Source organism: Ambystoma mexicanum, chromosome 10 (genome assembly GCF_040938575.1).
Source record: "Ambystoma mexicanum isolate Mex_15411 chromosome 10, UKY_AmexF1_1, whole genome shotgun sequence".
In the NCBI taxonomy this organism is placed as follows: Eukaryota; Metazoa; Chordata; class Amphibia; order Caudata; family Ambystomatidae; genus Ambystoma; species Ambystoma mexicanum.
The window spans coordinates 1,535,611,854-1,535,831,327 of NC_090932.1; the positions used below are offsets into that span (position 1 = coordinate 1,535,611,854).

Here is a 219,474-nt window from a genome sequence, read left to right on the forward strand (position 1 = left end):
AGTAGGCAACCGCTGCAGGGCCACCCCCTTTCAGAGGGAAGATATATGTGATTTGATGCAGACAGTCTGTTCTCGAGCTCAATTACCCAGAGAGCCACTTTGATCCACAGGAGACAGGAAGATGGGTGCGGCTTAGTAGTACATGTTGTCACCCCTTACCTTTCCTGTTGCAAAGCACTCTGGTCATGACCTTACGCATGACAGAAGATTGGTGGTGGGGACCCAGGATTGGGTCTTTAAGGTAGGCTTAGCATGCTCCAATCACTGGGGCCCATTTGGCTTTAAAAGAGGGCTGAGCCCCTCACTAAGCAGATCATCCGACGACTTCAAAAGGAGTACGAAGAAGGACTCATTCGGACCCTCGGTGATGGTACAGTCTGCCTCACGGCTTCCGCCAGTGAAGGAAGTCCAGGATTTCCAAGAGGGAAGCAAAATACCTCCCAAAACATCTCCCAGGGAACAGAGGGAGATACCCGACTCAGAGGATCCATCAAGCAGCACCAGAACTGGTACCCAGCCAGCACACAGCGTGCCCTGCTAGGTTAAGCCAGCAAGCTTCCTAGGTGGGAAGTGCCAGAGAGTCTCTGAACAAAGGACAAGGCCGTTGCCGGCAAACACTCTTCTCAGCTTTGGGTCGGCCGCCTTAAACGTCGACCCAAGCATTGAGAAGAAGCTCGGAGGAGTGCCACAACAAGCATCAACCAGCGTCCATCTTTTAAGGACTTTTTCGAAGCAGTCGAGCTCTCAAACTGCGACCGGCTGCACCACTGTGGCTGTTCTCACGCTGCAGTCACTAAAGCCGTCTGAGAACCCTCGACCAGCGTTCCAGATCCACCAACCAGCACACAGACAACGATTCTTCACCCCGAGCCGCCGGGTAGGGCAGCCTGCAGCCGTCCGCCCAGCCTCGCTTACCAAACTGCCTGCCAACTGATATCCGCATCTGTCGTCCCTCTTGAACTCTGTCGCCGGAGCTACAAAGCATGCTGGAAGCCACTCGATGCTGTCGAGTACCAAGATCATCTCAAACACCAGTTACATTGTGGTTCTGTCCCCCTGGTCCTTCTCCGAAGGCCCTTAGTGACATTTACGACCTCTTGCTCCCTTGCTGCTGCAACCAAATAACCTTGAACAGTTCAGACTGATTGCTTTACCGACTGCACTCCTGTCAGTATCCAGAGTGCATCCCTCTCCTTTGTGAAACTGTCTGTCCCCTGTTTTCCTTTATAGGGTGGGTTGTATTTTGTAGTGTGTTAGAACTGTCTGTTGTATTAATACTAAAGTAGATATTTGTATACAACCTTGACTGGACAGTCCCTTTTATCAGTGGGTCACAATTGTTTTTTCGCTCTGTTGCAACTAACCAGCCTGACGTTCCGTCCACTGTTCGGACCCCTTCCGGTGTACTAGAGGTGTGGGACTGATTGATGGTCTAGAAAGCGATATTCCTCCCTGGACCACTAGTGCCCCGGAAGTTGATTCGTCACACCAAGAGAGGTCGGGTTGTTGACTCCACGTGAATATGTGTCTATAGAATGCATGGGGACAGAAATGCCCTTTTGCCTCTCTTGGGAAGACTGAGATGGTGAGCGAAGGCCAAAGGTAAAGCGACCCCTCTGCTGCGGTTGGCTTCAGTGGCAGCCAGACCTCCCTGAGTAACCATCCAACAATCTGATGACTTTCGCAAGAGCAGAGGTTGAACAGATGTGGCAAAGAGGATCGAAGGCAGACAGGTCACTGTCTGCTAGGTTCTGAAAGCTCATGGTTTTCATGTCGTGAGATCAGGAAGGCAGCGAGACAACTGAGGCGCTTAATGCACCTGCTGCATGGTCACGGTTCCATAGACTTCGCTGCGCCGCTTGGAGTTTACGAATGCGCTAGCTTCTGGAAGTAAACCCCTTTGTTGAGGGTAGGCCACGAGAGAACAAAGAATAGAAGGGATGGGTTCCGAAAAACACACCCCTCTTGCTAGGTCTTCTCCAGTGGAGTAAAAGCGTCATTGTCTCCTTTTCAAACAAATCGGTTCAGCCTCCGTAGAGACTGTCAAAAATTACCAATTCCAGCTATATTTCAAGCTGTCATGGCGGGGTATTGGGTAAAGTTTTCAATAAGCAATAATCGCGTCTCGGTTAAACCTCATGAGCTACGATACTGCCACTGCGCAAAGCTAAAGCACCTGACCCAGAGGCCCGTGCGCCCCGGGAATGGATTCCCATTTAACTTGCACTGATCCCAGCAAGCTCCATCCTGAGCATCCTTTGTCAAACTCATAAAACCGCCTGGATTCCAGTGCCGAGATTTGTTGAGGTGAACACCTGTATCATCTTGCGCTCACCAAACTGACAGCAAATATAGTAGCAAGGTATGCATAGGATTCTGGGAGTAAACATGCAAATGAGCAGGCTGCTACCTGTGCGCTCTTTCCCTTAGCATGATCGGTGGCCTGTTGGCAAGTGACCCCGCCCTCCTGAGAGATTATTGGGCAGGCCGCTGCCAAGGCAACATGGGAGAGGCTTGAGAATGCAAAGAGCCATTGGAGGATTGCACAGGAGCGAGGACAGCATCGAGAAATGGGCTCCTTTGGGGACAGGTGAAGTGATGCTCCACCAGGACGACCAGCTGTTTCTGCAGTGCAGCCAGGACATTGACAAGAATTGAATCAATTTGTCTCTGAGCGTTCCAACTGTTGACCAAACCATTACAATTTCGATACATTTCCATGCCATCACATACCTACCTGTTTGTGATAATTGCACTTGTCCTTGAAAATAGACCCGATTTTGCAGGGGACTCTGGGAAAAGTGAAAAGGTCTTATGTAATTCACGTCTTGTACCCTGTCTCATAGGGCGGCCCCTGCAATTCTACTTCCACTCCACTGCCAAAAATGAAGCGGCCTTGCCCTGTTCAGGCTTTTTGCTGTAGCCCCTGGGCCTTTGCAGAGCCATCTGCTTAGTGTGGCTCTGCCACTGAGGTCAGAAGAGAACATTTAGCCTGAGAAACGGCTGTCTATATGTGCAGCTTGGAGAAGACACTGTTGCCATGGGAAATACATGCCTGTTTGCTGTGCAAATGAAGTGCAGACACAGACAGAAGAGACCACTTGACTGGTAGGAATTGAAGAACCTGACCAAGAGTGAGGAATTAGACCATCCGCACGGGGAGTGTGCGCTCCGCCTGGGCTGGTTTGATACTTTTAAAAAAGAAATGGAATGTTGGTAGGTAAACCTCCTGGAAATGTGTGGGGCTATTCCGCACACATTTCCCAATGGACACTGCACAACAAACACATAGTCAAGTGCACTCTGGGGGACACAGTCTACCGGTGCGGTCCTCCTGTCACATTTAGCTGCAATGTGACAGCCATGGGTACATCAAAGCATCTCTGAAGGGGGAAGGCAACGCCTTCCTCCGGCCCTGGTCAGCCTACTTAAAATAGCAAAGGCTCCATCGATATGCCCTGCCTATTGTTAGGTTCTCTCTGATGGCAGCGCATACTGATGAGAGTTAAGTGAAGCAGGCCTGCCAAGAGGCCTGTTCACAGAACTAACACAGGGCAGGAAACCCCAACACCTTTTTCATATGCAATGTGTCAGCTTGAAGCTAGCTCCCACCCCTCTGTATGAAGGCCATTGAATGTCATGTGTGGAACAACTGTTTACAGTAGGCAACCGCTGCAGGGCCACCCCCTTTCAGAGGGAAGATATATGTGATTTGATGCAGACAGTCTGTTCTCGAGCTCAATTAACCAGAGAGCCACTTTGATCCACAGGAGACAGGAAGATGGGTGCGGCTTAGTAGTACATGTTGTCACCCCTTACCTTTCCTGTTGTCAAGCACTCTGGTCATGACCTTACGCATGACAGAAGATTGGTGGTGGGGACCCAGGATTGGGTCTTTAAGGTAGGCTTAGCATGCTCCAATCACTGGGGCCCATTTGGCTTTAAAAGAGGGCTGAGCCCCTCACTAAGCAGATCATCCGACGACTTCAAAAGGAGTACGAAGAAGGACTCATTCGGACCCTCGGTGATGGTACAGTCTGCCTCACGGCTTCCGCCAGTGAAGGAAGTCCAGGATTTCCAAGAGGGAAGCAAAATACCTCCCAAAACATCTCCCAGGGAACAGAGGGAGATACCCGACTCAGAGGATCCATCAAGCAGCACCAGAACCGGTACCCAGCCAGCACACAGCGTGCCCTGATAGGTTAAGCCAGCAAGCTTCCTAGGTGGGAAGTGCCAGAGAGTCTCTGAACAAAGGACAAGGCCGTTGCCGGCAAACACTCTTCTCAGCTTTGGGTCGGCCGCCTTAAACGTCGACCCAAGCATTGAGAAGAAGCTCGGAGGAGTGCCACAACAAGCATCAACCAGCGTCCATCTTTTAAGGACTTTTTCGAAGCAGTCGAGCTCTCAAACTGCGACCGGCTGCACCACTGTGGCTGTTCTCACGCTGCAGTCACTAAAGCCGTCTGAGAACCCTCGACCAGCGTTCCAGATCCACCAACCAGCACACAGACAACGATTCTTCACCCCGAGCCGCCGGGTAGGGCAGCCTGCAGCCGTCCGCCCAGCCTCGCTTACCAAACTGCCTGCCAACTGATATCCGCATCTGTCGTCCCTCTTGAACTCTGTCGCCGGAGCTACAAAGCATGCTGGAAGCCACTCGATGCTGTCGAGTACCAAGATCATCTCAAACACCAGTTACATTGTGGTTCTGTCCCCCTGGTCCTTCTCCGAAGGCCCTTAGTGACATTTACGACCTCTTGCTCCCTTGCTGCTGCAACCAAATAACCTTGAACAGTTCAGACTGATTGCTTTACCGACTGCACTCCTGTCAGTATCCAGAGTGCATCCCTCTCCTTTGTGAAACTGTCTGTCCTCTGTTTTCCTTTATAGGGTGGGTTGTATTTTGTAGTGTGTTAGAACTGTCTGTTGTATTAATACTAAAGTAGATATTTGTATACAACCTTGACTGGACAGTCCCTTTTATCAGTGGGTCACAATTGTTTTTTCGCTCTGTTGCAACTAACCAGCCTGACGTACCGTCCACTGTTCGGACCCCTTCCGGTGTACTAGAGGTGTGGGACTGATTGATGGTCTAGAAAGCGATATTCCTCCCTGGACCACTAGTGCCCCGGAAGTTGATTCGTCACACCAAGAGAGGTCGGGTTGTTGACTCCACGTGAATATGTGTCTATAGAATGCATGGGGACAGAAATGCCCTTTTGCCTCTCTTGGGAAGACTGAGATGGTGAGCGAAGGCCAAAGGTAAAGCGACCCCTCTGCTGCGGTTGGCTTCAGTGGCAGCCAGACCTCCCTGAGTAACCATCCAACAATCTGATGACTTTCGCAAGAGCAGATGTGGCAAAGAGGGTCGAAGGCAGACAGGTCACTGTCTGCTAGGTTCTGAAAGCTCATGGTTTTCATGTCGTGAGATCAGGAAGGCAGCGAGACAACTGAGGCGCTTAATGCACCTGCTGCATGGTCACGGTTCCATAGACTTCGCTGCGCCGCTTGGAGTTTACGAATGCGCTAGCTTCTGGAAGTAAACCCCTTTGTTGAGGGTAGGCCACGAGAGAACAAAGAATAGAAGGGATGGGTTCCGAAATACACACCCCTCTTGCTAGGTCTTCTCCAGTGGAGTAAAAGCGTCATTGTCTCCTTTTCAAACAAATCGGTTCAGCCTCCGTAGAGACTGTCAAAAATTACCAATTCCAGCTCTATTTCAAGCTGTCATGGCGGGGTATTGGGTAAAGTTTTCAATAAGCAATAATCGCGCCTCGGTTAAACCTCATGAGCTACGATACTGCCACTGCGCAAAGCTAAAGCACCTGACCCAGAGGCCCGTGCGCCCCGGGAATGGATTCCCATTTAACTTGCACTGATCCCAGCAAGCTCCATCCTGAGCATCCTTTGTCAAACTCATAAAACCGCCTGGATTCCAGTGCCGAGATTTGTTGAGGTGAACACCTGTATCATCTTGCGCTCACCAAACTGACAGCAAATATAGTAGCAAGGTATGCATAGGATTCTGGGAGTAAACATGCAAATGAGCAGGCTGCTACCTGTGCGCTCTTTCCCTTAGCATGATCGGTGGCCTGTTGGCAAGTGACCCCGCCCTCCTGAGAGATTATTGGGCAGGCCGCTGCCAAGGCAACATGGGAGAGGCTTGAGAATGCAAAGAGCCATTGGAGGATTGCACAGGAGCGAGGACAGCATCGAGAAATGGGCTCCTTTGGGGACAGGTGAAGTGATGCTCCACCAGGACGACCAGCTGTTTCTGCAGTGCAGCCAGGACATTGACAAGAAGTGAATCAATTTGTCTCTGAGCGTTCCAACTGTTGACCAAACCATTACAATTTCGATACATTTCCATGCCATCACATACCTACCTGTTTGTGATAATTGCACTTGTCCTTGAAAATAGACCCGATTTTGCAGGGGACTCTGGGAAAAGTGAAAAGGTCCTATGTAATTCACGTCTTGTACCCTGTCTCATAGGGCGGACCCTGCAATTCTACTTCCACTCCACTGCCAAAAATGAAGCGGCCTTGCCCTGTTCAGGCTTTTTGCTGTAGCCCCTGGGCCTTTGCAGAGCCATCTGCTTAGTGTGGCTCTGCCACTGAGGTCAGAAGAGAACATTTAGCCTGAGAAACGGCTGTCTGTGTGTGCAGCTTGGAGAAGACACTGTTGCCATGGGAAAGACACGCCTGTTTGCTGTGCAAATGAAGTGCAGACACAGACAGAAGAGACCACTTGACTGGTAGGAATTGAAGAACCTGACCAAGAGTGAGGAATTAGACCATCCGCACGGGGAGTGTGCGCTCCGCCTGGGCTGGTTTGATACTTTTAAAAAAGAAATGGAATGTTGGTAGGTAAACCTCCTGGAAATGTGTGGGGCTATTCCGCACACATTTCCCAATGGACACTGCACAACAAACACATAGTCAAGTGCACTCTGGGGGACACAGTCTACCGGTGCGGTCCTCCTGTCACATTTAGCTGCAATGTGACAGCCATGGGTACATCAAAGCATCTCTGAAGGGGGAAGGCAACGCCTTCCTCCGGCCCTGGTCAGCCTACTTAAAATAGCAAAGGCTCCATCGATATGCCCTGCCTATTGTTAGGTTCTATCTGATGGCAGCGCATACTGATGAGAGTTAAGTGAAGCAGGCCTGCCAAGAGGCCTGTTCACAGAACTAACACAGGGCAGGAAACCCCAACACCTTTTTCATATGCAATGTGTCAGCTTGAAGCTAGCTCCCACCCCTCTGTATGAAGGCCATTGAATGTCATGTGTGGAACAACTGTTTACAGTAGGCAACCGCTGCAGGGCCACCCCCTTTCAGAGGGAAGATATATGTGATTTGATGCAGACAGTCTGTTCTCGAGCTCAATTAACCAGAGAGCCACTTTGATCCACAGGAGACAGGAAGATGGGTGCGGCTTAGTAGTACATGTTGTCACCCCTTACCTTTCCTGTTGCAAAGCACTCTGGTCATGACCTTACGCATGACAGAAGATTGGTGGTGGGGACCCAGGATTGGGTCTTTAAGGTAGGCTTAGCATGCTCCAATCACTGGGGCCCATTTGGCTTTAAAAGAGGGCTGAGCCCCTCACTGAGCAGATCATCCGACGACTTCAAAAGGAGTACGAAGAAGGACTCATTCGGACCCTCGGTGATGGTACAGTCTGCCTCACGGCTTCCGCCAGTGAAGGAAGTCCAGGATTTCCAAGAGGGAAGCAAAATACCTCCCAAAACATCTCCCAGGGAACAGAGGGAGATACCCGACTCAGAGGATCCATCAAGCAGCACCAGAACCGGTACCCAGCCAGCACACAGCGTGCCCTGCTAGGTTAAGCCAGCAAGCTTCCTAGGTGGGAAGTGCCAGAGAGTCTCTGAACAAAGGACAAGGCCGTTGCCGGCAAACACTCTTCTCAGCTTTGGGTCGGCCGCCTTAAACGTCGACCCAAGCATTGAGAAGAAGCTCGGAGGAGTGCCACAACAAGCATCAACCAGCGTCCATCTTTTAAGGACTTTTTCGAAGCAGTCGAGCTCTCAAACTGCGACCGGCTGCACCACTGTGGCTGTTCTCACGCTGCAGTCACTAAAGCCGTCTGAGAACCCTCGACCAGCGTTCCAGATCCACCAACCAGCACACAGACAACGATTCTTCACCCCGAGCCGCCGGGTAGGGCAGCCTGCAGCCGTCCGCCCAGCCTCGCTTACCAAACTGCCTGCCAACTGATATCCGCATCTGTCGTCCCTCTTGAACTCTGTCGCCGGAGCTACAAAGCATGCTGGAAGCCACTCGATGCTGTCGAGTACCAAGATCATCTCAAACACCAGTTACATTGTGGTTCTGTCCCCCTGGTCCTTCTCCGAAGGCCCTTAGTGACATTTACGACCTCTTGCTCCCTTGCTGCTGCAACCAAATAACCTTGAACAGTTCAGACTGATTGCTTTACCGACTGCACTCCTGTCAGTATCCAGAGTGCATCCCTCTCCTTTGTGAAACTGTCTGTCCCCTGTTTTCCTTTATAGGGTGGGTTGTATTTTGTAGTGTGTTAGAACTGTCTGTTGTATTAATACTAAAGTAGATATTTGTATACAACCTTGACTGGACAGTCCCTTTTATCAGTGGGTCACAATTGTTTTTTCGCTCTATTGCAACTAACCAGCCTGACGTTGCGTCCACTGTTCGGACCCCTTCCGGTGTACTAGAGGTGTGGGACTGATTGATGGTCTAGAAAGCGATATTCCTCCCTGGACCACTAGTGCCCCGGAAGTTGATTCGTCACACCAAGAGAGGTCGGGTTGTTGACTCCACGTGAATATGTGTCTATAGAATGCATGGGGACAGAAATGCCCTTTTGCCTCTCTTGGGAAGACTGAGATGGTGAGCGAAGGCCAAAGGTAAAGCGACCCCTCTGCTGCGGTTGGCTTCAGTGGCAGCCAGACCTCCCTGAGTAACCATCCAACAATCTGATGACTTTCGCAAGAGCAGATGTGGCAAAGAGGATCGAAGGCAGACAGGTCACTGTCTGCTAGGTTCTGAAAGCTCATGGTTTTCATGTCGTGAGATCAGGAAGGCAGCGAGACAACTGAGGCGCTTAATGCACCTGCTGCATGGTCACGGTTCCATAGACTTCGCTGCGCCGCTTGGAGTTTACGAATGCGCTAGCTTCTGGAAGTAAACCCCTTTGTTGAGGGTAGGCCACGAGAGAACAAAGAATAGAAGGGATGGGTTCCGAAAAACACACCCCTCTTGCTAGGTCTTCTCCAGTGGAGTAAAAGCGTCATTGTCTCCTTTTCAAACAAATCGGTTCAGCCTCCGTAGAGACTGTCAAAAATTACCAATTCCAGCTATATTTCAAGCTGTCATGGCGGGGTATTGGGTAAAGTTTTCAATAAGCAATAATCGCGCCTTGGTTAAACCTCATGAGCTACGATACTGCCACTGCGCAAAGCTAAAGCACCTGACCCAGAGGCCCGTGCGCCCCGGGAATGGATTCCCATTTAACTTGCACTGATCCCAGCAAGCTCCATCCTGAGCATCCTTTGTCAAACTCATAAAACCGCCTGGATTCCAGTGCCGAGATTTGTTGAGGTGAACACCTGTATCATCTTGCGCTCACCAAACTGACAGCAAATATAGTAGCAAGGTATGCATAGGATTCTGGGAGTAAACATGCAAATGAGCAGGCTGCTACCTGTGCGCTCTTTCCCTTAGCATGATCGGTGGCCTGTTGGCAAGTGACCCCGCCCTCCTGAGAGATTATTGGGCAGGCCGCTGCCAAGGCAACATGGGAGAGGCTTGAGAATGCAAAGAGCCATTGGAGGATTGCACAGGAGCGAGGACAGCATCGAGAAATGGGCTCCTTTGGGGACAGGTGAAGTGATGCTCCACCACGACGACCAGCTGTTTCTGCAGTGCAGCCAGGACATTGACAAGAAGTGAATCAATTTGTCTCTGAGCGTTCCAACTGTTGACCAAACCATTACAATTTCGATACATTTCCATGCCATCACATACCTACCTGTTTGTGATAATTGCACTTGTCCTTGAAAATAGACCCGATTTTGCAGGGGACTCTGGGAAAAGTGAAAAGGTCCTATGTAATTCACGTCTTGTACCCTGTCTCATAGGGCGGACCCTGCAATTCTACTTCCACTCCACTGCCAAAAATGAAGCGGCCTTGCCCTGTTCAGGCTTTTTGCTGTAGCCCCTGGGCCTTTGCAGAGCCATCTGCTTAGTGTGGCTCTGCCACTGAGGTCAGAAGAGAACATTTAGCCTGAGAAACGGCTGTCTGTGTGTGCAGCTTGGAGAAGACACTGTTGCCATGGGAAAGACATGCCTGTTTGCTGTGCAAATGAAGTGCAGACACAGACAGAAGAGACCACTTGACTGGTAGGAATTGAAGAACCTGACCAAGAGTGAGGAATTAGACCATCCGCACGGGGAGTGTGCGCTCCGCCTGGGCTGGTTTGATACTTTTAAAAAAGAAATGGAATGTTGGTAGGTAAACCTCCTGGAAATGTGTGGGGCTATTCCGCACACATTTCCCAATGGACACTGCACAACAAACACATAGTCAAGTGCACTCTGGGGGACACAGTCTACCGGTGCGGTCCTCCTGTCACATTTAGCTGCAATGTGACAGCCATGGGTACATCAAAGCATCTCTGAAGGGGGAAGGCAACGCCTTCCTCCGGCCCTGGTCAGCCTACTTAAAATAGCAAAGGCTCCATCGATATGCCCTGCCTATTGTTAGGTTCTCTCTGATGGCAGCGCATACTGATGAGAGTTAAGTGAAGCAGGCCTGCCAAGAGGCCTGTTCACAGAACTAACACAGGGCAGGAAACCCCAACACCTTTTTCATATGCAATGTGTCAGCTTGAAGCTAGCTCCCACCCCTCTGTATGAAGGCCATTGAATGTCATGTGTGGAACAACTGTTTACAGTAGGCAACCGCTGCAGGGCCACCCCCTTTCAGAGGGAAGATATATGTGATTTGATGCAGACAGTCTGTTCTCGAGCTCAATTAACCAGAGAGCCACTTTGATCCACAGGAGACAGGAAGATGGGTGCGGCTTAGTAGTACATGTTGTCACCCCTTACCTTTCCTGTTGCAAAGCACTCTGGTCATGACCTTACGCATGACAGAAGATTGGTGGTGGGGACCCAGGATTGGGTCTTTAAGGTAGGCTTAGCATGCTCCAATCACTGGGGCCCATTTGGCTTTAAAAGAGGGCTGAGCCCCTCACTGAGCAGATCATCCGACGACTTCAAAAGGAGTACGAAGAAGGACTCATTCGGACCCTCGGTGATGGTACAGTCTGCCTCACGGCTTCCGCCAGTGAAGGAAGTCCAGGATTTCCAAGAGGGAAGCAAAATACCTCCCAAAACATCTCCCAGGGAACAGAGGGAGATACCCGACTCAGAGGATCCATCAAGCAGCACCAGAACCGGTACCCAGCCAGCACACAGCGTGCCCTGCTAGGTTAAGCCAGCAAGCTTCCTAGGTGGGAAGTGCCAGAGAGTCTCTGAACAAAGGACAAGGCCGTTGCCGGCAAACACTCTTCTCAGCTTTGGGTCGGCCGCCTTAAACGTCGACCCAAGCATTGAGAAGAAGCTCGGAGGAGTGCCACAACAAGCATCAACCAGCGTCCATCTTTTAAGGACTTTTTCGAAGCAGTCGAGCTCTCAAACTGCGACCGGCTGCACCACTGTGGCTGTTCTCACGCTGCAGTCACTAAAGCCGTCTGAGAACCCTCGACCAGCGTTCCAGATCCACCAACCAGCACACAGACAACGATTCTTCACCCCGAGCCGCCGGGTAGGGCAGCCTGCAGCCGTCCGCCCAGCCTCGCTTACCAAACTGCCTGCCAACTGATATCCGCATCTGTCGTCCCTCTTGAACTCTGTCGCCGGAGCTACAAAGCATGCTGGAAGCCACTCGATGCTGTCGAGTACCAAGATCATCTCAAACACCAGTTACATTGTGGTTCTGTCCCCCTGGTCCTTCTCCGAAGGCCCTTAGTGACATTTACGACCTCTTGCTCCCTTGCTGCTGCAACCAAATAACCTTGAACAGTTCAGACTGATTGCTTTACCGACTGCACTCCTGTCAGTATCCAGAGTGCATCCCTCTCCTTTGTGAAACTGTCTGTCCCCTGTTTTCCTTTATAGGGTGGGTTGTATTTTGTAGTGTGTTAGAACTGTCTGTTGTATTAATACTAAAGTAGATATTTGTATACAACCTTGACTGGACAGTCCCTTTTATCAGTGGGTCACAATTGTTTTTTCGCTCTATTGCAACTAACCAGCCTGACGTTGCGTCCACTGTTCGGACCCCTTCCGGTGTACTAGAGGTGTGGGACTGATTGATGGTCTAGAAAGCGATATTCCTCCCTGGACCACTAGTGCCCCGGAAGTTGATTCGTCACACCAAGAGAGGTCGGGTTGTTGACTCCACGTGAATATGTGTCTATAGAATGCATGGGGACAGAAATGCCCTTTTGCCTCTCTTGGGAAGACTGAGATGGTGAGCGAAGGCCAAAGGTAAAGCGACCCCTCTGCTGCGGTTGGCTTCAGTGGCAGCCAGACCTCCCTGAGTAACCATCCAACAATCTGATGACTTTCGCAAGAGCAGATGTGGCAAAGAGGATCGAAGGCAGACAGGTCACTGTCTGCTAGGTTCTGAAAGCTCATGGTTTTCATGTCGTGAGATCAGGAAGGCAGCGAGACAACTGAGGCGCTTAATGCACCTGCTGCATGGTCACGGTTCCATAGACTTCGCTGCGCCGCTTGGAGTTTACGAATGCGCTAGCTTCTGGAAGTAAACCCCTTTGTTGAGGGTAGGCCACGAGAGAACAAAGAATAGAAGGGATGGGTTCCGAAAAACACACCCCTCTTGCTAGGTCTTCTCCAGTGGAGTAAAAGCGTCATTGTCTCCTTTTCAAACAAATCGGTTCAGCCTCCGTAGAGACTGTCAAAAATTACCAATTCCAGCTATATTTCAAGCTGTCATGGCGGGGTATTGGGTAAAGTTTTCAATAAGCAATAATCGCGCCTTGGTTAAACCTCATGAGCTACGATACTGCCACTGCGCAAAGCTAAAGCACCTGACCCAGAGGCCCGTGCGCCCCGGGAATGGATTCCCATTTAACTTGCACTGATCCCAGCAAGCTCCATCCTGAGCATCCTTTGTCAAACTCATAAAACCGCCTGGATTCCAGTGCCGAGATTTGTTGAGGTGAACACCTGTATCATCTTGCGCTCACCAAACTGACAGCAAATATAGTAGCAAGGTATGCATAGGATTCTGGGAGTAAACATGCAAATGAGCAGGCTGCTACCTGTGCGCTCTTTCCCTTAGCATGATCGGTGGCCTGTTGGCAAGTGACCCCGCCCTCCTGAGAGATTATTGGGCAGGCCGCTGCCAAGGCAACATGGGAGAGGCTTGAGAATGCAAAGAGCCATTGGAGGATTGCACAGGAGCGAGGACAGCATCGAGAAATGGGCTCCTTTGGGGACAGGTGAAGTGATGCTCCACCACGACGACCAGCTGTTTCTGCAGTGCAGCCAGGACATTGACAAGAAGTGAATCAATTTGTCTCTGAGCGTTCCAACTGTTGACCAAACCATTACAATTTCGATACATTTCCATGCCATCACATACCTACCTGTTTGTGATAATTGCACTTGTCCTTGAAAATAGACCCGATTTTGCAGGGGACTCTGGGAAAAGTGAAAAGGTCCTATGTAATTCACGTCTTGTACCCTGTCTCATAGGGCGGACCCTGCAATTCTACTTCCACTCCACTGCCAAAAATGAAGCGGCCTTGCCCTGTTCAGGCTTTTTGCTGTAGCCCCTGGGCCTTTGCAGAGCCATCTGCTTAGTGTGGCTCTGCCACTGAGGTCAGAAGAGAACATTTAGCCTGAGAAACGGCTGTCTGTGTGTGCAGCTTGGAGAAGACACTGTTGCCATGGGAAAGACATGCCTGTTTGCTGTGCAAATGAAGTGCAGACACAGACAGAAGAGACCACTTGACTGGTAGGAATTGAAGAACCTGACCAAGAGTGAGGAATTAGACCATCCGCACGGGGAGTGTGCGCTCCGCCTGGGCTGGTTTGATACTTTTAAAAAAGAAATGGAATGTTGGTAGGTAAACCTCCTGGAAATGTGTGGGGCTATTCCGCACACATTTCCCAATGGACACTGCACAACAAACACATAGTCAAGTGCACTCTGGGGGACACAGTCTACCGGTGCGGTCCTCCTGTCACATTTAGCTGCAATGTGACAGCCATGGGTACATCAAAGCATCTCTGAAGGGGGAAGGCAACGCCTTCCTCCGGCCCTGGTCAGCCTACTTAAAATAGCAAAGGCTCCATCGATATGCCCTGCCTATTGTTAGGTTCTCTCTGATGGCAGCGCATACTGATGAGAGTTAAGTGAAGCAGGCCTGCCAAGAGGCCTGTTCACAGAACTAACACAGGGCAGGAAACCCCAACACCTTTTTCATATGCAATGTGTCAGCTTGAAGCTAGCTCCCACCCCTCTGTATGAAGGCCATTGAATGTCATGTGTGGAACAACTGTTTACAGTAGGCAACCGCTGCAGGGCCACCCCCTTTCAGAGGGAAGATATATGTGATTTGATGCAGACAGTCTGTTCTCGAGCTCAATTAACCAGAGAGCCACTTTGATCCACAGGAGACAGGAAGATGGGTGCGGCTTAGTAGTACATGTTGTCACCCCTTACCTTTCCTGTTGCAAAGCACTCTGGTCATGACCTTACGCATGACAGAAGATTGGTGGTGGGGACCCAGGATTGGGTCTTTAAGGTAGGCTTAGCATGCTCCAATCACTGGGGCCCATTTGGCTTTAAAAGAGGGCTGAGCCCCTCACTGAGCAGATCATCCGACGACTTCAAAAGGAGTACGAAGAAGGACTCATTCGGACCCTCGGTGATGGTACAGTCTGCCTCACGGCTTCCGCCAGTGAAGGAAGTCCAGGATTTCCAAGAGGGAAGCAAAATACCTCCCAAAACATCTCCCAGGGAACAGAGGGAGATACCCGACTCAGAGGATCCATCAAGCAGCACCAGAACCGGTACCCAGCCAGCACACAGCGTGCCCTGCTAGGTTAAGCCAGCAAGCTTCCTAGGTGGGAAGTGCCAGAGAGTCTCTGAACAAAGGACAAGGCCGTTGCCGGCAAACACTCTTCTCAGCTTTGGGTCGGCCGCCTTAAACGTCGACCCAAGCATTGAGAAGAAGCTCGGAGGAGTGCCACAACAAGCATCAACCAGCGTCCATCTTTTAAGGACTTTTTCGAAGCAGTCGAGCTCTCAAACTGCGACCGGCTGCACCACTGTGGCTGTTCTCACGCTGCAGTCACTAAAGCCGTCTGAGAACCCTCGACCAGCGTTCCAGATCCACCAACCAGCACACAGACAACGATTCTTCACCCCGAGCCGCCGGGTAGGGCAGCCTGCAGCCGTCCGCCCAGCCTCGCTTACCAAACTGCCTGCCAACTGATATCCGCATCTGTCGTCCCTCTTGAACTCTGTCGCCGGAGCTACAAAGCATGCTGGAAGCCACTCGATGCTGTCGAGTACCAAGATCATCTCAAACACCAGTTACATTGTGGTTCTGTCCCCCTGGTCCTTCTCCGAAGGCCCTTAGTGACATTTACGACCTCTTGCTCCCTTGCTGCTGCAACCAAATAACCTTGAACAGTTCAGACTGATTGCTTTACCGACTGCACTCCTGTCAGTATCCAGAGTGCATCCCTCTCCTTTGTGAAACTGTCTGTCCCCTGTTTTCCTTTATAGGGTGGGTTGTATTTTGTAGTGTGTTAGAACTGTCTGTTGTATTAATACTAAAGTAGATATTTGTATACAACCTTGACTGGACAGTCCCTTTTATCAGTGGGTCACAATTGTTTTTTCGCTCTGTTGCAACTAACCAGCCTGACGTTCCGTCCACTGTTCGGACCCCTTCCGGTGTACTAGAGGTGTGGGACTGATTGATGGTCTAGAAAGCGATATTCCTCCCTGGACCACTAGTGCCCCGGAAGTTGATTCGTCACACCAAGAGAGGTCGGGTTGTTGACTCCACGTGAATATGTGTCTATAGAATGCATGGGGACAGAAATGCCCTTTTGCCTCTCTTGGGAAGACTGAGATGGTGAGCGAAGGCCAAAGGTAAAGCGACCCCTCTGCTGCGGTTGGCTTCAGTGGCAGCCAGACCTCCCTGAGTAACCATCCAACAATCTGATGACTTTCGCAAGAGCAGATGTGGCAAAGAGGATCGAAGGCAGACAGGTCACTGTCTGCTAGGTTCTGAAAGCTCATGGTTTTCATGTCGTGAGATCAGGAAGGCAGCGAGACAACTGAGGCGCTTAATGCACCTGCTGCATGGTCACGGTTCCATAGACTTCGCAGCGCCGCTTGGAGTTTACGAATGCGCTAGCTTCTGGAAGTAAACCCCTTTGTTGAGGGTAGGCCACGAGAGAACAAAGAATAGAAGGGATGGGTTCCGAAAAACACACCCCTCTTGCTAGGTCTTCTCCAGTGGAGTAAAAGCGTCATTGTCTCCTTTTCAAACAAATCGGTTCAGCCTCCGTAGAGACTGTCAAAAATTACCAATTCCAGCTATATTTCAAGCTGTCATGGCGGGGTATTGGGTAAAGTTTTCAATAAGCAATACTCGCGCCTCGGTTAAACCTCATGAGCTACGATACTGCCACTGCGCAAAGCTAAAGCACCTGACCCAGAGGCCCGTGCGCCCCGGGAATGGATTCCCATTTAACTTGCACTGATCCCAGCAAGCTCCATCCTGAGCATCCTTTGTCAAACTCATAAAACCGCCTGGATTCCAGTGCCGAGATTTGTTGAGGTGAACACCTGTATCATCTTGCGCTCACCAAACTGACAGCAAATATAGTAGCAAGGTATGCATAGGATTCTGGGAGTAAACATGCAAATGAGCAGGCTGCTACCTGTGCGCTCTTTCCCTTAGCATGATCGGTGGCCTGTTGGCAAGTGACCCCGCCCTCCTGAGAGATTATTGGGCAGGCCGCTGCCAAGGCAACATGGGAGAGGCTTGAGAATGCAAAGAGCCATTGGAGGATTGCACAGGAGCGAGGACAGCATCGAGAAATGGGCTCCTTTGGGGACAGGTGAAGTGATGCTCCACCAGGACGACCAGCTGTTTCTGCAGTGCAGCCAGGACATTGACAAGAAGTGAATCAATTTGTCTCTGAGCGTTCCAACTGTTGACCAAACCATTACAATTTCGATACATTTCCATGCCATCACATACCTACCTGTTTGTGATAATTGCACTTGTCCTTGAAAATAGACCCGATTTTGCAGGGGACTCTGGGAAAAGTGAAAAGGTCCTATGTAATTCACGTCTTGTACCCTGTCTCATAGGGCGGACCCTGCAATTCTACTTCCACTCCACTGCCAAAAATGAAGCGGCCTTGCCCTGTTCAGGCTTTTTGCTGTAGCCCCTGGGCCTTTGCAGAGCCATCTGCTTAGTGTGGCTCTGCCACGGAGGTCAGAAGAGAACATTTAGCCTGAGAAACGGCTGTCTGTGTGTGCAGCTTGGAGAAGACACTGTTGCCATGGGAAAGACATGCCTGTTTGCTGTGCAAATGAAGTGCAGACACAGACAGAAGAGACCACTTGACTGGTAGGAATTGAAGAACCTGACCAAGAGTGAGGAATTAGACCATCCGCACGGGGAGTGTGCGCTCCGCCTGGGCTGGTTTGATACTTTTAAAAAAGAAATGGAATGTTGGTAGGTAAACCTCCTGGAAATGTGTGGGGCTATTCCACACACATTTCCCAATGGACACTGCACAACAAACACATAGTCAAGTGCACTCTGGGGGACACAGTCTACCGGTGCGGTCCTCCTGTCACATTTAGCTGCAATGTGACAGCCATGGGTACATCAAAGCATCTCTGAAGGGGGAAGGCAACGCCTTCCTCCGGCCCTGGTCAGCCTACTTAAAATAGCAAAGGCTCCATCGATATGCCCTGCCTATTGTTAGGTTCTCTCTGATGGCAGCGCATACTGATGAGAGTTAAGTGAAGCAGGCCTGCCAAGAGGCCTGTTCACAGAACTAACACAGGGCAGGAAACCCCAACACCTTTTTCATATGCAATGTGTCAGCTTGAAGCTAGCTCCCACCCCTCTGTATGAAGGCCATTGAATGTCATGTGTGGAACAACTGTTTACAGTAGGCAACCGCTGCAGGGCCACCCCCTTTCAGAGGGAAGATATATGTGATTTGATGCAGACAGTCTGTTCTCGAGCTCAATTAACCAGAGAGCCACTTTGATCCACAGGAGACAGGAAGATGGGTGCGGCTTAGTAGTACATGTTGTCACCCCTTACCTTTCCTGTTGCAAAGCACTCTGGTCATGACCTTACGCATGACAGAAGATTGGTGGTGGGGACCCAGGATTGGGTCTTTAAGGTAGGCTTAGCATGCTCCAATCACTGGGGCCCATTTGGCTTTAAAAGAGGGCTGAGCCCCTCACTGAGCAGATCATCCGACGACTTCAAAAGGAGTACGAAGAAGGACTCATTCGGACCCTCGGTGATGGTACAGTCTGCCTCACGGCTTCCGCCAGTGAAGGAAGTCCAGGATTTCCAAGAGGGAAGCAAAATACCTCCCAAAACATCTCCCAGGGAACAGAGGGAGATACCCGACTCAGAGGATCCATCAAGCAGCACCAGAACCGGTACCCAGCCAGCACACAGCGTGCCCTGCTAGGTTAAGCCAGCAAGCTTCCTAGGTGGGAAGTGCCAGAGAGTCTCTGAACAAAGGACAAGGCCGTTGCCGGCAAACACTCTTCTCAGCTTTGGGTCGGCCGCCTTAAACGTTGACCCAAGCATTGAGAAGAAGCTCGGAGGAGTGCCACAACAAGCATCAACCAGCGTCCATCTTTTAAGGACTTTTTCGAAGCAGTCGAGCTCTCAAACTGCGACCGGCTGCACCACTGTGGCTGTTCTCACGCTGCAGTCACTAAAGCCGTCTGAGAACCCTCGACCAGCGTTCCAGATCCACCAACCAGCACACAGACAACGAATCTTCACCCCGAGCCGCCGGGTAGGGCAGCCTGCAGCCGTCCGCCCAGCCTCGCTTACCAAACTGCCTGCCAACTGATATCCGCATCTGTCGTCCCTCTTGAACTCTGTCGCCGGAGCTACAAAGCATGCTGGAAGCCACTCGATGCTGTCGAGTACCAAGATCATCTCAAACACCAGTTACATTGTGGTTCTGTCCCCCTGGTCCTTCTCCGAAGGCCCTTAGTGACATTTACGACCTCTTGCTCCCTTGCTGCTGCAACCAAATAACCTTGAACAGTTCAGACTGATTGCTTTACCGACTGCACTCCTGTCAGTATCCAGAGTGCATCCCTCTCCTTTGTGAAACTGTCTGTCCCCTGTTTTCCTTTATAGGGTGGGTTGTATTTTGTAGTGTGTTAGAACTGTCTGTTGTATTAATACTAAAGTAGATATTTGTATACAACCTTGACTGGACAGTCCCTTTTATCAGTGGGTCACAATTGTTTTTTCGCTCTGTTGCAACTAACCAGCCTGACGTTCCGTCCACTGTTCGGACCCCTTCCGGTGTACTAGAGGTGTGGGACTGATTGATGGTCTAGAAAGCGATATTCCTCCCTGGACCACTAGTGCCCCGGAAGTTGATTCGTCACACCAAGAGAGGTCGGGTTGTTGACTCCACGTGAATATGTGTCTATAGAATGCATGGGGACAGAAATGCCCTTTTGCCTCTCTTGGGAAGACTGAGATGGTGAGCGAAGGCCAAAGGTAAAGCGACCCCTCTGCTGCGGTTGGCTTCAGTGGCAGCCAGACCTCCCTGAGTAACCATCCAACAATCTGATGACTTTCGCAAGAGCAGATGTGGCAAAGAGGATCGAAGGCAGACAGGTCACTGTCTGCTAGGTTCTGAAAGCTCATGGTTTTCATGTCGTGAGATCAGGAAGGCAGCGAGACAACTGAGGCGCTTAATGCACCTGCTGCATGGTCACGGTTCCATAGACTTCGCTGCGCCGCTTGGAGTTTACGAATGCGCTAGCTTCTGGAAGTAAACCCCTTTGTTGAGGGTAGGCCACGAGAGAACAAAGAATAGAAGGGATGGGTTCCGAAAAACACACCCCTCTTGCTAGGTCTTCTCCAGTGGAGTAAAAGCGTCATTGTCTCCTTTTCAAACAAATCGGTTCTGCCTCCGTAGAGACTGTCAAAAATTATCAATTCCAGCTATATTTCAAGCTGTCATGGCGGGGTATTGGGTAAAGTTTTCAATAAGCAATAATCGCGCCTCGGTTAAACCTCATGAGCTACGATACTGCCACTGCGCAAAGCTAAAGCACCTGACCCAGAGGCCCGTGCGCCCCGGGAATGGATTCCCATTTAACTTGCACTGATCCCAGCAAGCTCCATCCTGAGCATCCTTTGTCAAACTCATAAAACCGCCTGGATTCCAGTGCCGAGATTTGTTGAGGTGAACACCTGTATCATCTTGCGCTCACCAAACTGACAGCAAATATAGTAGCAAGGTATGCATAGGATTCTGGGAGTAAACATGCAAATGAGCAGGCTGCTACCTGTGCGCTCTTTCCCTTAGCATGATCGGTGGCCTGTTGGCAAGTGACCCCGCCCTCCTGAGAGATTATTGGGCAGGCCGCTGCCAAGGCAACATGGGAGAGCTATATTTCAAGCTGTCATGGCGGGGTATTGGGTAAAGTTTTCAATAAGCAATAATCGCGCCTCGGTTAAACCTCATGAGCTACGATACTGCCACTGCGCAAAGCTAAAGCACCTGACCCAGAGGCCCGTGCGCCCCGGGAATGGATTCCCATTTAACTTGCACTGATCCCAGCAAGCTCCATCCTGAGCATCCTTTGTCAAACTCATAAAACCGCCTGGATTCCAGTGCCGAGATTTGTTGAGGTGAACACCTGTATCATCTTGCGCTCACCAAACTGACAGCAAATATAGTAGCAAGGTATGCATAGGATTCTGGGAGTAAACATGCAAATGAGCAGGCTGCTACCTGTGCGCTCTTTCCCTTAGCATGATCGGTGGCCTGTTGGCAAGTGACCCCGCCCTCCTGAGAGATTATTGGGCAGGCCGCTGCCAAGGCAACATGGGAGAGGCTTGAGAATGCAAAGAGCCATTGGAGGATTGCACAGGAGCGAGGACAGCATCGAGAAATGGGCTCCTTTGGGGACAGGTGAAGTGATGCTCCACCACGACGACCAGCTGTTTCTGCAGTGCAGCCAGGACATTGACAAGAAGTGAATCAATTTGTCTCTGAGCGTTCCAACTGTTGACCAAACCATTACAATTTCGATACATTTCCATGCCATCACATACCTACCTGTTTGTGATAATTGCACTTGTCCTTGAAAATAGACCCGATTTTGCAGGGGACTCTGGGAAAAGTGAAAAGGTCCTATGTAATTCACGTCTTGTACCCTGTCTCATAGGGCGGACCCTGCAATTCTACTTCCACTCCACTGCCAAAAATGAAGCGGCCTTGCCCTGTTCAGGCTTTTTGCTGTAGCCCCTGGGCCTTTGCAGAGCCATCTGCTTAGTGTGGCTCTGCCACTGAGGTCAGAAGAGAACATTTAGCCTGAGAAACGGCTGTCTGTGTGTGCAGCTTGGAGAAGACACTGTTGCCATGGGAAAGACATGCCTGTTTGCTGTGCAAATGAAGTGCAGACACAGACAGAAGAGACCACTTGACTGGTAGGAATTGAAGAACCTGACCAAGAGTGAGGAATTAGACCATCCGCACGGGGAGTGTGCGCTCCGCCTGGGCTGGTTTGATACTTTTAAAAAAGAAATGGAATGTTGGTAGGTAAACCTCCTGGAAATGTGTGGGGCTATTCCGCACACATTTCCCAATGGACACTGCACAACAAACACATAGTCAAGTGCACTCTGGGGGACACAGTCTACCGGTGCGGTCCTCCTGTCACATTTAGCTGCAATGTGACAGCCATGGGTACATCAAAGCATCTCTGAAGGGGGAAGGCAACGCCTTCCTCCGGCCCTGGTCAGCCTACTTAAAATAGCAAAGGCTCCATCGATATGCCCTGCCTATTGTTAGGTTCTCTCTGATGGCAGCGCATACTGATGAGAGTTAAGTGAAGCAGGCCTGCCAAGAGGCCTGTTCACAGAACTAACACAGGGCAGGAAACCCCAACACCTTTTTCATATGCAATGTGTCAGCTTGAAGCTAGCTCCCACCCCTCTGTATGAAGGCCATTGAATGTCATGTGTGGAACAACTGTTTACAGTAGGCAACCGCTGCAGGGCCACCCCCTTTCAGAGGGAAGATATATGTGATTTGATGCAGACAGTCTGTTCTCGAGCTCAATTAACCAGAGAGCCACTTTGATCCACAGGAGACAGGAAGATGGGTGCGGCTTAGTAGTACATGTTGTCACCCCTTACCTTTCCTGTTGCAAAGCACTCTGGTCATGACCTTACGCATGACAGAAGATTGGTGGTGGGGACCCAGGATTGGGTCTTTAAGGTAGGCTTAGCATGCTCCAATCACTGGGGCCCATTTGGCTTTAAAAGAGGGCTGAGCCCCTCACTGAGCAGATCATCTGACGACTTCAAAAGGAGTACGAAGAAGGACTCATTCGGACCCTCTGTGATGGTACAGTCTGCCTCACGGCTTCCGCCAGTGAAGGAAGTCCAGGATTTCCAAGAGGGAAGCAAAATACCTCCCAAAACATCTCCCAGGGAACAGAGGGAGATACCCGACTCAGAGGATCCATCAAGCAGCACCAGAACCGGTACCCAGCCAGCACACAGCGTGCCCTGCTAGGTTAAGCCAGCAAGCTTCCTAGGTGGGAAGTGCCAGAGAGTCTCTGAACAAAGGACAAGGCCGTTGCCGGCAAACACTCTTCTCAGCTTTGGGTCGGCCGCCTTAAACGTCGACCCAAGCATTGAGAAGAAGCTCGGAGGAGTGCCACAACAAGCATCAACCAGCGTCCATCTTTTAAGGACTTTTTCGAAGCAGTCGAGCTCTCAAACTGCGACCGGCTGCACCACTGTGGCTGTTCTCACGCTGCAGTCACTAAAGCCGTCTGAGAACCCTCGACCAGCGTTCCAGATCCACCAACCAGCACACAGACAACGATTCTTCACCCCGAGCTGCCGGGTAGGGCAGCCTGCAGCCGTCCGCCCAGCCTCGCTTACCAAACTGCCTGCCAACTGATATCCGCATCTGTCGTCCCTCTTGAACTCTGTCGCCGGAGCTACAAAGCATGCTGGAAGCCACTCGATGCTGTCGAGTACCAAGATCATCTCAAACACCAGTTACATTGTGGTTATGTCCCCCTGGTCCTTCTCCGAAGGCCCTTAGTGACATTTACGACCTCTTGCTCCCTTGCTGCTGCAACCAAATAACCTTGAACAGTTCAGACTGATTGCTTTACCGACTGCACTCCTGTCAGTATCCAGAGTGCATCCCTCTCCTTTGTGAAACTGTCTGTCCCCTGTTTTCCTTTATAGGGTGGGTTGTATTTTGTAGTGTGTTAGAACTGTCTGTTGTATTAATACTAAAGTAGATATTTGTATACAACCTTGACTGGACAGTCCCTTTTATCAGTGGGTCACAATTGTTTTTCGCTCTGTTGCAACTAACCAGCCTGACGTTCCGTCCACTGTTCGGACCCCTTCGGGTGTACTAGAGGTGTGGGACTGATTGATGGTCTAGAAAGCGATATTCCTCCCTGGACCACTAGTGCCCCGGAAGTTGATTCGTCACACCAAGAGAGGTCGGGTTGTTGACTCCACGTGAATATGTGTCTATAGAATGCATGGGGACAGAAATGCCCTTTTGCCTCTCTTGGGAAGACTGAGATGGTGAGCGAAGGCCAAAGGTAAAGCGACCCCTCTGCTGCGGTTGGCTTCAGTGGCAGCCAGACCTCCCTGAGTAACCATCCAACAATCTGATGACTTTCGCAAGAGCAGATGTGGCAAAGAGGATCGAAGGCAGACAGGTCACTGTCTGCTAGGTTCTGAAAGCTCATGGTTTTCATGTCGTGAGATCAGGAAGGCAGCGAGACAACTGAGGCGCTTAATGCACCTGCTGCATGGTCACGGTTCCATAGACTTCGCTGCGCCGCTTGGAGTTTACGAATGCGCTAGCTTCTGGAAGTAAACCCCTTTGTTGAGGGCAGGCCACGAGAGAACAAAGAATAGAAAGGATGGGTTCCGAAAAACACACCCCTCTTGCTAGGTCTTCTCCAGTGGAGTAAAAGCGTCATTGTCTCCTTTTCAAACAAATTGGTTCAGCCTCCGTAGAGACTGTCAAAAATTACCAATTCCAGCTATATTTCAAGCTGTCATGGCGGGGTATTGGGTAAAGTTTTCAATAAGCAATAATCGCGCCTCGGTTAAACCTCATGAGCTACGATACTGCCACTGCGCAAAGCTAAAGCACCTGACCCAGAGGCCCGTGCGCCCCGGGAATGGATTCCCATTTAACTTGCACTGATCCCAGCAAGCTCCATCCTGAGCATCCTTTGTCAAACTCTTAAAACCGCCTGGATTCCAGTGCCGAGATTTGTTGAGGTGAACACCTGTATCATCTTGCGCTCACCAAACTGACAGCAAATATAGTAGCAAGGTATGCATAGGATTCTGGGAGTAAACATGCAAATGAGCAGGCTGCTACCTGTGCGCTCTTTCCCTTAGCATGATCGGTGGCCTGTTGGCAAGTGACCCCGCCCTCCTGAGAGATTATTGGGCAGGCCGCTGCCAAGGCAACATGGGAGAGGCTTGAGAATGCAAAGAGCCATTGGAGGATTGCACAGGAGCGAGGACAGCATCGAGAAATGGGCTCCTTTGGGGACAGGTGAAGTGATGCTCCACCAGGACGACCAGCTGTTTCTGCAGTGCAGCCAGGACATTGACAAGAAGTGAATCAATTTGTCTCTGAGCGTTCCAACTGTTGACCAAACCATTACAATTTCGATACATGTCCATGCCATCACATACCTACCTGTTTGTGATAATTGCACTTGTCCTTGAAAATAGACCCGATTTTGCAGGGGACTCTGGGAAAAGTGAAAAGGTCCTATGTAATTCACGTCTTGTACCCTGTCTCATAGGGCGGACCCTGCAATTCTACTTCCACTCCACTGCCAAAAATGAAGCGGCCTTGCCCTGTTCAGGCTTTTTGCTGTAGCCCCTGGGCCTTTGCAGAGCCATCTGCTTAGTGTGGCTCTGCCACTGAGGTCAGAAGAGAACATTTAGCCTGAGAAACGGCTGTCTGTGTGTGCAGCTTGGAGAAGACACTGTTGCCATGGGAAAGACATGCCTGTTTGCTGTGCAAATGAAGTGCAGACACAGACAGAAGAGACCACTTGACTGGTAGGAATTGAAGAACCTGACCAAGAGTGAGGAATTAGACCATCCGCACGGGGAGTGTGCGCTCCGCCTGGGCTGGTTTGATACTTTTAAAAAAGAAATGGAATGTTGGTAGGTAAACCTCCTGGAAATGTGTGGGGCTATCCCGCACACATTTCCCAATGGACACTGCACAACAAACACATAGTCAAGTGCACTCTGGGGGACACAGTCTACCGGTGCGGTCCTCCTGTCACATTTAGCTGCAATGTGACAGCCATGGGTACATCAAAGCATCTCTGAAGGGGGAAGGCAACGCCTTCCTCCGGCCCTGGTCAGCCTACTTAAAATAGCAAAGGCTCCATCGATATGCCCTGCCTATTGTTAGGTTCTCTCTGATGGCAGCGCATACTGATGAGAGTTAAGTGAAGCAGGCCTGCCAAGAGGCCTGTTCACAGAACTAACACAGGGCAGGAAACCCCAACACCTTTTTCATATGCAATGTGTCAGCTTGAAGCTAGCTCCCACCCCTCTGTATGAAGGCCATTGAATGTCATGTGTGGAACAACTGTTTACAGTAGGCAACCGCTGCAGGGCCACCCCCTTTCAGGGGGAAGATATATGTGATTTGATGCAGACAGTCTGTTCTCAAGCTCAATTAACCAGAGAGCCACTTTGATCCACAGGAGACAGGAAGATGGGTGCGGCTTAGTAGTACATGTTGTCACCCCTTACCTTTCCTGTTGCAAAGCACTCTGGTCATGACCTTACGCATGACAGAAGATTGGTGGTGGGGACCCAGGATTGGGTCTTTAAGGTAGGCTTAGCATGCTCCAATCACTGGGGCCCATTTGGCTTTAAAAGAGGGCTGAGCCCCTCACTGAGCAGATCATCCGACGACTTCAAAAGGAGTACGAAGAAGGACTCATTCGGACCCTTGGTGATGGTACAGTCTGCCTCACGGCTTCCGCCAGTGAAGGAAGTCCAGGATTTCCAAGAGGGAAGCAAAATACCTCCCAAAACATCTCCCAGGGAACAGAGGGAGATACCCGACTCAGAGGATCCATCAAGCAGCACCAGAACCGGTACCCAGCCAGCACACAGCGTGCCCTGCTAGGTTAAGCCAGCAAGCTTCCTAGGTGGGAAGTGCCAGAGAGTCTCTGAACAAAGGACAAGGCCGTTGCCGGCAAACACTCTTCTCAGCTTTGGGTCGGCCGCCTTAAACGTCGACCCAAGCATTGAGAAGAAGCTCGGAGGAGTGCCACAACAAGCATCAACCAGCGTCCATCTTTTAAGGACTTTTTCGAAGCAGTCGAGCTCTCAAACTGCGACCGGCTGCACCACTGTGGCTGTTCTCACGCTGCAGTCACTAAAGCCGTCTGAGAACCCTCGACCAGCGTTCCAGATCCACCAACCAGCACACAGACAACGATTCTTCACCCCGAGCTGCCGGGTAGGGCAGCCTGCAGCCGTCCGCCCAGCCTCGCTTACCAAACTGCCTGCCAATTGATATCCGCATCTGTCGTCCCTCTTGAACTCTGTCACCGGAGCTACAATGCATGCTGGAAGCCACTTGATGCTGTCGAGTACCAAGATCATCTCAAACACCAGTTACATTGTGGTTCTGTCCCCCTGGTCCTTCTCCGAAGGCCCTTAGTGGCATTTACGACCTCTTGCTCCCTTGCTGCTGCAACCAAATAACCTTGAACAGTTCAGACTGATTGCTTTACCGACTGCACTCCTGTCAGTATCCAGAGTGCATCCCACTCCTTTGTGAAACTGTCTGTCCCCTGTTTTCCTTTATAGGGTGGGTTGTATTTTGTAGTGTGTTAGAACTGTCTGTTGTATTAATACTAAAGTAGATATTTGTATACAACCTTGACTGGACAGTCCCTTTTATCAGTGGGTCACAATTGTTTTTTCGCTCTGTTGCAACTAACCAGCCTGACGTTCCGTCCACTGTTCGGACCCCTTCCGGTGTACTAGAGGTGTGGGACTGATTGATGGTCTAGAAAGCGATATTCCTCCCTGGACCACTAGTGCCCCGGAAGTTGATTCGTCACACCAAGAGAGGTCGGGTTGTTGACTCCACGTGAATATGTGTCTATAGAATGCATGGGGACAGAAATGCCCTTTTGCCTCTCTTGGGAAGACTGAGATGGTGAGCGAAGGCCAAAGGTAAAGCGACCCCTCTGCTGCGGTTGGCTTCAGTGGCAGCCAGACCTCCCTGAGTAACCATCCAACAATCTGATGACTTTCGCAAGAGCAGATGTGGCAAAGAGGATCGAAGGCAGACAGGTCACTGTCTGCTAGGTTCTGAAAGCTCATGGTTTTCATGTCGTCAGATCAGGAAGGCAGCGAGACAACTGAGGCGCTTAATGCACCTGCTGCATGGTCACGGTTCCATAGACTTCGCTGCGCCGCTTGGAGTTTACGAATGCGCTAGCTTCTGGAAGTAAACCCCTTTGTTGAGGGTAGGCCACGAGAGAACAAAGAATAGAAGGGATGGGTTCCGAAAAACACACCCCTCTTGCTAGGTCTTCTCCAGTGGAGTAAAAGCGTCATTGTCTCCTTTTCAAACAAATCGGTTCAGCCTCCGTAGAGACTGTCAAAAATTACCAATTCCAGCTATATTTCAAGCTGTCATGGCGGGGTATTGGGTAAAGTTTTCAATAAGCAATAATCGCGCCTCGGTTAAACCTCATGAGCTACGATACTGCCACTGCGCAAAGCTAAAGCACCTGACCCAGAGGCCCGTGCGCCCCGGGAATGGATTCCCATTTAACTTGCACTGATCCCAGCAAGCTCCATCCTGAGCATCCTTTGTCAAACTCATAAAACCGCCTGGATTCCAGTGCCGAGATTTGTTGAGGTGAACACCTGTATCATCTTGCGCTCACCAAACTGACAGCAAATATAGTAGCAAGGTATGCATAGGATTCTGGGAGTAAACATGCAAATGAGCAGGCTGCTACCTGTGCGCTCTTTCCCTTAGCATGATCGGTGGCCTGTTGGCAAGTGACCCCGCCCTCCTGAGAGATTATTGGGCAGGCCGCTGCCAAGGCAACATGGGAGAGGCTTGAGAATGCAAAGAGCCATTGGAGGATTGCACAGGAGCGAGGACAGCATCGAGAAATGGGCTCCTTTGGGGACAGGTGAAGTGATGCTCCACCAGGACGACCAGCTGTTTCTGCAGTGCAGCCAGGACATTGACAAGAAGTGAATCAATTTGTCTCTGAGCGTTCCAACTGTTGACCAAACCATTACAATTTCGATACATTTCCATGCCATCACATACCTACCTGTTTGTGATAATTGCACTTGTCCTTGAAAATAGACCCGATTTTGCAGGGGACTCTGGGAAAAGTGAAAAGGTCCTATGTAATTCACGTCTTGTACCCTGTCTCATAGGGCGGACCCTGCAATTCTACTTCCACTCCACTGCCAAAAATGAAGCGGCCTTGCCCTGTTCAGGCTTTTTGCTGTAGCCCCTGGGCCTTTGCAGAGCCATCTGCTTAGTGTGGCTCTGCCACGGAGGTCAGAAGAGAACATTTAGCCTGAGAAACGGCTGTCTGTGTGTGCAGCTTGGAGAAGACACTGTTGCCATGGGAAAGACATGCCTGTTTGCTGTGCAAATGAAGTGCAGACACAGACAGAAGAGACCACTTGACTGGTAGGAATTGAAGAACCTGACCAAGAGTGAGGAATTAGACCATCCGCACGGGGAGTGTGCGCTCCGCCTGGGCTGGTTTGATACTTTTAAAAAAGAAATGGAATGTTGGTAGGTAAACCTCCTGGAAATGTGTGGGGCTATTCCACACACATTTCCCAATGGACACTGCACAACAAACACATAGTCAAGTGCACTCTGGGGGACACAGTCTACCGGTGCGGTCCTCCTGTCACATTTAGCTGCAATGTGACAGCCATGGGTACATCAAAGCATCTCTGAAGGGGGAAGGCAACGCCTTCCTCCGGCCCTGGTCAGCCTACTTAAAATAGCAAAGGCTCCATCGATATGCCCTGCCTATTGTTAGGTTCTCTCTGATGGCAGCGCATACTGATGAGAGTTAAGTGAAGCAGGCCTGCCAAGAGGCCTGTTCACAGAACTAACACAGGGCAGGAAACCCCAACACCTTTTTCATATGCAATGTGTCAGCTTGAAGCTAGCTCCCACCCCTCTGTATGAAGGCCATTGAATGTCATGTGTGGAACAACTGTTTACAGTAGGCAACCGCTGCAGGGCCACCCCCTTTCAGAGGGAAGATATATGTGATTTGATGCAGACAGTCTGTTCTCGAGCTCAATTAACCAGAGAGCCACTTTGATCCACAGGAGACAGGAAGATGGGTGCGGCTTAGTAGTACATGTTGTCACCCCTTACCTTTCCTGTTGCAAAGCACTCTGGTCATGACCTTACGCATGACAGAAGATTGGTGGTGGGGACCCAGGATTGGGTCTTTAAGGTAGGCTTAGCATGCTCCAATCACTGGGGCCCATTTGGCTTTAAAAGAGGGCTGAGCCCCTCACTGAGCAGATCATCCGACGACTTCAAAAGGAGTACGAAGAAGGACTCATTCGGACCCTCGGTGATGGTACAGTCTGCCTCACGGCTTCCGCCAGTGAAGGAAGTCCAGGATTTCCAAGAGGGAAGCAAAATACCTCCCAAAACATCTCCCAGGGAACAGAGGGAGATACCCGACTCAGAGGATCCATCAAGCAGCACCAGAACCGGTACCCAGCCAGCACACAGCGTGCCCTGCTAGGTTAAGCCAGCAAGCTTCCTAGGTGGGAAGTGCCAGAGAGTCTCTGAACAAAGGACAAGGCCGTTGCCGGCAAACACTCTTCTCAGCTTTGGGTCGGCCGCCTTAAACGTTGACCCAAGCATTGAGAAGAAGCTCGGAGGAGTGCCACAACAAGCATCAACCAGCGTCCATCTTTTAAGGACTTTTTCGAAGCAGTCGAGCTCTCAAACTGCGACCGGCTGCACCACTGTGGCTGTTCTCACGCTGCAGTCACTAAAGCCGTCTGAGAACCCTCGACCAGCGTTCCAGATCCACCAACCAGCACACAGACAACGAATCTTCACCCCGAGCCGCCGGGTAGGGCAGCCTGCAGCCGTCCGCCCAGCCTCGCTTACCAAACTGCCTGCCAACTGATATCCGCATCTGTCGTCCCTCTTGAACTCTGTCGCCGGAGCTACAAAGCATGCTGGAAGCCACTCGATGCTGTCGAGTACCAAGATCATCTCAAACACCAGTTACATTGTGGTTCTGTCCCCCTGGTCCTTCTCCGAAGGCCCTTAGTGACATTTACGACCTCTTGCTCCCTTGCTGCTGCAACCAAATAACCTTGAACAGTTCAGACTGATTGCTTTACCGACTGCACTCCTGTCAGTATCCAGAGTGCATCCCTCTCCTTTGTGAAACTGTCTGTCCCCTGTTTTCCTTTATAGGGTGGGTTGTATTTTGTAGTGTGTTAGAACTGTCTGTTGTATTAATACTAAAGTAGATATTTGTATACAACATTGACTGGACAGTCCCTTTTATCAGTGGGTCACAATTGTTTTTTCGCTCTGTTGCAACTAACCAGCCTGACGTTCCGTCCACTGTTCGGACCCCTTCCGGTGTACTAGAGGTGTGGGACTGATTGATGGTCTAGAAAGCGATATTCCTCCCTGGACCACTAGTGCCCCGGAAGTTGATTCGTCACACCAAGAGAGGTCGGGTTGTTGACTCCACGTGAATATGTGTCTATAGAATGCATGGGGACAGAAATGCCCTTTTGCCTCTCTTGGGAAGACTGAGATGGTGAGCGAAGGCCAAAGGTAAAGCGACCCCTCTGCTGCGGTTGGCTTCAGTGGCAGCCAGACCTCCCTGAGTAACCATCCAACAATCTGATGACTTTCGCAAGAGCAGATGTGGCAAAGAGGATCGAAGGCAGACAGGTCACTGTCTGCTAGGTTCTGAAAGCTCATGGTTTTCATGTCGTGAGATCAGGAAGGCAGGGAGACAACTGAGGCGCTTAATGCACCTGCTGCATGGTCACGGTTCCATAGACTTCGCTGCGCCGCTTGGAGTTTACGAATGCGCTAGCTTCTGGTAGTAAACCCCTTTGTTGAGGGTAGGCCACGAGAGAACAAAGAATAGAAGGGATGGGTTCCGAAAAACACACCCCTCTTGCTAGGTCTTCTCCAGTGGAGTAAAAGCGTCATTGTCTCCTTTTCAAACAAATCGGTTCTGCCTCCGTAGATACTGTCAAAAATTATCAATTCCAGCTATATTTCAAGCTGTCATGGCGGGGTATTGGGTAAAGTTTTCAATAAGCAATAATCGCGCCTCGGTTAAACCTCATGAGCTACGATACTGCCACTGCGCAAAGCTAAAGCACCTGACCCAGAGGCCCGTGCGCCCCGGGAATGGATTCCCATTTAACTTGCACTGATCCCAGCAAGCTCCATCCTGAGCATCCTTTGTCAAACTCATAAAACCGCCTGGATTCCAGTGCCGAGATTTGTTGAGGTGAACACCTGTATCATCTTGCGCTCACCAAACTGACAGCAAATATAGTAGCAAGGTATGCATAGGATTCTGGGAGTAAACATGCAAATGAGCAGGCTGCTACCTGTGCGCTCTTTCCCTTAGCATGATCGGTGGCCTGTTGGCAAGTGACCCCGCCCTCCTGAGAGATTATTGGGCAGGCCGCTGCCAAGGCAACATGGGAGAGCTATATTTCAAGCTGTCATGGCGGGGTATTGGGTAAAGTTTTCAATAAGCAATAATCGCGCCTCGGTTAAACCTCATGAGCTACGATACTGCCACTGCGCAAAGCTAAAGCACCTGACCCAGAGGCCCGTGCGCCCCGGGAATGGATTCCCATTTAACTTGCACTGATCCCAGCAAGCTCCATCCTGAGCATCCTTTGTCAAACTCATAAAACCGCCTGGATTCCAGTGCCGAGATTTGTTGAGGTGAACACCTGTATCATCTTGCGCTCACCAAACTGACAGCAAATATAGTAGCAAGGTATGCATAGGATTCTGGGAGTAAACATGCAAATGAGCAGGCTGCTACCTGTGCGCTCTTTCCCTTAGCATGATCGGTGGCCTGTTGGCAAGTGACCCCGCCCTCCTGAGAGATTATTGGGCAGGCCGCTGCCAAGGCAACATGGGAGAGGCTTGAGAATGCAAAGAGCCATTGGAGGATTGCACAGGAGCGAGGACAGCATCGAGAAATGGGCTCCTTTGGGGACAGGTGAAGTGATGCTCCACCACGACGACCAGCTGTTTCTGCAGTGCAGCCAGGACATTGACAAGAAGTGAATCAATTTGTCTCTGAGCGTTCCAACTGTTGACCAAACCATTACAATTTCGATACATTTCCATGCCATCACATACCTACCTGTTTGTGATAATTGCACTTGTCCTTGAAAATAGACCCGATTTTGCAGGGGACTCTGGGAAAAGTGAAAAGGTCCTATGTAATTCACGTCTTGTACCCTGTCTCATAGGGCGGACCCTGCAATTCTACTTCCACTCCACTGCCAAAAATGAAGCGGCCTTGCCCTGTTCAGGCTTTTTGCTGTAGCCCCTGGGCCTTTGCAGAGCCATCTGCTTAGTGTGGCTCTGCCACTGAGGTCAGAAGAGAACATTTAGCCTGAGAAACGGCTGTCTGTGTGTGCAGCTTGGAGAAGACACTGTTGCCATGGGAAAGACATGCCTGTTTGCTGTGCAAATGAAGTGCAGACACAGACAGAAGAGACCACTTGACTGGTAGGAATTGAAGAACCTGACCAAGAGTGAGGAATTAGACCATCCGCACGGGGAGTGTGCGCTCCGCCTGGGCTGGTTTGATACTTTTAAAAAAGAAATGGAATGTTGGTAGGTAAACCTCCTGGAAATGTGTGGGGCTATTCCGCACACATTTCCCAATGGACACTGCACAACAAACACATAGTCAAGTGCACTCTGGGGGACACAGTCTACCGGTGCGGTCCTCCTGTCACATTTAGCTGCAATGTGACAGCCATGGGTACATCAAAGCATCTCTGAAGGGGGAAGGCAACGCCTTCCTCCGGCCCTGGTCAGCCTACTTAAAATAGCAAAGGCTCCATCGATATGCCCTGCCTATTGTTAGGTTCTCTCTGATGGCAGCGCATACTGATGAGAGTTAAGTGAAGCAGGCCTGCCAAGAGGCCTGTTCACAGAACTAACACAGGGCAGGAAACCCCAACACCTTTTTCATATGCAATGTGTCAGCTTGAAGCTAGCTCCCACCCCTCTGTATGAAGGCCATTGAATGTCATGTGTGGAACAACTGTTTACAGTAGGCAACCGCTGCAGGGCCACCCCCTTTCAGAGGGAAGATATATGTGATTTGATGCAGACAGTCTGTTCTCGAGCTCAATTAACCAGAGAGCCACTTTGATCCACAGGAGACAGGAAGATGGGTGCGGCTTAGTAGTACATGTTGTCACCCCTTACCTTTCCTGTTGCAAAGCACTCTGGTCATGACCTTACGCATGACAGAAGATTGGTGGTGGGGACCCAGGATTGGGTCTTTAAGGTAGGCTTAGCATGCTCCAATCACTGGGGCCCATTTGGCTTTAAAAGAGGGCTGAGCCCCTCACTGAGCAGATCATCCGACGACTTCAAAAGGAGTACGAAGAAGGACTCATTCGGACCCTCTGTGATGGTACAGTCTGCCTCACGGCTTCCGCCAGTGAAGGAAGTCCAGGATTTCCAAGAGGGAAGCAAAATACCTCCCAAAACATCTCCCAGGGAACAGAGGGAGATACCCGACTCAGAGGATCCATCAAGCAGCACCAGAACCGGTACCCAGCCAGCACACAGCGTGCCCTGCTAGGTTAAGCCAGCAAGCTTCCTAGGTGGGAAGTGCCAGAGAGTCTCTGAACAAAGGACAAGGCCGTTGCCGGCAAACACTCTTCTCAGCTTTGGGTCGGCCGCCTTAAACGTCGACCCAAGCATTGAGAAGAAGCTCGGAGGAGTGCCACAACAAGCATCAACCAGCGTCCATCTTTTAAGGACTTTTTCGAAGCAGTCGAGCTCTCAAACTGCGACCGGCTGCACCACTGTGGCTGTTCTCACGCTGCAGTCACTAAAGCCGTCTGAGAACCCTCGACCAGCGTTCCAGATCCACCAACCAGCACACAGACAACGATTCTTCAATCCGAGCTGCCGGGTAGGGCAGCCTGCAGCCGTCCGCCCAGCCTCGCTTACCAAACTGCCTGCCAACTGATATCCGCATCTGTCGTCCCTCTTGAACTCTGTCGCCGGAGCTACAAAGCATGCTGGAAGCCACTCGATGCTGTCGAGTACCAAGATCATCTCAAACACCAGTTACATTGTGGTTATGTCCCCCTGGTCCTTCTCCGAAGGCCCTTAGTGACATTTACGACCTCTTGCTCCCTTGCTGCTGCAACCAAATAACCTTGAACAGTTCAGACTGATTGCTTTACCGACTGCACTCCTGTCAGTATCCAGAGTGCATCCCTCTCCTTTGTGAAACTGTCTGTCCCCTGTTTTCCTTTATAGGGTGGGTTGTATTTTGTAGTGTGTTAGAACTGTCTGTTGTATTAATACTAAAGTAGATATTTGTATACAACCTTGACTGGACAGTCCCTTTTATCAGTGGGTCACAATTGTTTTTCGCTCTGTTGCAACTAACCAGCCTGACGTTCCGTCCACTGTTCGGACCCCTTCGGGTGTACTAGAGGTGTGGGACTGATTGATGGTCTAGAAAGCGATATTCCTCCCTGGACCACTAGTGCCCCGGAAGTTGATTCGTCACACCAAGAGAGGTCGGGTTGTTGACTCCACGTGAATATGTGTCTATAGAATGCATGGGGACAGAAATGCCCTTTTGCCTCTCTTGGGAAGACTGAGATGGTGAGCGAAGGCCAAAGGTAAAGCGACCCCTCTGCTGCGGTTGGCTTCAGTGGCAGCCAGACCTCCCTGAGTAACCATCCAACAATCTGATGACTTTCGCAAGAGCAGATGTGGCAAAGAGGATCGAAGGCAGACAGGTCACTGTCTGCTAGGTTCTGAAAGCTCATGGTTTTCATGTCGTGAGATCAGGAAGGCAGCGAGACAACTGAGGCGCTTAATGCACCTGCTGCATGGTCACGGTTCCATAGACTTCGCTGCGCCGCTTGGAGTTTACGAATGCGCTAGCTTCTGGAAGTAAACCCCTTTGTTGAGGGCAGGCCACGAGAGAACAAAGAATAGAAGGGATGGGTTCCGAAAAACACACCCCTCTTGCTAGGTCTTCTCCAGTGGAGTAAAAGCGTCATTGTCTCCTTTTCAAACAAATTGGTTCAGCCTCCGTAGAGACTGTCAAAAATTACCAATTCCAGCTATATTTCAAGATGTCATGGCGGGGTATTGGGTAAAGTTTTCAATAAGCAATAATCGCGCCTCGGTTAAACCTCATGAGCTACGATACTGCCACTGCGCAAAGCTAAAGCACCTGACCCAGAGGCCCGTGCGCCCCGGGAATGGATTCCCATTTAACTTGCACTGATCCCAGCAAGCTCCATCCTGAGCATCCTTTGTCAAACTCTTAAAACCGCCTGGATTCCAGTGCCGAGATTTGTTGAGGTGAACACCTGTATCATCTTGCGCTCACCAAACTGACAGCAAATATAGTAGCAAGGTATGCATAGGATTCTGGGAGTAAACATGCAAATGAGCAGGCTGCTACCTGTGCGCTCTTTCCCTTAGCATGATCGGTGGCCTGTTGGCAAGTGACCCCGCCCTCCTGAGAGATTATTGGGCAGGCCGCTGCCAAGGCAACATGGGAGAGGCTTGAGAATGCAAAGAGCCATTGGAGGATTGCACAGGAGCGAGGACAGCATCGAGAAATGGGCTCCTTTGGGGACAGGTGAAGTGATGCTCCACCAGGACGACCAGCTGTTTCTGCAGTGCAGCCAGGACATTGACAAGAAGTGAATCAATTTGTCTCTGAGCGTTCCAACTGTTGACCAAACCATTACAATTTCGATACATGTCCATGCCATCACATACCTACCTGTTTGTGATAATTGCACTTGTCCTTGAAAATAGACCCGATTTTGCAGGGGACTCTGGGAAAAGTGAAAAGGTCCTATGTAATTCACGTCTTGTACCCTGTCTCATAGGGCGGACCCTGCAATTCTACTTCCACTCCACTGCCAAAAATGAAGCGGCCTTGCCCTGTTCAGGCTTTTTGCTGTAGCCCCTGGGCCTTTGCAGAGCCATCTGCTTAGTGTGGCTCTGCCACTGAGGTCAGAAGAGAACATTTAGCCTGAGAAACGGCTGTCTGTGTGTGCAGCTTGGAGAAGACACTGTTGCCATGGGAAAGACATGCCTGTTTGCTGTGCAAATGAAGTGCAGACACAGACAGAAGAGACCACTTGACTGGTAGGAATTGAAGAACCTGACCAAGAGTGAGGAATTAGACCATCCGCACGGGGAGTGTGCGCTCCGCCTGGGCTGGTTTGATACTTTTAAAAAAGAAATGGAATGTTGGTAGGTAAACCTCCTGGAAATGTGTGGGGCTATCCCGCACACATTTCCCAATGGACACTGCACAACAAACACATAGTCAAGTGCACTCTGGGGGACACAGTCTACCGGTGCGGTCCTCCTGTCACATTTAGCTGCAATGTGACAGCCATGGGTACATCAAAGCATCTCTGAAGGGGGAAGGCAACGCCTTCCTCCGGCCCTGGTCAGCCTACTTAAAATAGCAAAGGCTCCATCGATATGCCCTGCCTATTGTTAGGTTCTCTCTGATGGCAGCGCATACTGATGAGAGTTAAGTGAAGCAGGCCTGCCAAGAGGCCTGTTCACAGAACTAACACAGGGCAGGAAACCCCAACACCTTTTTCATATGCAATGTGTCAGCTTGAAGCTAGCTCCCACCCCTCTGTATGAAGGCCATTGAATGTCATGTGTGGAACAACTGTTTACAGTAGGCAACCGCTGCAGGGCCACCCCCTTTCAGGGGGAAGATATATGTGATTTGATGCAGACAGTCTGTTCTCAAGCTCAATTAACCAGAGAGCCACTTTGATCCACAGGAGACAGGAAGATGGGTGCGGCTTAGTAGTACATGTTGTCACCCCTTACCTTTCCTGTTGCAAAGCACTCTGGTCATGACCTTACGCATGACAGAAGATTGGTGGTGGGGACCCAGGATTGGGTCTTTAAGGTAGGCTTAGCATGCTCCAATCACTGGGGCCCATTTGGCTTTAAAAGAGGGCTGAGCCCCTCACTGAGCAGATCATCCGACGACTTCAAAAGGAGTACGAAGAAGGACTCATTCGGACCCTTGGTGATGGTACAGTCTGCCTCACGGCTTCCGCCAGTGAAGGAAGTCCAGGATTTCCAAGAGGGAAGCAAAATACCTCCCAAAACATCTCCCAGGGAACAGAGGGAGATACCCGACTCAGAGGATCCATCAAGCAGCACCAGAACCGGTACCCAGCCAGCACACAGCGTGCCCTGCTAGGTTAAGCCAGCAAGCTTCCTAGGTGGGAAGTGCCAGAGAGTCTCTGAACAAAGGACAAGGCCGTTGCCGGCAAACACTCTTCTCAGCTTTGGGTCGGCCGCCTTAAACGTCGACCCAAGCATTGAGAAGAAGCTCGGAGGAGTGCCACAACAAGCATCAACCAGCGTCCATCTTTTAAGGACTTTTTCGAAGCAGTCGAGCTCTCAAACTGCGACCGGCTGCACCACTGTGGCTGTTCTCACGCTGCAGTCACTAAAGCCGTCTGAGAACCCTCGACCAGCGTTCCAGATCTACCAACCAGCACACAGACAACGATTCTTCACCCCGAGCTGCCGGGTAGGGCAGCCTGCAGCCGTCTGCCCAGCCTCGCTTACCAAACTGCCTGCCAATTGATATCCGCATCTGTCGTCCCTCTTGAACTCTGTCACCGGAGCTACAATGCATGCTGGAAGCCACTTGATGCTGTCGAGTACCAAGATCATCTCAAACACCAGTTACATTGTGGTTCTGTCCCCCTGGTCCTTCTCCGAAGGCCCTTAGTGGCATTTACGACCTCTTGCTCCCTTGCTGCTGCAACCAAATAACCTTGAACAGTTCAGACTGATTGCTTTACCGACTGCACTCCTGTCAGTATCCAGAGTGCATCCCTCTCCTTTGTGAAACTGTCTGTCCCCTGTTTTCCTTTATAGGGTGGGTTGTATTTTGTAGTGTGTTAGAACTGTCTGTTGTATTAATACTAAAGTAGATATTTGTATACAACCTTGACTGGACAGTCCCTTTTATCAGTGGGTCACAATTGTTTTTTCGCTCTGTTGCAACTAACCAGCCTGACGTTCCGTCCACTGTTCGGACCCCTTCCGGTGTACTAGAGGTGTGGGACTGATTGATGGTCTAGAAAGCGATATTCCTCCCTGGACCACTAGTGCCCCGGAAGTTGATTCGTCACACCAAGAGAGGTCGGGTTGTTGACTCCACGTGAATATGTGTCTATAGAATGCATGGGGACAGAAATGCCCTTTTGCCTCTCTTGGGAAGACTGAGATGGTGAGCGAAGGCCAAAGGTAAAGCGACCCCTCTGCTGCGGTTGGCTTCAGTGGCAGCCAGACCTCCCTGAGTAACCATCCAACAATCTGATGACTTTCGCAAGAGCAAATGTGGCAAAGAGGATCGAAGGCAGACAGGTCACTGTCTGCTAGGTTCTGAAAGCTCATGGTTTTCATGTCGTGAGATCAGGAAGGCAGCGAGACAACTGAGGCGCTTAATGCACCTGCTGCATGGTCACGGTTCCATAGACTTCGCTGCGCCGCTTGGAGTTTACGAATGCGCTAGCTTCTGGAAGTAAACCCCTTTGTTGAGGGTAGGCCACGAGAGAACAAAGAATAGAAGGGATGGGTTCCGAAAAACACACCCCTCTTGCTAGGTCTTCTCCAGTGGAGTAAAAGCGTCATTGTCTCCTTTTCAAACAAATCGGTTCAGCCTCCGTAGAGACTGTCAAAAATTACCAATTCCAGCTATATTTCAAGCTGTCATGGCGGGGTATTGGGTAAAGTTTTCAATAAGCAATAATCGCGCCTCGGTTAAACCTCATGAGCTACGATACTGCCACTGCGCAAAGCTAAAGCACCTGACCCAGAGGCCCGTGCGCCCCGGGAATGGATTCCCATTTAACTTGCACTGATCCCAGCAAGGTCCATCCTGCGCATCCTTTGTCAAACTCATAAAACCGCCTGGATTCCAGTGCCGAGATTTGTTGAGGTGAACACCTGTATCATCTTGCGCTCACCAAACTGACAGCAAATATAGTAGCAAGGTATGCATAGGATTCTGGGAGTAAACATGCAAATGAGCAGGCTGCTACCTGTGCGCTCTTTCCCTTAGCATGATCGGTGGCCTGTTGGCAAGTGACCCCGCCCTCCTGAGAGATTATTGGGCAGGCCGCTGCCAAGGCAACATGGGAGAGGCTTGAGAATGCAAAGAGCCATTGGAGGATTGCACAGGAGCGAGGACAGCATCGAGAAATGGGCTCCTTTGGGGACAGGTGAAGTGATGCTCCACCAGGACGACCAGCTGTTTCTGCAGTGCAGCCAGGACATTGACAAGAAGTGAATCAATTTGTCTCTGAGCGTTCCAACTGTTGACCAAACCATTACAATTTCGATACATTTCCATGCCATCACATACCTACCTGTTTGTGATAATTGCACTTGTCCTTGAAAATAGACCCGATTTTGCAGGGGACTCTGGGAAAAGTGAAAAGGTCCTATGTAATTCATGTCTTGTACCCTGTCTCATAGGGCGGACCCTGCAATTCTACTTCCACTCCACTGCCAAAAATGAAGCGGCCTTGCCCTGTTCAGGCTTTTTGCTGTAGCCCCTGGGCCTTTGCAGAGCCATCTGCTTAGTGTGGCTCTGCCACTAAGGTCAGAAGAGAACATTTAGCCTGAGAAACGGCTGTCTGTGTGTGCAGCTTGGAGAAGACACTGTTGCCATGGGAAAGACATGCCTGTTTGCTGTGCAAATGAAGTGCAGACACAGACAGAAGAGACCACTTGACTGGTAGGAATTGAAGAACCTGACCAAGAGTGAGGAATTAGACCATCCGCACGGGGAGTGTGCGCTCCGCCTGGGCTGGTTTGATACTTTTAAAAAAGAAATGGAATGTTGGTAGGTAAACCTCCTGGAAATGTGTGGGGCTATCCCGCACACATTTCCCAATGGACACTGCACAACAAACACATAGTCAAGTGCACTCTGGGGGACACAGTCTACCGGTGCGGTCCTCCTGTCACATTTAGCTGCAATGTGACAGCCATGGGTACATCAAAGCATCTCTGAAGGGGGAAGGCAACGCCTTCCTCCGGCCCTGGTCAGCCTACTTAAAATAGCAAAGGCTCCATCGATATGCCCTGCCTATTGTTAGGTTCTCTCTGATGGCAGCGCATACTGATGAGAGTTAAGTGAAGCAGGCCTGCCAAGAGGCCTGTTCACAGAACTAACACAGGGCAGGAAACCCCAACACCTTTTTCATATGCAATGTGTCAGCTTGAAGCTAGCTCCCACCCCTCTGTATGAAGGCCATTGAATGTCATGTGTGGAACAACTGTTTACAGTAGGCAACCGCTGCAGGGCCACCCCCTTTCAGAGGGAAGATATATGTGATTTGATGCAGACAGTCTGTTCTCGAGCTCAATTAACCAGAGAGCCACTTTGATCCACAGGAGACAGGAAGATGGGTGCGGCTTAGTAGTACATGTTGTCACCCCTTACCTTTCCTGTTGCAAAGCACTCTGGTCATGACCTTACGCATGACAGAAGATTGGTGGTGGGGACCCAGGATTGGGTCTTTAAGGTAGGCTTAGCATGCTCCAATCACTGGGGCCCATTTGGCTTTAAAAGAGGGCTGAGCCCCTCACTAAGCAGATCATCCGACGACTTCAAAAGGAGTACGAAGAAGGACTCATTCGGACCCTCGGTGATGGTACAGTCTGCCTCACGGCTTCCGCCAGTGAAGGAAGTCCAGGATTTCCAAGAGGGAAGCAAAATACCTCCCAAAACATCTCCCAGGGAACAGAGGGAGATACCCGACTCAGAGGATCCATCAAGCAGCACCAGAACTGGTACGCAGCCAGCACACAGCGTGCCCTGCTAGGTTAAGCCAGCAAGCTTCCTAGGTGGGAAGTGCCAGAGAGTCTCTGAACAAAGGACAAGGCCGTTGCCGGCAAACACTCTTCTCAGCTTTGGGTCGGCCGCCTTAAACGTCGACCCAAGCATTGAGAAGAAGCTCGGAGGAGTGCCACAACAAGCATCAACCAGCGTCCATCTTTTAAGGACTTTTTCGAAGCAGTCGAGCTCTCAAACTGCGACCGGCTGCACCACTGTGGCTGTTCTCACGCTGCAGTCACTAAAGCCGTCTGAGAACCCTCGACCAGCGTTCCAGATCCACCAACCAGCACACAGACAACGATTCTTCACCCCGAGCCGCCGGGTAGGGCAGCCTGCAGCCGTCCGCCCAGCCTCGCTTACCAAACTGCCTGCCAACTGATATCCGCATCTGTCGTCCCTCTTGAACTCTGTCGCCGGAGCTACAAAGCATGCTGGAAGCCACTCGATGCTGTCGAGTACCAAGATCATCTCGAACACCAGTTACATTGTGGTTCTGTCCCCCTGGTCCTTCTCCAAAGGCCCTTAGTGACATTTACGACCTCTTGCTCCCTTGCTGCTGCAACCAAATAACCTTGAACAGTTCAGACTGATTGCTTTACCGACTGCACTCCTGTCAGTATCCAGAGTGCATCCCTCTCCTTTGTGAAACTGTCTGTCCCCTGTTTTCCTTTATAGGGTGGGTTGTATTTTGTAGTGTGTTAGAACTGTCTGTTGTATTAACACTAAAGTAGATATTTGTATACAACCTTGACTGGACAGTCCCTTTTATCAGTGGGTCACAATTGTTTTTTCGCTCTGTTGCAACTAACCAGCCTGACGTTCCGTCCACTGTTCGGACCCCTTCCGGTGTACTAGAGGTGTGGGACTGATTGATGGTCTAGAAAGCGATATTCCTCCCTGGACCACTAGTGCCCCGGAAGTTGATTCGTCACACCAAGAGAGGTCGGGTTGTTGACTCCACGTGAATATGTGTCTATAGAATGCATGGGGACAGAAATGCCCTTTTGCCTCTCTTGGGAAGACTGAGATGGTGAGCGAAGGCCAAAGGTAAAGCGACCCCTCTGCTGCGGTTGGCTTCAGTGGCAGCCAGACCTCCCTGAGTAACCATCCAACAATCTGATGACTTTCGCAAGAGCAGATGTGGCAAAGAGGATCGAAGGCAGACAGGTCACTGTCTGCTAGGTTCTGAAAGCTCATGGTTTTCATGTCGTGAGATCAGGAAGGCAGCGAGACAACTGAGGCGCTTAATGCACCTGCTGCATGGTCACGGTTCCATAGACTTCGCTGCGCCGCTTGGAGTTTACGAATGCGCTAGCTTCTGGAAGTAAACCCCTTTGTTGAGGGTAGGCCACGAGAGAACAAAGAATAGAAGGGATGGGTTCCGAAAAACACACCCCTCTTCCTAGGTCTTCTCCAGTGGAGTAAAAGCGTCATTGTCTCCTTTTCAAACAAATCGGTTCAGCCTCCGTAGAGACTGTCAAAAATTACCAATTCCAGCTATATTTCAAGCTGTCATGGCGGGGTATTGGGTAAAGTTTTCAATAAGCAATAATCGCGTCTCGGTTAAACCTCATGAGCTACGATACTGCCACTGCGCAAAGCTAAAGCACCTGACCCAGAGGCCCGTGCGCCCCGGGAATGGATTCCCATTTAACTTGCACTGATCCCAGCAAGCTCCATCCTGAGCATCCTTTGTCAAACTCATAAAACCGCCTGGATTCCAGTGCCGAGATTTGTTGAGGTGAACACCTGTATCATCTTGCGCTCACCAAACTGACAGCAAATATAGTAGCAAGGTATGCATAGGATTCTGGGAGTAAACATGCAAATGAGCAGGCTGCTACCTGTGCGCTCTTTCCCTTAGCATGATCGGTGGCCTGTTGGCAAGTGACCCCGCCCTCCTGAGAGATTATTGGGCAGGCCGCTGCCAAGGCAACATGGGAGAGGCTTGAGAATGCAAAGAGCCATTGGAGGATTGCACAGGAGCGAGGACAGCATCGAGAAATGGGCTCCTTTGGGGACAGGTGAAGTGATGCTCCACCAGGACGACCAGCTGTTTCTGCAGTGCAGCCAGGACATTGACAAGAATTGAATCAATTTGTCTCTGAGCGTTCCAACTGTTGACCAAACCATTACAATTTCGATACATTTCCATGCCATCACATACCTACCTGTTTGTGATAATTGCACTTGTCCTTGAAAATAGACCCGATTTTGCAGGGGACTCTGGGAAAAGTGAAAAGGTCTTATGTAATTCACGTCTTGTACCCTGTCTCATAGGGCGGACCCTGCAATTCTACTTCCACTCCACTGCCAAAAATGAAGCGGCCTTGCCCTGTTCAGGCTTTTTGCTGTAGCCCCTGGGCCTTTGCAGAGCCATCTGCTTAGTGTGGCTCTGCCACTGAGGTCAGAAGAGAACATTTAGCCTGAGAAACGGCTGTCTGTATGTGCAGCTTGGAGAAGACACTGTTGCCATGGGAAAGACATGCCTGTTTGCTGTGCAAATGAAGTGCAGACACAGACAGAAGAGACCACTTGACTGGTAGGAATTGAAGAACCTGACCAAGAGTGAGGAATTAGACCATCCGCACGGGGAGTGTGCGCTCCGCCTGGGCTGGTTTGATACTTTTAAAAAAGAAATGGAATGTTGGTAGGTAAACCTCCTGGAAATGTGTGGGGCTATTCCGCACACATTTCCCAATGGACACTGCACAACAAACACATAGTCAAGTGCACTCTGGGGGACACAGTCTACCGGTGCGGTCCTCCTGTCACATTTAGCTGCAATGTGACAGCCATGGGTACATCAAAGCATCTCTGAAGGGGGAAGGCAACGCCTTCCTCCGGCCCTGGTCAGCCTACTTAAAATAGCAAAGGCTCCATCGATATGCCCTGCCTATTGTTAGGTTCTCTCTGATGGCAGCGCATACTGATAAGAGTTAAGTGAAGCAGGCCTGCCAAGAGGCCTGTTCACAGAACTAACACAGGGCAGGAAACCCCAACACCTTTTTCATATGCAATGTGTCAGCTTGAAGCTAGCTCCCACCCCTCTGTATGAAGGCCATTGAATGTCATGTGTGGAAAACTGTTTACAGTAGGCAACCGCTGCAGGGCCACCCCCTTTCAGAGGGAAGATATATGTGATTTGATGCAGACAGTCTGTTCTCGAGCTCAATTAACCAGAGAGCCACTTTGATCCACAGGAGACAGGAAGATGGGTGCGGCTTAGTAGTACATGTTGTCACCCCTTACCTTTCCTGTTGCAAAGCACTCTGGTCATGACCTTACGCATGACAGAAGATTGGTGGTGGGGACCCAGGATTGGGTCTTTAAGGTAGGCTTAGCATGCTCCAATCACTGGGGCCCATTTGGCTTTAAAAGAGGGCTGAGCCCCTCACTAAGCAGATCATCCGACAACTTCAAAAGGAGTACGAAGAAGGACTCATTCGGACCCTCAGTGATGGTACAGTCTGCCTCACGGCTTCCGCCAGTGAAGGAAGTCCAGGATTTCCAAGAGGGAAGCAAAATACCTCCCAAAACATCTCCCAGGGAACAGAGGGAGATACCCGACTCAGAGGATCCATCAAGCAGCACCAGAACCGGCACCCAGCCAGCACACAGCGTGCCCTGCTAGGTTAAGCCAGCAAGCTTCCTAGGTGGGAAGTGCCAGAGAGTCTCTGAACAAAGGACAAGGCCGTTGCCGGCAAACACTCTTCTCAGCTTTGGGTCGGCCGCCTTAAACGTCGACCCAAGCATTGAGAAGAAGCTCGGAGGAGTGCCACAACAAGCATCAACCAGCGTCCATCTTTTAAGGACTTTTTCGAAGCAGTCGAGCTCTCAAACTGCGACCGGCTGCACCACTGTGGCTGTTCTCACGCTGCAGTCACTAAAGCCGTCTGAGAACCCTCGACCAGCGTTCCAGATCCACCAACCAGCACACAGACAACGATTCTTCACCCCGAGCCGCCGGGTAGGGCAGCCTGCAGCCGTCCGCCCAGCCTCGCTTACCAAACTGCCTGCCAACTGATATCCGCATCTGTCGTCCCTCTTGAACTCTGTCGCCGGAGCTACAAAGCATGCTGGAAGCCACTCGATGCTGTCGAGTACCAAGATCATCTCAAACACCAGTTACATTGTGGTTCTGTCCCCCTGGTCCTTCTCCGAAGGCCCTTAGTGACATTTACGACCTCTTGCTCCCTTGCTGCTGCAACCAAATAACCTTGAACAGTTCAGACTGATTGCTTTACCGACTGCACTCCTGTCAGTATCCAGAGTGCATCCCTCTCCTTTGTGAAACTGTCTGTCCCCTGTTTTCCTTTATAGGGTGGGTTGTATTTTGTAGTGTGTTAGAACTGTCTGTTGTATTAATACTAAAGTAGATATTTGTATACAACCTTGACTGGACAGTCCCTTTTATCAGTGGGTCACAATTGTTTTTTCGCTCTGTTGCAACTAACCAGCCTGACGTTCCGTCCACTGTTCGGACCCCTTCCGGTGTACTAGAGGTGTGGGACTGATTGATGGTCTAGAAAGCGATATTCCTCCCTGGACCACTAGTGCCCCGGAAGTTGATTCGTCACACCAAGAGAGGTCGGGTTGTTGACTCCACGTGAATATGTGTCTATAGAATGCATGGGGACAGAAATGCCCTTTTGCCTCTCTTGGGAAGACTGAGATGGTGAGCGAAGGCCAAAGGTAAAGCGACCCCTCTGCTGCGGTTGGCTTCAGTGGCAGCCAGACCTCCCTGAGTAACCATCCAACAATCTGATGACTTTCGCAAGAGCAGATGTGGCAAAGAGGATCGAAGGCAGACAGGTCACTGTCTGCTAGGTTCTGAAAGCTCATGGTTTTCATGTCGTGAGATCAGGAAGGCAGCGAGACAACTGAGGCGCTTAATGCACCTGCTGCATGGTCACGGTTCCATAGACTTCGCTGCGCCGCTTGGAGTTTACGAATGCGCTAGCTTCTGGAAGTAAACCCCTTTGTTGAGGGTAGGCCACGAGAGAACAAAGAATAGAAGGGATGGGTTCCGAAAAACACACCCCTCTTGCTAGGTCTTCTCCAGTGGAGTAAAAGCGTCATTGTCTCCTTTTCAAACAAATCGGTTCAGCCTCCGTAGAGACTGTCAAAAATTACCAATAATTTCAATAAGCAATAATCGCGCCTCGGTTAAACCTCATGAGCTACGATACTGCCACTGCGCAAAGCTAAAGCACCTGACCCAGAGGCCCGTGCGCCCCGGGAATGGATTCCCATTTAACTTGCACTGATCCCAGCAAGCTCCATCCTGAGCATCCTTTGTCAAACTCATAAAACCGCCTGGATTCCAGTGCCGAGATTTGTTGAGGTGAACACCTGTATCATCTTGCGCTCACCAAACTGACAGCAAATATAGTAGCAAGGTATGCATAGGATTCTGGGAGTAAACATGCAAATGAGCAGGCTGCTACCTGTGCGCTCTTTCCCTTAGCATGATCGGTGGCCTGTTGGCAAGTGACCCCGCCCTCCTGAGAGATTATTGGGCAGGCCGCTGCCAAGGCAACATGGGAGAGGCTTGAGAATGCAAAGAGCCATTGAAGGATTGCACAGGAGCGAGGACAGCATCGAGAAATGGGCTCCTTTGGGGACAGGTGAAGTGATGCTCCACCAGGACGACCAGCTGTTTCTGCAGTGCAGCCAGGACATTGACAAGAAGTGAATCAATTTGTCTCTGAGCGTTCCAACTGTTGACCAAACCATTACAATTTCGATACATTTCCATGCCATCACATACCTACCTGTTTGTGATAATTGCACTTGTCCTTGAAAATAGACCCGATTTTGCAGGGGACTCTGGGAAAAGTGAAAAGGTCCTATGTAATTCACGTCTTGTACCCTGTCTCATAGGGCGGACCCTGCAATTCTACTTCCACTCCACTGCCAAAAATGAAGCGGCCTTGCCCTGTTCAGGCTTTTTGCTGTAGCCCCTGGGCCTTTGCAGAGCCATCTGCTTAGTGTGGCTCTGCCACTGAGGTCAGAAGAGAACATTTAGCCTGAGAAACGGCTGTCTGTGTGTGCAGCTTGGAGAAGACACTGTTGCCATGGGAAAGACATGCCTGTTTGCTGTGCAAATGAAGTGCAGACACAGACAGAAGAGACCACTTGACTGGTAGGAATTGAAGAACCTGACCAAGAGTGAGGAATTAGACCATCCGCACGGGGAGTGTGCGCTCCGCCTGGGCTGGTTTGATACTTTTAAAAAAGAAATGGAATGTTGGTAGGTAAACCTCCTGGAAATGTGTGGGGCTATTCCGCACACATTTCCCAATGGACACTGCACAACAAACACATAGTCAAGTGCACTCTGGGGGACACAGTCTACCGGTGCGGTCCTCCTGTCACATTTAGCTGCAATGTGACAGCCATGGGTACATCAAAGCATCTCTGAAGGGGGAAGGCAACGCCTTCCTCCGGCCCTGGTCAGCCTACTTAAAATAGCAAAGGCTCCATCGATATGCCCTGCCTATTGTTAGGTTCTCTCTGATGGCAGCGCATACTGATGAGAGTTAAGTGAAGCAGGCCTGCCAAGAGGCCTGTTCACAGAACTAACACAGGGCAGGAAACCCCAACACCTTTTTCATATGCAATGTGTCAGCTTGAAGCTAGCTCCCACCCCTCTGTATGAAGGCCATTGAATGTCATGTGTGGAACAACTGTTTACAGTAGGCAACCGCTGCAGGGCCACCCCCTTTCAGAGGGAAGATATATGTGATTTGATGCAGACAGTCTGTTCTTGAGCTCAATTAACCAGAGAGCCACTTTGATCCACAGGAGACAGGAAGATGGGTGCGGCTTAGTAGTACATGTTGTCACCCCTTACCTTTCCTGTTGCAAAGCACTCTGGTCATGACCTTACGCATGACAGAAGATTGGTGGTGGGGACCCAGGATTGGGTCTTTAAGGTAGGCTTAGCATGCTCCAATCACTGGGGCCCATTTGGCTTTAAAAGAGGGCTGAGCCCCTCACTAAGCAGATCATCCGACGACTTCAAAAGGAGTACGAAGAAGGACTCATTCGGACCCTCGGTGATGGTACAGTCTGCCTCACGGCTTCCGCCAGTGAAGGAAGTCCAGGATTTCCAAGAGGGAAGCAAAATACCTCCCAAAACATCTCCCAGGGAACAGAGGGAGATACCCGACTCAGAGGATCCATCAAGCAGCACCAGAACCGGTACCCAGCCAGCACACAGCGTGCCCTGCTAGGTTAAGCCAGCAAGCTTCCTAGGTGGGAAGTGCCAGAGAGTCTCTGAACAAAGGACAAGGCCGTTGCCGGCAAACACTCTTCTCAGCTTTGGGTCGGCCGCCTTAAACGTCGACCCAAGCATTGAGAAGAAGCTCGGAGGAGTGCCACAACAAGCATCAACCAGCGTCCATCTTTTAAGGACTTTTTCGAAGCAGTCGAGCTCTCAAACTGCGACCGGCTGCACCACTGTGGCTGTTCTCACGCTGCAGTCACTAAAGCCGTCTGAGAACCCTCGACCAGCGTTCCAGATCCACCAACCAGCACACAGACAACGATTCTTCACCCCGAGCCGCCGGGTAGGGCAGCCTGCAGCCGTCCGCCCAGCCTCGCTTACCAAACTGCCTGCCAACTGATATCCGCATCTGTCGTCACTCTTGAACTCTGTCGCCGGAGCTACAAAGCATGCTGGAAGCCACTCGATGCTGTCGAGTACCAAGATCATCTCAAACACCAGTTACATTGTGGTTCTGTCCCCCTGGTCCTTCTCCGAAGGCCCTTAGTGACATTTACGACCTCTTGCTCCCTTGCTGCTGCAACCAAATAACCTTGAACAGTTCAGACTGATTGCTTTACCGACTGCAATCCTGTCAGTATCCAGAGTGCATCCCTCTCCTTTGTGAAACTGTCTGTCCCCTGTTTTCCTTTATAGGGTGGGTTGTATTTTGTAGTGTGTTAGAACTGTCTGTTGTATTAATACTAAAGTAGATATTTGTATACAACCTTGACTGGACAGTCCCTTTTATCAGTGGGTCACAATTGTTTTTTCGCTCTGTTGCAACTAACCAGCCTGACGTTCCGTCCACTGTTCGGACCCCTTCCGGTGTACTAGAGGTGTGGGACTGATTGATGGTCTAGAAAGCGATATTCCTCCCTGGACCACTAGTGCCCCCGAAGTTGATTCGTCACACCAAGAGAGGTCGGGTTGTTGACTCCACGTGAATATGTGTCTATAGAATGCATGGGGACAGAAATGCCCTTTTGCCTCTCTTGGGAAGACTGAGATCGTGAGCGAAGGCCAAAGGTAAAGCGACCCCTCTGCTGCGGTTGGCTTCAGTGGCAGCCAGACCTCCCTGAGTAACCATCCAACAATCTGATGACTTTCGCAAGAGCAGATGTGGCAAAGAGGATCGAAGGCAGACAGGTCACTGTCTGCTAGGTTCTGAAAGCTCATGGTTTTCATGTCGTGAGATCAGGAAGGCAGCGAGACAACTGAGGCGCTTAATGCACCTGCTGCATGGTCACGGTTCCATAGACTTCGCTGCGCCGCTTGGAGTTTACGAATGCGCTAGCTTCTGGAAGTAAACCCCTTTGTTGAGGGTAGGCCACGAGAGAACAAAGAATAGAAGGGATGGGTTCCGAAAAACACACCCCTCTTGATAGGTCTTCTCCAGTGGAGTAAAAGCGTCATTGTCTCCTTTTCAAACAAATCGGTTCAGCCTCCGTAGAGACTGTCAAAAATTACCAATTCCAGCTATATTTCAAGCTGTCATGGCGGGGTATTGGGTAAAGTTTTCAATAAGCAATAATCGCGCCTCGGTTAAACCTCATGAGCTACGATACTGCCACTGCGCAAAGCTAAAGCACCTGACCCAGAGGCCCGTGCGCCCCGGGAATGGATTCCCATTTAACTTGCACTGATCCCAGCAAGCTCCATCCTGAGGATCCTTTGTCAAACTCATAAAACCGCCTGGATTCCAGTGCCGAGATTTGTTGAGGTGAACACCTGTATCATCTTGCGCTCACCAAACTGACAGCAAATATAGTAGCAAGGTATGCATAGGATTCTGGGAGTAAACATGCAAATGAGCAGGCTGCTACCTGTGCGCTCTTTCCCTAAGCATGATCGGTGGCCTGTTGGCAAGTGACCCCGCCCTCCTGAGAGATTATTGGGCAGGCCGCTGCCAAGGCAACATGGGAGAGGCTTGAGAATGCAAAGAGCCATTGGAGGATTGCACAGGAGCGAGGACAGCATCGAGAAATGGGCTCCTTTGGGGACAGGTGAAGTGATGCTCCACCAGGACGACCAGCTGTTTCTGCAGTGCAGCCAGGACATTGACAAGAAGTGAATCAATTTGTCTCTGAGCGTTCCAACTGTTGACCAAACCATTACAATTTCGATACATTTCCATGCCATCACATACCTACCTGTTTGTGATAATTGCACTTGTCCTTGAAAATAGACCCGATTTTGCAGGGGACTCTGGGAAAAGTGAAAAGGTCCTATGTAATTCACGTCTTGTACCCTGTCTCATAGGGCAGACCCTGCAATTCTACTTCCACTCCACTGCCAAAAATGAAGCGGCCTTGCCCTGTTCAGGCTTTTTGCTGTAGCCCCTGGGCCTTTGCAGAGCCATCTGCTTAGTGTGGCTCTGCCACTGAGGTCAGAAGAGAACATTTAGCCTGAGAAACGGCTGTCTGTGTGTGCAGCTTGGAGAAGACACTGTTGCCATGGGAAAGACATGCCTGTTTGCTGTGCAAATGAAGTGCAGACACAGACAGAAGAGACCACTTGACTGGTAGGAATTGAAGAACCTGACCAAGAGTGAGGAATTAGACCATCCGCACGGGGAGTGTGCGCTCCGCCTGGGCTGGTTTGATACTTTTAAAAAAGAAATGGAATGTTGGTAGGTAAACCTCCTGGAAATGTGTGGGGCTATTCCGCACACATTTCCCAATGGACACTGCACAACAAACACATAGTCAAGTGCACTCTGGGGGACACAGTCTACCGGTGCGGTCCTCCTGTCACATTTAGCTGCAATGTGACAGCCATGGGTACATCAAAGCATCTCTGAAGGGGGAAGGCAACGCCTTCCTCCGGCCCTGGTCAGCCTACTTAAAATAGCAAAGGCTCCATCGATATGCCCTGCCTATTGTTAGGTTCTCTCTGATGGCAGCGCATACTGATGAGAGTTAAGTGAAGCAGGCCTGCCAAGAGGCCTGTTCACAGAACTAACACAGGGCAGGAAACCCCAACACCTTTTTCATATGCAATGTGTCAGCTTGAAGCTAGCTCCCACCCCTCTGTATGAAGGCCATTGAATGTCATGTGTGGAACAACTGTTTACAGTAGGCAACCGCTGCAGGGCCACCCCCTTTCAGAGGGAAGATATATGTGATTTGATGCAGACAGTCTGTTCTCGAGCTCAATTAACCAGAGAGCCACTTTGATCCACAGGAGACAGGAAGATGGGTGCGGCTTAGTAGTACATGTTGTCACCCCTTACCTTTCCTGTTGCAAAGCACTCTGGTCATGACCTTACGCATGACAGAAGATTGGTGGTGGGGACCCAGGATTGGGTCTTTAAGGTAGGCTTAGCATGCTCCAATCACTGGGGCCCATTTGGCTTTAAAAGAGGGCTGAGCCCCTCACTAAGCAGATCATCCGACGACTTCAAAAGGAGTACGAAGAAGGACTCATTCGGACCCTCGGTGATGGTACAGTCTGCCTCACGGCTTCCGCCAGTGAAGGAAGTCCAAGATTTCCAAGAGGGAAGCAAAATACCTCCCAAAACATCTCCCAGGGAACAGAGGGAGATACCCGACTCAGAGGATCCATCAAGCAGCACCAGAACCGGTACCCAGCCAGCACACAGCGTGCCCTGCTAGGTTAAGCCAGCAAGCTTCCTAGGTGGGAAGTGCCAGAGAGTCTCTGAACAAAGGACAAGGCCGTTGCCGGCAAACACTCTTCTCAGCTTTGGGTCGGCCGCCTTAAACGTCGACCCAAGCATTGAGAAGAAGCTCAGAGGAGTGCCACAACAAGCATCAACCAGCGTCCATCTTTTAAGGACTTTTTCGAAGCAGTCGAGCTCTCAAACTGCGACCGGCTGCACCACTGTGGCTGTTCTCACGCTGCAGTCACTAAAGCCGTCTGAGAACCCTCGACCAGCGTTCCAGATCCACCAACCAGCACACAGACAACGATTCTTCACCCCGAGCCGCCGGGTAGGGCAGCCTGCAGCCGTCCGCCCAGCCTCGCTTACCAAACTGCCTGCCAACTGATATCCGCATCTGTCGTCCCTCTTGAACTCTGTCGCCGGAGCTACAAAGCATGCTGGAAGCCACTCGATGCTGTCGAGTACCAAGATCATCTCAAACACCAGTTACATTGTGGTTCTGTCCCCCTGGTCCTTCTCCGAAGGCCCTTAGTGACATTTACGACCTCTTGCTCCCTTGCTGCTGCAACCAAATAACCTTGAACAGTTCAGACTGATTGCTTTACCGACTGCACTCCTGTCAGTATCCAGAGTGCATCCCTCTCCTTTGTGAAACTGTCTGTCCCCTGTTTTCCTTTATAGGGTGGGTTGTATTTTGTAGTGTGTTAGAACTGTCTGTTGTATTAATACTAAAGTAGATATTTGTATACAACCTTGACTGGACAGTCCCTTTTATCAGTGGGTCACAATTGTTTTTTCGCTCTGTTGCAACTAACCAGCCTGACGTTCCGTCCACTGTTCGGACCCCTTCCGGTGTACTAGAGGTGTGGGACTGATTGATGGTCTAGAAAGCGATATTCCTCCCTGGACCACTAGTGCCCCGGAAGTTGATTCGTCACACCAAGAGAGGTCGGGTTGTTGACTCCACGTGAATATGTGTCTATAGAATGCATGGGGACAGAAATGCCCTTTTGCCTCTCTTGGGAAGACTGAGATGGTGAGCGAAGGCCAAAGGTAAAGCGACCCCTCTGCTGCGGTTGGCTTCAGTGGCAGCCAGACCTCCCTGAGTAACCATCCAACAATCTGATGACTTTCGCAAGAGCAGATGTGGCAAAGAGGATCGAAGGCAGACAGGTCACTGTCTGCTAGGTTCTGAAAGCTCATGGTTTTCATGTCGTGAGATCAGGAAGGCAGCGAGACAACTGAGGCGCTTAATGCACCTGCTGCATGGTCACGGTTCCATAGACTTCGCTGCGCCGCTTGGAGTTTACGAATGCGCTAGCTTCTGGAAGTAAACCCCTTTGTTGAGGGTAGGCCACGAGAGAACAAAGAATAGAAGGGATGGGTTCCGAAAAACACACCCCTCTTGCTAGGTCTTCTCCAGTGGAGTAAAAGCGTCATTGTCTCCTTTTCAAACAAATCGGTTCAGCCTCCGTAGAGACTGTCAAAAATTACCAATTCCAGCTATATTTCAAGCTGTCATGGCGGGGTATTGGGTAAAGTTTTCAATAAGCAATAATCGCGCCTCGGTTAAACCTCATGAGCTACGATACTGCCACTGCGCAAAGCTAAAGCACCTGACCCAGAGGCCCGTGCGCCCCGGGAATGGATTCCCATTTAACTTGCACTGATCCCAGCAAGCTCCATCCTGAGCATCCTTTGTCAAACTCATAAAACCGCCTGGATTCCAGTGCCGAGATTTGTTGAGGTGAACACCTGTATCATCTTGCGCTCACCAAACTGACAGCAAATATAGTAGCAAGGTATGCATAGGATTCTGGGAGTAAACATGCAAATGAGCAGGCTGCTACCTGTGCGCTCTTTCCCTTAGCATGATCGGTGGCCTGTTGGCAAGTGACCCCGCCCTCCTGAGAGATTATTGGGCAGGCCGCTGCCAAGGCAACATGGGAGAGGCTTGAGAATGCAAAGAGCCATTGGAGGATTGCACAGGAGCGAGGACAGCATCGAGAAATAGGCTCCTTTGGGGACAGGTGAAGTGATGCTCCACCAGGACGACCAGCTGTTTCTGCAGTGCAGCCAGGACATTGACAAGAAGTGAATCAATTTGTCTCTGAGCGTTCCAACTGTTGACCAAACCATTACAATTTCGATACATTTCCATGCCATCACATACCTACCTGTTTGTGATAATTGCACTTGTCCTTGAAAATAGACCCGATTTTGCAGGGGACTCTGGGAAAAGTGAAAAGGTCCTATGTAATTCACGTCTTGTACCCTGTCTCATAGGGCGGACCCTGCAATTCTACTTCCACTCCACTGCCAAAAATGAAGCGGCCTTGCCCTGTTCAGGCTTTTTGCTGTAGCCCCTGGGCCTTTGCAGAGCCATCTGCTTAGTGTGGCTCTGCCACTGAGGTCAGAAGAGAACATTTAGCCTGAGAAACGGCTGTCTGTGTGTGCAGCTTGGAGAAGACACTGTTGCCATGGGAAAGACATGCCTGTTTGCTGTGCAAATGAAGTGCAGACACAGACAGAAGAGACCACTTGACTGGTAGGAATTGAAGAACCTGACCAAGAGTGAGGAATTAGACCATCCGCACGGGGAGTGTGCGCTCCGCCTGGGCTGGTTTGATACTTTTAAAAAAGAAATGGAATGTTGGTAGGTAAACCTCCTGGAAATGTGTGGGGCTATTCCGCACACATTTCCCAATGGACACTGCACAACAAACACATAGTCAAGTGCACTCTGGGGGACACAGTCTACCGGTGCGGTCCTCCTGTCACATTTAGCTGCAATGTGACAGCCATGGGTACATCAAAGCATCTCTGAAGGGGGAAGGCAACGCCTTCCTCCGGCCCTGGTCAGCCTACTTAAAATAGCAAAGGCTCCATCGATATGCCCTGCCTATTGTTAGGTTCTCTCTGATGGCAGCGCATACTGATGAGAGTTAAGTGAAGCAGGCCTGCCAAGAGGCCTGTTCACAGAACTAACACAGGGCAGGAAACCCCAACACCTTTTTCATATGCAATGTGTCAGCTTGAAGCTAGCTCCCACCCCTCTGTATGAAGGCCATTGAATGTCATGTGTGGAACAACTGTTTACAGTAGGCAACCGCTGCAGGGCCACCCCCTTTCAGAGGGAAGATATATGTGATTTGATGCAGACAGTCTGTTCTCGAGCTCAATTAACCAGAGAGCCACTTTGATCCACAGGAGACAGGAAGATGGGTGCGGCTTAGTAGTACATGTTGTCACCCCTTACCTTTCCTGTTGCAAAGCACTCTGGTCATGACCTTACGCATGACAGAAGATTGGTGGTGGGGACCCAGGATTGGGTCTTTAAGGTAGGCTTAGCATGCTCCAATCACTGGGGCCCATTTGGCTTTAAAAGAGGGCTGAGCCCCTCACTAAGCAGATCATCCGACGACTTCAAAAGGAGTACGAAGAAGGACTCATTCGGACCCTCGGTGATGGTACAGTCTGCCTCACGGCTTCCGCCAGTGAAGGAAGTCCAGGATTTCCAAGAGGGAAGCAAAATACCTCCCAAAACATCTCCCAGGGAACAGAGGGAGATACCCGACTCAGAGGATCCATCAAGCAGCACCAGAACCGGTACCCAGCCAGCACACAGCGTGCCCTGCTAGGTTAAGCCAGCAAGCTTCCTAGGTGGGAAGTGCCAGAGAGTCTCTGAACAAAGGACAAGGCCGTTGCCGGCAAACACTCTTCTCAGCTTTGGGTCGGCCGCCTTAAACGTCGACCCAAGCATTGAGAAGAAGCTCGGAGGAGTGCCACAACAAGCATCAACCAGCGTCCATCTTTTAAGGACTTTTTCGAAGCAGTCGAGCTCTCAAACTGCGACCGGCTGCACCACTGTGGCTGTTCTCACGCTGTAGTCACTAAAGCCGTCTGAGAACCCTCGACCAGCGTTCCAGATCCACCAACCAGCACACAGACAACGATTCTTCACCCCGAGCCGCCGGGTAGGGCAGCCTGCAGCCGTCCGCCCAGCCTCGCTTACCAAACTGCCTGCCAACTGATATCCGCATCTGTCGTCCCTCTTGAACTCTGTCGCCGGAGCTACAAAGCATGCTGGAAGCCACTCGATGCTGTCGAGTACCAAGATCATCTCAAACACCAGTTACATTGTGGTTCTGTCCCCCTGGTCCTTCTCCGAAGGCCCTTAGTGACATTTACGACCTCTTGCTCCCTTGCTGCTGCAACCAAATAACCTTGAACAGTTCAGACTGATTGCTTTACCGACTGCACTCCTGTCAGTATCCAGAGTGCATCCCTCTCCTTTGTGAAACTGTCTGTCCCCTGTTTTCCTTTATAGGGTGGGTTGTATTTTGTAGTGTGTTAGAACTGTCTGTTGTATTAATACTAAAGTAGATATTTGTATACAACCTTGACTGGACAGTCCCTTTTATCAGTGGGTCACAATTGTTTTTTCGCTCTGTTGCAACTAACCAGCCTGACGTTCCGTCCACTGTTCGGACCCCTTCCGGTGTACTAGAGGTGTGGGACTGATTGATGGTCTAGAAAGCGATATTCCTCCCTGGACCACTAGTGCCCCGGAAGTTGATTCGTCACACCAAGAGAGGTCGGGTTGTTGACTCCACGTGAATATGTGTCTATAGAATGCATGGGGACAGAAATGCCCTTTTGCCTCTCTTGGGAAGACTGAGATGGTGAGCGAAGGCCAAAGGTAAAGCGACCCCTCTGCTGCGGTTGGCTTCAGTGGCAGCCAGACCTCCCTGAGTAACCATCCAACAATCTGATGACTTTCGCAAGAGCAGATGTGGCAAAGAGGATCGAAGGCAGACAGGTCACTGTCTGCTAGGTTCTGAAAGCTCATGGTTTTCATGTCGTGAGATCAGGAAGGCAGCGAGACAACTGAGGCGCTTAATGCACCTGCTGCATGGTCACGGTTCCATAGACTTCGCTGCGCCGCTTGGAGTTTACGAATGCGCTAGCTTCTGGAAGTAAACCCCTTTGTTGAGGGTAGGCCACGAGAGAACAAAGAATAGAAGGGATGGGTTCCGAAAAACACACCCCTCTTGCTAGGTCTTCTCCAGTGGAGTAAAAGCGTCATTGTCTCCTTTTCAAACAAATCGGTTCAGCCTCCGTAGAGACTGTCAAAAATTACCAATTCCAGCTATATTTCAAGCTGTCATGGCGGGGTATTGGGTAAAGTTTTCAATAAGCAATAATCGCGCCTCGGTTAAACCTCATGAGCTACGATACTGCCACTGCGCAAAGCTAAAGCACCTGACCCAGAGGCCCGTGCGCCCCGGGAATGGATTCCCATTTAACTTGCACTGATCCCAGCAAGCTCCATCCTGAGCATCCTTTGTCAAACTCATAAAACCGCCTGGATTCCAGTGCCGAGATTTGTTGAGGTGAACACCTGTATCATCTTGCGCTCACCAAACTGACAGCAAATATAGTAGCAAGGTATGCATAGGATTCTGGGAGTAAACATGCAAATGAGCAGGCTGCTACCTGTGCGCTCTTTCCCTTAGCATGATCGGTGGCCTGTTGGCAAGTGACCCCGCCCTCCTTAGAGATTATTGGGCAGGCCGCTGCCAAGGCAACATGGGAGAGGCTTGAGAATGCAAAGAGCCATTGGAGGATTGCACAGGAGCGAGGACAGCATCGAGAAATGGGCTCCTTTGGGGACAGGTGAAGTGATGCTCCACCAGGACGACCAGCTGTTTCTGCAGTGCAGCCAGGACATTGACAAGAAGTGAATCAATTTGTCTCTGAGCGTTCCAACTGTTGACCAAACCATTACAATTTCGATACATTTCCATGCCATCACATACCTACCTGTTTGTGATAATTGCACTTGTCCTTGAAAATAGACCCGATTTTGCAGGGGACTCTGGGAAAAGTGAAAAGGTCCTATGTAATTCACGTCTTGTACCCTGTCTCATAGGGCGGACCCTGCAATTCTACTTCCACTCCACTGCCAAAAATGAAGCGGCCTTGCCCTGTTCAGGCTTTTTGCTGTAGCCCCTGGGCCTTTGCCGAGCCATCTGCTTAGTGTGGCTCTGCCACTGAGGTCAGAAGAGAACATTTAGCCTGAGAAACGGCTGTCTGTGTGTGCAGCTTGGAGAAGACACTGTTGCCATGGGAAAGACATGCCTGTTTGCTGTGCAAATGAAGTGCAGACACAGACAGAAGAGACCACTTGACTGGTAGGAATTGAAGAACCTGACCAAGAGTGAGGAATTAGACCATCCGCACAGGGAGTGTGCGCTCCGCCTGGGCTGGTTTGATACTTTTAAAAAAGAAATGGAATGTTGGTAGGTAAACCTCCTGGAAATGTGTGGGGCTATTCCGCACACATTTCCCAATGGACACTGCACAACAAACACATAGTCAAGTGCACTCTGGGGGACACAGTCTACCGGTGCGGTCCTCCTGTCACATTTAGCTGCAATGTGACAGCCATGGGTACATCAAAGCATCTCTGAAGGGGGAAGGCAACGCCTTCCTCCGGCCCTGGTCAGCCTACTTAAAATAGCAAAGGCTCCATCGATATGCCCTGCCTATTGTTAGGTTCTCTCTGATGGCAGCGCATACTGATGAGAGTTAAGTGAAGCAGGCCTGCCAAGAGGCCTGTTCACAGAACTAACACAGGGCAGGAAACCCCAACACCTTTTTCATATGCAATGTGTCAGCTTGAAGCTAGCTCCCACCCCTCTGTATGAAGGCCATTGAATGTCATGTGTGGAACAACTGTTTAAAGTAGGCAACCGCTGCAGGGCCACCCCCTTTCAGAGGGAAGATATATGTGATTTGATGCAGACAGTCTGTTCTCGAGCTCAATTAACCAGAGAGCCACTTTGATCCACAGGAGACAGGAAGATGGGTGCGGCTTAGTAGTACATGTTGTCACCCCTTACCTTTCCTGTTGCAAAGCACTCTGGTCATGACCTTACGCATGACAGAAGATTGGTGGTGGGGACCCAGGATTGGGTCTTTAAGGTAGGCTTAGCATGCTCCAATCACTGGGGCCCATTTGGCTTTAAAAGAGGGCTGAGCCCCTCACTAAGCAGATCATCCGACGACTTCAAAAGGAGTACGAAGAAGGACTCATTCGGACCCTCGGTGATGGTACAGTCTGCCTCACGGCTTCCGCCAGTGAAGGAAGTCCAGGATTTCCAAGAGGGAAGCAAAATACCTCCCAAAACATCTCCCAGGGAACAGAGGGAGATACCCGACTCAGAGGATCCATCAAGCAGCACCAGAACCGGTACCCAGCCAGCACACAGCGTGCCCTGCTAGGTTAAGCCAGCAAGCTTCCTAGGTGGGAAGTGCCAGAGAGTCTCTGAACAAAGGACAAGGCCGTTGCCGGCAAACACTCTTCTCAGCTTTGGGTCGGCCGCCTTAAACGTCGACCCAAGCATTGAGAAGAAGCTCGGAGGAGTGCCACAACAAGCATCAACCAGCGTCCATCTTTTAAGGACTTTTTCGAAGCAGTCGAGCTCTCAAACTGCGACCGGCTGCACCACTGTGGCTGTTCTCACGCTGCAGTCACTAAAGCCGTCTGAGAACCCTCGACCAGCGTTCCAGATCCACCAACCAGCACACAGACAACGATTCTTCACCCCGAGCCGCCGGGTAGGGCAGCCTGCAGCCGTCCGCCCAGCCTCGCTTACCAAACTGCCTGCCAACTGATATCCGCATCTGTCGTCCCTCTTGAACTCTGTCGCCGGAGCTACAAAGCATGCTGGAAGCCACTCGATGCTGTCGAGTACCAAGATCATCTCAAACACCAGTTACATTGTGGTTCTGTCCCCCTGGTCCTTCTCCGAAGGCCCTTAGTGACATTTACGACCTCTTGCTCCCTTGCTGCTGCAACCAAATAACCTTGAACAGTTCAGACTGATTGCTTTACCGACTGCACTCCTGTCAGTATCCAGAGTGCATCCCTCTCCTTTGTGAAACTGTCTGTCCCCTGTTTTCCTTTATAGGGTGGGTTGTATTTTGTAGTGTGTTAGAACTGTCTGTTGTATTAATACTAAAGTAGATATTTGTATACAACCTTGACTGGACAGTCCCTTTTATCAGTGGGTCACAATTGTTTTTTCGCTCTGTTGCAACTAACCAGCCTGACGTTCCGTCCACTGTTCGGACCCCTTCCGGTGTACTAGAGGTGCGGGACTGATTGATGGTCTAGAAAGCGATATTCCTCCCTGGACCACTAGTGCCCCGGAAGTTGATTCGTCACACCAAGAGAGGTCGGGTTGTTGACTCCACGTGAATATGTGTCTATAGAATGCATGGGGACAGAAATGCCCTTTTGCCTCTCTTGGGAAGACTGAGATGGTGAGCGAAGGCCAAAGGTAAAGCGACCCCTCTGCTGCGGTTGGCTTCAGTGGCAGCCAGACCTCCCTGAGTAACCATCCAACAATCTGATGACTTTCGCAAGAGCAGATGTGGCAAAGAGGATCGAAGGCAGACAGGTCACTGTCTGCTAGGTTCTGAAAGCTCATGGTTTTCATGTCGTGAGATCAGGAAGGCAGCGAGACAACTGAGGCGCTTAATGCACCTGCTGCATGGTCACGGTTCCATAGACTTCGCTGCGCCGCTTGGAGTTTACGAATGCGCTATCTTCTGGAAGTAAACCCCTTTGTTGAGGGTAGGCCACGAGAGAACAAAGAATAGAAGGGATGGGTTCCGAAAAACACACCCCTCTTGCTAGGTCTTCTCCAGTGGAGTAAAAGCGTCATTGTCTCCTTTTCAAACAAATCGGTTCAGCCTCCGTAGAGACTGTCAAAAATTACCAATTCCAGCTATATTTCAAGCTGTCATGGCGGGGTATTGGGTAAAGTTTTCAATAAGCAATAATCGCGCCTCGGTTAAACCTCATGAGCTACGATACTGCCACTGCGCAAAGCTAAAGCACCTCACCCAGAGGCCCGTGCGCCCCGGGAATGGATTCCCATTTAACTTGCACTGATCCCAGCAAGCTCCATCCTGAGCATCCTTTGTCAAACTCATAAAACCGCCTGGATTCCAGTGCCGAGATTTGTTGAGGTGAACACCTGTATCATCTTGCGCTCACCAAACTGACAGCAAATATAGTAGCAAGGTATGCATAGGATTCTGGGAGTAAACATGCAAATGAGCAGGCTGCTACCTGTGCGCTCTTTCCCTTAGCATGATCGGTGGCCTGTTGGCAAGTGACCCCGCCCTCCTGAGAGATTATTGGGCAGGCCGCTGCCAAGGCAACATGGGAGAGGCTTGAGAATGCAAAGAGCCATTGGAGGATTGCACAGGAGCGAGGACAGCATCGAGAAATGGGCTCCTTTGGGGACAGGTGAAGTGATGCTCCACCAGGACGACCAGCTGTTTCTGCAGTGCAGCCAGGACATTGACAAGAAGTGAATCAATTTGTCTCTGAGCGTTCCAACTGTTGACCAAACCATTACAATTTCGATACATTTCCATGCCATCACATACCTACCTGTTTGTGATAATTGCACTTGTCCTTGAAAATAGACCCGATTTTGCAGGGGACTCTGGGAAAGTGAAAAGGTCTTATGTAATTCACGTCTTGTACCCTGTCTCATAGGGCGGACCCTGCAATTCTACTTCCACTCCACTGCCAAAAATGAAGCGGCCTTGCCCTGTTCAGGCTTTTTGCTGTAGCCCCTGGGCCTTTGCAGAGCCATCTGCTTAGTGTGGCTCTGCCACTGAGGTCAGAAGAGAACATTTAGCCTGAGAAACGGCTGTCTGTGTGTGCAGCTTGGAGAAGACACTGTTGCCATGGGAAAGACATGCCTGTTTGCTGTGCAAATGAAGTGCAGACACAGACAGAAGAGACCACTTGACTGGTAGGAATTGAAGAACCTGACCAAGAGTGAGGAATTAGACCATCCGCACGGGGAGTGTGCGCTCCGCCTGGGCTGGTTTGATACTTTTAAAAAAGAAATGGAATGTTGGTAGGTAAACCTCCTGGAAATGTGTGGGGCTATTCCGCACACATTTCCCAATGGACACTGCACAACAAACACATAGTCAAGTGCACTCTGGGGGACAGAGTCTACCGGTGCGGTCCTCCTGTCACATTTAGCTGCAATGTGACAGCCATGGGTACATCAAAGCATCTCTGAAGGGGGAAGGCAACGCCTTCCTCCGGCCCTGGTCAGCCTACTTAAAATAGCAAAGGCTCCATCGATATGCCCTGCCTATTGTTAGGTTCTCTCTGATGGCAGCGCATACTGATGAGAGTTAAGTGAAGCAGGCCTGCCAAGAGGCCTGTTCACAGAACTAACACAGGGCAGGAAACCCCAACACCTTTTTCATATGCAATGTGTCAGCTTGCAGCTAGCTCCCACCCCTCTGTATGAAGGCCATTGAATGTCATGTGTGGAACAACTGTTTACAGTAGGCAACCGCTGCAGGGCCACCCCCTTTCAGAGGGAAGATATATGTGATTTGATGCAGACAGTCTGTTCTCGAGCTCAATTAACCAGAGAGCCACTTTGATCCACAGGAGACAGGAAGATGGGTGCGGCTTAGTAGTACATGTTGTCACCCCTTACCTTTCCTGTTGCAAAGCACTCTGGTCATGACCTTACGCATGACAGAAGATTGGTGGTGGGGACCCAGGATTGGGTCTTTAAGGTAGGCTTAGCATGCTCCAATCACTGGGGCCCATTTGGCTTTAAAAGAGGGCTGAGCCCCTCACTAAGCAGATCATCCGACGACTTCAAAAGGAGTACGAAGAAGGACTCATTCGGACCCTCGGTGATGGTACAGTCTGCCTCACGGCTTCCACCAGTGAAGGAAGTCCAGGATTTCCAAGAGGGAAGCAAAATACCTCCCAAAACATCTCCCAGGGAACAGAGGGAGATACCCGACTCAGAGGATCCATCAAGCAGCACCAGAACCGGTACCCAGCCAGCACACAGCGTGCCCTGCTAGGTTAAGCCAGCAAGCTTCCTAGGTGGGAAGTGCCAGAGAGTCTCTGAACAAAGGACAAGGCCGTTGCCGGCAAACACTCTTCTCAGCTTTGGGTCGGCCGCCTTAAACGTCGACCCAAGCATTGAGAAGAAGCTCGGAGGAGTGCCACAACAAGCATCAACCAGCGTCCATCTTTTAAGGACTTTTTCGAAGCAGTCGAGCTCTCAAACTGCGACCGGCTGCACCACTGTGGCTGTTCTCACGCTGCAGTCACTAAAGCCGTCTGAGAACCCTCGACCAGCGTTCCAGATCCACCAACCAGCACACAGACAACGATTCTTCACCCCGAGCCGCCGGGTAGGGCAGCCTGCAGCCGTCCGCCCAGCCTCGCTTACCAAACTGCCTGCCAACTGATATCCGCATCTGTCGTCCCTCTTGAACTCTGTCGCCGGAGCTACAAAGCATGCTGGAAGCCACTCGATGCTGTCGAGTACCAAGATCATCTCAAACACCAGTTACATTGTGGTTCTGTCCCCCTGGTCCTTCTCCGAAGGCCCTTAGTGACATTTACGACCTCTTGCTCCCTTGCTGCTGCAACCAAATAACCTTGAACAGTTCAGACTGATTGCTTTACCGACTGCACTCCTGTCAGTATCCAGAGTGCATCCCTCTCCTTTGTGAAACTGTCTGTCCCCTGTTTTCCTTTATAGGGTGGGTTGTATTTTGTAGTGTGTTAGAACTGTCTGTTGTATTAATACTAAAGTAGGTATTTGTATACAACCTTGACTGGACAGTCCCTTTTATCAGTGGGTCACAATTGTTTTTTCGCTCTGTTGCAACTAACCAGCCTGACGTTCCGTCCACTGTTCGGACCCCTTCCGGTGTACTAGAGGTGTGGGACTGATTGATGGTCTAGAAAGCGATATTCCTCCCTGGACCACTAGTGCCCCGGAAGTTGATTCGTCACACCAAGAGAGGTCGGGTTGTTGACTCCACGTGAATATGTGTCTATAGAATGCATGGGGACAGAAATGCCCTTTTGCCTCTCTTGGGAAGACTGAGATGGTGAGCGAAGGCCAAAGGTAAAGCGACCCCTCTGCTGCGGTTGGCTTCAGTGGCAGCCAGACCTCCCTGAGTAACCATCCAACAATCTGATGACTTTCGCAAGAGCAGATGTGGCAAAGAGGATCGAAGGCAGACAGGTCACTGTCTGCTAGGTTCTGAAAGCTCATGGTCTTCATGTCGTGAGATCAGGAAGGCAGCGAGACAACTGAGGCGCTTAATGCACCTGCTGCATGGTCACGGTTCCATAGACTTCGCTGCGCCGCTTGGAGTTTACGAATGCGCTAGCTTCTGGAAGTAAACCCCTTTGTTGAGGGTAGGCCACGAGAGAACAAAGAATAGAAGGGATGGGTTCCGAAAAACACACCCCTCTTGCTAGGTCTTCTCCAGTGGAGTAAAAGCGTCATTGTCTCCTTTTCAAACAAATCGGTTCAGTCTCCGTAGAGACTGTCAAAAATTACCAATTCCAGCTATATTTCAAGCTGTCATGGCGGGGTATTGGGTAAAGTTTTCAATAAGCAATAATCGCGCCTCGGTTAAACCTCATGAACTACGATACTGCCACTGCGCAAAGCTAAAGCACCTGACCCAGAGGCCCGTGCGCCCCGGGAATGGATTCCCATTTAACTTGCACTGATCCCAGCAAGCTCCATCCTGAGCATCCTTTGTCAAACTCATAAAACCGCCTGGATTCCAGTGCCGAGATTTGTTGAGGTGAACACCTGTATCATCTTGCGCTCACCAAACTGACAGCAAATATAGTAGCAAGGTATGCATAGGATTCTGGGAGTAAACATGCAAATGAGCAGGCTGCTACCTGTGCGCTCTTTCCCTTAGCATGATCGGTGGCCTGTTGGCAAGTGACCCCGCCCTCCTGAGAGATTATTGGGCAGGCCGCTGCCAAGGCAACATGGGAGAGGCTTGAGAATGCAAAGAGCCATTGGAGGATTGCACAGGAGCGAGGACAGCATCGAGAAATGGGCTCCTTTGGGGACAGGTGAAGTGATGCTCCACCAGGACGACCAGCTGTTTCTGCAGTGCAGCCAGGACATTGACAAGAAGTGAATCAATTTGTCTCTGAGCGTTCCAACTGTTGACCAAACCATTACAATTTCGATACATTTCCATGCCATCACATACCTACCTGTTTGTGATAATTGCACTTGTCCTTGAAAATAGACCCGATTTTGCAGGGGACTCTGGGAAAAGTGAAAAGGTCCTATGTAATTCACGTCTTGTACCCTGTCTCATAGGGCGGACCCTGCAATTCTACTTCCACTCCACTGCCAAAAATGAAGCGGCCTTGCCCTGTTCAGGCTTTTTGCTGTAGCCCCTGGGCCTTTGCAGAGCCATCTGCTTAGTGTGGCTCTGCCACGGAGGTCAGAAGAGAACATTTAGCCTGAGAAACGGCTGTCTGTGTGTGCAGCTTGGAGAAGACACTGTTGCCATGGGAAAGACATGCCTGTTTGCTGTGCAAATGAAGTGCAGACACAGACAGAAGAGACCACTTGACTGGTAGGAATTGAAGAACCTGACCAAGAGTGAGGAATTAGACCATCCGCACGGGGAGTGTGCGCTCCGCCTGGGCTGGTTTGATACTTTTAAAAAAGAAATGGAATGTTGGTAGGTAAACCTCCTGGAAATGTGTGGGGCTATTCCGCACACATTTCCCAATGGACACTGCACAACAAACACATAGTCAAGTGCATTCTGGGGGACACAGTCCACCGGTGCGGTCCTCCTGTCACATTTAGCTGCAATGTGACAGCCATGGGTACATCAAAGCATCTCTGAAGGGGGAAGGCAACGCCTTCCTCCGGCCCTGGTCAGCCTACTTAAAATAGCAAAGGCTCCATCGATATGCCCTGCCTATTGTTAGGTTCTCTCTGATGGCAGCGCATACTGATGAGAGTTAAGTGAAGCAGGCCTGCCAAGAGGCCTGTTCACAGAACTAACACAGGGCAGGAAACCCCAACACCTTTTTCATATGCAATGTGTCAGCTTGAAGCTAGCTCCCACCCCTCTGTATGAAGGCCATTGAATGTCATGTGTGGAACAACTGTTTACAGTAGGCAACCGCTGCAGGGCCACCCCCTTTCAGAGGGAAGATATATGTGATTTGATGCAGACAGTCTGTTCTCGAGCTCAATTAACCAGAGAGCCACTTTGATCCACAGGAGACAGGAAGATGGGTGCGGCTTAGTAGTACATGTTGTCACCCCTTACCTTTCCTGTTGCAAAGCACTCTGGTCATGACCTTACGCATGACAGAAGATTGGTGGTGGGGACCCAGGATTGGGTCTTTAAGGTAGGCTTAGCATGCTCCAATCACTGGGGCCCATTTGGCTTTAAAAGAGGGCTGAGCCCCTCACTAAGCAGATCATCCGACGACTTCAAAAGGAGTACGAAGAAGGACTCATTCGGACCCTCGGTGATGGTACAGTCTGCCTCACGGCTTCCGCCAGTGAAGGAAGTCCAGGATTTCCAAGAGGGAAGCAAAATACCTCCCAAAACATCTCCCAGGGAACAGAGGGAGATACCCGACTCAGAGGATCCATCAAGCAGCACCAGAACCGGTACCCAGCCAGCACACAGCGTGCCCTGCTAGGTTAAGCCAGCAAGCTTCCTAGGTGGGAAGTGCCAGAGAGTCTCTGAACAAAGGACAAGGCCGTTGCCGGCAAACACTCTTCTCAGCTTTGGGTCGGCCGCCTTAAACGTCGACCCAAGCATTGAGAAGAAGCTCGGAGGAGTGCCACAACAAGCATCAACCAGCGTCCATCTTTTAAGGACTTTTTCGAAGCAGTCGAGCTCTCAAACTGCGACCGGCTGCACCACTGTGGCTGTTCTCACGCTGCAGTCACTAAAGCCGTCTGAGAACCCTCGACCAGCGTTCCAGATCCACCAACCAGCACACAGACAACGATTCTTCACCCCGAGCCGCCGGGTAGGGCAGCCTGCAGCCGTCCGCCCAGCCTCGCTTACCAAACTGCCTGCCAACTGATATCCGCATCTGTCGTCCCTCTTGAACTCTGTCGCCAGAGCTACAAAGCATGCTGGAAGCCACTCGATGCTGTCGAGTACCAAGATCATCTCAAACACCAGTTACATTGTGGTTCTGTCCCCCTGGTCCTTCTCCGAAGGCCCTTAGTGACATTTACGACCTCTTGCTCCCTTGCTGCTGCAACCAAATAACCTTGAACAGTTCAGACTGATTGCTTTACCGACTGCACTCCTGTCAGTATCCAGAGTGCCTCCCTCTCCTTTGTGAAACTGTCTGTCCCCTGTTTTCCTTTATAGGGTGGGTTGTATTTTGTAGTGTGTTAGAACTGTCTGTTGTATTAATACTAAAGTAGATATTTGTATACAACCTTGACTGGACAGTCCCTTTTATCAGTGGGTCACAATTGTTTTTTCGCTCTGTTGCAACTAACCAGCCTGACGTTCCGTCCACTGTTCGGACCCCTTCCGGTGTACTAGAGGTGTGGGACTGATTGATGGTCTAGAAAGCGATATTCCTCCCTGGACCACTAGTGCCCCGGAAGTTGATTCGTCACACCAAGAGAGGTCGGGTTGTTGACTCCACGTGAATATGTGTCTATAGAATGCATGGGGACAGAAATGCCCTTTTGCCTCTCTTGGGAAGACTGAGATGGTGAGCGAAGGCCAAAGGTAAAGCGACCCCTCTGCTGCGGTTGGCTTCAGTGGCAGCCAGACCTCCCTGAGTAACCATCCAACAATCTGATGACTTTCGCAAGAGCAGATGTGGCAAAGAGGATCGAAGGCAGACAGGTCACTGTCTGCTAGGTTCTGAAAGCTCATGGTTTTCATGTCGTGAGATCAGGAAGGCAGCGAGACAACTGAGGCGCTTAATGCACCTGCTGCATGGTCACGGTTCCATAGACTTCGCTGCGCCGCTTGGAGTTTACGAATGCGCTAGCTTCTGGAAGTAAACCCCTTTGTTGAGGGTAGGCCACGAGAGAACAAAGAATAGAAGGGATGGGTTCCGAAAAACACACCCCTCTTGCTAGGTCTTCTCCAGTGGAGTAAAAGCGTCATTGTCTCCTTTTCAAACAAATCGGTTCAGCCTCCGTAGAGACTGTCAAAAATTACCAATTCCAGCTATATTTCAAGCTGTCATGGCGGGGTATTGGGTAAAGTTTTCAATAAGCAATAATCGCGCCTCGGTTAAACCTCATGAGCTACGATACTGCCACTGCGCAAAGCTAAAGCACCTGACCCAGAGGCCCGTGCGCCCCGGGAATGGATTCCCATTTAACTTGCACTGATCCCAGCAAGCTCCATCCTGAGCATCCTTTGTCAAACTCATAAAACCGCCTGGATTCCAGTGCCGAGATTTGTTGAGGTGAACACCTGTATCATCTTGCGCTCACCAAACTGACAGCAAATATAGTAGCAAGGTATGCATAGGATTCTGGGAGTAAACATGCAAATGAGCAGGCTGCTACCTGTGCGCTCTTTCCCTTAGCATGATCGGTGGCCTGTTGGCAAGTGACCCCGCCCTCCTGAGAGATTATTGGGCAGGCCGCTGCCAAGGCAACATGGGAGAGGCTTGAGAATGCAAAGAGCCATTGGAGGATTGCACAGGAGCGAGGACAGCATCGAGAAATGGGCTCCTTTGGGGACAGGTGAAGTGATGCTCCACCAGGACGACCAGCTGTTTCTGCAGTGCAGCCAGGACATTGACAAGAAGTGAATCAATTTGTCTCTGAGCGTTCCAACTGTTGACCAAACCATTACAATTTCGATACATTTCCATGCCATCACATACCTACCTGTTTGTGATAATTGCACTTGTCCTTGAAAATAGACCCGATTTTGCAGGGGACTCTGGGAAAAGTGAAAAGGTCTTAGGTAATTCACGTCTTGTACCCTGTCTCATAGGGCGGACCCTGCAATTCTACTTCCACTCCACTGCCAAAAATGAAGCGGCCTTGCCCTGTTCAGGCTTTTTGCTGTAGCCCCTGGGCCTTTGCAGAGCCATCTGCTTAGTGTGGCTCTGCCACTGAGGTCAGAAGAGAACATTTAGCCTGAGAAACGGCTGTCTGTGTGTGCAGCTTGGAGAAGACACTGTTGCCATGGGAAAGACATGCCTGTTTGCTGTGCAAATGAAGTGCAGACACAGACAGAAGAGACCACTTGACTGGTAGGAATTGAAGAACCTGACCAAGAGTGAGGAATTAGACCATCCGCACGGGGAGTGTGCGCTCCGCCTGGGCTGGTTTGATACTTTTAAAAAAGAAATGGAATGTTCGTAGGTAAACCTCCTGGAAATGTGTGGGGCTATTCCGCACACATTTCCCAATGGACACTGCACAACAAACACATAGTCAAGTGCACTCTGGGGGACAGAGTCTACCGGTGCGGTCCTCCTGTCACATTTAGCTGCAATGTGACAGCCATGGGTACATCAAAGCATCTCTGAAGGGGGAAGGCAACGCCTTCCTCCGGCCCTGGTCAGCCTACTTAAAATAGCAAAGGCTCCATCGATATGCCCTGCCTATTGTTAGGTTCTCTCTGATGGCAGCGCATACTGATGAGAGTTAAGTGAAGCAGGTCTGCCAAGAGGCCTGTTCACAGAACTAACACAGGGCAGGAAACCCCAACACCTTTTTCATATGCAATGTGTCAGCTTGAAGCTAGCTCCCACCCCTCTGTATGAAGGCCATTGAATGTCATGTGTGGAACAACTGTTTACAGTAGGCAACCGCTGCAGGGCCACCCCCTTTCAGAGGGAAGATATATGTGATTTGATGCAGACAGTCTGTTCTCGAGCTCAATTAACCAGAGAGCCACTTTGATCCACAGGAGACAGGAAGATGGGTGCGGCTTAGTAGTACATGTTGTCACCCCTTACCTTTCCTGTTGCAAAGCACTCTGGTCATGACCTTACGCATGACAGAAGATTGGTGGTGGGGACCCAGGATTGGGTCTTTAAGGTAGGCTTAGCATGCTCCAATCACTGGGGCCCATTTGGCTTTAAAAGAGGGCTGAGCCCCTCACTAAGCAGATCATCCGACGACTTCAAAAGGAGTACGAAGAAGGACTCATTCGGACCCTCGGTGATGGTACAGTCTGCCTCACGGCTTCCGCCAGTGAAGGAAGTCCAGGATTTCCAAGAGGGAAGCAAAATACCTCCCAAAACATCTCCCAGGGAACAGAGGGAGATACCCGACTCAGAGGATCCATCAAGCAGCACCAGAACCGGTACCCAGCCAGCACACAGCGTGCCCTGCTAGGTTAAGCCAGCAAGCTTCCTAGGTGGGAAGTGCCAGAGAGTCTCTGAACAAAGGACAAGGCCGTTGCCGGCAAACACTCTTCTCAGCTTTGGGTCGGCCGCCTTAAACGTCGACCCAAGCATTGAGAAGAAGCTCGGAGGAGTGCCACAACAAGCATCAACCAGCGTCCATCTTTTAAGGACTTTTTCGAAGCAGTCGAGCTCTCAAACTGCGACCGGCTGCACCACTGTGGCTGTTCTCACGCTGCAGTCACTAAAGCCGTCTGAGAACCCTCGACCAGCGTTCCAGATCCACCAATCAGCACACAGACAACGATTCTTCACCCCGAGCCGCCGGGTAGGGTAGCCTGCAGCCGTCCGCCCAGCCTCGCTTACCAAACTGCCTGCCAACTGATATCCGCATCTGTCGTCCCTCTTGAACTCTGTCGCCTGAGCTACAAAGCATGCTGGAAGCCACTCGATGCTGTCGAGTACCAAGATCATCTCAAACACCAGTTACATTGTGGTTCTGTCCCCCTGGTCCTTCTCCGAAGGCCCTTAGTGACATTTACGACCTCTTGCTCCCTTGCTGCTGCAACCAAATAACCTTGAACAGTTCAGACTGATTGCTTTACCGACTGCACTCCTGTCAGTATCCAGAGTGCATCCCTCTCCTTTGTGAAACTGTCTGTCCCCTGTTTTCCTTTATAGGGTGGGTTGTATTTTGTAGTGTGTTAGAACTGTCTGTTGTATTAATACTAAAGTAGATATTTGTATACAACCTTGACTGGACAGTCCCTTTTATCAGTGGGTCACAATTGTTTTTTCGCTCTGTTGCAACTAACCAGCCTGACGTTCCGTCCACTGTTCGGACCCCTTCCGGTGTACTAGAGGTGTGGGACTGATTGATGGTCTAGAAAGCGATATTCCTCCCTGGACCACTAGTGCCCCGGAAGTTGATTCGTCACACCAAGAGAGGTCGGGTTGTTGACTCCACGTGAATATGTGTCTATAGAATGCATGGGGACAGAAATGCCCTTTTGCCTCTCTTGGGAAGACTGAGATGGTGAGCGAAGGCCAAAGGTAAAGCGACCCCTCTGCTGCGGTTGGCTTCAGTGGCAGCCAGACCTCCCTGAGTAACCATCCAACAATCTGATGACTTTCGCAAGAGCAGATGTGGCAAAGAGGATCGAAGGCAGACAGGTCACTGTCTGCTAGGTTCTGAAAGCTCATGGTTTTCATGTCGTGAGATCAGGAAGGCAGCGAGACAACTGAGGCGCTTAATGCACCTGCTGCATGGTCACGGTTCCATAGACTTCGCTGCGCCGCTTGGAGTTTACGAATGCGCTAGCTTCTGGAAGTAAACCCCTTTGTTGAGGGTAGGCCACGAGAGAACAAAGAATAGAAGGGATGGGTTCCGAAAAACACACCCCTCTTGCTAGGTCTTCTCCAGTGGAGTAAAAGCGTCATTGTCTCCTTTTCAAACAAATCGGTTCAGCCTCCGTAGAGACTGTCAAAAATTACCAATTCCAGCTATATTTCAAGCTGTCATGGCGGGGTATTGGGTAAAGTTTTCAATAAGCAATAATCGCGCCTCGGTTAAACCTCATGAGCTACGATACTGCCACTGCGCAAAGCTAAAGCACCTGACCCAGAGGCCCGTGCGCCCCGGGAATGGATTCCCATTTAACTTGCACTGATCCCAGCAAGCTCCATCCTGAGCATCCTTTGTCAAACTCATAAAACCGCCTGGATTCCAGTGCCGAGATTTGTTGAGGTGAACACCTGTATCATCTTGCGCTCACCAAACTGACAGCAAATATAGTAGCAAGGTATGCATAGGATTCTGGGAGTAAACATGCAAATGAGCAGGCTGCTACCTGTGCGCTCTTTCCCTTAGCATGATCGGTGGCCTGTTGGCAAGTGACCCCGCCCTCCTGAGAGATTATTGGGCAGGCCGCTGCCAAGGCAACATGGGAGAGGCTTGAGAATGCAAAGAGCCATTGGAGGATTGCACAGGAGCGAGGACAGCATCGAGAAATGGGCTCCTTTGGGGACAGGTGAAGTGATGCTCCACCAGGACGACCAGCTGTTTCTGCAGTGCAGCCAGGACATTGACAAGAAGTGAATCAATTTGTCTCTGAGCGTTCCAACTGTTGACCAAACCATTACAATTTCGATACATTTCCATGCCATCACATACCTACCTGTTTGTGATAATTGCACTTGTCCTTGAAAATAGACCCGATTTTGCAGGGGACTCTGGGAAAAGTGAAAAGGTCCTATGTAATTCACGTCTTGTACCCTGTCTCATAGGGCGGACCCTGCAATTCTACTTCCACTCCACTGCCAAAAATGAAGCGGCCTTGCCCTGTTCAGGCTTTTTGCTGTAGCCCCTGGGCCTTTGCAGAGCCATCTGCTTAGTGTGGCTCTGCCACTGAGGTCAGAAGAGAACATTTAGCCTGAGAAACGGCTGTCTGTGTGTGCAGCTTGGAGAAGACACTGTTGCCATGGGAAAGACATGCCTGTTTGCTGTGCAAATGAAGTGCAGACACAGACAGAAGAGACCACTTGACTGGTAGGAATTGAAGAACCTGACCAAGAGTGAGGAATTAGACCATCCGCACGGGGAGTGTGCGCTCCGCCTGGGCTGGTTTGATACTTTTAAAAAAGAAATGGAATGTTGGTAGGTAAACCTCCTGGAAATGTGTGGGGCTATTCCGCACACATTTCCCAATGGACACTGCACAACAAACACATAGTCAAGTGCACTCTGGGGGACACAGTCTACCGGTGCGGTCCTCCTGTCACATTTAGCTGCAATGTGACAGCCATGGGTACATCAAAGCATCTCTGAAGGGGGAAGGCAACGCCTTCCTCCGGCCCTGGTCAGCCTACTTAAAATAGCAAAGGCTCCATCGATATGCCCTGCCTATTGTTAGGTTCTCTCTGATGGCAGCGCATACTGATGAGAGTTAAGTGAAGCAGGCCTGCCAAGAGGCCTGTTCACAGAACTAACACAGGGCAGGAAACCCCAACACCTTTTTCATATGCAATGTGTCAGCTTGAAGCTAGCTCCCACCCCTCTGTATGAAGGCCATTGAATGTCATGTGTGGAACAACTGTTTACAGTAGGCAACCGCTGCAGGGCCACCCCCTTTCAGAGGGAAGATATATGTGATTTGATGCAGACAGTCTGTTCTCGAGCTCAATTAACCAGAGAGCCACTTTGATCCACAGGAGACAGGAAGATGGGTGCGGCTTAGTAGTACATGTTGTCACCCCTTACCTTTCCTGTTGCAAAGCACTCTGGTCATGACCTTACGCATGACAGAAGATTGGTGGTGGGGACCCAGGATTGGGTCTTTAAGGTAGGCTTAGCATGCTCCAATCACTGGGGCCCATTTGGCTTTAAAAGAGGGCTGAGCCCCTCACTAAGCAGATCATCCGACGACTTCAAAAGGAGTATGAAGAAGGACTCATTCGGACCCTCGGTGATGGTACAGTCTGCCTCACGGCTTCCGCCAGTGAAGGAAGTCCAGGATTTCCAAGAGGGAAGCAAAATACCTCCCAAAACATCTCCCAGGGAACAGAGGGAGATACCCGACTCAGAGGATCCATCAAGCAGCACCAGAACCGGTACCCAGCCAGCACACAGCGTGCCCTGCTAGGTTAAGCCAGCAAGCTTCCTAGGTGGGAAGTGCCAGAGAGTCTCTGAACAAAGGACAAGGCCGTTGCCGGCAAACACTCTTCTCAGCTTTGGGTCGGCCGCCTTAAACGTCGACCCAAGCATTGAGAAGAAGCTCGGAGGAGTGCCACAACAAGCATCAACCAGCGTCCATCTTTTAAGGACTTTTTCGAAGCAGTCGAGCTCTCAAACTGCGACCGGCTGCACCACTGTGGCTGTTCTCACGCTGCAGTCACTAAAGCCGTCTGAGAACCCTCGACCAGCGTTCCAGATCCACCAACCAGCACACAGACAACGATTCTTCACCCCGAGCCGCCGGGTAGGGCAGCCTGCAGCCGTCCGCCCAGCCTCGCTTACCAAACTGCCTGCCAACTGATATCCGCATCTGTCGTCCCTCTTGAACTCTGTCGCCGGAGCTACAAAGCATGCTGGAAGCCACTCGATGCTGTCGAGTACCAAGATCATCTCAAACACCAGTTACATTGTGGTTCTGTCCCCCTGGTCCTTCTCCGAAGGCCCTTAGTGACATTTACGACCTCTTGCTCCCTTGCTGCTGCAACCAAATAACCTTGAACAGTTCAGACTGATTGCTTTACCGACTGCACTCCTGTCAGTATCCAGAGTGCATCCCTCTCCTTTGTGAAACTGTCTGTCCCCTGTTTTCCTTTATAGGGTGGGTTGTATTTTGTAGTGTGTTAGAACTGTCTGTTGTATTAATACTAAAGTAGATATTTGTATACAACCTTGACTGGACAGTCCCTTTTATCAGTGGGTCACAATTGTTTTTTCGCTCTGTTGCAACTAACCAGCCTGACGTTCCGTCCACTGTTCGGACCCCTTCCGGTGTACTAGAGGTGTGGGACTGATTGATGGTCTAGAAAGCGATATTCCTCCCTGGACCACTAGTGCCCCGGAAGTTGATTCGTCACACCAAGAGAGGTCGGGTTGTTGACTCCACGTGAATATGTGTCTATAGAATGCATGGGGACAGAAATGCCCTTTTGCCTCTCTTGGGAAGACTGAGATGGTGAGCGAAGGCCAAAGGTAAAGCGACCCCTCTGCTGCGGTTGGCTTCAGTGGCAGCCAGACCTCCCTGAGTAACCATCCAACAATCTGATCACTTTCGCAAGAGCAGATGTGGCAAAGAGGATCGAAGGCAGACAGGTCACTGTCTGCTAGGTTCTGAAAGCTCATGGTTTTCATGTCGTGAGATCAGGAAGGCAGCGAGACAACTGAGGCGCTTAATGCACCTGCTGCATGGTCACGGTTCCATAGACTTCGCTGCGCCGCTTGGAGTTTACGAATGCGCTAGCTTCTGGAAGTAAACCCCTTTGTTGAGGGTAGGCCAAGAGAGAACAAAGAATAGAAGGGATGGGTTCCGAAAAACACACCCCTCTTGCTAGGTCTTCTCCAGTGGAGTAAAGGCGTCATTGTCTCCTTTTCAAACAAATCGGTTCAGCCTCCGTAGAGACTGTCAAAAATTACCAATTCCAGCTATATTTCAAGCTGTCATGGCGGGGTATTGGGTAAAGTTTTCAATAAGCAATAATCGCGCCTCGGTTAAACCTCATGAGCTACGATACTGCCACTGCGCAAAGCTAAAACACCTGACCCAGAGGCCCGTGCGCCCCGGGAATGGATTCCCATTTAACTTGCACTGATCCCAGCAAGCTCCATCCTGAGCATCCTTTGTCAAACTCATAAAACCGCCTGGATTCCAGTGCCGAGATTTGTTGAGGTGAACACCTGTATCATCTTGCGCTCACCAAACTGACAGCAAATATAGTAGCAAGGTATGCATAGGATTCTGGGAGTAAACATGCAAATGAGCAGGCTGCTACCTGTGCGCTCTTTCCCTTAGCATGATCGGTGGCCTGTTGGCAAGTGACCCCGCCCTCCTGAGAGATTATTGGGCAGGCCGCTGCCAAGGCAACATGGGAGAGGCTTGAGAATGCAAAGAGCCATTGAAGGATTGCACAGGAGCGAGGACAGCATCGAGAAATGGGCTCCTTTGGGGACAGGTGAAGTGATGCTCCACCAGGACGACCAGCTGTTTCTGCAGTGCAGCCAGGACATTGACAAGAAGTGAATCAATTTGTCTCTGAGCGTTCCAACTGTTGACCAAACCATTACAATTTCGATACATTTCCATGCCATCACATACCTACCTGTTTGTGATAATTGCACTTGTCCTTGAAAATAGACCCGATTTTGCAGGGGACTCTGGGAAAAGTGAAAAGGTCCTATGTAATTCACGTCTTGTACCCTGTCTCATAGGGCGGACCCTGCAATTCTACTTCCACTCCACTGCCAAAAATGAAGCGGCCTTGCCCTGTTCAGGCTTTTTGCTGTAGCCCCTGGGCCTTTGCAGAGCCATCTGCTTAGTGTGGCTCTGCCACTGAGGTCAGAAGAGAACATTTAGCCTGAGAAACGGCTGTCTGTGTGTGCAGCTTGGAGAAGACACTGTTGCCATGGGAAAGACATGCCTGTTTGCTGTGCAAATGAAGTGCAGACACAGACAGAAGAGACCACTTGACTGGTAGGAATTGAAGAACCTGACCAAGAGTGAGGAATTAGACCATCCGCACGGGGAGTGTGCGCTCCGCCTGGGCTGGTTTGATACTTTTAAAAAAGAAATGGAATGTTGGTAGGTAAACCTCCTGGAAATGTGTGGGGCTATTCCGCACACATTTCCCAATGGACACTGCACAACAAACACATAGTCAAGTGCACTCTGGGGGACACAGTCTACCGGTGCGGTCCTCCTGTCACATTTAGCTGCAATGTGACAGCCATGGGTACATCAAAGCATCTCTGAAGGGGGAAGGCAACGCCTTCCTCCGGCCCTGGTCAGCCTACTTAAAATAGCAAAGGCTCCATCGATATGCCCTGCCTATTGTTAGGTTCTCTCTGATGGCAGCGCATACTGATGAGAGTTAAGTGAAGCAGGCCTGCCAAGAGGCCTGTTCACAGAACTAACACAGGGCAGGAAACCCCAACACCTTTTTCATATGCAATGTGTCAGCTTGAAGCTAGCTCCCACCCCTCTGTATGAAGGCCATTGAATGTCATGTGTGGAACAACTGTTTACAGTAGGCAACCGCTGCAGGGCCACCCCCTTTCAGAGGGAAGATATATGTGATTTGATGCAGACAGTCTGTTCTTGAGCTCAATTAACCAGAGAGCCACTTTGATCCACAGGAGACAGGAAGATGGGTGCGGCTTAGTAGTACATGTTGTCACCCCTTACCTTTCCTGTTGCAAAGCACTCTGGTCATGACCTTACGCATGACAGAAGATTGGTGGTGGGGACCCAGGATTGGGTCTTTAAGGTAGGCTTAGCATGCTCCAATCACTGGGGCCCATTTGGCTTTAAAAGAGGGCTGAGCCCCTCACTAAGCAGATCATCCGACGACTTCAAAAGGAGTACGAAGAAGGACTCATTCGGACCCTCGGTGATGGTACAGTCTGCCTCACGGCTTCCGCCAGTGAAGGAAGTCCAGGATTTCCAAGAGGGAAGCAAAATACCTCCCAAAACATCTCCCAGGGAACAGAGGGAGATACCCGACTCAGAGGATCCATCAAGCAGCACCAGAACCGGTACCCAGCCAGCACACAGCGTGCCCTGCTAGGTTAAGCCAGCAAGCTTCCTAGGTGGGAAGTGCCAGAGAGTCTCTGAACAAAGGACAAGGCCGTTGCCGGCAAACACTCTTCTCAGCTTTGGGTCGGCCGCCTTAAACGTCGACCCAAGCATTGAGAAGAAGCTCGGAGGAGTGCCACAACAAGCATCAACCAGCGTCCATCTTTTAAGGACTTTTTCGAAGCAGTCGAGCTCTCAAACTGCGACCGGCTGCACCACTGTGGCTGTTCTCACGCTGCAGTCACTAAAGCCGTCTGAGAACCCTCGACCAGCGTTCCAGATCCACCAACCAGCACACAGACAACGATTCTTCACCCCGAGCCGCCGGGTAGGGCAGCCTGCAGCCGTCCGCCCAGCCTCGCTTACCAAACTGCCTGCCAACTGATATCCGCATCTGTCGTCACTCTTGAACTCTGTCGCCGGAGCTACAAAGCATGCTGGAAGCCACTCGATGCTGTCGAGTACCAAGATCATCTCAAACACCAGTTACATTGTGGTTCTGTCCCCCTGGTCCTTCTCCGAAGGCCCTTAGTGACATTTACGACCTCTTGCTCCCTTGCTGCTGCAACCAAATAACCTTGAACAGTTCAGACTGATTGCTTTACCGACTGCACTCCTGTCAGTATCCAGAGTGCATCCCTCTCCTTTGTGAAACTGTCTGTCCCCTGTTTTCCTTTATAGGGTGGGTTGTATTTTGTAGTGTGTTAGAACTGTCTGTTGTATTAATACTAAAGTAGATATTTGTATACAACCTTGACTGGACAGTCCCTTTTATCAGTGGGTCACAATTGTTTTTCGCTCTGTTGCAACTAACCAGCCTGACGTTCCGTCCACTGTTCGGACCCCTTCCGGTGTACTAGAGGTGTGGGACTGATTGATGGTCTAGAAAGCGATATTCCTCCCTGGACCACTAGTGCCCCCGAAGTTGATTCGTCACACCAAGAGAGGTCGGGTTGTTGACTCCACGTGAATATGTGTCTATAGAATGCATGGGGACAGAAATGCCCTTTTGCCTCTCTTGGGAAGACTGAGATGGTGAGCGAAGGCCAAAGGTAAAGCGACCCCTCTGCTGCGGTTGGCTTCAGTGGCAGCCAGACCTCCCTGAGTAACCATCCAACAATCTGATGACTTTCGCAAGAGCAGATGTGGCAAAGAGGATCGAAGGCAGACAGGTCACTGTCTGCTAGGTTCTGAAAGCTCATGGTTTTCATGTCGTGAGATCAGGAAGGCAGCGAGACAACTGAGGCGCTTAATGCACCTGCTGCATGGTCACGGTTCCATAGACTTCGCTGCGCCGCTTGGAGTTTACGAATGCGCTAGCTTCTGGAAGTAAACCCCTTTGTTGAGGGTAGGCCACGAGAGAACAAAGAATAGAAGGGATGGGTTCCGAAAAACACACCCCTCTTGATAGGTCTTCTCCAGTGGAGTAAAAGCGTCATTGTCTCCTTTTCAAACAAATCGGTTCAGCCTCCGTAGAGACTGTCAAAAATTACCAATTCCAGCTATATTTCAAGCTGTCATGGCGGGGTATTGGGTAAAGTTTTCAATAAGCAATAATCGCGCCTCGGTTAAACCTCATGAGCTACGATACTGCCACTGCGCAAAGCTAAAGCACCTGACCCAGAGGCCCGTGCGCCCCGGGAATGGATTCCCATTTAACTTGCACTGATCCCAGCAAGCTCCATCCTGAGGATCCTTTGTCAAACTCATAAAACCGCCTGGATTCCAGTGCCGAGATTTGTTGAGGTGAACACCTGTATCATCTTGCGCTCACCAAACTGACAGCAAATATAGTAGCAAGGTATGCATAGGATTCTGGGAGTAAACATGCAAATGAGCAGGCTGCTACCTGTGCGCTCTTTCCCTTAGCATGATCGGCGGCCTGTTGGCAAGTGACCCCGCCCTCCTGAGAGATTATTGGGCAGGCCGCTGCCAAGGCAACATGGGAGAGGCTTGAGAATGCAAAGAGCCATTGGAGGATTGCACAGGAGCGAGGACAGCATCGAGAAATGGGCTCCTTTGGGGACAGGTGAAGTGATGCTCCACCAGGACGACCAGCTGTTTCTGCAGTGCAGCCAGGACATTGACAAGAAGTGAATCAATTTGTCTCTGAGCGTTCCAACTGTTGACCAAACCATTACAATTTCGATACATTTCCATGCCATCACATACCTACCTGTTTGTGATAATTGCACTTGTCCTTGAAAATAGACCCGATTTTGCAGGGGACTCTGGGAAAAGTGAAAAGGTCCTATGTAATTCACGTCTTGTACCCTGTCTCATAGGGCAGACCCTGCAATTCTACTTCCACTCCACTGCCAAAAATGAAGCGGCCTTGCCCTGTTCAGGCTTTTTGCTGTAGCCCCTGGGCCTTTGCAGAGCCATCTGCTTAGTGTGGCTCTGCCACTGAGGTCAGAAGAGAACATTTAGCCTGAGAAACGGCTGTCTGTGTGTGCAGCTTGGAGAAGACACTGTTGCCATGGGAAAGACATGCCTTTTTGCTGTGCAAATGAAGTGCAGACACAGACAGAAGAGACCACTTGACTGGTAGGAATTGAAGAACCTGACCAAGAGTGAGGAATTAGACCATCCGCACGGGGAGTGTGCGCTCCGCCTGGGCTGGTTTGATACTTTTAAAAAAGAAATGGAATGTTGGTAGGTAAACCTCCTGGAAATGTGTGGGGCTATTCCGCACACATTTCCCAATGGACACTGCACAACAAACACATAGTCAAGTGCACTCTGGGGGACACAGTCTACCGGTGCGGTCCTCCTGTCACATTTAGCTGCAATGTGACAGCCATGGGTACATCAAAGCATCTCTGAAGGGGGAAGGCAACGCCTTCCTCCGGCCCTGGTCAGCCTACTTAAAATAGCAAAGGCTCCATCGATATGCCCTGCCTATTGTTAGGTTCTCTCTGATGGCAGCGCATACTGATGAGAGTTAAGTGAAGCAGGCCTGCCAAGAGGCCTGTTCACAGAACTAACACAGGGCAGGAAACCCCAACACCTTTTTCATATGCAATGTGTCAGCTTGAAGCTAGCTCCCACCCCTCTGTATGAAGGCCATTGAATGTCATGTGTGGAACAACTGTTTACAGTAGGCAACCGCTGCAGGGCCACCCCCTTTCAGAGGGAAGATATATGTGATTTGATGCAGACAGTCTGTTCTCGAGCTCAATTAACCAGAGAGCCACTTTGATCCACAGGAGACAGGAAGATGGGTGCGGCTTAGTAGTACATGTTGTCACCCCTTACCTTTCCTGTTGCAAAGCACTCTGGTCATGACCTTACGCATGACAGAAGATTGGTGGTGGGGACCCAGGATTGGGTCTTTAAGGTAGGCTTAGCATGCTCCAATCACTGGGGCCCATTTGGCTTTAAAAGAGGGCTGAGCCCCTCACTAAGCAGATCATCCGACGACTTCAAAAGGAGTACGAAGAAGGACTCATTCGGACCCTCGGTGATGGTACAGTCTGCCTCACGGCTTCCGCCAGTGAAGGAAGTCCAAGATTTCCAAGAGGGAAGCAAAATACCTCCCAAAACATCTCCCAGGGAACAGAGGGAGATACCCGACTCAGAGGATCCATCAAGCAGCACCAGAACTGGTACCCAGCCAGCACACAGCGTGCCCTGCTAGGTTAAGCCAGCAAGCTTCCTAGGTGGGAAGTGCCAGAGAGTCTCTGAACAAAGGACAAGGCCGTTGCCGGCAAACACTCTTCTCAGCTTTGGGTCGGCCGCCTTAAACGTCGACCCAAGCATTGAGAAGAAGCTCAGAGGAGTGCCACAACAAGCATCAACCAGCGTCCATCTTTTAAGGACTTTTTCGAAGCAGTCGAGCTCTCAAACTGCGACCGGCTGCACCACTGTGGCTGTTCTCACGCTGCAGTCACTAAAGCCGTCTGAGAACCCTCGACCAGCGTTCCAGATCCACCAACCAGCACACAGACAACGATTCTTCACCCCGAGCCGCCGGGTAGGGCAGCCTGCAGCCGTCCGCCCAGCCTCGCTTACCAAACTGCCTGCCAACTGATATCCGCATCTGTCGTCCCTCTTGAACTCTGTCGCCGGAGCTACAAAGCATGCTGGAAGCCACTCGATGCTGTCGAGTACCAAGATCATCTCAAACACCAGTTACATTGTGGTTCTGTCCCCCTGGTCCTTCTCCGAAGGCCCTTAGTGACATTTACGACCTCTTGCTCCCTTGCTGCTGCAACCAAATAACCTTGAACAGTTCAGACTGATTGCTTTACCGACTGCACTCCTGTCAGTATCCAGAGTGCATCCCTCTCCTTTGTGAAACTGTCTGTCCCCTGTTTTCCTTTATAGGGTGGGTTGTATTTTGTAGTGTGTTAGAACTGTCTGTTGTATTAATACTAAAGTAGATATTTGTATACAACCTTGACTGGACAGTCCCTTTTATCAGTGGGTCACAATTGTTTTTTCGCTCTGTTGCAACTAACCAGCCTGACGTTCCGTCCACTGTTCGGACCCCTTCCGGTGTACTAGAGGTGTGGGACTGATTGATGGTCTAGAAAGCGATATTCCTCCCTGGACCACTAGTGCCCCGGAAGTTGATTCGTCACACCAAGAGAGGTCGGGTTGTTGACTCCACGTGAATATGTGTCTATAGAATGCATGGGGACAGAAATGCCCTTTTGCCTCTCTTGGGAAGACTGAGATGGTGAGCGAAGGCCAAAGGTAAAGCGACCCCTCTGCTGCGGTTGGCTTCAGTGGCAGCCAGACCTCCCTGAGTAACCATCCAACAATCTGATGACTTTCGCAAGAGCAGATGTGGCAAAGAGGATCGAAGGCAGACAGGTCACTGTCTGCTAGGTTCTGAAAGCTCATGGTTTTCATGTCGTGAGATCAGGAAGGCAGCGAGACAACTGAGGCGCTTAATGCACCTGCTGCATGGTCACGGTTCCATAGACTTCGCTGCGCTGCTTGGAGTTTACGAATGCGCTAGCTTCTGGAAGTAAACCCCTTTGTTGAGGGTAGGCCACGAGAGAACAAAGAATAGAAGAGATGGGTTCCGAAAAACACACCCCTCTTGCTAGGTCTTCTCCAGTGGAGTAAAAGCGTCATTGTCTCCTTTTCAAACAAATCGGTTCAGCCTCCGTAGAGACTGTCAAAATTACCAATTCCAGCTATATTTCAAGCTGTCATGGCGGGGTATTGGGTAAAGTTTTCAATAAGCAATAATCGCGCCTCGGTTAAACCTCATGAGCTACGATACTGCCACTGCGCAAAGCTAAAGCACCTGACCCAGAGGCCCGTGCGCCCCGGGAATGTATTCCCATTTAACTTGCACTGATCCCAGCAAGCTCCATCCTGAGCATCCTTTGTCAAACTCATAAAACCGCCTGGATTCCAGTGCCGAGATTTGTTGAGGTGAACACCTGTATCATCTTGCGCTCACCAAACTGACAGCAAATATAGTAGCAAGGTATGCATAGGATTCTGGGAGTAAACATGCAAATGAGCAGGCTGCTACCTGTGCGCTCTTTCCCTTAGCATGATCGGTGGCCTGTTGGCAAGTGACCCCGCCCTCCTGAGAGATTATTGGGCAGGCCGCTGCCAAGGCAACATGGGAGAGGCTTGAGAATGCAAAGAGCCATTGGAGGATTGCACAGGAGCGAGGACAGCATCGAGAAATGGGCTCCTTTGGGGACAGGTGAAGTGATGCTCCACCAGGACGACCAGCTGTTTCTGCAGTGCAGCCAGGACATTGACAAGAAGTGAATCAATTTGTCTCTGAGCGTTCCAACTGTTGACCAAACCATTACAATTTCGATACATTTCCATGCCATCACATACCTACCTGTTTGTGATAATTGCACTTGTCCTTGAAAATAGACCCGATTTTGCAGGGGACTCTGGGAAAAGTGAAAAGGTCCTATGTAATTCACGTCTTGTACCCTGTCTCATAGGGCGGACCCTGCAATTCTACTTCCACTCCACTGCCAAAAATGAAGCGGCCTTGCCCTGTTCAGGCTTTTTGCTGTAGCCCCTGGGCCTTTGCAGAGCCATCTGCTTAGTGTGGCTCTGCCACTGAGGTCAGAAGAGAACATTTAGCCTGAGAAACGGCTGTCTGTGTGTGCAGCTTGGAGAAGACACTGTTGCCATGGGAAAGACATGCCTGTTTGCTGTGCAAATGAAGTGCAGACACAGACAGAAGAGACCACTTGACTGGTAGGAATTGAAGAACCTGACCAAGAGTGAGGAATTAGACCATCCGCACGGGGAGTGTGCGCTCCGCCTGGGCTGGTTTGATACTTTTAAAAAAGAAATGGAATGTTGGTAGGTAAACCTCCTGGAAATGTGTGGGGCTATTCCGCACACATTTCCCAATGGACACTGCACAACAAACACATAGTCAAGTGCACTCTGGGGGACACAGTCTACCGGTGCGGTCCTCCTGTCACATTTAGCTGCAATGTGACAGCCATGGGTACATCAAAGCATCTCTGAAGGGGGAAGGCAACGCCTTCCTCCGGCCCTGGTCAGCCTACTTAAAATAGCAAAGGCTCCATCGATATGCCCTGCCTATTGTTAGGTTCTCTCTGATGGCAGCGCATACTGATGAGAGTTAAGTGAAGCAGGCCTGCCAAGAGGCCTGTTCACAGAACTAACACAGGGCAGGAAACCCCAACACCTTTTTCATATGCAATGTGTCAGCTTGAAGCTAGCTCCCACCCCTCTGTATGAAGGCCATTGAATGTCATGTGTGGAACAACTGTTTACAGTAGGCAACCGCTGCAGGGCCACCCCCTTTCAGAGGGAAGATATATGTGATTTGATGCAGACAGTCTGTTCTCGAGCTCAATTAACCAGAGAGCCACTTTGATCCACAGGAGACAGGAAGATGGGTGCGGCTTAGTAGTACATGTTGTCACCCCTTACCTTTCCTGTTGCAAAGCACTCTGGTCATGACCTTACGCATGACAGAAGATTGGTGGTGGGGACCCAGGATTGGGTCTTTAAGGTAGGCTTAGCATGCTCCAATCACTGGGGCCCATTTGGCTTTAAAAGAGGGCTGAGCCCCTCACTAAGCAGATCATCCGACGACTTCAAAAGGAGTGCGAAGAAGGACTCATTCGGACCCTCGGTGATGGTACAGTCTGCCTCACGGCTTCCGCCAGTGAAGGAAGTCCAGGATTTCCAAGAGGGAAGCAAAATACCTCCCAAAACATCTCCCAGGGAACAGAGGGAGATACCCGACTCAGAGGATCCATCAAGCAGCACCAGAACCGGTACCCAGCCAGCACACAGCGTGCCCTGCTAGGTTAAGCCAGCAAGCTTCCTAGGTGGGAAGTGCCAGAGAGTCTCTGAACAAAGGACAAGGCCGTTGCCGGCAAACACTCTTCTCAGCTTTGGGTCGGCCGCCTTAAACGTCGACCCAAGCATTGAGAAGAAGCTCGGAGGAGTGCCACAACAAGCATCAACCAGCGTCCATCTTTTAAGGACTTTTTCGAAGCAGTCGAGCTCTCAAACTGCGACCGGCTGCACCACTGTGGCTGTTCTCACGCTGCAGTCACTAAAGCCGTCTGAGAACCCTCGACCAGCGTTCCAGATCCACCAACCAGCACACAGACAACGATTCTTCACCCCGAGCCGCCGGGTAGGGCAGCCTGCAGCCGTCCACCCAGCCTCGCTTACCAAACTGCCTGCCAACTGATATCCGCATCTGTCGTCCCTCTTGAACTCTGTTGCCGGAGCTACAAAGCATGCTGGAAGCCACTCGATGCTGTCGAGTACCAAGATCATCTCAAACACCAGTTACATTGTGGTTCTGTCCCCCTGGTCCTTCTCCGAAGGCCCTTAGTGACATTTACGACCTCTTGCTCCCTTGCTGCTGCAACCAAATAACCTTGAACAGTTCAGACTGATTGCTTTACCGACTGCACTCCTGTCAGTATCCAGAGTGCATCCCTCTCCTTTGTGAAACTGTCTGTCCCCTGTTTTCCTTTATAGGGTGGGTTGTATTTTGTAGTGTGTTAGAACTGTCTGTTGTATTAATACTAAAGTAGATATTTGTATACAACCTTGACTGGACAGTCCCTTTTATCAGTGGGTCACAATTGTTTTTTCGCTCTGTTGCAACTAACCAGCCTGACGTTCCGTCCACTGTTCGGACCCCTTCCGGTGTACTAGAGGTGTGGGACTGATTGATGGTCTAGAAAGCGATATTCCTCCCTGGACCACTAGTGCCCCGGAAGTTGATTCGTCACACCAAGAGAGGTCGGGTTGTTGACTCCACGTGAATATGTGTCTATAGAATGCATGGGGACAGAAATGCCCTTTTGCCTCTCTTGGGAAGACTGAGATGGTGAGCGAAGGCCAAAGGTAAAGCGACCCCTCTGCTGCGGTTGGCTTCAGTGGCAGCCAGACCTCCCTGAGTAACCATCCAACAATCTGATGACTTTCGCAAGAGCAGATGTGGCAAAGAGGATCGAAGGCAGACAGGTCACTGTCTGCTAGGTTCTGAAAGCTCATGGTTTTCATGTCGTGAGATCAGGAAGGCAGCGAGACAACTGAGGCGCTTAATGCACCTGCTGCATGGTCACGGTTCCATAGACTTCGCTGCGCCGCTTGGAGTTTACGAATGCGCTAGCTTCTGGAAGTAAACCCCTTTGTTGAGGGTAGGCCACGAGAGAACAAAGAATAGAAGGGATGGGTTCCGAAAAACACACCCCTCTTGCTAGGTCTTCTCCAGTGGAGTAAAAGCGTCATTGTCTCCTTTTCAAACAAATCGGTTCAGCCTCCGTAGAGACTGTCAAAAATTACCAATTCCAGCTATATTTCAAGCTGTCATGGCGGGGTATTGGGTAAAGTTTTCAATAAGCAATAATCGCGCCTCGGTTAAACCTCATGAGCTACGATACTGCCACTGCGCAAAGCTAAAGCACCTGACCCAGAGGCCCGTGCGCCCCGGGAATGGATTCCCATTTAACTTGCACTGATCCCAGCAAGCTCCATCCTGAGCATCCTTTGTCAAACTCATAAAACCGCCTGGATTCCAGTGCCGAGATTTGTTGAGGTGAACACCTGTATCATCTTGCGCTCACCAAACTGACAGCAAATATAGTAGCAAGGTATGCATAGGATTCTGGGAGTAAACATGCAAATGAGCAGGCTGCTACCTGTGCGCTCTTTCCCTTAGCATGATCGGTGGCCTGTTGGCAAGTGACCCCGCCCTCCTTAGAGATTATTGGGCAGGCCGCTGCCAAGGCAACATGGGAGAGGCTTGAGAATGCAAAGAGCCATTGGAGGATTGCACAGGAGCGAGGACAGCATCGAGAAATGGGCTCCTTTGGGGACAGGTGAAGTGATGCTCCACCAGGACGACCAGCTGTTTCTGCAGTGCAGCCAGGACATTGACAAGAAGTGAATCAATTTGTCTCTGAGCGTTCCAACTGTTGACCAAACCATTACAATTTCGATACATTTCCATGCCATCACATACCTACCTGTTTGTGATAATTGCACTTGTCCTTGAAAATAGACCCGATTTTGCAGGGGACTCTGGGAAAAGTGAAAAGGTCCTATGTAATTCACGTCTTGTACCCTGTCTCATAGGGCGGACCCTGCAATTCTACTTCCACTCCACTGCCAAAAATGAAGCGGCCTTGCCCTGTTCAGGCTTTTTGCTGTAGCCCCTGGGCCTTTGCAGAGCCATCTGCTTAGTGTGGCTCTGCCACTGAGGTCAGAAGAGAACATTTAGCCTGAGAAACGGCTGTCTGTGTGTGCAGCTTGGAGAAGACACTGTTGCCATGGGAAAGACATGCCTGTTTGCTGTGCAAATGAAGTGCAGACACAGACAGAAGAGACCACTTGACTGGTAGGAATTGAAGAACCTGACCAAGAGTGAGGAATTAGACCATCCGCACGGGGAGTGTGCGCTCCGCCTGGGCTGGTTTGATACTTTTAAAAAAGAAATGGAATGTTGGTAGGTAAACCTCCTGGAAATGTGTGGGGCTATTCCGCACACATTTCCCAATGGACACTGCACAACAAACACATAGTCAAGTGCACTCTGGGGGACACAGTCTACCGGTGCGGTCCTCCTGTCACATTTAGCTGCAATGTGACAGCCATGGGTACATCAAAGCATCCCTGAAGGGGGAAGGCAACGCCTTCCTCCGGCCCTGGTCAGCCTACTTAAAATAGCAAAGGCTCCATCGATATGCCCTGCCTATTGTTAGGTTCTCTCTGATGGCAGCGCATACTGATGAGAGTTAAGTGAAGCAGGCCTGCCAAGAGGCCTGTTCACAGAACTAACACAGGGCAGGAAACCCCAACACCTTTTTCATATGTAATGTGTCAGCTTGAAGCTAGCTCCCACCCCTCTGTATGAAGGCCATTGAATGTCATGTGTGGAACAACTGTTTAAAGTAGGCAACCGCTGCAGGGCCACCCCCTTTCAGAGGGAAGATATATGTGATTTGATGCAGACAGTCTGTTCTCGAGCTCAATTAACCAGAGAGCCACTTTGATCCACAGGAGACAGGAAGATGGGTGCGGCTTAGTAGTACATGTTGTCACCCCTTACCTTTCCTGTTGCAAAGCACTCTGGTCATGACCTTACGCATGACAGAAGATTGGTGGTGGGGACCCAGGATTGGGTCTTTAAGGTAGGCTTAGCATGCTCCAATCACTGGGGCCCATTTGGCTTTAAAAGAGGGCTGAGCCCCTCACTAAGCAGATCATCCGACGACTTCAAAAGGAGTACGAAGAAGGACTCATTCGGACCCTCGGTGATGGTACAGTCTGCCTCACGGCTTCCGCCAGTGAAGGAAGTCCAGGATTTCCAAGAGGGAAGCAAAATACCTCCCAAAACATCTCCCAGGGAACAGAGGGAGATACCCGACTCAGAGGATCCATCAAGCAGCACCAGAACCGGTACCCAGCCAGCACACAGCGTGCCCTGCTAGGTTAAGCCAGCAAGCTTCCTAGGTGGGAAGTGCCAGAGAGTCTCTGAACAAAGGACAAGGCCGTTGCCGGCAAACACTCTTCTCAGCTTTGGGTCGGCCGCCTTAAACGTCGACCCAAGCATTGAGAAGAAGCTCGGAGGAGTGCCACAACAAGCATCAACCAGCGTCCATCTTTTAAGGACTTTTTCGAAGCAGTCGAGCTCTCAAACTGCGACCGGCTGCACCACTGTGGCTGTTCTCACGCTGCAGTCACTAAAGCCGTCTGAGAACCCTCGACCAGCGTTCCAGATCCACCAACCAGCACACAGACAACGATTCTTCACCCCGAGCCGCCGGGTAGGGCAGCCTGCAGCCGTCCGCCCAGCCTCGCTTACCAAACTGCCTGCCAACTGATATCCGCATCTGTCGTCCCTCTTGAACTCTGTCGCCGGAGCTACAAAGCATGCTGGAAGCCACTCGATGCTGTCGAGTACCAAGATCATCTCAAACACCAGTTACATTGTGGTTCTGTCCCCCTGGTCCTTCTCCGAAGGCCCTTAGTGACATTTACGACCTCTTGCTCCCTTGCTGCTGCAACCAAATAACCTTGAACAGTTCAGACTGATTGCTTTACCGACTGCACTCCTGTCAGTATCCAGAGTGCATCCCTCTCCTTTGTGAAACTGTCTGTCCCCTGTTTTCCTTTATAGGGTGGGTTGTATTTTGTAGTGTGTTAGAACTGTCTGTTGTATTAATACTAAAGTAGATATTTGTATACAACCTTGACTGGACAGTCCCTTTTATCAGTGGGTCACAATTGTTTTTTCGCTCTGTTGCAACTAACCAGCCTGACGTTCCGTCCACTGTTCGGACCCCTTCCGGTGTACTAGAGGTGTGGGACTGATTGATGGTCTAGAAAGCGATATTCCTCCCTGGACCACTAGTGCCCCGGAAGTTGATTCGTCACACCAAGAGAGGTCGGGTTGTTGACTCCACGTGAATATGTGTCTATAGAATGCATGGGGACAGAAATGCCCTTTTGCCTCTCTTGGGAAGACTGAGATGGTGAGCGAAGGCCAAAGGTAAAGCGACCCCTCTGCTGCGGTTGGCTTCAGTGGCAGCCAGACCTCCCTGAGTAACCATCCAACAATCTGATGACTTTCGCAAGAGCAGATGTGGCAAAGAGGATCGAAGGCAGACAGGTCACTGTCTGCTAGGTTCTGAAAGCTCATGGTTTTCATGTCGTGAGATCAGGAAGGCAGCGAGACAACTGAGGCGCTTAATGCACCTGCTGCATGGTCACGGTTCCATAGACTTCGCTGCGCCGCTTGGAGTTTACGAATGCGCTAGCTTCTGGAAGTAAACCCCTTTGTTGAGGGTAGGCCACGAGAGAACAAAGAATAGAAGGGATGGGTTCCGAAAAACACACCCCTCTTGCTAGGTCTTCTCCAGTGGAGTAAAAGCGTCATTGTCTCCTTTTCAAACAAATCGGTTCAGCCTCCGTAGAGACTGTCAAAAATTACCAATTCCAGCTCTATTTCAAGCTGTCATGGCGGGGTATTGGGTAAAGTTTTCAATAAGCAATAATCGCGCCTCGGTTAAACCTCATGAGCTACGATACTGCCACTGCGCAAAGCTAAAGCACCTGACCCAGAGGCCCGTGCGCCCCGGGAATGGATTCCCATTTAACTTGCACTGATCCCAGCAAGCTCCATCCTGAGCATCCTTTGTCAAACTCATAAAACCGCCTGGATTCCAGTGCCGAGATTTGTTGAGGTGAACACCTGTATCATCTTGCGCTCACCAAACTGACAGCAAATATAGTAGCAAGGTATGCATAGGATTCTGGGAGTAAACATGCAAATGAGCAGGCTGCTACCTGTGCGCTCTTTCCCTTAGCATGATCGGTGGCCTGTTGGCAAGTGACCCCGCCCTCCTGAGAGATTATTGGGCAGGCCGCTGCCAAGGCAACATGGGAGAGGCTTGAGAATGCAAAGAGCCATTGGAGGATTGCACAGGAGCGAGGACAGCATCGAGAAATGGGCTCCTTTGGGGACAGGTGAAGTGATGCTCCACCAGGACGACCAGCTGTTTCTGCAGTGCAGCCAGGACATTGACAAGAAGTGAATCAATTTGTCTCTGAGCGTTCCAACTGTTGACCAAACCATTACAATTTCGATACATTTCCATGCCATCACATACCTACCTGTTTGTGATAATTGCACTTGTCCTTGAAAATAGACCCGATTTTGCAGGGGACTCTGGGAAAAGTGAAAAGGTCCTATGTAATTCACGTCTTGTACCCTGTCTCATAGGGCGGACCCTGCAATTCTACTTCCACTCCACTGCCAAAAATGAAGCGGCCTTGCCCTGTTCAGGCTTTTTGCTGTAGCCCCTGGGCCTTTGCAGAGCCATCTGCTTAGTGTGGCTCTGCCACTGAGGTCAGAAGAGAACATTTAGCCTGAGAAACGGCTGTCTGTGTGTGCAGCTTGGAGAAGACACTGTTGCCATGGGAAAGACATGCCTGTTTGCTGTGCAAATGAAGTGCAGACACAGACAGAAGAGACCACTTGACTGGTAGGAATTGAAGAACCTGACCAAGAGTGAGGAATTAGACCATCCGCACGGGGAGTGTGCGCTCCGCCTGGGCTGGTTTGATACTTTTAAAAAAGAAATGGAATGTTGGTAGGTAAACCTCCTGGAAATGTGTGGGGCTATTCCGCACACATTTCCCAATGGACACTGCACAACAAACACATAGTCAAGTGCACTCTGGGGGACACAGTCTACCGGTGCGGTCCTCCTGTCACATTTAGCTGCAATGTGACAGCCATGGGTACATCAAAGCATCTCTGAAGGGGGAAGGCAACGCCTTCCTCCGGCCCTGGTCAGCCTACTTAAAATAGCAAAGGCTCCATCGATATGCCCTGCCTATTGTTAGGTTCTCTCTGATGGCAGCGCATACTGATGAGAGTTAAGTGAAGCAGGCCTGCCAAGAGGCCTGTTCACAGAACTAACACAGGGCAGGAAACCCCAACACCTTTTTCATATGCAATGTGTCAGCTTGAAGCTAGCTCCCACCCCTCTGTATGAAGGCCATTGAATGTCATGTGTGGAACAACTGTTTACAGTAGGCAACCGCTGCAGGGCCACCCCCTTTCAGAGGGAAGATATATGTGATTTGATGCAGACAGTCTGTTCTCGAGCTCAATTAACCAGAGAGCCACTTTGATCCACAGGAGACAGGAAGATGGGTGCGGCTTAGTAGTACATGTTGTCACCCCTTACCTTTCCTGTTGCAAAGCACTCTGGTCATGACCTTACGCATGACAGAAGATTGGTGGTGGGGACCCAGGATTGGGTCTTTAAGGTAGGCTTAGCATGCTCCAATCACTGGGGCCCATTTGGCTTTAAAAGAGGGCTGAGCCCCTCACTAAGCAGATCATCCGACGACTTCAAAAGGAGTGCGAAGAAGGACTCATTCGGACCCTCGGTGATGGTACAGTCTGCCTCACGGCTTCCGCCAGTGAAGGAAGTCCAGGATTTCCAAGAGGGAAGCAAAATACCTCCCAAAACATCTCCCAGGGAACAGAGGGAGATACCCGACTCAGAGGATCCATCAAGCAGCACCAGAACCGGTACCCAGCCAGCACACAGCGTGCCCTGCTAGGTTAAGCCAGCAAGCTTCCTAGGTGGGAAGTGCCAGAGAGTCTCTGAACAAAGGACAAGGCCGTTGCCGGCAAACACTCTTCTCAGCTTTGGGTCGGCCGCCTTAAACGTCGACCCAAGCATTGAGAAGAAGCTCGGAGGAGTGCCACAACAAGCATCAACCAGCGTCCATCTTTTAAGGACTTTTTCGAAGCAGTCGAGCTCTCAAACTGCGACCGGCTGCACCACTGTGGCTGTTCTCACGCTGCAGTCACTAAAGCCGTCTGAGAACCCTCGACCAGCGTTCCAGATCCACCAACCAGCACACAGACAACGATTCTTCACCCCGAGCCGCCGGGTAGGGCAGCCTGCAGCCGTCCACCCAGCCTCGCTTACCAAACTGCCTGCCAACTGATATCCGCATCTGTCGTCCCTCTTGAACTCTGTTGCCGGAGCTACAAAGCATGCTGGAAGCCACTCGATGCTGTCGAGTACCAAGATCATCTCAAACACCAGTTACATTGTGGTTCTGTCCCCCTGGTCCTTCTCCGAAGGCCCTTAGTGACATTTACGACCTCTTGCTCCCTTGCTGCTGCAACCAAATAACCTTGAACAGTTCAGACTGATTGCTTTACCGACTGCACTCCTGTCAGTATCCAGAGTGCATCCCTCTCCTTTGTGAAACTGTCTGTCCCCTGTTTTCCTTTATAGGGTGGGTTGTATTTTGTAGTGTGTTAGAACTGTCTGTTGTATTAATACTAAAGTAGATATTTGTATACAACCTTGACTGGACAGTCCCTTTTATCAGTGGGTCACAATTGTTTTTTCGCTCTGTTGCAACTAACCAGCCTGACGTTCCGTCCACTGTTCGGACCCCTTCCGGTGTACTAGAGGTGTGGGACTGATTGATGGTCTAGAAAGCGATATTCCTCCCTGGACCACTAGTGCCCCGGAAGTTGATTCGTCACACCAAGAGAGGTCGGGTTGTTGACTCCACGTGAATATGTGTCTATAGAATGCATGGGGACAGAAATGCCCTTTTGCCTCTCTTGGGAAGACTGAGATGGTGAGCGAAGGCCAAAGGTAAAGCGACCCCTCTGCTGCGGTTGGCTTCAGTGGCAGCCAGACCTCCCTGAGTAACCATCCAACAATCTGATGACTTTCGCAAGAGCAGATGTGGCAAAGAGGATCGAAGGCAGACAGGTCACTGTCTGCTAGGTTCTGAAAGCTCATGGTTTTCATGTCGTGAGATCAGGAAGGCAGCGAGACAACTGAGGCGCTTAATGCACCTGCTGCATGGTCACGGTTCCATAGACTTCGCTGCACCGCTTGGAGTTTACGAATGCGCTAGCTTCTGGAAGTAAACCCCTTTGTTGAGGGTAGGCCACGAGAGAACAAAGAATAGAAGGGATGGGTTCCGAAAAACACACCCCTCTTGCTAGGTCTTCTCCAGTGGAGTAAAAGCGTCATTGTCTCCTTTTCAAACAAATCGGTTCAGCCTCCGTAGAGACTGTCAAAAATTACCAATTCCAGCTATATTTCAAGCTGTCATGGCGGGGTATTGGGTAAAGTTTTCAATAAGCAATAATCGCGCCTCGGTTAAACCTCATGAGCTACGATACTGCCACTGCGCAAAGCTAAAGCACCTGACCCAGAGGCCCGTGCGCCCCGGGAATGGATTCCCATTTAACTTGCACTGATCCCAGCAAGCTCCATCCTGAGCATCCTTTGTCAAACTCATAAAACCGCCTGGATTCCAGTGCCGAGATTTGTTGAGGTGAACACCTGTATCATCTTGCGCTCACCAAACTGACAGCAAATATAGTAGCAAGGTATGCATAGGATTCTGGGAGTAAACATGCAAATGAGCAGGCTGCTACCTGTGCGCTCTTTCCCTTAGCATGATCGGTGGCCTGTTGGCAAGTGACCCCGCCCTCCTTAGAGATTATTGGGCAGGCCGCTGCCAAGGCAACATGGGAGAGGCTTGAGAATGCAAAGAGCCATTGGAGGATTGCACAGGAGCGAGGACAGCATCGAGAAATGGGCTCCTTTGGGGACAGGTGAAGTGATGCTCCACCAGGACGACCAGCTGTTTCTGCAGTGCAGCCAGGACATTGACAAGAAGTGAATCAATTTGTCTCTGAGCGTTCCAACTGTTGACCAAACCATTACAATTTCGATACATTTCCATGCCATCACATACCTACCTGTTTGTGATAATTGCACTTGTCCTTGAAAATAGACCCGATTTTGCAGGGGACTCTGGGAAAAGTGAAAAGGTCCTATGTAATTCACGTCTTGTACCCTGTCTCATAGGGCGGACCCTGCAATTCTACTTCCACTCCACTGCCAAAAATGAAGCGGCCTTGCCCTGTTCAGGCTTTTTGCTGTAGCCCCTGGGCCTTTGCAGAGCCATCTGCTTAGTGTGGCTCTGCCACTGAGGTCAGAAGAGAACATTTAGCCTGAGAAACGGCTGTCTGTGTGTGCAGCTTGGAGAAGACACTGTTGCCATGGGAAAGACATGCCTGTTTGCTGTGCAAATGAAGTGCAGACACAGACAGAAGAGACCACTTGACTGGTAGGAATTGAAGAACCTGACCAAGAGTGAGGAATTAGACCATCCGCACGGGGAGTGTGCGCTCCGCCTGGGCTGGTTTGATACTTTTAAAAAAGAAATGGAATGTTGGTAGGTAAACCTCCTGGAAATGTGTGGGGCTATTCCGCACACATTTCCCAATGGACACTGCACAACAAACACATAGTCAAGTGCACTCTGGGGGACACAGTCTACCGGTGCGGTCCTCCTGTCACATTTAGCTGCAATGTGACAGCCATGGGTACATCAAAGCATCCCTGAAGGGGGAAGGCAACGCCTTCCTCCGGCCCTGGTCAGCCTACTTAAAATAGCAAAGGCTCCATCGATATGCCCTGCCTATTGTTAGGTTCTCTCTGATGGCAGCGCATACTGATGAGAGTTAAGTGAAGCAGGCCTGCCAAGAGGCCTGTTCACAGAACTAACACAGGGCAGGAAACCCCAACACCTTTTTCATATGTAATGTGTCAGCTTGAAGCTAGCTCCCACCCCTCTGTATGAAGGCCATTGAATGTCATGTGTGGAACAACTGTTTAAAGTAGGCAACCGCTGCAGGGCCACCCCCTTTCAGAGGGAAGATATATGTGATTTGATGCAGACAGTCTGTTCTCGAGCTCAATTAACCAGAGAGCCACTTTGATCCACAGGAGACAGGAAGATGGGTGCGGCTTAGTAGTACATGTTGTCACCCCTTACCTTTCCTGTTGCAAAGCACTCTGGTCATGACCTTACGCATGACAGAAGATTGGTGGTGGGGACCCAGGATTGGGTCTTTAAGGTAGGCTTAGCATGCTCCAATCACTGGGGCCCATTTGGCTTTAAAAGAGGGCTGAGCCCCTCACTAAGCAGATCATCCGACGACTTCAAAAGGAGTACGAAGAAGGACTCATTCGGACCCTCGGTGATGGTACAGTCTGCCTCACGGCTTCCGCCAGTGAAGGAAGTCCAGGATTTCCAAGAGGGAAGCAAAATACCTCCCAAAACATCTCCCAGGGAACAGAGGGAGATACCCGACTCAGAGGATCCATCAAGCAGCACCAGAACCGGTACCCAGCCAGCACACAGCGTGCCCTGCTAGGTTAAGCCAGCAAGCTTCCTAGGTGGGAAGTGCCAGAGAGTCTCTGAACAAAGGACAAGGCCGTTGCCGGCAAACACTCTTCTCAGCTTTGGGTCGGCCGCCTTAAACGTCGACCCAAGCATTGAGAAGAAGCTCGGAGGAGTGCCACAACAAGCATCAACCAGCGTCCATCTTTTAAGGACTTTTTCGAAGCAGTCGAGCTCTCAAACTGCGACCGGCTGCACCACTGTGGCTGTTCTCACGCTGCAGTCACTAAAGCCGTCTGAGAACCCTCGACCAGCGTTCCAGATCCACCAACCAGCACACAGACAACGATTCTTCACCCCGAGCCGCCGGGTAGGGCAGCCTGCAGCCGTCCGCCCAGCCTCGCTTACCAAACTGCCTGCCAACTGATATCCGCATCTGTCGTCCCTCTTGAACTCTGTCGCCGGAGCTACAAAGCATGCTGGAAGCCACTCGATGCTGTCGAGTACCAAGATCATCTCAAACACCAGTTACATTGTGGTTCTGTCCCCCTGGTCCTTCTCCGAAGGCCCTTAGTGACATTTACGACCTCTTGCTCCCTTGCTGCTGCAACCAAATAACCTTGAACAGTTCAGACTGATTGCTTTACCGACTGCACTCCTGTCAGTATCCAGAGTGCATCCCTCTCCTTTGTGAAACTGTCTGTCCCCTGTTTTCCTTTATAGGGTGGGTTGTATTTTGTAGTGTGTTAGAACTGTCTGTTGTATTAATACTAAAGTAGATATTTGTATACAACCTTGACTGGACAGTCCCTTTTATCAGTGGGTCACAATTGTTTTTTCGCTCTGTTGCAACTAACCAGCCTGACGTTCCGTCCACTGTTCGGACCCCTTCCGGTGTACTAGAGGTGTGGGACTGATTGATGGTCTAGAAAGCGATATTCCTCCCTGGACCACTAGTGCCCCGGAAGTTGATTCGTCACACCAAGAGAGGTCGGGTTGTTGACTCCACGTGAATATGTGTCTATAGAATGCATGGGGACAGAAATGCCCTTTTGCCTCTCTTGGGAAGACTGAGATGGTGAGCGAAGGCCAAAGGTAAAGCGACTCCTCTGCTGCGGTTGGCTTCAGTGGCAGCCAGACCTCCCTGAGTAACCATCCAACAATCTGATGACTTTCGCAAGAGCAGATGTGGCAAAGAGGATCGAAGGCAGACAGGTCACTGTCTGCTAGGTTCTGAAAGCTCATGGTTTTCATGTCGTGAGATCAGGAAGGCAGCGAGACAACTGAGGCGCTTAATGCACCTGCTGCATGGTCACGGTTCCATAGACTTCGCTGCGCCGCTTGGAGTTTACGAATGCGCTAGCTTCTGGAAGTAAACCCCTTTGTTGAGGGTAGGCCACGAGAGAACAAAGAATAGAAGGGATGGGTTCCGAAAAACACACCCCTCTTGCTAGGTCTTCTCCAGTGGAGTAAAAGCGTCATTGTCTCCTTTTCAAACAAATCGGTTCAGCCTCCGTAGAGACTGTCAAAAATTACCAATTCCAGCTCTATTTCAAGCTGTCATGGCGGGGTATTGGGTAAAGTTTTCAATAAGCAATAATCGCGCCTCGGTTAAACCTCATGAGCTACGATACTGCCACTGCGCAAAGCTAAAGCACCTGACCCAGAGGCCCGTGCGCCCCGGGAATGGATTCCCATTTAACTTGCACTGATCCCAGCAAGCTCCATCCTGAGCATCCTTTGTCAAACTCATAAAACCGCCTGGATTCCAGTGCCGAGATTTGTTGAGGTGAACACCTGTATCATCTTGCGCTCACCAAACTGACAGCAAATATAGTAGCAAGGTATGCATAGGATTCTGGGAGTAAACATGCAAATGAGCAGGCTGCTACCTGTGCGCTCTTTCCCTTAGCATGATCGGTGGCCTGTTGGCAAGTGACCCCGCCCTCCTGAGAGATTATTGGGCAGGCCGCTGCCAAGGCAACATGGGAGAGGCTTGAGAATGCAAAGAGCCATTGGAGGATTGCACAGGAGCGAGGACAGCATCGAGAAATGGGCTCCTTTGGGGACAGGTGAAGTGATGCTCCACCAGGACGACCAGCTGTTTCTGCAGTGCAGCCAGGACATTGACAAGAAGTGAATCAATTTGTCTCTGAGCGTTCCAACTGTTGACCAAACCATTACAATTTCGATACATTTCCATGCCATCACATACCTACCTGTTTGTGATAATTGCACTTGTCCTTGAAAATAGACCCGATTTTGCAGGGGACTCTGGGAAAGTGAAAAGGTCTTATGTAATTCACGTCTTGTACCCTGTCTCATAGGGCGGACCCTGCAATTCTACTTCCACTCCACTGCCAAAAATGAAGCGGCCTTGCCCTGTTCAGGCTTTTTGCTGTAGCCCCTGGGCCTTTGCAGAGCCATCTGCTTAGTGTGGCTCTGCCACTGAGGTCAGAAGAGAACATTTAGCCTGAGAAACGGCTGTCTGTGTGTGCAGCTTGGAGAAGACACTGTTGCCATGGGAAAGACATGCCTGTTTGCTGTGCAAATGAAGTGCAGACACAGACAGAAGAGACCACTTGACTGGTAGGAATTGAAGAACCTGACCAAGAGTGAGGAATTAGACCATCCGCACGGGGAGTGTGCGCTCCGCCTGGGCTGGTTTGATACTTTTAAAAAAGAAATGGAATGTTGGTAGGTAAACCTCCTGGAAATGTGTGGGGCTATTCCGCACACATTTCCCAATGGACACTGCACAACAAACACATAGTCAAGTGCACTCTGGGGGACAGAGTCTACCGGTGCGGTCCTCCTGTCACATTTAGCTGCAATGTGACAGCCATGGGTACATCAAAGCATCTCTGAAGGGGGAAGGCAACGCCTTCCTCCGGCCCTGGTCAGCCTACTTAAAATAGCAAAGGCTCCATCGATATGCCCTGCCTATTGTTAGGTTCTCTCTGATGGCAGCGCATACTGATGAGAGTTAAGTGAAGCAGGCCTGCCAAGAGGCCTGTTCACAGAACTAACACAGGGCAGGAAACCCCAACACCTTTTTCATATGCAATGTGTCAGCTTGCAGCTAGCTCCCACCCCTCTGTATGAAGGCCATTGAATGTCATGTGTGGAACAACTGTTTACAGTAGGCAACCGCTGCAGGGCCACCCCCTTTCAGAGGGAAGATATATGTGATTTGATGCAGACAGTCTGTTCTCGAGCTCAATTAACCAGAGAGCCACTTTGATCCACAGGAGACAGGAAGATGGGTGCGGCTTAGTAGTACATGTTGTCACCCCTTACCTTTCCTGTTGCAAAGCACTCTGGTCATGACCTTACGCATGACAGAAGATTGGTGGTGGGGACCCAGGATTGGGTCTTTAAGGTAGGCTTAGCATGCTCCAATCACTGGGGCCCATTTGGCTTTAAAAGAGGGCTGAGCCCCTCACTAAGCAGATCATCCGACGACTTCAAAAGGAGTACGAAGAAGGACTCATTCGGACCCTCGGTGATGGTACAGTCTGCCTCACGGCTTCCGCCAGTGAAGGAAGTCCAGGATTTCCAAGAGGGAAGCAAAATACCTCCCAAAACATCTCCCAGGGAACAGAGGGAGATACCCGACTCAGAGGATCCATCAAGCAGCACCAGAACCGGTACCCAGCCAGCACACAGCGTGCCCTGCTAGGTTAAGCCAGCAAGCTTCCTAGGTGGGAAGTGCCAGAGAGTCTCTGAACAAAGGACAAGGCCGTTGCCGGCAAACACTCTTCTCAGCTTTGGGTCGGCCGCCTTAAACGTCGACCCAAGCATTGAGAAGAAGCTCGGAGGAGTGCCACAACAAGCATCAACCAGCGTCCATCTTTTAAGGACTTTTTCGAAGCAGTCGAGCTCTCAAACTGCGACCGGCTGCACCACTGTGGCTGTTCTCACGCTGCAGTCACTAAAGCCGTCTGAGAACCCTCGACCAGCGTTCCAGATCCACCAACCAGCACACAGACAACGATTCTTCACCCCGAGCCGCCGGGTAGGGCAGCCTGCAGCCGTCCGCCCAGCCTCGCTTACCAAACTGCCTGCCAACTGATATCCGCATCTGTCGTCCCTCTTGAACTCTGTCGCCGGAGCTACAAAGCATGCTGGAAGCCACTCGATGCTGTCGAGTACCAAGATCATCTCAAACACCAGTTACATTGTGGTTCTGTCCCCCTGGTCCTTCTCCGAAGGCCCTTAGTGACATTTACGACCTCTTGCTCCCTTGCTGCTGCAACCAAATAACCTTGAACAGTTCAGACTGATTGCTTTACCGACTGCACTCCTGTCAGTATCCAGAGTGCATCCCTCTCCTTTGTGAAACTGTCTGTCCCCTGTTTTCCTTTATAGGGTGGGTTGTATTTTGTAGTGTGTTAGAACTGTCTGTTGTATTAATACTAAAGTAGATATTTGTATACAACCTTGACTGGACAGTCCCTTTTATCAGTGGGTCACAATTGTTTTTTCGCTCTGTTGCAACTAACCAGCCTGACGTTCCGTCCACTGTTCGGACCCCTTCCGGTGTACTAGAGGTGTGGGACTGATTGATGGTCTAGAAAGCGATATTCCTCCCTGGACCACTAGTGCCCCGGAAGTTGATTCGTCACACCAAGAGAGGTCGGGTTGTTGACTCCACGTGAATATGTGTCTATAGAATGCATGGGGACAGAAATGCCCTTTTGCCTCTCTTGGGAAGACTGAGATGGTGAGCGAAGGCCAAAGGTAAAGCGACCCCTCTGCTGCGGTTGGCTTCAGTGGCAGCCAGACCTCCCTGAGTGACCATCCAACAATCTGATGACTTTCGCAAGAGCAGATGTGGCAAAGAGGATCGAAGGCAGACAGGTCACTGTCTGCTAGGTTCTGAAAGCTCATGGTTTTCATGTCGTGAGATCAGGAAGGCAGCGAGACAACTGAGGCGCTTAATGCACCTGCTGCATGGTCACGGTTCCATAGACTTCGCTGCGCCGCTTGGAGTTTACGAATGCGCTAGCTTCTGGAAGTAAACCCCTTTGTTGAGGGTAGGCCACGAGAGAACAAAGAATAGAAGGGATGGGTTCCGAAAAACACACCCCTCTTGCTAGGTCTTCTCCAGTGGAGTAAAAGCGTCATTGTCTCCTTTTCAAACAAATCGGTTCAGCCTCCGTAGAGACTGTCAAAAATTACCAATTCCAGCTATATTTCAAGCTGTCATGGCGGGGTATTGGGTAAAGTTTTCAATAAGCAATAATCGCGCCTCGGTTAAACCTCATGAGCTACGATACTGCCACTGCGCAAAGCTAAAGCACCTGACCCAGAGGCCCGTGCGCCCCGGGAATGGATTCCCATTTAACTTGCACTGATCCCAGCAAGCTCCATCCTGAGCATCATTTGTCAAACTCATAAAACCGCCTGGATTCCAGTGCCGAGATTTGTTGAGGTGAACACCTGTATCATCTTGCGCTCACCAAACTGACAGCAAATATAGTAGCAAGGTATGCATAGGATTCTGGGAGTAAACATGCAAATGAGCAGGCTGCTACCTGTGCGCTCTTTCCCTTAGCATGATCGGTGGCCTGTTGGCAAGTGACCCCGCCCTCCTGAGAGATTATTGGGCAGGCCGCTGCCAAGGCAACATGGGAGAGGCTTGAGAATGCAAAGAGCCATTGGAGGATTGCACAGGAGCGAGGACAGCATCGAGAAATGGGCTCCTTTGGGGACAGGTGAAGTGATGCTCCACCAGGACGACCAGCTGTTTCTGCAGTGCAGCCAGGACATTGACAAGAAGTGAATCAATTTGTCTCTGAGCGTTCCAACTGTTGACCAAACCATTACAATTTCGATACATTTCCATGCCATCACATACCTACCTGTTTGTGATAATTGCACTTGTCCTTGAAAATAGACCCGATTTTGCAGGGGACTCTGGGAAAAGTGAAAAGGTCCTATGTAATTCACGTCTTGTACCCTGTCTCATAGGGCGGACCCTGCAATTCTACTTCCACTCCACTGCCAAAAATGAAGCGGCCTTGCCCTGTTCAGGCTTTTTGCTGTAGCCCCTGGGCCTTTGCAGAGCCATCTGCTTAGTGTGGCTCTGCCACTGAGGTCAGAAGAGAACATTTAGCCTGAGAAACGGCTGTCTGTGTGTGCAGCTTGGAGAAGACACTGTTGCCATGGGAAAGACATGCCTGTTTGCTGTGCAAATGAAGTGCAGACACAGACAGAAGAGACCACTTGACTGGTAGGAATTGAAGAACCTGACCAAGAGTGAGGAATTAGACCATCCGCACGGGGAGTGTGCGCTCCGCCTGGGCTGGTTTGATACTTTTAAAAAAGAAATGGAATGTTGGTAGGTAAACCTCCTGGAAATGTGTGGGGCTATTCCGCACACATTTCCCAATGGACACTGCACAACAAACACATAGTCAAGTGCACTCTGGGGGACACAGTCTACCGGTGCGGTCCTCCTGTCACATTTAGCTGCAATGTGACAGCCATGGGTACATCAAAGCATCTCTGAAGGGGGAAGGCAACGCCTTCCTCCGGCCCTGGTCAGCCTACTTAAAATAGCAAAGGCTCCATCGATATGCCCTGCCTATTGTTAGGTTCTCTCTGATGGCAGCGCATACTGATGAGAGTTAAGTGAAGCAGGCCTGCCAAGAGGCCTGTTCACAGAACTAACACAGGGCAGGAAACCCCAACACCTTTTTCATATGCAATGTGTCAGCTTGAAGCTAGCTCCCACCCCTCTGTATGAAGGCCATTGAATGTCATGTGTGGAACAACTGTTTACAGTAGGCAACCGCTGCAGGGCCACCCCCTTTCAGAGGGAAGATATATGTGATTTGATGCAGACAGTCTGTTCTCGAGCTCAATTAACCAGAGAGCCACTTTGATCCACAGGAGACAGGAAGATGGGTGCGGCTTAGTAGTACATGTTGTCACCCCTTACCTTTCCTGTTGCAAAGCACTCTGGTCATGACCTTACGCATGACAGAAGATTGGTGGTGGGGACCCAGGATTGGGTCTTTAAGGTAGGCTTAGCATGCTCCAATCACTGGGGCCCATTTGGCTTTAAAAGAGGGCTGAGCCCCTCACTAAGCAGATCATCCGACGACTTCAAAAGGAGTACGAAGAAGGACTCATTCGGACCCTCGGTGATGGTACAGTCTGCCTCACGGCTTCCGCCAGTGAAGGAAGTCCAGGATTTCCAAGAGGGAAGCAAAATACCTCCCAAAACATCTCCCAGGGAACAGAGGGAGATACCCGACTCAGAGGATCCATCAAGCAGCACCAGAACCGGTACCCAGCCAGCACACAGCGTGCCCTGCTAGGTTAAGCCAGCAAGCTTCCTAGGTGGGAAGTGCCAGAGAGTCTCTGAACAAAGGACAAGGCCGTTGCCGGCAAACACTCTTCTCAGCTTTGGGTCGGCCGCCTTAAACGTCGACCCAAGCATTGAGAAGAAGCTTGGAGGAGTGCCACAACAAGCATCAACCAGCGTCCATCTTTTAAGGACTTTTTCGAAGCAGTCGAGCTCTCAAACTGCGACCGGCTGCACCACTGTGGCTGTTCTCACGCTGCAGTCACTAAAGCCGTCTGAGAACCCTCGACCAGCGTTCCAGATCCACCAACCAGCACACAGACAACGATTCTTCACCCCGAGCCGCCGGGTAGGGCAGCCTGCAGCCGTCCGCCCAGCCTCGCTTACCAAACTGCCTGCCAACTGATATCCGCATCTGTCGTCCCTCTTGAACTCTGTCGCCGGAGCTACAAAGCATGCTGGAAGCCACTCGATGCTGTCGAGTACCAAGATCATCTCAAACACCAGTTACATTGTGGTTCTGTCCCCCTGGTCCTTCTCCGAAGGCCCTTAGTGACATTTACGACCTCTTGCTCCCTTGCTGCTGCAACCAAATAACCTTGAACAGTTCAGACTGATTGCTTTACCGACTGCACTCCTGTCAGTATCCAGAGTGCATCCCTCTCCTTTGTGAAACTGTCTGTCCCCTGTTTTCCTTTATAGGGTGGGTTGTATTTTGTAGTGTGTTAGAACTGTCTGTTGTATTAATACTAAAGTAGATATTTGTATACAACCTTGACTGGACAGTCCCTTTTATCAGTGGGTCACAATTGTTTTTTCGCTCTGTTGCAACTAACCAGCCTGACGTTCCGTCCACTGTTCGGACCCCTTCCGGTGTACTAGAGGTGTGGGACTGATTGATGGTCTAGAAAGCGATATTCCTCCCTGGACCACTAGTGCCCCGGAAGTTGATTCGTCACACCAAGAGAGGTCGGGTTGTTGACTCCACGTGAATATGTGTCTATAGAATGCATGGGGACAGAAATGCCCTTTTGCCTCTCTTGGGAAGACTGAGATGGTGAGCGAAGGCCAAAGGTAAAGCGACCCCTCTGCTGCGGTTGGCTTCAGTGGCAGCCAGACCTCCCTGAGTAACCATCCAACAATCTGATGACTTTCGCAAGAGCAGATGTGGCAAAGAGGATCGAAGGCAGACAGGTCACTGTCTGCTAGGTTCTGAAAGCTCATGGTTTTCATATCGTGAGATCAGGAAGGCAGCGAGACAACTGAGGCGCTTAATGCACCTGCTGCATGGTCACGGTTCCATAGACTTCGCTGCGCCGCTTGGAGTTTACGAATGCGCTAGCTTCTGGAAGTAAACCCCTTTGTTGAGGGTAGGCCACGAGAGAACAAAGAATAGAAGGGATGGGTTCCGAAAAACACACCCCTCTTGATAGGTCTTCTCCAGTGGAGTAAAAGCGTCATTGTCTCCTTTTCAAACAAATCGGTTCAGCCTCCGTAGAGACTGTCAAAAATTACCAATTCCAGCTATATTTCAAGCTGTCATGGCGGGGTATTGGGTAAAGTTTTCAATAAGCAATAATCGCGCCTCGGTTAAACCTCATGAGCTACGATACTGCCACTGCGCAAAACTAAAGCACCTGACCCAGAGGCCCGTGCGCCCCGGGAATGGATTCCCATTTAACTTGCACTGATCCCAGCAAGCTCCATCCTGAGCATCCTTTGTCAAACTCATAAAACCGCCTGGATTCCAGTGCCGAGATTTGTTGAGGTGAACACCTGTATCATCTTGCGCTCACCAAACTGACAGCAAATATAGTAGCAAGGTATGCATAGGATTCTGGGAGTAAACATGCAAATGAGCAGGCTGCTACCTGTGCGCTCTTTCCCTTAGCATGATCGGTGGCCTGTTGGCAAGTGACCCCGCCCTCCTGAGAGATTATTGGGCAGGCCGCTGCCAAGGCAACATGGGAGAGGCTTGAGAATGCAAAGAGCCATTGGAGGATTGCACAGGAGCGAGGACAGCATCGAGAAATGGGCTCCTTTGGGGACAGGTGAAGTGATGCTCCACCAGGACGACCAGCTGTTTCTGCAGTGCGGCCAGGACATTGACAAGAAGTGAATCAATTTGTCTCTGAGCGTTCCAACTGTTGACCAAACCATTACAATTTCGATACATTTCCATGCCATCACATACCTACCTGTTTGTGATAATTGCACTTGTCCTTGAAAATAGACCCGATTTTGCAGGGGACTCTGGGAAAAGTGAAAAGGTCCTATGTAATTCACGTCTTGTACCCTGTCTCATAGGGCGGACCCTGCAATTCTACTTCCACTCCACTGCCAAAAATGAAGCGGCCTTGCCCTGTTCAGGCTTTTTGCTGTAGCCCCTGGGCCTTTGCAGAGCCATCTGCTTAGTGTGGCTCTGCCACTGAGGTCAGAAGAGAACATTTAGCCTGAGAAACGGCTGTCTGTGTGTGCAGCTTGGAGAAGACACTGTTGCCATGGGAAAGACATGCCTGTTTGCTGTGCAAATGAAGTGCAGACACAGACAGAAGAGACCACTTGACTGGTAGGAATTGAAGAACCTGACCAAGAGTGAGGAATTAGACCATCCGCACGGGGAGTGTGCGCTCCGCCTGGGCTGGTTTGATACTTTTAAAAAAGAAATGGAATGTTGGTAGGTAAACCTCCTGGAAATGTGTGGGGCTATTCCGCACACATTTCCCAATGGACACTGCACAACAAACACATAGTCAAGTGCACTCTGGGGGACACAGTCTACCGGTGCGGTCCTCCTGTCACATTTAGCTGCAATGTGACAGCCATGGGTACATCAAAGCATCTCTGAAGGGGGAAGGCAACGTCTTCCTCCGGCCCTGGTCAGCCTACTTAAAATAGCAAAGGCTCCATCGATATGCCCTGCCTATTGTTAGGTTCTCTCTGATGGCAGCGCATACTGATGAGAGTTAAGTGAAGCAGGCCTGCCAAGAGGCCTGTTCACAGAACTAACACAGGGCAGGAAACCCCAACACCTTTTTCATATGCAATGTGTCAGCTTGAAGCTAGCTCCCACCCCTCTGTATGAAGGCCATTGAATGTCATGTGTGGAACAACTGTTTACAGTAGGCAACCGCTGCAGGGCCACCCCCTTTCAGAGGGAAGATATATGTGATTTGATGCAGACAGTCTGTTCTCGAGCTCAATTAACCAGAGAGCCACTTTGATCCACAGGAGACAGGAAGATGGGTGCGGCTTAGTAGTACATGTTGTCACCCCTTACCTTTCCTGTTGCAAAGCACTCTGGTCATGACCTTACGCATGACAGAAGATTGGTGGTGGGGACCCAGGATTGGGTCTTTAAGGTAGGCTTAGCATGCTCCAATCACTGGGGCCCATTTGGCTTTAAAAGAGGGCTGAGCCCCTCACTAAGCAGATCATCCGACGACTTCAAAAGGAGTACGAAGAAGGACTCATTCGGACCCTCGGTGATGGTACAGTCTGCCTCACGGCTTCCGCCAGTGAAGGAAGTCCAGGATTTCCAAGAGGGAAGCAAAATACCTCCCAAAACATCTCCCAGGGAACAGAGGGAGATACCCGACTCAGAGGATCCATCAAGCAGCACCAGAACCGGTACCCAGCCAGCACACAGCGTGCCCTGCTAGGTTAAGCCAGCAAGCTTCCTAGGTGGGAAGTGCCAGAGAGTCTCTGAACAAAGGACAAGGCCGTTGCCGGCAAACACTCTTCTCAGCTTTGGGTCGGCCGCCTTAAACGTCGACCCAAGCATTGAGAAGAAGCTCGGAGGAGTGCCACAACAAGCATCAACCAGCGTCCATCTTTTAAGGACTTTTTCGAAGCAGTCGAGCTCTCAAACTGCGACCGGCTGCACCACTGTGGCTGTTCTCACGCTGCAGTCACTAAAGCCGTCTGAGAACCCTCGACCAGCGTTCCAGATCCACCAACCAGCACACAGACAACGATTCTTCACCCCGAGCCGCCGGGTAGGGCAGCCTGCAGCCGTCCGCCCAGCCTCGCTTACCAAACTGCCTGCCAACTGATATCCGCATCTGTCGTCCCTCTTGAACTCTGTCGCCGGAGCTACAAAGCATGCTGGAAGCCACTCGATGCTGTCGAGTACCAAGATCATCTCAAACACCAGTTACATTGTGGTTCTGTCCCCCTGGTCCTTCTCCGAAGGCCCTTAGTGACATTTACGACCTCTTGCTCCCTTGCTGCTGCAACCAAATAACCTTGAACAGTTCAGACTGATTGCTTTACCGACTGCACTCCTGTCAGTATCCAGAGTGCATCCCTCTCCTTTGTGAAACTGTCTGTCCCCTGTTTTCCTTTATAGGGTGGGTTGTATTTTGTAGTGTGTTAGAACTGTCTGTTGTATTAATACTAAAGTAGATATTTGTATACAACCTTGACTGGACAGTCCCTTTTATCAGTGGGTCACAATTGTTTTTTCGCTCTGTTGCAACTAACCAGCCTGACGTTCCGTCCACTGTTCGGACCCCTTCCGGTGTACTAGAGGTGTGGGACTGATTGATGGTCTAGAAAGCGATATTCCTCCCTGGACCACTAGTGCCCCGGAAGTTGATTCGTCACACCAAGAGAGGTCGGGTTGTTGACTCCACGTGAATATGTGTCTATAGAATGCATGGGGACAGAAATGCCCTTTTGCCTCTCTTGGGAAGACTGAGATGGTGAGCGAAGGCCAAAGGTAAAGCGACCCCTCTGCTGCGGTTGGCTTCAGTGGCAGCCAGACCTCCCTGAGTAACCATCCAACAATCTGATGACTTTCGCAAGAGCAGATGTGGCAAAGAGGATCGAAGGCAGACAGGTCACTGTCTGCTAGGTTCTGAAAGCTCATGGTTTTCATGTCGTGAGATCAGGAAGGCAGCGAGACAACTGAGGCGCTTAATGCACCTGCTGCATGGTCACGGTTCCATAGACTTCGCTGCGCCGCTTGGAGTTTACGAATGCGCTAGCTTCTGGAAGTAAACCCCTTTGTTGAGGGTAGGCCACGAGAACACAAATAATAGAAGGGATGGGTTCCGAAAAACACACCCTTCTTGCTAGGTCTTCTCCAGTGGAGTAAAAGCGTCATTGTCTCCTTTTCAAACAAATCGGTTCAGCCTCCGTAGAGACTGTCAAAAATTACCAATTCCAGCTATATTTCAAGCTGTCATGGCGGGGTACTGGGTAAAGTTTTCAATAAGCAATAATCGCGCCTCAGTTAAACCTCATGAGCTACGATACTGCCACTGCGCAAAGCTAAAGCACCTGACCCAGAGGCCCGTGCGCCCCGGGAATGGATTCCCATTTAACTTGCACTGATCCCAGCAAGCTCCATCCTGAGCATCCTTTGTCAAACTCATAAAACCGCCTGGATTCCAGTGCCGAGATTTGTTGAGGTGAACACCTGTATCATCTTGCGCTCACCAAGCTGACAGCAAATATAGTAGCAAGGTATGCATAGGATTCTGGGAGTAAACATGCAAATGAGCAGGCTGCTACCTGTGCGCTCTTTCCCTTAGCATGATCGGTGGCCTGTTGGCAAGTGACCCCGCCCTCCTGAGAGATTATTGGGCAGGCCGCTGCCAAGGCAACATGGGAGAGGCTTGAGAATGCAAAGAGCCATTGGAGGATTGCACAGGAGCGAGGACAGCATCGAGAAATGGGCTCCTTTGGGGACAGGTGAAGTGATGCTCCACCAGGACGACCAGCTGTTTCTGCAGTGCAGCCAGGACATTGACAAGAAGTGAATCAATTTGTCTCTGAGCGTTCCAACTGTTGACCAAACCATTACAATTTCGATACATTTCCATGCCATCACATACCTACCTGTTTGTGATAATTGCACTTGTCCTTGAAAATAGACCCGATTTTGCAGGGGACTCTGGGAAAAGTGAAAAGGTCCTATGTAATTCACGTCTTGTACCCTGTCTCATAGGGCGGACCCTGCAATTCTACTTCCACTCCACTGCCAAAAATGAAGCGGCCTTGCCCTGTTCAGGCTTTTTGCTGTAGCCCCTGGGCCTTTGCAGAGCCATCTGCTTAGTGTGGCTCTGCCACTGAGGTCAGAAGAGAACATTTAGCCTGAGAAACGGCTGTCTGTGTGTGCAGCTTGGAGAAGACACTGTTGCCATGGGAAAGACATGCCTGTTTGCTGTGCAAATGAAGTGCAGACACAGACAGAAGAGACCACTTGACTGGTAGGAATTGAAGAACCTGACCAAGAGTGAGGAATTAGACCATCCGCACGGGGAGTGTGCGCTCCGCCTGGGCTGGTTTGATACTTTTAAAAAAGAAATGGAATGTTGGTGGGTAAACCTCCTGGAAATGTGTGGGGCTATTCCGCACACATTTCCCAATGGACACTGCACAACAAACACATAGTCAAGTGCACTCTGGGGGACACAGTCTACCGGTGCGGTCCTCCTGTCACATTTAGCTGCAATGTGACAGCCATGGGTACATCAAAGCATCTCTGAAGGGGGAAGGCAACGCCTTCCTCCGGCCCTGGTCAGCCTACTTAAAATAGCAAAGGCTCCATCGATATGCCCTGCCTATTGTTAGGTTCTCTCTGATGGCAGCGCATACTGATGAGAGTTAAGTGAAGCAGGCCTGCCAAGAGGCCTGTTCACAGAACTAACACAGGGCAGGAAACCCCAACACCTTTTTCATATGCAATGTGTCAGCTTGAAGCTAGCTCCCACCCCTCTGTATGAAGGCCATTGAATGTCATGTGTGGAACAACTGTTTACAGTAGGCAACCGCTGCAGGGCCACCCCCTTTCAGAGGGAAGATATATGTGATTTGATGCAGACAGTCTGTTCTCGAGCTCAATTAACCAGAGAGCCACTTTGATCCACAGGAGACAGGAAGATGGGTGCGGCTTAGTAGTACATGTTGTCACCCCTTACCTTTCCTGTTGCAAAGCACTCTGGTCATGACCTTACGCATGACAGAAGATTGGTGGTGGGGACCCAGGATTGGGTCTTTAAGGTAGGCTTAGCATGCTCCAATCACTGGGGCCCATTTGGCTTTAAAAGAGGGCTGAGCCCCTCACTAAGCAGATCATCCGACGACTTCAAAAGGAGTACGAAGAAGGACTCATTCGGACCCTCGGTGATGGTACAGTCTGCCTCACGGCTTCCGCCAGTGAAGGAAGTCCAGGATTTCCAAGAGGGAAGCAAAATACCTCCCAAAACATCTCCCAGGGAACAGAGGGAGATACCCGACTCAGAGGATCCATCAAGCAGCACCAGAACCGGTACCCAGCCAGCACACAGCGTGCCCTGCTAGGTTAAGCCAGCAAGCTTCCTAGGTGGGAAGTGCCAGAGAGTCTCTGAACAAAGGACAAGGCCGTTGCCGGAAAACACTCTTCTCAGCTTTGGGTCGGCCGCCTTAAACGTCGACCCAAGCATTGAGAAGAAGCTCGGAGGAGTGCCACAACAAGCATCAACCAGCGTCCATCTTTTAAGGACTTTTTCGAAGCAGTCGAGCTCTCAAACTGCGACCGGCTGCACCACTGTGGCTGTTCTCACGCTGCAGTCACTAAAGCCGTCTGAGAACCCTCGACCAGCGTTCCAGATCCACCAACCAGCACACAGACAACGATTCTTCACCCCGAGCCGCCGGGTAGGGCAGCCTGCAGCCGTCCGCCCAGCCTCGCTTACCAAACTGCCTGCCAACTGATATCCGCATCTGTCGTCCCTCTTGAACTCTGTCGCCGGAGCTACAAAGCATGCTGGAAGCCACTCGATGCTGTCGAGTACCAAGATCATCTCAAACACCAGTTACATTGTGGTTCTGTCCCCCTGGTCCTTCTCCGAAGGCCCTTAGTGACATTTACGACCTCTTGCTCCCTTGCTGCTGCAACCAAATAACCTTGAACAGTTCAGACTGATTGCTTTACCGACTGCACTCCTGTCAGTATCCAGAGTGCATCCCTCTCCTTTGTGAAACTGTCTGTCCCCTGTTTTCCTTTATAGGGTGGGTTGTATTTTGTAGTGTGTTAGAACTGTCTGTTGTATTAATACTAAAGTAGATATTTGTATACAACCTTGACTGGACAGTCCCTTTTATCAGTGGGTCACAATTGTTTTTTCGCTCTGTTGCAACTAACCAGCCTGACGTTCCGTCCACTGTTCGGACCCCTTCCGGTGTACTAGAGGTGTGGGACTGATTGATGGTCTAGAAAGCGATATTCCTCCCTGGACCACTAGTGCCCCGGAAGTTGATTCGTCACACCAAGAGAGGTCGGGTTGTTGACTCCACGTGAATATGTGTCTATAGAATGCATGGGGACAGAAATGCCCTTTTGCCTCTCTTGGGAAGACTGAGATGGTGAGCGAAGGCCAAAGGTAAAGCGACCCCTCTGCTGCGGTTGGCTTCAGTGGCAGCCAGACCTCCCTGAGTAACCATCCAACAATCTGATGACTTTCGCAAGAGCAGATGTGGCAAAGAGGATCGAAGGCAGACAGGTCACTGTCTGCTAGGTTCTGAAAGCTCATGGTTTTCATGTCGTGAGATCAGGAAGGCAGCGAGACAACTGAGGCGCTTAATGCACCTGCTGCATGGTCACGGTTCCATAGACTTCGCTGCGCCGCTTGGAGTTTACGAATGCGCTAGCTTCTGGAAGTAAACCCCTTTGTTGAGGGTAGGCCACGAGAACACAAAGAATAGAAGGGATGGGTTCCGAAAAACACACCCTTCTTGCTAGGTCTTCTCCAGTGGAGTAAAAGCGTCATTGTCTCCTTTTCAAACAAATCGGTTCAGCCTCCGTAGAGACTGTCAAAAATTACCAATTCCAGCTATATTTCAAGCTGTCATGGCGGGGTATTGGGTAAAGTTTTCAATAAGCAATAATCGCGCCTCAGTTAAACCTCATGAGCTACGATACTGCCACTGCGCAAAGCTAAAGCACCTGACCCAGAGGCCCGTGCGCCCCGGGAATGGATTCCCATTTAACTTGCACTGATCCCAGCAAGCTCCATCCTGAGCATCCTTTGTCAAACTCATAAAACCGCCTGGATTCCAGTGCCGAGATTTGTTGAGGTGAACACCTGTATCATCTTGCGCTCACCAAGCTGACAGCAAATATAGTAGCAAGGTATGCATAGGATTCTGGGAGTAAACATGCAAATGAGCAGGCTGCTACCTGTGCGCTCTTTCCCTTAGCATGATCGGTGGCCTGTTGGCAAGTGACCCCGCCCTCCTGAGAGATTATTGGGCAGGCCGCTGCCAAGGCAACATGGGAGAGGCTTGAGAATGCAAAGAGCCATTGGAGGATTGCACAGGAGCGAGGACAGCATCGAGAAATGGCCTCCTTTGGGGACAGGTGAAGTGATGCTCCACCAGGACGACCAGCTGTTTCTGCAGTGCAGCCAGGACATTGACAAGAAGTGAATCAATTTGTCTCTGAGCGTTCCAACTGTTGACCAAACCATTACAATTTCGATACATTTCCATGCCATCACATACCTACCTGTTTGTGATAATTGCACTTGTCCTTGAAAATAGACCCGATTTTGCAGGGGACTCTGGGAAAAGTGAAAAGGTCCTATGTAATTCACGTCTTGTACCCTGTCTCATAGGGCGGACCCTGCAATTCTACTTCCACTCCACTGCCAAAAATGAAGCGGCCTTGCCCTGTTCAGGCTTTTTGCTGTAGCCCCTGGGCCTTTGCAGAGCCATCTGCTTAGTGTGGCTCTGCCACTGAGGTCAGAAGAGAACATTTAGCCTGAGAAACGGCTGTCTGTGTGTGCAGCTTGGAGAAGACACTGTTGCCATGGGAAAGACATGCCTGTTTGCTGTGCAAATGAAGTGCAGACACAGACAGAAGAGACCACTTGACTGGTAGGAATTGAAGAACCTGACCAAGAGTGAGGAATTAGACCATCCGCACGGGGAGTGTGCGCTCCGCCTGGGCTGGTTTGATACTTTTAAAAAAGAAATGGAATGTTGGTAGGTAAACCTCCTGGAAATGTGTGGGGCTATTCCGCACACATTTCCCAATGGACACTGCACAACAAACACATAGTCAAGTGCACTCTGGGGGACACAGTCTACCGGTGCGGTCCTCCTGTCACATTTAGCTGCAATGTGACAGCCATGGGTACATCAAAGCATCTCTGAAGGGGGAAGGCAACGCCTTCCTCCGGCCCTGGTCAGCCTACTTAAAATAGCAAAGGCTCCATCGATATGCCCTGCCTATTGTTAGGTTCTCTCTGATGGCAGCGCATACTGATGAGAGTTAAGTGAAGCAGGCCTGCCAAGAGGCCTGTTCACAGAACTAACACAGGGCAGGAAACCCCAACACCTTTTTCATATGCAATGTGTCAGCTTGAAGCTAGCTCCCACCCCTCTGTATGAAGGCCATTGAATGTCATGTGTGGAACAACTGTTTACAGTAGGCAACCGCTGCAGGGCCACCCCCTTTCAGAGGGAAGATATATGTGATTTGATGCAGACAGTCTGTTCTCGAGCTCAATTAACCAGAGAGCCACTTTGATCCACAGGAGACAGGAAGATGGGTGCGGCTTAGTAGTACATGTTGTCACCCCTTACCTTTCCTGTTGCAAAGCACTCTGGTCATGACCTTACGCATGACAGAAGATTGGTGGTGGGGACCCAGGATTGGGTCTTTAAGGTAGGCTTAGCATGCTCCAATCACTGGGGCCCATTTGGCTTTAAAAGAGGGCTGAGCCCCTCACTAAGCAGATCATCCGACGACTTCAAAAGGAGTACGAAGAAGGACTCATTCGGACCCTCGGTGATGGTACAGTCTGCCTCACGGCTTCCGCCAGTAAAGGAAGTCCAGGATTTCCAAGAGGGAAGCAAAATACCTCCCAAAACATCTCCCAGGGAACAGAGGGAGATACCCGACTCAGAGGATCCATCAAGCAGCACCAGAACCGGTACCCAGCCAGCACACAGCGTGCCCTGCTAGGTTAAGCCAGCAAGTTTCCTAGGTGGGAAGTGCCAGAGAGTCTCTGAACAAAGGACAAGGCCGTTGCCGGCAAACACTCTTCTCAGCTTTGGGTCGGCCGCCTTAAACGTCGACCCAACCATTGAGAAGAAGCTCGGAGGAGTGCCACAACAAGCATCAACCAGCGTCCATCTTTTAAGGACTTTTTCGAAGCAGTCGAGCTCTCAAACTGCGACCGGCTGCACCACTGTGGCTGTTCTCACGCTGCAGTCACTAAAGCCGTCTGAGAACCCTCGACCAGCGTTCCAGATCCACCAACCAGCACACAGACAACGATTCTTCACCCCGAGCCGCCGGGTAGGGCAGCCTGCAGCCGTCCGCCCAGCCTCGCTTACCAAACTGCCTGCCAACTGATATCCGCATCTGTCGTCCCTCTTGAACTCTGTCGCCGGAGCTACAAAGCATGCTGGAAGCCACTCGATGCTGTCGAGTACCAAGATCATCTCAAACACCAGTTACATTGTGGTTCTGTCCCCCTGGTCCTTCTCCGAAGGCCCTTAGTGACATTTACGACCTCTTGCTCCCTTGCTGCTGCAACCAAATAACCTTGAACAGTTCAGACTGATTGCTTTACCGACTGCACTCCTGTCAGTATCCAGAGTGCATCCCTCTCCTTTGTGAAACTGTCTGTCCCCTGTTTTCCTTTATAGGGTGGGTTGTATTTTGTAGTGTGTTAGAACTGTCTGTTGTATTAATACTAAAGTAGATATTTGTATACAACCTTGACTGGACAGTCCCTTTTATCAGTGGGTCACAATTGTTTTTTCGCTCTGTTGCAACTAACCAGCCTGGCGTTCCGTCCACTGTTCGGACCCCTTCCGGTGTACTAGAGGTGTGGGACTGATTGATGGTCTAGAAAGCGATATTCCTCCCTGGACCACTAGTGCCCCGGAAGTTGATTCGTCACACCAAGAGAGGTCGGGTTGTTGACTCCATGTGAATATGTGTCTATAGAATGCATGGGGACAGAAATGCCCTTTTGCCTCTCTTGGGAAGACTGAGATGGTGAGCGAAGGCCAAAGGTAAAGCGACCCCTCTGCTGCGGTTGGCTTCAGTGGCAGCCAGACCTCCCTGAGTAACCATCCAACAATCTGATGACTTTCGCAAGAGCAGATGTGGCAAAGAGGATCGAAGGCAGACAGGTCACTGTCTGCTAGGTTCTGAAAGCTCATGGTTTTCATGTCGTGAGATCAGGAAGGCAGCGAGACAACTGAGGCGCTTAATGCACCTGCTGCATGGTCACGGTTCCATAGACTTCGCTGCGCCGCTTGGAGTTTACGAATGCGCTAGCTTCTGGAAGTAAACCCCTTTGTTGAGGGTAGGCCACGAGAACACAAAGAATAGAAGGGATGGGTTCCGAAAAACACACCCTTCTTGCTAGGTCTTCTCCAGTGGAGTAAAAGCGTCATTGTCTCCTTTTCAAACAAATCGGTTCAGCCTCCGTAGAGACTGTCAAAAATTACCAATTCCAGCTATATTTCAAGCTGTCATGGCGGGGTATTGGGTAAAGTTTTCAATAAGCAATAATCGCGCCTCAGTTAAACCTCAAGAGCTACGATACTGCCACTGCGCAAAGCTAAAGCACCTGACCCAGAGGCCCGTGCGCCCCGGGAATGGATTCCCATTTAACTTGCACTGATCCCAGCAAGCTCCATCCTGAGCATCCTTTGTCAAACTCATAAAACCGCCTGGATTCCAGTGCCGAGATTTGTTGAGGTGAACACCTGTATCATCTTGCGCTCACCAAGCTGACAGCAAATATAGTAGCAAGGTATGCATAGGATTCTGGGAGTAAACATGCAAATGAGCAGGCTGCTACCTGTGCGCTCTTTCCCTTAGCATGATCGGTGGCCTGTTGGCAAGTGACCCCTCCCTCCTGAGAGATTATTGGGCAGGCCGCTGCCAAGGCAACATGGGAGAGGCTTGAGAATGCAAAGAGCCATTGGAGGATTGCACAGGAGCGAGGACAGCATCGAGAAATGGGCTCCTTTGGGGACAGGTGAAGTGTTGCTCCACCAGGACGACCAGCTGTTTCTGCAGTGCAGCCAGGACATTGACAAGAAGTGAATCAATTTGTCTCTGAGCGTTCCAACTGTTGACCAAACTATTACAATTTCGATACATTTCCATGCCATCACATACCTACCTGTTTGTGATAATTGCACTTGTCCTTGAAAATAGACCCGATTTTGCAGGGGACTCTGGGAAAAGTGAAAAGGTCCTATGTAATTCACGTCTTGTACCCTGTCTCATAGGGCGGACCCTGCAATTCTACTTCCACTCCACTGCCAAAAATGAAGCGGCCTTGCCCTGTTCAGGCTTTTTGCTGTAGCCCCTGGGCCTTTGCAGAGCCATCTGCTTAGTGTGGCTCTGCCACTGAGGTCAGAAGAGAACATTTAGCCTGAGAAACGGCTGTCTGTGTGTGCAGCTTGGAGAAGACACTGTTGCCATGGGAAAGACATGCCTGTTTGCTGTGCAAATGAAGTGCAGACACAGACAGAAGAGACCACTTGACTGGTAGGAATTGAAGAACCTGACCAAGAGTGAGGAATTAGACCATCCGCACGGGGAGTGTGCGCTCCGCCTGGGCTGGTTTGATACTTTTAAAAAAGAAATGGAATGTTGGTAGGTAAACCTCCTGGAAATGTGTGGGGCTATTCCGCACACATTTCCCAATGGACACTACACAACAAACACATAGTCAAGTGCACTCTGGGGGACACAGTCTACCGGTGCGGTCCTCCTGTCACATTTAGCTGCAATGCGACAGCCATGGGTACATCAAAGCATCTCTGAAGGGGGAAGGCAACGCCTTCCTCCGGCCCTGGTCAGCCTACTTAAAATAGCAAAGGCTCCATCGATATGCCCTGCCTATTGTTAGGTTCTCTCTGATGGCAGCGCATACTGATGAGAGTTAAGTGAATCAGGCCTGCCAAGAGGCCTGTTCACAGAACTAACACAGGGCAGGAAACCCCAACACCTTTTTCATATGCAATGTGTCAGCTTGAAGCTAGCTCCCACCCCTCTGTATGAAGGCCATTGAATGTCATGTGTGGAACAACTGTTTACAGTAGGCAACCGCTGCAGGGCCACCCCCTTTCAGAGGGAAGATATATGTGATTTGATGCAGACAGTCTGTTCTCGAGCTCAATTAACCAGAGAGCCACTTTGATCCACAGGAGACAGGAAGATGGGTGCGGCTTAGTAGTACATGTTGTCACCCCTTACCTTTCCTGTTGCAAAGCACTCTGGTCATGACCTTACGCATGACAGAAGATTGGTGGTGGGGACCCAGGATTTGGTCTTTAAGGTAGGCTTAGCATGCTCCAATCACTGGGGCCCATTTGGCTTTAAAAGAGGGCTGAGCCCCTCACTAAGCAGATCATCCGACGACTTCAAAAGGAGTACGAAGAAGGATTCATTCGGACCCTCGGTGATGGTACAGTCTGCCTCACGGCTTCCGCCAGTGAAGGAAGTCCAGGATTTCCAAGAGGGAAGCAAAATACCTCCCAAAACATCTCCCAGGGAACAGAGGGAGATACCCGACTCAGAGGATCCATCAAGCAGCACCAGAACCGGTACCCAGCCAGCACACAGCGTGCCCTGCTAGGTTAAGCCAGCAAGCTTCCTAGGTGGGAAGTGCCAGAGAGTCTCTGAACAAAGGACAAGGCCGTTGCCGGCAAACACTCTTCTCAGCTTTGGGTCGGCCGCCTTAAACGTCGACCCAAGCATTGAGAAGAAGCTCGGAGGAGTGCCACAACAAGCATCAACCAGCGTCCATCTTTTAAGGACTTTTTCGAAGCAGTCGAGCTCTCAAACTGCGACCGGCTGCACCACTGTGGCTGTTCTCACGCTGCAGTCACTAAAGCCGTCTGAGAACCCTCGACCAGCGTTCCAGATCCACCAACCAGCACACAGACAACGATTCTTCACCCCGAGCCGCCGGGTAGGGCAGCCTGCAGCCGTCCGCCCAGCCTCGCTTACCAAACTGCCTGCCAACTGATATCCGCATCTGTCGTCCCTCTTGAACTCTGTCGCCGGAGCTACAAAGCATGCTGGAAGCCACTCGATGCTGTCGAGTACCAAGATCATCTCAAACACCAGTTACATTGTGGTTCTGTCCCCCTGGTCCTTCTCCGAAGGCCCTTAGTGACATTTACGACCTCTTGCTCCCTTGCTGCTGCAACCAAATAACCTTGAACAGTTCAGACTGATTGCTTTACCGACTGCACTCCTGTCAGTATCCAGAGTGCATCCCTCTCCTTTGTGAAACTGTCTGTCCCCTGTTTTCTTTTATAGGGTGGGTTGTATTTTGTAGTGTGTTAGAACTGTCTGTTGTATTAATACTAAAGTAGATATTTGTATACAACCTTGTCTGGACAGTCCCTTTTATCAGTGGGTCACAATTGTTTTTTCGCTCTGTTGCAACTAACCAGCCTGACGTTCCGTCCACTGTTCGGACCCCTTCCGGTGTACTAGAGGTGTGGGACTGATTGATGGTCTAGAAAGCGATATTCCTCCCTGGACCACTAGTGCCCCGGAAGTTGATTCGTCACACCAAGAGAGGTCGGGTTGTTGACTCCATGTGAATATGTGTCTATAGAATGCATGGGGACAGAAATGCCCTTTTGCCTCTCTTGGGAAGACTGAGATGGTGAGCGAAGGCCAAAGGTAAAGCGACCCCTCTGCTGCGGTTGGCTTCAGTGGCAGCCAGACCTCCCTGAGTAACCATCCAACAATCTGATGACTTTCGCAAGAGCAGATGTGGCAAAGAGGATCGAAGGCAGACAGGTCACTGTCTGCTAGGTTCTGAAAGCTCATGGTTTTCATGTCGTGAGATCAGGAAGGCAGCGAGACAACTGAGGCGCTTAATGCACCTGCTGCATGGTCACGGTTCCATAGACTTCGCTGCGCCGCTTGGAGTTTACGAATGCGCTAGCTTCTGGAAGTAAACCCCTTTGTTGAGAGTAGGCCACGAGAACACAAAGAATAGAAGGGATGGGTTCCGAAAAACACACCCTTCTTGCTAGGTCTTCTCCAGTGGAGTAAAAGCGTCATTGTCTCCTTTTCAAACAAATCGGTTCAGCCTCCGTAGAGACTGTCAAAAATTACCAATTCCAGCTATATTTCAAGCTGTCATGGCGGGGTATTGGGTAAAGTTTTCAATAAGCAATAATCGCGCCTCAGTTAAACCTCAAGAGCTACGATACTGCCACTGCGCAAAGCTAAAGCACCTGACCCAGAGGCCCGTGCGCCCCGGGAATGGATTCCCATTTAACTTGCACTGATCCCAGCAAGCTCCATCCTGAGCATCCTTTGTCAAACTCATAAAACCGCCTGGATTCCAGTGCCGAGATTTGTTGAGGTGAACACCTGTATCATCTTGCGCTCACCAAGCTGACAGCAAATATAGTAGCAAGGTATGCATAGGATTCTGGGAGTAAACATGCAAATGAGCAGGCTGCTACCTGTGCGCTCTTTCCCTTAGCATGATCGGTGGCCTGTTGGCAAGTGACCCCGCCCTCCTGAGAGATTATTGGGCAGGCCGCTGCCAAGGCAACATGGGAGAGGCTTGAGAATGCAAAGAGCCATTGGAGGATTGCACAGGAGCGAGGACAGCATCGAGAAATGGGCTCCTTTGGGGACAGGTGAAGTGATGCTCCACCAGGACGACCAGCTGTTTCTGCAGTGCAGCCAGGACATTGACAAGAAGTGAATCAATTTGTCTCTGAGCGTTCCAACTGTTGACCAAACTATTACAATTTCGATACATTTCCATGCCATCACATACCTACCTGTTTGTGATAATTGCACTTGTCCTTGAAAATAGACCCGATTTTGCAGGGGACTCTGGGAAAAGTGAAAAGGTCCTATGTAATTCACGTCTTGTACCCTGTCTCATAGGGCGGACCCTGCAATTCTACTTCCACTCCACTGCCAAAAATGAAGCGGCCTTGCCCTGTTCAGGCTTTTTGCTGTAGCCCCTGGGCCTTTGCAGAGCCATCTGCTTAGTGTGGCTCTGCCACTGAGGTCAGAAGAGAACATTTAGCCTGAGAAACGGCTGTCTGTGTGTGCAGCTTGGAGAAGACACTGTTGCCATGGGAAAGACATGCCTGTTTGCTGTGCAAATGAAGTGCAGACACAGACAGAAGAGACCACTTGACTGGTAGGAATTGAAGAACCTGACCAAGAGTGAGGAATTAGACCATCCGCACCATCCGGTGTGCGCTCCGCCTGGGCTGGTTTGATACTTTTAAAAAAGAAATGGAATGTTGGTAGGTAAACCTCCTGGAAATGTGTGGGGCTATTCCGCACACATTTCCCAATGGACACTGCACAACAAACACATAGTCAAGTGCACTCTGGGGGACACAGTCTACCGGTGCGGTCCTCCTGTCACATTTAGCTGCAATGTGACAGCCATGGGTACATCAAAGCATCTCTGAAGGGGGAAGGCAACGCCTTCCTCCGGCCCTGGTCAGCCTACTTAAAATAGCAAAGGCTCCATCGATATGCCCTGCCTATTGTTAGGTTCTCTCTGATGGCAGCGCATACTGATGAGAGTTAAGTGAAGCAGGCCTGCCAAGAGGCCTGTTCACAGAACTAACACAGGGCAGGAAACCCCAACACCTTTTTCATATGCAATGTGTCAGCTTGAAGCTAGCTCCCACCCCTCTGTATGAAGGCCATTGAATGTCATGTGTGGAACAACTGTTTACAGTAGGCAACCGCTGCAGGGCCACCCCCTTTCAGAGGGAAGATATATGTGATTTGATGCAGACAGTCTGTTCTCGAGCTCAATTAACCAGAGAGCCACTTTGATCCACAGGAGACAGGAAGATGGGTGCGGCTTAGTAGTACATGTTGTCACCCCTTACCTTTCCTGTTGCAAAGCACTCTGGTCATGACCTTACGCATGACAGAAGATTGGTGGTGGGGACCCAGGATTGGGTCTTTAAGGTAGGCTTAGCATGCTTCAATCACTGGGGCCCATTTGGCTTTAAAAGAGGGCTGAGCCCCTCACTAAGCAGATCATCCGACGACTTCAAAAGGAGTACGAAGAAGGACTCATTCGGACCCTCGGTGATGGTACAGTCTGCCTCACGGCTTCCGCCAGTGAAGGAAGTCCAGGATTTCCAAGAGGGAAGCAAAATACCTCCCAAAACATCTCCCAGGGAACAGAGGGAGATACCCGACTCAGAGGATCCATCAAGCAGCACCAGAACCGGTACCCAGCCAGCACACAGCGTGCCCTGCTAGGTTAAGCCAGCAAGCTTCCTAAGTGGGAAGTGCCAGAGAGTCTCTGAACAAAGGACAAGACCGTTGCCGGCAAACACTCTTCTCAGCTTTGGGTCGGCCGCCCTAAACGTCGACCCAAGCATTGAGAAGAAGCTCGGAGGAGTGCCACAACAAGCATCAACCAGCGTCCATCTTTTAAGGACTTTTTCGAAGCAGTCGAGCTCTCAAACTGCGACCGGCTGCACCACTGTGGCTGTTCTCACGCTGCAGTCACTAAAGCCGTCTGAGAACCCTCGACCAGCGTTCCAGATCCACCAACCAGCACACAGACAACGATTCTTCACCCCGAGCCGCCGGGTAGGGCAGCCTGCAGCCGTCCGCCCAGCCTCGCTTACCAAACTGCCTGCCAACTGATATCCGCATCTGTCGTCCCACTTGAACTCTGTCGCCGGAGCTACAAAGCCTGCTGGAAGCCACTCGATGCTGTCGAGTACCAAGATCATCTCAAACACCAGTTACATTGTGGTTCTGTCCCCCTGGTCCTTCTCCGAAGGCCCTTAGTGACATTTACGACCTCTTGCTCCCTTGCTGCTGCAACCAAATAACCTTGAACAGTTCAGACTGATTGCTTTACCGACTGCACTCCTGTCAGTATCCAGAGTGCATCCCTCTCCTTTGTGAAACTGTCTGTCCCCTGTTTTCCTTTATAGGGTGGGTTGTATTTTGTAGTGTGTTAGAACTGTCTGTTGTATTAATACTAAAGTAGATATTTGTATACAACCTTGACTGGACAGTCCCTTTTATCAGTGGGTCACAATTGTTTTTTCGCTCTGTTGCAACTAACCAGCCTGACGTTCCGTCCACTGTTCGGACCCCTTCCGGTGTACTAGAGGTGTGGGACTGATTGATGGTCTAGAAAGCGATATTCCTCCCTGGACCACTAGTGCCCCCGGAAGTTGATTCGTCACACCAAGAGAGGTCGGGTTGTTGACTCCACGTGAATATGTGTCTATAGAATGCATGGGGACAGAAATGCCCTTTTGCCTCTCTTGGGAAGACTGAGATGGTGAGCGAAGGCCAAAGGTAAAGCGACCCCTCTGCTGCGGTTGGCTTCAGTGGCAGCCAGACCTCCCTGAGTAACCATCCAACAATCTGATGACTTTCGCAAGAGCAGATGTGGCAAAGAGGATCGAAGGCAGACAGGTCACTGTCTGCTAGGTTCTGAAAGCTCATGGTTTTCATGTCGTGAGATCAGGAAGGCAGCGAGACAACTGAGGCGCTTAATGCACCTGCTGCATGGTCACGGTTCCATAGACTTCGCTGCGCCGCTTGGAGTTTACGAATGCGCTAGCTTCTGGAAGTAAACCCCTTTGTTGAGGGTAGGCCACGAGAGAACAAAGAATAGAAGGGATGGGTTCCGAAAAACACACCCCTCTTGCTAGGTCTTCTCGAGTGGAGTAAAAGCGTCATTGTCTCCTTTTCAAACAAATCGGTTCAGCCTCCGTAGAGACTGTCAAAAATTACCAATTCCAGCTATATTTCAAGCTGTCATGGCGGGGTATTGGGTAAAGTTTTCAATAAGCAATAATCGCGCCTCGGTTAAACTTCATGAGCTACGATACTGCCACTGCGCAAAGCTAAAGCACCTGACCCAGAGGCCCGTGCGCCCCGGGAATGGATTCCCATTTAACTTGCACTGATCCCAGCAAGCTCCATCCTGAGCATCCTTTGTCAAACTCATAAAACCGCCTGGATTCCAGTGCCGAGATTTGTTGAGGTGAACACCTGTATCATCTTGCGCTCACCAAACTGACAGCAAATATAGTAGCAAGGTATGCATAGGATTCTGGGAGTAAACATGCAAATGAGCAGGCTGCTACCTGTGCGCTCTTTCCCTTAGCATGATCGGTGGCCTGTTGGCAAGTGACCCCGCCCTCCTGAGAGATTATTGGGCAGGCCGCTGCCAAGGCAACATGGGAGAGGCTTGAGAATGCAAAGAGCCATTGGAGGATTGCACAGGAGCGAGGACAGCATCGAGAAATGGGCTCCTTTGGGGACAGGTGAAGTGATGCTCCACCAGGACGACCAGCTGTTTCTGCAGTGCAGCCAGGACATTGACAAGAAGTGAATCAATTTGTCTCTGAGCGTTCCAACTGTTGACCAAACCATTACAATTTCGATACATTTCCATGCCATCACATACCTACCTGTTTGTGATAATTGCACTTGTCCTTGAAAATAGACCCGATTTTGCAGGGGACTCTGGGAAAAGTGAAAAGGTCCTATGTAATTCACGTCTTGTACCCTGTCTCATAGGGCGGACCCTGCAATTCTACTTCCACTCCACTGCCAAAAATGAAGCGGCCTTGCCCTGTTCAGGCTTTTTGCTGTAGCCCCTGGGCCTTTGCAGAGCCATCTGCTTAGTGTGGCTCTGCCACTGAGGTCAGAAGAGAACATTTAGCCTGAGAAACGGCTGTCTGTGTGTGCAGCTTGGAGAAGACACTGTTGCCATGGGAAAGACATGCCTGTTTGCTGTGCAAATGAAGTGCAGACACAGACAGAAGAGACCACTTGACTGGTAGGAATTGAAGAACCTGACCAAGAGTGAGGAATTAGACCATCCGCACGTGGAGTGTGCGCTCCGCCTGGGCTGGTTTGATACTTTTAAAAAAGAAATGGAATGTTGGTAGGTAAACCTCCTGGAAATGTGTGGGGCTATTCCGCACACATTTCCCAATGGACACTGCACAACAAACACATAGTCAAGTGCACTCTGGGGGACACAGTCTACCGGTGCGGTCCTCCTGTCACATTTAGCTGCAATGTGACAGCCATGGGTACATCAAAGCATCTCTGAAGGGGGAAGGCAACGCCTTCCTCCGGCCCTGGTCAGCCTACTTAAAATAGCAAAGGCTCCATCGATATGCCCTGCCTATTGTTAGGTTCTCTCTGATGGCAGCGCATACTGATGAGAGTTAAGTGAAGCAGGCCTGCCAAGAGGCCTGTTCACAGAACTAACACAGGGCAGGAAACCCCAACACCTTTTTCATATGCAATGTGTCAGCTTGAAGCTAGCTCCCACCCCTCTGTATGAAGGCCATTGAATGTCATGTGTGGAACAACTGTTTACAGTAGGCAACCGCTGCAGGGCCACCCCCTTTCAGAGGGAAGATATATGTGATTTGATGCAGACAGTCTGTTCTCGAGCTCAATTAACCAGAGAGCCACTTTGATCCACAGGAGACAGGAAGATGGGTGCGGCTTAGTAGTACATGTTGTCACCCCTTACCTTTCCTGTTGCAAAGCACTCAGGTCATGACCTTACGCATGACAGAAGATTGGTGGTGGGGACCCAGGATTGGGTCTTTAAGGTAGGCTTAGCATGCTCCAATCACTGGGGCCCATTTGGCTTTAAAAGAGGGCTGAGCCCCTCACTAAGCAGATCATCCGACGACTTCAAAAGGAGTACGAAGAAGGACTCATTCGGACCCTCGGTGATGGTACAATCTGCCTCACGGCTTCCGCCAGTGAAGGAAGTCCAGGATTTCCAAGAGGGAAGCAAAATACCTCCCAAAACATCTCCCAGGGAACAGAGGGAGATACCCGACTCAGAGGATCCATCAAGCAGCACCAGAACCGGTACCCAGCCAGCACACAGCGTGCCCTGCTAGGTTAAGCCAGCAAGCTTCCTAGGTGGGAAGTGCCAGAGAGTCTCTGAACAAAGGACAAGGCCGTTGCCGGCAAACACTCTTCTCAGCTTTGGGTCGGCCGCCTTAAACGTCGACCCAAGCATTGAGAAGAAGCTCGGAGGAGTGCCACAACAAGCATCAACCAGCGTCCATCTTTTAAGGACTTTTTCGAAGCAGTCGAGCTCTCAAACTGCGACCGGCTGCACCACTGTGGCTGTTCTCACGCTGCAGTCACTAAAGCCGTCTGAGAACCCTCGACCAGCGTTCCAGATCCACCAACCAGCACACAGACAACGATTCTTCACCCCGAGCCGCCGGGTAGGGCAGCCTGCAGCCGTCCGCCCAGCCTCGCTTACCAAACTGCCTGCCAACTGATATCCGCATCTGTCGTCCCTCTTGAACTCTGTCGCCGGAGCTACAAAGCATGCTGGAAGCCACTCGATGCTGTCGAGTACCAAGATCATCTCAAACACCAGTTACATTGTGGTTCTGTCCCCCTGGTCCTTCTCCGAAGGCCCTTAGTGACATTTACGACCTCTTGCTCCCTTGCTGCTGCAACCAAATAACCTTGAACAGTTCAGACTGATTGCTTTACCGACTGCACTCCTGTCAGTATCCAGAGTGCATCCCTCTCCTTTGTGAAACTGTCTGTCCTCTGTTTTCCTTTATAGGGTGGGTTGTATTTTGTAGTGTGTTAGAACTGTCTGTTGTATTAATACTAAAGTAGATATTTGTATACAACCTTGACTGGACAGTCCCTTTTATCAGTGGGTCACAATTGTTTTTTCGCTCTGTTGCAACTAACCAGCCTGACGTTCCGTCCACTGTTCGGACCCCTTCCGGTGTACTAGAGGTGTGGGACTGATTGATGGTCTAGAAAGCGATATTCCTACCTGGACCACTAGTGCCCCGGAAGTTGATTCGTCACACCAAGAGAGGTCGGGTTGTTGACTCCACGTGAATATGTGTCTATAGAATGCATGGGGACAGAAATGCCCTTTTGCCTCTCTTGGGAAGACTGAGATGGTGAGCGAAGGCCAAAGGTAAAGCGACCCCTCTGCTGCGGGTGGCTTCAGTGGCAGCCAGACCTCCCTGAGTAACCATCCAACAATCTGATGACTTTCGCAAGAGCAGATGTGGCAAAGAGGATCGAAGGCAGACAGGTCACTGTCTGCTAGGTTCTGAAAGCTCATGGTTTTCATGTCGTGAGATCAGGAAGGCAGCGAGACAACTGAGGCGCTTAATGCACCTGCTGCATGGTCACGGTTCCATAGACTTCGCTGCGCAGCTTGGAGTTTACGAATGCGCTAGCTTCTGGAAGTAAACCCCTTTGTTGAGGGTAGGCCACGAGAGAACAAAGAATAGAAGGGATGGGTTCCGAAAAACACACCCCTCTTGCTAGGTCTTCTCCAGTGGAGTAAAAGCGTCATTGGGCCTCATTACGACCCTGGCGGTAAGGGGTTTACGCCATCGTTAGCTGCGCCGACCCCTTACCGCCAATTACGAGGTCCCTTAGCGCCATGGAGGTCTTAACACCCGCTTTCAGCGGGCCTCATTACGACCCTGGCGGTAAGGGGTTTACGCCAGCGTTAGCTGCGCCGACCCCTTACCGCCAATTACGAGGTCCCTTAGCGCCATAGAGGTTTTAACACCCGCTTTTAGCGGGTGTTAAAATCCATGGCGCTAAGGGACCATGGAGTTAATTACGCCACCGTAATTTACGGTGGCGTAATTAACGCCTTCCCCACTCCCATTATGCCCTATGGGGCAAAAATGGGAATGGGGAAGGGTAAATGGGGATTGGGGACTTACCGCCCCGCCAAGGTCGGAATGGGGCGGTAAGTCCGCCAACCACCATGGCGTAAACATAGTTTACGCCATGGTGGTAAAGTGACGGCCCAGGCGGTAACTTACCGCCTGGGTCGTAATGAGGCCCAGCGGGTGTTAAAATCCATGGCGCTAAGGGACCATGGAGTTAATTACGCCACCGTAATTTACGGTGGCGTAATTAACGCCTTCCCCACTCCCATTATGCCCTATGGGGCAAAAATGGGAATGGGGAAGGGTAAATGGGGATTGGGGACTTACCGCCCCGCCAAGGTCGGAATGGGGCGGTAAGTCCGCCAACCACCATGGCGTAAACGTAGTTTACGCCATGGTGGTAAAGTCACGGCCCAGGCGGTAACTTACCGCCTGGGTCGTAATGAGGCCCATTGTCTCCTTTTCAAACAAATCGGTTCAGCCTCCGTAGAGGCCAAGGCAACATGGGAGAGGCTTGAGAATGCAAAGAGCCATTGGAGGATTGCACAGGAGCGAGGACAGCATCGAGAAATGGGCTCCTTTGGGGACAGGTGAAGTGATGCTCCACCAGGACGACCAGCTGTTTCTGCAGTGCAGCCAGGACATTGACAAGAAGTGAATCAATTTGTCTCTGAGCGTTCCAACTGTTGACCAAACCATTACAATTTCGATACATTTCCATGCCATCACATACCTACCTGTTTGTGATAATTGCACTTGTCCTTGAAAATAGACCCGATTTTGCAGGGGACTCTGGGAAAAGTGAAAAGGTCCTATGTAATTCACGTCTTGTACCCTGTCTCATAGGGCGGACCCTGCAATTCTACTTCCACTCCACTGCCAAAAATGAAGCGGCCTTGCCCTGTTCAGGCTTTTTGCTGTAGCCCCTGGGCCTTTGCAGAGCCATCTGCTTAGTGTGGCTCTGCCACTGAGGTCAGAAGAGAACATTTAGCCTGAGAAACGGCTGTCTGTGTGTGCAGCTTGGAGAAGACACTGTTGCCATGGGAAAGACATGCCTGTTTGCTGTGCAAATGAAGTGCAGACACAGACAGAAGAGACCACTTGACTGGTAGGAATTGAAGAACCTGACCAAGAGTGAGGAATTAGACCATCCGCACGGGGAGTGTGCGCTCCGCCTGGGCTGGTTTGATACTTTTAAAAAAGAAATGGAATGTTGGTAGGTAAACCTCCTGGAAATGTGTGGGGCTATTCCGCACACATTTCCCAATGGACACTGCACAACAAACACATAGTCAAGTGCACTCTGGGGGACACAGTCTACCGGTGCGGTCCTCCTGTCACATTTAGCTGCAATGTGACAGCCATGGGTACATCAAAGCATCTCTGAAGGGGGAAGGCAACGCCTTCCTCCGGCCCTGGTCAGCCTACTTAAAATAGAAAAGGCTCCATCGATATGCCCTGCCTATTGTTAGGTTCTCTCTGATGGCGGCGCATACTGATGAGAGTTAAGTGAAGCAGGCCTGCCAAGAGGCCTGTTCACAGAACTAACACAGGGCAGGAAACCCCAACACCTTTTTCATATGCAATGTGTCAGCTTGAAGCTAGCTCCCACCCCTCTGTATGAAGGCCATTGAATGTCATGTGTGGAACAACTGTTTACAGTAGGCAACCGCTGCAGGGCCACCCCCTTTCAGAGGGAAGATATATGTGATTTGATGCAGACAGTCTGTTCTCGAGCTCAATTAACCAGAGAGCCACTTTGATCCACAGGAGACAGGAAGATGGGTGCGGCTTAGTAGTACATGTTGTCACCCCTTACCTTTCCTGTTGCAAAGCACTCTGGTCATGACCTTACGCATGACAGAAGATTGGTGGTGGGGACCCAGGATTGGGTCTTTAAGGTAGGCTTAGCATGCTCCAATCACTGGGGCCCATTTGGCTTTAAAAGAGGGCTGAGCCCCTCACTAAGCAGATCATCCGACGACTTCAAAAGGAGTACGAAGAAGGACTCATTCAGACCCTCGGTGATGGTACAGTCTGCCTCACGGCTTCCGCCAGTGAAGGAAGTCCAGGATTTCCAAGAGGGAAGCAAAATACCTCCCAAAACATCTCCCAGGGAACAGAGGGAGATACCCGACTCAGAGGATCCATCAAGCAGCACCAGAACCGGTACCCAGCCAGCACACAGCGTGCCCTGCTAGGTTAAGCCAGCAAGCTTCCTAGGTGGGAAGTGCCAGAGAGTCTCTGAACAAAGGACAAGGCCGCTGCCGGCAAACACTCTTCTCAGCTTTGGGTCGGCCGCCTTAAACGTCGACCCAAGCATTGAGAAGAAGCTCGGAGGAGTGCAACAACAAGCATCAACCAGCGTCCATCTTTTAAGGACTTTTTCGAAGCAGTCGAGCTCTCAAACTGCGACCGGCTGCACCACTGTGGCTGTTCTCACGCTGCAGTCACTAAAGCCGTCTGAGAACCCTCGACCAGCGTTCCAGATCCACCAACCAGCACACAGACAACGATTCTTCACCCCGAGCCGCCGGGTAGGGCAGCCTGCAGCCGTCCGCCCAGCCTCGCTTACCAAACTGCCTGCCAACTGATATCCGCATCTGTCGTCCCTCTTGAACTCTGTCGCCGGAGCTACAAAGCATGCTGGAAGCCACTCGATGCTGTCGAGTACCAAGATCATCTCAAACACCAGTTACATTGTGGTTCTGTCCCCCTGGTCCTTCTCCGAAGGCCCTTAGTGACATTTACGACCTCTTGCTCCCTTGCTGCTGCAACCAAATAACCTTGAACAGTTCAGACTGATTGCTTTACCGACTGCACTCCTGTCAGTATCCAGAGTGCATCCCTCTCCTTTGTGAAACTGTCTGTCCCCTGTTTTCCTTCATAGGGTGGGTTGTATTTTGTAGTGTGTTAGAACTGTCTGTTGTATTAATACTAAAGTAGATATTTGTATACAACCTTGACTGGACAGTCCCTTTTATCAGTGGGTCACAATTGTTTTTTCGCTCTGTTGCAACTAACCAGCCTGACGTTCCGTCCACTGTTCGGACCCCTTCCGGTGTACTAGAGGTGTGGGACTGATTGATGGTCTAGAAAGCGATATTCCTCCCTGGACCACTAGTGCCCCGGAAGTTGATTCGTCACACCAAGAGAGGTCGGGTTGTTGACTCCACGTGAATATGTGTCTATAGAATGCATGGGGACAGAAATGCCCTTTTGCCTCTCTTGGGAAGACTGAGATGGTGAGCGAAGGCCAAAGGTAAAGCGACCCCTCTGCTGCGGTTGGCTTCAGTGGCAGCCAGACCTCCCTGAGTAACCATCCAACAATCTGATGACTTTCGCAAGAGCAGATGTGGCAAAGAGGATCGAAGGCAGACAGGTCACTGTCTGTTAGGTTCTGAAAGCTCATGGTTTTCATGTCGTGAGATCAGGAAGGCAGCGAGACAACTGAGGCGCTTAATGCACCTGCTGCATGGTCACGGTTCCATAGACTTCGCTGCGCCGCTTGGAGTTTACGAATGCGCTAGCTTCTGGAAGTAAACCCCTTTGTTGAGGGTAGGCCACGAGAGAACAAAGAATAGAAGGGATGGGTTCCGAAAAACACACCCCTCTTGCTAGGTCTTCTCCAGTGGAGTAAAAGCGTCATTGTCTCCTTTTCAAACAAATCGGTTCAGCCTCCGTAGAGACTGTCAAAAATTACCAATTCCAGCTATATTTCAAGCTGTCATGGCGGGGTATTGGGTAAAGTTTTCAATAAGCAATAATCGCGCCTCGGTTAAACCTCATGAGCTACGATACTGCCACTGCGCAAAGCTAAAGCACCTGACCCAGAGGCCCGTGCGCCCCGGGAATGGATTCCCATTTAACTTGCACTGATCCCAGCAAGCTCCATCCTGAGCATCCTTTGTCAAACTCATAAAACCGCCTGGATTCCAGTGCCGAGATTTGTTGAGGTGAACACCTGTATCATCTTGCGCTCACCAAACTGACAGCAAATATAGTAGCAAGGTATGCATAGGATTCTGGGAGTAAACATGCAAATGAGCAGGCTGCTACCTGTGCGCTCTTTCCCTTAGCATGATCGGTGGCCTGTTGGCAAGTGACCCCGCCCTCCTGAGAGATTATTGGGCAGGCCGCTGCCAAGGCAACATGGGAGAGGCTTGAGAATGCAAAGAGCCATTGGAGGATTGCACAGGAGCGAGGACAGCATCGAGAAATGGGCTCCTTTGGGGACAGGTGAAGTGATGCTCCACCAGGACGACCAGCTGTTTCTGCAGTGCAGCCAGGACATTGACAAGAAGTGAATCAATTTGTCTCTGAGCGTTCCAACTGTTGACCAAACCATTACAATTTCGATACATTTCCATGCCATCACATACCTACCTGTTTGTGATAATTGCACTTGTCCTTGAAAATAGACCCGATTTTGCAGGGGACTCTGGGAAAAGTGAAAAGGTCCTATGTAATTCACGTCTTGTACCCTGTCTCATAGGGCGGACCCTGCAATTCTACTTCCACTCCACTGCCAAAAATGAAGCGGCCTTGCCCTGTTCAGGCTTTTTGATGTAGCCCCTGGGCCTTTGCAGAGCCATCTGCTTAGTGTGGCTCTGCCACTGAGGTCAGAAGAGAACATTTAGCCTGAGAAACGGCTGTCTGTGTGTGCAGCTTGGAGAAGACACTGTTGCCATGGGAAAGACATGCCTGTTTGCTGTGCAAATGAAGTGCAGACACAGACAGAAGAGACCACTTGACTGGTAGGAATTGAAGAACCTGACCAAGAGTGAGGAATTAGACCACCCGCACGGGGAGTGTGCGCTCCGCCTGGGCTGGTTTGATACTTTTAAAAAAGAAATGGAATGTTGGTAGGTAAACCTCCTGGAAATGTGTGGGGCTATTCCGCACACATTTCCCAATGGACACTGCACAACAAACACATAGTCAAGTGCACTCTGGGGGACACAGTCTACCGGTGCGGTCCTCCTGTCACATTTAGCTGCAATGTGACAGCCATGGGTACATCAAAGCATCTCTGAAGGGGGAAGGCAACGCCTTCCTCCGGCCCTGGTCAGCCTACTTAAAATAGCAAAGGCTCCATCGATATGCCCTGCCTATTGTTAGGTTCTCTCTGATGGCAGCGCATACTGATGAGAGTTAAGTGAAGCAGGCCTGCCAAGAGGCCTGTTCACAGAACTAACACAGGGCAGGAAACCCCAACACATTTTTCATATGCAATGTGTCAGCTTGAAGCTAGCTCCCACCCCTCTGTATGAAGGCCATTGAATGTCATGTGTGGAACAACTGTTTACAGTAGGCAACCGCTGCAGGGCCACCCCCTTTCAGAGGGAAGATATATGTGATTTGATGCAGACAGTCTGTTCTCGAGCTCAATTAACCAGAGAGCCACTTTGATCCACAGGAGACAGGAAGATGGGTGCGGCTTAGTAGTACATGTTGTCACCCCTTACCTTTCCTGTTGCAAAGCACTCTGGTCATGACCTTACGCATGACAGAAGATTGGTGGTGGGGACCCAGGATTGGGTCTTTAAGGTAGGCTTAGCATGCTCCAATCACTGGGGCCCATTTGGCTTTAAAAGAGGGCTGAGCCCCTCACTAAGCAGATCATCCGACGACTTCAAAAGGAGTACGAAGAAGGACTCATTCGGACCCTCGGTGATGGTACAGTCTGCCTCACGGCTTCCGCCAGTGAAGGAAGTCCAGGATTTCCAAGAGGGAAGCAAAATACCTCCCAAAACATCTCCCAGGGAACAGAGGGAGATACCCGACTCAGAGGATCCATCAAGCAGCACCAGAACCGGTACCCAGCCAGCACACAGCGTGCCCTGCTAGGTTAAGCCAGCAAGCTTCCTAGGTGGGAAGTGCCAGAGAGTCTCTGAACAAAGGACAAGGCCGCTGCCGGCAAACACTCTTCTCAGCTTTGGGTCGGCCGCCTTAAACGTCGACCCAAGCATTGAGAAGAAGCTCGGAGGAGTGCCACAACAAGCATCAACCAGCGTCCATCTTTAAAGGACTTTTTCGAAGCAGTCGAGCTCTCAAACTGCGACCGGCTGCACCACTGTGGCTGTTCTCACGCTGCAGTCACTAAAGCCGTCTGAGAACCCTCGACCAGCGTTCCAGATCCACCAACCAGCACACAGACAACGATTCTTCACCCCGAGCCGCCGGGTAGGGCAGCCTGCAGCCGTCCGCCCAGCCTCGCTTACCAAACTGCCTGCCAACTGATATCCGCATCTGTCGTCCCTCTTGAACTCTGTTGCCGGAGCTACAAAGCATGCTGGAAGCCACTCGATGCTGTCGAGTACCAAGATCATCTCAAACACCAGTTACATTGTGGTTCTGTCCCCCTGGTCCTTCTCCGAAGGCCCTTAGTGACATTTACGACCTCTTGCTCCCTTGCTGCTGCAACCAAATAACCTTGAACAGTTCAGACTGATTGCTTTACCGACTGCACTCCTGTCAGTATCCAGAGTGCATCCCTCTCCTTTGTGAAACTGTCTGTCCCCTGTTTTCCTTTATAGGGTGGGTTGTATTTTGTAGTGTGTTAGAACTGTCTGTTGTATTAATACTAAAGTAGATATTTGTATACAACCTTGACTGGACAGTCCCTTTTATCAGTGGGTCACAATTGTTTTTTCGCTCTGTTGCAACTAACCAGCCTGACGTTCCGTCCACTGTTCGGACCCCTTCCGGTGTACTAGAGGTGTGGGACTGATTGATGGTCTAGAAAGCGATATTCCTCTATGGACCACTAGTGCCCCGGAAGTTGATTCGTCACACCAAGAGAGGTCGGGTTGTTGACTCCACGTGAATATGTGTCTATAGAATGCATGGGGACAGAAATGCCCTTTTGCCTCTCTTGGGAAGACTGAGATGGTGAGCGAAGGCCAAAGGTAAAGCGACCCCTCTGCTGCGGTTGGCTTCAGTGGCAGCCAGACCTCCCTGAGTAACCATCCAACAATCTGATGACTTTCGCAAGAGCAGATGTGGCAAAGAGGATCGAAGGCAGACAGGTCACTGTCTGCTAGGTTCTGAAAGCTCATGGTTTTCATGTCGTGAGATCAGGAAGGCAGCGAGACAACTGAGGCGCTTAATGCACCTGCTGCATGGTCACGGTTCCATAGACTTCGCTGCGCCGCTTGGAGTTTACGAATGCGCTAGCTTCTGGAAGTAAACCCCTTTGTTGAGGGTAGGCCACGAGAGAACAAAGAATAGAAGGGATGGGTTCCGAAAAACACACCCCTCTTGCTAGGTCTTCTCCAGTGGAGTAAAAGCGTCATTGTCTCCTTTTCAAACAAATCGGTTCAGCCTCCGTAGAGACTGTCAAAAATTACCAATTCCAGCTATATTTCAAGCTGTCATGGCGGGGTATTGGGTAAAGTTTTCAATAAGCAATAATCGCGCCTCGGTTAAACCTCATGAGCTACGATACTGCCACTGCGCAAAGCTAAAGCACCTGACCCAGAGGCCCGTGCGCCCCGGGAATGGATTCCCATTTAACTTGCACTGATCCCAGCAAGCTCCATCCTGAGCATCCTTTGTCAAACTCATAAAACCGCCTGGATTCCAGTGCCGAGATTTGTTGAGGTGAACACCTGTATCATCTTGCGCTCACCAAACTGACAGCAAATATAGTAGCAAGGTATGCATAGGATTCTGGGAGTAAACATGCAAATGAGCAGGCTGCTACCTGTGCGCTCTTTCCCTTAGCATGATCGGTGGCCTGTTGGCAAGTGACCCCGCCCTCCTGAGAGATTATTGGGCAGGCCGCTGCCAAGGCAACATGGGAGAGGCTTGAGAATGCAAAGAGCCATTGGAGGATTGCACAGGAGCGAGGACAGCATCGAGAAATGGGCTCCTTTGGGGACAGGTGAAGTGATGCTCCACCAGGACGACCAGCTGTTTCTGCAGTGCAGCCAGGACATTGACAAGAAGTGAATCAATTTGTCTCTGAGCGTTCCAACTGTTGACCAAACCATTACAATTTCGATACATTTCCATGCCATCACATACCTACCTGTTTGTGATAATTGCACTTGTCCTTGAAAATAGACCCGATTTTGCAGGGGACTCTGGGAAAAGTGAAAAGGTCCTATGTAATTCACGTCTTGTACCCTGTCTCATAGGGCGGACCCTGCAATTCTACTTCCACTCCACTGCCAAAAATGAAGCGGCCTTGCCCTGTTCAGGCTTTTTGATGTAGCCCCTGGGCCTTTGCAGAGCCATCTGCTTAGTGTGGCTCTGCCACTGAGGTCAGAAGAGAACATTTAGCCTGAGAAACGGCTGTCTGTGTGTGCAGCTTGGAGAAGACACTGTTGCCATGGGAAAGACATGCCTGTTTGCTGTGCAAATGAAGTGCAGACACAGACAGAAGAGACCACTTGACTGGTAGGAATTGAAGAACCTGACCAAGAGTGAGGAATTAGACCATCCGCACGGGGAGTGTGCGCTCCGCCTGGGCTGGTTTGATACTTTTAAAAAAGAAATGGAATGTTGGTAGGTAAACCTCCTGGAAATGTGTGGGGCTATTCCGCACACATTTCCCAATGGACACTGCACAACAAACACATAGTCAAGTGCACTCTGGGGGACACAGTCTACCGGTGCGGTCCTCCTGTCACATTTAGCTGCAATGTGACAGCCATGGGTACATCAAAGCATCTCTGAAGGGGGAAGGCAACGCCTTCCTCCGGCCCTGGTCAGCCTACTTAAAATAGCAAAGGCTCCATCGATATGCCCTGCCTATTGTTAGGTTCTCTCTGATGGCAGCGCATACTGATGAGAGTTAAGTGAAGCAGGCCTGCCAAGAGGCCTGTTCACAGAACTAACACAGGGCAGGAAACCCCAACACCTTTTTCATATGCAATGTGTCAGCTTGAAGCTAGCTCCCACCCCTCTGTATGAAGGCCATTGAATGTCATGTGTGGAACAACTGTTTACAGTAGGCAACCGCTGCAGGGCCACCCCCTTTCAGAGGGAAGATATATGTGATTTGATGCAGACAGTCTGTTCTCGAGCTCAATTAACCAGAGAGCCACTTTGATCCACAGGAGACAGGAAGATGGGTGCGGCTTAGTAGTACATGTTGTCACCCCTTACCTTTCCTGTTGCAAAGCACTCTGGTCATGACCTTACGCATGACAGAAGATTGGTGGTGGGGACCCAGGATTGGGTCTTTAAGGTAGGCTTAGCATGCTCCAATCACTGGGGCCCATTTGGCTTTAAAAGAGGGCTGAGCCCCTCACTAAGCAGATCATCCGACGACTTCAAAAGGAGTACGAAGAAGGACTCATTCGGACCCTCGGTGATGGTACAGTCTGCCTCACGGCTTCCGCCAGTGAAGGAAGTCCAGGATTTCCAAGAGGGAAGCAAAATACCTCCCAAAACATCTCCCAGGGAACAGAGGGAGATACCCGACTCAGAGGATCCATCAAGCAGCACCAGAACCGGTACCCAGCCAGCACACAGCGTGCCCTGCTAGGTTAAGCCAGCAAGCTTCCTAGGTGGGAAGTGCCAGAGAGTCTCTGAACAAAGGACAAGGCCGCTGCCGGCAAACACTCTTCTCAGCTTTGGGTCGGCCGCCTTAAACGTCGACCCAAGCATTGAGAAGAAGCTCGGAGGAGTGCCACAACAAGCATCAACCAGCGTCCATCTTTAAAGGACTTTTTCGAAGCAGTCGAGCTCTCAAACTGCGACCGGCTGCACCACTGTGGCTGTTCTCACGCTGCAGTCTCTAAAGCCGTCTGAGAACCCTCGACCAGCGTTCCAGATCCACCAACCAGCACACAGACAACGATTCTTCACCCCGAGCCGCCGGGTAGGGCAGCCTGCAGCCGTCCGCCCAGCCTCGCTTACCAAACTGCCTGCCAACTGATATCCGCATCTGTCGTCCCTCTTGAACTCTGTTGCCGGAGCTACAAAGCATGCTGGAAGCCACTCGATGCTGTCGAGTACCAAGATCATCTCAAACACCAGTTACATTGTGGTTCTGTCCCCCTGGTCCTTCTCCGAAGGCCCTTAGTGACATTTACGACCTCTTGCTCCCTTGCTGCTGCAACCAAATAACCTTGAACAGTTCAGACTGATTGCTTTACCGACTGCACTCCTGTCAGTATCCAGAGTGCATCCCTCTCCTTTGTGAAACTGTCTGTCCCCTGTTTTCCTTTATAGGGTGGGTTGTATTTTGTAGTGTGTTAGAACTGTCTGTTGTATTAATACTAAAGTAGATATTTGTATACAACCTTGACTGGACAGTCCCTTTTATCAGTGGGTCAGAATTGTTTTTTCGCTCTGTTGCAACTAACCAGCCTGACGTTCCGTCCACTGTTCGGACCCCTTCCGGTGTACTAGAGGTGTGGGACTGATTGATGGTCTAGAAAGCGATATTCCTCCCTGGACCACTAGTGCCCCGGAAGTTGATTCGTCACACCAAGAGAGGTCGGGTTGTTGACTCCACGTGAATATGTGTCTATAGAATGCATGGGGACAGAAATGCCCTTTTGCCTCTCTTGGGAAGACTGAGATGGTGAGCGAAGGCCAAAGGTAAAGCGACCCCTCTGCTGCGGTTGGCTTCAGTGGCAGCCAGACCTCCCTGAGTAACCATCCAACAATCTGATGACTTTCGCAAGAGCAGATGTGGCAAAGAGGATCGAAGGCAGACAGGTCACTGTCTGCTAGGTTCTGAAAGCTCATGGTTTTCATGTCGTGAGATCAGGAAGGCAGCGAGACAACTGAGGCGCTTAATGCACCTGCTGCATGGTCACGGTTCCATAGACTTCGCTGCGCCGCTTGGAGTTTACGAATGCGCTAGCTTCTGGAAGTAAACCCCTTTGTTGAGGGTAGGCCACGAGAGAACAAAGAATAGAAGGGATGGGTTCCGAAAAACACACCCCTCTTGCTAGGTCTTCTCCAGTGGAGTAAAAGCGTCATTGTCTCCTTTTCAAACAAATCGGTTCAGCCTCCGTAGAGACTGTCAAAAATTACCAATTCCAGCTATATTTCAAGCTGTCATGGCGGGGTATTGGGTAAAGTTTTCAATAAGCAATAATCGCGCCTCGGTTAAACCTCATGAGCTACGATACTGCCACTGCGCAAAGCTAAAGCACCTGACCCAGAGGCCCGTGCGCCCCGGGAATGGATTCCCATTTAACTTGCACTGATCCCAGCAAGCTCCATCCTGAGCATCCTTTGTCAAACTCATAAAACCGCCTGGATTCCAGTGCCGAGATTTGTTGAGGTGAACACCTGTATCATCTTGCGCTCACCAAACTGACAGCAAATATAGTAGCAAGGTATGCATAGGATTCTGGGAGTAAACATGCAAATGAGCAGGCTGCTACCTGTGCGCTCTTTCCCTTAGCATGATCGGTGGCCTGTTGGCAAGTGACCCCGCCCTCCTGAGAGATTATTGGGCAGGCCGCTGCCAAGGCAACATGGGAGAGGCTTGAGAATGCAAAGAGCCATTGGAGGATTGCACAGGAGCGAGGACAGCATCGAGAAATGGGCTCCTTTGGGGACAGGTGAAGTGATGCTCCACCAGGACGACCAGCTGTTTCTGCAGTGCAGCCAGGACATTGACAAGAAGTGAATCAATTTGTCTCTGAGCGTTCCAACTGTTGACCAAACCATTACAATTTCGATACATTTCCATGCCATCACATACCTACCTGTTTGTGATAATTGCACTTGTCCTTGAAAATAGACCCGATTTTGCAGGGGACTCTGGGAAAAGTGAAAAGGTCCTATGTAATTCACGTCTTGTACCCTGTCTCATAGGGCGGACCCTGCAATTCTACTTCCACTCCACTGCCAAAAATGAAGCGGCCTTGCCCTGTTCAGGCTTTTTGATGTAGCCCCTGGGCCTTTGCAGAGCCATCTGCTTAGTGTGGCTCTGCCACTGAGGTCAGAAGAGAACATTTAGCCTGAGAAACGGCTGTCTGTGTGTGCAGCTTGGAGAAGACACTGTTGCCATGGGAAAGACATGCCTGTTTGCTGTGCAAATGAAGTGCAGACACAGACAGAAGAGACCACTTGACTGGTAGGAATTGAAGAACCTGACCAAGAGTGAGGAATTAGACCATCCGCACGGGGAGTGTGCGCTCCGCCTGGGCTGGTTTGATACTTTTAAAAAAAGAAATGGAATGTTGGTAGGTAAACCTCCTGGAAATGTGTGGGGCTATTCCGCACACATTTCCCAATGGACACTGCACAACAAACACATAGTCAAGTGCACTCTGGGGGACACAGTCTACCGGTGCGGTCCTCCTGTCACATTTAGCTGCAATGTGACAGCCATGGGTACATCAAAGCATCTCTGAAGGGGGAAGGCAACGCCTTCCTCCGGCCCTGGTCAGCCTACTTAAAATAGCAAAGGCTCCATCGATATGCCCTGCCTATTGTTAGGTTCTCTCTGATGGCAGCGCATACTGATGAGAGTTAAGTGAAGCAGGCCTGCCAAGAGGCCTGTTCACAGAACTAACACAGGGCAGGAAACCCCAACACCTTTTTCATATGCAATGTGTCAGCTTGAAGCTAGCTCCCACCCCTCTGTATGAAGGCCATTGAATGTCATGTGTGGAACAACTGTTTACAGTAGGCAACCGCTGCAGGGCCACCCCCTTTCAGAGGGAAGATATATGTGATTTGATGCAGACAGTCTGTTCTCGAGCTCAATTAACCAGAGAGCCACTTTGATCCACAGGAGACAGGAAGATGGGTGCGGCTTAGTAGTACATGTTGTCACCCCTTACCTTTCCTGTTGCAAAGCACTCTGGTCATGACCTTACGCATGACAGAAGATTGGTGGTGGGGACCCAGGATTGGGTCTTTAAGGTAGGCTTAGCATGCTCCAATCACTGGGGCCCATTTGGCTTTAAAAGAGGGCTGAGCCCCTCACTAAGCAGATCATCCGACGACTTCAAAAGGAGTACGAAGAAGGACTCATTCGGACCCTCGGTGATGGTACAGTCTGCCTCACGGCTTCCGCCAGTGAAGGAAGTCCAGGATTTCCAAGAGGGAAGCAAAATACCTCCCAAAACATCTCCCAGGGAACAGAGGGAGATACCCGACTCAGAGGATCCATCAAGCAGCACCAGAACCGGTACCCAGCCAGCACACAGCGTGCCCTGCTAGGTTAAGCCAGCAAGCTTCCTAGGTGGGAAGTGCCAGAGAGTCTCTGAACAAAGGACAAGGCCGTTGCCGGCAAACACTCTTCTCAGCTTTGGGTCGGCCGCCTTAAACGTCGACCCAAGCATTGAGAAGAAGCTTGGAGGAGTGCCACAACAAGCATCAACCAGCGTCCATCTTTTAAGGACTTTTTCGAAGCAGTCGAGCTCTCAAACTGCGACCGGCTGCACCACTGTGGCTGTTCTCACGCTGCAGTCACTAAAGCCGTCTGAGAACCCTCGACCAGCGTTCCAGATCCACCAACCAGCACACAGACAACGATTCTTCACCCCGAGCCGCCGGGTAGGGCAGCCTGCAGCCGTCCGCCCAGCCTCGCTTACCAAACTGCCTGCCAACTGATATCCGCATCTGTCGTCCCTCTTGAACTCTGTCGCCGGAGCTACAAAGCATGCTGGAAGCCACTCGATGCTGTCGAGTACCAAGATCATCTCAAACACCAGTAACATTGTGGTTCTGTCCCCCTGGTCCTTCTCCGAAGGCCCTTAGTGACATTTACGACCTCTTGCTCCCTTGCTGCTGCAACCAAATAACCTTGAACAGTTCAGACTGATTGCTTTACCGACTGCACTCCTGTCAGTATCCAGAGTGCATCCCTCTCCTTTGTGAAACTGTCTGTCCCCTGTTTTCCTTTATAGGGTGGGTTGTATTTTGTAGTGTGTTAGAACTGTCTGTTGTATTAATACTAAAGTAGATATTTGTATACAACCTTGACTGGACAGTCCCTTTTATCAGTGGGTCACAATTGTTTTTTCGCTCTGTTGCAACTAACCAGCCTGACGTTCCGTCCACTGTTCGGACCCCTTCCGGTGTACTAGAGGTGTGGGACTGATTGATGGTCTAGAAAGCGATATTCCTCCCTGGACCACTAGTGCCCCGGAAGTTGATTCGTCACACCAAGAGAGGTCGGGTTGTTGACTCCACGTGAATATGTGTCTATAGAATGCATGGGGACAGAAAGGCCCTTTTGCCTCTCTTGGGAAGACTGAGATGGTGAGCGAAGGCCAAAGGTAAAGCGACCCCTCTGCTGCGGTTGGCTTCAGTGGCAGCCAGACCTCCCTGAGTAACCATCCAACAATCTGATGACTTTCGCAAGAGCAGATGTGGCAAAGAGGATCGAAGGCAGACAGGTCACTGTCTGCTAGGTTCTGAAAGCTCATGGTTTTCATGTCGTGAGATCAGGAAGGCAGCGAGACAACTGAGGCGCTTAATGCACCTGCTGCATGGTCACGGTTCCATAGACTTCGCTGCGCCGCTTGGAGTTTACGAATGCGCTAGCTTCTGGAAGTAAGCCCCTTTGTTGAGGGTAGGCCACGAGAGAACAAAGAATAGAAGGGATGGGTTCCGAAAAACACACCCCTCTTGCTAGGTCTTCTCCAGTGGAGTAAAAGCGTCATTGTCTCCTTTTCAAACAAATCGGTTCAGCCTCCGTAGAGACTGTCAAAAATCACCAATTCCAGCTATATTTCAAGCTGTCATGGCGGGGTATTGGGTAAAGTTTTCAATAAGCAATAATCGCGCCTCGGTTAAACCTCATGAGCTACGATACTGCCACTGCGCAAAGCTAAAGCACCTGACCCAGAGGCCCGTGCGCCCCGGGAATGGATTCCCATTTAACTTGCACTGATCCCAGCAAGCTCCATCCTGAGCATCCTTTGTCAAACTCATAAAACCGCCTGGATTCCAGTGCCGAGATTTGTTGAGGTGAACACCTGTATCATCTTGCGCTCACCAAACTGACAGCAAATATAGTAGCAAGGTATGCATAGGATTCTGGGAGTAAACATGCAAATGAGCAGGCTGCTACCTGTGCGCTCTTTCCCTTAGCATGATCGGTGGCCTGTTGGCAAGTGACCCCGCCCTCCTGAGAGATTATTGGGCAGGCCGCTGCCAAGGCAACATGGGAGAGGCTTGAGAATGCAAAGAGCCATTGGAGGATTGCACAGGAGCGAGGACAGCATCGAGAAATGGGCTCCTTTGGGGACAGGTGAAGTGATGCTCCACCAGGACGACCAGCTGTTTCTGCAGTGCAGCCAGGACATTGACAAGAAGTGAATCAATTTGTCTCTGAGCGTTCCAACTGTTGACCAAACCATTACAATTTCGATACATTTCCATGCCATCATATACCTACCTGTTTGTGATAATTGCACTTGTCCTTGAAAATAGACCCGATTTTGCAGGGGACTCTGGGAAAAGTGAAAAGGTCCTATGTAATTCACGTCTTGTACCCTGTCTCATAGGGCGGACCCTGCAATTCTACTTCCACTCCACTGCCAAAAATGAAGCGGCCTTGCCCTGTTCAGGCTTTTTGCTGTAGCCCCTGGGCCTTTGCAGAGCCATCTGCTTAGTGTGGCTCTGCCACTGAGGTCAGAAGAGAACATTTAGCCTGAGAAACGGCTGTCTGTGTGTGCAGCTTGGAGAAGACACTGTTGCTATGGGAAAGACATGCCTGTTTGCTGTGCAAATGAAGTGCAGACACAGACAGAAGAGACCACTTGACTGGTAGGAATTGAAGAACCTGACCAAGAGTGAGGAATTAGACCATCCGCACGGGGAGTGTGCGCTCCGCCTGGGCTGGTTTGATACTTTTAAAAAAGAAATGGAATGTTGGTAGGTAAACCTCCTGGAAATGTGTGGGGCTATTCCGCACACATTTCCCAATGGACACTGCACAACAAACACATAGTCAAGTGCACTCTGGGGGACACAGTCTACCGGTGCGGTCCTCCTGTCACATTTAGCTGCAATGTGACAGCCATGGGTACATCAAAGCATCTCTGAAGGGGGAAGGCAACGCCTTCCTCCGGCCCTGGTCAGCCTACTTAAAATAGCAAAGGCTCCATCGATATGCCCTGCCTATTGTTAGGTTCTCTCTGATGGCAGCGCATACTGATGAGAGTTAAGTGAAGCAGGCCTGCCAAGAGGCCTGTTCACAGAACTAACACAGGGCAGGAAACCCCAACACCTTTTTCATATGCAATGTGTCAGCTTGAAGCTAGCTCCCACCCCTCTGTATGAAGGCCATTGAATGTCATGTGTGGAACAACTGTTTACAGTAGGCAACCGCTGCAGGGCCACCCCCTTTCAGAGGGAAGATATATGTGATTTGATGCAGACAGTCTGTTCTCGAGCTTAATTAACCAGAGAGCCACTTTGATCCACAGGAGACAGGAAGATGGGTGCGGCTTAGTAGTACATGTTGTCACCCCTTACCTTTCCTGTTGCAAAGCACTCTGGTCATGACCTTACGCATGACAGAAGATTGGTGGTGGGGACCCAGGATTGGGTCTTTAAGGTAGGCTTAGCATGCTCCAATCACTGGGGCCCATTTGGCTTTAAAAGAGGGCTGAGCCCCTCACTAAGCAGATCATCCGACGACTTCAAAAGGAGTACGAAGAAGGACTCATTCGGACCCTCGGTGATGGTACAGTCTGCCTCACGGCTTCCGCCAGTGAAGGAAGTCCAGGATTTCCAAGAGGGAAGCAAAATACCTCCCAAAACATCTCCCAGGGAACAGAGGGAGATACCCGACTCAGAGGATCCATCAAGCAGCACCAGAACCGGTACCCAGCCAGCACACAGCGTGCCCTGCTAGGTTAAGCCAGCAAGCTTCCTAGGTGGGAAGTGCCAGAGAGTCTCTGAACAAAGGACAAGGCCGTTGCCGGCAAACACTCTTCTCAGCTTTGGGTCGGCCGCCTTAAACGTCGACCCAAGCATTGAGAAGAAGCTCGGAGGAGTGCCACAACAAGCATCAACCAGCGTCCATCTTTTAAGGACTTTTTCGAAGCAGTCGAGCTCTCAAACTGCGACCGGCTGCACCACTGTGGCTGTTCTCACGCTGCAGTCACTAAAGCCGTCTGAGAACCCTCGACCAGCGTTCCAGATCCACCAACCAGCACACAGACAACGATTCTTCACCCCGAGCCGCCGGGTAGGGCAGCCTGCAGCCGTCCGCCCAGCCTCGCTTACCAAACTGCCTGCCAACTGATATCCGCATCTGTCGTCCCTCTTGAACTCTGCCGCCGGAGCTACAAAGCATGCTGGAAGCCACTCGATGCTGTCGAGTACCAAGATCATCTCAAACACCAGTTACATTGTGGTTCTGTCCCCCTGGTCCTTCTCCGAAGGCCCTTAGTGACATTTACGACCTCTTGCTCCCTTGCTGCTGCAACCAAATAACCTTGAACAGTTCAGACTGATTGCTTTACCGACTGCACTCCTGTCAGTATCCAGAGTGCATCCCTCTCCTTTGTGAAACTGTCTGTCCCCTGTTTTCCTTTATAGGGTGGGTTGTATTTTGTAGTGTGTTAGAACTGTCTGTTGTATTAATACTAAAGTAGATATTTGTATACAACCTTGACTGGACAGTCCCTTTTATCAGTGGGTCACAATTGTTTTTTCGCTCTGTTGCAACTAACCAGCCTGACGTTCCGTCCACTGTTCGGACCCCTTCCGGTGTACTAGAGGTGTGGGACTGATTGATGGTCTAGAAAGCGATATTCCTCCCTGGACCACCAGTGCCCCGGAAGTTGATTCGTCACACCAAGAGAGGTCGGGTTGTTGACTCCACGTGAATATGTGTCTATAGAATGCATGGGGACAGAAATGCCCTTTTGCCTCTCTTGGGAAGACTGAGATGGTGAGCGAAGGCCAAAGGTAAAGCGACCCCTCTGCTGCGGTTGGCTTCAGTGGCAGCCAGACCTCCCTGAGTAACCATCCAACAATCTGATGACTTTCGCAAGAGCAGATGTGGCAAAGAGGATCGAAGGCAGACAGGTCACTGTCTGCTAGGTTCTGAAAGCTCATGGTTTTCATGTCGTGAGATAAGGAAGGCAGCGAGACAACTGAGGCGCTTAATGCACCTGCTGCATGGTCACGGTTCCATAGACTTCGCTGCGCCGCTTGGAGTTTACGAATGCGCTAGCTTCTGGAAGTAAACCCCTTTGTTGAGGGTAGGCCACGAGAGAACAAAGAATAGAAGGGATGGGTTCCGAAAAACACACCCCTCTTGCTAGGTCTTCTCCAGTGGAGTAAAAGCGTCATTGTCTCCTTTTCAAACAAATCGGTTCAGCCTCCGTAGAGACTGTCAAAAATTACCAATTCCAGCTATATTTCAAGCTGTCATGGCGGGGTATTGGGTAAAGTTTTCAATAAGCAATAATCGCGCCTCGGTTAAACCTCATGAGCTACGATACTGCCACTGCGCAAACCTAAAGCACCTGACCCAGAGGCCCGTGCGCCCCGGAAATGGATTCCCATTTAACTTGCACTGATCCCAGCGAGCTCCATCCTGAGCATCCTTTGTCAAACTCATAAAACCGCCTGGATTCCAGTGCCGAGATTTGTTTTTTTTTTTTTTTTTTTTTGTTTTTTTTTTTTTGTTTTTTTTTTTTTTTTTTTTCTTCTCCAGTGCCGAGATTTGTTGAGGTGAACACCTGTATCATCTTGCGCTCACCAAACTGACAGCAAATATAGTAGCAAGGTATGCATAGGATTCTGGGAGTAAACATGCAAATGAGCAGGCTGCTACCTGTGCGCTCTTTCCCTTAGCATGATCGGTGGCCTGTTGGCAAGTGACCCCGCCCTCCTGAGAGATTATTGGGCAGGCCGCTGCCAAGGCAACATGGGAGAGGCTTGAGAATGCAAAGAGCCATTGGAGGATTGCACAGGAACGAGGACAGCATCGAGAAATGGGCTCCTTTGGGGACAGGTGAAGTGATGCTCCACCAGGACGACCAGCTGTTTCTGCAGTGCAGCCATGACATTGACAAGAAGTGAATCAATTTGTCTCTGAGCGTTCCAACTGTTGACCAAACCATTACAATTTCGATACATTTCCATGCCATCACATACCTACCTGTTTGTGATAATTGCACTTGTCCTTGAAAATAGACCCGATTTTGCAGGGGACTCTGGGAAAAGTGAAAAGGTCCTATGTAATTCACGTCTTGTACCCTGTCTCATAGGGCGGACCCTGCAATTCTACTTCCACTCCACTGCCAAAAATGAAGCGGCCTTGCCCTGTTCAGGCTTTTTGCTGTAGCCCCTGGGCCTTTGCAGAGCCATCTGCTTAGTGTGGCTCTGCCACTGAGGTCAGAAGAGAACATTTAGCCTGAGAAACGGCTGTCTGTGTGTGCAGCTTGGAGAAGACACTGTTGCCATGGGAAAGACATGCCTGTTTGCTGTGCAAATGAAGTGCAGACACAGACAGAAGAGACCACTTGACTGGTAGGAATTGAAGAACCTGACCAAGAGTGAGGAATTAGACCATCCGCACGGGGAGTGTGCGCTCCGCCTGGGCTGGTTTGATACTTTTAAAAAAGAAATGGAATGTTGGTAGGTAAACCTCCTGGAAATGTGTGGGGCTATTCCGCACACATTTCCCAATGGACACTGCACAACAAACACATAGTCAAGTGCACTCTGGGGGACACAGTCTACCGGTGCGGTCCTCCTGTCACATTTAGCTGCAATGTGACAGCCATGGGTACATCAAAGCATCTCTGAAGGGGGAAGGCAACGCCTTCCTCCGTCCCTGGTCAGCCTACTTAAAATAGCAAAGGCTCCATCGATATGCCCTGCCTATTGTTAGGTTCTCTCTGATGGCAGCGCATACTGATGAGAGTTAAGTGAAGCAGGCCTGCCAAGAGGCCTGTTCACAGAACTAACACAGGGCAGGAAACCCCAACACCTTTTTCATATGCAATGTGTCAGCTTGAAGCTAGCTCCCACCCCTCTGTATGAAGGCCATTGAATGTCATGTGTGGAACAACTGTTTACAGTAGGCAACCGCTGCAGGGCCACCCCCTTTCAGAGGGAAGATATATGTGATTTGATGCAGACAGTCTGTTCTCGAGCTCAATTAACCAGAGAGCCACTTTGATCCACAGGAGACAGGAAGATGGGTGCGGCTTAGTAGTACATGTTGTCACCCCTTACCTTTCCTGTTGCAAAGCACTCTGGTCATGACCTTACGCATGACAGAAGATTGGTGGTGGGGACCCAGGATTGGGTCTTTAAGGTAGGCTTAGCATGCTCCAATCACTGGGGCCCATTTGGCTTTAAAAGAGGGCTGAGCCCCTCACTAAGCAGATCATCCGACGACTTCAAAAGGAGTACGAAGAAGGACTCATTCGGACCCTCGGTGATGGTACAGTCTGCCTCACGGCTTCCGCCAGTGAAGGAAGTCCAGGATTTCCAAGAGGGAAGCAAAATACCTCCCAAAACATCTCCCAGGGAACAGAGGGAGATACCCGACTCAGAGGATCCATCAAGCAGCACCAGAACCGGTACCCAGCCAGCACACAGCGTGCCCTGCTAGGTTAAGCCAGCAAGCTTCCTAGGTGGGAAGTGCCAGAGAGTCTCTGAACAAAGGACAAGGCCGTTGCCGGCAAACACTCTTCTCAGCTTTGGGTCGGCCGCCTTAAACGTCGACCCAAGCATTGAGAAGAAGCTCGGAGGAGTGCCACAACAAGCATCAACCAGCGTCCATCTTTTAAGGACTTTTTCGAAGCAGTCGAGCTCTCAAACTGCGACCGGCTGCACCACTGTGGCTGTTCTCACGCTGCAGTCACTAAAGCCGTCTGAGAACCCTCGACCAGCGTTCCAGATCCACCAACCAGCACACAGACAACGATTCTTCACCCCGAGCCGCCGGGTAGGGCAGCCTGCAGCCGTCCGCCCAGCCTCGCTTACCAAACTGCCTGCCAACTGATATCCGCATCTGTCGTCCCTCTTGAACTCTGTCGCCGGAGCTACAAAGCAGGCTGGAAGCCACTCGATGCTGTCGAGTACCAAGATCATCTCAAACACCAGTTACATTGTGGTTCTGTCCCCCTGGTCCTTCTCCGAAGGCCCTTAGTGACATTTACGACCTCTTGCTCCCTTGCTGCTGCAACCAAATAACCTTGAACAGTTCAGACTGATTGCTTTACCGACTGCACTCCTGTCAGTATCCAGAGTGCATCCCTCTCCTTTGTGAAACTGTCTGTCCCCTGTTTTCCTTTATAGGGTGGGTTGTATTTTGTAGTGTGTTAGAACTGTCTGTTGTATTAATACTAAAGTAGATATTTGTATACAACCTTGACTGGACAGTCCCTTTTATCAGTGGGTCACAATTGTTTTTTCGCTCTGTTGCAACTAACCAGCCTGACGTTCCGTCCACTGTTCGGACCCCTTCCGGTGTACTAGAGGTGTGGGACTGATTGATGGTCTAGAAAGCGATATTCCTCCCTGGACCACTAGTGCCCCGGAAGTTGATTCGTCACACCAAGAGAGGTCGGGTTGTTGACTCCACGTGAATATGTGTCTATAGAATGCATGGGGACAGAAATGCCCTTTTGCCTCTCTTGGGAAGACTGAGATGGTGAGCGAAGGCCAAAGGTAAAGCGACCCCTCTGCTGCGGTTGGCTTCAGTGGCAGCCAGACCTCCCTGAGTAACCATCCAACAATCTGATGACTTTCGCAAGAGCAGATGTGGCAAAGAGGATCGAAGGCAGACAGGTCACTGTCTGCTAGGTTCTGAAAGCTCATGGTTTTCATGTCGTGAGATCAGGAAGGCAGCGAGACAACTGAGGCGCTTAATGCACCTGCTGCATGGTCACGGTTCCATAGACTTCGCTGCGCCGCTTGGAGTTTACGAATGCGCTAGCTTCTGGAAGTAAACCCCTTTGTTGAGGGTAGGCCACGAGAGAACAAAGAATAGAAGGGATGGGTTCCGAAAAACACACCCCTCTTGCTAGGTCTTCTCCAGTGGAATAAAAGCGTCACTGTCTCCTTTTCAAACAAATCGGTTCAGCCTCCGTAGAGACTGTCAAAAATTACCAATTCCAGCTATATTTCAAGCTGTCATGGCGGGGTATTGGGTAAAGTTTTCAATAAGCAATAATCGCGCCTCGGTTAAACCTCATGAGCTACGATACTGCCACTGCGCAAACCTAAAGCACCTGACCCAGAGGCCCGTGCGCCCCGGAAATGGATTCCCATTTAACTTGCACTGATCCCAGCAAGCTCCATCCTGAGCATCCTTTGTCAAACTCATAAAACCGCCTGGATTCCAGTGCCGAGATTTGTTGAGGTGAACACCTGTATCATCTTGCGCTCACCAAACTGACAGCAAATATAGTAGCAAGGTATGCATAGGATTCTGGGAGTAAACATGCAAATGAGCAGGCTGCTACCTGTGCGCTCTTTCCCTTAGCATGATCGGTGGCCTGTTGGCAAGTGACCCCGCCCTCCTGAGAGATTATTGGGCAGGCCGCTGCCAAGGCAACATGGGAGAGGCTTGAGAATGCAAAGAGCCATTGGAGGATTGCACAGGAACGAGGACAGCATCGAGAAATGGGCTCCTTTGGGGACAGGTGAAGTGATGCTCCACCAGGACGACCAGCTGTTTCTGCAGTGCAGCCAGGACATTGACAAGAAGTGAATCAATTTGTCTCTGAGCGTTCCAACTGTTGACCAAACCATTACAATTTCGATACATTTCCATGCCATCACATACCTACCTGTTTGTGATAATTGCACTTGTCCTTGAAAATAGACCCGATTTTGCAGGGGACTCTGGGAAAAGTGAAAAGGTCCTATGTAATTCACGTCTTGTACCCTGTCTCATAGGGCGGACCCTGCAATTCTACTTCCACTCCACTGCCAAAAATGAAGCGGCCTTGCCCTGTTCAGGCTTTTTGCTGTAGCCCCTGGGCCTTTGCAGAGCCATCTGCTTAGTGTGGCTCTGCCACTGAGGTCAGAAGAGAACATTTAGCCTGAGAAACGGCTGTCTGTGTGTGCAGCTTGGAGAAGACACTGTTGCCATGGGAAAGACATGCCTGTTTGCTGTGCAAATGAAGTGCAGACACAGACAGAAGAGACCACTTGACTGGTAGGAATTGAAGAACCTGACCAAGAGTGAGGAATTAGACCATCCGCACGGGGAGTGTGCGCTCCGCCTGGGCTGGTTTGATACTTTTAAAAAAGAAATGGAATGTTGGTAGGTAAACCTCCTGGAAATGTGTGGGGCTATTCCGCACACATTTCCCAATGGACACTGCACAACAAACACATAGTCAAGTGCACTCTGGGGGACACAGTCTACCGGTGCGGTCCTCCTGTCACATTTAGCTGCAATGTGACAGCCATGGGTACATCAAAGCATCTCTGAAGGGGGAAGGCAACGCCTTCCTCCGTCCCTGGTCAGCCTACTTAAAATAGCAAAGGCTCCATCGATATGCCCTGCCTATTGTTAGGTTCTCTCTGATGGCAGCGCATACTGATGAGAGTTAAGTGAAGCAGGCCTGCCAAGAGGCCTGTTCACAGAACTAACACAGGGCAGGAAACCCCAACACCTTTTTCATATGCAATGTGTCAGCTTGAAGCTAGCTCCCACCCCTCTGTATGAAGGCCATTGAATGTCATGTGTGGAACAACTGTTTACAGTAGGCAACCGCTGCAGGGCCACCCCCTTTCAGAGGGAAGATATATGTGATTTGATGCAGACAGTCTGTTCTCGAGCTCAATTAACCAGAGAGCCACTTTGATCCACAGGAGACAGGAAGATGGGTGCGGCTTAGTAGTACATGTTGTCACCCCTTACCTTTCCTGTTGCAAAGCACTCTGGTCATGACCTTACGCATGACAGAAGATTGGTGGTGGGGACCCAGGATTGGGTCTTTAAGGTAGGCTTAGCATGCTCCAATCACTGGGGCCCATTTGGCTTTAAAAGAGGGCTGAGCCCCTCACTAAGCAGATCATCCAACGACTTCAAAAGGAGTACGAAGAAGGACTCATTCGGACCCTCGGTGATGGTACAGTCTGCCTCACGGCTTCCGCCAGTGAAGGAAGTCCAGGATTTCCAAGAGGGAAGCAAAATACCTCCCAAAACATCTCCCAGGGAACAGAGGGAGATACCCGACTCAGAGGATCCATCAAGCAGCACCAGAACCGGTACCCAGCCAGCACACAGCGTGCCCTGCTAGGTTAAGCCAGCAAGCTTCCTAGGTGGGAAGTGCCAGAGAGTCTCTGAACAAAGGACAAGGCCGTTGCCGGCAAACACTCTTCTCAGCTTTGGGTCGGCCGCCTTAAACGTCGACCCAAGCATTGAGAAGAAGCTCGGAGGAGTGCCACAACAAGCATCAACCAGCGTCCATCTTTTAAGGACTTTTTCGAAGCAGTCGAGCTCTCAAACTGCGACCGGCTGCACCACTGTGGCTGTTCTCACGCTGCAGTCACTAAAGCCGTCTGAGAACCCTCGACCAGCGTTCCAGATCCACCAACCAGCACACAGACAACGATTCTTCACCCCGAGCCGCCGGGTAGGGCAGCCTGCAGCCGTCCGCCCAGCCTCGCTTACCAAACTGCCTGCCAACTGATATCCGCATCTGTCGTCCCTCTTGAACTCTGTCGCCGGAGCTACAAAGCAGGCTGGAAGCCACTCGATGCTGTCGAGTACCAAGATCATCTCAAACACCAGTTACATTGTGGTTCTGTCCCCCTGGTCCTTCTCCGAAGGCCCTTAGTGACATTTACGACCTCTTGCTCCCTTGCTGCTGCAACCAAATAACCTTGAACAGTTCAGACTGATTGCTTTACCGACTGCACTCCTGTCAGTATCCAGAGTGCATCCCTCTCCTTTGTGAAACTGTCTGTCCCCTGTTTTCCTTTATAGGGTGGGTTGTATTTTGTAGTGTGTTAGAACTGTCTGTTGTATTAATACTAAAGTAGATATTTGTATACAACCTTGACTGGACAGTCCCTTTTATCAGTGGGTCACAATTGTTTTTTCGCTCTGTTGCAACTAACCAGCCTGACGTTCTGTCCACTGTTCGGACCCCTTCCGGTGTACTAGAGGTGTGGGACTGATTGATGGTCTAGAAAGCGATATTCCTCCCTGGACCACTAGTGCCCCGGAAGTTGATTCGTCACACCAAGAGAGGTCGGGTTGTTGACTCCACGTGAATATGTGTCTATAGAATGCATGGGGACAGAAATGCCCTTTTGCCTCTCTTGGGAAGACTGAGATGGTGAGCGAAGGCCAAAGGTAAAGCGACCCCTCTGCTGCGGTTGGCTTCAGTGGCAGCCAGACCTCCCTGAGTAACCATCCAACAATCTGATGACTTTCGCAAGAGCAGATGTGGCAAAGAGGATCGAAGGCAGACAGGTCACTGTCTGCTAGGTTCTGAAAGCTCATGGTTTTCATGTCGTGAGATCAGGAAGGCAGCGAGACAACTGAGGCGCTTAATGCACCTGCTGCATGGTCACGGTTCCATAGACTTCGCTGCGCCGCTTGGAGTTTACGAATGCGCTAGCTTCTGGAAGTAAACCCCTTTGTTGAGGGTAGGCCACGAGAGAACAAAGAATAGAAGGGATGGGTTCCGAAAAACACACCCCTCTTGCTAGGTCTTCTCCAGTGGAGTAAAAGCGTCATTGTCTCCTTTTCAAACAAATCGGTTCAGCCTCCGTAGAGACTGTCAAAAATTACCAATTCCAGCTATATTTCAAGCTGTCATGGCGGGGTATTGGGTAAAGTTTTCAATAAGCAATAATCGCGCCTCGGTTAGACCTCATGAGCTACGATACTGCCACTGCGCAAAGCTAAAGCACCTGACCCAGAGGCCCGTGCGCCCCGGGAATGGATTCCCATTTAACTTGCACTGATCCCAGCAAGCTCCATCCTGAGCATCCTTTGTCAAACTCATAAAACCGCCTGGATTCCAGTGCCGAGATTTGTTGAGGTGAACACCTGTATCATCTTGCGCTCACCAAACTGACAGCAAATATAGTAGCAAGGTATGCATAGGATTCTGGGAGTAAACATGCAAATGAGCAGGCTGCTACCTGTGCGCTCTTTCCCTTAGCATGATCGGTGGCCTGTTGGCAAGTGACCACGCCCTCCTGAGAGATTATTGGGCAGGCCGCTGCCAAGGCAACATGGGAGAGGCTTGAGAATGCAAAGAGCCATTGGAGGATTGCACAGGAGCGAGGACAGCATCGAGAAATGGGCTCCTTTGGGGACAGGTGAAGTGATGCTCCACCAGGACGACCAGCTGTTTCTGCAGTGCAGCCAGGACATTGACAAGAAGTGAATCAATTTGTCTCTGAGCGTTCCAACTGTTGACCAAACCATTACAATTTCGATACATTTCCATGCCATCACATACCTACCTGTTTGTGATAATTGCACTTGTCCTTGAAAATAGACCCGATTTTGCAGGGGACTCTGGGAAAAGTGAAAAGGTCCTATGTAATTCACGTCTTGTACCATGTCTCATAGGGCGGACCCTGCAATTCTACTTCCACTCCACTGCCAAAAATGAAGCGGCCTTGCCCTGTTCAGGCTTTTTGCTGTAGCCCCTCGGCCTTTGCAGAGCCATCTGCTTAGTGTGGCTCTGCCACTGAGGTCAGAAGAGAACATTTATCCTGAGAAACGGCTGTCTGTGTGTGCAGCTTGGAGAAGACACTGTTGCCATGGGAAAGACATGCCTGTTTGCTGTGCAAATGAAGTGCAGACACAGACAGAAGAGACCACTTTACTGGTAGGAATTGAAGAACCTGACCAAGAGTGAGGAATTAGACCATCCGCACGGGTAGTGTGCGCTCCGCCTGGGCTGGTTTGATACTTTTAAAAAAGAAATGGAATGTTGGTAGGTAAAGCTCCTGGAAATGTGTGGGGCTATTCCGCACACATTTCCCAATGGACACTGCACAACAAACACATAGTCAAGTGCACTCTGGGGGACACAGTCTACCGGTGCGGTCCTCCTGTCACATTTAGCTGCAATGTGACAGCCATGGGTACATCAAAGCATCTCTGAAGGGGGAAGGCAACGCCTTCCTCCGTCCCTGGTCAGCCTACTTAAAATAGCAAAGGCTCCATCGATATGCCCTGCCTATTGTTAGGTTCTCTCTGATGGCAGCGCATACTGATGAGAGTTAAGTGAAGCAGGCCTGCCAAGAGGCCTGTTCACAGAACTAACACAGGGCAGGAAACCCCAACACCTTTTTCATATGCAATGTGTCAGCTTGAAGCTAGCTCCCACCCCTCTGTATGAAGGCCATTGAATGTCATGTGTGGAACAACTGTTTACAGTAGGCAACCGCTGCAGGGCCACCCCCTTTCAGAGGGAAGATATATGTGATTTGATGCAGACAGTCTGTTCTCGAGCTCAATTAACCAGAGAGCCACTTTGATCCACAGGAGACAGGAAGATGGGTGCGGCTTAGTAGTACATGTTGTCACCCCTTACCTTTCCTGTTGCAAAGCACTCTGGTCATGACCTTAAGCATGACAGAAGATTGGTGGTGGGGACCCAGGATTGGGTCTTTAAGGTAGGCTTAGCATGCTCCAATCACTGGGGCCCATTTGGCTTTAAAAGAGGGCTGAGCCCCTCACTAAGCAGATCATCCGACGACTTCAAAAGGAGTACGAAGAAGGACTCATTCGGACCCTCGGTGATGGTACAGTCTGCCTCACGGCTTCCGCCAGTGAAGGAAGTCCAGGATTTCCAAGAGGGAAGCAAAATACCTCCCAAAACATCTCCCAGGGAACAGAGGGAGATACCCGACTCAGAGGATCCATCAAGCAGCACCAGAACCGGTACCCAGCCAGCACACAGCGTGCCCTGCTAGGTTAAGCCAGCAAGCTTCCTAGGTGGGAAGTGCCAGAGAGTCTCTGAACAAAGGACAAGGCCGTTGCCGGCAAACACTCTTCTCAGCTTTGGGTCGGCCGCCTTAAACGTCGACCCAAGCATTGAGAAGAAGCTCGGAGGAGTGCCACAACAAGCATCAACCAGCGTCCATCTTTTAAGGACTTTTTCGAAGCAGTCGAGCTCTCAAACTGCGACCGGCTGCACCACTGTGGCTGTTCTCACGCTGCAGTCACTAAAGCCGTCTGAGAACCCTCGACCAGCGTTCCAGATGCACCAACCAGCACACAGACAACGATTCTTCACCCCGAGCCGCCGGGTAGGGCAGCCTGCAGCCGTCCGCCCAGCCTCGCTTACCAAACTGCCTGCCAACTGATATCCGCATCTGTCGTCCCTCTTGAACTCTGTCGCCGGAGCTACAAAGCATGCTGGAAGCCACTCGATGCTGTCGAGTACCAAGATCATCTCAAACACCAGTTACATTGTGGTTCTGTCCCCCTGGTCCTTCTCCGAAGGCCCTTAGTGACATTTACGACCTCTTGCTCCCTTGCTGCTGCAACCAAATAACCTTGAACAGTTCAGACTGATTGCTTTACCGACTGCACTCCTGTCAGTATCCAGAGTGCATCCCTCTCCTTTGTGAAACTGTCTGTCCCCTGTTTTCCTTTATAGGGTGGGTTGTATTTTGTAGTGTGTTAGAACTGTCTGTTGTATTAATACTAAAGTAGATATTTGTATACAACCTTGACTGGACAGTCCCTTTTATCAGTGGGTCACAATTGTTTTTTCGCTCTGTTGCAACTAACCAGCCTGACGTTCCGTCCACTGTTCGGACCCCTTCCGGTGTACTAGAGGTGTGGGACTGATTGATGGTCTAGAAAGCGATATTCCTCCCTGGACCACTAGTGCCCCGGAAGTTGATTCGTCACACCAAGAGAGGTCGGGTTGTTGACTCCACGTGAATATGTGTCTATAGAATGCATGGGGACAGAAATGCCCTTTTGCCTCTCTTGGGAAGACTGAGATGGTGAGCGAAGGCCAAAGGTAAAGCGACCCCTCTGCTGCGGTTGGCTTCAGTGGCAGCCAGACCTCCCTGAGTAACCATCCAACAATCTGATGACTTTCGCAAGAGCAGATGTGGCAAAGAGGATTGAAGGCAGACAGGTCACTGTCTGCTAGGTTCTGAAAGCTCATGGTTTTCATGTCGTGAGATCAGGAAGGCAGCGAGACAACTGAGGCGCTTAATGCACCTGCTGCATGGTCACGGTTCCATAGACTTCGCTGCGCCGCTTGGAGTTTACGAATGCGCTAGCTTCTGGAAGTAAACCCCTTTGTTGAGGGTAGGCCACGAGAGAACAAAGAATAGAAGGGATGGGTTCCGAAAAACACACCCCTCTTGCTAGGTCTTCTCCAATGGAGTAAAAGCGTCATTGTCTCCTTTTCAAACAAATCGGTTCAGCCTCCGTAGAGACTGTCAAAAATTACCAATTCCAGCTATATTTCAAGCTGTCATGGCGGGGTATTGGGTAAAGTTTTCAATAAGCAATAATCGCGCCTCGGTTAAACCTCATGAGCTACGATACTGCCACTGCGCAAAGCTAAAGCACCTGACCCAGAGGCCCGTGCGCCCCGGGAATGGATTCCCATTTAACTTGCACTGATCCCAGCAAGCTCCATCCTGAGCATCCTTTGTCAAACTCATAAAACCGCCTGGATTCCAGTGCCGAGATTTGTTGAGGTGAACACCTGTATCATCTTGCGCTCACCAAACTGACAGCAAATATAGTAGCAAGGTATGCATAGGATTCTGGGAGTAAACATGCAAATGAGCAGGCTGCTACCTGTGCGCCCTTTCCCTTAGCATGATCGGTGGCCTGTTGGCAAGTGACCCCGCCCTCCTGAGAGATTATTGGGCAGGCCGCTGCCAAGGCAACATGGGAGAGGCTTGAGAATGCAAAGAGCCATTGGAGGAATGCACAGGAGCGAGGACAGCATCGAGAAATGGGCTCCTTTGGGGACAGGTGAAGTGATGCTCCACCAGGACGACCAGCTGTTTCTGCAGTGCAGCCAGGACATTGACAAGAAGTGAATCAATTTGTCTCTGAGCGTTCCAACTGTTGACCAAACCATTACAATTTCGATACATTTCCATGCCATCACATACCTACCTGTTTGTGATAATTGCACTTGTCCTTGAAAATAGACCCGATTTTGCAGGGGACTCTGGGAAAAGTGAAAAGGTCCTATGTAATTCACGTCTTGTACCCTGTCTCATAGGGCGGACCCTGCAATTCTACTTCCACTCCACTGCCAAAAATGAAGCGGCCTTGCCCTGTTCAGGCTTTTTGCTCTAGCCCCTGGGCCTTTGCAGAGCCATCTGCTTAGTGTGGCTCTGCCACTGAGGTCAGAAGAGAACATTTAGCCTGAGAAACGGCTGTCTGTGTGTGCAGCTTGGAGAAGACACTGTTGCCATGGGAAAGACATGCCTGTTTGCTGTGCAAATGAAGTGCAGACACAGACAGAAGAGACCACTTGACTGGTAGGAATTGAAGAACCTGACCAAGAGTGAGGAATTAGACCATCCGCACGGGGAGTGTGCGCTCCGCCTGGGCTGGTTTGATACTTTTAAAAAAGAAATGGAATGTTGGTAGGTAAACCTCCTGGAAATGTGTGGGGCTATTCCGCACACATTTCCCAATGGACACTGCACAACAAACACATAGTCAAGTGCACTCTGGGGGACACAGTCTACCGGTGCGGTCCTCCTGTCACATTTAGCTGCAATGTGACAGCCATGGGTACATCAAAGCATCTCTGAAGGGGGAAGGCAACGCCTTCCTCCGGCCCTGGTCAGCCTACTTAAAATAGCAAAGGCTCCATCGATATGCCCTGCCTATTGTTAGGTTCTCTCTGATGGCAGCGCATACTGATGAGAGTTAAGTGAAGCAGGCCTGCCAAGAGGCCTGTTCACAGAACTAACACAGGGCAGGAAACCCCAACACCTTTTTCATATGCAATGTGTCAGCTTGAAGCTAGCTCCCACCCCTCTGTATGAAGGCCATTGAATGTCATGCGTGGAACAACTGTTTACAGTAGGCAACCGCTGCAGGGCCACCCCCTTTCAGAGGGAAGATATATGTGATTTGATGCAGACAGTCTGTTCTCGAGCTCAATTAACCAGAGAGCCACTTTGATCCACAGGAGACAGGAAGATGGGTGCGGCTTAGTAGTACATGTTGTCACCCCTTACCTTTCCTGTTGCAAAGCACTCTGGTCATGACCTTACGCATGACAGAAGATTGGTGGTGGGGACCCAGGATTGGGTCTTTAAGGTAGGCTTAGCATGCTCCAATCACTGGGGCCCATTTGGCTTTAAAAGAGGGCTGAGCCCCTCACTAAGCAGATCATCCGACGACTTCAAAAGGAGTACGAAGAAGGACTCCTTCGGACCCTCGGTGATGGTACAGTCTGCCTCACGGCTTCCGCCAGTGAAGGAAGTCCAGGATTTCCAAGAGAGAAGCAAAATACCTCCCAAAACATCTCCCAGGGAACAGAGGGAGATACCCGACTCAGAGGATCCATCAAGCAGCACCAGAACCGGTACCCAGCCAGCACACAGCGTGCCCTGCTAAGTTAAGCCAGCAAGCTTCCTAGGTGGGAAGTGCCAGAGAGTCTCTGAACAAAGGACAAGGCCGTTGCCGGCAAACACTCTTCTCAGCTTTGGGTCGGCCGCCTTAAACGTCGACCCAAGCATTGAGAAGAAGCTCGGAGGAGTGCCACAACAAGCATCAACCAGCGTCCATCTTTTAAGGACTTTTTCGAAGCAGTCGAGCTCTCAAACTGCGACCGGCTGCACCACTGTGGCTGTTCTCACGCTGCAGTCACTAAAGCCGTCTGAGAACCCTCGACCAGCGTTCCAGATCCACCAACCAGCACACAGACAACGATTCTTCACCCCGAGCCGCTGGGTAGGGCAGCCTGCAGCCGTCCGCCCAGCCTCGCTTACCAAACTGCCTGCCAACTGATATCCGCATCTGTCGTCCCTCTTGAACTCTGTCGCCGGAGCTACAAAGCATGCTGGAAGCCACTCGATGCTGTCGAGTACCAAGATCATCTCAAACACCAGTTACATTGTGGTTCTGTCCCCCTGGTCCTTCTCCGAAGGCCCTTAGTGACATTTACGACCTCTTGCTCCCTTGCTGCTGCAACCAAATAACCTTGAACAGTTCAGACTGATTGCTTTACCGACTGCACTCCTGTCAGTATCCAGAGTGCATCCCTCTCCTTTGTGAAACTGTCTGTCCCCTGTTTTCCTTTATAGGGTGGGTTGTATTTTGTAGTGTGTTAGAACTGTCTGTTGTATTAATACTAAAGTAGATATTTGTATACAACCTTGACTGGACAGTCCCTTTTATCAGTGGGTCACAATTGTTTTTTCGCTCTGTTGCAACTAACCAGCCTGACGTTCCGTCCACTGTTCGGACCCCTTCCGGTGTACTAGAGGTGTGGGACTGATTGATGGTCTAGAAAGCGATATTCCTCCCTGGACCACTAGTGCCCCGGAAGTTGATTCGTCACACCAAGAGAGGTCGGGTTGTTGACTCCACGTGAATATGTGTCTATAGAATGCATGGGGACAGAAATGCCCTTTTGCCTCTCTTGGGAAGACTGAGATGGTGAGCGAAGGCCAAAGGTAAAGCGACCCCTCTGCTGCGGTTGGCTTCAGTGGCAGCCAGACCTCCCTGAGTAACCATCCAACAATCTGATGACTTTCGCAAGAGCAGATGTGGCAAAGAGGATCGAAGGCAGACAGGTCACTGTCTGCTAGGTTCTGAAAGCTCATGGTTTTCATGTCGTGAGATCAGGAAGGCAGCGAGACAACTGAGGCGCTTAATGCACCTGCTGCATGGTCACGGTTCCATAGACTTCGCTGCGCCGCTTGGAGTTTACGAATGCGCTAGCTTCTGGAAGTAAACCCCTTTGTTGAGGGTAGGCCACGAGAGAACAAAGAATAGAAGGGATGGGTTCCGAAAAACACACCCCTCTTGCTAGGTCTTCTCCAGTGGAGTAAAAGCGTCATTGTCTCCTTTTCAAACAAATCGGTTCAGCCTCCGTAGAGACTGTCAAAAATTACCAATTCCAGCTATATTTCAAGCTGTCATGGCGGGGTATTGGGTAAAGTTTTCAATAAGCAATAATCGCGCCTCGGTTAAACCTCATGAGCTACGATACTGCCACTGCGCAAAGCTAAAGCACCTGACCCAGAGGCCCTTGCGCCCCGGGAATGGATTCCCATTTAACTTGCACTGATCCCAGCAAGCTCCATCCTGAGCATCCTTTGTCAAACTCATAAAACCGCCTGGATTCCAGTGCCGAGATTTGTTGACGTGAACACCTGTATCATCTTGCGCTCACCAAACTGACAGCAAATATAGTAGCAAGGTATGCATAGGATTCTGGGAGTAAACATGCAAATGAGCAGGCTGCTACCTGTGCGCTCTTTCCCTTAGCATGATCGGTGGCCTGTTGGCAAGTGACCCCGCCCTCCTGAGAGATTATTGGGCAGGCCGCTGCCAAGGCAACATGGGAGAGGCTTGAGAATGCAAAGAGCCATTGGAGGATTGCACAGAAGCGAGGACAGCATCGAGAAATGGGCTCCTTTGGGGACAGGTGAAGTGATGCTCCACCAGGACGACCAGCTGTTTCTGCAGTGCAGCCAGGACATTGACAAGAAGTGAATCAATTTGTCTCTGAGCGTTCCAACTGTTGACCAAACCATTACAATTTCGATACATTTCCATGCCATCACATACCTACCTGTTTGTGATAATTGCACTTGTCCTTGAAAATAGACCCGATTTTGCAGGGGACTCTGGGAAAAGTGAAAAGGTCCTATGTAATTCAGGTCTTGTACCCTGTCTCATAGGGCGGACCCTGCAATTCTACTTCCACTCCACTGCCAAAAATGAAGCGGCCTTGCCCTGTTCAGGCTTTTTGCTGTAGCCCCTGGGCCTTTGCAGAGCCATCTGCTTAGTGTGGCTCTGCCACGGAGGTCAGAAGAGAACATTTAGCCTGAGAAACGGCTGTCTGTGTGTGCAGCTTGGAGAAGACACTGTTGCCATGGGAAATACATGCCTGTTTGCTGTGCAAATGAAGTGCAGACACAGACAGAAGAGACCACTTGACTGGTAGGAATTGAAGAACCTGACCAAGAGTGAGGAATTAGACCATCCGCACGGGGAGTGTGCGCTCCGCCTGGGCTGGTTTGATACTTTTAAAAAAGAAATGGAATGTTGGTAGGTAAACCTCCTGGAAATGTGTGGGGCTATTCCGCACACATTTCCCAATGGACACTGCACAACAAACACATAGTCAAGTGCACTCTGGGGGACACAGTCTACCGGTGCGGTCCTCCTGTCACATTTAGCTGCAATGTGACAGCCATGGGTACATCAAAGCATCTCTGAAGGGGGAAGGCAACGCCTTCCTCCGGCCCTGGTCAGCCTACTTAAAATAGCAAAGGCTCCATCGATATGCCCTGCCTATTGTTAGGTTCTCTCTGATGGCAGCGCATACTGATGAGAGTTAAGTGAAGCAGGCCTGCCAAGAGGCCTGTTCACAGAACTAACACAGGGCAGGAAACCCCAACACCTTTTTCATATGCAATGTGTCAGCTTGAAGCTAGCTCCCACCCCTCTGTATGAAGGCCATTGAATGTCATGTGTGGAACAACTGTTTACAGTAGGCAACCGCTGCAGGGCCACCCCCTTTCAGAGGGAAGATATATGTGATTTGATGCAGACAGTCTGTTCTCGAGCTCAATTAACCAGAGAGCCACTTTGATCCACAGGAGACAGGAAGATGGGTGCGGCTTAGTAGTACATGTTGTCACCCCTTACCTTTCCTGTTGCAAAGCACTCTGGTCATGACCTTACGCATGACAGAAGATTGGTGGTGGGGACCCAGGATTGGGTCTTTAAGGTAGGCTTAGCATGCTCCAATCACTGGGGCCCATTTGGCTTTAAAAGAGGGCTGAGCCCCTCACTAAGCAGATCATCCGACGACTTCAAAAGGAGTACGAAGAAGGACTCATTCGGACCCTCGGTGATGGTACAGTCTGCCTCACGGCTTCCGCCAGTGAAGGAAGTCCAGGATTTCCAAGAGGGAAGCAAAATACCTCCCAAAACATCTCCCAGGGAACAGAGGGAGATACCCGACTCAGAGGATCCATCAAGCAGCACCAGAACTGGTACCCAGCCAGCACACAGCGTGCCCTGCTAGGTTCAGCCAGCAAGCTTCCTAGGTGGGAAGTGCCAGAGAGTCTCTGAACAAAGGACAAGGCCGTTGCCGGCAAACACTCTTCTCAGCTTTGGGTCGGCCGCCTTAAACGTCGACCCAAGCATTGAGAAGAAGCTCGGAGGAGTGCCACAACAAGCATCAACCAGCGTCCATCTTTTAAGGACTTTTTCGAAGCAGTCGAGCTCTCAAACTGCGACCGGCTGCACCACTGTGGCTGTTCTCACGCTGCAGTCACTAAAGCCGCCTGAGAACCCTCGACCAGCGTTCCAGATCCACCAACCAGCACACAGACAACGATTCTTCACCCCGAGCCGCCGGGTAGGGCAGCCTGCAGCCGTCCGCCCAGCCTCGCTTACCAAACTGCCTGCCAACTGATATCCGCATCTGTCGTCCCTCTTGAACTCTGTCGCCGGAGCTACAAAGCAGGCTGGAAGCCACTCGATGCTGTCGAGTACCAAGATCATCTCAAACACCAGTTACATTGTGGTTCTGTCCCCCTGGTCCTTCTCCAAAGGCCCTTAGTGACATTTACGACCTCTTGCTCCCTTGCTGCTGCAACCAAATAACCTTGAACAGTTCAGACTGATTGCTTTACCGACTGCACTCCTGTCAGTATCCAGAGTGCATCCCTCTCCTTTGTGAAACTGTCTGTCCCCTGTTTTCCTTTATAGGGTGGGTTGTATTTTGTAGTGTGTTAGAACTGTCTGTTGTATTAATACTAAAGTAGATATTTGTATACAACCTTGACTGGACAGTCCCTTTTATCAGTGGGTCACAATTGTTTTTTCGCTCTGTTGCAACTAACCAGCCTGACGTTCCGTCCACTGTTCGGACCCCTTCCGGTGTACTAGAGGTGTGGGACTGATTGATGGTCTAGAAAGCGATATTCCTCCCTGGACCACTAGTGCCCCGGAAGTTGATTCGTCACACCAAGAGAGGTCGGGTTGTTGACTCCACGTGAATATGTGTCTATAGAATGCATGGGGACAGAAATGCCCTTTTGCCTCTCTTGGGAAGACTGAGATGGTGAGCGAAGGCCAAAGGTAAAGCGACCCCTCTGCTGCGGTTGGCTTCAGTGGCAGCCAGACCTCCCTGAGTAACCATCCAACAATCTGATGACTTTCGCAAGAGCAGATGTGGCAAAGAGGATCGAAGGCAGACAGGTCACTGTCTGCTAGGTTCTGAAAGCTCATGGTTTTCATGTCGTGAGATCAGGAAGGCAGCGAGACAACTGAGGCGCTTAATGCACCTGCTGCATGGTCACGGTTCCATAGACTTCGCTGCGCCGCTTGGAGTTTACGAATGCGCTAGCTTCTCGAAGTAAACCCCTTTGTTGAGGGTAGGCCACGAGAGAACAAAGAATAGAAGGGATGGGTTCCGAAAAACACACCCCTCTTGCTAGGTCTTCTCCAGTGGAGTAAAAGCGTCATTGTCTCCTTTTCAAACAAATCGGTTCAGCCTCCGTAGAGACTGTCAAAAATTACCAATTCCAGCTATATTTCAAGCTGTCATGGCGGGGTATTGGGTAAAGTTTTCAATAAGCAATAATCGCGCCTCGGTTAAACCTCATGAGCTACGATACTGCCACTGCGCAAAGCTAAAGCACCTGACCCAGAGGCCCGTGCGCCCCGGGAATGGATTCCCATTTAACTTGCACTGATCCCAGCAAGCTCCATCCTGAGCATCCTTTGTCAAACTCATAAAACCGCCTGGATTCCAGTGCCGAGATTTGTTGAGGTGAACACCTGTATCATCTTGCGCTCACCAAACTGACAGCAAATATAATAGCAAGGTATGCATAGGATTCTGGGAGTAAACATGCAAATGAGCAGGCTGCTACCTGTGCGCTCTTTCCCTTAGCATGATCGGTGGCCTGTTGGCAAGTGACCCCGCCCTCCTGAGAGATTATTGGGCAGGCCGCTGCCAAGGCAACATGGGAGAGGCTTGAGAATGCAAAGAGCCATTGGAGGATTGCACAGGAGCGAGGACAGCATCGAGAAATGGGCTCCTTTGGGGACAGGTGAAGTGATGCTCCACCAGGACGACCAGCTGTTTCTGCAGTGCAGCCAGGACATTGACAAGAAGTGAATCAATTTGTCTCTGAGCGTTCCAACTGTTGACCAAACCATTACAATTTCGATACATTTCCATGCCATCACATACCTACCTGTTTGTGATAATTGCACTTGTCCTTGAAAATAGACCCGATTTTGCAGGGGACTCTGGGAAAAGTGAAAAGGTCCTATGTAATTCACGTCTTGTACCCTGTCTCATAGGGCGGACCCTGCAATTCTACTTCCACTCCACTGCCAAAAATGAAGCGGCCTTGCCCTGTTCAGGCTTTTTGCTGTAGCCCCTGGGCCTTTGCAGAGCCACCTGCTTAGTGTGGCTCTGCCACTGAGGTCAGAAGAGAACATTTAGCCTGAGAAACGGCTGTCTGTGTGTGCAGCTTGGAGAAGACACTGTTGCCATGGGAAAGACATGCCTGTTTGCTGTGCAAATGAAGTGCAGACACAGACAGAAGAGACCACTTGACTGGTAGGAATTGAAGAACCTGACCAAGAGTGAGGAATTAGACCATCCGCACGGGGAGTGTGCGCTCCACCTGGGCTGGTTTGATACTTTTAAAAAAGAAATGGAATGTTGGTAGGTAAACCTCCTGGAAATGTGTGGGGCTATTCCGCACACATTTCCCAATGGACACTGCACAACAAACACATAGTCAAGTGCACTCTGGGGGACACAGTCTACCGGTGCGGTCCTCCTGTCACATTTAGCTGCAATGTGACAGCCATGGGTACATCAAAGCATCTCTGAAGGGGGAAGGCAACGCCTTCCTCCGGCCCTGGTCAGCCTACTTAAAATAGCAAAGGCTCCATCGACATGCCCTGCCTATTGTTAGGTTCTCTCTGATGGCAGCGCATACTGATGAGAGTTAAGTGAAGCAGGCCTGCCAAGAGGCCTGTTCACAGAACTAACACAGGGCAGGAAACCCCAACATCTTTTTCATATGCAATGTGTCAGCTTGAAGCTAGCTCCCACCCCTCTGTATGAAGGCCATTGAATGTCATGTGTGGAACAACTGTTTACAGTAGGCAACCGCTGCAGGGCCACCCCCTTTCAGAGGGAAGATATATGTGATTTGATGCAGACAGTCTGTTCTCGAGCTCAATTAACCAGAGAGCCACTTTGATCCACAGGAGACAGGAAGATGGGTGCGGCTTAGTAGTACATGTTGTCACCCCTTACCTTTCCTGTTGCAAAGCACTCTGGTCATGACCTTACGCATGACAGAAGATTGGTGGTGGGGACCCATGATTGGGTCTTTAAGGTAGGCTTAGCATGCTCGAATCACTGGGGCCCATTTGGCTTTAAAAGAGGGCTGAGCCCCTCACTAAGCAGATCATCCGACGACTTCAAAAGGAGTACGAAGAAGGACTCATTCGGACCCTCGGTGATGGTACAGTCTGCCTCACGGCTTCCGCCAGTGAAGGAAGTCCAGGATTTCCAAGAGGGAAGCAAAATACCTCCCAAAACATCTCCCAGGGAACAGAGGGAGATACCCGACTCAGAGGATCCATCAAGCAGCACCAGAACCGGTACCCAGCCAGCACACAGCGTGCCCTGCTAAGTTAAGCCAGCAAGCTTCCTAGGTGGGAAGTGCCAGAGAGTCTCTGAACAAAGGACAAGGCCGTTGCCGGCAAACACTCTTCTCAGCTTTGGGTCGGCCGCCTTAAACGTCGACCCAAGCATTGAGAAGAAGCTCGGAGGAGTGCCACAACAAGCATCAACCAGCGTCCATCTTTTAAGGACTTTTTCGAAGCAGTCGAGCTCTCAAACTGCGACCGGCTGCACCACTGTGGCTGTTCTCACGCTGCAGTCACTAAAGCCGTCTGAGAACCTTCGACCAGCGTTCCAGATCCACCAACCAGCACACAGACAACGATTCTTCACCCCGAGCCGCCGGGTAGGGCAGCCTGCAGCCGTCCGCCCAGCCTCGCTTACCAAACTGCCTGCCAACTGATATCCGCATCTGTCGTCCCTCTTGAACTCTGTCGCCGGAGCTACAAAGCATGCTGGAAGCCACTCGATGCTGTCGAGTACCAAGATCATCTCAAACACCAGTTACATTGTGGTTCTGTCCCCCTGGTCCTTCTCCGAAGGCCCTTAGTGACATTTACGACCTCTTGCTCCCTTGCTGCTGCAACCAAATAACCTTGAACAGTTCAGACTGATTGCTTTACCGACTGCACTCCTGTCAGTATCCAGAGTGCATCCCTCTCCTTTGTGAAACTGTCTGTCCCCTGTTTTCCTTTATAGGGTGGGTTGTATTTTGTAGTGTGTTAGAACTGTCTGTTGTATTAATACTAAAGTAGATATTTGTATACAACCTTGACTGGAAAGTCCCTTTTATCAGTGGGTCACAATTGTTTTTTCGCTCTGTTGCAACTAACCAGCCTGACGTTCCGTCCACTGTTCGGACCCCTTCCGGTGTACTAGAGGTGTGGGACTGATTGATGGTCTAGAAAGCGATATTCCTCCCTGGACCACTAGTGCCCCGGAAGTTGATTCGTCACACCAAGAGAGGTCGGGTTGTTGACTCCACGTGAATATGTGTCTATAGAATGCATGGGGACAGAAATGCCCTTTTGCCTCTCTTGGGAAGACTGAGATGGTGAGCGAAGGCCAAAGGTAAAGCGACCCCTCTGCTGCGGTTGGCTTCAGTGGCAGCCAGACCTCCCTGAGTAACCATCCAACAATCTGATGACTTTCGCAAGAGCAGATGTGGCAAAGAGGATCGAAGGCAGACAGGTCACTGTCTGCTAGGTTCTGAAAGCTCATGGTTTTCATGTCGTGAGATCAGGAAGGCAGCGAGACAACTGAGGCGCTTAATGCACCTGCTGCATGGTCACGGTTCCATAGACTTCGCTGCGCCGCTTGGAGTTTACGAATGCGCTAGCTTCTGGAAGTAAACCCCTTTGTTGAGGGTAGGCCACGAGAGAACAAAGAATAGAAGGGATGGGTTCCGAAAAACACACCCCTCTTGCTAGGTCTTCTCCAGTGGAGTAAAAGCGTCATTGTCTCCTTTTCAAACAAATCGGTTCAGCCTCCGTAGAGACTGTCAAAAATTACCAATTCCAGCTATATTTCAAGCTGTCATGGCGGGGTATTGGGTAAAGTTTTCAATAAGCAATAATCGCGCCTCGGTTAAACCTCATGAGCTACGATACTGCCACTGCGCAAAGCTAAAGCACCTGACCCAGAGGCCCGTGTGCCCCGGGAATGGATTCCCATTTAACTTGCACTGATCCCAGCAAGCTCCATCCTGAGCATCCTTTGTCAAACTCATAAAACCGCCTGGATTCCAGTGCCGAGATTTGTTGAGGTGAACACCTGTATCATCTTGCGCTCACCAAACTGACAGCAAATATAGTAGCAAGGTATGCATAGGATTCTGGGAGTAAACATGCAAATGAGCAGGCTGCTACCTGTGCGCTCTTTCCCTTAGCATGATCGGTGGCCTGTTGGCAAGTGACCCCGCCCTCCTGAGAGATTATTGGGCAGGCCGCTGCCAAGGCAACATGGGAGAGGCTTGAGAATGCAAAGAGCCATTGGAGGATTGCACAGGAGCGAGGACAGCATCGAGAAATGGGCTCCTTTGGGGACAGGTGAAGTGATGCTCCACCAGGACGACCAGCTGTTTCTGCAGTGCAGCCAGGACATTGACAAGAATTGAATCAATTTGTCTCTGAGCGTTCCAACTGTTGACTAAACCATTACAATTTCGATACATTTCCATGCCATCACATACCTACCTGTTTGTGATAATTGCACTTGTCCTTGAAAATAGACCCGATTTTGCAGGGGACTCTGGGAAAAGTGAAAAGGTCTTATGTAATTCACGTCTTGTACCCTGTCTCATAGGGCGGACCCTGCAATTCTACTTCCACTCCACTGCCAAAAATGAAGCGGCCTTGCCCTGTTCAGGCTTTTTGCTGTAGCCCCTGGGCCTTTGCAGAGCCATCTGCTTAGTGTGGCTCTGCCACTGAGGTCAGAAGAGAACATTTAGCCTGAGAAACGGCTGTCTGTATGTGCAGCTTGGAGAAGACACTGTTGCCATGGGAAAGACATGCCTGTTTGCTGTGCAAATGAAGTGCAGACACAGACAGAAGAGACCACTTGACTGGTAGGAATTGAAGAACCTGACCAAGAGTGAGGAATTAGACCATCCGCACGGGGAGTGTGTGCTCCGCCTGGGCTGGTTTGATACTTTTAAAAAAGAAATGGAATGTTGGTAGGTAAACCTCCTGGAAATGTGTGGGGCTATTCCGCACACATTTCCCAATGGACACTGCACAACAAACACATAGTCAAGTGCACTCTGGGGGACACAGTCTACCGGTGCGGTCCTCCTGTCACATTTAGCTGCAATGTGACAGCCATGGGTACATCAAAGCATCTCTGAAGGGGGAAGGCAACGCCTTCCTCCGGCCCTGGTCAGCCTACTTAAAATAGCAAAGGCTCCATCGATATGCCCTGCCTATTGTTAAGTTCTCTCTGATGGCAGCGCATACTGATGAGAGTTAAGTGAAGCAGGCCTGCCAAGAGGCCTGTTCACAGAACTAACACAGGGCAGGAAACCCCAACACCTTTTTCATATGCAATGTGTCAGCTTGAAGCTAGCTCCCACCCCTCTGTATGAAGGCCATTGAATGTCATGTGTGGAACAACTGTTTACAGTAGGCAACCGCTGCAGGGCCACCCCCTTTCAGAGGGAAGATATATGTGATTTGATGCAGACAGTCTGTTCTCGAGCTCAATTAACCAGAGAGCCACTTTGATCCACAGGAGACAGGAAGATGGGTGCGGCTTAGTAGTACATGTTGTCACCCCTTACCTTTCCTGTTGCAAAGCACTCTGGTCATGACCTTACGCATGACAGAAGATTGGTGGTGGGGACCCAGGATTGGGTCTTTAAGGTAGGCTTAGCATGCTCCAATCACTGGGGCCCATTTGGCTTTAAAAGAGGGCTGAGCCCCTCACTAAGCAGATCATCCGACGACTTCAAAAGGAGTACGAAGAAGGACTCATTCGGACCCTCGGTGATGGTACAGTCTGCCTCACGCCTTCCGCCAGTGAAGGAAGTCCAGGATTTCCAAGAGGGAAGCAAAATACCTCCCAAAACATCTCCCAGGGAACAGAGGGAGATACCCGACTCAGAGGATCCATCAAGCAGCACCAGAACCGGTACCCAGCCAGCACACAGCGTGCCCTGCTAGGTTAAGCCAGCAAGCTTCCTAGGTGGGAAGTGCCAGAGAGTCTCTGAACAAAGGACAAGGCCGTTGCCGGCAAACACTCTTCTCAGCTTTGGGTCGGCCGCCTTAAACGTCGACCCAAGCATTGAGAAGAAGCTCGGAGGAGTGCCACAACAAGCATCAACCAGCGTCCATCTTTTAAGGACTTTTTCGAAGCAGTCGAGCTCTCAAACTGCGACCGGCTGCACCACTGTGGCTGTTCTCACGCTGCAGTCACTAAAGCCGTCTGAGAACCCTCGACCAGCGTTCCAGATCCACCAACCAGCACACAGACAACGATTCTTCACCCCGAGCCGCCGGGTAGGGCAGCCTGCAGCCGTCCGCCCAGCCTCGCTTACCAAACTGCCTGCCAACTGATATCCGCATCTGTCGTCCCTCTTGAACTCTGTCGCCGGAGCTACAAAGCATGCTGGAAGCCACTCGATGCTGTCGAGTACCAAGATCATCTCAAACACCAGTTACATTGTGGTTCTGTCCCCCTGGTCCTTCTCTGAAGGCCCTTAGTGACATTTACGACCTCTTGCTCCCTTGCTGCTGCAACCAAATAACCTTGAACAGTTCAGACTGATTGCTTTACCGACTGCACTCCTGTCAGTATCCAGAGTGCATCCCTCTCCTTTGTGAAACTGTCTGTCCCCTGTTTTCCTTTATAGGGTGGGTTGTATTTTGTAGTGTGTTAGAACTGTCTGTTGTATTAATACTGAAGTAGATATTTGTATACAACCTTGACTGGACAGTCCCTTTTATCAGTGGGTCACAATTGTTTTTTCGCTCTGTTGCAACTAACCAGCCTGACGTTCCGTCCACTGTTCGGACCCCTTCCGGTGTACTAGAGGTGTGGGACTGATTGATGGTCTAGAAAGCGATATTCCTCCCTGGACCACTAGTGCCCCGGAAGTTGATTCGTCACACCAAGAGAGGTCGGGTTGTTGACTCCACGTGAATATGTGTCTATAGAATGCATGGGGACAGAAATGCCCTTTTGCCTCTCTTGGGAAGACTGAGATGGTGAGCGAAGGCCAAAGGTAAAGCGACCCCTCTGCTGCGGTTGGCTTCAGTGGCAGCCAGACCTCCCTGAGTAACCATCCAACAATCTGATGACTTTCGCAAGAGCAGATGTGGCAAAGAGGATCGAAGGCAGACAGGTCACTGTCTGCTAGGTTCTGAAAGCTCATGGTTTTCATGTCGTGAGATCAGGAAGGCAGCGAGACAACTGAGGCGCTTAATGCACCTGCTGCATGGTCACGGTTCCATAGACTTCGCTGCGCCGCTTGGAGTTTACGAATGCGCTAGCTTCTGGAAGTAAACCCCTTTGTTGAGGGTAGGCCACGAGAGAACAAAGAATAGAAGGGATGGGTTCCGAAAAACACACCCCTCTTGCTAGGTCTTCTCCAGTGGAGTAAAAGCGTCATTGTCTCCTTTTCAAACAAATCGGTTCAGCCTCCGTAGAGACTGTCAAAAATTACCAATTCCAGCTATATTTCAAGCTGTCATGGCGGGGTATTGGGGAAAGTTTTCAATAAGCAATAATCGCGCCTCGGTTAAACCTCATGAGCTACGATACTGCCACTGCGCAAAGCTAAAGCACCTGACCCAGAGGCCCGTGCGCCCCGGGAATGGATTCCCATTTAACTTGCACTGATCCCAGCAAGCTCCATCCTGAGCATCCTTTGTCAAACTCATAAAACCGCCTGGATTCCAGTGCCGAGATTTGTTGAGGTGAACACCTGTATCATCTTGCGCTCACCAAACTGACAGCAAATATAGTAGCAAGGTATGCATAGGATTCTGGGAGTAAACATGCAAATGAGCAGGCTGCTACCTGTGCGCTCTTTCCCTTAGCATGATCGGTGGCCTGTTGGCAAGTGACCCCGCCCTCCTGAGAGATTATTGGGCAGGCCGCTGCCAAGGCAACATGGGAGAGGCTTGAGAATGCAAAGAGCCATTGGAGGATTGCACAGGAGCGAGGACAGCATCGAGAAATGGGCTCCTTTGGGGACAGGTGAAGTGATGCTCCACCAGGACGACCAGCTGTTTCTGCAGTGCAGCCAGGACATTGACAAGAAGTGAATCAATTTGTCTCTGAGCGTTCCAACTGTTGACCAAACCATTACAATTTCGATACATTTCCATGCCATCACATACCTACCTGTTTGTGATAATTGCACTTGTCCTTGAAAATAGACCCGATTTTGCAGGGGACTCTGGGAAAAGTGAAAAGGTCCTATGTAATTCACGTCTTGTACCCTGTCTCATAGGGCGGACCCTGCAATTCTACTTCCACTCCACTGCCAAAAATGAAGCGGCCTTGCCCTGTTCAGGCTTTTTGCTGTAGCCCCTGGGCCTTTGCAGAGCCATCTGCTTAGTGTGGCTCTGCCACTGAGGTCAGAAGAGAACATTTAGCCTGAGAAACGGCTGTCTGTGTGTGCAGCTTGGAGAAGACACTGTTGCCATGGGAAAGACATGCCTGTTTGCTGTGCAAATGAAGTGCAGACACAGACAGAAGAGACCACTTGACTGGTAGGAATTGAAGAACCTGACCAAGAGTGAGGAATTAGACCATCCGCACGGGGAGTGTGCGCTCCGCCTGGGCTGGTTTGATACTTTTAAAAAAGAAATGGAATGTTGGTAGGTAAACCTCCTGGAAATGTGTGGGGCTATTCCGCACACATTTCCCAATGGACACTGCACAACAAACACATAGTCAAGTGCACTCTGGGGGACACAGTCTACCGGTGCGGTCCTCCTGTCACATTTAGCTGCAATGTGACAGCCATGGGTACATCAAAGCATCTCTGAAGGGGGAAGGCAACGCCTTCCTCCGGCCCTGGTCAGCCTACTTAAAATAGCAAAGGCTCCATCGATATGCCCTGCCTATTGTTAGGTTCTCTCTGATGGCAGCGCATACTGGTGAGAGTTAAGTGAAGCAGGCCTGCCAAGAGGCCTGTTCACAGAACTAACACAGGGCAGGAAACCCCAACACCTTTTTCATATGCAATGTGTCAGCTTGAAGCTAGCTCCCACCCCTCTGTATGAAGGCCATTGAATGTCATGTGTGGAACAACTGTTTACAGTAGGCAACCGCTGCAGGGCCACCCCCTTTCAGAGGGAAGATATATGTGATTTGATGCAGACAGTCTGTTCTCGAGCTCAATTAACCAGAGAGCCACTTTGATCCACAGGAGACAGGAAGATGGGTGCGGCTTAGTAGTACATGTTGTCACCCCTTACCTTTCCTGTTGCAAAGCACTCTGGTCATGACCTTACGCATGACAGAAGATTGGTGGTGGGGACCCAGGATTGGGTCTTTAAGGTAGGCTTAGCATGCTCCAATCACTGGGGCCCATTTGGCTTTAAAAGAGGGCTGAGCCCCTCACTAAGCAGATCATCCGACGACTTCAAAAGGAGTACGAAGAAGGACTCATTCGGACCCTCGGTGATGGTACAGTCTGCCTCACGGCTTCCGCCAGTGAAGGAAGTCCAGGATTTCCAAGAGGGAAGCAAAATACCTCCCAAAACATCTCCCAGGGAACAGAGGGAGATACCCGACTCAGAGGATCCATCAAGCAGCACCAGAACCGGTACCCAGCCAGCACACAGCGTGCCCTGCTAGGTTAAGCCAGCAAGCTTCCTAGGTGGGAAGTGCCAGAGAGTCTCTGAACAAAGGACAAGGCCGTTGCCGGCAAACACTCTTCTCAGCTTTGGGTCGGCCGCCTTAAACGTCGACCCAAGCATTGAGAAGAAGCTCGGAGGAGTGCCACAACAAGCATCAACCAGCGTCCATCTTTTAAGGACTTTTTCGAAGCAGTCGCGCTCTCAAACTGCGACCGGCTGCACCACTGTGGCTGTTCTCACGCTGCAGTCACTAAAGCCGTCTGAGAACCCTCGACCAGCGTTCCAGATCCACCACCAGCACACAGACAACGATTCTTCACCCCGAGCCGCCGGGTAGGGCAGCCTGCAGCCGTCCGCCCAGCCTCGCTTACCAAACTGCCTGCCAACTGATATCCGCATCTGTCGTCCCTATTGAACTCTGTCGCCGGAGCTACAAAGCATGCTGGAAGCCACTCGATGCTGTCGAGTACCAAGATCATCTCAAACACCAGTTACATTGTGGTTCTGTCCCCCTGGTCCTTCTCCGAAGGCCCTTAGTGACATTTACGACCTCTTGCTCCCTTGCTGCTGCAACCAAATAACCTTGAACAGTTCAGACTGATTGCTTTACCGACTGCACTCCTGTCAGTATCCAGAGTGCATCCCTCTCCTTTGTGAAACTGTCTGTCCCCTGTTTTCCTTTATAGGGTGGGTTGTATTTTGTAGTGTGTTAGAACTGTCTGTTGTATTAATACTAAAGTAGATATTTGTATACAACCTTGACTGGACAGTCCCTTTTATCAGTGGGTCACAATTGTTTTTTCGCTCTGTTGCAACTAACCAGCCTGACGTTCCGTCCACTGTTCGGACCCCTTCCGGTGTACTAGAGGTGTGGGACTGATTGATGGTCTAGAAAGCGATATTCCTCCCTGGACCACTAGTGCCCCGGAAGTTGATTCGTCACACCAAGAGAGGTCGGGTTGTTGACTCCACGTGAATATGTGTCTATAGAATGCATGGGGACAGAAATGCCCTTTTGCCTCTCTTGGGAAGACTGAGATGGTGAGCGAAGGCCAAAGGTAAAGCGACCCCTCTGCTGCGGTTGGCTTCAGTGGCAGCCAGACCTCCCTGAGTAACCATCCAACAATCTGATGACTTTCGCAAGAGCAGATGTGGCAAAGAGGATCGAAGGCAGACAGGTCACTGTCTGCTAGGTTCTGAAAGCTCATGGTTTTCATGTCGTGAGATCAGGAAGGCAGCGAGACAACTGAGGCGCTTAATGCACCTGCTGCATGGTCACAGTTCCATAGACTTCGCTGCGCCGCTTGGAGTTTACGAATGCGCTAGCTTCTGGAAGTAAACCCCTTTGTTGAGGGTAGGCCACGAGAGAACAAAGAATAGAAGGGATGGGTTCCGAAAAACACACCCCTCTTGCTAGGTCTTCTCCAGTGGAGTAAAAGCGTCATTGTCTCCTTTTCAAACAAATCGGTACAGCCTCCGTAGAGACTGTCAAAAATTACCAATTCCAGCTATATTTCAAGCTGTCATGGCGGGGTATTGGGTAAAGTTTTCAATAAGCAATAATCGCGCCTCGGTTAAACCTCATGAGCTACGATACTGCCACTGCGCAAAGCTAAAGCACCTGACCCAGAGGCCCGTGCGCCCCGGGAATGGATTCCCATTTAACTTGCACTGATCCCAGCAAGCTCCATCCTGAACATCCTTTGTCAAACTCATAAAACCGCCTGGATTCCAGTGCCGAGATTTGTTGAGGTGAACACCTGTATCATCTTGCGCTCACCAAACTGACAGCAAATATAGTAGCAAGGTATGCATAGGATTCTGGGAGTAAACATGCAAATGAGCAGGCTGCTACCTATGCGCTCTTTCCCTTAGCATGATCGGTGGCCTGTTGGCAAGTGACCCCGCCCTCCTGAGAGATTATTGGGCAGGCCGCTGCCAAGGCAACATGGGAGAGGCTTGAGAATGCAAAGAGCCATTGGAGGATTGCACAGGAGCGAGGACAGCATCGAGAAATGGGCTCCTTTGGGGACAGGTGAAGTGATGCTCCACCAGGACGACCAGCTGTTTCTGCAGTGCAGCCAGGACATTGACAAGAAGTGAATCAATTTGTCTCTGAGCGTTCCAACTGTTGACCAAACCATTACAATTTCGATACATTTCCATGCCATCACATACCTACCTGTTTGTGATAATTGCACTTGTCCTTGAAAATAGACCCGATTTTGCAGGGGACTCTGGGAAAAGTGAAAAGGTCCTATGTAATTCACGTCTTGTACCCTGTCTCATAGGGTGGACCCTGCAATTCTACTTCCACTCCACTGCCAAAAATGAAGCGGCCTTGCCCTGTTCAGGCTTTTTGCTGTAGCCCCTGGGCCTTTGCAGAGCCATCTGCTTAGTGTGGCTCTGCCACTGAGGTCAGAAGAGAACATTTAGCGTGAGAAACGGCTGTCTGTGTGTGCAGCTTGGAGAAGACACTGTTGCCATGGGAAAGACATGCCTGTTTGCTGTGCAAATGAAGTGCAGACACAGACAGAAGAGACCACTTGACTGGTAGGAATTGAAGAACCTGACCAAGAGTGAGGAATTAGACCATCCGCACGGGGAGTGTGCGCTCCGCCTGGGCTGGTTTGATACTTTTAAAAAAGAAATGGAATGTTGGTAGGTAAACCTCCTGGAAATGTGTGGGGCTATCCCGCACACATTTCCCAATGGACACTGCACAACAAACACATAGTCAAGTGCACTATGGGGGACACAGTCTACCGGTGCGGTCCTCCTGTCACATTTAGCTGCAATGTGACAGCCATGGGTACATCAAAGCATCTCTGAAGGGGGAAGGCAACGCCTTCCTCCGGCCCTGGTCAGCCTACTTAAAATAGCAAAGGCTCCATCGATATGCCCTGCCTATTGTTAGGTTCTCTCTGATGGCAGCGCATACTGATGAGAGTTAAGTGAAGCAGGCCTGCCAAGAGGCCTGTTCACAGAACTAACACAGGGCAGGAAACCCCAACACCTTTTTCATATGCAATGTGTCAGCTTGAAGCTAGCTCCCACCCCTCTGTATGAAGGCCATTGAATGTCATGTGTGGAACAACTGTTTACAGTAGGCAACCGCTGCAGGGCCACCCCCTTTCAGAGGGAAGATATATGTGATTTGATGCAGACAGTCTGTTCTCGAGCTCAATTAACCAGAGAGCCACTTTGATCCACAGGAGACAGGAAGATGGGTGCAGCTTAGTAGTACATGTTGTCACCCCTTACCTTTCCTGTTGCAAAGCACTCTGGTCATGACCTTACGCATGACAGAAGATTGGTGGTGGGGACCCAGGATTGGGTCTTTAAGGTAGGCTTAGCATGCTCCAATCACTGGGGCCCATTTGGCTTTAAAAGAGGGCTGAGCCCCTCACTGAGCAGATCATCCGACGACTTCAAAAGGAGTACGAAGAAGGACTCATTCGGACCCTCGGTGATGGTACAATCTGCCTCGCGGCTTCCGCCAGTGAAGGAAGTCCAGGATTTCCAAGAGGGAAGCAAAATACCTCCCAAAACATCTCCCAGGGAACAGAGGGAGATACCCGACTCAGAGGATCCATCAAGCAGCACCAGAACCGGTACCCAGCCAGCACACAGCGTGCCCTGCTAGGTTAAGCCAGCAAGCTTCCTAGGTGGGAAGTGCCAGAGAGTCTCTGAACAAAGGACAAGGCCGTTGCCGGCAAACACTCTTCTCAGCTTTGGGTCGGCCGCCTTAAACGTCGACCCAAGCATTGAGAAGAAGCTCGGAGGAGTGCCACAACAAGCATCAACCAGCGTCCATCTTTTAAGGACTTTTTCGAAGCAGTCGAGCTCTCAAACTGCGACCGGCTGCACCACTGTGGCTGTTCTCACGCTGCAGTCACTAAAGCCGTCTGAGAACCCTCGACCAGCGTTCCAGATCCACCAACCAGCACACAGACAACGATTCTTCACCCCGAGCCGCCGGGTAGGGCAGCCTGCAGCCGTCCGCCCAGCCTCGCTTACCAAACTGCCTGCCAACTGATATCCGCATCTGTCGTCCCTCTTGAACTCTGTCGCCGGAGCTACAAAGCATGCTGGAAGCCACTCGATGCTGTCGAGTACCAAGATCATCTCAAACACCAGTTACATTGTGGTTCTGTCCCCCTGGTCCTTCTCCGAAGGCCCTTAGTGACATTTACGACCTCTTGCTCCCTTGCTGCTGCAACCAAATAACCTTGAACAGTTCAGACTGATTGCTTTACCGACTGCACTCCTGTCAGTATCCAGAGTGCATCCCTCTCCTTTGTGAAACTGTCTGTCCCCTGTTTTCCTTTATAGGGTGGGTTGTATTTTGTAGTGTGTTAGAACTGTCTGTTGTATTAATACTAAAGTAGATATTTGTATACAACCTTGACTGGACAGTCCCTTTTATCAGTGGGTCACAATTGTTTTTTCGCTCTGTTGCAACTAACCAGCCTGACGTTCCGTCCACTGTTCGGACCCCTTCCGGTGTACTAGAGGTGTGGGACTGATTGATGGTCTAGAAAGCGATATTCCTCCCTGGACCACTAGTGCCCCGGAAGTTGATTCGTCACACCAAGAGAGGTCGGGTTGTTGACTCCACGTGAATATGTGTCTATAGAATGCATGGGGACAGAAATGCCCTTTTGCCTCTCTTGGGAAGACTGAGATGGTGAGCGAAGGCCAAAGGTAAAGCGACCCCTCTGCTGCGGTTGGCTTCAGTGGCAGCCAGACCTCCCTGAGTAACCATCCAACAATCTGATGACTTTCGCAAGAGCAGATGTGGCAAAGAGGATCGAAGGCAGACAGGTCACTGTCTGCTAGGTTCTGAAAGCTCATGGTTTTCATGTCGTGAGATCAGGAAGGCAGCGAGACAACTGAGGCGCTTAATGCACCTGCTGCATGGTCACGGTTCCATAGACTTCGCTGCGCCGCTTGGAGTTTACGAATGCGCTAGCTTCTGGAAGTAAACCCCTTTGTTGAGGGTAGGCCACGAGAGAACAAAGAATAGAAGGGATGGGTTCCGAAAAACACACCCCTCTTGCTAGGTCTTCTCCAGTGGAGTAAAAGCGTCATTGTCTCCTTTTCAAACAAATCGGTTCAGCCTCCGTAGAGACTGTCAAAAATTACCAATTCCAGCTATATTTCAAGCTGTCATGGCGGGGTATTGGGTAAAGTTTTCAATAAGCAATAATCGCGCCTCGGTTAAACCTCATGAGCTACGATACTGCCACTGCGCAAAGCTAAAGCACCTGACCCAGAGGCCCGTGCGCCCCGGGAATGGATTCCCATTTAACTTGCACTGATCCCAGCAAGCTCCATCCTGAGCATCCTTTGTCAAACTCATAAAACCGCCTGGATTCCAGTGCCGAGATTTGTTGAGGTGAACACCTGTATCATCTTGCGCTCACCAAACTGACAGCAAATATAGTAGCAAGGTATGCATAGGATTCTGGGAGTAAACATGCAAATGAGCAGGCTGCTACCTGTGCGCTCTTTCCCTTAGCATGATCGGTGGCCTGTTGGCAAGTGACCCCGCCCTCCTGAGAGATTATTGGGCAGGCCGCTGCCAAGGCAACATGGGAGAGGCTTGAGAATGCAAAGAGCCATTGGAGGATTGCACAGGAGCGAGGACAGCATCGAGAAATGGGCTCCTTTGGGGACAGGTGAAGTGATGCTCCACCAGGACGACCAGCTGTTTCTGCAGTGCAGCCAGGACATTGACAAGAAGTGAATCAATTTGTCTCTGAGCGTTCCAACTGTTGACCAAACCATTACAATTTCGATACATTTCCATGCCATCACATACCTACCTGTTTGTGATAATTGCACTTGTCCTTGAAAATAGACCCGATTTTGCAGGGGACTCTGGGAAAAGTGAAAAGGTCCTATGTAATTCACGTCTTGTACCCTGTCTCATAGGGCGGACCCTGCAATTCTACTTCCACTCCACTGCCAAAAATGAAGCGGCCTTGCCCTGTTCAGGCTTTTTGCTGTAGCCCCTGGGCCTTTGCAGAGCCATCTGCTTAGTGTGGCTCTGCCACTGAGGTCAGAAGAGAACATTTAGCCTGAGAAACGGCTGTCTGTGTGTGCAGCTTGGAGAAGACACTGTTGCCATGGGAAAGACATGCCTGTTTGCTGTGCAAATGAAGTGCAGACACAGACAGAAGAGACCACTTGACTGGTAGGAATTGAAGAACCTGACCAAGAGTGAGGAATTAGACCATCCGCACGGGGAGTGTGCGCTCCGCCTGGGCTGGTTTGATACTTTTAAAAAAGAAATGGAATGTTGGTAGGTAAACCTCCTGGAAATGTGTGGGGCTATTCCGCACACATTTCCCAATGGACACTGCACAACAAACACATAGTCAAGTGCACTCTGGGGGACACAGTCTACCGGTGCGGTCCTCCTGTCACATTTAGCTGCAATGTGACAGCCATGGGTACATCAAAGCATCTCTGAAGGGGGAAGGCAACGCCTTCCTCCGGCCCTGGTCAGCCTACTTAAAATAGCAAAGGCTCCATCGATATGCCCTGCCTATTGTTAGGTTCTCTCTGATGGCAGCGCATACTGATGAGAGTTAAGTGAAGCAGGCCTGCCAAGAGGCCTGTTCACAGAACTAACACAGGGCAGGAAACCCCAACACCTTTTTCATATGCAATGTGTCAGCTTGAAGCTAGCTCCCACCCCTCTGTATGAAGGCCATTGAATGTCATGTGTGGAACAACTGTTTACAGTAGGCAACCGCTGCAGGGCCACCCCCTTTCAGAGGGAAGATATATGTGATTTGATGCAGACAGTCTGTTCTCGAGCTCAATTAATAATAATTAATAATAATAATAATAATAATAATAATAATAATAATTAATAATAATAATAATAATAATAATAATAATAATAATAATAATAATTAACCAGAGAGCCACTTTGATCCACAGGAGACAGGAAGATGGGTGCGGCTTAGTAGTACATGTTGTCACCCCTTACCTTTCCTGTTGCAAAGCACTCTGGTCATGACCTTACGCATGACAGAAGATTGGTGGTGGGGACCCAGGATTGGGTCTTTAAGGTAGGCTTAGCATGCTCCAATCACTGGGGCCCATTTGGCTTTAAAAGAGGGCTGAGCCCCTCACTAAGCAGATCATCCGACGACTTCAAAAGGAGTACGAAGAAGGACTCATTCGGACCCTCGGTGATGGTACAGTCTGCCTCACGGCTTCCGCCAGTGAAGGAAGTCCAGGATTTCCAAGAGGGAAGCAAAATACCTCCCAAAACATCTCCCAGGGAACAGAGGGAGATACCCGACTCAGAGGATCCATCAAGCAGCACCAGAACCGGTACCCAGCCAGCACACAGCGTGCCCTGCTAGGTTAAGCCAGCAAGCTTCCTAGGTGGGAAGTGCCAGAGAGTCTCTGAACAAAGGACAAGGCCGTTGCCGGCAAACACTCTTCTCAGCTTTGGGTCGGCCGCCTTAAACGTCGACCCAAGCATTGAGAAGAAGCTCGGAGGAGTGCCACAACAAGCATCAACCAGCGTCCATCTTTTAAGGACTTTTTCGAAGCAGTCGAGCTCTCAAACTGCGACCGGCTGCACCACTGTGGCTGTTCTCACGCTGCAGTCACTAAAGCCGTCTGAGAACCCTCGACCAGCGTTCCAGATCCACCAACCAGCACACAGACAACGATTCTTCACCCCGAGCCGCCGGGTAGGGCAGCCTGCAGCCGTCCGCCCAGCCTCGCTTACCAAACTGCCTGCCAACTGATATCCGCATCTGTCGTCCCTCTTGAACTCTGTCGCCGGAGCTACAAAGCATGCTGGAAGCCACTCGATGCTGTCGAGTACCAAGATCATCTCAAACACCAGTTACATTGTGGTTCTGTCCCCCTGGTCCTTCTCCGAAGGCCCTTAGTGACATTTACGACCTCTTGCTCCCTTGCTGCTGCAACCAAATAACCTTGAACAGTTCAGACTGATTGCTTTACCGACTGCACTCCTGTCAGTATCCAGAGTGCATCCCTCTCCTTTGTGAAACTGTCTGTCCCCTGTTTTCCTTTATAGGGTGGGTTGTATTTTGTAGTGTGTTAGAACTGTCTGTTGTATTAATACTAAAGTAGATATTTGTATACAACCTTGACTGGACAGTCCCTTTTATCAGTGGGTCACAATTGTTTTTTCGCTCTGTTGCAACTAACCAGCCTGACGTTCCGTCCACTGTTCGGACCCCTTCCGGTGTACTAGAGGTGTGGGACTGATTGATGGTCTAGAAAGCGATATTCCTCCCTGGACCACTAGTGCCCCGGAAGTTGATTCGTCACACCAAGAGAGGTCGGGTTGTTGACTCCACGTGAATATGTGTCTATAGAATGCATGGGGACAGAAATGCCCTTTTGCCTCTCTTGGGAAGACTGAGATGGTGAGCGAAGGCCAAAGGTAAAGCGACCCCTCTGCTGCGGTTGGCTTCAGTGGCAGCCAGACCTCCCTGAGTAACCATCCAACAATCTGATGACTTTCGCAAGAGCAGATGTGGCAAAGAGGATCGAAGGCAGACAGGTCACTGTCTGCTAGGTTCTGAAAGCTCATGGTTTTCATGTCGTGAGATCAGGAAGGCAGCGAGACAACTGAGGCGCTTAATGCACCTGCTGCATGGTCACGGTTCCATAGACTTCGCTGCGCCGCTTGGAGTTTACGAATGCGCTAGCTTCTGGAAGTAAACCCCTTTGTTGAGGGTAGGCCACGAGAGAACAAAGAATAGAAGGGATGGGTTCCGAAAAACACACCCCTCTTGCTAGGTCTTCTCCAGTGGAGTAAAAGCGTCATTGTCTCCTTTTCAAACAAATCGGTTCAGCCTCCGTAGAGACTGTCAAAAATTACCAATTCCAGCTATATTTCAAGCTGTCATGGCGGGGTATTGGGTAAAGTTTTCAATAAGCAATAATCGTGCCTCGGTTAAACCTCATGAGCTACGATACTGCCACTGCGCAAAGCTAAAGCACCTGACCCAGAGGCCCGTGCGCCCCGGGAATGGATTCCCATTTAACTTGCACTGATCCCAGCAAGCTCCATCCTGAGCATCCTTTGTCAAACTCATAAAACCGCCTGGATTCCAGTGCCGAGATTTGTTGAGGTGAACACCTGTATCATCTTGCGCTCACCAAACTGACAGCAAATATAGTAGCAAGGTATGCATAGGATTCTGGGAGTAAACATGCAAATGAGCAGGCTGCTACCTGTGCGCTCTTTCCCTTAGCATGATCGGTGGCCTGTTGGCAAGTGACCCCGCCCTCCTGAGAGATTATTGGGCAGGCCGCTGCCAAGGCAACATGGGAGAGGCTTGAGAATGCAAAGAGCCATTGGAGGATTGCACAGGAGCGAGGACAGCATCGAGAAATGGGCTCCTTTGGGGACAGGTGAAGTGATGCTCCACCAGGACGACCAGCTGTTTCTGCAGTGCAGCCAGGACATTGACAAGAAGTGAATCAATTTGTCTCTGAGCGTTCCAACTGTTGACCAAACCATTACAATTTCGATACATTTCCATGCCATCACATACCTACCTGTTTGTGATAATTGCACTTGTCCTTGAAAATAGACCCGATTTTGCAGGGGACTCTGGGAAAAGTGAAAAGGTCCTATGTAATTCACGTCTTGTACCCTGTCTCATAGGGCGGACCCTGCAATTCTACTTCCACTCCACTGCCAAAAATGAAGCGGCCTTGCCCAGTTCAGGCTTTTTGCTGTAGCCCCTGGGCCTTTGCAGAGCCATCTGCTTAGTGTGGCTCTGCCACTGAGGTCAGAAGAGAACATTTAGCCTGAGAAACGGCTGTCTGTGTGTGCAGCTTGGAGAAGACACTGTTGCCATGGGAAAGACATGCCTGTTTGCTGTGCAAATGAAGTGCAGACACAGACAGAAGAGACCACTTGACTGGTAGGAATTGAAGAACCTGACCAAGAGTGAGGAATTAGACCATCCGCATGGGGAGTGTGCGCTCCGCCTGGGCTGGTTTGATACTTTTAAAAAAGGAATGGAATGTTGGTAGGTAAACCTCCTGGAAATGTGTGGGGCTATTCCGCACACATTTCCCAATGGACACTGCACAACAAACACATAGTCAAGTGCACTCTGGGGGACACAGTCTACCGGTGCGATCCTCCTGTCACATTTAGCTGCAATGTGACAGCCATGGGTACATCAAAGCATCTCTGAAGGGGGAAGGCAACGCCTTCCTCCGGCCCTGGTCAGCCTACTTAAAATAGCAAAGGCTCCATCGATATGCCCTGCCTATTGTTAGGTTCTCTCTGATGGCAGCGCATACTGATGAGAGTTAAGTGAAGCAGGCCTGCCAAGAGGCCTGTTCACAGAACTAACACAGGGCAGGAAACCCCAACACCTTTTTCATATGCAATGTGTCAGCTTGAAGCTAGCTCCCACCCCTCTGTATGAAGGCCATTGAATGTCATGTGTGGAACAACTGTTTACAGTAGGCAACCGCTGCAGGGCCACCCCCTTTCAGAGGGAAGATATATGTGATTTGATGCAGACAGTCTGTTCTCGAGCTCAATTAACCAGAGAGCCACTTTGATCCACAGGAGACAGGAAGATGGGTGCGGCTTAGTAGTACATGTTGTCACCCCTTACCTTTCCTGTTGCAAAGCACTCTGGTCATGACCTTACGCATGACAGAAGATTGGTGGTGGGGACCCAGGATTGGGTCTTTAAGGTAGGCTTAGCATGCTCCAATCACTGGGGCCCATTTGGCTTTAAAAGAGGGCTGAGCCCCTCACTGAGCAGATCATCCGACGACTTCAAAAGGAGTATGAAGAAGGACTCATTCGGACCCTCGGTGATGGTACAGTCTGCCTCACGGCTTCCGCCAGTGAAGGAAGTCCAGGATTTCCAAGAGGGAAGCAAAATACCTCCCAAAACATCTCCCAGGGAACAGAGGGAGATACCCGACTCAGAGGATCCATCAAGCAGCACCAGAACCGGTACCCAGCCAGCACACAGCGTGCCCTGCTAGGTTAAGCCAGCAAGCTTCCTAGGTGGGAAGTGCCAGAGAGTCTCTGAACAAAGGACAAGGCCGTTGCCGGCAAACACTCTTCTCAGCTTTGGGTCGGCCGCCTTAAACGTCGACCCAAGCATTGAGAAGAAGCTCGGAGGAGTGCCACAACAAGCATCAACCAGCGTCCATCTTTTAAGGACTTTTTCGAAGCAGTCGAGCTCTCAAACTGCGACCGGCTGCACCACTGTGGCTGTTCTCACGCTGCAGTCACTAAAGCCGTCTGAGAACCCTCGACCAGCGTTCCAGATCCACCAACCAGCACACAGACAACGATTCTTCACCCCGAGCCGCCGGGTAGGGCAGCCTGCAGCCGTCCGCCCAGCCTCGCTTACCAAACTGCCTGCCAACTGATATCCGCATCTGTCGTCCCTCTTGAACTCTGTCGCCGGAGCTACAAAGCATGCTGGAAGCCACTCGATGCTGTCGAGTACCAAGATCATCTCAAACACCAGTTACATTGTGGTTCTGTCCCCCTGGTCCTTCTCCGAAGGCCCTTAGTGACATTTACGACCTCTTGCTCCCTTGCTGCTGCAACCAAATAACCTTGAACAGTTCAGACTGATTGCTTTACCGACTGCACTCCTGTCAGTATCCAGAGTGCATCCCTCTCCTTTGTGAAACTGTCTGTCCCCTGTTTTCCTTTATAGGGTGGGTTGTATTTTGTAGTGTGTTAGAACTGTCTGTTGTATTAATACTAAAGTAGATATTTGTATACAACCTTGACTGGACAGTCCCTTTTATCAGTGGGTCACAATTGTTTTTTCGCTCTGTTGCAACTAACCAGCCTGACGTTCCGTCCACTGTTCGGACCCCTTCCGGTGTACTAGAGGTGTGGGACTGATTGATGGTCTAGAAAGCGATATTCCTCCCTGGACCACTAGTGCCCCGGAAGTTGATTCGTCACACCAAGAGAGGTCGGGTTGTTGACTCCACGTGAATATGTGTCTATAGAATGCATGGGGACAGAAATGCCCTTTTGCCTCTCTTGGGAAGACTGAGATGGTGAGCGAAGGCCAAAGGTAAAGCGACCCCTCTGCTGCGGTTGGCTTCAGTGGCAGCCAGACCTCCCTGAGTAACCATCCAACAATCTGATGACTTTCGCAAGAGCAGATGTGGCAAAGAGGATCGAAGGCAGACAGGTCACTGTCTGCTAGGTTCTGAAAGCTCATGGTTTTCATGTCGTGAGATCAGGAAGGCAGCGAGACAACTGAGGCGCTTAATGCACCTGCTGCATGGTCACGGTTCCATAGACTTCGCTGCGCCGCTTGGAGTTTACGAATGCGCTAGCTTCTGGAAGTAAACCCCTTTGTTGAGGGTAGGCCACGAGAGAACAAAGAATAGAAGGGATGGGTTCCGAAAAACACACCCCTCTTGCTAGGTCTTCTCCAGTGGAGTAAAAGCGTCATTGTCTCCTTTTCAAACAAATCGGTTCAGCCTCCGTAGAGACTGTCAAAAATTACCAATTCCAGCTATATTTCAAGCTGTCATGGCGGGGTATTGGGTAAAGTTTTCAATAAGCAATAATCGCGCCTCGGTTAAACCTCATGAGCTACGATACTGCCACTGCGCAAAGCTAAAGCACCTGACCCAGAGGCCTGTGCACCCCGGGAATGGATTCCCATTTAACTTGCACTGATCCCAGCAAGCTCCATCCTGAGCATCCTTTGTCAAACTCATAAAACCGCCTGGATTCCAGTGCCGAGATTTGTTGAGGTGAACACCTGTATCATCTTGCGCTCACCAAACTGACAGCAAATATAGTAGCAAGGTATGCATAGGATTCTGGGAGTAAACATGCAAATGAGCAGGCTGCTACCTGTGCGCTCTTTCCCTTAGCATGATCGGTGGCCTGTTGGCAAGTGACCCCGCCCTCCTGAGAGATTATTGGGCAGGCCGCTGCCAAGGCAACATGGGAGAGGCTTGAGAATGCAAAGAGCCATTGGAGGATTGCACAGGAGCGAGGACAGCATCGAGAAATGGGCTCCTTTGGGGACAGGTGAAGTGATGCTCCACCAGGACGACCAGCTGTTTCTGCAGTGCAGCCAGGACATTGACAAGAAGTGAATCAATTTGTCTCTGAGCGTTCCAACTGTTGACCAAACCATTACAATTTCGATACATTTCCATGCCATCACATACCTACCTGTTTGTGATAATTGCACTTGTCCTTGAAAATAGACCCGATTTTGCAGGGGACTCTGGGAAAAGTGAAAAGGTCCTATGTAATTCACGTCTTGTACCCTGTCTCATAGGGCGGACCCTGCAATTCTACTTCCACTCCACTGCCAAAAATGAAGCGGCCTTGCCCTGTTCAGGCTTTTTGCTGTAGCCCCTGGGCCTTTGCAGAGCCATCTGCTTAGTGTGGCTCTGCCACTGAGGTCAGAAGAGAACATTTAGCCTGAGAAACGGCTGTCTGTGTGTGCAGCTTGGAGAAGACACTGTTGCCATGGGAAAGACATGCCTGTTTGCTGTGCAAATGAAGTGCAGACACAGACAGAAGAGACCACTTGACTGGTAGGAATTGAAGAACCTGACCAAGAGTGAGGAATTAGACCATCCGCACAGGGAGTGTGCGCTCCGCCTGGGCTGGTTTGATACTTTTAAAAAAGAAATGGAATGTTGGTAGGTAAACCTCCTGGAAATGTGTGGGGCTATCCCGCACACATTTCCCAATGGACACTGCACAACAAACACATAGTCAAGTGCACTCTGGGGGACACAGTCTACCGGTGCGGTCCTCCTGTCACATTTAGCTGCAATGTGACAGTCATGGGTACATCAAAGCATCTCTGAAGGGGGAAGGCAACGCCTTCCTCCGGCCCTGGTCAGCCTACTTAAAATAGCAAAGGCTCCATCGATATGCCCTGCCTATTGTTAGGTTCTCTCTGATGGCAGCGCATACTGATGAGAGTTAAGTGAAGCAGGCCTGCCAAGAGGCCTGTTCACAGAACTAACACAGGGCAGGAAACCCCAACACCTTTTTCATATGCAATGTGTCAGCTTGAAGCTAGCTCCCACCCCTCTGTATGAAGGCCATTGAATGTCATGTGTGGAACAACTGTTTACAGTAGGCAACCGCTGCAGGGCCACCCCCTTTCAGAGGGAAGATATATGTGATTTGATGCAGACAGTCTGTTCTCGAGCTCAATTAACCAGAGAGCCACTTTGATCCACAGGAGACAGGAAGATGGGTGCGGCTTAGTAGTACATGTTGTCACCCCTTACCTTTCCTGTTGCAAAGCACTCTGGTCATGACCTTACGCATGACAGAAGATTGGTGGTGGGGACCCAGGATTGGGTCTTTAAGGTAGGCTTAGCATCCTCCAATCACTGGGGCCCATTTGGCTTTAAAAGAGGGCTGAGCCCCTCACTGAGCAGATCATCCGACGACTTCAAAAGGAGTACGAAGAAGGACTCATTCGGACCCTCGGTGATGGTACAGTCTGCCTCACGGCTTCCGCCAGTGAAGGAAGTCCAGGATTTCCAAGAGGGAAGCAAAATACCTCCCAAAAAATCTCCCAGGGAACAGAGGGAGATACTCGACTCAGAGGATCCATCAAGCAGCACCAGAACCGGTACCCAGCCAGCACACAGCGTGCCCTGCTAGGTTAAGCCAGCAAGCTTCCTAGGTGGGAAGTGCCAGAGAGTCTCTGAACAAAGGACAAGGCCGTTGCCGGCAAACACTCTTCTCAGCTTTGGGTCGGCCGCCTTAAACGTCGACCCAAGCATTGAGAAGAAGCTCGGAGGAGTGCCACAACAAGCATCAACCAGCGTCCATCTTTTAAGGACTTTTTCGAAGCAGTCGAGCTCTCAAACTGCGACCGGCTGCACCACTGTGGCTGTTCTCACGCTGCAGTCACTAAAGCCGTCTGAGAACCCTCGACCAGCGTTCCAGATCCACCAACCAGCACACAGACAACGATTCTTCACCCCGAGCCGCCGGGTAGGGCAGCCTGCAGCCGTCCGCCCAGCCTCGCTTACCAAACTGCCTGCCAACTGATATCCGCATCCGTCGTCCCTCTTGAACTCTGTCGCCGGAGCTACATAGCATGCTGGAAGCCACTCGATGCTGTCGAGTACCAAGATCATCTCAAACACCAGTTACATTGTGGTTCTGTCCCCCTGGTCCTTCTCCGAAGGCCCTTAGTGACATTTACGACCTCTTGCTCCCTTGCTGCTGCAACCAAATAACCTTGAACAGTTCAGACTGATTGCTTTACCGACTGCACTCCTCTCAGTATCCAGAGTGCATCCCTCTCCTTTGTGAAACTGTCTGTCCCCTGTTTTCCTTTATAGGGTGGGTTGTATTTTGTAGTGTGTTAGAACTGTCTGTTGTATTAATACTAAAGTAGATATTTGTATACAACCTTGACTGGACAGTCCCTTTTATCAGTGGGTCACAATTGTTTTTTCGCTCTGTTGCAACTAACCAGCCTGACGTTCCGTCCACTGTTCGGACCCCTTCCGGTGTACTAGAGGTGTGGGACTGATTGATGGTCTAGAAAGCGATATTCCTCCCTGGACCACTAGTGCCCCGGAAGTTGATTCGTCACACCAAGAGAGGTCGGGTTGTTGACTCCACGTGAATATGTGTCTATAGAATGCATGGGGACAGAAATGCCCTTTTGCCTCTCTTGGGAAGACTGAGATGGTGAGCGAAGGCCAAAGGTAAAGCGACCCCTCTGCTGCGGTTGGCTTCAGTGGCAGCCAGACCTCCCTGAGTAACCATCCAACAATCTGATGACTTTCGCAAGAGCAGATGTGGCAAAGAGGATCGAAGGCAGACAGGTCACTGTCTGCTAGGTTCTGAAAGCTCATGGTTTTCATGTCGTGAGATCAGGAAGGCAGCGAGACAACTGAGGCGCTTAATGCACCTGCTGCATGGTCACGGTTCCATAGACTTCGCTGCGCCGCTTGGAGTTTACGAATGCTCTAGCTTCTGGAAGTAAACCCCTTTGTTGAGGGTAGGCCACGAGAGAACAAAGAATAGAAGGGATGGGTTCCGAAAAACACACCCCTCTTGCTAGGTCTTCTCCAGTGGAGTAAAAGCGTCATTGTCTCCTTTTCAAACAAATCGGTTCAGCCTCCGTAGAGACTGTCAAAAATTACCAATTCCAGCTATATTTCAAGCTGTCATGGCGGGGTATTGGGTAAAGTTTTCAATAAGCAATAATCGCGCCTCGGTTAAACCTCATGAGCTACGATACTGCCACTGCGCAAAGCTAAAGCACCTGACCCAGAGGCCCGTGCGCCCCGGGAATGGATTCCCATTTAACTTGCACTGATCCCAGCAAGCTCCATCCTGAGCATCCTTTGTCAAACTCATAAAACCGCCTGGATTCCAGTGCCGAGATTTGTTGAGGTGAACACCTGTATCATCTTGCGCTCACCAAACTGACAGCAAATATAGTAGCAAGGTATGCATAGGATTCTGGGAGTAAACATGCAAATGAGCAGGCTGCTACCTGTGCGCTCTTTCCCTTAGCATGATCGGTGGCCTGTTGGCAAGTGACCCCGCCCTCCTGAGAGATTATTGGGCAGGCCGCTGCCAAGGCAACATGGGAGAGGCTTGAGAATGCAAAGAGCCATTGGAGGATTGCACAGGAGCGAGGAAAGCATGGAGAAATGGGCTCCTTTGGGGACAGGTGAAGTGATGCTCCACCAGGACGACCAGCTGTTTCTGCAGTGCAGCCAGGACATTGACAAGAAGTGAATCAATTTGTCTCTGAGCGTTCCAACTGTTGACCAAACCATTACAATTTCGATACATTTCCATGCCATCACATACCTACCTGTTTGTGATAATTGCACTTGTCCTTGAAAATAGACCCGATTTTGCAGGGGACTCTGGGAAAAGTGAAAAGGTCCTATGTAATTCACGTCTTGTACCCTGTCTCATAGGGCGGACCCTGCAATTCTACTTCCACTCCACTGCCAAAAATGAAGCGGCCTTGCCCTGTTCAGGCTTTTTGCTGTAGCCCCTGGGCCTTTGCAGAGCCATCTGCTTAGTGTGGCTCTGCCACTGAGGTCAGAAGAGAACATTTAGCCTGAGAAACGGCTGTCTGTGTGTGCAGCTTGGAGAAGACACTGTTGCCATGGGAAAGACATGCCTGTTTGCTGTGCAAATGAAGTGCAGACACAGACAGAAGAGACCACTTGACTGGTAGGAATTGAAGAACCTGACCAAGAGTGAGGAATTAGACCATCCGCACAGGGAGTGTGCGCTCCGCCTGGGCTGGTTTGATACTTTTAAAAAAGAAATGGAATGTTGGTAGGTAAACCTCCTGGAAATGTGTGGGGCTATCCCGCACACATTTCCCAATGGACACTGCACAACAAACACATAGTCAAGTGCACTCTGGGGGACACAGTCTACCGGTGCGGTCCTCCTGTCACATTTAGCTGCAATGTGACAGTCATGGGTACATCAAAGCATCTCTGAAGGGGGAAGGCAACGCCTTCCTCCGGCCCTGGTCAGCCTACTTAAAATAGCAAAGGCTCCATCGATATGCCCTGCCTATTGTTAGGTTCTCTCTGATGGCAGCGCATACTGATGAGAGTTAAGTGAAGCAGGCCTGCCAAGAGGCCTGTTCACAGAACTAACACAGGGCAGGAAACCCCAACACCTTTTTCATATGCAATGTGTCAGCTTGAAGCTAGCTCCCACCCCTCTGTATGAAGGCCATTGAATGTCATGTGTGGAACAACTGTTTACAGTAGGCAACCGCTGCAGGGCCACCCCCTTTCAGAGGGAAGATATATGTGATTTGATGCAGACAGTCTGTTCTCGAGCTCAATTAACCAGAGAGCCACTTTGATCCACAGGAGACAGGAAGATGGGTGCGGCTTAGTAGTACATGTTGTCACCCCTTACCTTTCCTGTTGCAAAGCACTCTGGTCATGACCTTACGCATGACAGAAGATTGGTGGTGGGGACCCAGGATTGGGTCTTTAAGGTAGGCTTAGCATGCTCCAATCACTGGGGCCCATTTGGCTTTAAAAGAGGGCTGAGCCCCTCACTGAGCAGATCATCCGACGACTTCAAAAGGAGTACGAAGAAGGACTCATTCGGACCCTCGGTGATGGTACAGTCTGCCTCACGGCTTCCGCCAGTGAAGGAAGTCCAGGATTTCCAAGAGGGAAGCAAAATACCTCCCAAAACATCTCCCAGGGAACAGAGGGAGATACCCGACTCAGAGGATCCATCAAGCAGCACCAGAACCGGTACCCAGCCAGCACACAGCGTGCCCTGCTAGGTTAAGCCAGCAAGCTTCCTAGGTGGGAAGTGCCAGAGAGTCTCTGAACAAAGGACAAGGCCGTTGCCGGCAAACACTCTTCTCAGCTTTGGGTCGGCGGCCTTAAACGTCGACCCAAGCATTGAGAAGAAGCTCGGAGGAGTGCCACAACAAGCATCAACCAGCGTCCATCTTTTAAGGACTTTTTCGAAGCAGTCGAGCTCTCAAACTGCGACCGGCTGCACCACTGTGGCTGTTCTCACGCTGCAGTCACTAAAGCCGTCTGAGAACCCTCGACCAGCGTTCCAGATCCACCAACCAGCACACAGACAACGATTCTTCACCCCGAGCCGCCGGGTAGGGCAGCCTGCAGCCGTCCGCCCAGCCTCGCTTACCAAACTGCCTGCCAACTGATATCCGCATCTGTCGTCCCTCTTGAACTCTGTCGCCGGAGCTACAAAGCATGCTGGAAGCCACTCGATGCTGTCGAGTACCAAGATCATCTCAAACACCAGTTACATTGTGGTTCTGTCCCCTGGTTCTTCTCCGAAGGCCCTTAGTGACATTTACGACCTCTTGCTCCCTTGCTGCTGCAACCAAATAACCTTGAACAGTTCAGACTGATTGCTTTACCGACTGCACTCCTGTCAGTATCCAGAGTGCATCCCTCTCCTTTGTGAAACTGTCTGTCCCCTGTTTTCCTTTATAGGGTGGGTTGTATTTTGTAGTGTGTTAGAACTGTCTGTTGTATTAATACTAAAGTAGATATTTGTATACAACCTTGACTGGACAGTCCCTTTTATCAGTGGGTCACAATTGTTTTTTCGCTCTGTTGCAACTAACCAGCCTGACGTTCCGTCCACTGTTCGGACCCCTTCCGGTGTACTAGAGGTGTGGGACTGATTGATGGTCTAGAAAGCGATATTCCTCCCTGGACCACCAGTGCCCCGGAAGTTGATTCGTCACACCAAGAGAGGTCGGGTTGTTGACTCCACGTGAATATGTGTCTATAGAATGCATGGGGACAGAAATGCCCTTTTGCCTCTCTTGGGAAGACTGAGATGGTGAGCGAAGGCCAAAGGTAAAGCGACCCCTCTGCTGCGGTTGGCTTCAGTGGCAGCCAGACCTCCCTGAGTAACCATCCAACAATCTGATGACTTTCGCAAGAGCAGATGTGGCAAAGAGGATCGAAGGCAGACAGGTCACTGTCTGCTAGGTTCTGAAAGCTCATGGTTTTCATGTCGTGAGATCAGGAAGGCAGCGAGACAACTGAGGCGCTTAATGCACCTGCTGCATGGTCACGGTTCCATAGACTTCGCTGCGCCGCTTGGAGTTTACGAATGCGCTAGCTTCTGGAAGTAAACCCCTTTGTTGAGGGTAGGCCACGAGAGAACAAAGAATAGAAGGGATGGGTTCCGAAAAACACACCCCTCTTGCTAGGTCTTCTCCAGTGGAGTAAAAGCGTCATTGTCTCCTTTTCAAACAAATCGGTTCAGCCTCCGTAGAGACTGTCAAAAATTACCAATTCCAGCTATATTTCAAGCTGTCATGGCGGGGTATTGGGTAAAGTTTTCAATAAGCAATAATCGCGCCTCGGTTAAACCTCATGAGCTACGATACTGCCACTGCGCAAAGCTAAAGCACCTGACCCAGAGGCCCGTGCGCCCCGGGAATGGATTCCCATTTAACTTGCACTGATCCCAGCAAGCTCCATCCTGAGCATCCTTTGTCAAACTCATAAAACCGCCTGGATTCCAGTGCCGAGATTTGTTGAGGTGAACACCTGTATCATCTTGCGCTCACCAAACTGACAGCAAATATAGTAGCAAGGTATGCATAGGATTCTGGGAGTAAACATGCAAATGAGCAGGCTGCTACCTGTGCGCTCTTTCCCTTAGCATGATCGGTGGCCTGTTGGCAAGTGACCCCGCCCTCCTGAGAGATTATTGGGCAGGCCGCTGCCAAGGCAACATGGGAGAGGCTTGAGAATGCAAAGAGCCATTGGAGGATTGCACAGGAGCGAGGACAGCATCGAGAAATGGGCTCCTTTGGGGACAGGTGAAGTGATGCTCCACCAGGACGACCAGCTGTTTCTGCAGTGCAGCCAGGACATTGACAAGAAGTGAATCAATTTGTCTCTGAGCGTTCCAACTGTTGACCAAACCATTACAATTTCGATACATTTCCATGCCATCACATACCTACCTGTTTGTGATAATTGCACTTGTCCTTGAAAATAGACCCGATTTTGCAGGGGACTCTGGGAAAAGTGAAAAGGTCCTATGTAATTCACGTCTTGTACCCTCTCTCATAGGGCGGACCCTGCAATTCTACTTCCACTCCACTGCCAAAAATGAAGCGGCCTTGCCCTGTTCAGGCTTTTTGCTGTAGCCCCTGGGCCTTTGCAGAGCCATCTGCTTAGTGTGGCTCTGCCACTGAGGTCAGAAGAGAACATTTAGCCTGAGAAACGGCTGTCTGTGTGTGCAGCTTGGAGAAGACACTGTTGCCATGGGAAAGACATGCCTGTTTGCTGTGCAAATGAAGTGCAGACACAGACAGAAGAGACCACTTGACTGGTAGGAATTGAAGAACCTGACCAAGAGTGAGGAATTAGACCATCCGCACGGGGAGTGTGCGCTCCGCCTGGGCTGGTTTGATACTTTTAAAAAAGAAATGGAATGTTGGTAGGTAAACCTCCTGGAAATGTGTGGGGCTATCCCGCACACATTTCCCAATGGACACTGCACAACAAACACATAGTCAAGTGCACTCTGGGGGACACAGTCTACCGGTGCGGTCCTCCTGTCACATTTAGCTGCAATGTGACAGCCATGGGTACATCAAAGCATCTCTGAAGGGGGAAGGCAACGCCTTCCTCCGGCCCTGGTCAGCCTACTTAAAATAGCAAAGGCTCCATCGATATGCCCTGCTTATTGTTAGGTTCTCTCTGATGGCAGCGCATACTGATGAGAGTTAAGTGAAGCAGGCCTGCCAAGAGGCCTGTTCACAGAACTAACACAGGGCAGGAAACCCCAACACCTTTTTCATATGCAATGTGTCAGCTTGAAGCTAGCTCCCACCCCTCTGTATGAAGGCCATTGAATGTCATGTGTGGAACAACTGTTTACAGTAGGCAACCGCTGCAGGGCCACCCCCTTTCAGAGGGAAGATATATGTGATTTGATGCAGACAGTCTGTTCTCGAGCTCAATTAACCAGAGAGCCACTTTGATCCACAGGAGACAGGAAGATGGGTGCGGCTTAGTAGTACATGTTGTCACCCCTTACCTTTCCTGTTGCAAAGCACTCTGGTCATGACCTTACGCATGACAGAAGATTGGTGGTGGGGACCCAGGATTGGGTCTTTAAGGTAGGCTTAGCATGCTCCAATCACTGGGGCCCATTTGGCTTTAAAAGAGGGCTGAGCCCCTCACTGAGCAGATCATCCGACGACTTCAAAAGGAGTACGAAGAAGGACTCATTCGGACCCTCGGTGATGGTACAGTCTGCCTCACGGCTTCCGCCAGTGAAGGAAGTCCAGGATTTCCAAGAGGGAAGCAAAATACCTCCCAAAACATCTCCCAGGGAACAGAGGGAGATACCCGACTCAGAGGATCCATCAAGCAGCACCAGAACCGGTACCCAGCCAGCACACAGCGTGCCCTGCTAGGTTAAGCCAGCAAGCTTCCTAGGTGGGAAGTGCCAGAGAGTCTCTGAACAAAGGACAAGGCCGTTGCCGGCAAACACTCTTCTCAGCTTTGGGTCGGCCGCCTTAAACGTCGACCCAAGCATTGAGAAGAAGCTCGGAGGAGTGCCACAACAAGCATCAACCAGCGTCCATCTTTTAAGGACTTTTTCGAAGCAGTCGAGCTCTCAAACTGCGACCGGCTGCACCACTGTGGCTGTTCTCACGCTGCAGTCACTAAAGCCGTCTGAGAACCCTCGACCAGCGTTCCAGATCCACCAACCAGCACACAGACAACGATTCTTCACCCCGAGCCGCCGGGTAGGGCAGCCTGCAGCCGTCCGCCCAGCCTCGCTTACCAAACTGCCTGCCAACTGATATCCGCATCTGTCGTCCCTCTTGAACTCTGTCGCCGGAGCTACAAAGCATGCTGGAAGCCACTCGATGCTGTCGAGTACCAAGATCATCTCAAACACCAGTTACATTGTGGTTCTGTCCCCCTGGTCCTTCTCCGAAGGCCCTTAGTGACATTTACGACCTCTTGCTCCCTTGCTGCTGCAACCAAATAACCTTGAACAGTTCAGACTGATTGCTTTACCGACTGCACTCCTGTCAGTATCCAGAGTGCATCCCTCTCCTTTGTGAAACTGTCTGTCCCCTGTTTTCCTTTATAGGGTGGGTTGTATTTTGTAGTGTGTTAGAACTGTCTGTTGTATTAATACTAAAGTAGATATTTGTATACAACCTTGACTGGACAGTCCCTTTTATCAGTGGGTCACAATTGTTTTTTCGCTCTGTTGCAACTAACCAGCCTGACGTTCCGTCCACTGTTCGGACCCCTTCCGGTGTACTAGAGGTGTGGGACTGATTGATGGTCTAGAAAGCGATATTCCTCCCTGGACCACTAGTGCCCCGGAAGTTGATTCGTCACACCAAGAGAGGTCGGGTTGTTGACTCCACGTGAATATGTGTCTATAGAATGCATGGGGACAGAAATGCCCTTTTGCCTCTCTTGGGAAGACTGAGATGGTGAGCGAAGGCCAAAGGTAAAGCGACCCCTCTGCTGCGGTTGGCTTCAGTGGCAGCCAGACCTCCCTGAGTAACCATCCAACAATCTGATGACTTTCGCAAGAGCAGATGTGGCAAAGAGGATCGAAGGCAGACAGGTCACTGTCTGCTAGGTTCTGAAAGCTCATGGTTTTCATGTCGTGAGATCAGGAAGGCAGCGAGACAACTGAGGCGCTTAATGCACCTGCTGCATGGTCACGGTTCCATAGACTTCGCTGCGCCGCTTGGAGTTTACGAATGCGCTAGCTTCTGGAAGTAAACCCCTTTGTTGAGGGTAGGCCACGAGAGAACAAAGAATAGAAGGGATGGGTTCCGAAAAACACACCCCTCTTGCTAGGTCTTCTCCAGTGGAGTAAAAGCGTCATTGTCTCCTTTTCAAACAAATCGGTTCAGCCTCCGTAGAGACTGTCAAAAATTACCAATTCCAGCTATATTTCAAGCTGTCATGGCGGGGTATTGGGTAAAGTTTTCAATAAGCAATAATCGCGCCTCGGTTAAACCTCATGAGCTACGATACTGCCACTGCGCAAAGCTAAAGCACCTGACCCAGAGGCCCGTGCGCCCCGGGAATGGATTCCCATTTAACTTGCACTGATCCCAGCAAGCTCCATCCTGAGCATCCTTTGTCAAACTCATAAAACCGCCTGGATTCCAGTGCCGAGATTTGTTGAGGTGAACACCTGTATCATCTTGCGCTCACCAAACTGACAGCAAATATAGTAGCAAGGTATGCATAGGATTCTGGGAGTAAACATGCAAATGAGCAGGCTGCTACCTGTGCGCTCTTTCCCTTAGCATGATCGGTGGCCTGTTGGCAAGTGACCCCGCCCTCCTGAGAGATTATTGGGCAGGCCGCTGCCAAGGCAACATGGGAGAGGCTTGAGAATGCAAAGAGCCATTGGAGGATTGCACAGGAGCGAGGACAGCATCGAGAAATGGGCTCCTTTGGGGACAGGTGAAGTGATGCTCCACCAGGACGACCAGCTGTTTCTGCAGTGCAGCCAGGACATTGACAAGAAGTGAATCAATTTGTCTCTGAGCGTTCCAACTGTTGACCAAACCATTACAATTTCGATACATTTCCATGCCATCACATACCTACCTGTTTGTGATAATTGCACTTGTCCTTGAAAATAGACCCGATTTTGCAGGGGACTCTGGGAAAAGTGAAAAGGTCCTATGTAATTCACGTCTTGTACCCTCTCTCATAGGGCGGACCCTGCAATTCTACTTCCACTCCACTGCCAAAAATGAAGCGGCCTTGCCCTGTTCAGGCTTTTTGCTGTAGCCCCTGGGCCTTTGCAGAGCCATCTGCTTAGTGTGGCTCTGCCACTGAGGTCAGAAGAGAACATTTAGCCTGAGAAACGGCTGTCTGTGTGTGCAGCTTGGAGAAGACACTGTTGCCATGGGAAAGACATGCCTGTTTGCTGTGCAAATGAAGTGCAGACACAGACAGAAGAGACCACTTGACTGGTAGGAATTGAAGAACCTGACCAAGAGTGAGGAATTAGACCATCCGCACGGGGAGTGTGCGCTCCGCCTGGGCTGGTTTGATACTTTTAAAAAAGAAATGGAATGTTGGTAGGTAAACCTCCTGGAAATGTGTGGGGCTATCCCGCACACATTTCCCAATGGACACTGCACAACAAACACATAGTCAAGTGCACTCTGGGGGACACAGTCTACCGGTGCGGTCCTCCTGTCACATTTAGCTGCAATGTGACAGCCATGGGTACATCAAAGCATCTCTGAAGGGGGAAGGCAACGCCTTCCTCCGGCCCTGGTCAGCCTACTTAAAATAGCAAAGGCTCCATCGATATGCCCTGCTTATTGTTAGGTTCTCTCTGATGGCAGCGCATACTGATGAGAGTTAAGTGAAGCAGGCCTGCCAAGAGGCCTGTTCACAGAACTAACACAGGGCAGGAAACCCCAACACCTTTTTCATATGCAATGTGTCAGCTTGAAGCTAGCTCCCACCCCTCTGTATGAAGGCCATTGAATGTCATGTGTGGAACAACTGTTTACAGTAGGCAACCGCTGCAGGGCCACCCCCTTTCAGAGGGAAGATATATGTGATTTGATGCAGACAGTCTGTTCTCGAGCTCAATTAACCAGAGAGCCACTTTGATCCACAGGAGACAGGAAGATGGGTGCGGCTTAGTAGTACATGTTGTCACCCCTTACCTTTCCTGTTGCAAAGCACTCTGGTCATGACCTTACGCATGACAGAAGATTGGTGGTGGGGACCCAGGATTGGGTCTTTAAGGTAGGCTTAGCATGCTCCAATCACTGGGGCCCATTTGGCTTTAAAAGAGGGCTGAGCCCCTCACTGAGCAGATCATCCGACGACTTCAAAAGGAGTACGAAGAAGGACTCATTCGGACCCTCGGTGATGGTACAGTCTGCCTCACGGCTTCTGCCAGTGAAGGAAGTCCAGGATTTCCAAGAGGGAAGCAAAATACCTCCCAAAACATCTCCCAGGGAACAGAGGGAGATACCCGACTCAGAGGATCCATCAAGCAGCACCAGAACCGGTACCCAGCCAGCACACAGCGTGCCCTGCTAGGTTAAGCCAGCAAGCTTCCTAGGTGGGAAGTGCCAGAGAGTCTCTGAACAAAGGACAAGGCCGTTGCCGGCAAACACTCTTCTCAGCTTTGGGTCGGCCGCCTTAAACGTCGACCCAAGCATTGAGAAGAAGCTCGGAGGAGTGCCACAACAAGCATCAACCAGCGTCCATCTTTTAAGGACTTTTTCGAAGCAGTCGAGCTCTCAAACTGCGACCGGCTGCACCACTGTGGCTGTTCTCACGCTGCAGTCACTAAAGCCGTCTGAGAACCCTCGACCAGCGTTCCAGATCCACCAACCAGCACACAGACAACGATTCTTCACCCCGAGCCGCCGGGTAGGGCAGCCTGCAGCCGTCCGCCCAGCCTCGCTTACCAAACTGCCTGCCAACTGATATCCGCATCTGTCGTCCCTCTTGAACTCTGTCGCCGGAGCTACAAAGCATGCTGGAAGCCACTCGATGCTGTCGAGTACCAAGATCATCTCAAACACCAGTTACATTGTGGTTCTGTCCCCCTGGTCCTTCTCCGAAGGCCCTTAGTGACATTTACGACCTCTTGCTCCCTTGCTGCTGCAACCAAATAACCTTGAACAGTTCAGACTGATTGCTTTACCGACTGCACTCCTGTCAGTATCCAGAGTGCATCCCTCTCCTTTGTGAAACTGTCTGTCCCCTGTTTTCCTTTATAGGGTGGGTTGTATTTTGTAGTGTGTTAGAACTGTCTGTTGTATTAATACTAAAGTAGATATTTGTATACAACCTTGACTGGACAGTCCCTTTTATCAGTGGGTCACAATTGTTTTTTCGCTCTGTTGCAACTAACCAGCCTGACGTTCCGTCCACTGTTCGGACCCCTTCCGGTGTACTAGAGGTGTGGGACTGATTGATGGTCTAGAAAGCGATATTCCTCCCTGGACCACTAGTGCCCCGGAAGTTGATTCGTCACACCAAGAGAGGTCGGGTTGTTGACTCCACGTGAATATGTGTCTATAGAATGCATGGGGACAGAAATGCCCTTTTGCCTCTCTTGGGAAGACTGAGATGGTGAGCGAAGGCCAAAGGTAAAGCGACCCCTCTGCTGCGGTTGGCTTCAGTGGCAGCCAGACCTCCCTGAGTAACCATCCAACAATCTGATGACTTTCGCAAGAGCAGATGTGGCAAAGAGGATCGAAGGCAGACAGGTCACTGTCTGCTAGGTTCTGAAAGCTCATGGTTTTCATGTCGTGAGATCAGGAAGGCAGCGAGACAACTGAGGCGCTTAATGCACCTGCTGCATGGTCACGGTTCCATAGACTTCGCTGCGCCGCTTGGAGTTTACGAATGCGCTAGCTTCTGGAAGTAAACCCCTTTGTTGAGGGTAGGCCACGAGAGAACAAAGAATAGAAGGGATGGGTTCCGAAAAACACACCCCTCTTGCTAGGTCTTCTCCAGTGGAGTAAAAGCGTCATTGTCTCCTTTTCAAACAAATCGGTTCAGCCTCCGTAGAGACTGTCAAAAATTACCAATTCCAGCTATATTTCAAGCTGTCATGGCGGGGTATTGGGTAAAGTTTTCAATAAGCAATAATCGCGCCTCGGTTAAACCTCATGAGCTACGATACTGCCACTGCGCAAAGCTAAAGCACCTGACCCAGAGGCCCGTGCGCCCCGGGAATGGATTCCCATTTAACTTGCACTGATCCCAGCAAGCTCCATCCTGAGCATCCTTTGTCAAACTCATAAAACCGCCTGGATTCCAGTGCCGAGATTTGTTGAGGTGAACACCTATATCATCTTGCGCTCACCAAACTGACAGCAAATATAGTAGCAAGGAATGCATAGGATTCTGGGAGTAAACATGCAAATGAGCAGGCTGCTACCTGTGCGCTCTTTCCCTTAGCATGATCGGTGGCCTGTTGGCAAGTGACCCCGCCCTCCTGAGAGATTATTGGGCAGGCCGCTGCCAAGGCAACATGGGAGAGGCTTGAGAATGCAAAGAGCCATTGGAGGATTGCACAGGAGCGAGGAAGCATCGAGAAATGGGCTCCTTTGGGGACAGGTGAAGTGATGCTCCACCAGGACGACCAGCTGTTTCTGCAGTGCAGCCAGGACATTGACAAGAAGTGAATCAATTTGTCTCTGAGCGTTCCAACTGTTGACCAAACCATTACAATTTCGATACATTTCCATGCCATCACATACCTACCTGTTTGTGATAATTGCACTTGTCCTTGAAAATAGACCCGATTTTGCAGGGGACTCTGGGAAAAGTGAAAAGGTCCTATGTAATTCACGTCTTGTACCCTGTCTCATAGGGCGGACCCTGCAATTCTACTTCCACTCCACTGCCAAAAATGAAGCGGCCTTGCCCTGTTCAGGCTTTTTGCTGTAGCCCCTGCGCCTTTGCAGAGCCATCTGCTTAGTGTGGCTCTGCCACTGAGGTCAGAAGAGAACATTTAGCCTGAGAAACGGCTGTCTGTGTGTGCAGCTTGGAGAAGACACTGTTGCCATGGGAAAGACATGCCTGTTTGCTGTGCAAATGAAGTGCAGACACAGACAGAAGAGACCACTTGACTGGTAGGAATTGAAGAACCTGACCAAGAGTGAGGAATTAGACCATCCGCACGGGGAGTGTGCGCTCCGCCTGGGCTGGTTTGATACTTTTAAAAAAGAAATGGAATGTTGGTAGGTAAACCTCCTGGAAATGTGTGGGGCTATCCCGCACACATTTCCCAATGGACACTGCACAACAAACACATAGTCAAGTGCACTCTGGGGGACACAGTCTACCGGTGCGGTCCTCCTGTCACATTTAGCTGCAATGTGACAGCCATGGGTACATCAAAGCATCTCTGAAGGGGGAAGGCAACGCCTTCCTCCGGCCCTGGTCAGCCTACTTAAAATAGCAAAGGCTCCATCGATATGCCCTGCTTATTGTTAGGTTCTCTCTGATGGCAGCGCATACTGATGACAGTTAAGTGAAGCAGGCCTGCCAAGAGGCCTGTTCACAGAACTAACACAGGGCAGGAAACCCCAACACCTTTTTCATATGCAATGTGTCAGCTTGAAGCTAGCTCCCACCCCTCTGTATGAAGGCCATTGAATGTCATGTGTGGAACAACTGTTTACAGTAGGCAACCGCTGCAGGGCCACCCCCTTTCAGAGGGAAGATATATGTGATTTGATGCAGACAGTCTGTTCTCGAGCTCAATTAACCAGAGAGCCACTTTGATCCACAGGAGACAGGAAGATGGGTGCGGCTTAGTAGTACATGTTGTCACCCCTTACCTTTCCTGTTGCAAAGCACTCTGGTCATGACCTTACGCATGACAGAAGATTGGTGGTGGGGACCCAGGATTGGGTCTTTAAGGTAGGCTTAGCATGCTCCAATCACTGGGGCCCATTTGGCTTTAAAAGAGGGCTGAGCCCCTCACTGAGCAGATCATCCGACGACTTCAAAAGGAGTACGAAGAAGGACTCATTCGGACCCTCGGTGATGGTACAGTCTGCCTCACGGCTTCCGCCAGTGAAGGAAGTCCAGGATTTCCAAGAGGGAAGCAAAATACCTCCCAAAACATCTCCCAGGGAACAGAGGGAGATACCCGACTCAGAGGATCCATCAAGCAGCACCAGAACCGGTACCCAGCCAGCACACAGCGTGCCCTGCTAGGTTAAGCCAGCAAGCTTCCTAGGTGGGAAGTGCCAGAGAGTCTCTGAACAAAGGACAAGGCCGTTGCCGGCAAACACTCTTCTCAGTTTTGGGTCCGCCGCCTTAAACGTCGACCCAAGCATTGAGAAGAAGCTCGGAGGAGTGCAACAACAAGCATCAACCAGCGTCCATCTTTTAAGGACTTTTTCGAAGCAGTCGAGCTCTCAAACTGCGACCGGCTGCACCACTGTGGCTGTTCTCACGCTGCAGTCACTAAAGCCGTCTGAGAACCCTCGACCAGAGTTCCAGATCCACCAACCAGCACACAGACAACAATTCTTCACCCCGAGCCGCCGGGTAGGGCAGCCTGCAGCCGTCCGCCCAGCCTCGCTTACCAAACTGCCTGCCAACTGATATCCGCATCTGTCGTCCCTCTTGAACTCTGTCGCCGGAGCTACAAAGCATGCTGGAAGCCACTCGATGCTGTCGAGTACCAAGATCATCTCAAACACCAGTTACATTGTGGTTCTGTCCCCCTGGTCCTTCTCCGAAGGCCCTTAGTGACATTTACGACCTCTTGCTCCCTTGCTGCTGCAACCAAATAACCTTGAACAGTTCAGACTGATTGCTTTACCGACTGCACTCCTGTCAGTATCCAGAGTGCATCCCTCTCCTTTGTGAAACTGTCTGTCCCCTGTTTTCCTTTATAGGGTGGGTTGTATTTTGTAGTGTGTTAGAACTGTCTGTTGTATTAATACTAAAGTAGATATTTGTATACAACCTTGACTGGACAGTCCCTTTTATCAGTGGGTCACAATTGTTTTTTCGCTCTGTTGCAACTAACCAGCCTGACGTTCCGTCCACTGTTCGGACCCCTTCCGGTGTACTAGAGGTGTGGGACTGATTGATGGTCTAGAAAGCGATATTCCTCCCTGGACCACTAGTGCCCCGGAAGTTGATTCGTCACACCAAGAGAGGTCGGGTTGTTGACTCCACGTGAATATGTGTCTATAGAATGCATGGGGACAGAAATGCCCTTTTGCCTCTCTTGGGAAGACTGAGATGGTGAGCGAAGGCCAAAGGTAAAGCGACCCCTCTGCTGCGGTTGGCTTCAGTGGCAGCCAGACCTCCCTGAGTAACCATCCAACAATCTGATGACTTTCGCAAGAGCAGATGTGGCAAAGAGGATCGAAGGCAGACAGGTCACTGTCTGCTAGGTTCTGAAAGCTCATGGTTTTCATGTCGTGAGATCAGGAAGGCAGCGAGACAACTGAGGCGCTTAATGCACCTGCTGCATGGTCACGGTTCCATAGACTTCGCTGCGCCGCTTGGAGTTTACGAATGCGCTAGCTTCTGGAAGTAAACCCCTTTGTTGAGGGTAGGCCACGAGAGAACAAAGAATAGAAGGGATGGGTTCCGAAAAACACACCCCTCTTGCTAGGTCTTCTCCAGTGGAGTAAAAGCGTCATTGTCTCCTTTTCAAACAAATCGGTTCAGCCTCCGTAGAGACTGTCAAAAATTACCAATTCCAGCTATATTTCAAGCTGTCATGGCGGGGTATTGGGTAAAGTTTTCAATAAGCAATAATCGCGCCTCGGTTAAACCTCATGAGCTATGATACTGCCACTGCGCAAAGCTAAAGCACCTGACCCAGAGGCCCGTGCGCCCCGGGAATGGATTCCCATTTAACTTGCACTGATCCCAGCAAGCTCCATCCTGAGCATCCTTTGTCAAACTCATAAAACCGCCTGGATTCCAGTGCCGAGATTTGTTGAGGTGAACACCTGTATCATCTTGCGCTCACCAAACTGACAGCAAATATAGTAGCAAGGTATGCATAGGATTCTGGGAGTAAACATGCAAATGAGCAGGCTGCTACCTGTGCGCTCTTTCCCTTAGCATGATCGGTGGCCTGTTGGCAAGTGACCCCGCCCTCCTGAGAGATTATTGGGCAGGCCGCTGCCAAGGCAACATGGGAGAGGCTTGAGAATGCAAAGAGCCATTGGAGGATTGCACAGGAGCGAGGACAGCATCGAGAAATGGGCTCCTTTGGGGACAGGTGAAGTGATGCTCCACCAGGACGACCAGCTGTTTCTGCAGTGCAGCCAGGACATTGACAAGAAGTGAATCAATTTGTCTCTGAGCGTTCCAACTGTTGACCAAACCATTACAATTTCGATACATTTCCATGCCATCACATACCTACCTGTTTGTGATAATTGCACTTGTCCTTGAAAATAGACCCGATTTTGCAGGGGACTCTGGGAAAAGTGAAAAGGTCCTATGTAATTCACGTCTTGTACCCTCTCTCATAGGGCGGACCCTGCAATTCTACTTCCACTCCACTGCCAAAAATGAAGCGGCCTTGCCCTGTTCAGGCTTTTTGCTGTAGCCCCTGGGCCTTTGCAGAGCCATCTGCTTAGTGTGGCTCTGCCACTGAGGTCAGAAGAGAACATTTAGCCTGAGAAACGGCTGTCTGTGTGTGCAGCTTGGAGAAGACACTGTTGCCATGGGAAAGACATGCCTGTTTGCTGTGCAAATGAAGTGCAGACACAGACAGAAGAGACCACTTGACTGGTAGGAATTGAAGAACCTGACCAAGAGTGAGGAATTAGACCATCCGCACGGGGAGTGTGCGCTCCGCCTGGGCTGGTTTGATACTTTTAAAAAAGAAATGGAATGTTGGTAGGTAAACCTCCTGGAAATGTGTGGGGATATCCCGCACACATTTCCCAATGGACACTGCACAACAAACACATAGTCAAGTGCACTCTGGGGGACACAGTCTACCGGTGCGGTCCTCCTGTCACATTTAGCTGCAATGTGACAGCCATGGGTACATCAAAGCATCTCTGAAGGGGGAAGGCAACGCCTTCCTCCGGCCCTGGTCAGCCTACTTAAAATAGCAAAGGCTCCATCGATATGCCCTGCCTATTGTTAGGTTCTCTCTGATGGCAGCGCATACTGATGAGAGTTAAGTGAAGAAGGCCTGCCAAGAGGCCTGTTCACAGAACTAACACAGGGCAGGAAACCCCAACACCTTTTTCATATGCAATGTGTCAGCTTGAAGCTAGCTCCCACCCCTCTGTATGAAGGCCATTGAATGTCATGTGTGGAACAACTGTTTACAGTAGGCAACCGCTGCAGGGCCACCCCCTTTCAGAGGGAAGATATATGTGATTTGATGCAGACAGTCTGTTCTCGAGCTCAATTAACCAGAGAGCCACTTTGATCCACAGGAGACAGGAAGATGGGTGCGGCTTAGTAGTACATGTTGTCACCCCTTACCTTTCCTGTTGCAAAGCACTCTGGTCATGACCTTACGCATGACAGAAGATTGGTGGTGGGGACCCAGGATTGGGTCTTTAAGGTAGGCTTAGCATGCTCCAATCACTGGGGCCCATTTGGCTTTAAAAGAGGGCTGAGCCCCTCACTGAGCAGATCATCCGACGACTTCAAAAGGAGTACGAAGAAGGACTCATTCGGACCCTCGGTGATGGTACAGTCTGCCTCACGGCTTCCGCCAGTGAAGGAAGTCCAGGATTTCCAAGAGGGAAGCAAAATACCTCCCAAAACATCTCCCAGGGAACAGAGGGAGATACCCGACTCAGAGGATCCATCAAGCAGCACCAGAACCGGTACCCAGCCAGCACACAGCGTGCCCTGCTAGGTTAAGCCAGCAAGCTTCCTAGGTGGGAAGTGCCAGAGAGTCTCTGAACAAAGGACAAGGCCGTTGCCGGCAAACACTCTTCTCAGCTTTGGGTCGGCCGCCTTAAACGTCGACCCAAGCATTGAGAAGAAGCTCGGAGGAGTGCCACAACAAGCATCAACCAGCGTCCATCTTTTAAGGACTTTTTCGAAGCAGTCGAGCTCTCAAACTGCGACCGGCTGCACCACTGTGGCTGTTCTCACGCTGCAGTCACTAAAGCCGTCTGAGAACCCTCGACCAGCGTTCCAGATCCACCAACCAGCACACAGACAACGATTCTTCACCCCGAGCCGCCGGGTAGGGCAGCCTGCAGCCGTCCGCCCAGCCTCGCTTACCAAACTGCCTGCCAACTGATATCCGCATCTGTCGTCCCTCTTGAACTCTGTCGCCGGAGCTACAAAGCATGCTGGAAGCCACTCGATGCTGTCGAGTACCAAGATCATCTCAAACACCAGTTACATTGTGGTTCTGTCCCCCTGGTCCTTCTCCGAAGGCCCTTAGTGACATTTACGACCTCTTGCTCCCTTGCTGCTGCAACCAAATAACCTTGAACAGTTCAGACTGATTGCTTTACCGACTGCACTCCTGTCAGTATCCAGAGTGCATCCCTCTCCTTTGTGAAACTGTCTGTCCCCTGTTTTCCTTTATAGGGTGGGTTGTATTTTGTAGTGTGTTAGAACTGTCTGTTGTATTAATACTAAAGTAGATATTTGTATACAACCTTGACTGGACAGTCCCTTTTATCAGTGGGTCACAATTGTTTTTTCGCTCTGTTGCAACTAACCAGCCTGACGTTCCGTCCACTGTTCGGACCCCTTCCGGTGTACTAGAGGTGTGGGACTGATTGATGGTCTAGAAAGCGATATTCCTCCCTGGACCACTAGTGCCCCGGAAGTTGATTCGTCACACCAAGAGAGGTCGGGTTGTTGACTCCACGTGAATATGTGTCTATAGAATGCATGGGGACAGAAATGCCCTTTTGCCTCTCTTGGGAAGACTGAGATGGTGAGCGAAGGCCAAAGGTAAAGCGACCCCTCTGCTGCGGTTGGCTTCAGTGGCAGCCAGACCTCCCTGAGTAACCATCCAACAATCTGATGACTTTCGCAAGAGCAGATGTGGCAAAGAGGATCGAAGGCAGACAGGTCACTGTCTGCTAGGTTCTGAAAGCTCATGGTTTTCATGTCGTGAGATCAGGAAGGCAGCGAGACAACTGAGGCGCTTAATGCACCTGCTGCATGGTCACGGTTCCATAGACTTCGCTGCGCCGCTTGGAGTTTACGAATGCGCTAGCTTCTGGAAGTAAACCCCTTTGTTGAGGGTAGGCCACGAGAGAACAAAGAATAGAAGGGATGGGTTCCGAAAAACACACCCCTCTTGCTAGGTCTTCTCCAGTGGAGTAAAAGCGTCATTGTCTCCTTTTCAAACAAATCGGTTCAGCCTCCGTAGAGACTGTCAAAAATTACCAATTCCAGCTATATTTCAAGCTGTCATGGCGGGGTATTGGGTAAAGTTTTCAATAAGCAATAATCGCGCCTCGGTTAAACCTCATGAGCTACGATACTGCCACTGCGCAAAGCTAAAGCACCTGACCCAGAGGCCCGTGCGCCCCGGGAATGGATTCCCATTTAACTTGCACTGATCCCAGCAAGCTCCATCCTGAGCATCCTTTGTCAAACTCATAAAACCGCCTGGATTCCAGTGCCGAGATTTGTTGAGGTGAACACCTGTATCATCTTGCGCTCACCAAACTGACAGCAAATATAGTAGCAAGGTATGCATAGGATTCTGGGAGTAAACATGCAAATGAGCAGGCTGCTACCTGTGCGCTCTTTCCCTTAGCATGATCGGTGGCCTGTTGGCAAGTGACCCCGCCCTCCTGAGAGATTATTGGGCAGGCCGCTGCCAAGGCAACATGGGAGAGGCTTGAGAATGCAAAGAGCCATTGGAGGATTGCACAGGAGCGAGGACAGCATCGAGAAATGGGCTCCTTTGGGGACAGGTGAAGTGATGCTCCACCAGGACGACCAGCTGTTTCTGCAGTGCAGCCAGGACATTGACAAGAAGTGAATCAATTTGTCTCTGAGCGTTCCAACTGTTGACCAAACCATTACAATTTCGATACATTTCCATGCCATCACATACCTACCTGTTTGTGATAATTGCACTTGTCCTTGAAAATAGACCCGATTTTGCAGGGGACTCTGGGAAAAGTGAAAAGGTCCTATGTAATTCACGTCTTGTACCCTGTCTCATAGGGCGGACCCTGCAATTCTACTTCCACTCCACTGCCAAAAATGAAGCGGCCTTGCCCTGTTCAGGCTTTTTGCTGTAGCCCCTGCGCCTTTGCAGAGCCATCTGCTTAGTGTGGCTCTGCCACTGAGGTCAGAAGAGAACATTTAGCCTGAGAAACGGCTGTCTGTGTGTGCAGCTTGGAGAAGACACTGTTGCCATGGGAAAGACATGCCTGTTTGCTGTGCAAATGAAGTGCAGACACAGACAGAAGAGACCACTTGACTGGTAGGAATTGAAGAACCTGACCAAGAGTGAGGAATTAGACCATCCGCACGGGGAGTGTGCGCTCCGCCTGGGCTGGTTTGATACTTTTAAAAAAGAAATGGAATGTTGGTAGGTAAACCTCCTGGAAATGTGTGGGGCTATCCCGCACACATTTCCCAATGGACACTGCACAACAAACACATAGTCAAGTGCACTCTGGGGGACACAGTCTACCGGTGCGGTCCTCCTGTCACATTTAGCTGCAATGTGACAGCCATGGGTACATCAAAGCATCTCTGAAGGGGGAAGGCAACGCCTTCCTCCGGCCCTGGTCAGCCTACTTAAAATAGCGAAGGCTCCATCGATATGCCCTGCTTATTGTTAGGTTCTCTCTGATGGCAGCGCATACTGATGACAGTTAAGTGAAGCAGGCCTGCCAAGAGGCCTGTTCACAGAACTAACACAGGGCAGGAAACCCCAACACCTTTTTCATATGCAATGTGTCAGCTTGAAGCTAGCTCCCACCCCTCTGTATGAAGGCCATTGAATGTCATGTGTGGAACAACTGTTTACAGTAGGCAACCGCTGCAGGGCCACCCCCTTTCAGAGGGAAGATATATGTGATTTGATGCAGACAGTCTGTTCTCGAGCTCAATTAACCAGAGAGCCACTTTGATCCACAGGAGACAGGAAGATGGGTGCGGCTTAGTAGTACATGTTGTCACCCCTTACCTTTCCTGTTGCAAAGCACTCTGGTCATGACCTTACGCATGACAGAAGATTGGTGGTGGGGACCCAGGATTGGGTCTTTAAGGTAGGCTTAGCATGCTCCAATCACTGGGGCCCATTTGGCTTTAAAAGAGGGCTGAGCCCCTCACTGAGCAGATCATCCGACGACTTCAAAAGGAGTACGAAGAAGGACTCATTCGGACCCTCGGTGATGGTACAGTCTGCCTCACGGCTTCCGCCAGTGAAGGAAGTCCAGGATTTCCAAGAGGGAAGCAAAATACCTCCCAAAACATCTCCCAGGGAACAGAGGGAGATACCCGACTCAGAGGATCCATCAAGCAGCACCAGAACCGGTACCCAGCCAGCACACAGCGTGCCCTGCTAGGTTAAGCCAGCAAGCTTCCTAGGTGGGAAGTGCCAGAGAGTCTCTGAACAAAGGACAAGGCCGTTGCCGGCAAACACTCTTCTCAGTTTTGGGTCCGCCGCCTTAAACGTCGACCCAAGCATTGAGAAGAAGCTCGGAGGAGTGCAACAACAAGCATCAACCAGCGTCCATCTTTTAAGGACTTTTTCGAAGCAGTCGAGCTCTCAAACTGCGACCGGCTGCACCACTGTGGCTGTTCTCACGCTGCAGTCACTAAAGCCGTCTGAGAACCCTCGACCAGAGTTCCAGATCCACCAACCAGCACACAGACAACAATTCTTCACCCCGAGCCGCCGGGTAGGGCAGCCTGCAGCCGTCCGCCCAGCCTCGCTTACCAAACTGCCTGCCAACTGATATCCGCATCTGTCGTCCCTCTTGAACTCTGTCGCCGGAGCTACAAAGCATGCTGGAAGCCACTCGATGCTGTCGAGTACCAAGATCATCTCAAACACCAGTTACATTGTGGTTCTGTCCCCCTGGTCCTTCTCCGAAGGCCCTTAGTGACATTTACGACCTCTTGCTCCCTTGCTGCTGCAACCAAATAACCTTGAACAGTTCAGACTGATTGCTTTACCGACTGCACTCCTGTCAGTATCCAGAGTGCATCCCTCTCCTTTGTGAAACTGTCTGTCCCCTGTTTTCCTTTATAGGGTGGGTTGTATTTTGTAGTGTGTTAGAACTGTCTGTTGTATTAATACTAAAGTAGATATTTGTATACAACCTTGACTGGACAGTCCCTTTTATCAGTGGGTCACAATTGTTTTTTCGCTCTGTTGCAACTAACCAGCCTGACGTTCCGTCCACTGTTCGGACCCCTTCCGGTGTACTAGAGGTGTGGGACTGATTGATGGTCTAGAAAGCGATATTCCTCCCTGGACCACTAGTGCCCCGGAAGTTGATTCGTCACACCAAGAGAGGTCGGGTTGTTGACTCCACGTGAATATGTGTCTATAGAATGCATGGGGACAGAAATGCCCTTTTGCCTCTCTTGGGAAGACTGAGATGGTGAGCGAAGGCCAAAGGTAAAGCGACCCCTCTGCTGCGGTTGGCTTCAGTGGCAGCCAGACCTCCCTGAGTAACCATCCAACAATCTGATGACTTTCGCAAGAGCAGATGTGGCAAAGAGGATCGAAGGCAGACAGGTCACTGTCTGCTAGGTTCTGAAAGCTCATGGTTTTCATGTCGTGAGATCAGGAAGGCAGCGAGACAACTGAGGCGCTTAATGCACCTGCTGCATGGTCACGGTTCCATAGACTTCGCTGCGCCGCTTGGAGTTTACGAATGCGCTAGCTTCTGGAAGTAAACCCCTTTGTTGAGGGTAGGCCACGAGAGAACAAAGAATAGAAGGGATGGGTTCCGAAAAACACACCCCTCTTGCTAGGTCTTCTCCAGTGGAGTAAAAGCGTCATTGTCTCCTTTTCAAACAAATCGGTTCAGCCTCCGTAGAGACTGTCAAAAATTACCAATTCCAGCTATATTTCAAGCTGTCATGGCGGGGTATTGGGTAAAGTTTTCAATAAGCAATAATCGCGCCTCGGTTAAACCTCATGAGCTATGATACTGCCACTGCGCAAAGCTAAAGCACCTGACCCAGAGGCCCGTGCGCCCCGGGAATGGATTCCCATTTAACTTGCACTGATCCCAGCAAGCTCCATCCTGAGCATCCTTTGTCAAACTCATAAAACCGCCTGGATTCCAGTGCCGAGATTTGTTGAGGTGAACACCTGTATCATCTTGCGCTCACCAAACTGACAGCAAATATAGTAGCAAGGTATGCATAGGATTCTGGGAGTAAACATGCAAATGAGCAGGCTGCTACCTGTGCGCTCTTTCCCTTAGCATGATCGGTGGCCTGTTGGCAAGTGACCCCGCCCTCCTGAGAGATTATTGGGCAGGCCGCTGCCAAGGCAACATGGGAGAGGCTTGAGAATGCAAAGAGCCATTGGAGGATTGCACAGGAGCGAGGACAGCATCGAGAAATGGGCTCCTTTGGGGACAGGTGAAGTGATGCTCCACCAGGACGACCAGCTGTTTCTGCAGTGCAGCCAGGACATTGACAAGAAGTGAATCAATTTGTCTCTGAGCGTTCCAACTGTTGACCAAACCATTACAATTTCGATACATTTCCATGCCATCACATACCTACCTGTTTGTGATAATTGCACTTGTCCTTGAAAATAGACCCGATTTTGCAGGGGACTCTGGGAAAAGTGAAAAGGTCCTATGTAATTCACGTCTTGTACCCTCTCTCATAGGGCGGACCCTGCAATTCTACTTCCACTCCACTGCCAAAAATGAAGCGGCCTTGCCCTGTTCAGGCTTTTTGCTGTAGCCCCTGGGCCTTTGCAGAGCCATCTGCTTAGTGTGGCTCTGCCACTGAGGTCAGAAGAGAACATTTAGCCTGAGAAACGGCTGTCTGTGTGTGCAGCTTGGAGAAGACACTGTTGCCATGGGAAAGACATGCCTGTTTGCTGTGCAAATGAAGTGCAGACACAGACAGAAGAGACCACTTGACTGGTAGGAATTGAAGAACCTGACCAAGAGTGAGGAATTAGACCATCCGCACGGGGAGTGTGCGCTCCGCCTGGGCTGGTTTGATACTTTTAAAAAAGAAATGGAATGTTGGTAGGTAAACCTCCTGGAAATGTGTGGGGATATCCCGCACACATTTCCCAATGGACACTGCACAACAAACACATAGTCAAGTGCACTCTGGGGGACACAGTCTACCGGTGCGGTCCTCCTGTCACATTTAGCTGCAATGTGACAGCCATGGGTACATCAAAGCATCTCTGAAGGGGGAAGGCAACGCCTTCCTCCGGCCCTGGTCAGCCTACTTAAAATAGCAAAGGCTCCATCGATATGCCCTGCCTATTGTTAGGTTCTCTCTGATGGCAGCGCATACTGATGAGAGTTAAGTGAAGAAGGCCTGCCAAGAGGCCTGTTCACAGAACTAACACAGGGCAGGAAACCCCAACACCTTTTTCATATGCAATGTGTCAGCTTGAAGCTAGCTCCCACCCCTCTGTATGAAGGCCATTGAATGTCATGTGTGGAACAACTGTTTACAGTAGGCAACCGCTGCAGGGCCACCCCCTTTCAGAGGGAAGATATATGTGATTTGATGCAGACAGTCTGTTCTCGAGCTCAATTAACCAGAGAGCCACTTTGATCCACAGGAGACAGGAAGATGGGTGCGGCTTAGTAGTACATGTTGTCACCCCTTACCTTTCCTGTTGCAAAGCACTCTGGTCATGACCTTACGCATGACAGAAGATTGGTGGTGGGGACCCAGGATTGGGTCTTTAAGGTAGGCTTAGCATGCTCCAATCACTGGGGCCCATTTGGCTTTAAAAGAGGGCTGAGCCCCTCACTAAGCAGATCATCCGACGACTTCAAAAGGAGTACGAATAAGGACTCATTCGGACCCTCGGTGATGGTACAGTCTGCCTCACGGCTTCCGCCAGTGAAGGAAGTCCAGGATTTCCAAGAGGGAAGCAAAATACCTCCCAAAACATCTCCCAGGGAACAGAGGGAGATACCCGACTCAGAGGATCCATCAAGCAGCACCAGAACCGGTACCCAGCCAGCACACAGCGTGCCCTGCTAGGTTAAGCCAGCAAGCTTCCTAGGTGGGAAGTGCCAGAGAGTCTCTGAACAAAGGACAAGGCCGTTGCCGGCAAACACTCTTCTCAGTTTTGGGTCGGCCGCCTTAAACGTCGACCCAAGCATTGAGAAGAAGCTCGGAGGAGTGCAACAACAAGCATCAACCAGCGTCCATCTTTTAAGGACTTTTTCGAAGCAGTCGAGCTCTCAAACTGCGACCGGCTGCACCACTGTGGCTGTTCTCACGCTGCAGTCACTAAAGCCGTCTGAGAACCCTCGACCAGAGTTCCAGATCCACCAACCAGCACACAGACAACAATTCTTCACCCCGAGCCGCCGGGTAGGGCAGCCTGCAGCCGTCCGCCCAGCCTCGCTTACCAAACTGCCTGCCAACTGATATCCACATCTGTCGTCCCTCTTGAACTCTGTCGCCGGAGCTACAAAGCATGCTGGAAGCCACTCGATGCTGTCGAGTACCAAGATCATCTCAAACACCAGTTACATTGTGGTTCTGTCCCCCTGGTCCTTCTCCGAAGGCCCTTAGTGACATTTACGACCTCTTGCTCCCTTGCTGCTGCAACCAAATAACCTTGAACAGTTCAGACTGATTGCTTTACCGACTGCACTCCTGTCAGTATCCAGAGTGCATCCCTCTCCTTTGTGAAACTGTCTGTCCCCTGTTTTCCTTTATAGGGTGGGTTGTATTTTGTAGTGTGTTAGAACTGTCTGTTGTATTAATACTAAAGTAGATATTTGTATACAACCTTGACTGGACAGTCCCTTTTATCAGTGGGTCACAATTGTTTTTTCGCTCTGTTGCAACTAACCAGCCTGACGTTCCGTCCACTGTTCGGACCCCTTCCGGTGTACTAGAGGTGTGGGACTGATTGATGGTCTAGAAAGCGATATTCCTCCCTGGACCACTAGTGCCCCGGAAGTTGATTCGTCACACCAAGAGAGGTCGGGTTGTTGACTCCACGTGAATATGTGTCTATAGAATGCATGGGGACAGAAATGCCCTTTTGCCTCTCTTGGGAAGACTGAGATGGTGAGCGAAGGCCAAAGGTAAAGCGACCCCTCTGCTGCGGTTGGCTTCAGTGGCAGCCAGACCTCCCTGAGTAACCATCCAACAATCTGATGACTTTCGCAAGAGCAGATGTGGCAAAGAGGATCGAAGGCAGACAGGTCACTGTCTGCTAGGTTCTGAAAGCTCATGGTTTTCATGTCGTGAGATCAGGAAGGCAGCGAGACAACTGAGGCGCTTAATGCACCTGCTGCATGGTCACGGTTCCATAGACTTCGCTGCGCCGCTTGGAGTTTACGAATGCGCTAGCTTCTGGAAGTAAACCCCTTTGTTGAGGGTAGGCCACGAGAGAACAAAGAATAGAAGGGATGGGTTCCGAAAAACACACCCCTCTTGCTAGGTCTTCTCCAGTGGAGTAAAAGCGTCATTGTCTCCTTTTCAAACAAATCGGTTCAGCCTCCGTAGAGACTGTCAAAAATTACCAATTCCAGCTATATTTCAAGCTGTCATGGCGGGGTATTGGGTAAAGTTTTCAATAAGCAATAATCGCGCCTCGGTTAAACCTCATGAGCTACGATACTGCCACTGCGCAAAGCTAAAGCACCTGACCCAGAGGCCCGTGCGCCCCGGGAATGGATTCCCATTTAACTTGCACTGATCCCAGCAAGCTCCATCCTGAGCATCCTTTGTCAAACTCATAAAACCGCCTGGATTCCAGTGCCGAGATTTGTTGAGGTGAACACCTATATCATCTTGCGCTCACCAAACTGACAGCAAATATAGTAGCAAGGTATGCATAGGATTCTGGGAGTAAACATGCAAATGAGCAGGCTGCTACCTGTGCGCTCTTTCCCTTAGCATGATAGGTGGCCTGTTGGCAAGTGACCCCGCCCTCCTGAGAGATTATTGGGCAGGCCGCTGCCAAGGCAACATGGGAGAGGCTTGAGAATGCAAAGAGCCATTGGAGGATTGCACAGGAGCGAGGACAGCATCGAGAAATGGGCTCCTTTGGGGACAGGTGAAGTGATGCTCCACCAGGACGACCAGCTGTTTCTGCAGTGCAGCCAGGACATTGACAAGAAGTGAATCAATTTGTCTCTGAGCGTTCCAACTGTTGACCAAACCATTACAATTTCGATACATTTCCATGCCATCACATACCTACCTGTTTGTGATAATTGCACTTGTCCTTGAAAATAGACCCGATTTTGCAGGGGACTCTGGGAAAAGTGAAAAGGTCCTATGTAATTCACGTCTTGTACCCTGTCTCATAGGGCGGACCCTGCAATTCTACTTCCACTCCACTGCCAAAAATGAAGCGGCCTTGCCCTGTTCAGGCTTTTTGCTGTAGCCCCTGGGCCTTTGCAGAGCCATCTGCTTAGTGTGGCTCTGCCACTGAGGTCAGAAGAGAACATTTAGCCTGAGAAACGGCTGTCTGTGTGTGCAGCTTGGAGAAGACACTGTTGCCATGGGAAAGACATGCCTGTTTGCTGTGCAAATGAAGTGCAGACACAGACAGAAGAGACCACTTGACTGGTAGGAATTGAAGAACCTGACCAAGAGTGAGGAATTAGACCATCCGCACGGGGAGTGTGCGCTCCGCCTGGGCTGGTTTGATACTTTTAAAAAAGAAATGGAATGTTGGTAGGTAAACCTCCTGGAAATGTGTGGGGCTATCCCGCACACATTTCCCAATGGACACTGCACAACAAACACATAGTCAAGTGCACTCTGGGGGACACAGTCTACCGGTGCGGTCCTCCTGTCACATTTAGCTGCAATGTGACAGCCATGGGTACATCAAAGCATCTCTGAAGGGGGAAGGCAACGCCTTCCTCCGGCCCTGGTCAGCCTACTTAAAATAGCAAAGGCTCCATCGATATGCCCTGCTTATTGTTAGGTTCTCTCTGATGGCAGCGCATACTGATGAGAGTTAAGTGAAGCAGGCCTGCCAAGAGGCCTGTTCACAGAACTAACACAGGGCAGGAAACCCCAACACCTTTTTCATATGCAATGTGTCAGCTTGAAGCTAGCTCCCACCCCTCTGTATGAAGGCCATTGAATGTCATGTGTGGAACAACTGTTTACAGTAGGCAACCGCTGCAGGGCCACCCCCTTTCAGAGGGAAGATATATGTGATTTGATGCAGACAGTCTGTTCTCGAGCTCAATTAACCAGAGAGCCACTTTGATCCACAGGAGACAGGAAGATGGGTGCGGCTTAGTAGTACATGTTGTCACCCCTTACCTTTCCTGTTGCAAAGCACTCTGGTCAGGACCTTACGCATGACAGAAGATTGGTGGTGGGGACCCAGGATTGGGTCTTTAAGGTAGGCTTAGCATGCTCCAATCACTGGGGCCCATTTGGCTTTAAAAGAGGGCTGAGCCCCTCACTGAGCAGATCATCCGACGACTTCAAAAGGAGTACGAAGAAGGACTCATTCGGACCCTCGGTGATGGTACAGTCTGCCTCACGGCTTCCGCCAGTGAAGGAAGTCCAGGATTTCCAAGAGGGAAGCAAAATACCTCCCAAAACATCTCCCAGGGAACAGAGGGAGATACCCGACTCAGAGGATCCATCAAGCAGCACCAGAACCGGTACCCAGCCAGCACACAGCGTGCCCTGCTAGGTTAAGCCAGCAAGCTTCCTAGGTGGGAAGTGCCAGAGAGTCTCTGAACAAAGGACAAGGCCGTTGCCGGCAAACACTCTTCTCAGCTTTGGGTCGGCCGCCTTAAACGTCGACCCAAGCATTGAGAAGAAGCTCGGAGGAGTGCCACAACAAGCATCAACCAGCGTCCATCTTTTAAGGACTTTTTCGAAGCAGTCGAGCTCTCAAACTGCGACCGGCTGCACCACTGTGGCTGTTCTCACGCTGCAGTCACTAAAGCCGTCTGAGAACCCTCGACCAGCGTTCCAGATCCACCAACCAGCACACAGACAACGATTCTTCACCCCGAGCCGCCGGGTAGGGCAGCCTGCAGCCGTCCGCCCAGCCTCGCTTACCAAACTGCCTGCCAACTGATATCCGCATCTGTCGTCCCTCTTGAACTCTGTCGCCGGAGCTACAAAGCATGCTGGAAGCCACTCGATGCTGTCGAGTACCAAGATCATCTCAAACACCAGTTACATTGTGGTTCTGTCCCCCTGGTCCTTCTCCGAAGGCCCTTAGTGACATTTACGACCTCTTGCTCCCTTGCTGCTGCAACCAAATAACCTTGAACAGTTCAGACTGATTGCTTTACCGACTGCACTCCTGTCAGTATCCAGAGTGCATCCCTCTCCTTTGTGAAACTGTCTGTCCCCTGTTTTCCTTTATAGGGTGGGTTGTATTTTGTAGTGTGTTAGAACTGTCTGTTGTATTAATACTAAAGTAGATATTTGTATACAACCTTGACTGGACAGTCCCTTTTATCAGTGGGTCACAATTGTTTTTTCGCTCTGTTGCAACTAACCAGCCTGACGTTCCGTCCACTGTTCGGACCCCTTCCGGTGTACTAGAGGTGTGGGACTGATTGATGGTCTAGAAAGCGATATTCCTCCCTGGACCACTAGTGCCCCGGAAGTTGATTCGTCACACCAAGAGAGGTCGGGTTGTTGACTCCACGTGAATATGTGTCTATAGAATGCATGGGGACAGAAATGCCCTTTTGCCTCTCTTGGGAAGACTGAGATGGTGAGCGAAGGCCAAAGGTAAAGCGACCCCTCTGCTGCGGTTGGCTTCAGTGGCAGCCAGACCTCCCTGAGTAACCATCCAACAATCTGATGACTTTCGCAAGAGCAGATGTGGCAAAGAGGATCGAAGGCAGACAGGTCACTGTCTGCTAGGTTCTGAAAGCTCATGGTTTTCATGTCGTGAGATCAGGAAGGCAGCGAGACAACTGAGGCGCTTAATGCACCTGCTGCATGGTCACGGTTCCATAGACTTCGCTGCGCCGCTTGGAGTTTACGAATGCGCTAGCTTCTGGAAGTAAACCCCTTTGTTGAGGGTAGGCCACGAGAGAACAAAGAATAGAAGGGATGGGTTCCGAAAAACACACCCCTCTTGCTAGGTCTTCTCCAGTGGAGTAAAAGCGTCATTGTCTCCTTTTCAAACAAATCGGTTCAGCCTCCATAGAGACTGTCAAAAATTACCAATTCCAGCTATATTTCAAGCTGTCATGGCGGGGTATTGGGTAAAGTTTTCAATAAGCAATAATCGCGCCTCGGTTAAACCTCATGAGCTACGATACTGCCACTCCGCAAAGCTAAAGCACCTGACCCAGAGGCCCGTGCGCCCCGGGAATGGATTCCCATTTAACTTGCACTGATCCCAGCAAGCTCCATCCTGAGCATCCTTTGTCAAACTCATAAAACCGCCTGGATTCCAGTGCCGAGATTTGTTGAGGTGAACACCTGTATCATCTTGCGCTCACCAAACTGACAGCAAATATAGTAGCAAGGTATGCATAGGATTCTGGGAGTAAACATGCAAATGAGCAGGCTGCTACCTGTGCGCTCTTTCCCTTAGCATGATCGGTGGCCTGTTGGCAAGTGACCCCGCCCTCCTGAGAGATTATTGGGCAGGCCGCTGCCAAGGCAACATGGGAGAGGCTTGAGAATGCAAAGAGCCATTGGAGGATTGCACAGGAGCGAGGACAGCATCGAGAAATGGGCTCCTTTGGGGACAGGTGAAGTGATGCTCCACCAGGACGACCAGCTGTTTCTGCAGTGCAGCCAGGACATTGACAAGAAGTGAATCAATTTGTCTCTGAGCGTTCCAACTGTTGACCAAACCATTACAATTTCGATACATTTCCATGCCATCACATACCTACCTGTTTGTGATAATTGCACTTGTCCTTGAAAATAGACCCGATTTTGCAGGGGACTCTGGGAAAAGTGAAAAGGTCCTATGTAATTCACGTCTTGTA

The 219,474-nt window shown here is 50.6% G+C and overlaps 58 non-coding genes and 3 pseudogenes across 58 annotated transcripts; all 61 read right to left on the reverse strand.

Annotated features, from left to right (window-relative positions):
- Positions 1–2,028: 2,028 nt before the first annotated feature.
- On the reverse strand, positions 2,029–2,169 carry LOC138496737 (U4 spliceosomal RNA). Its single transcript, XR_011278221.1, has one exon. It is a non-coding gene; the product is annotated as a U4 spliceosomal RNA (small nuclear RNA).
- A 3,508-nt stretch (positions 2,170–5,677) lies between these two features.
- On the reverse strand, positions 5,678–5,818 carry LOC138496289 (U4 spliceosomal RNA). Its single transcript, XR_011277815.1, has one exon. It is a non-coding gene; the product is annotated as a U4 spliceosomal RNA (small nuclear RNA).
- A 3,508-nt stretch (positions 5,819–9,326) lies between these two features.
- Positions 9,327–9,467, reverse strand: LOC138496706 (U4 spliceosomal RNA). Its single transcript, XR_011278193.1, has one exon. It is a non-coding gene; the product is annotated as a U4 spliceosomal RNA (small nuclear RNA).
- A 3,508-nt stretch (positions 9,468–12,975) lies between these two features.
- Positions 12,976–13,116, reverse strand: LOC138496707 (U4 spliceosomal RNA). Its single transcript, XR_011278194.1, has one exon. It is a non-coding gene; the product is annotated as a U4 spliceosomal RNA (small nuclear RNA).
- Positions 13,117–16,624: 3,508 nt separating this feature from the next.
- On the reverse strand, positions 16,625–16,765 carry LOC138496744 (U4 spliceosomal RNA). Its single transcript, XR_011278228.1, has one exon. It is a non-coding gene; the product is annotated as a U4 spliceosomal RNA (small nuclear RNA).
- Positions 16,766–20,273: 3,508 nt separating this feature from the next.
- LOC138496751 (U4 spliceosomal RNA) lies at positions 20,274–20,414 on the reverse strand. The gene has a single exon (XR_011278234.1). It is a non-coding gene; the product is annotated as a U4 spliceosomal RNA (small nuclear RNA).
- A 297-nt stretch (positions 20,415–20,711) lies between these two features.
- Positions 20,712–20,863, reverse strand: LOC138496820 (U4 spliceosomal RNA; annotated as a pseudogene).
- A 3,507-nt stretch (positions 20,864–24,370) lies between these two features.
- On the reverse strand, positions 24,371–24,511 carry LOC138496329 (U4 spliceosomal RNA). Its single transcript, XR_011277850.1, has one exon. It is a non-coding gene; the product is annotated as a U4 spliceosomal RNA (small nuclear RNA).
- Positions 24,512–28,019: 3,508 nt separating this feature from the next.
- Positions 28,020–28,160, reverse strand: LOC138496330 (U4 spliceosomal RNA). The gene has a single exon (XR_011277851.1). It is a non-coding gene; the product is annotated as a U4 spliceosomal RNA (small nuclear RNA).
- Positions 28,161–31,668: 3,508 nt separating this feature from the next.
- Positions 31,669–31,809, reverse strand: LOC138496804 (U4 spliceosomal RNA). The gene has a single exon (XR_011278282.1). It is a non-coding gene; the product is annotated as a U4 spliceosomal RNA (small nuclear RNA).
- Positions 31,810–32,106: 297 nt separating this feature from the next.
- On the reverse strand, positions 32,107–32,258 carry LOC138496821 (U4 spliceosomal RNA; annotated as a pseudogene).
- A 3,507-nt stretch (positions 32,259–35,765) lies between these two features.
- On the reverse strand, positions 35,766–35,906 carry LOC138496697 (U4 spliceosomal RNA). Its single transcript, XR_011278185.1, has one exon. It is a non-coding gene; the product is annotated as a U4 spliceosomal RNA (small nuclear RNA).
- A 3,508-nt stretch (positions 35,907–39,414) lies between these two features.
- LOC138496331 (U4 spliceosomal RNA) lies at positions 39,415–39,555 on the reverse strand. The gene has a single exon (XR_011277852.1). It is a non-coding gene; the product is annotated as a U4 spliceosomal RNA (small nuclear RNA).
- A 3,508-nt stretch (positions 39,556–43,063) lies between these two features.
- LOC138496738 (U4 spliceosomal RNA) lies at positions 43,064–43,204 on the reverse strand. The gene has a single exon (XR_011278222.1). It is a non-coding gene; the product is annotated as a U4 spliceosomal RNA (small nuclear RNA).
- A 3,507-nt stretch (positions 43,205–46,711) lies between these two features.
- LOC138496824 (U4 spliceosomal RNA) lies at positions 46,712–46,810 on the reverse strand (annotated as a pseudogene).
- Positions 46,811–50,318: 3,508 nt separating this feature from the next.
- LOC138496332 (U4 spliceosomal RNA) lies at positions 50,319–50,459 on the reverse strand. Its single transcript, XR_011277853.1, has one exon. It is a non-coding gene; the product is annotated as a U4 spliceosomal RNA (small nuclear RNA).
- Positions 50,460–53,967: 3,508 nt separating this feature from the next.
- LOC138496333 (U4 spliceosomal RNA) lies at positions 53,968–54,108 on the reverse strand. Its single transcript, XR_011277854.1, has one exon. It is a non-coding gene; the product is annotated as a U4 spliceosomal RNA (small nuclear RNA).
- Positions 54,109–57,616: 3,508 nt separating this feature from the next.
- On the reverse strand, positions 57,617–57,757 carry LOC138496334 (U4 spliceosomal RNA). Its single transcript, XR_011277855.1, has one exon. It is a non-coding gene; the product is annotated as a U4 spliceosomal RNA (small nuclear RNA).
- A 3,508-nt stretch (positions 57,758–61,265) lies between these two features.
- On the reverse strand, positions 61,266–61,406 carry LOC138496335 (U4 spliceosomal RNA). Its single transcript, XR_011277856.1, has one exon. It is a non-coding gene; the product is annotated as a U4 spliceosomal RNA (small nuclear RNA).
- Positions 61,407–64,913: 3,507 nt separating this feature from the next.
- LOC138496628 (U4 spliceosomal RNA) lies at positions 64,914–65,054 on the reverse strand. The gene has a single exon (XR_011278122.1). It is a non-coding gene; the product is annotated as a U4 spliceosomal RNA (small nuclear RNA).
- Positions 65,055–68,562: 3,508 nt separating this feature from the next.
- LOC138496336 (U4 spliceosomal RNA) lies at positions 68,563–68,703 on the reverse strand. Its single transcript, XR_011277857.1, has one exon. It is a non-coding gene; the product is annotated as a U4 spliceosomal RNA (small nuclear RNA).
- Positions 68,704–72,211: 3,508 nt separating this feature from the next.
- On the reverse strand, positions 72,212–72,352 carry LOC138496338 (U4 spliceosomal RNA). Its single transcript, XR_011277859.1, has one exon. It is a non-coding gene; the product is annotated as a U4 spliceosomal RNA (small nuclear RNA).
- A 3,508-nt stretch (positions 72,353–75,860) lies between these two features.
- LOC138496340 (U4 spliceosomal RNA) lies at positions 75,861–76,001 on the reverse strand. The gene has a single exon (XR_011277860.1). It is a non-coding gene; the product is annotated as a U4 spliceosomal RNA (small nuclear RNA).
- Positions 76,002–79,508: 3,507 nt separating this feature from the next.
- On the reverse strand, positions 79,509–79,649 carry LOC138496341 (U4 spliceosomal RNA). Its single transcript, XR_011277861.1, has one exon. It is a non-coding gene; the product is annotated as a U4 spliceosomal RNA (small nuclear RNA).
- A 3,508-nt stretch (positions 79,650–83,157) lies between these two features.
- LOC138496776 (U4 spliceosomal RNA) lies at positions 83,158–83,297 on the reverse strand. The gene has a single exon (XR_011278257.1). It is a non-coding gene; the product is annotated as a U4 spliceosomal RNA (small nuclear RNA).
- A 3,508-nt stretch (positions 83,298–86,805) lies between these two features.
- LOC138496342 (U4 spliceosomal RNA) lies at positions 86,806–86,946 on the reverse strand. Its single transcript, XR_011277862.1, has one exon. It is a non-coding gene; the product is annotated as a U4 spliceosomal RNA (small nuclear RNA).
- Positions 86,947–90,454: 3,508 nt separating this feature from the next.
- On the reverse strand, positions 90,455–90,595 carry LOC138496290 (U4 spliceosomal RNA). The gene has a single exon (XR_011277816.1). It is a non-coding gene; the product is annotated as a U4 spliceosomal RNA (small nuclear RNA).
- Positions 90,596–94,103: 3,508 nt separating this feature from the next.
- LOC138496343 (U4 spliceosomal RNA) lies at positions 94,104–94,244 on the reverse strand. Its single transcript, XR_011277863.1, has one exon. It is a non-coding gene; the product is annotated as a U4 spliceosomal RNA (small nuclear RNA).
- A 3,508-nt stretch (positions 94,245–97,752) lies between these two features.
- On the reverse strand, positions 97,753–97,893 carry LOC138496291 (U4 spliceosomal RNA). Its single transcript, XR_011277817.1, has one exon. It is a non-coding gene; the product is annotated as a U4 spliceosomal RNA (small nuclear RNA).
- A 3,507-nt stretch (positions 97,894–101,400) lies between these two features.
- Positions 101,401–101,541, reverse strand: LOC138496344 (U4 spliceosomal RNA). The gene has a single exon (XR_011277864.1). It is a non-coding gene; the product is annotated as a U4 spliceosomal RNA (small nuclear RNA).
- Positions 101,542–105,049: 3,508 nt separating this feature from the next.
- LOC138496646 (U4 spliceosomal RNA) lies at positions 105,050–105,190 on the reverse strand. Its single transcript, XR_011278139.1, has one exon. It is a non-coding gene; the product is annotated as a U4 spliceosomal RNA (small nuclear RNA).
- A 3,508-nt stretch (positions 105,191–108,698) lies between these two features.
- Positions 108,699–108,839, reverse strand: LOC138496769 (U4 spliceosomal RNA). The gene has a single exon (XR_011278250.1). It is a non-coding gene; the product is annotated as a U4 spliceosomal RNA (small nuclear RNA).
- Positions 108,840–112,347: 3,508 nt separating this feature from the next.
- LOC138496664 (U4 spliceosomal RNA) lies at positions 112,348–112,488 on the reverse strand. Its single transcript, XR_011278155.1, has one exon. It is a non-coding gene; the product is annotated as a U4 spliceosomal RNA (small nuclear RNA).
- A 3,508-nt stretch (positions 112,489–115,996) lies between these two features.
- Positions 115,997–116,137, reverse strand: LOC138496722 (U4 spliceosomal RNA). The gene has a single exon (XR_011278208.1). It is a non-coding gene; the product is annotated as a U4 spliceosomal RNA (small nuclear RNA).
- Positions 116,138–119,645: 3,508 nt separating this feature from the next.
- LOC138496723 (U4 spliceosomal RNA) lies at positions 119,646–119,786 on the reverse strand. Its single transcript, XR_011278209.1, has one exon. It is a non-coding gene; the product is annotated as a U4 spliceosomal RNA (small nuclear RNA).
- A 3,510-nt stretch (positions 119,787–123,296) lies between these two features.
- LOC138496742 (U4 spliceosomal RNA) lies at positions 123,297–123,437 on the reverse strand. Its single transcript, XR_011278226.1, has one exon. It is a non-coding gene; the product is annotated as a U4 spliceosomal RNA (small nuclear RNA).
- Positions 123,438–130,925: 7,488 nt separating this feature from the next.
- LOC138496345 (U4 spliceosomal RNA) lies at positions 130,926–131,066 on the reverse strand. Its single transcript, XR_011277865.1, has one exon. It is a non-coding gene; the product is annotated as a U4 spliceosomal RNA (small nuclear RNA).
- Positions 131,067–134,574: 3,508 nt separating this feature from the next.
- Positions 134,575–134,715, reverse strand: LOC138496346 (U4 spliceosomal RNA). Its single transcript, XR_011277866.1, has one exon. It is a non-coding gene; the product is annotated as a U4 spliceosomal RNA (small nuclear RNA).
- Positions 134,716–138,223: 3,508 nt separating this feature from the next.
- LOC138496347 (U4 spliceosomal RNA) lies at positions 138,224–138,364 on the reverse strand. The gene has a single exon (XR_011277867.1). It is a non-coding gene; the product is annotated as a U4 spliceosomal RNA (small nuclear RNA).
- A 3,509-nt stretch (positions 138,365–141,873) lies between these two features.
- On the reverse strand, positions 141,874–142,014 carry LOC138496701 (U4 spliceosomal RNA). The gene has a single exon (XR_011278189.1). It is a non-coding gene; the product is annotated as a U4 spliceosomal RNA (small nuclear RNA).
- A 3,508-nt stretch (positions 142,015–145,522) lies between these two features.
- On the reverse strand, positions 145,523–145,663 carry LOC138496719 (U4 spliceosomal RNA). Its single transcript, XR_011278205.1, has one exon. It is a non-coding gene; the product is annotated as a U4 spliceosomal RNA (small nuclear RNA).
- Positions 145,664–149,248: 3,585 nt separating this feature from the next.
- Positions 149,249–149,389, reverse strand: LOC138496720 (U4 spliceosomal RNA). Its single transcript, XR_011278206.1, has one exon. It is a non-coding gene; the product is annotated as a U4 spliceosomal RNA (small nuclear RNA).
- Positions 149,390–152,897: 3,508 nt separating this feature from the next.
- On the reverse strand, positions 152,898–153,038 carry LOC138496635 (U4 spliceosomal RNA). The gene has a single exon (XR_011278129.1). It is a non-coding gene; the product is annotated as a U4 spliceosomal RNA (small nuclear RNA).
- A 3,508-nt stretch (positions 153,039–156,546) lies between these two features.
- On the reverse strand, positions 156,547–156,687 carry LOC138496348 (U4 spliceosomal RNA). Its single transcript, XR_011277868.1, has one exon. It is a non-coding gene; the product is annotated as a U4 spliceosomal RNA (small nuclear RNA).
- Positions 156,688–160,195: 3,508 nt separating this feature from the next.
- Positions 160,196–160,336, reverse strand: LOC138496351 (U4 spliceosomal RNA). The gene has a single exon (XR_011277870.1). It is a non-coding gene; the product is annotated as a U4 spliceosomal RNA (small nuclear RNA).
- Positions 160,337–163,844: 3,508 nt separating this feature from the next.
- Positions 163,845–163,985, reverse strand: LOC138496352 (U4 spliceosomal RNA). Its single transcript, XR_011277871.1, has one exon. It is a non-coding gene; the product is annotated as a U4 spliceosomal RNA (small nuclear RNA).
- A 3,508-nt stretch (positions 163,986–167,493) lies between these two features.
- On the reverse strand, positions 167,494–167,634 carry LOC138496353 (U4 spliceosomal RNA). Its single transcript, XR_011277872.1, has one exon. It is a non-coding gene; the product is annotated as a U4 spliceosomal RNA (small nuclear RNA).
- A 3,508-nt stretch (positions 167,635–171,142) lies between these two features.
- LOC138496627 (U4 spliceosomal RNA) lies at positions 171,143–171,283 on the reverse strand. The gene has a single exon (XR_011278121.1). It is a non-coding gene; the product is annotated as a U4 spliceosomal RNA (small nuclear RNA).
- Positions 171,284–174,790: 3,507 nt separating this feature from the next.
- On the reverse strand, positions 174,791–174,931 carry LOC138496354 (U4 spliceosomal RNA). Its single transcript, XR_011277873.1, has one exon. It is a non-coding gene; the product is annotated as a U4 spliceosomal RNA (small nuclear RNA).
- Positions 174,932–178,439: 3,508 nt separating this feature from the next.
- On the reverse strand, positions 178,440–178,580 carry LOC138496355 (U4 spliceosomal RNA). Its single transcript, XR_011277874.1, has one exon. It is a non-coding gene; the product is annotated as a U4 spliceosomal RNA (small nuclear RNA).
- A 3,601-nt stretch (positions 178,581–182,181) lies between these two features.
- Positions 182,182–182,322, reverse strand: LOC138496282 (U4 spliceosomal RNA). The gene has a single exon (XR_011277809.1). It is a non-coding gene; the product is annotated as a U4 spliceosomal RNA (small nuclear RNA).
- A 3,508-nt stretch (positions 182,323–185,830) lies between these two features.
- On the reverse strand, positions 185,831–185,971 carry LOC138496356 (U4 spliceosomal RNA). The gene has a single exon (XR_011277875.1). It is a non-coding gene; the product is annotated as a U4 spliceosomal RNA (small nuclear RNA).
- Positions 185,972–189,479: 3,508 nt separating this feature from the next.
- Positions 189,480–189,620, reverse strand: LOC138496357 (U4 spliceosomal RNA). The gene has a single exon (XR_011277876.1). It is a non-coding gene; the product is annotated as a U4 spliceosomal RNA (small nuclear RNA).
- A 3,507-nt stretch (positions 189,621–193,127) lies between these two features.
- Positions 193,128–193,268, reverse strand: LOC138496358 (U4 spliceosomal RNA). Its single transcript, XR_011277877.1, has one exon. It is a non-coding gene; the product is annotated as a U4 spliceosomal RNA (small nuclear RNA).
- A 3,508-nt stretch (positions 193,269–196,776) lies between these two features.
- Positions 196,777–196,917, reverse strand: LOC138496359 (U4 spliceosomal RNA). The gene has a single exon (XR_011277878.1). It is a non-coding gene; the product is annotated as a U4 spliceosomal RNA (small nuclear RNA).
- A 3,508-nt stretch (positions 196,918–200,425) lies between these two features.
- Positions 200,426–200,566, reverse strand: LOC138496360 (U4 spliceosomal RNA). Its single transcript, XR_011277879.1, has one exon. It is a non-coding gene; the product is annotated as a U4 spliceosomal RNA (small nuclear RNA).
- A 3,507-nt stretch (positions 200,567–204,073) lies between these two features.
- Positions 204,074–204,214, reverse strand: LOC138496756 (U4 spliceosomal RNA). The gene has a single exon (XR_011278239.1). It is a non-coding gene; the product is annotated as a U4 spliceosomal RNA (small nuclear RNA).
- A 3,508-nt stretch (positions 204,215–207,722) lies between these two features.
- LOC138496363 (U4 spliceosomal RNA) lies at positions 207,723–207,863 on the reverse strand. The gene has a single exon (XR_011277881.1). It is a non-coding gene; the product is annotated as a U4 spliceosomal RNA (small nuclear RNA).
- A 3,508-nt stretch (positions 207,864–211,371) lies between these two features.
- On the reverse strand, positions 211,372–211,512 carry LOC138496758 (U4 spliceosomal RNA). Its single transcript, XR_011278240.1, has one exon. It is a non-coding gene; the product is annotated as a U4 spliceosomal RNA (small nuclear RNA).
- A 3,508-nt stretch (positions 211,513–215,020) lies between these two features.
- Positions 215,021–215,161, reverse strand: LOC138496364 (U4 spliceosomal RNA). Its single transcript, XR_011277882.1, has one exon. It is a non-coding gene; the product is annotated as a U4 spliceosomal RNA (small nuclear RNA).
- Positions 215,162–218,669: 3,508 nt separating this feature from the next.
- Positions 218,670–218,810, reverse strand: LOC138496672 (U4 spliceosomal RNA). The gene has a single exon (XR_011278162.1). It is a non-coding gene; the product is annotated as a U4 spliceosomal RNA (small nuclear RNA).
- Between the last annotated feature and the right edge of the window lie 664 nt (positions 218,811–219,474).